The following is a 256,612-nucleotide window of genomic DNA, read 5'->3' as shown; positions in this document are numbered from 1 at the left end:
TTCAGCCTCCTTATTGAGCCACACAGATGTCAAGGGCGATGAGGAACGCTACAGTGCCTATATGGAAATGCATCCTTATTTCTTAAATCATTATAAGAAATCTTTGGTCAGAAGGAAGCCAGAAAATCCTGCTAAGTCTTTTCCATGAAGTCTATCAGCTGCTATCTAAATTATAGTAGCCCAAACTAATAAATGACACATGACAAATATTGGTGTGTCTAGCTCTTTTTTGGTTTTTAAATATGTCTACCCTCTGTTGGAGAGTCAGCATGTGTTGTCACAGGTCAGTTGCCTAATTTTAACCACTAATGGAGTTTGCTTATCCTGGGATGCAGATTCAGGCCAGAAATAGGAAGCCAAGTGATGGTCATGTGTCTGACAAGGAGCCGGGCAGTGGGCCAAAACACATTTGAGCTGGATGGAATTTCTTGCCCCTGTGAAAATGCAGCGCTAAATCTTCCTCCCCCACTCGCCTCTTTACACACAAGTGGATCCCTCTAGTACAGTGAACTGTCACCCGAAACTAACAAGGAGGATGTGTCTCCCAGCAATCTGAGCTTCGGTCAAAAGTTCACCACTTGCCAGCCCCCCTATGCCAACTTGGACCAAGATTTCTGGAATGGTTAGAAAAATATTTTAATGTAATTCACCTTGCTACGCTATTTCATTAATAACCTCTAAAAATGCAGAGAGTGCGGCCTTAAAATTCCTTGACATCCTCAGCATATGACTAATAATAATGAAACTTTCTCGCTGTCGGTGGAGCCACTCTGTGAACTCCCTGTTTTCCCTGGAGTTTCATGGAGCCTTTAGCAAATGCAGTACATTTGCCATGTCCATTTTTTACAGCCTAGTAACTGCTGTTCAGCCAGGCTTGCCTGAGCTGGCTCTTTGTCCAGCCCACTACACTGTACTCTCCTTTCTTGCTACCCTGTGCTATTTTTCTCACAAGAATATTTTGTACAGACGTAATTTGGACGTGCGTGAAATACTCTTTTACACATTAAGTCTTTCCTATTTTCTCTGTTTCTGTTCTGAGTCCAGTCTCTCAATGTCTTCCAAAATATGTCGTCCATGCTAAGCACGGAGTTGTTACCAGCCCGCATCTGTGTGTGCTCCACACTGTGCTGAGTAAAAAGGGCTCAGCCCTCAGATGGGGACAGAGCGTGTCTGACATGCCATTATATAACTTGAAACCAAAGTATATAATACTGTCTTTAAAAGTACATTTTACATAGATCCCCATTTCTATATCTTGCTTCAAGCATTGCTTTCTAAAATAGCATTTTGAGAGTCAGTGGATGAGACACCGCTCACTGGGGGTAGGTCCAGGGCTGCAGGATTTCTTTCCACACCATGTCTGCATTCAGACTTCTAGGACCAGGACTTCATAAACCACTGGATGGTATCTAGAATTAAATTAATTCTAGATTAACTTTTTACCCCAGTGGCAAAAGCAGAGCAAAGACTGCTTCATTGCCAACACCTCCCAGATTAGTGACAAAACAGAAATCCTCTCATCATAATTTCTTTAAAACCTGTAGCAAGGCCTGATTATGGCCCATACTGTGTACTCCCTATCAATCCTCAATAGGTCTGTCTCCACTGCATACCCTAATGGGATCTAATGGGATCATGTTCCACAGCACCAGTTGACACACGAATATTTGGAGATGTCATGAGGGATGACCGGAATAGATTCTTTACCCAAACAAAGCCTCCTTTGGACATGGGAGGTTTGCAAAAACATAGTTCTTCTTTGGATCTGGTGCTTTTCCCACTGTGAGAAGCAATTGAGATCAAATCAAGACTGCTACCAAAAGCCATGAGAGGTTGTAATCCAAACATATTCTCTCCAACAAGCATAGCCAGAGGACTAGTTCCCTCAGGGCTATCCCATGCCGTGCCGAACTGACAAGCCTATTTCATATCGAGGGATCTGTTCATACCACACTTGTACCACACCAGAGGCAAATAGGCAGATTCAGAATAGTGTAGAAAGGGGAAGTCACTAAAAATTATTTCTATAGCCAGATGACCTTCCACTGTGTTAATTCTAAATTACCCCTTTCCTAATGAATCTCATTTTTTTTCTAACACAGTCCTGTGCCTTCCTCAATTAACAGTTCATTTTTAGATTAAGGTTGTGCCATATGCACTGAGAATTTATTTCCAAGAACTTCATGCACTAACATGTAATCTAGCACAGTGGAGGCTGAGCAGAGGAAGAATTTTCCAGCGGTGAAATGGAGATGGAATATTTTTTCCAAAATACTTCCATATTTGCCCAGTATTTTCCTATTCCTTCAAAAATTTGAGCTAGGAAAAAAAATGGAGCATTCCAACTTCTCTAGAGGTAAAAAAAAACTGGGGAAAAAGAAACAAAAATTCATCAAGACAATTTAGTGACATTTTAAAGTCCAGAATATTCGTGGACAAATATAAATATTCCCAGGCCCAGTTGCCTTGGATTTTGTAATAACAAAAAAATTGGATTTTTGGGAGAGCACTTTTCATGGCATGGACATTTGATTCAATCTGAAGAAAACAGAGACTAGCTTTCCTCCAAAGTATGGGCAGTTGTCATGCTTCCACCAAACACTGCCACATAACATAGGCAGTGCTTTGGGATTTTTTCTGCATGCGTTTGGCCAAGGTCTCTAATCATCATTTTTAAGCCAGTGGTAGATGGTGCAGGAGCAGCTGCAATCTGGGGGAGTTGGAAGTGTTCCTTTGCAGAGGCCTTCTTTCCAGAACTTCTAAGAGAAAAAGAAAGACCTGCTTCTGACATCTTCTGGTTTCAGAGAAGCATCATCTACCGGCCTGGCCACACTCTTTATGTTGAGGTGGTCTTCAACTGAATATTAGGTTTTACCATTTTTTAAGAAAAGCATCCCTTTCCCAGTTTTTAGTGAATGATTTGTTGGTTTCTGACTATCTTCATCTTCAGACTTTCATTATGGTTACCAGAGAAGGAAAAATAATATTTGTATGTCAATCTGTCTATCTATCTATCCATCCATCCATAATGCACGTATGCATGCATGTATATAGGTTGGATATTAGGAAGAAATTTTTTACAGAGAGAGTAATCAGACACTGGAATGGGCTGCCCGTCCCTTAGTGCCATGATCTAGTAACCACGGTGGTGTTGGATCAAGGGCTGGACTTGATGATCTCAGAGGTCTTTTCCAACCCAGTTGATTCTATGATTCTATATTTGTATACATGTACATGCATACACCTTTTAACCACTTTTACTGTCTCCTTCACAATAAACTGTCCATTTGTGACAGCATGTCAAAATATGCTTATCTGGCATTACATCCCAAATGACTGGTACACCAGTGGTGTACTGTTCTGAGCAGTCTCAAGCCCCATTTACCCAGAAAAGCTAAAAGTACATGTATTTATATGCAAGTTGAAAAGTGGAAAGTAGTCAATACATCTAAGTTAATCAATAAAACAGTCTTTTTAAAAAGCTATGTATATAACAATTTTTTTCTGCAGGCTCATTCTTACTGCACTTGCTGTTGGCCCACAGTGCCAATCCTCAATCAGTGTGTTTCTGGAAACTTCTGTTCTTCTGAAAACCAAACCTACTCCTGCACTCATCTTCTTTTACCTTCCCTGCCTATAGCAAACCATTTCCTTGGTTTTGGTCCTGTTGCTCACTGTGGGTCAGCGAGACTGTGAAGCTGGAAACCTCAGTGCACATGGGAGCAGGCTGTTAGAAGCATTTTTCACACATCAACAAGACCTGCCCTGTGTAGTTTTACATAGCATGGTGTGAAAGAAGGTTATAACAGCCAGCTGGCCATCCACACTGAGAATGCTGCTTATGCAGGGCTGAGATGAGGGTGCAACTTCCTAGGAAAATGTCCCAGTCCAAACTGGGCCCACAGAAGTGCAGGACTGCTGCTGAAGATACATGCACAGTGAGGTCTCACCACAAAACTGAAGGAACCAGAGGGTCTTCAGAGGCTTCAGTTGGCTCCAGCAAAAAGGATGGAAAGGAGGACTCTGGCAGGGAAGGGAGGCATAAGGCAAAAGTTCCCCCCCATTACAGAAGGATCATCACTAGAAAGCAACTACAGCAGGGAAAGCCCTGTCAAAACTATCAAATACAATAGAACTAAATGGTGATCAGCTGTAGTCCTTATTGTAATTAGGCTGTGCTAGAGATTTTTAAAGATGTTAATGTTCTCAATATAGGTAGATTTCCAGTCCTCCTTGAAAATAAATTATAAAAACAAAAAAGTGAGAGAAAAGTATTAACTGTGGGAAATTAATGTTTTAGGTTTGAATCAATTGTTTCTACAAAGGACAACAGCAAACTGGAAATAATTATGAGTTCCTAAAGAGGCTGGAGGTGAATCTTGCCCATGAAACTGATGCATATTAGCTTTTAGGCTACCTAGCCCCCATAAGCCAAAATGCTCTGTCCAGTCCTTGGTTTAGAAGTTCCCCCATCTTAGATCTGAAGGTTTGGCTTCTATATATTAGTTGCTCAACCTTCCCTTTCCATGCTATCCCTCTCAAATTGTCTCCTCTTAGGTATTTGATAATTGTGAGAAATTTGTATAATAGGCTAGTACATAGGTAGGGAGGGAGGGAGGTAGTAAATGGATAAATCTTGGTAGGAATAGTCTAGCAGACACATGAACTTCAATTTCCAAAAAATTTGGAGCTCTTCAGTGTGTAAGACATTATACATTTTGTGCATGTTTTCATACATATTTTAAATATTTTTTATTCTTTCTGAAAAGCAAAAGGATTGACTCTTTGTGTTGTGAAATTAACTTGTAATCGACTTACATTTTAGGACAAATGGTGAGTACGGGGAACACAGTTGAAGAAACGAATGTGTTGACACAGAGATAAGTACCTTTTTACTAAGTTGATGATGGTAATTTTTTCTGCTTAGTGTTTCATGTATGTGTGAAATCACTACTTCAGCATGTGGTCCCTGAGAAGCAGAAGAAAACATGGTCTAGCTAAAGCATATATAATTACTTGGATAAAAACATGCAGTGTCAGGATGTCTGGAATACCCTTTGGAATGTTCGTTTTACCTTGTGCCAGCTTTGTCTCACCTACCCAAAAGCTGAGAGGCAGAATAACCAATTTAGGAGATTAACACTGATACAATTCATGGAGTGCGAATCATCTTGCTTTTCTCAAATAAGAGAAGGCAAGGGAGAACATGAGGCAGTTGCAGGGCAAAAGAGAACACAGGAGCAAAGGAATGAAGAGGTTATCTTTTCCAATACTGGCTTCAAACAGTGCAACAGCCCTTGCAGGTCAGTGGAGTGTGGCACCTGGTGTGTATTGCTGAACAGTAAAAGCTGTTCGCCACCATGAGAACTAGCTTACCTGGGAAAGAGCACAACACCCATTAATCTGCGTGTGGTTTCCCCTGGAGCATGGCAGCAAGCTGTGCTCCATATGGGCAGAGGCAGGAGCAGTGTCCCGTGCTGCGCAAATGTGAGGACTGTGGAGTTTTCTTGGTTCTGGAAGGCGAGAGACTAAAATATGATTTGGCACGTGCTGGCTGGAAAGGCACTTTGAAAGACAAGCTCCTGTCTCTGGGTGTGCAGGAGGATGGGACAAAGCACAGAGTATGTGCTTTTCTCTAAAAGAGATGTAAGGGGTTCCTGAGTATCCTACTCTTCCTCTGGAGCATGGAGCTGATGGCAAGGTTCCTCCAACAGCTTTTTCTTGCCTGTTTCTGATTACCCTGGAAATCGCCCTTAGCCCCTGCTTCCGCTGCCTGTCAACCAAATACCAGCCTGATCCAGGAAGGTGCACAAGGGCTCCCAGAGGCAGCAGCATCCTTGCACAGCAAAACAATAAAGCCAGGTCCCACTCTATTTTCAGATTGGAAGTAAAGGAGCAAATCAGGAGAAGAAACACACAGACTGGTAAAATTGTCCCTGTGACCAGCAATAATATAAAAAAAATTAATGCCAGTTTATTTAATGCAACAGTTGTATTATGTCAACAGACAGGGACACAGACATAGCTTTGAGCTGCTTTCCCATCACACTCTGCATTTGGCCAACTTTTCAGCTTTCATGCTGTTCTCTACAGTAAACTATCCTCCCATGTGACCAGTGAACTGTCTGTGAGTTAAAAATCAATTTCTGAAAAATGTTATTCAAAATGTTTGCCAAATTCTGAGCCTAAACGAAGTCCTGTCTATTCATTTCTTGTGAAGTAGCAAGTATGTGCCACCTGATGTTCTTGGCTCTTACCAGCTATGTCCAGAACCTCAACAAAAACTTAAAGGCAATTTTTGAATTTTTCCTCAATTTTGTTATCTTTCTGAATTACAAATTGCATTCTGTTACCTTGATATAAAAACTGGACCTTCATTTCAAAAACTTGATATGTTAGGATGGTATCTCCATCAATTTAACTCAGTAGACCAGAAGATCTTTAATGCACTCATGCCTTCTTTAAAGAAGAGAGCATCACACCAGAGGTATGAAAATTACTTACTTACCCTAAATTCATGCCTCTTCCCTCCTGTGCAAACTCACTGACTGATTCATATGTACATGTAAAACTCTTTGCAGCTCAGGGTAATGCCCACCTCAACATGGGAAGAGATTCTTCTTTAAAAAGTACAACCATCATGTGTAAAGACTCCAGCACATGATCGCTGGTACGCATATAATGATTTGCCTCAGAGGGTGTGCTTATTGCATGGGATTTAATTTAATTTGTCCTCATTCGAATAATTTTGTGTACAAGCAAGGGAATGGGGCACACATTACATGTGTTCTCAATAGAGTTTGGAGCACTGTTATTTATTACAAATAATTCATCTGGATACTAATTTCTTATCTTTCCATATTAAAAGAGGTAAATCTATACAGATACTTATATGAAACTAAATCAGAGTTTCCATCCAGGCTACAATATGACTATGTATGCACCGGTTTCTGGTGGACTGAGCTACAAAACTGTGCCGGTTTAAGAGTTAACCAGCAGGGGAAATGAACTCAACTCAAAGGAGAGATTATAAGTCAGAATAACAATTTATTAAAATAATACAGTAAGTACAATCATACAAACAAACAATTGGTCTTAACTCACAAAACCCAAATGTATAACCCAGTACCCTGGGGCATGAACAAAGTGGTGTTCCTTGGGCCCCGCTTGAATCCAAAGTAAAGGGAGAGGGGAAAAAACCTGCTGGTGGGAGAGCTGTTGCAGTCTGGTCAAAAGTGGTGATTGCAGTCCAGTATAGGGTGGTGGTCTAAGTCTGGTTGAGAGCGATGAGCTGTGGTCTTCCTCTGGATCCCACGAGTGGGTCAAAAAATGTTCCGAGACTCCAAGATTATATATTCTCCAGTTCAGGTAGGAATGTTCAGTACTTCCCTAAGGGCGGGGAGTTCCACAAAGGGTGTGAGGACAAGAGCATCCTCCTATCTCACAGGCCTCTTAACACCTAGTTTATAGCCTGAGGAGTCAGGCTCTATGGGCAGAGGGTGTAAATGGTTCATTGATAACAGTTTCTGGGAAATGGCATGGAAGGCTATAGAATACACAGTTTTGGGTTACACCCATACCATGATGAACTGATCTCAGCTGTCCTAACTAGGACAAAAACATAGGTATTATGAAAATCAAGTGACATTTTCTTTTGTCCCATAGTGTGAGCACCTTCCTTCATTCTTTTGTTACCATCTTCCTCTCTCCTTCTTGTTTGTTTTTGCAACCTCATTTACAAAGGTGGAGTTGGCTTTTGCAGCCATAAAGACTAAGTTCTCTATTAAGTATAGCCATTAAAAAAAAAAGTAAATGTGGGCTCTGTTCAGTTTCAGAAAGTCAGGATATATTTTCAGCCCTGAAATCACACCTATTCACACTTAACCCAGGAACTACATTATTTGGGGCAATTCCAGACAATGAGAGCACAGTTCCCTGTAACATGGCTCCACTTCCAGTATTTTGCTATGAATTTTCTTTTTACTTTGTTTTTCAGTTTTGTTACTTAAAATATACTCTGTCACCATTTTCCAATAACATTATCTCAAGGTTTAGCCAAATACACACTGAATAAAACAGAAGTGAACCAGTGAATTTCTCCCACTATGATATAATATTGCCCACTCTGAGCAATTAAAGTTTCCACTTGAGGAAGACTTAATCATGGAAGTCTTTCTTTTCCTCATCCCAGCTTCATATTGTCAGTATTATACTATACCTTGCCTGTCTGTACTCTGCTGAAAACCTGATCACCTTCTTGTTTCCTTGCCTCGAGCCACTTACTCTCTCAAGCTGCAGTCTTCCTCTGCCACCTACCTCCCTCTGTCTGAAGTATTATCTACAAAAGTGGAAAGAAAGATACTTCTAAATTTAAAACATTTGTGGGAATTAAAGCCTTCATATAAAACAACCATTTTTTTTTCCAAAAAAAATATGCAAAGGTATGACTGGGCAATCAAGACCACTGCGACTTGACATTGCAGAGGATTTATATCACAATTACATCGAGTTTAGTGCCTGTATTAATAAAGTTGGTGCTTAAGAAACTTCAACAGAGAGTAGACACAGTCCGTTTCTACTTTTGCATCATAACAATAAAAAAAGTAAAATAAAACATAAAAAGAACTTTATTTTGTGCATGGTGGTGATTGTTAAGAAACATTTTCTCTGAAATTACCTTTCTGCCCTGAGCACAGAGAAAATATGTATTGTATATATTGTATACAAGTAAAAATATCTGTAGAGTATCTTTGTGAATGTGTCTCAGAAAGCCAGGTTCACCTTCTGGTGGCTCAGTGCTGAGTGGGGGAAAGAGGTACATAGTCATGCAGCTCAGATCTGAATGTGCCACAATACCTGCATCAGAAAAGCTGCTACCTCTGCCTCTGTTGGCAAAACTGAGACTGTTCCTATGCCAATTCTGGAAAAAAACTTCCATGAGCTTTCATATTGCAAAATCAAGCCCTAAATTCAATGCATACAGTGTGTTCTCACACATGCGAACATGTGTGAATATATTCCCTCATGACAGCTCTAGATGTCTCTTCCAGCCCTGCATAATGATCTCTTCATCTGCCGCAATCAGTAGAGGAGCGACAGGTGATGCCTCTGGCCCATCAGGGTTGAGCAGGACGGGTGAGTGACACACGCCAGATGCTGCACCCTGAGCTGGGCAGCAACTCCCCTGTAAATACATCATGGAGTAAAAATCACCACGTACATTCCAGCTGCTGCAGAGTATGTCACTGGAGTAGACATGCGGTCACGTGTACAAATGCACACCAAATAGTATCCGTACGTGTGATTAATTAGCAGCTAACAGTGAATTCTTTGAGCCACGGGGGGAAAAAAAAGGAAAAGAGAAAAAGAAAATCACACCCTTAAAAGAAATATTAAAACTAACTCTACAAGGTCTCTAAGGCTGAAAAACTGTGTTCTTCAGGACAGTGAAGGAGACAATGAAGTTAGTGATATGTGTCCCCCAAATTTTACTTTATTTTTTACTATATTTTTAATGCTGGTTTTTATCGTTAATGTCAGTTAATTCAATGCCCATGGAAACTACCAAGCCAGCAGCTCTTGAGCCTAGAGTCTTCTGTATCAATACAGACCCAGAGGTGTACCTCAAAAACATCCCTGGGAACACCATGGTAACAGTTGCCAAGCCCCCCAAGAAACAAAAAGCTTTTAGGGATATGGAGCACAAAGACTGACAAAATAAGAAAGAGGAACAGCATTATCTCTTAATTCATTTAGCCAAATTTGACCCATGTAAACCCATAAGTATTGCGTTCGACTGAAAGTTAACTATGTGTTGAGTCCTACAGGCAGTTTGAAACATTGGAGAGTAAAGTAGAGAGCAGGAATAGGAAGACTATTAAAACCGATTTTATCATCTCATAGAGGAGGTACTGCACAATACAAGTCATGCACACAGGAAATGGAAAAAAATTGCAAGAAATGAGTCAACAAAAAATCTTTAGTATTTAGGAATATGAATACTGCCCATATGAGTATAGTATGAGAACACAGTATAGGAACAGTCATATTAGTTAGTTTGTGAACTAATTAATGCAAGATGTTAATCAGTAATTTGAAAGTTGATATAATATCACAGTAACAAATTTAGCAGGTAGTAGAGTAGCATGAAGACTGGTGAGTAAAGTGGGAAACGGGACATTCAGAAATACGTGAGCCCATTGCTAGCTCTCTTGGCATTCTCAAGAAGAAACAGCACATAAATGGAGCTGTTTGAAGAGTTGCACTTCTAGGACCAAGAAAGTCAGGTGATGGAAAAGGTTCTGTAAAGTATGACTCTACAAGGTGTCATGAGCAGATGCCATAGGCTCACATGAGACCACTACAGCTTTCAGCCTAGTTACTTGCAATCTCAGTCAGCTATGCAAGAACTAGAAGAAATGCCAGAAACTTCCCAGTACCATCAGTTCCGTATCACCAAGTAGTCCATGTTTTTTGCATACTTTTAGAAGGAAAACTGAAAATACTCTGGTGATCACAGTGGGAGAGCACATCAGCATGACAGATCTTTAAAACCGTGTTGTGGCAAAAAAAACCACAACAGCTATAAGCATCAGCTGCTAAGAAGGTATTTTACTTTGTGTGTGCCTTCAGCAAGAGAAATGCTAGATAATATCAAGTTCTTGTGCCAATATTTTTAAAACAATGTTGAAAAATTACACAGGTTGCAAATGAAAAAAGTACACAAACGATGTGAAGAATTGCTGTAGAAAGTTAAGGAACTTCATCTACTTTGGCAGGGGAAAAATTATATTATTATATGGAATAAAATAAGTTTCATAACAGAAAATATTACATATGAAAGGAGTGTTTAGATAAGTGAAGTAAGGCATTATTTGAACCAGCAGCTTGAAGCTGAAGCCAGCCCAACTCAAGCTAGAAGTGAGAAACACTGAAGCCTGCTAAGCAGACCGGCAAATGGCTGCAGCAAGGAAGTGGGATCGTCCATCCATCTCGTAATATCTTCTAACTGAGAAAGCATGCCTTTCTGGAAACAGTAAAAGTCTTCCTGAGCTTCTAAAATAGCATATTATGAACAGCAAGAATTATATATGTGGTAAGACCGAAAAAACAGAAAGGTCCGTTCTGGATGTTGATGTTAAATAGTTAATCTTTTCATTGAATGTGATGTTTGATGCTCAAATGTTTGCATACTGGGGGCTGGCAGACTAGCACTGGATGTAGGATTTCCAGGGAACGTGAACAACAAATGTGGTCAGTGCTATCACGTTTCCATGACTTTTTTGTTCTAGTCTTTCTGAATGTTGATGTTTTGTTTGATGATCTGTTTGCTTGTCAGGTGAGCCATTCACAGTCATACACAATTCTTCTTTTGTGAAAAGTTCCGGATTAGTTAGATGATAACACTGACTTGCTTTATAGAAATGTTTTCTGAGGCAAGTTGTAATTTTCTACGTCTTGCTGTTTATCAGAGGCCATCATTCTGTATTCCTAAAACCAAGATTTTCTTTTCATATTACTTTCTGTGAAACATTTACCAGTGTATGGTCATAGGAGTAGGCCCATGACAGTGTTTTAATGGTACACAGCCAATTCTCAACCCATGTCCTCCCTAAAGCTGTGCTTTCCTTTATTGCTGTCATAATTTTCTCTCTGAGGTAACTCAGCTGTTTCTTTCCAAGGCTTTGTAGTTCTTTATGTCACTCAATCCACCTAAAATTCTGTAGTTAGGACCAAGGAAAACTATTTTTATATAATTGCAAATATGCAGTGAGATCATTAGTGAATATAGTTTCTAACCCTTGGTTTCCAGGATAATTTCCTATACCAGGACTGATTTCACAGAGTGCACAGAGGAGGTAAAACAATGTCAGCACTTTCACATGAATGTCTGTATTGCTCTGCATTAAGACACTAAAGTTTACTCGTGTCTTGCCTGGACAGTTTTACCGTCAAATAACTGTCTATAAAAGAAACAGAATTCATACCAAGCCACATTAGGCCCGATTCCTCTAACACATACTTGAATGTGAGGTAAAATCCCTAAATTCAGCCCTCAATGAGAAATTCTCCAGGGAGCACAAGCTAGACCATCTGCCTCAATGCAGCACCCGGTCTCACATGTTGCTGTTACTCTCTGGGTTTTTCTACACAAGAAGTAAATGTTCAGCCTTGGCAATTGTCAGGACCTACCTTTGCTATTACACAGAGTCATTGGTGAAGGGCTTGTACAAGGCGTGCTGTGTCTTTGGAGTATGTGTCCATTGGACTCAGTCTCTGAGAAATGGGCTGGTTTTGGTACCTCGCCCAGCATACTGCTACCTTTAAAATAGGCACAGATCTGTGTGGGCTGGGAAAGCTCCCTACCTCTCACAAGCAGGGGCACAGAGGAGAAGTGAGATCTCATTGTCCCAGGTAAGATGTGTTAGTCTCTCACTGTGAGGAGCAGAGGGGTGTTCTTTAGCTGACTGCCTTAATTTGGACACCAGCCGCAGAGTGAGTCCTTCCCTGTGTCGTGACTATTTGCTTACTGCTAAGGAGAAATAAAATTATAGAGTATAAGATACATTTCTTATTTTAAGGCCTAATACCTACAGGTCTTCAACTTGTTTTCTTCTTCTTGGTCACCAACAAAAAATTTGCTGATGGGGGAAAGAGTGGTGCTAAGGCAGAACCCTCAGCCACGGCATTCCAGGTTGTATTGCAATACGAAAAATGAATTTACCAAACTAAAATAGGGAGAAAAATATTTGTTTAAATATGAATTTTAAATCTTGCACATGTTGCAGAAAATATTGAAACATGCTCATTGGGCACTGAAACATCATTTTGGTGAAGGGTACGCATTTAGAACAATTTCTAGCACTTGCAATATGAAAATTACATTTTGGGGAAAACAAAATAGAGTCAATACTTAGTTTTAATTCTGAGGATTTTCTGCTAAAATTAGTTCAAATATTTCCAGGTCTTCAAAATTCAAAGCGTTCATTCTTTTCAGATTTTTCCCCATACTTTTGTAAGCAATCAGCGTTTGAAGACCAAGTAATATTCTTTCTATCATATGTTCTATATTTTTTCTGCTTTATTACAGATTCCTAAAGAAAAAAAGAAACAAACCCGGGTCTCTTTTCACTGTAGTTGTGACCCTTACCACGAAGATGAACGTTTCAAAGAGTTGGTATTGAAATGAGAACTTAGATCTCTGTTAGAAAGTAATCTAGTTCCTATGCAACTCCGTCAAAATGAGCAGTGAAGATACATTCACCTATTTACAACTTTACATGTCACACTCGGCAGAAAGCCGAGGAGGAAATCAAGTTTACCTTCACGATAATTTGTTCTTTTGACGTGACTTTGCCATCGGCGTTGTTTTAATTTCTATTAATGCAAAAGCATCGCGGTTCCCAGGATTTGAAATGATTCAAAAGTTTCTGGGGAGATTCCTCCACGGGAGCAACTGGATTTTCCTCCTTGGATTGATCAGATCTCTCAACTCCTGTGACTTTGGCAGTGGCATTTTCCGGCGGACGCCGGACTTGGTGGGATTTGGAGGGTGTTATCCCGATCCCTGCCTTTCCCGGAGCTCCACTTCTCCCCGGCCAGGAGCGGGGCCCGACGAGACAGGAGGAACGACGGAGGCATCCTCCCCGGGGGGCGCGGGGCAGCACCTGGCACAGGAGGCACGTGAAAAGAAATTAAATAAATGAAATTAAATGAAACGCAGCGGGAGATGGGTTGACTCGCTGTGTGAGCCCCCACCTCCCGCCACCCCACATCTCCCCCGCAACCCGCAGCCGTCGCTCGGTCCCTGCGTGGCCGGGGAGGGCATCGCGTGCTGGAGCTCTCCCCGCGCCTCCCGCCCCGCAGCTCCCGGGCAGTCCCGGCTGCGGGGGGGATCTCCCTGGCTTCCCCCGCCTTTGCCACCCGCCAGGCACGGGGCTGAAATTCCCCCGGCGGCCGCGGAGCCCCTCCGGCCCCAGCGCATTTGCGGGAGGGAGCCACGCTGTAGAAAGGGCGGGAGGTAGGGAGAGAGGGCAGGGAGGGGGTGCCAGCTCAGCCCACTGCGGCCTCATCCCCCCTCACTCCTCCCACCAGTGCGTGGTGCCTCTTAACCCCCGGGAACCTCCCTCCCGCGAAGCATTGTCCACTTTGCAGAACACGAGTTGATGACGAAAAAAATACTTCTCGGCCGCGGCCAGCCATGAGCTGTTTGGATGTTATGTATCAAGTCTACGGTCCTCCCCAGCCCTACTTCGCAGCAGCCTACAGCCCCTATCACCAGGTAAGTGTGGGGGGCAGCGGTGAAGAGGCAGAGGGTGGGAGGGGTGTCATCTGGAGGATGGCCGTCTGGGGCCTCACCAAAAGGAAAAAGGGAAAAGGAGAAGGGGAGGGGAAAGGGGGGCGGCGGGGGGGGGGAGGTCTGGGAGCCTGAGATGGTGATCGGAGCAGAATCTCATCCCACCTTGGAGCAGGGCTCCGCAGGGTACGTACACCGGCGGCAACCGACGGACTACGGGATGCCTTGGGAGCTTGGGCGCGATTTTAACCCTCAGAGGGATTTTTAGGGGGTTGGTTTGTTCGTTTTCCAATATTTGTTTGTCTGTTTCCTTTGCCGGGACCGGCTCCATCCGAGCGCGGCGGCTCGGGGCAGCGATGTCCGCGGTGTGCTTAGCCCGTCGGTAGCTGCGAGGCCGGGCTACCCGGGGTATTGCTCACCCCTGCGCGCCGGCATCCCGGCCGCTGCCGCGGGAGCCACTTTGTGCAGAGATTTTATAGCCGCCTCGGAGGGGTGCTCCGGAGTTACGCTCTGGAAGTGGAGGAGGCGACAGTGCCGGGCGGCTGCAGAGTCTCCCCGGTTTGTCGATGACGGGAAAAGCCCCGGCAGCGAAAGGGGCCAGGGTTTGAGGGATGCTCCGCGCTCCCGGGGCGCGCTCGGTGGCAGGACCCTGGCCCGTCCCCCAGCCCCACGGGACTCCCGGCGGCGCTGTCGCCTGCGAGACCTGCGGGTGCTCCGTGGGCTGGAGCCACGTCTCGCCGCCGCGCTGCGTGCGGCTCCGCCCGCGCGGGCGGGGGTATCAACTCATCCCCGGTTTTCAGTAACAGGATCCTGCCGGCCGCGGGAATGTTTCGGGCAGACACAGCCCGTCGTGCGCGGGGATCTGCTCGCTTCAGGACCCGCACCGTCCCGCGTGGGTCAGGGCTCGTTTCCCCGGGCTGCACCTGTTGCACACCTCTTTCCTTTTACCCCTCTGCGTTTCCAGCTTTTCCCTCGCCCTTACTCCTTCCAGAAATTAATTCCTTTGTCCACCAGCGTAACGAAAAAGGGGCTGGATAGAGGAAGCAGCGCCCCAGGCTCGAGGCGGGTGAGAGCCCCTGCCATGCAGAGTCGGGCCGGGGTCAGCGGCCCCGCTCCCTGCAGCCCCCGGCGTGGGGGGACCCTGTGCCGCCTCCATTGCCCGGCAGCGGGACCCAATTCCCGTTACAAATAGCAGACGATGTCTTCCCCCACCTTGCCTTCCCTCCAATCACCCCCACCCCACCCCACCCCCCCCCCCCCCCCGGCACACGGCTTATGACATTATTAAGGGGGATGATCATTACCTCAATGGCCGAACTGGGAGCCAAGTGGAAAGGCGGTCGTCGCGAAGGAGTGACATTATGATATATATCGTACGTCTTGGCCCAAGGCTTTGCCCCATCCCCTCGGTGGTTCCCTCGCCGGCCGCTCCAAGGCTCTGCCCGTATAATCCAAGCCCGGGTTCCACGTCTCAGCGCTTATTGCTAAGAAACTCCCAGCACCTGCAGGCATGCTAACGCAGATAAAGATGGGAAACATCCACCAAACTTTTCAACGCCCGCTGTTTTCCCACTCATCGAAATCCAGTAAAAACAGAATAATTTTGTAGGAAATACCTAGAGCTTCCTGCTGGCCAGGGAAATTATGTGCTTTGCTCTGAAATGTGTTTGAGTCTTTTTTTTTTTCCCTTTCCTTCTCCTCGCCGCTGTGAGTTACGGGACACTCTTCGCAGCAGATTTTGCGAGCCGGGGACAGAGAGGCTCTTGCCTTCCCCCCGCTGCCGTCGCTGGTCCGTGTGTACCTGGCCGCCGTCTGACCGTGCCCGTCGCCTTTCCCCCCGCATTGCAGCCCCTTGGCGGCCGCCGTCCGCTCCGGAGCCATCTGCAAAGTGCCTTCTTATGCCGGGCTTGGTGCGGAGGACCAGGGCGTGTGATCCCCGCCTGGCCGCGCCAGCCCCGCCCGGCGGTTCTTTCTCCATCCCGGCCGGCAACTCTGGGTTTCGGGTCACCTGCTCTGTTTGCAGCCTCTTCGCTGCCTCCCAGGGGCGGTGCAGAATTGCACTTACGGAGGGCGATGTGGGGGTGTGTGGGATTGCGGTGTGTGCTGGGGGAACAGCGGGCAGCCGAGGATTAGATTTTTGCATCCTCTCGGAAAGATCGCGGGAGAGGGCTCAGCGCTGCACGCCGGCTGGCATAGGGGGGAGCAGCGCACCTTGATGCGCTGCGTGACCGGCTCTGTTTTCTTTCCTTCCTCGTAGAAACTCGCCTTTTACTCCAAAATGCAAGAAGCCCCGGAGAGCGGCAGCAGCGCCAGCAGCTCCTTCTCCAGCCACCCCGCGGCCAGCATCAAGGAGGAGGACTGCAGCCCCGAGAAGGAGCGACCCCCCGAGGCCGAGTACATCAGCTCCCGCTGTGTCCTCTTCACCTACTTCCAGGGGGACATCAGCGCCGTGGTGGACGAGCACTTCAGCCGGGCGCTCAGCCAGCCCAGCAGCTTCTCCCTCGGCAGCTCGAAGGCGACTCGGAACGCCGGCTCCTGGCGGGGTGAGCACCCAGCGCGGCGGGGGGAGCGCGGGGGGTGGCGGGGTCCCCCTCCGGGCAGGCACCTCGGACCTCGACATCCCGTCTCCCTCCTTCCTCCCCTCGGCGGCTGGTGCTCGGCGGGCAGCCCCTGGGAGCCAATGTCCCGGGCCGAGAGCTGTCAGCTGCTTGGCCCTTTTAAGGGAAAAAAAAGAATAAAGCCCTTCAGTTCATGCCGGAGCGCAGTGGGCCAGGGGGAAGCAGCCTGGGAGGTGGAATGGGGAAATTAACTTTCTTTACACTGCAGGTGCTTTACCTGGAAGGGGCTACAGCCAAAACAGTTATGAAGTGACCCCTGCACTGTGACTGTGCAGGGGATGCCCTGTTGATGCTAGCTTTCAGTTTAGTGTGGTCATAATGATGGGAACAAAGCAAAAAGCAAATGTGGGAACCATCTCATCAGCTTCCCACCTCTGAAAAACTAATTGTGTTTGTCCCCATATTTTGCCCTGCATGTATCACCACCCTGATTGCTGCTGGAGGAAGGTCCCTAAATTTCTGAAAACGAAGGCTTCTAGACCTGCCTATGGCTGTGGCCATATGCCGTTAAGGTTAAGGCCAGGGCTTATGCACAGCTGATTCACTCTGGACAGGCCTAGAGGTACCCAGGGCAGAAGGGAATAACCTTCCCCATCCTCTCTCCACCAGAGAGTTAGGGCTGGCATTTCTTTGTGGGCAGTTTTGGTAACTCTCCCTCACAGGGCCACCTGCTCAGCCAAGGCTGGTTTCCCAGCCTTTGTATGAATTGCTGTCAGTAATGTCTAAGAATGAAATAGTTTAAATAATTCCTGTGTGAAAGATATTCAACTGATGGCAGGAAAAGAGTGTTTTTGCTCATCATGAACCTCTTCCCCTTCTACTGAGTAATGCCAGGGCTCAGAGCTGACATACTCCCTGGCAAACGTGTATCAGGAGCATGGTTTTATTTATTTATTTTGGGAACCATGCGCATTCTCAATTAATCATGCGCAACATCTACCTATACTATTAATAATCACCAGTCCATCTTGCGTGTTACTTACTGGGCTAAGAAAATGTAGGGTCCTTGTCCTTTGCCCTGCCTCCCGTATATCTCCAAAGGTTTACAGAGTGCTTCCCAAACGTGTTGACTGTATACCTAAGAAACAGGCATAAGTCTGGTGTAATAGGTGGACAATTGCCCCCAGAAAATTAAGGAAATTCAAGCTGGCCTTCAGTCAACTCTCACTGTTCCTGATTACTTTGAAACTGCACTGAGGCAGCAGCTGCTTTCCTGGAGGTGTTGGACATAAATGTTTATACAAGGAGATTATTACAAAAACAAACAAGAAAAGTCCAACCCTGAAAATTTCAGTGTTGTATAATAGCTCTCACTCAGTTTCCACTATGGAAGAAATGTTTCCTTCACCTTAGATAACAGCCTTTTGCCCACCTACATACTAAGAGAAACCTGGAGCAAATAGTTGCAGCTTCAGGGATAAACCATAGCCTAGGTGTGTTGGATGTTTAGCTGGAGAGGAATCTGTGTTTGTTTGCAGCAAGTTCTTGTGTTTGGTAGCTTTTCAGGGAATAAAGGGAATGCAAGGTTTGGTTTAGTTGGATCAGGGAGGGACAGAGGCCTAGGGAAAGGTGATCACGGCTTGCTGGGTGTGCTCATTGCTGACTTTCTCTTCCACTTCTTTCACCCAGATGGCTCCTTCCCAATGAGCCAGCGCATCTTCCCGCCGTCCTTCTGGAACAGCACGTACCAGCCCTCCTCAGTCCCAGCCAGCCTGAGCAGCCCCCTGGCAGCTGCTGCCCACAGCGAGCTGCCCTTCGCCACCACCACCGACCCCTACGCACCTGCCTCCCTGCATGGCCACCTGCACCAGGGTGGCCCTGAGCCCTGGCACCATGCCCACCACCACCACCACCACCACCACCACCACCCCTACATTGGGACACAGAGCACTGCCTACCCTCGCCCCGCCACCATGCACGAGGTCTACGGGCCCCACTTTGACCCCCGCTACGGCTCCCTTCTGGTGCCCACTGCCTCCGTCCGCCCCCACCGCCTCACCCCCGCCTCCGTGTCCACTCCAGTCAGTCCCCCCTGTGAACTAGGCAAGAGCGAAGCGGGCGCTGCTGCAGCCTGGACGACACCGGGCCCTTTCCCCAGTGCAGCAGGAGACATGGCACAGAGCATCAGCCTCAATGTTGACACAGGTAACGAGCTGCCCTTGGTGCCTACAAGTTCCCTGAGTCAGCTGCATCCCTGCTCCCTGACTCCACACCATCCGTAGTAGTAGGGAAGGACCACCCTGGGGGGTGGCTGGGATGCTGCTGTGGGAGAATAAATTGGGGGTGGAGGCCCCATATGCAACACCTGAGCTCTGTCCTGAGTGCTCTTCTTGGGGTTCTCAGGCCAGACAAGAGAGGATGGGGAGAGGGAGGATGGGACAGGCCAATATATCACATCCCCAAAACATCATTTGAATTTCTGATGCCTGCAAACATGCCCTGAGGGTACAGGCTGCTTTGAGGTACTCTTGTCTGGGCCCTGGTCCTGCTTCTGCATTGAGCAGCAAGAGCTAGGAGCAGGATGAAGCAGCCCTAAAGGTCACTTCTTGGCCCCCTCCATATGCTGCACTGAGGGCAGTAGTGTGGGCAGCCACAGCAGAGCAGGTCATTTTTAGACCCCACACGGGTTCATGAACTATCTCCTCTCCTTATTTACTTTTTCCCTCAAGTGTTTCAAATGAAAGCCCAATTGCATTTGCTGAGCAAAAAGGGCAATGGCATTCCCCCGGTAGTGCTTGGTGGGGTGTCTGGAACCAAGGCTGTGTGACTGTAGCAGTGATAAAATCAGGGACACAGGCAATTAGCAGTGGCAGATCCTGAATCAGTGGTTGTGAAGGCAAGGAAAGCTTGCTCCATGCTGGTTTTGTTATCACAGCCCCTAACGGATCCTTTCAGTGTCCTCATTTACAGCAGGAGGGACGTGTGCCAGGTTCCAGTCTGGCTTGGGCTCTTCTCCTTGCTTCATAGCCTTCTGGGGCTCTAGAGACCCCGTGCTTTAGACTGATCTCAGCTGGCAGAAATGCATTTTGTTTTCCTTTGTCCTTAAACGCCTGTACCTATTTTTCTTCTTCCCTTTTTTTTTCTTCTCTCCATTCTCAGGTTTGCAGACTCAGGATAAAAGCAAGGATCTGTACTGGTTTTAGAGCTGTCCTTCACTCTTCTTCCCCTGGCTATCCCCTGTAGCTCTCTGCCTGTTAGGCATGGTGGCATTCAGAGCTGAAATCGGGTCAGTTTGTAACAGCTTCTGATCTTGGTTTGCAGCTCGCCGTTACTCCTTCTGTGGTGGATCCCTTCTGAGCTGATGTGCTGACTCAAAGACTCTCAGATTCCCCCCTGCCCTTTTCCAAGCCCACCGTGGCCCCGCAGTTCTGGTAAAGACAACGGGATTTAAAAGGACCTGGCATTGCAAGGGCGATATTTTAGATTTGTTTCACAAAGGAAAATCCTTCTGATGCAAGAGGAGAGCCAAAGACATTGAACTTCCATTTAAGCAGACCCCACACCGAGACCTGAATTCAGACTACTCTAAAAGAGTCAAATGACATCATGGATGGTGATGCAAAACGACTGGCCTTCATACAAGGAACGGAGAAAATTGTGGGGGTTCTTTTTTAGTGGTGTGAATATTTTTTTATGGCAGCGAAAGTTATTTCTTGAGTGCAAACATGGGAAAGCTACTTAGCAGCTTTGAACTGGATTTTTACTTTCCTTTATAGAAAAGTAAAAGGAGAAGAAACTGGAATTCACAAACATTTTCAGACTGTCAAGGAACTGGTCAGATTTTTCAGCTTTGTGGTTGTGAGTGGCAAGTGTCTGGCTGGGGCCACCTGCCCTGGGCTTATAGATATGCAGCTGTTCCGCTCACAACTGCTCAAATCCCAGAAAGATGAAAACCAAGGTGGCACTTCTTAGAGTTTGGCACAACATTTGCGTTGGATGTATAACAGTTGTTTGGTTGGGGGAGCGGGGTGGTGTTTGGTTTTTTTGGTTGGTTTTTTTTTTTTTTTTTTTTTTTTTTTTGTTGTGTGTTGTTGTTGTTGTTGTTGTTTTTTTGTGTTCTGTTTTTTTCTTTTTTTACAATAAACATTTTCTGGTGAAAGTAAAACCCCCTTAAAGCAGGGGGAGAATGGAGTCTGGAGAAGAATGGCTCATCTTCAATCCAACAACCTTTAAAGAGAATACCAGAATGAAAAGCATGTGATGGACAGGAGGTCTGAGTTGCTTCTAACACTTCTCTTTGTCCACTTGTTGCTGTCATTTTGTCACTTTAGTAGTTGTTTTGGTTTTTTTAAAAGAGGGAATAAGATAGCTATTTAACAGTAGGAAAGCTATATTAAAGGTATCTCCTTCTTTCACCCTGTGTACTTTTATGCAGAATTAAGCTAAATAAGAGAAATGAGGCAAACTGGAAACTTCAGAATGAAAAAGAAAAAGGATCTCTCACATGGATGAAGTGAGTTATTTTATTATTTTGTGTTAAAGATAAATAGAAATCCTAACAGTTGAAAATATTTTCTTAGTGAGTAAAATATACAGCGATAAATACAAAATACAAAAAATGCGAGACTATTGCAGTGCTACATTTTAGTGTGTGGTGTATCTGTAAGATCTGTAAGGGGCTCTCCATAGTAGCAGATATTTTTCCATGAAGCTGCTAGAAGAGGGGACTATAGCATTTAGCGTTGCTATTGCACTGGTAAATTAAAATGTTATTATCGAGTGATGAATAATTAATGAAACAGGGTAGAAATAGAGATTACCCTATACTTAAAAGCTGACTTTTTTACAGGCAAAACATCTGATTTGAACACTACTGTGTTGTGTTTTTTCTGGGTTTTTTTCTCAATGTAATGTCTTTGGAGGCTGACAAAGTTCAAAGCATATAAGAGGACAGTCCTAACACTACCCCTCTGACACTAGGAAAAGCAGTAAAAAATGGACTTTTATGCTGTGATGAGAGTTTTTGCCTTCCAACACTCTCACATAAGCTGACATAATGTTCACTATGTGTCAGAAGTGCAGTTATGAAATTTGCCTCTCCTAGGTCTCAGCTTGAGGATAACTCAATTTCTGGAAAAGATTAGGAAGCCTAATAGAAAGAGTATGATAAAGCAGTGTGAGCACATACTGTGAGAAGCTGACAAGGAAGAATGTGTGCAGAGCATCCCTGGCCAGTGCGCAGCAAATAGCAGGAGGGGACTTGCTGTGATTTCCTCAGCCAGATACCGCTGAGTGTTTTGTCCTCACCTTCCAAATAGCCAGAGTCCAGAAAAGCTGCAAAGGGTAAGGGAAGGACCCCAGAAATTATATTACTGCTTAAAGCAAAAATATTCTGAAGTGTCTATCAAAGAAGAAAGCATCAGGACTTTGCAGGAGAAAAGTAACTAAAAATGGTGTTTAACTTTATTGCTGCAGAGACTTGAAGTTAACAGGATCATTCTATGAGCATTTGCCTGAGTGTTTTTTCAGGCTGTTTTTAAATGGGTTTTTTTTACAAAAAGATAAATCTGACTCTGTCATTGGTTGTGCTTCACCACAATTGTTTCTTTTTTCTTTCCTTTCCCCCCTCTCTCCTCTGCAATTCTAAATGAGGAGGGCTGAGCAATGCAGCCCAATACATTTGGCAATACTCGTATAAGCATAAACCAGTCATTTACTACACTGGTATTTACAATACATTTTGACCCTGACCATATTCAAGCATGAAAATTTGTGCAATGAATACATTAATATCGGTTTCGACATTTGTTCTGTGGGTACTCTTTTTTACTATTGTAGCATGAAAGCACCCAAACACCAAAGCCAAGATCGTGCCTCAAGGCGTTAGGTGTGCAAACAACTTTTTAAAAATGCTCCTACTCTGGATGGACTGCAGTCTGAAAGCACACGTGTCCTGTTTTGGCTAATCCTTGCAGTTTTGCTCATTCTGACTCCTGGAGGACTGCTCACAGCACCTACCTTTAAGGTTTGGACATGAGTCTGCAGGGCTGGAGCCACAGCTCCTAATGCAGCAACAGTGCAAATGACTTCTGTGCCATTTTGGAAGTCTGTTTTATTCCTCTTTGCATCATAGATTGTTACTTCCTTAATCAGGAATGCTTGCAGCAAATCTGGAAATACAAAAGAAACCCTTCTTATACATTACGTGTGTATTACATGTCACATGCTTGTCACACACTGAAAGAGCAGAGCTGTGAGTTCCCACCCCTGCAGCTTGAAGAGCAGATCCTCCTGCTGCCCTTTCTGAGTGTCATGCAGAGGTTAGCACCTGCTTGTGTTCCGTAGCTGCCCACCTGACAAACAGACTAGACCGTCTGGGACAGACAGACACAGATCCCAACCTGTTCATGCAGAATCCAGGGAAGGAGGCAGAGGACAGGAACTGCTGCAGAGTATGGCAGTGCTGGGCATGACGAGAGTGTCTGCTGCTGCCCAGTTGCAAGAGTATCCTCTCTACAAGGAGTTTGCAAAACAAGCTCTGGACATAATTCACCACAGATACTTATTTCTCTTTCTGAAAATAACAGAAAATTAACAAAGCATGAAGGAATACTCTTTTAATGAACACTTTGAAGGGTTAAAAGGGATATGTCAAGGGAAGAATGGAAGTGAGATAGGACTTTGTATTTGTGTATTTGTGGTTGCACTTTATTTCAGAGGTTTTTGCTTCGGTATAGCCACAGTTGCAAGAATGCAGCATAAAACTCTTAAACACATATATGTGCCCCTGTACTTACAGTCTGATGTTGGAGAGTTTTAGGGTGATGTTTCTTACTTCCCATCTCCTCTTCCAGTGTTTTTACCATAGAAGCCCCCAGCAGAGGAGAAGGAGGGGAGGAGACAGAGGGTGAAAGAGAGTCTGAATAATCCCTTGCACCTCCCCCGTGTGTTGCCTGCCTCTGGGGAAATGTATCTGCCCTGTCTCCTCCTTGGGTCAGGAGCTGCTGATCCTTCTTGCTTTCCCTTTGAAGTCCTATTTAGGTTCACGACAAGCTCTAGCTAGGGCTTAAAGGTTGGTCCCTTCTTGGAAGGGAGGAAAATGCTGCTGGTGGCTTTGAATGCATCCGTGTTCTCTAACTGGCAGTCACTGTGTGTCTTTTTCTGGGCAAGTGTTGTAATTAACGTGCCCTTTTGATTACAGAAGGATGAGCCAGCTCCCCTCGGGGATTGTGGTGTCCTGGCTGTCTTCCTGGGCCTGCCACCCAGAGGAGCAGTTGCAGCAGGGAAAGGAGAGAGGCTTATGATTATTAGGAGGAGTGAGGTATTGATTTTGTAAGATAGGTAATTTTGCATAGGGAATTGTGAATAGACATCACAAAAAAGAAAAAAGAACAAAAAGAAAAAAAAAGAAAAAGAAAAAATGGAAAGAGAAAAAAGAAGAAGAAGAGAAAGGAAAAAGGAAAAAGAAAAAAGAAAAAGAGGAAAAAAAAGAAGAAAAGGAAAAAGAAGGAGAAGAAGAAAAAAGGCAAAGAAAAGCTAAAGCAAAGAGGAAAGGAAAGGAAAGGAAAGGAAAGGAAAGGAAAGGAAAGGAAAGGAAAGGAAAGGAAAGGAAAGGAAAGGAAATTCCACGGCCCTTCCATGACAGGCAAAGGGAAATTACTTCCCGGCCCTTCCCTTCCCTCACGTCCATGCCCTTCTCGACCTTCCCTTACCTTCCACTTACCGTCCCTTCCGCGTCCCTTCACTTCCCTTCCCTTAATTCCACTTGCCCGTCCCTCCCCAGTTTCGACACACCCGTCCCTTCCCTTCTCATTACTGACAACTCCCCTCCCCTACCCCTCACCTCCGCCTCCCCCCCCTCCCCTCCCTCCCCTCCCCTTCCCCTCCCCCCCGCCTCCCCTGCCCCTCCCCTCACCCTCCCCTCCACTCCCCTCCACTCCCATCCCCTCCCCTCAACGCCCCTCCCCCGCCCCTCCCTCCCCCTCCATACCCTTCAATCACCTCCCTATCTTTTCTCTGCTCCTTTATTCTCAGTTCTTCCTTTCTTCCCCTCCTTTTCCCCCTTTCTCTAAACTGACGGTACTGACAAGTGGCTCAGTATGGACTGTTCATGTCCATCTCTAATCATAAAGGAGGAGCTACCTTTGCAGTGCACCTTCTGCTGCCTCCTTAGCCAGGCATAATTGATGAATAATGTGCATCAAGCCCATGAGTGCAATTTGTAGCAGAGAGGTACCAGGGTGCCATCCTCCTGCCTTTACCCTCTCTGTATCAAGTCCTACGAAAGAAAGGGAAGGTGCTGGACAAGCCTGTGCAGGAGTGCAGGTATGCAGGAGTGCAGGGGTGCCGGGCAGGGTGCAGGGGTGCTGCGTGCAGGTGTGCATGCCCCTGGGACTGACTCTCATGCATAGGTACTTCCATTTGCCATGCTCAGCTGCAGCCCACAAAAGTACAGTCTGGCCGAGGACTGGAGTGTTTGTTTAGGTATGTGTCAGTTGCTTATTCATTGCTGTTAAAGACAGGACAGACACCCGACAGGAGTGCTGTCCCATTAGGAGATGTAATACCACACTGAACATTATTGAGTGTGCTCCATCTCCCCATCTCCCTGCTGCATGGCACATTTCCTTCTGCCCCATCTGGCCCAGGTACAGATGCAAGACGCCTTCCTCCTTCATCACACTTCCCCAACTTCTTAACTTCTTCTCTCCTTGACTTCTGGCCCCAGCCCTGACTGTGCATCTCATTCTGTCTCTGTTCTCCTGCCTCACCCACTCTCTTATATTCTGCACTTAGTACTCTGGCCCCACACTCCAGCAGCAAGGAGCAAAGAAACAGCATTAGGAGGGTCACAAACTTCCTAGTGTTATTTGCATGGAATCGGTCTTTGCATAATAAACAGAATTGGACAAACACAGACTTTTTCAGGAATAGCCAGCACATTGGTCTCAATCCTGCATCATTCCTCTGTGACAGGAACCAAGCCCTAACCTCTGATCCCTGATCCAGTGGAACAACCGTTTTTTCCAGAAGCTGAGTCTTAAAGAACTGCAACAGCCCCAGTTGTACACAGACACAAATGATTATTTGCTCTTGACAGACCTGCACAGCTCCCTCCTTGTATTTAACTGCAGTCCAAGAGAGCTGGATCAGGAAAGAGACACTTGATAGCTGCTGTTTCCGTGGTTGAAATATTTGTGAAGTTAGCGCATAATCTGAAAGCAGAAGCTAATAAATTATAGGGTGCTAATTGGGGCCGGAGTGGAGCTGTCAATCATATTATCCTAAACATGCAGAGACCCTCATAACCTAAAAAGGCAAGAAAGCCTCTGGGAACAGCTCCCAGTTGTCACTAGCCATGACCTCCACTTCACTGAGAGCACTGAGAGTCAAGGTAGAAAGTTTATTCAGCTAAGAAAATGCAAACCCTGTGTTTAAGAGGGCACTTGTATTTGATTTTGTTTACCCTCTTTGGTTATGTATTTCCAAGGCCACTTTATTATTTTGCTTTGCCACTTAGCTTGCCAGTCTTACAATTTAAAAAAAAAAATGTAGATCAGAGAAGAATTTGCAAATTTTCTTCTACACAGTCCTTAGAGTAATTGTCAAAAGTCTTTATTTACAGTCCTTGCATATAGGCTTGTTTTTTTAAAGCCATCTTATTGCTCACATATAATTTATTGCTTCTCATTTCTCAGAAACATATATCCTACTTTGGAGTTGCAGGACTCTGTGATCTGAGCCAAAGCCCAACTGATCAAACATGGTGATAAAAGGACATTTGCAGCTCTAGTCACTTTGTCAACACTTTTTCTTATATTGCTTCCATCAAGATCAAATATTTTACTCATAATACAAAATTGAATAAAAAAATTCTAGAGAGGTTTTAGTAAAAATTTCCCTAGAAATTCATGTCTATATATAGAGAGGTAGGCATTCCAGAAAGCATTCCTTGAAGAAAAGGTCTGAATGGAGCAGATCACCTTGAGTGCCATCACATGGCACGTGCAGGACAACCAGAGGATCAGGCTCAGGCAGCATGGGTTTACAAAAGGCACGTCCTGCTTGACAACCTGATCTCCTTCTATGGCAATACGTCTCACTCAGTGGATAAGGGAAAGGCAGTAGCTGTTGTCTACCTGGACTTTAGTAAAGCCTTTGACACAGTTTTCCACAGCATTATCCTGGACAAACTGGCTTCTCACAACTTGGATGGGTGCACTGTTCACTAAGTAAAAAACCGGCTGGGTGGCTGGAACCACAGTGTGGCAGTGCATGGTGCCACATCAAACTGGCAGCCAGCCACCAGTCATGTTCCCCAGGCTTCAGCCTGGAGCCAGCCCTGTTTAACACCTTTATCAATGATGTGGATGAGAGGATCAAGCTCTTCCTCAGTCAGTTTGCAGACAACACCAAGTCGGGTGGGAGTGTTGATCTGCTGGAAGGCAGGAAGGCTCTGCAGAAAGATCCAGAAAGGCTGGATCAGTGAGCCAAGGCCAACGGTATGAGGTGCTGGTTGACAGCATGTGTCCAATCTTAATGATTCTGTGATTTTGTGGAGGGCATCAGAGCTGGTGAAATATCTGGAGCAGAAGGCCAGGGGAACTCAGGTTGTTTAGCCTGGAGAAAAGGAGGCTCAAGATCACTCTCTACAACTACCTGAAAGGAAGTTGTAAGAATATGGGGGTCAAACTCTTCTCCCAAGTAACAGGTGACAGGATGAGAGGAAACAGCAGCAAGTCACACCAGAGGAGGTTTAGATTAGATTTTAGGGAAAATTTCTCTCAAAAAGGCTGTCAAGCATTGGAACAGGCTTCCCAGGAAAGTGATGGAGTCACCATCTCTGGATGTATTTAAAAGATGTGTAGATGTGTGACTTAGGGACATGGTTTAGTGGTGGACTTGGCAATGCTGGGTTAATGGTTGGACTCGATGATCTTAGAAGTCTTTTTCGACCTAAATGATTCTATTCTTTTCTATTCCAAAAAGAAAATACAGCTATGCAACAGTGTTGCAAAGGGATTAATATCCAAACAGAGAGTGGCTATTTTACCATTCTTTTCTTGCTCTAAAAGATAGAAGGCAGTGATGAATGTCCTGCAAATGGAAGATGTCACACAAAGAAGTTAACACATTATAACAAAGGTTTTTTATTCGGCAATATCAGTCATGTCAGTAGTAATAATGACAATATTTTGATATCTTCATTTGGCTTTGATAACCTGCATTTCTGGTTATTTTTTAGAGTTAAAACATAATGTCAGTTAGAGTTGCCAAGTGTCATTATAAATAGAGCCATGATCATTTGAAAAAGCCACCTGATATGGAAGCTCCTGCAACTCACTCCAGAGTGTGTGGGTAACAAAAATTTTCAAGAATGAATTAAAAGAAATGAAGGTGAATTAGAACTTTTCAATCATTAACAGACCTGCCAGGGCTATGTTACAGATATTCTTTTCTGTAACACCTATTTTTGGGTCTGTTATAGCTGAATTAATATCAGCTTTGTGTAGAAAGAGGTAAATTTGAATTTAGAACAAAGCTTGCCCTCACAGTTATTATTAAAATGCGTAGTCCTAAACCTGACTTACGGAGGATCAATTTCACCCAATTATGTTCAGTAAAGCCACAACTGAGGACTCAAACCATCACAGACAGCATGCCACAGATGTCAAGGAAAATTAAAGAAAGAGGAAATAACCTGGAGTCATTAGTCAAGTCAAAGAGATGACAAAACTTTCCCTGCTGAAAAACAGCTGTGGAAAGCAAGGGTGCAGTGACACTGCCGTAAGGATCTTTGTGCCCTTTTATACAAGTGGTGAAGGAACCAAATTTTGAGGGCCCTTGTGATCTAGAGGATGTTACTAGTCTCTGTTATATAGGGTAATAGGAAATCTGAGGAAAACCAAGTTTAGGTTCAACCCTTGGCCCTGGCTTGAGGTTCTCAGGTAAGTTAAGCTTAGGTGAACTTAGTTCTTGTCTTTCTTGTTCTCACTACTTAGTTTCTGCAGGTAACAAAGACTAATAGAAAAAACTTGTGTTAGCAGTGTAGCTGCATAACCTTTTGCCCTTCTGATGGTCATTTTTAAGTTTCCCAAAGGTTGTGATCATGCCATTGAATGACTGACAATAATGTCTCCTAAAGAAGATGAGACCTGAATTTAAACATAAAAAGACAAAAAAATCATCTTGAACGCTCAAATTTTTCAGTCCAGTGTGATACAAGCAATCACGTCTTTTACCTTTCATATCTCAACAAATCATCTTTTCAAGCTGTATAAGTTTCCCCTTCAGAGCTCTCAACAACCATGTTTCTATTGCTCGTGTTGAACTGCTGAGCACTTCCTGGGATGAAGTGAATGGGGATGAGTGAATGAATCCCACTAAAGCCTGGCTTATCTCTCAGCAGCAGATACACACACACACACACTTTCTGTAATTTTATCCAGTAAGGACTCAATATTTTTGTCATAAAACATTTTTTTTTCCTTTGTAGGATCTTGATCATGGTCCCAAATGGAAAGCATGAGGTACACAAGTTTTGGATAGATCTGGTCATCAGTATGTGACTGATGACCAGCTGAAAAGCCTCTGCAAGCAGTCCTGAAAAACAGAAGTGCACTGACTGTTGGGTGTTACCACCTGCTGTAGACCAAGGGACATGAAGATAGAAAACCTAGAATTGATGCCACTGAAAATGTTGCCTTAATAAACAAGTAGCATCTGCCCTCACATTTACAAAATAATTTGCAAATATTAATTAATCACCACAGCACTTGTGTTAGATTGTAGTAAATACTAATCATAGGTAGAAGCAGAATATTTTTCATCTGTTCACATGAATGTCAAGTCTGCGGCTGCAGGACTAAATAATCCCACTAAAGACACACAATATGTCCATTTCTGTCCAAGCACAGCTCAGAGCTCAGCCATAGTCATTTGAGAGCCCAGCAGTCATGGGTTGTGTGTGTGGTATCATGTGTGCCGCATGCTCACCATTGCGGCTCAGTGATCTCCCCAATTGTCTGTGCTGGCATCAAGGAACATGGAAGAGCCTGAGACACCAACTGGCTGTGGCCCAGAGAGTCACCTAGGGCATCCCCTGATCAGCACTTGAGGGCACACATCTCCTCTTTCCTGGTAGTTTAGAGACTGTGCTGGATTGGAGTTTTTATTTTCTTCATAGCAGCTTGCCTTGTGTTGTGTTTTAAATTTGCAACCAAAACAATACTAATAACAGAGTAATATTTTAGTTCTTGCTGAAAAGTTCCTGTACAAAGTCAAAGCCGCCTCTGTTTCACACTGTGCCCCTTCCCCAGTGAATAGACTGAGTTTGAGAGGGGACAAAACCAACCAAATACCTTGAATTAACTAAAGAGGTACTCCATGCCGTATAGTGTGGTGCTCAGCAATAAAATGAAGAGGAGAAGACTTAAGGATATTCGCCATCTTTTGTTCAGGAACTGGTTGGGCATAGGTCTACCTGTCTCAGGCCAAATCTAAACTAAAGACTTGGAGACAGTTTCCCTACTGCTGTACATCAACTTAGCTTAATGTATTTAACTGATTTACAGCAGCTGAAGATTAGGTTCATGTGCCTTATACTAGCCTGAGAATGATGCTTTTGTTCAGAATGTTTTGGAATGGCCGACCCTTGTTCATTTATGACTCAAAGTTCAGACATCACTTTCTGGTTACTGTAGCTCTTGCAGAGGGAATCTTCCTAGGACAGATATCTCCTCTTATTTAGGTGGCTTCCTCTGACTTACAAGGGAATCCAGAAAGATTTTCTCTTACTACATAGACATCACAACCTAGACTCAGTCTCACTGTACATCTTAAAGGAAGTAACTGAGAATGCAAGTTATTGCCTTTATGCTTGAAGACGAGTTCTCTCAGAAGTGTGTCACGTAAGTGTGGTCACGAGAACTGCTTCACTTGTACCCTCATCTCACATACAACCTTTCTGACGCGTCAGGATTCTTTTCTCCTCTAAACACATATTTCTTTTAAATGACATTATTACCCTTAAACCCATATATACTTATTTAAAACCTATAACCTTGAAAGTCAAGACACTTGAACTCAAGGATTCCTTGACTCTTTTTCTTGATCTGCCACAGGAGGAGGTACTAACAGTCAGAGACAAACATAGGCCAGGTATTATCCATTTCCCTGCTGTAGTGGGTTTCTGTGGTTGGGTTTTGGTAGCGGTGGGGGAGCTACAGGGGTGGTTTCTGTTAAAAGCTGCTAGAAGCTTCACCTGCCTGGTGCAGCCAATGCTGGCTGCCTTCAGGATGGGCTTCCTGCTGCTGGCCAAGTCTGAGCCAAACAGGAGTGATAGTAACACCTCTGTGATAACATATTTAAGAACAGAAAGTTATTGTGCAGTGAAAAATTCCAGCCAGGGAAGAGCAGAGTGAGAATATATGAACAACAGTGTAGACACCAAGGTCAGTGCAGAAGGAGGAGGTGCTCCAGGCACCAGAGCTGAGGCCCCTGCAGCCCGTGGTGCAGACCATGGTGGAGCAGCTGTGCCCCTGCAGCCCATGGAGGACCATCGGGGTGCAGAGACCCACCTGCAGCCCACAGAGAAGCCCATGCTGGAGCAGGTGGATATCCAAAGGAGGCTGTGACCCTGTGGGAGGCTCAAGATGGAGCAGGGTCCTGCCAAGGACCTGCAGCCCATGGAGAAAGAAGCCCATGCTGGAGTAGGTTTTTCCTGGGTAGGACTTGTGGCCCCTGGGGGGGACCCATGCTGGTACAGCTCATTCATGAAGGACTGCACCTCGTGGAGATGTGACCAATGGGACAGCTGTTTGGGAAGAACTGTTGCCTGTGGGATGGACTCACACCAGAGAGGTCTGCAAAGGACTGTCACCTGTGGAAAGGACCCCACAGGAGCAGGGGAAGGACTCCTCTTCCTGAGCAGCAGCAGAAACAACAGACCATAACCCCCATTCCCCATCTCCCTGCACCGCTGGAGGAGGAGGAGGTAGAGTTTGGAAGGAAAGGAGGAGGGGTAAGGGAAAGGTGTCTTTAAGATTATTTTACTTTTCACTCTTTTGCTCTGAACCTGTTAGTAATAAATTTAAGTAATATCCCCACTTTGAGTCTGTTTTGCCCATGATGGTGATCAGTAAGCAACCTCTCCCAACTCTTAACTCATGAATCCTTAGTTGCTTTTTTTTCTCTCCTCTGTCCAGTTGCAGAGGGGAGTGAGAGAGAGGCTTTAGTGGGTACCTTGTGTCCAGCCAGGGTCAACCTACTACACCTGCCTAAGAAAGAATATGCTAAAGTGGTCTCTCATTATCATCACCTCTTATATGTGTCCAAAAGCAGCTGCAAAAGGTGCCATCAGGCCCTGGCTGATTGAAGGTGAGATGTGACCTCCTGACAGTGAATAAATGTTGATGAGAAAAATGTGAATCATCAAGAAGAGTTTGAATGAAGAGAGGAAGCAACACCTCAATAAGATAGAGAAGGTGAAATGATTAGGATGTATAAAGAGAAGGGTGATACAAAAAGCTGAGGGACTAAGAAAACATAATACAGTATTTATTTTTTTATCTCTTGCTCACAGTCTGATGAGAATAGCAAAGTGTTGCAATTGTTGTTATTAGCAAATCTATTTATATAATTACAAAGTGCTTCAATGGGCTTTGTCAGGGACTTTGAAGAATCCTAATTCAAAATATCTTAATTTCTATTTCATTTGAGTAAAACAGTCGAAGTCCAAATTTCTTGTTTATCTGTATTGAATCTCCATTTAAGAAATTTTTGAAGCTTGACTTCAGTGGAGTTGCATCTTGAAAACGTATACATTCTGACATCAGATAGCGCCATTACTACTCTCCAGTATGCCACAGTATCAAATATTTGCATAAAATCATAGCATGTTTCTAGCTTCCTGAAAGATGTCAGTGAACAGCTCTGCATAATTTGCTAACTACTGCTCATGATGAAAGGTTCCAAAAAGCTTATTCCTGTTTTTTATTCAGTAATGATTTAGACTTAATTTTATTATATACTTTGAGTTGATCTTGAAACACACCAAGGAAAAGTATCTCCCTTCACCCAGTCTCATAAAAAATAAGTGAGGATGATGAACATTAAAAAGGGAAAGTAAAAGAAATGTAAGAAAACAGAACTGTCCAGATTCACAGACTGTTTGCTGTGCAACTTAATATGCAAGATGATTGCAAGCATTTGTTTAAATTAAATAGTGAAGCAGACCATCTGCAGCAGTGGACAACCTTCATTGATTGCTTTCTGATTTGAAGCTCAGCATTTACATTTTTTTTCAGTTTTTAAAATCTTGCTTGTGCACAGTGAAGCTAGACTTCAACTTTTCGTTTTTTTCATGAACAAGTTGGTCTGCTCTTTGAAACAACGTACCAGTGCTCCCTTTTTTTGAAGGACTGCCTGTACCTAAGGCATACATGATTGCATAAATTTAATCAATACCACATTAAAATCACTTATTGTCTATGTTTTATATTACCTTAAACTATCTCCTGTGTAAGCACCCAAACCATAACATGTAGAAAATCAAAGGATACATAATTGTTGTCTTATTCTGGTGCACATCATTCAGTATTTTATTATATTTTCTGGTAGCTTTATTAAAAAGTTGTTGGGGTTTTTTTTAAACACCTCTATAAGTATGACGATGTGCAGAATATTTTCCTTTGCTTCTGTGTTCTCTGAAAGAGTTTTTCTTTTCTTTTTCTGGGGGAACCAAACTTAAGAAAGTTCAGTAGAATTGATGCTTCCTTGATCTTGTTTGCCTTCTTTGACTAATACCAAATAACTTAAGCCCTCTTGATTCCTTGTTTCCATTAATGTGGCTGAAAGAACACTATCTGAATCTGCATATGGAGTCTCATTACCTGCATTAAAAAAAAAAAAAAAAAAGAAGAAAAAATACAACAGCTCAATAATATACATATAGTATTTGAAAGCAAACAAGATCAGATAGCTGTTGGAGAAAGCTGGTCTAGTGACTGCATAAGGAGTGACTGATGATTCAAATTCATGTTCTGCTAATGCCTGCGTGGATTAGAACTTTAAGCAAATCACTTGGGGAAGGTTGGTCATCAGCATTCATACCTCCAGAGGCAGCAATACAGTTATGAATACTTGACTTGCTTCCTTTCATTGTAAAGATAGACTGCATAAAGCCAAAGTGATTTCAATCTGTACCTCTGTAGTAAACCTGCTAATAATACTGCTAAAGAGTCCTGTAACATAGGCAGTTTTATATCTACTAAATCATTATATACTGTCTCTTTAGATGACTTGTAGTATTCCGTCTTTCTAGAAGATTAAACTTGTCAATCCATTATGGCTTTCCCATTTTTAAAAACTTTCTGTTTTTCCTTACTTTGATGCAGTTCGTATATACATAGTTGCTTGAAATCTATTGCAGGGGATATATATTTTAAAAATATAAAAATGGTTAACTAAATGCTCAAGTTATAAATGTTGCTATTTTTTGCATTTACTACAACATGTACCTTCTTTTACTACACTCCCCCCTTATTTTACTTCATAACTGAAAAGTTAAGCATGTGACATTCAGGGCTATGTATTCAAAGGAATTGCAACTGTTGTGCTGTTCCACCAGGCAACACACAATTTACTATGCCACTATAATCACACATCTCCCCCAGTTATAAAGTGAGAAATGTGTTCCACATGCTAGAGTCCATTAGGCAATATTATCAGGAAAAGTCTGAAAGAGAATTTTGGTTTTAGAAACCCATCAGCAAGACAGGGTTGGGAACAAACTATAGCAAACTATGGTCACATACCACGGTGACTGACAGCAATGAAAAATAATTTGATACTCACTTCATCAGTTCAGGACTATTATGACAATATTTGGTAATTCAACCCCAACTAAGCCTTTACCAATCAGTTCAGCTCTTCTTTGTATTTGTTTTTTGTTTAATAAAATTTTTAATGGGAATCCCCAGGGGCAAGTTACTTTTAAAAAGGCACACAAGCAAATGCTGAGGGCACATTTACAGCAAACTCTTAAGAGGGAAACCTTAAAATACCCAAGTAAAACTGGGTATTTACAGACCAGACATATGCCGGCTGACCTGCCTAAGTATAGAACACTAGAGGAGCATTCAGATTTGTTTCCTGTATAAGTATCTGGAACTGATGAGGTGATGTTTACACAAATGTGAGTATGAGGTCACTGAGATATTTTTACCAGATATATAGATACATTACTAATTCTTTCCCCAACAGGTCTGAAGAACTACAGAATATATTAAATATTATAATCCTTTTTCAGCCTATGCACAACTGTGTTTCTCATTACAGAGAAAAAGATCTAAAAAATCAAATACTTTGCCTTGGTTTTACTTCTTGAGCTTTGGGAACGAAATAATCAAGAAAGTCTACTTTTGCAGAATATTCTTATCATATCCAAAGAGGGAGGAAGAATACAGTGTTTGTGACTTTTCTCCTATGACATGACATGTATAAGATACACTGCCATTTTCACAATGAGATTTTTAACTGTAACTGCCCTTTCCTTCACTATTGAGTCATCTCTTAGCGCAGTATTCAGTGCCTATGAAAGTTTAGCACTGCTCTGCTGTACAAGCCAAAGAAGATACACGAAGATCTCAAGCTATATAGTGCAATGCTGGACTGTTGTGTAAGTCAGCAAAGCAAGAAAATACTTTTTGCTGGTTTAGTTGGAGCAAAACGATGGATGGAGACAGAAAATACTGAAAATGAACAATTGAAGAAAAATATCATGATAAATGTGAAATTGCCCCAGAAATGTGAGGGCTAGAAGCACACCAGCACCTTGAGAAGCCATAAGTCAAGTCAGAGAATTCTGAATAATCTTTGGAACCTTGTTTCAAAAAACATTAAGAAATTGAAGGAAGATAGAGAGAAACTGGAGTGGGGAGGTAGGCCAGTATATTTATGAGATATCGTTATTTTCTCTTCAGTTTTAACATTGCTAAAATTAGTTGATTGATGTATAGTCATGCTGGGTTATACGTGAGTAAATGCAGGATAAACCATGTGATGTGATCCCCTCAGATTTCACAAGCAAAGCCTGGCTGAGTCAACAAAACACCCCAAGAGGAGACATCCAAGAAACACCTTCATGGAATCTGAAGTCGTGCTGGGGAGTCAACTCCAAATGTTTAAATTCTGAGGGGTTGTCTACACTGTGAACTGCTGCATAGTGTAGAGTTACCCACACTCACTTTAAACAACCTACTTCAGGGCACGAGACAGGCTAGCTCTGTCAGTCCAGAGCTTTGTACAGGCTGAGAAGTACTTTGTTGAGAAGCAGGTTCCCACTGAGCTCTGAGCTGTCTCACGTAGACTGCTTCCAACAGCTAAAATGGCAAGTTCAAAACTCAGCATTTTACTTGGACAGACACATGTCTCAGGTCTTAAATTCCTGTTGCTTTGACCTTTCTGGACACTTTTCCTGGTAGTGCTCTGCTTAAAGTTGATGTTTAAAGCTTGTGCATAAATCACAGCCTCTAAGCTAAACTGCAGGTAAATTAATTACAATACATCTCTTGAGGAGTAGGCAGAAGCTTACTCTAGAGAGCCATGCATTAATTGACACAAGAAACTATTATCGCCTGACTCATACATAATGAGGAATAGTTTGCTTGCTTAGCCTCCTCTGAGGAGACTGGCCCTAACCTGATAAAATCTGTGCTTCCCCCTTCCCAGTCTCAGCATCTCAGTTAGCTGCTTCCTGCCACAGAGTAGCCATGGTGCTGCCTCATGATTGCGGTGTCTTTCCTTGCCTGCTTAGTAGACTCTGAGGGCTCACAACATGTTTTGAAGTCCTGCCTGGAAGGGTGCAAATTTTTGTGCTGTCTTGATAAGCAGAAGGGTTTTTTTGGTGTTTAAATTCAAGAAGGTGACAACACATAAGAAGAAAAATAATGTCAGTAGAAAAGCTGATTGGTAGAGACTGAACAAACTGATCTAGAGATGCTGATCTTCTATTACAGCTATTTCAGGACCAGATCCTCAGCTAGCATAAATTAACAAAGTCCACAGAAACCAGTGTGATACCACCAATTTACACCAGCTAAGTAGCCAGCCTGAGACATTACTGATTCTGGGTAACATAATCTCATGCAATGCTTAGCACCTTCACTGTGGTAAGGTATTTAGAAGTGCAGACACATTTGCTTTTTCTCATTAATACCTTCCTGTTTTTCTCATACATACTCTGTCCTTTGTCACTGCCACACAAAGTATGTGGCAGTAAACAAGAGACGGGCTGCCTTACTGGCATGGCCACTGTGACCACATTCAAGAGGAGCACATGATGACATGTCTTTGTCAAGTCTATTGAACCTATACTTCTCTACCTCAGCGGTGTTGGTTATCCCAAGGAGCTAGTTCCTGTGTAGAGAACATTTTCCTGGTACCTGATGGCCACCTGGAGCTGGAGGTGCTGTGTTTCAATTTCTGCACATTGCCAGTAAGAATATAAATAGAACAAATATATATCCGTTTTAATACTCCGCTCTGTATTATATATCAGTGGAGATATATCTGTGTTTCCTGTCTAATGAAGCATATGATCTTGCATGGTTTGAGGATGACTCATGGAGCTTCGCTATTCTGTCAGACACTGAATGTGTTAAAAGTCAGAATTTTGTTCATCCTGCATTTCCTCAGCTCTAATCTTCTTGGAGCATTGACTGCCTGCCTTTCTTTTTATTTTAATAGGTTTTTTAGAGAGCTGTGAACTGAAATCTCTGTGTGCAGGAAGCTGTCTGAGGAATTACAGATATAAGCATGATTCTTTTCTAGTTTATTATAATTAATAATATAAAAGCAACAAAAAAGACCAATTCCATATTTGTTGCAATGCAATAAGGCTATACAAATAGGAAAGCACTCTCCTTCTCCAGGTCACAAAGCAGGATTCATTTTACCAAGTTTTGAGGACCCATATCTTACGTGTCCAGTTTAAACTCCTTGCCTAGGTTGTCTTTGCAGTCAACAGAGAGAGAAAGGAGGAATGAATCGCTTTGTGGAGAAGCTTATTTCACATCCTTGCCTTAATGCATTAACATCCTCTGAATGTGTCTACAACTCTCTGCTGACTATCAAACAATCTAGACAGATAGCGTGAATGCAGTGCTTATGTTTTAGTTCCTTATACCTATCCACATCTGTCTACACAGATGTCAGCTCTTATAACATTATATCACATAATTTTTTTTCCATCAGTTCAAGGTAAAGTATTAGCATGACTTTACTTGCAGCATCATATGGCTCACACGCATCCTCTGGAATCAAACAGCATTTATCTAGAGTACAAATAAGATATCACACCATCAAGTCCCCCTTTTCCTGCAGTGTTGTAACCGCTCACTCTTTTAGAAAAAGCCTTTTCTCTGACCTCTGCTGGCTTTGGGTCAGCCACTCACTAAGCTAAGTGGGGAGAGGATTATTGAATTTCAGAAAAATACAAAGGAGACTAGATACAAGGTTTTAAAAATGTCTCTTATCGACACATCTGCTTTAGAGAAGCTTCCGTGATTACGGAAGCCCAAGTGATTACTTTACATTCAGAGAGTTGTGTGGAACGGTTTTTAAAAGGCAGTTGGGTTTAGGAAAATAAACTGATGACTCTTACATGGGGAACAGAAAACAGGAGCTAGTCAGCAGAGAGTGCAACATATAATTAATGATGAAATCACTGATTCTGTATTTTAATATCAAATCCCCTCAGTGCAAAGTTTTGTACAGAGATTTTAAAAAAGTACAAGTGACAGTTTTAGAAAGTACCTGAACTGCTGAAAGAATAAATACACTGAGTTACTGGCTTTGTAAAGAAAAGCAAAAAAAAAGGAAACATTACACAATTCTAACTCTTTTATCTTCCCACATTTCTCAAGCAACATCTCCAGTTTAGGGATTTAAAAATCATTTAAAATTTTTTTAAAATCATTTTGAGGCCAAATGTGTTTCCTTTTAGTCTTTAGTCTTTTACCCTGGATTTCATCCAACTGTCCTGCATCTTCTCTCACCAGAGGAGCTACTTTTTCTGAGCAATTAGACATTTTTTCCATATAGGACCAAAAGGGATTATGGGGAGCAGCCCTGATAAGAATAGTCCTCCTGGGTCATAAAGGCAAGGAGTCGCTCCAGCTGCTTAATGCCCAGTTGTCTGATGTCGGCAAAAATGTTTGCCAAATCAAACAGGTGTTTCCGTCTGTAAAGAGGCACTCTTGGGACCTGAAAAAATACAGTGCCGTCTTATATGTGCAAATGTAAAAACTTATGTCTGAAAATAGATGGTCCAGTTATTTTTACAGCAATGCAGAGCCATCCTTCTAGCACACTGCACCTCTTGTAAATGGGGGAAGAACAGACTATCTTTCAGCAATGAATGGGGACTCTGGTGACAGGGCCTCTGCTCAGTAAAGTCCCATTGAATTCAAAACCCACTGGTGTCTCAGTACTCAGCTGTTTAGTGCTGCCCTCACTCAAATAAATATCATTACTCCTACTTTAAGCCCACAATTAATGTCCTGGGAAAGCCTGTAAGAGCTAGAAGGAAAAACTCTAGACTGGCAGACCCTGGTCCTGCGTTTCCTTCCCTCCCTTCCAAAGCAGCAGTGCCAGGAGGTGCTGGTATTGCTCAGGCGTATTTATTGACATTTGATACCTGCTTTAGAAGGGTGACTCTTGCAATAGCACAGCATGTGTCTCTTTTGCCATCCCCATGCTATCCTGTTAGAGTGCTGCCCAGACCACTAACATACTGTCTGTATTAGTTCACCCACACTTGCCATCTGTGAGTCATATTGCACTGGCATTAAGATTATTGAGAAAATCTAGTGCTTCTCAGCTCTTCCACCTATGAAAAGCACTGACAGCATGTATGGATCTGTTAAAGGTGTGGCTACCTACAAGCAGGAAAGACTCAAGACAGTTTGAAAGACGTATGATTCCATGTAAGGCTAAGTATCACAGTTATTTTGAGGCATGTTGTTTCACTTTGCTTGACATTTGTCTCTTTCTTTTGGAACCAGGTCACCTGGTGAGAGCAAACATTTCTTGGCAGGAGGCTCATGATAGGAGTTTCATTACACACAAAGGCCAATGACCATGTAACATTTTTGGAAAATATTGTCCAGGACAATCCATCATGGAATAGTCTTTTGGATTTGTTTTGCCTCTCATCTTTCTACTACTACTACAAACACAAGTACTTCACTTAGTTCCAGCTAAAAATTAGTGCAAATTTTTAAAATCACTTACTTATTATACAATATTTTACAAATTACAAACTAAGACATATTCCAAGCCCTAAACTGTTTTCGACAGGGTCATAATGGAGCATGCATTTTAGTCTGGAAGCTTAGCTAGAATCTGAGTGGTCTTTTCTTGCTTAAATCAATCTTGCTTCTGGAGTCCACATTTCTCTGAACTCCACTGCATGAGATTTACACTGCAGGCAGAAAAACTGTTGAATTAATTTAAGGTTGGACAGCTACAGAAAACTGACATGCACATCTCCCTGATCAGGTAATTCAACAACATTAAGACATCACCAGGACTCTAGACCTTCAGTCAAGTACACAGCAAAGGGAAGAATGGAGGAAAGCCAGAAGAAGAAACACAGTGGCGAAAAGTCTAAGGCTCAGGGAGGGAGTGTGCCAAGCATGAGCTCTGAGAGCCAAAGCTCTGCCTACACTGAATTACCCTGCTTACTGGAGTGGGCCTGATTTTACCAACTAAGTTACTGTAAACAGACTTAACGGAGTCTGATTTTAAAAGTGACCACCATCAACAGATTCCCTGAATACAACATACATTATGGAGTACTACTATTATTAGGACAACCCTGAAAGTCCATTATACAACAACATTTTCTGCAGTAAACTAATTTTATCAATTTTTTATCATTTAAAGTGAAACTTTTCATGGAAGCCTCAATCCATATTTCCCTTTGCAACAACTTGGTCATTTCTAAGAATACTACTTCTGTTCCTGGCAAACAAACAAAGCAATGGCTTTTTCTCTGTGATCTCTGCTGTGTGGCAGAACCTGAAATCTTGGCAAATTAATGTTTTTTACATTAAGAATATATATTTGTTATCCCATTGAAAGAAATTATTTACCGAGATTGAGCAAGTTAACAGCAAGGGAAAGATCATGCTTAGTTGACACATGTTAAACAGAGATTTGCAGAGACTGAAACTAAAATTCTTTCATGTTACATCTGTGCCACCTGCTTCACCAAAAGGACAGCAACTTATGTTCCAGCCCCTTTCCCCAATTCTAAGCAGCAAAAGGGTAGGCTTCTCTTTAGAATTTTCAGCCCTGCTAAAGATTTTAACAGATATTGATGTAATGCCACAAGAATTTCTTAACTCCCTTATTTTTGATGTCTCTGTCACCTGTGGAGCTAGGGAACACAGCACAAGGATGTCTTATCTAGAAACCACAGTAGCTCAAGAGTAGGTGTGAGCAGTTGAATCAGTACAGCCCCATACCCAGTGAATGTTGTGTTCCTGTAGCCATCTGAATATTAAACATCTAGGCTGAGATACTGTATCTGAGATGTTGTATTTTGGACATGATCCTGAGAAACGTGTTTAAGGGACCCTGCTTGAGCAGTGATGTTGGACTAGATGACTTCCAGTGGTCCCTTCCAATCTTACCCACCCTGTGACTCTTTGTATTCACTCCATGAATATAGCAAGTCACCTAGACACCAGTCATCATTAGTGAAGAATAAAGCAAAAGGTGACTCCTTTCATGCTAGGATACATGTCTAAAACATAGGAGTTATCACATTCTGGAGATATCTGTTTCTACTTCTGACTACAGAGCTATCTAGAAGAGTATCTTAGATGAGACTTCTAGCTTGTAGACAGCTGCATTTAGGTGAGATAAAGTCTATTAGTTAAAGGCTATTAGCTTGGGCATAGTGCCTAATTGATTGGCTGTACTCCTTTCCTGAGCTAATGCCAGGCTTAGATTTGTGCCAGACTAAGTATCTCTTTCCTGAATGCCACTATTCAGAACAAAGATACCCTTAAAGAAACTAAGGAATGCCAATGTATGCAAATAAACAAAGCTTTTCATTATAGCCGAAGGGTGAAAAATCAGCTGTTAAAAAAGCATGAAATGATAGGTTATCAGTGCTGGCTTACTTTGGTCCCATCATGTCTTCATAAAGATTTTAGTTTTGCAATGACATGTAAACATGTCATGCATGGACTGGATCTGACACACAGAGAAATCAAGATGGGCATAAACGGGCATTTATAAAGCTACACAAAATGATAAAGATTAGCAAAATATCAAATAGACTAGCATTAAGTGAGCACTGGACAATACCAGTGAATTGAATACAGGTAGTCTCCTGTACAAAAAGTCTATGTAATTGTGTAATTGAGTACTGTGATGGATCAAGAAGTTTTTAAGAAAAGACAAAATACTGAAGAATCAAAACTGTTTGTGGAGCAGGGTGAGTTCCTAGTTCAACAACAATTTTTGAAGGGGGAAAAAGAAAAACCCACAAAAATTCCCGCCAAAACAAAGTCTTTAGATATTTTAGAAACAGACAGTTTTGGGATTTTTTTCCATTTCTTGGAATGGAAATTACCTCTTTTGCCATTCAATATTTTTCTTTAGAAAACCATAGAATGTAAACAGATCAAATGAAAAAAAAAAGAGATCTGTGAAACAAAAGTGAAATATTTCAACTGATAAAAACTTTCTTTTTGCGGATTCAGATCCATTGTTTGCTAATATTTGTCACTTTCTCAATATTTAGTTAGTCAGGAATTACTGCAGAACATGAAGAGATTGTTGTTCTGGTCTAGTCAGGACATTCATTTCCATATTTAGGTGATTTAAATCACAGTTGCATAGACAGCTTCAAATTTAGCACCACTTATTTTTTTTAATTCCTGCCTTCACAACATGAATAATGTTCTTACATAATGGGCTTTGTCGTGTCCCATATCTTAAGTGTGCCTTCCCTAACATCACCTAGTTTTTTCATTCACAGTGTGCAGAGCACAGGGAAGACCTGTGCTATCACAGGTTGGGCTTGGATAAAGGCTGCCATACTTGGGAACCTAAATTATGCCTCACTTTCAGGAGACTACCGAATCAGTAGTCCTATAGTAAGTGTCTAACAGCTATGTTTACCAGATGGAGAGGGTGTAGATGCCTTTGAAATTGAAACAGATTTCCACACAGAAGACTTCTAAGGCTCTCCTGGTTGTACAAGGAACTTAAACATTTACTTTAGTGGAACAGGGCTGTGAAGTATCAAAAATTTAGATGCAAGCTGGATGTCCCTGTGAGTCAGGCTCAATTGTAACCTCATTTGGGCCTTTTTGCTTGGTAGTCTTATACGTGCTTTATCTAATGCATTGTACCTAGTGGCACCTAATGAATCCTTACAAGTTCATTATGACCAAGGTAAATCTTTGCTGTTTCCATTTTACAGGCAAAGACTTTGAGACAGTGACAAATGCAATGAAAAGTACTGCTGAATTCCACTTTGCTCACAGGGAAGAGGCCATAAGAACAGGTGCTGGCCCAGACTCACCTTCAAAAGCTTGGTTGATGACTCCAGTTGATACCTCTTTTTCTTCAAGGTAGTGGGTGAAGGACAGTGGACAGTGTCTTATCTCTTGCAGTTTGGCATGAATATAAGAGAAAGTAGGTCTGTTGTGAGGTTCTTGGGACCAGCATCTTGTCACTAAATCACATCTGAAAAAGAAAAATTTACAATGCAAACGTTAACGATAATAGAATCATTCATCTCAACACTTACCATTAAACATCTGAGAAGCAAGTTTGGCCTGAAAACTTTCTATATGGTACAAAGATTATCATCAACCGCTGAGGAAAGGAAAAACAAATTAAAGATCAGATGTCAGGAATACTCACCTTAAAACCTTTTAATTTTTCAAAGATGGATATTTCTGAGATTGGGAGCAGCTATAACATAAAAACAACAACCAACCAACAACAACAACAAAACACAAAAAAACCCACCACCACTAAAAACCACACTTACCATTAACATCTACTCTCACTGAAGAAGCCAGAAATATTTTCTAAGGAAGCAGAGAAGGAGGAAATTCTCTCACAGAAAAAAAAAAGCGTAAATCCAGAAATGAACCTGAAGTTTTCAACTTATTTAATCCTCCTTCAACTCATGTTACCTCAAATTTAGAGGAAGTTCAAGGCAAACCCTCCAGCACAGAGAGTGTTAATTTAGATTTCTGCCTCCAGACCAAAACAAAGTGGAGTAAGTTTTCCCATCAAAGGCAAAAATGGTATAAATTTCCTCTGGGTGCAGGGATTCTAGCCCACCTTGTACAACACTATCTCTACCATTCAGTGGAAAACTTTACCTCCTGTTTGTATAAAGGATAGGGCTGGTTTTTATTCCTTAGTCAAGGAACCAAATCCTACAAAAGCCAGCGGGAGACAGGCTGAAAACCAAAACACAGCTAACATCTGGACATGCTAAGTGTTGGGAGTGGAAAGAGGTCTTAGAGTCTCAAAACCAGAAAGCAGCCAGTGAAAGGCCTGTTCAGGAAGCTGTTCGTGGAATGTGGAGCATTTACCTCTAAGCCCTAAGTTCAAACCCTCCCCTGACAAACACGCTCCCAAACCTACTGCTATGTGATACCAGGCATTACTCTGCTATGTGAAATGAATTGGCTTGCTCAGATCCTTGCTTACCCATCTTAAAAAGATAACTGCTGTCCTTCACCACAACTGGGTATTTTACAAAACCCTTAGTGACAGCTGGGAAAAATCTCTTGACTTCTGATTTTTCAATGATATTTTTCATTAAAATATTAGTGTTGGATGATAATGTGAGAACCATTTTTCATTGACCTGTATCTAGTGGTTTCCAAGTTGAACAGAGCAATTCTGTTTTTTGAAAATGATCCCATGAAATTTTGCAAACCCATTTTAAGAATCTAATAAATGGTAGTGACTTCATAACACTCTGAATCACTTCAACTGCTTGCATTCAGGTGTACTGGTTATTGATGACACTGGAAATATAGAATGAAAAGTACTGAATAGGACTCAAAATGAGGTTAAAGAATTGGTTTTCCTTCTGCTGTCTACAAAATGTCTGTCACACTAAATTTCAGCCTTGGATGCTGGAAGCCAAACCATCTGCTTTCTGGTTGTGATTGTTGGTAGGATATCCAAGCAAAATACATGAATTCAGGTGCTGTGCTCCACCAGGTTAGCACCTGGGCTCTCATAAGCAGAGCCTTGTGGAAGGTGTAGCAATGAAGTAAAAGAGCTGATGGAGTACACTGCTCCTTCAACTGAAAGGAAGAAACAGCCAGCCATAAGCCAACAGAAGAAGAAAGAAACAGGAAATTATACATAAGTCATAGACTCATAGAATGTTTTGGGTTAGAAGGGACCTTCAAGGATGATCTAGTCCAACCTGCCAGCTGTGTGCAGGGACATCTTCCACTAGACCAGGTTGTTCAAAGTCCCATCCAACCTGGCCTTGAACAGCTCCAGGGATGGTATATCCACAACTTCTCTGGGCAACTTCTTTCAGTCTTTCACCACTCTTATCATAAAAAAATTCTTCCTTATATACAATCTAAATCTACCTTCTTTTAATTTATGAAACAAGAAAATCATGAGTGTGGATTCTGAATATTTTTGTATTCCTATGACCAATCACTGTCTTTATAAATAACTAATTTTTTATTGGACAATCTGCTTTATAAAGCAGTTCAGTTTTGCTATGGAGTGGGGATATTAATTGTTGCTGAAACATTCAGTACTGTAATTTTCTCTTTTTAATTATATTTCATATTTTTATTTACTAAATTAAATTACTTGTTAGTTGTCTTAAAATATCGATACCAGATAGAACTGGTATTTTTCACCAAGTATTTAATTCAGGTAGGCCTTAGGTTTCTAATGACAAAAACTTCCGTGCTGTCTCAAAATATATCTGCAAATTTTGCATGTACAGCTATTTGTGGCACGATATTTAGCTTTCAAGTCATGCTATGATATTGAAAGCTTTAAGTCACACAACAAACTTCCACTAGCTCAGAAATGCATCAGCACGAGATCAATCGAGACGGTGAAAGCCAGATAAATATGCCAAGTTGCTTATAAACAATAGCTTTTATCCTGTACATATTCCTATATATTTGGGGATCCAAACATATGTTGGTAAACAGTGCATCATTTTAGCATAAGAAAGAGACTCGGAGGATTCCCCTACTTTATAGGGAAAGCCTTTCAGGAAAAAGAGCAAAATAACAGTTCCAAACACAGCATCAGCTAAAGGTTTATGTTAGGTTTAAGAACTAGCCTTTACACTTAGATGTAAACCTACACACCTACACTTCACACACGTGTTTTATCTGGGTGCAACAACTGACAACCATAGAGCTGCTTACATGGGGCAAATTAAATTTCAAGGGCCTGGAAAAAAAAATAACTAATACACAGTATCCAGTCCTGGAAGCTGAAAGTGAACAATTCCTGAAATGTGCTACAGAGCACAGAAGCTACAGGGCAGCATTACCAATTTTTTCTCCCATGAAATGGAAAATATAATCAATGTGGGATTTTCTTAGAAAAAGTTGTTACGATGAAGAAGAGCCTCTGCTTTCATCTGATGCATTCTGATCAAGGCCTTCTTCTCTCTCATTCTCTTAGTCCCTCCAGGGGGCCATTCCCAGAGACAAATAGCAAAAAGCTTTTAGTTACCAAACTAAAATTTCTTCATCGAAGTCAGTTGTGTAAATTTGCATGGGACTGAGCATTTCGTGAAACTGCAAAATCAGGTCAGCGAGTGGTATGGTGCTTGTACAAATTCTCTTGACTGTAATCCACAGACTTTGAAGATCTATGTTAGTTCAGATCAGTCCGAACCTTGGCATTCTCTTGCATGCAAGTCTCACACTCAAATGATTGTACCAGATGTGGATCTGACTGCAAATGTAGCTCCATTCATAGATCTAATTCATATTTCAATAAACGAGTATCATTTATAGGTCCCCAAGCCCCTTTTTCCAATTCATTACCAAGCTTTACCTATCCACACTTCTTTGGGGAAGAGTAGATGATTAGTCCCTGGAGCAAAATCTTGGGAGGTAAGGGAGAGAATTTCTCACCCTGCCAAAAAAAATCCCAATCCCACTTTCTTAGTGCTTTTTCACCCCAAAGTTTCTGTGCCAGCCCTACTTGCACTTGCAGTGTAAGCCTACCACAGATTCCTAAACACTTCTCAGCTGAAGTACTTTGGCCTTTGAACTCTTTTCCTGTCAGTGATGGTTTGTTTTGTCAAATGACAATGAGCAAGCCAAAGTGCCGAGGAGACAATTACTGACGGCTGGTGTCCTGATGCAGGTTCAAAACCTCAAGGAGGGAAACAGGAATGTCAAGAATCCCAGCATGCCATTAATGACCTAGGAAAGCAGCAAAAAGCTATTTATGCTACTGACAGAAGCTGCATGCAGGTGCTGAGTGTTCACCAAATGAGATAAAAGATGGTACAAGAGCCTAAGCTCATCAGCTCCTTGGCTTTCCCACTATCAGGCATTGATCCTACAAGTTACAACAGGCAGACCAGTATTTAAGCCCTATGCTATGCTAAGTTCAAGATCTGGCACCTTAAAAATTACTTCAAGCAAAGTTTTCTTAAGATTTGGTCACGTGCTTTAAGGCAACTTATAAGCCTTTGCTTAAGCTTGAATGTCAGATTAGTACAGGGATATAGCTGCCTCCTATCCTTTTTTATTCGCAGGAGAGCTGTCAGAAACTTTTTGAGGAAACCTTTTTCAGAAGAAGATCTCAAAAATAAAATGGCTTTGGGCTCTCATTTGTTCTGTGACTTCCAGTTTTCCCTCTGTTCTTAAAATTCTAATCTCTTCAGTTTTCCAGTTCCTCCAAGTGCTAAAGCTTGGGGGTTTTGGTTTTATTTGGTTTGGTTTGGTGTTTTGGTTGTTTTGGTTTGATTTGGGTTTTATTAATTGCTACTATGGTGTTTCAGCTATATCTACATAATGATAAATAATCATCTTTTTTGGAATTCAGAGCATGGTAATTGACTGTGAAATCTATCAGAGAAATACTGGTTTTCCAATCACAGAATTATTCTCAAGCCTTTTCCTCAGCCCCAGGAGTAAGAATTGTTCAGTAGCCTCTCCTTCTATTTGTAGGACCAGCTGTCACATGCATTGTTGGGACAGAGTGGGTAATAAAGAAATTGAGAAATGAAATTAGACAATATTGAGTGATTGTTGAGTTCACATTCAGCTTCCTCCTTTACACATTTCTCGTCAGTATGGGTTTGATCCACTAGATGTATTTATTTTATTCTTTTAATTGCAAGAATTTTGCAATTAAACCTGAATTTTGTGCTCAAGAGACAAATAGAAATTCAAGGCTTTATTTATCCAGCCCAGCTAAAGACTAAGCAGAATTGCAGACTTCCCTTTTCCTGTACTGCTTCGGCTTTTCTTATTGGTTTTTGCAAGAGTTCTATCTATAAAGAGAGCACAGGTTATTTTTCACATATATTCTAATATTAGCCTAATTCCTGCATCTACCATTGAGAAAGCCAGTTATATCTACTGTTACTAGACCAGTAAATTCTTTTTTGAAGCCATCTTAACTTTTAACCAATACCATTACGTGCTCCCAGGCAGTTCTCACATTACTACCAGATTCATGCCCAAGACTGACTTTATATTGTCCCTGAAACTCTATTTAAAAGATCAATATTCGCCATTCAACTTCAACACTTATATTCTTGTTCACAGGCTGCACTGCTGGATGAATTAACAGGAGGTTGGCAGCTACCAGAGCTAGCTGTTTTATTGAAAACAAAAAGGAATGATGTTGAGCTCTGCGTGGGTATGACTGGCAACAGGTCTCTTGCTTCTTATAAATATTATCAACAACATTTAAACAAAATTAACTTACAGGTCATCAGGACAATTGTTTGGAGATTCCAGCCTTCCTCCCGAACGTACATGGTGTAAAACTTCTGTATTGGACAAACCCGGATATGGCTGTTGACCCAAAGTTAATGTTTCCCACACTAGTATTCCAAAAGCCCTAGAAAGCACCACCAAGAAATAAAAAAAAAAAGAAAGAAAAATTAATAGCCATAGTCATCATGAATAATCTCCTTATTATCAGCTAAAATATACCTAACCTAAGAATAAGACTCAGAAAAATTAAGTTAGGAGTCTTAATTCATTGTTGTCCCTAAGCCAGTCTCTGGAACAGCTAAAATAGATGTGTAGAACCGACACACTTTCCCAGACTCAATGAGATGCAGCTCAGAAGACATTGAGTACCCACATCTTCCCTGGGCAACACTGCCTGACTGAGCATGTCCTCACTTAAACAAATGTTTAGAAATCTCTAGAGGTGACGTTTTAAATGGAGAGAGACAAGATCTCCTAAGCCCCACTCATGGAGCAATCAGCACCTCATTTGGTTTGGCACAGAGCACTAAACGACTTGCTTAGATAAGTGCAAGAGTGGCAGTCAAATGGATTGGTGCAGGGGCTGAGGACTTGGACAAGACTGGTGGGTACAACCCACCTGAGTACCTGTGGCCACGAAATCTAAACTTGTGTGAATCTCAGGCTTTATGGATCTGGTTTTATTTGGGTTTTTTTTTTCATGTCTCTGACAGTGGGTCTCTGCTTCTTCACCATACACTCAAAGTTATTGAAATACACACTTTAGGTAAACCTCCACAGCAAAGTGCTTTGACCTTCCCCTGATGACACTGAGAAAGTTGATCTTCAAAATAAAGAAGTCACTTGAAGAGGGGAAAATGGTAAGGGTATTTGGCTGTAGGAATGAAGTGCCAATAAACCTAATGGAAAACAAAATGGAACAGCATGCAGGCAGTCGATTCACTGTCTGATCAAGTAAAAACCACATTGTGGGCCTAGTACAAAATTGTTTAAGTGACATAAGTGACATTCATGACTTTGAATCCAGAATCCAAAGTTAGAGTTCAAACCATAAAGAAATATACCCATAATATATATATCATATATTTGTGGTGCCAAACTTTTCATTAGCCCATTAAAATATCACTTAGGAGGAAATCTGTCTTAGCCTAAATATTATTAGAGATGGAAATATACAACCTTGTAATTCCTCCTACGAACTAATATTTTCTTGTTGTGGGATTTAATATTATTCCCACAATTGTGTAGCTGCTGTAACTCACCAGACATCAGAATGACTTGTAAAGACACCATCAGTAAGGCTTTCAGGAGCCATCCATCTGACAGGGAGTAGGCCCTCTCCTCTTTTCCTGTAATAATCATTTTTGTAGACATCTCTGGCAAGCCCAAAATCACCAATCTTTACTATCCGGGAGGAGCTCTCATATTCCTTCTCAGACACAAGGCAGTTGCGAGCAGCCAGGTCCCTGATTTGTAAGGCAGAAAAAATGAGGACGGAATTTACATTGCAGAATAACTCAGGTCTGTAAGTCACGTGGTTCAACCCTCTCTTCAGAGCCGTGCCAACCTCAAGGTTGGATCATGGGACTTCGGACCTCACTTAGTTTAGTTTGGCATATCTTCAAGACTGGAGATGATACAACCCCTCTGGACAATCTGTTTCAGTGGTTGATCTTGCATTGTGAACAACATTATCTAATATCCTTCACTGTAAGTTGTGCCTGTTGCTTCTCATCTTTTCCCTGTACTTCTCTGAGAAAAGTCTGTGTCCTCTAAGGCTACCCATTAGGCAGATGAGGACAGTAAATTGGATCTCTCCACTTGCCCTTCTCTCTGTTGCACAGGGTATGATTCTTGCCAAGGGTTCAATAAGCCCTGGATTCAGATCTTAGAGTAGCCTAGCATTTTGAGAGAGAACTGCAGATGATATTTAGCAGAAAAGTGTAACATTAGATTTTACTCCAGTGCTCTCCCCTTTCCTGTTACATTGTGACATCTTTCTAGGCAGTTTTCCCAGTTAAGATAATTAGTCCTGACTCTGTGGGTAAATCTGTGAAGGCTAACGTAAGTTCTGTACCTGTGTATAAAATGCATTTTCTCTAAATAGACACAGCCTTTGCAAACATCCAAACATATATCCAAGAGGTCAGTCATTGTCAGTAAAGGGTTCTGGAGCTGCAAGAAAGAAAGACAGAGGTTAATCATGCCTTTCAGCTTTACCAACTCAGAATGACAACCTCCCTATGTAAAGATGGTATTGTTTCCTCATTTGAAATGTGTAGGATTTTCCAAAAGAGTAGAAGCAGAGGTGTAAAATCTCTATATGTCAATAGAGTGAATATTAATTAGGAGCAGGGTAAACTGCCAAATCACTACACTATAAGGAAGGTGAATGCATCCCGTTCTTTGATTTGGAACTAAAAATATCCTAGGACCTTCAGAGCTGTGGAAGAAATGGGATCCTGAAAATTTCCTCCCACTATCAGAACAGGTTTTCTTGTTGCTGTATTAATCAGTGTGGTGTATTTCTAATAGAGTACATGTATATACATTTCAGTACAGTTCAATACTGACTGTGGATTTGATCTGATCATGTAAATGAACTGTACAATTGCTATCATGATATAAAATTTCATTGTTGAGTCGTTTTGACCTACAGTCCTACCATCCACATTCTTAATCTGCATACTAACTATGAAAAAATTTACTTCAAGTTGTTCATTCTTTATTCTTTTCTCTTTCCTTCTAAAGAATTTGAGGATATGGGGATCGTATCTTATATGTCTGGACTATGCCTCACACCTTAATGATACTGCTATTATTTAAAGACAAAAAACCCCTACGATGCCTAGTAGACCACATACATCACCACCATTATTTATGATCACTTTCCAAAGGACTGGTTATGATTTTGACAGAGAGAAATTCAGCAGACATCTCATGACTGAAACCACGATTTTGGTCAGTAATCTAATGACATTCACTCTTCTTCACAGCACCACTGAATGCAAGCTTGGCACTCAATATTGAAGTCTCAGGGTGTTAAGGAAAAACCAATTCAGACTTTGCAGGTACAGAAACAGCTGAACGTCAGCATGGACTTTGAGAAAGGGCAGTTCCTTACCCTACCTTTTGTTTTCTGGCTCCTCGTAAATAGTTAAGTAGATCCCCTCCTTCCATCAGCTCCAGTATAAGATACTGAGGTTCATTTAACAGGCACACACCAAGTAACTTCAGAATGTGGGGATGATCAAATTTACTAAAGAGAAGGAAACAACTGTAAGACTACAGATGAGAAATCCAGCTGGTTGATAGCTAACAAAATGTATATAGATGTAAGCAATGAATGAGCAGTTTGGCCTTTACAATCCTGCCTCTACGAACAACATGATTCAGTGCCTGGATTTGCTCAGTCATGGAGAGAATTCAGGGACATCCCTTCAAAACACAGGTTTACACTGTCTTTGACAGGCACTCTAATACATGTACCTATATTAAAAAGCACATTTCATTCTATTTCCAGGAAACAAAGAAAGGTAGCCAAATGGCATTTTCTTCTAGGAATAATGTGATTTGCCACCTGTACATTGAAAGTATCTATATTATTTTAATAAATTACTTTTACTACTATATTTATAGTAGAACTGATGATTCAGAAAAACACACAGAGAAAGGTAAAAGCACAAGGTGCAATATATAATTTTCACAATTCAGAGGGGAACTGTTTTTCACAGGACATTTTCAAGAGAAACAAAATACACATGACAAATACTTATAGGTATACAAGTAATTGTCCGTGTGTGTCTAGTCTAAAAAGACAAAGATTACCACAATGGAATTGGCACTCTCAGACCTAGCACTTTTTAAAAATGAAGAATACTTTTGCTTCTGTCAGTACCCGTGTTTTTACAATCACATCTCTTGTTTTAGAAAATGGTTTTGCTTCTCACCACTGTGTGAAAGCACTTGCACCAGCAGTCAGAGAAACTTGACTCTACTGGGAGAAATGATGGTGTTCAAAATGCTGTCAAAAGCACAAGTGTAAACAAATAAAGCAGAGGGACATTTTCCTTCTAACCTTTTTTAATTCATGTAGTCTCAGGTGTGGGCAAAACTTTAGCAAAAAGTGTGATTTAGAATTTGACAGTTGCCCCTGGCCCCTAGCACATACCTCTCAATCAGGCAAATTTTGGCACTTTCAGGAACAAAAAGAGGGGAAGGAGCACCTGGCATTTTCCTTTCAACCAATACAGACCTTTCTCCACTGAGCTGTCATTCCTTACTTCCCAAGTGATGGGACAAGGATTTCCTACATATATCTGTACACAAATGACTCACCAATTACCAATAACAAATGACTTTCTGTAATAGAGACAACTCAATTTCCCCACTGCTGCATAGCAATAATAGAAGTACTAAATAGTCCTATATTCAGCTTAACTGGGCCAGTATGCATAGCATTACAATCTAAATTTTAATGACCATCCAAAAAGGCAAGCAAAATAAAAGTTGCTCTTTTAAATCTTACATCAAGGTTTGTAAACAATCAGATCTACTTATTTTTCCTTTCTATGTTTGATTTCATTTATGAGACCTTACAGATGAACATAAAGAAAAATCATTAAGTTCTCCATGTGTGAACTATTATTTTTCATATTAAAAAATAAATAATAAAAATATATCTTTTTTATTGTTATTGTTTAATGACTACTAGAAATATATAATACTTAAACTTTTCTATTCTTTTAATTTCTCTGACTCATTTTATTGGTGTACATATTAATGTTTACTTTTAAATGCAATAATTTTCAATTATATATTCTTCCAGGATTTCTGGGTTTGGATTATTACGTGCAACAAGAAAGTAGAATTGGGGAAGTTTCAGAGTCTTCAACTATGGGTCCATATAATTTCCATACTACACAGAAAAGAGACCTTAACTGGGTTTATGACTGCTAGATAGACTGAAGAGAGATTATAAGATATTTACACACAACTGCTACTGTTTATAATTAATTTTTGCTTTAATGATATGGTTACATTTCGGTTTTCACAAACCTTTTACCCCATTCAGGTACAGTATGTGGAAAAAGTTAGGCAAAAATGCAAGATTTTTTTTAAATATGTAACGAAAAATAGAATGCTGTGAAAACCAATTTCAAATTTAAAAACACAATATTTTCTGTGCATGATATAAAATCCTTCATTTTTTAAAAAATGCTTCTAATTCTGCATTCATGAAATAAAAGTCAAAGTGCAGAGGTGTGTCTGAAAATTAAACTACACTCTTAGTCCAATGTTACCAGCTGAAAACTTCAGTTGTATTTCTGCTTGTTTCTGTGGAGACTCTGGAAAACCAGATTTTCAGCTGAAACACAAACTTTTCTATGTGACGTTCTTGCGTTGGTGACAGATGCATTAAGTCTACCTCAGTAGAAAAGGTATGTGGCAGCCTCTAGTGGTAAATATGAACATTTTTTAGAAACAATTTCCACAGTAAGTTAAAACTTGAAGGCATCAGCTGGTTCTGATCTGTTTTGGTAAAACGGGATTAGCCAAATGTTGTTTGATTGCCTTTAGCAACTAACTTAGTTTTAGATGAGCAAGGATACCAAAATACACCAGTCCAAACCCAAATAAATTCATGTTATGAGCATACTGAACTTGCAATATATATATTAAATTTTGCTAATCTGTTTTATAGCTTTAGTTTTGTAAGATTCATCAGTAGTGATTTACTTTGTTAGCAAAAACAGGAGAACACCCTAAAAGTGCCACAATACTTTGTTTAGAGGAAAGTGCTGCTTTCATTCCTCTGGAAGGCCACCATCTTCACATGATGCTGGCTTTGAAGGGTGCCCAGTGGCAGAGCTGTCCCTACCTCATTAAGTGTGCCTCCTTCAAGAATTCACTCTTCTCGTGGTCTGTCGCACCCTTCTTCAAAGTCTACTCAAGAGAAAGCAGAAGTGTAGTTACACTTCGGTCATCACCATCATCATCACATAGCACTTACGTAAAGCAATCATACATAGACATGGCCTTAAATATACATTATTTTCCAGAAATCATTACAAGGAGATAGGCATAGCTTTAAGTGACTTGCAAGAAATGCTGCAAGGAAGTACCCAGATTTGTCAACACCCATGTCTCAGGTAAAACCTCTAAGACAAACCTATCTGCCCATCCCATTCCATTGCCAGAGAAATATAAAGATACAATTACCTTGACTGCTACTTTGGATTCTCCATTTCCACCTGCCAGGATATCTACTGCAGTCCCTTCATACACTTCTCCAAATGCTCCACTTCCTAACAACTTGTGTAAGTTCAGTTTGTCCCGAGGGAAGGTTGGCAATGATTCAATCTCTGCCTGAGAAGGAAGAGTACTACAAAACAGCAATACTAATCACTTGTTCATACCTAAAAATGTTTGAAATTTTATTAAAATTCTTCTTCAAATGAAGGTGGTATTATTTCTATCATCAGATACATTTAAGGGAAGCTTAGTTGAGGCCAGGATGTTTTGGAAGCTATTGGAAAACACCAGAACTTCTTCCTTCCTCATGCACTTACTTTTCTTGCCAGGGTGAGCATGAAGGGTGGGCTAGGGGCAATCCAGGCCAGGCTCCATGCCAGGGAGACCACATGTCAACGCACCCTTCAGAGCAGACCTGCCCTGCAGCACAGATGCAGCCCTTAACTCTACCTTGAGGTGTCAGGAATGAGTGCCCTGATGAAAACTGGTACAGGGAAGCCCTCTTGCATGTTTTTGTCCTGAAAATACATCTGTCCTGAGGACATACCGTATAGCGTAACAGGCATTGGCTATTCCCACTGTCTCAGACATCCCTCTGAGTTGAGCTAGTTCCTTATCTTCCTTGATAAACACTATCCGTCCAGGCAAGGCTTGTTTTCTGGATTTCCATCTTTGGTGCCATACTGGAACAGAAAAGTAGATGATCAGGTATTTCGCTCTGAGAGCATCCCAATGTGCAAACAGGCTGAAAGGTTACAGACTTTTTGTTATTCAGTTCAACATGGCCCCCAAGCATCTCATGGATGCAAGTCATTTCCAACCAGCCATCCAGCCAACTTTTTCCCACAAAACACATACTCAGCTCATTGTGCTGAGAAACCAGTCAAGCATCTGTTTCTGTATGTGGCAAGCCTGAAGGGCAGCTGATGCATCCCAGGGAAAGGAAGAGGAGTGAGAGGACAGGACCATCAGATGTGGACATGTACATCTCAGGGTAATCATTGCATCCTTTCTTCAGGAACAAATCTTAAGAGAAAGATAATGGGACTCTTGCATGAATAAATGCAGTTCCAAACTTGAGAATTGTAAGGTACAAGTTTTTATAAGGATACATATGAACATCAGTGCTCCCTCAGCATTCCTGTGCTCTCCCTGCAGGTGATCAACAGCAAGAAATGCCTGAGGATGGAGTGAATTTGCATCCTATTCTTGATACTGAAAATATAAACAGTTATCTTTAGGGCTTCAAAGAATGAGAATATGCAAATTCCTTCCAGCTCCCATTCAAGGAATAGCTCAGCATTTCCTTAAACCTGGAGGACAGTCACCTCCCAACACCTGGACTACCTTTTACTGAAGCCTGGCAAAACAAGCATATGCAAAAAATTTAGCCACATACCAAAAACGAATAGCAAGACCACAGCCAAACTCAGCACAACTCCAATCACAGAAGCAATGGCAGTGATGGTGCCTGTGGTGCCCGTGCCTTCTGTTAAATAGAAGAGGAAAATTGGTTAATGACTGTGTATACAAACAGTATCAATCCTATGGAGCTGACCTGAGAGAACCCTTAAGCAGCCTGCTTTGTAAATGTCTTCCTCTGCACAAAGCTCTCTTGTAGACTGTATGTGGATGTCTGCATTTGGTCAGACTAATCCTTCTCCCCCAGACCTGGGCCATTTCTGTGGTGATGACCTACAGTGTATGCAGAAAGAGAAAATACTGAACTGTTTAACCACTCAAGGTGGGATTTCCAAAAGCACCCACAGAGTGTAGGTCTAACATTCTGGCCAAAGGAAAGAAGTAATCCTCACATCTTTACCCAGTGTGGGAGCTTGCCTTTTTTCAAGAATCATATCATAAAGCAGTGGCAGGGCCACAGAAACAAACTGGTATAAATGAGCAGAAGTACATTTCAGGCCCACCGTTCTGTGCAAAAGAGCCTGCATGAGCACTAGCAGCTGGGGTCCATCATATAAATGTCACCATTTATGACCTACAAGACATATTACTTTACCTTTGCAGCAACATCATTATTAAAATAGCAAATCTCTGTTCATAAATTGGTGTGATTACTTAGAATTAAAAAAAAAAAAAAAAAGAATACTAAAGTATGAGACATACCTTTACCCAGAACTATATTCTTGCTTGTGTCACTGTATTCACCAACTCCCAGTGCATTTGCAGCTGCTGCTCTGAACTGGAATGTTCCTTCTAAGTTCTTGGCCTTCCATGTGCAAATACTGCCACAGGAGCCATTGTAAACCACCTCCCACAAGAACTTCATTTTGCTAGTGTTGCCAGACTGCTTCCTGAAACATGCACAGCACAACACCACAGATAAGTCATTAATGCCACGAGGGCAGTTTACTGCTCCCCCCCACCCTGTTCTTCGCTTCAGTTCCATGGTTTTCACAACATCTCTCTGCCTGCATGAAAGCTCAATCTGGCTGTGAGATTCTGGCTACAGAGCAAAAAATTGTGTCATGCCATTTCAGCAATGTGAAGAATCACATATCTTTATCTTCACACTGGAAATTAAATACTAGAACATTTTAGACATAAAAAGCTACAGCACACTTTCACTTGTTTCAGCGTATGCCTCACAACCACAATTTCAAAATATTCTTATTTAGCTTTCAGAAAAAAGTAACCATTTTTTTCCTATCCTATTAGAGCTTTTTGATTGCCCAGGTCCAGAGTAATTCAGTGGTTCAGGTTTCAAAAGCTAAACAGGAAGTAAGTAATTGGCAGCGAAGACACAATTCTTTAGTTAGCCACCTTCCCATTGGACTGAGATTGACTGCTCACAATAAATTCAGAGCTGATTACTCACAAAGCAAAAGAAGACCATGTATTAAAACTTGAAAGGCCATATCTGAAACATCATTTCATGTCATGCAAGACCATGATATATCATGTGAAATGACCTTCATGAGCATGTCAATCATTCTCCCAACACACCTTAATGCAGAAAAAAGTACTTCTAAACCAAAAAGACATGGGAAAACTATATTTTCAAGTCCTTGGTATACAAATATCCCTACTAGAGCTGTATGATAAAAAGTGGTTGTTTCAAAAGGCTATGCAAATATTTTCTAGAATGCTGTGCAAATGACCTAACATTTTTCTACCTAATGTAAAAGGGCCACGAGGCTCAAAGTGAAATTCAGTCAAAAACATCAGCATGTGCACATTCAGACTGAAGGAGAAAAGCTTATTTAATTAAAAGACCACCTCAGCGATGCTTCATGACTCCAGAGATGAGTAAGAAGCTGGAGTCTGGAGAACACAGCAGCTAATGCACGGCCCTGACACAGGCCAAGAGACTGACTTTTCTTTACCCATCCACAGTAAGTCAGATACAGACTGGCTGTTGGTATATCAAAATTATTGTTGACTCATAGCATGTGGGTCAGTGCTCCCGTATGCTCGCAGAGCTGTACGGAGGAAGCTTACAGCACCAGGAAAATATGTCTGGGTGAAAACTTATATAGGTAAGGTGTACCCAGCTCCAGAGTGCTGTCAGTCCTTAGCTTTCATAAGCAGAGAGTTAACTGAGAAGAAAGAAATAATAGCTGAGTTTAGCAAACTACTTCCTTCCATCAGTAGTGATTTCAAACAATGACATGGCTGACATCTAAGAGGATGGACTTTTCTCATTTTTAAATAATGGTTAATTAAGCTTTGCTCTGACTGCTTTAAACAGATCTCTCCAGAGTCATGGTCAAAAAATTAGAAGTTTCAGAGTCACTGCCTACAGCAATATACTCTAACCTGCCCACCCAGCCCTTCCAATGTCAATGCAGGAATAAGCATGAACTGGCACTCTAGTGTGACATGTATAGTCCAGGCAGTCTGTATTTGATGACAGAGCATTTTAAAAATTATATAGTTATCAGAGACTGAAACAGTTAATGACTTACTCATTATAAGATCACCAAAAGACTTTTACAGTCTGCAAAGAAACAACTGCTTACCCAGCAAAGCCTACCCCTCCCTGAACATGCCTACTGTGAAAGGACCTTCAAATCAGAAAAGTGGGTGCTGTATCCCAGGTGCAGGTGTACCTGAAGCTACAAACTGGATTTCCACATAAGGAAAGAGACTAAGAAGAGACAAATTCTGCAAGGTGGGATAAATTCTTATCATACCAACGTCCTCCCTTTTACATGGTGACTCTGCTGTGAAAACCTCTCTGGAGGAGCATGGAAAACTTGTGACATGTCCTGTGACATGATCCATGGTAAAACTCCCTGCCTCGGGGAGGTACAGAGTGTTCCCACCTGAGTTGGAAGTGTACATTTACTCATGAAATATTGGAGTTTTGGGGGGGGCTTCCCCCAGCCCCAACGGACCAAGACCACCACATCAACCAACTGACATGGAAGCTGTAACTACCAAGTTTCATCGCTGGATCCAGTGGGCTGTGATTATATATATATTTCCAACTTTATCCTTTCTTCCCCTTTCTCTCCCCTATGCATTTCTTTAAGTGTTATCTTTATGCTTTAATATTGCTATATTGCTATAGATGCTTTAATACTTCTATATTGCTATAGATGATAACACCCAAAATGGCAACATACCTGTTTACCTTTGAAACAAAATTGTTCCAAAATAAACTCTACATACATATGTTTGCAAACACTGATTATTCAATGTCATTTCACTCTAATACACCTCAAGGGATTCATTAATAAGAACTTGGGTTACCCTCCCCTTCTGAGACAAGTTGTAACAATATCATCCCATGTTAGTGGGAACACTCTACTTCTGGCAACGCTATAAGACCTTTTCATGAGTCCTCTGAACACTAAGATATTTATACATATATTTTAGCCAAAAATACATACTACATACCTGAAATTTGTGATTTGAAATTATCTCTGAATCTTCTAATTCACTGACAAAGATCCAAATATATCACCATATTTCAAAGTTGGTCTGAAAATATTGCTTGTGTATATTTTCTTCTAAGTTTTCCAGGAATTTCTGGAAATTATGGCTACTTGGTTTATCTAAGAAAGGGATCCCAATGAGAAGGGCCTTCTGCATCATAGATACTTCACTCTTCCCATCACAGCCAACCTGGAAATTCCTGCACACCGGATTTTTTTCTGGGCTGCTACCTATGGGAAGGGTACCTGCATGCATAGCTTACCTGCTTTCTAAGATATAGTAGGTCAGGTTGCTTCCATTATCATCAGCCTTTTCCCACTGTATGGAGTTTTTAGAGTCTTCTGCTCTTTTTGGTACTCCTGGCTTGCTAGGAACACCAGCTTAAGCCAAACAGGGAAAGAAACAGAACCTTTAGAATGTGTTTATAGCAAGACAAAGGGCTAACGGGCACAGAAAAAAATTAGATGTGCACATGGCTGTTTAGACGCACAAAAGGATGGAGGATCTACAGCAATAATCCCCATCTGGAATGTATCTTTGGCCTTCGCTTTGCAATGGATAAATTTCAAAATTTTTATTCACATGTAGCCTTTCACCGGTAATGAGTTCATATCCGTATAGGCATTTCATTTCAGTTTCCATCACTCTTTTCCTCTGCTCCACTTGGAAATAAACCTCATTTCTTTTGCCCTATTACTTTCAAAGGTATGATATTGTATTATTCTTTTTCAAACACGCAGAACTATTGGCTCTTAGTATAAGAAAATTGCCTGCTAAATTTTAGAAAATATTATGTTTAATATTCGCATCCTGAAAATAGTCTTAAAATCTTGTTATCCTACATTGAGTGCTCACCTGTAGTTTTAAAGCTTGTTGAAGAGGAAGTGCTTTTCAGTCCTGTAACGTAAACTACTTTACTCTTACAAAATAGTTGGTTGAAGGAAGAGTTCCTGTCAGGTTGCATGTGTAAACAAGATCTGCTGTGCACGTAGTGCTTGCAGGAGAAAACCAGTCACTCTTTGTTGGCCACTAGAAAAAAAAAAATCATCATAGTCAACTTTATTGCTCTTCTGAAGCATGTCACAGTTCTATGCCTGGGTAGAATTACTACTTTTCCACCTCTTAATATTGTAGTGGGGCTATGACACGTGCTGTTTCAATCGTGGGACTTTGTCCTCTTAGAGACCAAGGTCACAAACTCTAATTTCTTTCTTTGTTTTCAGAAGACCTACAAGTCTTGTTGGTAATGAAGATCAATAGATTAAGTGACCGCTTTACACAGCCAAGAGGAGCCTTCCCCTTGTATTTCTGGATCACCATGATGTGCCCATGAGTTCAGCTTGCCATGACACAATTGAAAGGAGGTGGTTTAGAGGAATTGTACTATGACATTTGTTTTAGGGCAGGGAAATCTTTGGTGTAAGTCTAATGAATCTGATTTTATATATTAAAGAATCTATGTGATTCAGCTTAGCACGACTTTTTCAGTGTTCATTGGTTCAAGCATTAAAATCTGAATTTTTCATCCATGTTGCTGTCACTCTAGCGCTTACTTCTACAGTTTGTACTTCTGGATCTGTCTTTGTCTCTAGCACTTTCTCCTAGCCTCTATCACAGGAAAATAAAATTCAGATACTAGGTTGTAGCTAATATTTATTGCTGAAAACCCTTTTCTTCTTTTTCTTGTGCAGAGCAAACATAGGATTTATAGCTGCAAGTCAGGTTGGGGCAGGGCAGTGAGGAAACAGGGAGAAGACTCTGCTGAAACCAGAGACCCAGGAGTAATTCTGATGGGGTCATCCAGGATGTCCTTTGGCACTATGGAGTACTAAATGCTCCAGCTGCATTCCTCCTTGTTCCTGGCAAATGCTGACTCCATCCTGCCCCTTCTGAGACACTGACTGACATCATCATGCCCAAATTATTCACTGAGACTCTTCATGTACATCCTGCCACCCACCCTGTCCTGCTCATCGGGAGAGAGTAGCTTAAATTCACTCTAATATGAACGAAAACCGTAAGTGGTATTCTTACCTTACACAGCTCAAACCAGAAGCTGGATTCTTTGATGTGCAGAGGAGCTCTCCATTCTAGCTGGAAACTTGTATTTCTGGGAACTATGTTGACAGGTGCAGATGGAGTCTCAAAAGTTTTTGCGATGACAGGGACACTTTCAGAAAACCAATTCTCCTCAGGATGAAAAGTAAGAACCTAGTAAGGAAATGAACGAACTATACAATACTAGACCACTTGAAAAGGTAGCTTTGCTTTAGCAACTCAAAATGTTTAGAAGACTAGCTGTTTTCAAACAAGACAGTGTTCAGGCAATACAGATACAGGTGTAGAAAGATTTTAAGCCTCATAGCTGCAATGTTACACACCTTCAGGCTGGAAGTCCATGGCCTGGAGGGCATGAAGTACCTTTCCCTTCCTCAGAGATTCTTCTTAGTTTCTCAGCTCAGCTTTCTTACCAAGACTTTTCTCTTTCTAGACCTTTCTTAAATGCCACATGGTCTTACACATGACATCTGTGACATGCAGATGTCACATCACATTAGGCAGGGCTTTAGAACCACAAAAACACAAAGTGAGGTGCCTTAGGATGTTGCCTTTCACTAAGCCACAGTCCAATATGACCTATGTTTGGGTATGCATACTTGCATAAACTCATACAGGTATTTAGGTAGGTGCGTGTATACATACATACATATATATATGTATATACACATATGTATACACACACATATATATATTCCTCATTGTAACATCCAAGCTTTTAACAAAAGCACAAAATCAAATTAAGACCAGAACAGATCCCCTCCTGCCATCATCTGAATGTTCTCCCAACTGTGAAAACCACACTGTGACTATTTGTGATGTACCCAGAGCACATTCTGCAGACAACATGTTTACTTGTTTGCTTTTGAAAATGTCACTCTGCTGACAGCCCTGCTGTCAAGACACATCATTTATTGTTTTTCTTTTAAGTCTTCATCTGTAAAGGGAGAAGCAGTACATTTTGTTATGAATCCACACTGGACACTTTTATTTGTCTGCTTTACAGAAGAGCAGTCAAAATATTTGCAGTTTAGTGAACAAACCAATAAAACTACTTGCAACTATACCTTGAATGAATTGCTTATTCCAGGTTGGAGCCCACTGACAGACCAGGCAAGCATCCCATTTGCAAATTCACTTTTTCGCAAGGGTGTCACTGGAACAGGAGGTAATGAATTGACAGCGATTTGATAGCGGATGGATTCAAGAGGTCCATTTGGCTTCAGAGGTTCACTCCAAGATATATTGATGGTGGTGTCAGACAAAACTAATGTTTTAATTGTATCAACTGCCTCTGGTACTAAAATAGAAAGAAAAACGAATCTTCTTTTAGGTACAGGTCTCACAAGAGGTTTTTTTGTCTGTTTTATTTTTAAAGAAGTCAAGAAATGTCACCAGGGAAGGAGAATAAGGTTAGATGTATATGAATATGATTAATTTACAGGACTGACACTTTACACGTGTAAAACTCATATTCTTGTATAGTCAGTCAGCTGCAGACAAGTTTGAAATATTTTGAGGGATTTTTTAGTATCTTCTTAGTTATCCTACAATGAAAGCAGACAAAAAAATACCAAAAAATCTGGTGTCTTGTACCACTACATTTATAGTCATATCACTGAATTCCTGTTCTCTCTTGGTTTCCTAATCGGGGTCTCAGATGTGAGTTTAATATGATGCTTACTTGGACACACACATAAAAAAATACCTGTGCACTATTCCAATTGGAAAGTCTGTTCTTGAACAGAAACTTCTGATGGAAGAAAACCCCAAACTAAGCACTGTTTGCCATCATTTGCAATTTTACTCAGAAAAACATGATCTGGCTGAGCTGTGTAAGGAACAAACTGGGTTGCTGGTCTGATGTTCATACCAGCTGGTTACTCACTAATTGTTCTGGAGAAAACAACCTTTCCTTTGAAGCTTTAAGGTCACAGACTTTGAAATAGTATATGGCATACCCCACCTCTGCATTGAAAAGTTCATTTGCTATTGAACTGTCCACATAGGTAAAAAGTTCACTTATTTTCCCAACATATCAGAATGATAAGTCCCTATGCTATCATTTATGTCCTAGTAGCAAGACTGTAGATTATTTAATGAAATATGCAGAAATTAGACAAATAAAGAAGACAAACTTCTCATTTTTCTAGCTTAGACATATGTGGAGTAAGAGTGACACTCTGTGGCAAGAGCAGTGCATTATTTTTTCTAAGTTGTTTTCCTCTTTTTTCATTCCCTCTATCTTGCTATTTGATGGAAAGCACAGATTAATCCAAGCTTCTTTTACTTCATTACAGAATCGAAAGGCAGAAGGGATTCACACAGCTTCAGAGGTGTAAAATAGTGTACACACTTCAAGAGGCTCTAGCAGCATCTGATTACAATTTAAACTAGCAGTTACATTCATGAAATTGAGAACATAATTGTCAGGACACATATACCTTCTATTTACAGCTAGCTGGAAATTTTTTAACAAATTGTGAAAAGCGTTCTGAATGTTGATACAAATACATATTAAAAATGCTCAGAGTTTGTGGGCTGGGATATTGGGGGGAGAGTTGCTTGGTTGTTTGATTTGGTTTGGCTTTTGTCTAGGACTTATTTTGATCCGGATGTTTTGTTTTGCCTCAGATAGAGAGGCCTATTCTGAGTTTCATGTTTCATTTTAACTTGAGACTGAAAAATTCCATTTCAGTGGAGCAATTCAGTCTCCCATTTCATTGCTACCCTCATGTTTCACCCCTGAAAGGGCGCACATTGCTGCAGGATGGATCGGTTTACCATACAAAGAAGTAATGGTGTGAATTCTTGCGGCATCCCAATAGTATTCAATGTTATTCAATCAACGTGTCACACTAATTTTATACTATATATATGGATTCCCATGCAAAGAATTGAAATCTATTTTTTTTTACCCATAGATTCCTTAGAATACAGAAAATATAGAATCATAGGGTCATCAAGGTTGGAAGAGACCTTTAAGATCATCCAGTCCAACCATCCACCCAGCACTGTATCCCTTAAACCACTAAGCCAAACCACCCAGCACCAGATTCAGACGCTTTTTAAATACCTCCAGGGATGATGACTCCACCATCTCCCTGGGCAACCTATTCCAATGCCTGATCACCCTAACAGTGAAAAAATTTTTTCTAATATCTAATCTGAATCTCCTCTGTCTCAGCTTAAGGCCATTTCCTCTAGTCTTGTCACTGAAGACATGGTAGAAGACGCTGGCTCATAATATTCAGAGATCCACATAGGATGAGAGCCTATTTGCTTGATGCTGCAGATGCTAAGAGATCTGACTCTTGAGAGGAAAAAAAAATAGCATAGTTGCAAGAGAACTTCCAAAGTATAATATGTCTGGAGTCCAAAAGAAGAGTGGCAATATGCCTGCACCTCTTGTTCCACTTTCATTTGAAAGATGAAAAGAGGTTCCTCTTAAACAGAGGGGGAAAATGTGACTGCTCCCAGGACAAAAGCCAGAGAATGATCTGCGCATAAGAGAAGCCACTGGCAGTTCGCAGGTGATGCTCTCCCGTGGACAATGGTGGCAGAAAGAGAGGTTACTTATTCTATAAATGAACCTTTAAAGAAATCACAGAGTACATCCCCAAGGGAAGAAGAAAAGGAAACAGGACCCCTGGTATGTACTTGTTGCCAGGTATTTTGAATAAAGTGTTTCCTTGGACATAGTTGATCACTAGGGAGAGAGACATTGAGGAAAGCAAGAAAAACATAGCGGTGGCTGTCCTTATTTCAATTCTACTTACTTTAGCACCTTCTGAAGCAGCCAAAAGCCAAGGAGAGGTAAAGAAAGAGGGAGGGAAACCTTAGAAATCCTGCTGTGGCACCCTAACTGCATGTCACAATATCTGCATAGCTGCCCAGCCTGCACAGCTGTATGTAGCTATAGCCATCCCTGCTGTACCCGGGCCAAGTGAGCCAATGCCCAGGGACCAGGTGGACTGTGAATCTCAGTTTTACACCTTTCTCAAAGAAAAACTGCTCCAATTCTTCAGGACAAGAGCCAGGCAGGAAAACTAGTGAAGATGAGGTCCATAGCATTTCCATATCCCTGTGAATTCAACAGCAAGCATCGTTAGGTACAATCTCCCCAGTATTTCCTGCAGAGCACAGAGTTGCTGCCACGTAGACTTATATATAATTCTGCCTTGCTGACTTAGGTATTGTCAGAGGTGCCTGATGCAAGTGACGACTTTATGTGGATCAAGCTGACACTGGCTGATGACACCCGCCACAATAAATAGGCGACAGCTTCAGAGCAAATCTGATACAACAGAAGAGCAAGAACTATGTATACTACAGGGAATAGCTACCTCTTATAATAGTTTTTCATATTTTCAGAGAGTTCAGCAGGTGCACTCCAATTAAGAGAAAATAATCTGAAGAAAAGCATAAAGGCAACTCCTCTGGAAGACAGGTACACGTGTGCATGAGTACACACACATGCGAAACAAGAAAAAGTGCTGAGCAAGGTACTTCTATTGGGTTGGGTTACAATGTAAGACAGTATGTGCAAAAGTATTACATGCATCTTTGGATGACCCTTTTCTTTCTGGAAGACAACAAGGGCTTCAGGGAATTTACCCAGTAGCTGCCCCACAGCTGGAAACAGGTGGAGTGAAGCAGGGAGTGAGCTGAAGTATCTTCCTGCCCTCACTTAGGTGTTTCCAAGCACAGGAGGCATCTAGCTCAGACTAGTAGTATTCTCAGAGAATAAAGACACCTTGGACTTGAGCTGCATGTGAATCTCAATTCCTCTTCTAGTAATTGATGAAAGTTTCCAGGTCATGTTGGTTTCAAGGACAGAGGGGATACATGGGTCTGTACTAAAGCGGCAGAGAGTTGGTTTTCCTTACTATTATATGCCCCAAGTTTCATCAAATATGACAAGCTGAACTCCCCCTGAGCTTCTTCTGTGTTCAACGGAGCCAATGCTAGGTGGCTCCAAGACGGACCCAAGGCCAAGACCACCTTGGCCAAAGTCATTACCATTAGCAGTGGTGGTAGCACCTGTAGAATATTTAAGAAAAGAAAAAAGAAAAATGTGCAACTGCAGTTGGAGAGAGGAGTGAGAATATGTAAGAGGAACAACTCTGCAGACACTCAGGTCAGCGAAGAAGGAAGGACAGGAGATGCTTCAGGCATCAGGGTAGAAATTCTCCTGCAGTCCATGGTGAAGAACATAGAACATCAGGCTGTGCCTCTGCAGCCCAAGGAGGTCCATGGTAGAGCACCTGCAGCCCCTAGAGAACCCCCCACAAAAAGAGGTGGATGCCTGAAGGAGGCTCTGACCCCATGGGAAGCCTGTGCTGGAGCAGGCTCCTGGCAGGACCTGTGGACCTGTGGAGAGAGGAGCCCATGCTGTAGAGGGCTTGCTGGCAGGACTTGTGACTTTTGTCCACAGGCGACCCGTGCTGGAGCAGCCTGTTCCTGAAGGACTGCAACCCGTAGAAGGGACTCATGCTGGAGCAGTTTGTGAAGAACTGGAGCCTGTGGGAAGGACTCATGTTGAAGTTCATGGAGGACTGTCTCCCATGGGAGGGACTCCATGCTGGAGCAGGGAAAGGATGTGAAGAGCCCTCCTTCTGAGAAGGAAGAAGTGGCAGAGACAACATGTGATGAATTGACTACAACCCTCCCTCTGCACCTCCCCTGCACCACTGCACAAGAGGAGGTAGACAAAACTAGAAGTAAAGCCTCAGAAAAAGGGAGGGCTGGGATTAAGGTGTTTTAAGGTTTTGTTTTATTTCTCATGATCCTACTCTGATTTTATTGGTAATAAATTAAATTCATTTCCCCAAATTGAGCCTGTTTTGCCCATGATAGTAACTGGTGACTGATCTCAACCCCATGAGCCTCCTACCTGTCCACCTGAGGAGGGGAGTGATAGATTGTATTTGGTGGGCACTTGGCATCCAGTCAGGGTCAACCCAACACACTTAACATCTTATCTTGGCCTCTTGCCTTCACTAAAACCTCTCTCACCTATCCACTCACACACAGATTTCTTAGTTTCCCTCTGCCATAATTAGATAAGTTTACCAATGTGCTTATTTATTTTTAGGTAACCTCTAACCAGTCCACTCCTAAATGACACAGTGAACATTCATGTGCAAAGCACTAGTCCTAGCTTTTTCTTCCTATCTGGAAAGGACTGAAAGGGTGCACCAAAATTCTTGAAGCCAACTGGAAACAGGCTGTTGTCATTCAGGCCAAAAGTAAAAACAAAGCATTGTCTTTTCCGCCTGGTTCACAACAAAACAAATCTGCATGACCTTAAGAAACAGTAATTATGAGAATGATGTCAAGCCAAGGGGAAAAAATCTTAATGCTGAATGAACATGTAACACACATATTTAAACATATATAACCACATATACATTCAAATACAACCTATTAAAAGATGTCGTCCAAGGCAGAAACTACAACTGTTTACCCTATTTTAACCATAGTTTATCTTTCCTCAGGAAGCCAATGAGCCAAAACATTAAAGAATACATATGTGTCTTATGAATCTTACAAATTCATCAAGTCTGGTTGCCAAAACCTTGTAAAGATCTACACAGGTTAAATTTTAAGCAGACAATTTGTCTGCTTCCTGATTTACAAACTAAACTTACATATACCTTTCTTTAACTGAGATGAGAATTCTGTTCAAAATCAGAATAAATTGTGAAGCGAACCTCCACATAGAGTTGTGCCAACTGTGTGTTTTCCCATAGGCTGCACTTCCTCTTCTGAATAGTAGTTTTTCACTGCTACTTGTATGGCATAACTTGAAAACGGCTGTAGGTTGTCTAGGACAGCAATAGGATCCTGAAATTCCTGTAATTAGAAATCAGATAATAAACATGCATTCTCAGAAAAGAGAGTCATATGTCAACCCAAACATCTGTCAGTGAAATTCATGTTAAAAAAAATAATACAGTAGTTCTTTTGTATTGTAGTACACTTCGGTGTTTAAAAAAAGAATGTTAAAATCATAGTTTTGGTAATAGGTCACTACAGAAAAGAAAGCACATACCCAAAAACAAGCCAAAGTATAGTACCACACTCTTCAATGGCAATTCCGGAAAAGGCAAAGTTAAAAAAAATGTAAGAAGAAAAAATTATGAATAGAAGTACAACTACGACAAAGAACATAAAGGCAAACTATTTGGTTGCTGGATGGCTTCAAGAGTTATTTCAACAGATTAATATCAAACACAACCACTCATTTTACAAGTAGAAACTGAAGACCTATTTCAGCAGGATTTTAGCAAAGGCATGTTGAAAAGTAGAGGAGTGCTTGCACAAAGGAAAGCTAAGAAATCTACCACTTACCAAATAGCACACAGAAAGGTGAATTGCTGTTGGAACAGAGAAATGGAAAAACTCACTGACAGAAAGTTACAGAATGGTTTATAAAATTACTACAAGTGATATCATATTCCCTGTTTATATGTGATATCACATGCATTTCTGTTCTGAAATAACCATACCAATGTTTTCTGCTGTAGAGCAGACAAACAGTATCTTGGGTTCCTGCAGTTGTCAGTCATTTCTCTGAAAAATACCAGGTATGTCGGTGTAGGCCGTGTTACGCCAGGGCATAGCTGCTGTGGTGTGACAGATGGTAACCTTAATGTAACACTGGTGTTCGTCGTAGCAAGGATAGTAGGTTTATCGGTGTCTGGCAATACCATCAGGCATCTTTTATCTAGGAAAGAGATAAAATTAAAAAAAAAAGTTAATTATGGCTGGATCAACCCAAGCTTGCATGGGATCTTACCACTGTTCTTAGCAGAAAGCATAACTACAAAGTATTCTGTCCGCTTTTACAAACCAAAACAGAAGAAAAACCCACCTGAATGTACTTTATTTGATGACTTTTGTGGACACAAAAATAATGGTCACCAAAGGAAGTCTCATTTATGCTTGATAAGATACAGCTTTAATAAAGAATTTATGTTCTTCTTTAAGCAGAAAATGGAAATGCAATTTGTAGTTACTGTGTTATCAAGGGCAGTAAACATTGATAAGCCCAAACTCACTTGTCAGAGGAAATAGAGAATATTTCCTGTGACAAGGAATAGAGAGTACCTTTCTCTAGCAATTAAATGGGTTTGGTTTGGTTTTTTTTTTCCAAGCATCTTTCCACGTGCAAAGCAACAACAGGGAAGGAGAGACAAATTTTGGAACTAATAAAGGAGTCTGTAAGGAGAAAGCAATATGAAACTACATTCTGACAGTTAACAAAAAGTAGCAAAAAAAATCCCTCATCACTTGATATACTTTTAAAAACAAAATAAAGATATATTGGATGGATTTCCTGCTAAGAAGGAAAATATTAACACTTGTACATAGGGAAGAAGGTACAAGGACCAATGCTTACCCTTAGGCCAGAACAACTGACCTCATAGTCAAGATCTTTTCTTCCTAAGTGAGCAACCCTGACATTCCTATCAAAGTCAGGTTCATGCATAGAAGGGAAAGCAACTAAAAAAGTCTTATTTAGCAGAAGAAAATGTAAAGTTAAATCTTTGTCAATTTTATATCTACCTAGAGTAGTAAAACTCCCATGGGAAAAGTCCCAGATGGAATAAAGAATTGAGTCACTTTCAGTGTTAAAGTTTCTGTCAGGCAGTTCCATAGAAATATGTTTACCCTGACAAGAAAATCCTTCACTACATATTCAGTCCCCTTCCTTCTAACTCTGAAGAGAAATCACTCTCTCAGAGAATCGGTGACAAGACAATAATTTTCACCGAGTACTTCTAATGTGTCAAATGATCAACTGACATCACATCTCTGGATGGCAATTAAATAGGTTAGAATGAAAGGAAACTCTAGCAGTACTCCTTGCTCACATCACTAAAGTAATAAAAAGCATGTCAGTCAACTCAGATGGTCTTTACAAACACCAGTTTTCCACATATACACCATTTGCTTTCAGTACTGAGAACTTTCTTTTTCTTATTTTAGCATGTTCACTTACTTTTATTTTAAACTTGTGTGAATAATTCTCTTTATTGCCCTCCTCCCCAGATGCCAAGGTTGTATATTCCTCCAAATATATTTGGAGCAATGTAAATAAGAAGAGCTCTGTAGGAATCTCTGGGTATAAATGGTCCATTTGGACTGAGATTTGGTTCTTCCATTTCTAAGCCAGCTAAGCCTGGGGCTCTTGTGGGAAACCCTATCCCCTGGGGACAGGGAATGGCACATTTTGTGTCAGGGCCAAACCAGGCTCCTGCACCGATGCCAAATCCATACAGGTCTCATGAAAACAAACATGCCCAAAGTGCTGGTAAGAATAGCCTGGGCATTGGTAAGAGCAGCTGCAGGCAGGAGTAACGCTACTGGCTACCCAAAAGAATGTGACATTGTTTTATTCCAATGAATTCTATCTTGTTAAAACATTCTCTTGTGTACTTGTCAGGTTTGAACCAGAATTAAAGAATTATTTTGAATATATTCTCACCCTCTGCATTTACAAAGATAATCCCTATAGTTACCATGAATCCTAATTTTCTATTAAAACTAATTTTTTTATTTCTTTCATTATTCTACAATGATTTGTTTAAAATACTACGCATTCTATCTGAAGCTTGGGTCTACTATAATGTAACCTATAATTGTCTCAGGTACTTCTTTATAAACAATTTTAATAATCAGAGTCTTACCTCTTTGTCTTTGGAAGGGCAGACCTTTTTATTTCAGTTTTATATACTTGTGAACAAAACCAGAAATAAGTGTCACAACAGGGGTCATTATCAAACTCTTGCTACAGCACTCTGTGGAATACATTTGCTCTTTTTCTGTGCTTTAATGTGCACCACCTTTTCTAAATCTCCAAGTTTGACACAACTTTGAAAATAGGCATGGTTTGGTATTAACAAACATGGGCAATGCTCATCATCATGACTTTTCATGCGATCTAACATAAAGCCAGTCCTTATATTCATCCTTTTAAAAAATATGCAAATTGTTTCCCTGTAGAAGGTACCTGAATCCATGAAGCATACTTTGCATGAATGCACATAGCACCATCAGCAACTTAAATACATACTTCTGAAATAAGTTGGTTACATTTACAAAAGAACCCAAATCCCCTCTACCTGGATACAGTTGTGCCGCTGAGCTGTAAGCTAAGATTTTTAGCTTATGATTTTGTCTCTTGTGAAGAAAGTATCTTGTGCTTTCTTTATTTGCTAGCCAAATTTCAGTGTATTCCTTTGTTTCTGCACTCCAGTATATAAATTTCTTATCTGCAGTCAAGCTGCCAATTTTCTTACCTGTAGGAAAACATCGCATAGTTAAGTTTTTTAATCACAGAACCACAGAATATGCTGAGTTAGAAGGGACCCACAAGGATCATTGAGTCCAACCCTGAGCAAACAATTTTACAAGAGTAGACGGGTGTTTGTATTCACAGTGTGTCAACACGGGTTGAGTCAACATAGTCATAGTGTATCTTCAAAGACCACTCCTTGAAAAGAGATTTCTGATATTTTCAAGTAGGTCTCATGAAGGTGAGACACTGTTATTTCAGTTTACAAGCGTAGATTCGAAGGGGTTTTATTATCCATAATTATGAGAACTGTAATTCTATCACCAAACACAAGAAATGAAACATGAAAGCGAGAGTTGTCTACAGAAATTTTCATCTTTTTTCCAAGATGTAAACCACTGTGATCTGCCATCTCCCAGGAACAATTAAGACAGCTCCTCTGGTAACAGAACAGCTTTACCAGCACTTGTCCAGAACTGAGCTGAAAACCAAGCAACCAAGATTAGGTGTTATTACAAGAATTGAAATATAGATAAGTTGTCATACAAGACCGTACCTTAATGAAGTACCCTCCCCACATATTGAAGTCTCCAATGCCATTTTCAAGCATGACTTAATATGTTTCTGTATTTTGTCATTGAGATAAACTCTAATAGGTGTAGATAATATGAAACCCTAGCAAAATAAAGTGTTAATACTTTAAGTGAAATCTGTTGACAGGTAGCATTTGAAGCTGTAGCATCTCATTTGATTTACATCTTACTAGATGTAAATCTAGTAAGTACTTCCATCACACTGCTCTTCCTCCCAGTTTGCATCAACAGGGTACACAACTGGAAACGTAGAACAAACATTTTGTCCATATTGACTAAAGATGAATCAGTTTTATAAATAATGTGCTCCATGACTGCTATTTTAGGAAATGAATATTGTTTGATGTAAGAGACAGCAAGAATCACAAACTACCTAGAAACATGACAGAGCACTCAGACCTTGAAAACCTGGTATTTTGGTAATTCTCCAACAGTGGCAACCATCCACATCTGAGGCCCAAATTTCATCTCTTCCTCTGATGAAGAGAAGCTGGGGATTCTTGGAGTCAGACACATCTATACTCATCGGTCTTCCTAGTTCTGCTTCTGTCACATTACAGGTGCAGTAGTTCCTCATCTGTTCTTCTACTGATATGTATCCCAAAATGTGGTGCACCGTGTTATTGGGAATATCATAATAGAACATGTGGCTTCCATAATCAAGTTCTTCCATCCAGTACAAGCGGCTATCAAATAAAATGCAATTCTTACAGTAGAAAAACTTCAATCTGAGCAATCTGCCCCAAGAGCAGTCCTGTGAGTTATTAGCCAAAAACCTCCCAAGTCTCTAAAATGAGGTAACTAGAGCAGTGTACTTGAAAAGTGATTCCAAGGGCTTACTGATTATTTTTGTATGGAAGGTCACAATAACTGATTATTCTGAATAAAGTGGTTACTGTAAAAAATTGTTGTCTGGTGCTGACTTTCATTAACATTACTTAGATGGAAAAACCTGTCAGTATTTAAGTATGATTTGAAATCTTTACTCAAACACAGACATCTTTTGAAATTAGATATGACCAAGCTCAACTAGCTGTATAAAAGTAGGACTACACCCAAAAATTTCCGAGATTTACATAATGCCAAAAACTCATGTACTATAAAAAGTCCTTTTTGGTCCTTAACAGTTGAAGATTTAATGAAAATAATGTTTAAAACATGTTTTAAAAAGTTATTAGTAATATATGCCTTACCTTAAGAAAGGATATGACAACAGGGATGATACAGTTGAATTACTTTTGCCCAACTGCATGTTCAAGGCTTTTAGAGATTTTTTCTTGAACTCAAGGTAAATAACAAATATTTGAGTTTCATTCCATGGTGTTTTCGAGGCAAGAAAGAGATGTCTTGCAATCCAGTCAACTGTTATGGCTGTGACATTGTGAAGATATGCATCTTTGAAAAACTTAAGGAAAAAATAAAAACATTACTAAAACTGCTTAAGAGCAAAAATTTCCAACCTTATGCTAGAACGTTATGAAATTAGATTTGTTTCTGAAAGAAATGTCTACTTGGGAAGTAGAAGTCAAAATATAAAGAGGCACCATGGATTGAAGATTGCAATATTTTTATACAATTATTATATATTTATACAATATAAAATATATCATATTATATATTTATACAAACTATTGTTTAAAAAATATCAATTATTGCTTCCATATTGCTCATGTATTCTTGAAATCAGAATGAAATGAAATTACATAAATTTGTTACAAAAAATAAAATTCTTGTATTTAATAGCGTGAATTTTAAATTAAATATCTGATTAAATACCAACAAAGCAGATGTCAGTAAAGCTATTTGTGATTAATAGGATAACTTCATCAATGGTATACTCCACCCATTTTACTTTTTCAAAAACACAGTTGGCCACAAAATAATGACACATACTTTCCTAGATTCTCTCAAGTAAGGGAAGAACATAGGAATACCTGAAACTTTGAAGCATTCTGCATATTCAGAATAAAAAGAGAATCTTGTATTACATAGTATGCTTTGTCATCATTAGCAGTAAAACAGATGTCCTTTACGTTTGTCTTTGTTGAAAGTTCCCACATGGTATGATTACTGTCTATGTCAGCAAGAAACAAGCTGTTGGCAGTAATAGTTATAAGAGTTGGGACAGGGAAAAGATCTGGAAGGAAAAGAACACAGTAGAATTTATGAAAAATATTCTAGATAATCACAGTAATTCATAAGGAAAGTACAAGATATAAATAAATGATGGTCCTGCTCTCAGTAAATAAATAAAATAATGAGACGCCTTCTTGTCATCACAATCAATTCCTCAGATATTTTCAATGGCATTGTGGATGTTTATCTAACAAATTTAAGCATGATAAAACAGATTTGCTCATTTAATTAACTTTAACAGCCCAACTAGAAATAACCTATGATCTCTAGTAGATCTCTAACTCTCCTGGTTACTATTCACAGCCTAATTAGAAATATTTTACGATCTCTAGCAGTATGCAGATTACAGATCAAAAGCCACCGTGCCATATTTCCTGGAGTTGACTAGATAAGTTAATTTAGCATAGTTTTGAGGAAAGGCTTGAAATTCCTGAAATGTAGTCTAATGATAAGTGATGTGTTCATTTCATGTCAGAAGCTGTAACTATCTTCTCTGTGGTGTCTGCTGTAAGGTGGAACAAATGTCACATGAAGTGTTGGAGAATATTTATCAAATTGCCAGATTCTTCTACTATCGATTTCACCAGCTATTGCACACAGACTATGAGAGGGCAACTAAATCATCCATACCTGATGTATTCCTCTCTGCCATTTCAGACAAAGGTCCTGGACCTACAGAGGTGAAGGCTTGCACCTGTGGGACAGGACATTGTTCCCTATGTTAAGTAAGAGCATAAATGATTGCACTTGAAAGTCTGTAAAGTCATAGTTAATGACAAAACCAGTAGATCCACTGTCTGCTCACCAAGGAATATACGTGTGCTTCTGTTTGACATAAGTACTGGTCAGTTCAAAGGCAACATTCAGGTTTGGACCATGGCTATGAAGACAATTTTAAGCAGTGGACTAGAAAGTGACAATCCATGCTTCGTCTAACAATTAGAGCTCAAAGGACTCCAGACAGTCCTACCTCTTTCCCCAGCCTGGAGCAATTCCTACTGTTGGTTGATGGTTCAACCAACACGGTGTTCTCCCCATCAATACCTGGTCTATTACATGGTCTCGTGCTTTTAACTTGTCTTTCAAGCACACATTCTGTGTGTTCCAAAGCTTTTATCACAATGAGACTATGACTTCTTGGCGAGTTTTAATCTTTTTTTATGGAAGCTGTGTGAGTCCTCGCAGAAACCACAAGCTCTTGCCCTAAGCCCAGGACCATCTCCTAGGCAAACACATCAGACTGCACTACTATCTAGCATGACATAAGCTTAATTTTTCATACCTGAAACCTTACTGTGAGGCTGGGAAGCACATTCTTGAGAGAAAAACGCATCAGGGTGGTTTTAACATTGCTTGCATTCCACTCTGCAAAAGTGTCAGCAGTGCCACTCTGATTCAATAATTGATAGTAAATCCTGAACTGCGTTAATACTCCATTGCCCCTTTCAGGTCTGTCCCACCTGAACTCCACAAGGACTTTCTCATCACTTTCTTGTAGGTTATGTCGTAATACATATATTCTAGGGTTTGTAGGTGCTGAAGGAACTGTATCAAACAAAAAAAAAAAGATAAAAACCACAGAAGCAATACTTCTATTAAAACACAAACTCTACCTCATAGTTAACTCTTTTAGTTTTGGGCTAGAGCTTTACAGCCCGAATGCTGACAGAGACAAATAGCAATTTGTGAGGTGTAAACTACAGAAGATTATATAAAACTTCATGGCAATTCCTTTCTCTTTTTCATTGGTGTGTTGGTATCTGAATTTAACTTGCCTAGCAAAAAAAAGAGTTGTATAAACAGAAAAAAAAATGCACTCCTGCACTGAGATGGGACATATCTATTTACCCAAGTCCTGTAGGCAACTTTGGGGCAGCAAGAATTTTCACAATACAGAGTGTACTCTATCTCCTCTTCTATCCACTTCAAAATCTATTGTATCTCATAAGCTTTCTCAATGCTCCAGTCCCTCAACACTATATTTTAGCTAACTTAACTTTGACATGCATAAGAGAAAAAATAAAAACTGAATCAAAAGTAAAAAGCACATAATATTTACTAAAAATCTAATAAGTAGTTAAGATATTGCATGCAGCCTTTGATATTCATTGTGATGGATCCCAGTTCCTCTTCTTGCTTGTGGTCATAAGCACATGGTGGATATGTTGTCATGCATTTTCTGTTCTGAATTCTATTACTGCAATTGTGTGCTTTTGTGTGTGCAATAGATAATTGCCAAAGATGCTCAGAAACATGTCCTTGCAACTCTGCCTACAGCTGGCTAGGTCTAAAAGCTGCTTATCCTTCTCCGGGGTTTCACTTGCTGACATAGACCTGGCCCCAGCACCCATTACAAGTGAGGAATGGGATTTAAAATTTTAGTACCTCCTTCAGGGGCTCGAAGGGATACAGATGTCGTTGGTGCCTTGCCCCAGTATGTGTATGGAGTGACAGTAAAATCAAAGAGTGCAAATGGTTCCAGCCAATCTACTCGGTAGGATGGCACTGTCAGGTTATGGGGATGGAGACACTGCTCACTCTTCAGAGACTGTGAATGAAATAAAACAGAACAAAGTAAAGCAAGACTTTTTTCCCACTCAGAAAGGCCTTAAGTTTTCCAAAATTCCCTCAGCAAGCTGGTCAACTAAATCAAAACAGAGCTTCTCTTCCTGTGAGTGATCATTGTTTCACCAACTCCTGTGGTATTGTAGTGATGTGTAGCAATGTGTTAGCAATATGCCCCCTGAATTTAAAGAAAAACTTGCCAAATGCACTAAAATTAAGTGTGGGTGAGGGCTAGATTTCACATTCAGGCAAAGGCTGTCCACTGTCAGCTCAGAGGACACTTCTCTCTCTGAGTTACCGTGAAAGGCTTTCTCACACATCTTTGAGCACTTGTGAACTCCTTGCTTGGCTCTTCACACCCCAGCTGCTAGCCCAGAGCTACTGCTAAGCCCATGTTCCTCCTGTGATGACTGCAGTGATGGAGAACCTGGACAACTTGCATTCCATTTACAGTTTAGTTTTGTTCTTGACCGATTTGTAAATGCTGGAGAAGAAACAAACTGAATTTCTGTTTAAAAAGAGATATATCGGCAAGTAGATGCAGCAATATATGCAGATAGTAGGGAAGGATTGCATGAATATCCTCACCTGTAGAGCTTTTGATCCCACACAGTAAAAGACAGCTCCCCATTCCACCTTTGTGGAGGGACTCCAAGTGATGTGAAAACTTGAAGAATTTCCTTTAATCTTGAAGGAAGACTCTGGCACTGCATCTGGAATCACTTTTGGTGCAAAAGACAAATTTCCTGTCCATAAACAGAAGAAATAATAATAACCTAAAGAATGTGAAGAATAGGTAGACTTTTCAAACCTGACGTAAAACATTAAAGTACTATGGAAAATCCTATAAACTGTCTTAAATTGAAACAATGAATAACACCATCACGTATTCTTTTTATCCATACCCATACCACCAGCTTTTATAATTGCACAATAACTAGGAATATCCTGATATATTTATTAAGAAGTTGCACTTGTCCTTATCCTTTGTCAAATAACTAAAAATTTCAAGAATGAAGAATTGGAGGCTGGCAGTGAGGAGTTATTGAGGAGTTTAGATAAAGAAAATAATGTACCTGGCAAAGGTTTAAGTGATGCATGAACAAGGGTAAAGGCTGTAAACTGTGCTGGTTGTGAGAAGGAAATGCTAAGGCTCTGATTTACTTCCTGGGTTGTAATGAACTGAAGCCTATTAATCCAGAACAGACGACCACTGTAGTATTCCAGTGCACCCTGAGATATTTCTGAAGTACTCCATGCTGCAAATTCTGTGACTATGGTATTGCCACAACTGTGAAAACGCTTATGAAATTAGCAAACTGAAAGCACACATGTAGAGAGAACAGATTTATGCAATGTTTGACACATTTATAAGTTTCTCATAATTCAAATTCTTAATACTCATGTAGGAGACAGGAAAACAAAAAGTTTTGTTTAAGCTCTTTAAATCAGAACACTTTTCCGAATATGAAACGCTGCAGAAACACCTGCAAGAAAATCTAAAAAAACAAACAAAAAAGCCCTTTTCATTCCCTTGATTTCATTGGAAAACAATTATAAAATGGTTTAATATTCTGATGTAGAAAAGTGAATATTTTGAACAATCAGCTCATCTTCTCTCAGCAATTTCACTGAAACAGAGTCTACTTTGCAGAATAAGATTCATTCCACTTCATTATATCAGAAACCCAGATGAATTTGACCCTGCTAATTTCTTTCTTTTATTAAATTCTATTAACATTTTCCTCCACTGGGATCACTGATGATTTAGTCTGCCTTGTATATTGTATGTCAAAACTAAAAAGGCCTTTTTAGGTTCCAATTTATCTTCTGTGTAAGAGATTATATATTTCGTTAGAGGCATCATTTTGCCATCTCAGAAATGTCTTTAAGCTTAGACGCATGTTATCCAAAACAAATTTGGAAAAGCTTTGACACACCAGCAGGTCCATTAGGATGGATTACTTCTGATCTCTGTATTCTGGCATGTCAGGCATAATGATTTATGGTGGCCAATTGGTTCACAATGGGGCTGCATATTCCAGCTAAAACTAATCAAGGTATTTTGATTCTTTAAGTATTTTCTGTTAATCATAGCAAGTCTAAAATGAGTCAGAAAATTCAGCTGATTCCACACAAAGCCATCCTGCAACTTTATAAGCACATGTAAATACAGATACTGTTCAGGTAAGTTTAAGAAGTTTATTCTGATGCTTGAAAAAAAAAATAGTGGCATTCTCTACATGGAAAGGAGCAAAAGATTAGTTTCACAAACTACCACTCATCACACACTTGGCACTTAGAGAACAAATTACCACTTTTCTCAAGGTCTTAGTAAGTATTTGAGCTAACCCATAAACATGGTTTTGTTATGTTTTGTCTTTTTAAACTTCACCATTTAGGAATAATGCAGCCATTTCATGTTCAGGATGATCAAGAGGAAAGCCTGCTGAGTACTGATTGCTCAGATGAGAAAGTAGTGTTAGTCTGAGTCCTGAGCTTCATGCAAGATGAACAAGTTACAGAGCTCTAGGCACTTGGAAACTGTCAGATGTTGTAAATGTCAAGATAAAATAGACAATAAATGGTGACTATTTCCTAAAGCTAAGTCTAAACATTAATGAGCATTATCTCAGTTAAGCTGAGCTTCCACATTGTGTTTCTCTCGCTGTAGGACTGTTACCATTTCAACATGTAGGTTGCAATCAGCCAGTTGTGATCATTAGCTCTTCTTTTTGTTCATTGTTAAATTAGTAAATAGTGTGTCCAGCATTGGATAATTTCTTTTTTTCTCAAAGAGTATCACAAAAGCTAGAAAATACAGACTTTCTTAACTCTGCTATACATCTACTTACTGTTCTTTGCAGAGAGAAGCTCTGTATAGGTTTAGACAAAGACTATCTTGCACAAGCCAGTAAAGAAAACCTTGGGTGAGATCCAAAGTTAAACCAACCACCTAGGAAAAAAACAGTCCAAATGGCAATTTGAACACATCTTCACTTCTGAGATAAAAGCCCTTAGGCATAACTGTTGTCTAGACAACTTCATGCATGGGTATTTATTGGTAAAAATAACATTACTACCATGAATGTTTATTCTAACACAAAAAGAGACAGCTCTAGAAAATAATCAGGTGCTTGGTGGACACCTATTTATAGCAGCTGGTTATTTTCTAGATAGGATTTTACTAACACCTGTCACAGTGTTCATCCCCGGAGTATCTGAGTACTTCAGATAGGATGGCAATAGTGGATAAAGTGATTAATGGAACTACCTATCAAAATCTCTAGAATATCTCCAGTATTTTAACAATCTTTGTCTGAAACAGGTGGTTGATATCCAAACTGAACATCAGAATCACCTTTTAAAAGAAGTATTTCAGATCTTTTGTCTTTGTTTTCTGGCTTTGATTCTATACATAGAATATATAATGTGTTGCATTACTTATGAAAAATAGGTGTAAAATTTTTATTGATTTATTTCATTAAGTGGGAAATTTAAATATTTACATTTTAGTAAATAATTCATTATTTTAAAAAGAGGGGGTGTGCAGGAAATTAAACAATCTTCCCGTTCATTACTTCAATGTTTTACCCTCATTTAAGTAAAGTGAAAGATTGTTTTGTTAATTTTTCATAGGATCTAATATACAAAATAGAACTTTCTTGCTTTTGCAGTAAACAACAGATTCAATACCATATGCAACAGTAATAGAAATCAGACATCTAATAATCTGTTCTACAAAAAAAAAGAATTTGCTTCCACAAGTTAGTCTGCTAAATGTTATCAAGTTTAGTCTATGTTATATCATTAGCACAGCTTACAAGTTGTTAGGGGCCTCTCTGAACATGTTTTCCAGCAGCTCTCAAACTTCTCATCCAAACACTAGCTGTAGCTATTCTTTTATAAGCTTAAATTTCCATTATGGATGTAAGTGGAACAGCCTTTTTTTCCCCCCTAACTCATTAATAAACTGCAGAAGATGATGACAGGAAAGCAAATGCTATATCACTTAGTTGTCTGTTGCTCCTTATGTAATCACATTCTTGACATATTTCTGTTAACACTGTATGTCAGAAAATTAAGGTTTGAATGATTGCTCCCGTAGGTTGTCCTGTTAAAAATATCTCACAGCATGTACGTGTCTGAGTGTATATTTAGTTAACCATGTTATATTTTATCCTGTTTACCTATTCTCCCTCCTATGCTCAACAACAAATGACATCTTCTGGAATTTATCTTACTTTCTTTAAACATTTGGGCTTTTTGTCCTTGCCCCATTTTTTTTCTACAACTATTATATTTTCCCATAGATGTGTCCATTTTCTTTCTCCTACTCCCTGGTATCACCATTAATAAAAGGCAAATAAATAATTGTACTATTCATCTTCAGGAGTTAGGCAGTAATTTAACATCTCCCCTTCTCTTGTGCTTCAAAAACAGAAAAACTTTTTCCAGTTCATGAGAGGTACTAGTTTCTGGACACATCATGTAGTTGTGATGATGCAATGTAACTCAACATCATAAGATGCAGTATAAATTTAGCTATTTGAAATACCCTTTCACTAGAAATATTAAGAGACGACACCTAGAGGGTCCTGAACCCCTTCCATATAGTGTACTTTGCTGTTCCCTTACAAATAACTTTTGTTCCAGCCATTGTACAGCCTAAATGGCTTACTAAGTGCTTTGAAAGCTCTACGCCAGGTTCTAAGTTGGTATAAACCAGAATAGCTCTGCTAAAATCAGTCAGGCTATGCCAATACACACTAGCTAAGCTAAAGAGCTGATTGAAAAATAAAATAATTGTAATAAAGGGATCTGGTTCCTGCCAAAGAAATTAGACTTTCAAAGCTCTGCCTTTGTATTGGTTTAGGAAAGCTGTCGTTTTCACAATAGTCTCTTCAATTCCTATTCCTAGCACTCAAGCTAAAAGTAACACCAGTAAGAAGCAGTTATGTGGAAAACATGCTTTAACTGTTGAATAACAACAATTAACAATTACATCTGCGTTTTAATACTGAGGTAAGAAGCGCTCTTTCCAGGATAAAGAACTCCATTGTGCAAGGAAGATACGTTAATACTTGTGCAAACATATATTTGCATCTTTATATTGAGACAATATGACCAGCTCAATAATTCTACCATTACAGAATGCTGTGCTGCCCTTTTTTTTCTGATGGGTTTATTTTGGGGTTTATTTTAATAAACACCTGTAAGCTATAACTGGTAACTTCTCAATCTCGGTATTTTTAGTTGGCTTTTTTCCTGTATGCATCACAGCAGGAGGTTGAGTTCAGGAAGTCAGTGCATAGATTAGGGCAGCAGAGAATCAGGAGATGAGATGCTTGCTTGTAGGAGGTGTGAATAAGTGGATGGTTGAAGGCTGATATCACTGACATAGAGAAAGGTGCAGAAAAAAAATGACAGGAGCAGACAAGAAGTCTCATTGCTGCCAAGGTTCTTGAAAAGAGGAACAAAAAATCTGAGGTTAGCATAAGGCGATTAAGAGAAGCAGGTAGTGAATCAAAAGAGAAGGACAAGGAAGGTAGTGTTCACCTCTTACAATAAACTGCAAGTTTTGGATCCTTTGAAACAGATCATTCAGAATATATGTGATAAGTCTAAGTATGCCATTGGGCTTGTACAGCACATATTTTCCAATGAAGACAGTCCACACCAGTCACCTTCAAAAGAGAGGTGGGAGGCTAATACTGGAAGATATTTGACCTTTTGCAGCACAGACACTTCTGTCATGTACAAAAGTTCTCCATTTCTTCTGTATTAAGGTTTACAAGTAGAGTAGGTACCACACCAGAAAGAGCTTTCGTTCTTCCCAAGCCCTCAGGAATGTAACAGACGTGTGAGATTAGCTGGTGTTTCTGAATGTTAATTCCCTTTCATGGGCTAAACCAGGCCTGGCTTTTTTTTTATAATTGGAGAAACACTATCTTCTTTTCCTTTGGGAAAGAAAATTGAAATCCTCTGGGGAACGATACAAAGCTAACCAAGAAAGATAGATCTCTAAAATTGTAATGGGTCTTTAACAGAGAATCTGGCATCAGGTAAGATGGGAACACAAATTGTATAATAGGTGGAATAAAAAGAAAGGCTTCTTTATCATGAGCTGTGTTTTAAAGAAAGCTGTTGCAGCAAATAATATATCTATGCTGACCAGTTCTGTGGCAGTCAAACTATGTCTCACTCCAGCACTCGGGACAGAACGTACAAGCCCACACAGGCTGTGGTTTATGCTGAGGAGCATTCAGCTCTCCCTCAAGAGAGACTCCATAGAATAAAAGCAGTGCAGTAGATGGAACAGTCCCTCAGTCTGACCTGCTCAGGACACAACCTGAAAAAGGTTCAAAGCTACCACTGGGTCTACAGTCCCAATTACACTGATTCCTAAAGTTCTCGAGTCCCTTTTAAGAGAGTAAGGGATTCACTTGCCAGGGAATTGGGTCATCCATCACTTTTCTTCCAGGTACATGGGAGGGAGGGAAGAAGAAAAAACAGGAGGGAGGGAAGGAGGGAGGGAGGGATATGCAGCTGCTAAGACCTTGGTAAATCTTTCATGAGGTAAATATTCAGTCTCAGAGATCCTTCGTTGCATAGGCAACACTGAATCCTGCCTAGCAAAAATGAAGACAAATCCCATGTGGAGGCAGAGGCAGGATGGTTTTGGAGAAGACAACCGTAATCTATGAGGAGCCAGCAGTGAACCAAAGTTTTAAGAGACTTGATAGGACTTCAGAGAGGGTGAAAGGAAAAGAAAAGGCATGGAGAGATCAGCAGAGCTACAGAGGTTGTCTGTGCAGGCTTCAGAGCACATCAAAATGTCTTCAGGTAGGGAAGAGGAGTTAATGAACTCTCACAAACTGCAGGGTCTTTGATGATCCATAGGTGGAAATGGCATCTCTATTTGCCCTCTGCCAGCCTACTCCTGCATGTAGGAGGAGTATTCCACCCTAATACAGCTAAAATGATAATCCCTTATCCCCTTTTTCCCCCTATACTGTCCAATGTCTTTACTCACTCTCATAAGAAGCCCCCTTTCCTTCTCCCTGAGGAGCTGCTCTGCTCTTCACAGCCTTCTGGAGTTCCCCATGAGCCTGGAGCAAAGAAAGAGGCACCAAGCTGGGGCCAGGCCTGCGTCTGACTTGGCAAAGGATAAAGAGAAAATGGAGAAGGTAAGAGGTGAGCTGGGAGAGGAGACCCTCGACAATTCTCAAAGTATGGGACTTGCTGTTCCTGGCACCACAGGAGGGACAGGATGAGGCAGAATGGAGACTGTCAGTGGCACCCTCATCAGCACTGTGGCAGAAGCAGCAGCGAGCTGTGCCAGGCCTCAGCAGGGACCAGCTGTGCTGAGTGCAAGTATGGCACCAGCTGCCATTCCCCCTTGCTCTTCACCACAGGCAAAGCCTGTCTCTACAGCAGCACCTCTGTGGCCTGAAGCACAAATCTGATGTCCCTGGCAAGTGTCTAGCCCCAAAACTGGCCCTGTCAGGACCTGCAAGCTGGGCAACATCACAAAATAGGTAGGATGCTATGGAGCTCTGACTACTTATTTTGATGTGAAAGATCGAAGTGACCATTAGACTTAAATCATTTGGGGAAAAGTAAGTACCTTTCACATATGGGAAGGACCAGCATTACAACCACAAGGAGATCTCTAATGTCACATTTTATTGCAAACGTCTGATTTCAGAATTGTGAGCCACAGTTTTAGTACAGCTACTACATCACTTAATTCTTACCCTATTCTCAGAATGATACAAAACTATTGCAAGTAAGGCATGTTATTCTTCTGGTAGTAAAATGTCAATTTTGGCAGCCATGAACACTGACTATATTCAAGAGATCTAAATACTAAAACACACACCAACCCACACCCCCATGACTCAAAAAACCCCTGAACAAATAAACAAAAAAAAAACCAGTCACCTGTTTATCAGAAAACTGTAGCTGCTCTTGTAACATCAGATACTCCTCTCCATTCAATCTTGTGCTCTCCACTGAATACATTGTGGCCCAGTACAAATAGCCATTTACTGAATCCACTACTAGATCCTTCACTGGGAGCATGACATGAGCCACAACATCCATATGGCCCCCCCGCAGCGATTTTCTGTATATCTAGGGAAAAAAGAATTGCTTTTAACATCACACCTAAATCATCAGCCATGCTCAATTGAGTATACAGTGGCGACTTTTCCACAGCCATTTATCAGAAGCCTACGCAACTCTTAGACTTTCAAAGCCTAAACCTTTTACATTCAAAGTATAAGGATGAAGAATAGCTCAAAAATTATTAGTTCATTTTTGCCAGAAAGTAACAAAAGAAAAAAAGCTGAAATAGCTTTTCCCTTTCATTTTCCCAGTTTTGGCAGCCTTCTGTCTGACAGAGTTTCTCACCCGCTTCATATTCACTATTCACAAGTGTAAATGAGGGTGCAAGGCAGTGTGAAATCTGGCCTTCTAGCTCCAGTTTTTAAAACAGCTTCTGACTTTGCACTTACAAGAAATGAAAGCATAATTTGACAGCACTGCATAAATTAGCACTACAATTTTGAAGTCAGATACCTTTTAAATAATTCACATGTCAGTGTTCCTGATATGAGTGTACAAAGTGCATTTGTAATTATTTTTTAACTGCAGTGATCTGCAAAATATGACAGTACAGAGGTCAATCTTGAAAATCTCAGTGTAAACAAATAGTGTCAAATTTGATTAAAATAAAGTCCATCTACTTCTTAGACAAGACCAATTTGGTGGCCTCCATTTTCACTATCTTCTCTCATTTTTAAAATGTTGAATCCACCAAAACTGTTGATAGCATGTTTGATTTGCCTTTTTTTGCACCTGGTAAATTCACTATCCTGGATTAGTGAATGTTAGTGAACATTTTACCCCAAACTTTTGTGTAACTCTGGAAAATCACATAAAGAAAGAAAGACCCCCTTGTTCTACACTACCATAAGCAGAGGTCCAAATGCATCTCAGATTGCAAGAAGTAGGGATTTCTAAATTCTGCCTTATAGTCTTTTATTGTTGACTTAATGGAGGTTTTTTCTCTTAAGAAGTGCAACTATACCTACCATATTTGCTTTGCCAGCCCAATACAAGCATTGACCCAACCAATCCAATGCCAACATCCTTGCATCTCTGACATCAGGTATATAAGTATTCTCAGTGGTACCCTTTCTTGTGTTAAATGACCAGGTCTGAACTTCCCCCATGGAATTAATCCAATAAAGAGTGTTATTATACCAATCGAGGTCTTGAAGAAAAAAAAAAGGAAGATATTAAGCATTTCACAAACATGCAAATAAAACCCTCATGTTTTTTAAAGAATAAAATGTAGCCAGACACTTCAGCTTTTTAAAAATCAGTACTAATCCACAGTTAGGTTCAGCTAACATGAAGATAGATGTTTCTCTATAGGAATACCATGTATATAAATAATACATATATAGCCCTGATGACTATAAATGTATGACAAGCATATACTGGGATGCTGGAGACATAACTATTTAGGTCAGAGAGTTGATTTTAGCTCTGCTGTAACTGGGGGGATGTTAGTAGGGTTTCACTAGGGATTCATTTGACTCATAAAATAGAAGAGAATGAGGACAAAAGCTTGGCTCAGTGAAGCTGTTGCACTGCACTGCACTGCACTATATTCAAGTCTAGACTGCTGCAATAGGAACTCTTGTCTTTCAATTCTGCTGCTGAAATTTATGGAAACCTAATAAATTCCAATAAGTCTGTAGCAGCAGCATGCAATTTGTTTAGTATTCACCTGAAATGTTTCCTATATGAGGATAGAGGAGTTCTCCTGGCCCATAGCTATCCAATCGCTGCTTCCAGAGACCTTCAGGCCCCACCGCCAACATACATGGATCTTCTTCAGCTGATAAAGAAAGAAAACAGTGGTTTTGCACACTAAGAAGCAATTTTTGTATAATATTTGTATTTCAGTAACGGGGTTCTTATTTCTGGAAAGCTACAAAATCACCCTTAACACTTATTCCTAAGGAATAGTGGACAAAGAAATGCATGAAAATAACAAAATTTGACAAACTCAGAGGGCAGGTTTAGACACAGAACAATAAGGCATTTTGAAATCCTATTAGGTGCTTAAAAACCACTGTGTGTTTTGACCTGGCCTTACCAAAGTCAGGCAAAAGTCACCCCTAATCTTAAGAGCCAGTCCAGCACTTTAAGCTGAAAGGTATTTTCCCCTCAGACATAGGTTATTATGGGTGAACTAGCTTTCAAACCACATTCCAAAGACCTACAAATCTCAGACATCTCACACACATCCATTTCCTCTCATTATTTATGCTCAAACCAAGGATTTTCAGCATTCAGTGAGCTGCACTTTTCCATGAACTGTCATTAACCCCCAAGTGTGCAAACCACTTCAATGTAGAAAGTTCTTTACAGAGCAGAGGAAAGGAATAACACGTCTCATACTGTTAATTTGATAATGTATCAAATAATGTGTTTGATAGCATATTTGCATTAGAAAAATGTAGATAAGTAGCAATATTAAATGCATAAATAATATTTAATATCATTATATTATTTTAAGAATCTCACTACTTTGACTAAAAGCAAATTTATTTATCCTGTGTTCTTTAATGTTTCTAAGACAAACCATTCCGTGTCCCTTATTTTACAGTCTTTGCCCAAGGTCTAGGCCTCACCAGGTGGAGATCTGCATATAAAACTTGTTCTTCATTTTTCCTATGAGACAAAGCAATTCTCACCTTCTTCTAAAGTTGTGCCTCTAAATGACTCTGACCATGGCCCTGCACCAGCAGGAGACACAGCTCTAACTGACACTTCATACACCCTGAAGCTGGCCAGACCCTTCACTGTAAGCCTTGTGTTACTAATATTTGAGACAATCCATTTCTCCTCAAATGGGTGTTGAGATGACACTTTCACATCATAGGTCCATTTCTGCCAAGCAGATAAACCTGTGAGAAGCAAATCATCATGTTATTACAGAAGAGGTGGTTGCAACAGATGATACACATTCTTTGAGAAAACTGTATATTGGAGACTCCTTTCAAAAATGCCAGTATCAGGGGAATTGGGAGAGGGATAAATTAAAAATGTACACTCTTCATCTCTGGGACCAACCAAGAGCAGTGGTTCAATCCCCCATGAAGAATGAAGTTGGAAGAACCAAAATTTTCCCCAACCAGGTAATTTTCTGCTGGTCAAAGACTCATACACAGAGGATAAAACTGTAACACAGTCACTGATCAAAAGTCATTACATCTCTGACATGCATGTTCTGTGTGATATCAGCAACCAATATTACTGCTACTCCACACCACTCTTAAGATGAAGCCTTGCTTAAAATCCTTGGAGGGGACAAATGAGTTACCAATATACACTTGTATTAATTCAGACAGAAAATTTGGCTATTTTACTGGCAAATTATGGCTTACATTTTTCAAACTGAGGTAATTCCACAACTTCTATGAGGACCTGCAATTGAAGTCACTAAAGCCCAAATCAAGAAAAGGGAAACCAGAAAGTTACTCTTCTAGAAAGAAAAGGAGTAGACTTTCAGGGAGAAACAACTGAACTTACTGGTTCCAATACTGTGTTCAGGTGGTCTCCAGCTGATCACAGCTTGGTCCAATCCAAACAGCACCATGACAAGATGAGGAGTAGTTGGTAAAGGAAAAGGCTGAGCTGATGCCCCATAGAAAATCAAGTTGCCAAAGCCAAAGTATTCTGGATACACCAAATTGCAATCCACAGTATACTCATTGAAGCTAGAACTTCCTGGAGAGACCTCCTCGTGAAAAACTGCAGAGCCATCTGTGACTGTAAATGTGTTATCCTCATAAACAAAGCTCTCCACGTCATTAAATGGCATGTGTGATCGCAGCATGCGAAATTCTGAACCATCAAGAAAACCTGACACAAAGGTGTGTTCTGTTTTGTTGAAGAAAATGAGTCTCTTAGATTGGAAGTTGATCATGAAGGCTCTCAGAGCACTGGATCTCACTACTGGTGAAGCTGTGGAGGCAGTGCCAGGAAAGAGTGGAAGGTTTGCTCTGTATATGCCATCCTCCAGGAGACAGAAAATATAACTGGCCATGGAGCAAAATAAATTCAAATAACTACAGTGCAAGTACTCTTTAAGTGACACACAAATATTTTAACAGCTCAGAGATGTGCACAACAGGAAAATGCTTTTGGCAGTATTAATATATATATACTTCAAGAAGTAACCACATACATTTTTACTTTCTGGACTTTTGATAGCAGATTATTGGAGAATATTCTTCCATAATATTTCAAGTGTTAAGCATGAACATTTAAAATGCATAGAGATTCATATTCATAAAGCACGAAATTTCTGAAACTCAAATTTCTGTGCTGGAAATGCTTTATCTCCTCTGCTAACACCTTAAGAAATAAAGTGCAGAAAACAACACTGCATGGCACCACTCTTGTTCCAATTGTTTTTTAGTTTGCTATTTGTTACCAATTGCACTTCTGTTTAGCTAATGCAAGTGTTTGAAACAGGAACCCAGATGACTAATGAAGTGGAGAAATTTAGAGAGGAGCTTTATAGCACCTTTGACATCAAGTGCTCAAAGGAGGACACTTACCCATTATAGGGATCAGCTATAACCTTCCTAGGAGATGTCACATAAAGAGGAGTGATGTCTTCAACTACCGTGCAGTTCTCCAAATGGCAGACATGTATCTGGCAAATGAGAAGAAAAACTGGTCATGCATTCACAGGGTGTTTGCTAAAGAGCAAACAAGCTGACCCAAGATTCCTTTGGGGGAATCAGACAATGAAACAGCTCTCTCAAAATCCTAGGTCCTTCTGGGCTCCTGAGTTGTCAGTCAGCCAAATATAACACTTGTACACAAGCACAAATGCAGCCATGACAGCTTACCCTGAAAGAGCTCTCTGTCAGTCATCTTCTCTTCCTACCTCTAAGCTGGAGGGAAAAGCCCAGTTTTGATGGTCTAGGCAAACTATACTTGGAAAATGATCTGGCAGGGAAGGGAAGTGCTTTTCTGATTCTGGAAGCAATAGCTTGGGATTCAGAACTCTCTGCCATCAGTCTGTTCATGTACAGCTCAGTTGTGTCTTTTTATCACTACTGCTTTTCCTCCTCCCTGTTCCCTGAGCAGTAAGCAAAAAATCAGACATGGCAAGAGGATTACAAAAAAAAAAATTGCCCCGCTAACCATTTAGAGCAAGTTTCTAGTCTTTAGTACAGCAGGAGACTACATAATTACATTCAGAGTCTTACCATTAATGTAATTGATGTTTTATGAGTAGGAAATCAAGTGCAGGATTACCATCTCCATTTTTACTTCAGATTTAGCCATTGTAATCAGAGCTGTCATCATTGTATGAAACACTTTCCCTCTTAAACATCTTTTGTCAATTATGAAGGGCATTATAATCACTAACTAGTTATCTGACCATCTTCCTGAGGCAGAGCAGGAACCAAACAGATTAGATGGGAACCAAGTGGATAAACAAAGTGGATATGAGGAAGGCATGAAGTCAGTCTCAAAAACAAAGCAGTTAAAACTGAAAGACTTATGTCCTAATGGGAAAATAAGACAAGGAGCCAGAGTTCCACATAGGGGAGTTACTTTAAATATGATCTGATACTCAGGTCTTCCTTATTTTTTAAATTATGAAATATGTGGATATTACTGAAGTTAAAAATATATTTCTGTAAGTATATTTAGTGCATACATATCTACATATAAACCGTATTTTCTCATGTAAAATGAATCACAGTAATGGTTCAACTTTAGTAAAAAATTAAGTAAGCCCTAGAGCATTACCTTTTCATTCATGACAAAGTATATTCTATGGTAGAGCCAGTCTACTGAGATGGACGTAATATTACCCCAGCCAGCATAAAAGAGTGTTAGGTCAGATACATCAGACATATTTGCAACTCCTTTCACCCAGATGGAATTCCCCTCAGAAAAATAGACAACTTGCTGATAAATATTCACAGAAATTCCTAAAAATAAAAAGATATGTGCACACAGATAATATAAGAAATAATTTTCAGTTTTTCAGTTAATATTTCTATTTGCCTTAAAAATATGTATTTTTCAATCTGCAACTCATCATCATAGGAGAAAAGTTAACTGGTTTTTCTCCTCCGCTTCTTGTCTTCTTTAAAGCAATAAGGAAACTTTCCCATTTGCTATGTAAATGACGTTATTATAGAGAATTGTCCTTCAGAAAGGTAATCAGACAAAGAGGAGATATGTAATATGCAAACTGACACTGATTGCCCCTCTATAGGGCAAACAGATGCAATTGGCATCACCTCACAAAGTACCATTCACTTTAACAGTCAAGTTTGACATAATCTGTGCCACCCCTGCTCTGTCAAAGGCTATTTAGTCAGGGGCGACATTCTTTCTCTGGAGTCTTTGCCTCTGTGAAATTTGGTAAACTCAGATTTCCACACTGTCACCAAGGAGTAGTGTAGATAAGAAACATTAGAGTTGTGAGGAATTTGAGATAACAAGGTTGTCTGGTGACTGACTACTAAATCTCTCATTAGTATGTTAACACACCAGCCAGTACCTTTAGCATTAGGTATTATTTTATTCTGAAGTTTGAAGCACATCCCCACATTCATGTTGAGAAAATATAGACATTAATCACAGGGAAACATGCATTCATGTTACCTCAGTTTAGATACCTACAGTGTAAAAGTCTCCCTCTGAAGCAGCTACCTAAATACAGTGAAGAAAAAGTTGCACTGCGGAGAACAATTCGTCTCTTCCCAATGCCTGTCACTTCAAATAGGTCTAATCATATCCTGAAAGTTCCTATTTCTCTTAATTGACTATAAAGGGAGGCTAGACACTGTCTCAGGCTATGTGAGGTGCATTCTGCCCTTGGTGAACACCAAGGTCTTAGACACACTTGACAGAAAAGGAGAGAGCCCAATTAGATTTTACCTGTAATGTGGTTGTGTATAATATCATCTGGCAGGCACTGAGCAGCTGCAAGGAAATATTCTGTGTATCTCTTCCTTAAAGACTCTTTCCTAGATAGGAAGAACCATGATGCTTTTTCCTTAACTAGAAAACAGCGAAATTCAAAATTTAGATGACTGCAGCACAGAGAATAATGTTGCTAGCTCAGATACATCATTAATAGACATGTACATACACGTGTATACATATGTACATGTATGAATATATTCTTACACTGGAATGACAGACTAAAACCTAAACTCTTTGAGTGTTGAAAGTGTACGGAGTTATTATACAGTGCCTTCTGGCGCCTCACACAGGATGAGAATGCACCACATGAATTTCACACCATCGTTTCCTGCAGCAATAGTGAGTCCCTAGTGAGGGAAAGTAAGCTGGAGCAAATGAAGCTCTACTGACTCTCGAGGAAATGAAGGCACTAAGACATCCATATGATGCCAGGATCCAGCAGAAGTGGGATATTTAACCCCTCTGGACCTCTTTGAAAACCTCAGTGAAACTAGAATATTATCCCACAGAGCTGAGGAAGAGTAAGGCAATTGTGTTTATTTCATATGTTTCATCCTATTGACAAGTGATTTATTCAAGAAACAAGAAGCTTTCATCTTCCATAAAGATGACAATTGGATAATATCGTCTACTTCAATGTTGATAAATTTAATAATGGGTTTTTTCTAATCAAGTCACAGAATTTCAAGTCAAGAAGGAGAGATTTGGTCACATAAGCTGACTTTGTGCTTCAGGCCCAAGTAACTTATATCAAAACATCTGCAGTAAATCCACACCTTCTGTCTGGGCTATGCATAACTCTGAGAAAGACAGATTACCTTGTTTCTGAATCTCAGATCCTTGAAAATCTATCACACACCCTGTGAAATTGATTCATGAGGTAGTAACCTTCATTTCAAAAAGTGGTGTATTATTTCAAGTATGAATTTGGCTGATTTCCATTGCCAAACCATCTTTCCTTTTTTTTTCTCCAGTGTAAACAGCTGTCTGCTATCAGATATCATTTCCTCGTATGAGTATCACAAAACTGTCATTAAACAGTCTTAATTTATTCCCAGATAATCTGCATAGATTGAGCTGCATGTATTTCTCACATGATGCACACACTGTAATTTTGATAATGATGCCTCCAGAGCAGAGTACAACAGGGCAATATTACATCCTCATCTCTTTTCAAGTAACATTTCTTGCAATCTACAACAGCAGTCAAATTCTTTTGCTGATTCTTCTTGGGGCTCAGATCTACACAGCTCAGTATCTCATGCAGTAACACCATTTCTGAACACAATATATGAGGAAGGGTTGCTCCTGTTCAACATTAGCACAGGGAGAAAGCATGTGCCCATGCAATTCAGTGGGAAACAACTGAAATTTTATGTGATGACTAGTAAGGGGAAGTGGGGTGGTTCCCTATCCCCATTAAGTTTTTTTTTGGGGGGAAAGGGTTGTTTGTTTGTTTTCTACCTTAAATTAATTGCTTGGTAGTCGTATTGACATAATGAATGAACATGGCCTGGACTTCTCACAAACGACACAAAAGTTTATGGTTCAGGGTCAGCCAACCCTAGAGCAAAACTCCATGGAGTCACCAAGTAAGGACATATCAGAGTCTGAACTATTATTAAAAAAAAAAAAAAAAAAACACTAGAGAAGTAAGTTCAATTTCTCTAACCAATAGCAGAAGACTGGCGATTCAGAGACAGTTTTGAAGTGTTTTCATAGAGTTGAAGTATTTCCAGGTATTTGACAACTGAATTTCTTCAGGAGGAGGGGAGTATCCTTTGTTTTCTTTTGGTAACATTGATTTCATTCTTGTGCTCCATCTCAACGTGTACCTTTCTCTGGCAATTAATTAATTTTTCTGCAGTTCTTTGAGAGATACCTACAGAGTATCATTACTTTCAGTATTAATTAGTTCATATAGCAAAATAAATACCTTCATGAAAGAGCAACAAAAATTGGTATGATCTCACGTATTTGGCTTGATACAACTGGAAAGTTTTAACAAAAGAGTTTTATGTTAAGTATTTAATATTATTAGAACAAATATATTTGTTTGTCAGCTGTTAAAATCTCATCTAGAAAACAGAATCATGTTTTTTCGGTCACCACCCCAGACCACAGAGGTGTTTTTCATCTGTAATGCAACTCAGGCCAAATCTGTTTGGGTCTGCCAGCTTCACAGGTCATTACCATGGTGTGTAGCCTAATAATGTCTACAGCTAAAGAACAGGACTCTCTCTGAAATGTTATTGACTCGTCAGGATACAACTCCTTGACATACATTGTTTACAGTCTAAATATTAGCCTCTTCTCCCAGGTACACGGCAGGCCAATGAACATGAGTTTTGTCCCCACGAACAGACAGTGATAAGGACTCTTGTACCTTTGGATGCTGGGGTTGTGATGTTGGTTTCAGCAGGGGGTCCAGCACCAATCTCATTAACTGCCACAATACTGAACCTAGGGTAAACCAAAAAGACGGGTTTTGGTTTGCAGGTTTCTTTTGAAAGATTGCCTGAGAAACATTATATCAAGTAGGGAAGCTGCTACAGAAGTGTTTGCCTTTTAGAAAATATAATGCTCTGAGAAATTTATAATAAAAACAAAACCAACCAAAATCTGAATTGCCCAAAGGTGGAAAACAACAGAATATTCTAAATTTAAAGTCAAAATAAATTTGCAGACTGAGAAGAACAACTCAATTTCATTTCAAAGGAAGATCTGTATTTACCAGTGCCATCAGAATGCAAGCTTTCATGTTTAATAAAAACAAAGGAATTTTTCCAGATTCTTAAAGGACTAGAGAGTATTGCTATATCATTTCCTGAATATACTGAAAACATGTCACACAAACGTAAAAAAATTAAAAACAACAGCTAAGAAAATGCAGCCTCCTGGTGCTATATCAAGTTCCTTTTCCTTCCTATCCATCTGACTTTTCCATAAGCAGCCAACATACCTGGAATAACTCTGTTACCTCAAGGAAAGCACCCCTCATTTTGGCCAGAACATAAGTAAATAGCATAATTGTGCAGAAGTGGTATTAAGGCATACTCTGGGCTATGTGGGCAAGAAGTGTGACAGCACACTTGGCCACGTCAGTTATCTTTTATTTTTGTACCTGTAAGTGGTGTTTGGGAAGGTGGAGTAGAACTGAAAGCTATGGCCCCTCGAGGCTCTCAACAATTCATGGTTTGCACTGGTCAGGAGCAAGTTGTATCCAATAATCAATCCATTTGGGAAAAGTGGTGGAGACCAACTAACTTCAACAGTGTTTGGACTTGAACTCTGAATATCTTTAATGACAGGAGCTGTTGCAGGAGCTGCAAGAGACAGAAATATCTGACTCTGGTATGGTGTTTAAGACATTAATGGTTTTTCTTTTTTTTAAGTACATTTTTAGATTTCATACCTCTTAATCCATTTATACACCAGTAAACATTATTAGGGACAGCATGAAATTTCAACAACAGTTAACTTTTTTAATGTCCAGGAAAACAGGTGTGTGTTTCAGTCAAGAATTTAGCATGCATAATTATACACAGAAGTGTCCGATGTGTCCTCACAATTTTGACCATGTAATTTTCTGTGTTTGCTTTTAAAACCAAAAGGAGGAAGGAGCCATACTTCAAAAAAAAGAACCTGTGATATTTTAGTTTGGTCTTCTGCAGCTACCCAATAGACAACACACACATCGTTTTGAAGATTAGACATCAATGTTTTCTGTAAAAGAAACAGCAATGAAACCTAAATGTTTCTGTTAAAGTCCTGAAAGATGTAATTAACAGCACAATTCATTACCTCCAAAAGCATGTGTCCGGTAGCTGGGACTAGATGGAGAATGGAGCTGCAGCTGAGACGTAATGATCCAAACTACGCGAAACATATATTCTGTGTAGGCTTGAAGGTCTTTGACTGTATATGAAGTTTCAGATATTACCTAGATTAATGCACAGACACAAGTGGGTTTTTTGCCTTCCTCCATCTGCAGCTAATACGTAGGATGGTATCAGGGCAAAAGAGGTCTCATACAACAACATACATATTTCAGGATAAAAAAGTTCAGCATCCAAAGTTTGAATAAGAGGAAATTCTGGGAATTATTTTCCTCATAAACTTTAATTTTCCATCTTTTCAGAACTTTTTCTCTTCTCTTTTCTTTAGAACATGTGACCAAATCTAAATAATGAGCAGATGGAGGGAAGGATGGATGCAATATAATAGTAAATTTTAAGAAGGTAGTTAAAAAAAACCTAAAATAATAACTTATTATGAGCCATGTATTTTAAACTGCTGATACATACACTACAGTTGTGAGATCCAAAGGCTCCTAGCTACACTGAAATATTTATTATCTGAAGTAATTGTTCCCTATTATTTCATGAATGATTCATTCAGAAGAACTTCCTGCTTAGCCAATTACCTTTAGCTTTGATTTGCAGCAGCAACTTGTCATATTCTGTAAATTGGTCCAATAGAGATGATGGCAAGATAACAAGTGTATAGTTGACGCAAAAGAACATAGTATGAGAATAACTGTAGTGAGTCAGCAAAAAGGTCTTTCTAGCCAAGTATTGTGTTTTGACAAGAACCAAAAAAATTTCCCTAGGGAAAGGCATTTTAAAAAAAGAAAGAAAGCAAACAGCCATATTTCTCTTGAATACTCTCAGTCTTGGCATTTCATAAGTGTGGCTCAACACGAAACTATGGGAATGTTTACATTCAGTAGAACTCAATATTTTTGTCCCCAGTTTCTCCAGTCACTTTTCCAACCCTATTTAGGAATTTCAGCAATTTTAATATTAAGGAGTTTATAGTAATTTAACATCCACGTGGGCTAGGAATCAGCTGAACATTCTAGCTACACGTTCTGTGAGGAGATACCTTCATTTGATAGTTTTGAACCTGCTACCTGCTAGTTTACATCAAATTCCCTAGTTCCTATGTTGAAGGAAATGGGCAATAATCGACCATTCCTCAGCTTCTCCATGCTACTCATGATTTTGCTAACCTCTTTTATGTACCTAACAATATTTTTTAAAAAAAGGACAGAAAAGAGCCTATTTCCTTGCAAAGTAAAAGAAAGTGTCCTTCTTTACCTCCGTGTACCTCCAGTCTCCAGGGAGCTGATTGTACTTCCACTGGATAATATATTTCACCCCAGAGATATTAGCTGGCTTCCACCCTAATGTGACACTATGGCTTCCAATGACAGATGCAAATGGTGCTCTAGGCTTGTTCAAGTAGTCTGAGGGGAAAATGAAATGCAACTGTAAGGAAAAAATCTTTCAAGGTAATCTCTGTGTCTCAAAGGTAAAAGCCTATTACCCTACACACCTGAAAGTGGTGAAGCCAATAAAAACACACAAAAGAATATATTGAAAATGTTGCCGAATAAATCCCATAACATTTCAAAGACAGTTTGATAAGTATGCCTGAAATGGGCCAAGTTCAACATGAACAAATGTGACTACAACTCTGCACTTTTATAAATGCACTTTTAGTTACAGGTACTTAGTAAAATTTTACTGAATAGAAACCTAGAGAAGGTGTAGGAGGCCTCTGAAGAGATTTCCAAGGGAATTATTTCATTAGCCCTACATCAGCCCAAGGTATCATCTTAAAGAGTTGAGACTGGATTAAAAAATCTCATGTCCATGAAAGGGAGGAAAAGAAGTTTTACTCTAAGATAAACTTCAGTGTATTTGTTAAAGGAAAAAAGAAGAGTGGTAATATTCTGATTAATGAAAATACTCAAGTCATTCCTATTTTTTAAAGAAATCCAGATCGTAGAACAAGACTATAATCTTAAAAATGAATTTATCACTGTCAATTGGACACAGGACTCTATTCAGACTTACTTTGTGCTTCAGCTCCATATGCATCCTCTGCACGGCTACAGCCAAACTTACAGGAAACTGTCTGTGTAGGGTACAGAAGTCACTGGTTAGCTTTCTGTAGAGGCAAACTTCCTTCCAGAACCATGCAGACACATTTTAAATACATACAAATTCTGTGGACATTTTGCATACACACAAACCCTGTGAAAATAATCATATTCATTCTGAAAGATATCAGTATCATAAACTCACTCCAGTGATTTTACTGAGAGCCTTTTTGTCAATTCACTAGGCACTGAATTAAGGGTTACCTACTTACACATTGTCCCTTTGTGGAAAGCACGAATATGGGGCTATATTAAAGTTGGAAATAGACTTCAGAGACAACCATGGAGTTTAAACAAGGTTTTTGACTTGTTAGTGATGTATTCCACATGTTGGATTTCACCCTTTCCCACTTCAAGTATTCCTTACGAATGAGGTGCATTCTTACAGATGTACTTCCAGTGAATTTTCAAAACAGTCTGAAATCAGCAATTTGTAAGAACAGTCATGCCTAATTCACACTTCCTTTTTAGTAGTTACTCCTGGTACAGTTGTGTCTACAAGCTACAAACATAACAAATATCCCAGGGCAGTGAGCTCCACATTCATGTCCTAAGAACAGAAAATTCCTGACTTTTCAGTTTAGGTAGGAAACATAGATATAGTATTACCAAGCATTATAGGTAGAGAACAGGTTGAAACATGTTCCAGGTGGGTTTCAGTAGCTTTAAAATTGCATTCTAGAGTCTCCTGGAAATTGAAAACTTTTGAGAAGTGGTGGTTTGAGCTTTGCTAGACAGGTGTTTCATTTGGGCTAATTTTATTCTTCAAGTTCACTTGGCCTATAAAATCTTGAAGTTTCCTTCATACAGCAGCCACCTTTGAACTGATAATTAACCTTTAGATCACTAAGAAGCAATTCACTATGGTAAGTGAGGAAATTTTTTTAACTGTTCTTCCTATGATTTGTGCATACACACTTCTGGCACCCTCTGGAAACTGATAAGACATATTATTCCAGACAACACAGTTGCAGCTGAGACAGATTTGAAAACTTGCCTAGCAGTATCCTCCTATATACAGTATCTTACATGTAGACATTCAATGCTGAGTGCAAGCACTTAAAAAATTTTATCCAATGTTTTCATATTCAGAGAAATGAAATACTTCCAAGTGAATCATCATGACTGTTAGTGGGCAAAGATCTGGGTATTAGCAGATATCAGTTATCAGCTGTACACTGGAGCTTTGATTTACAGCCAATATTTGTTTAGTTGTAGAGGATAGTGTCCCCAGATTACATGCTGATTCATAGTGCCTTCTGCTTCATTTAACACAGACATTTCTGAACATTTGCTTTTTGTTGTGTTATTCTTTCTTCTTCTGATTTTTGTCTGAACCTGAATCATAAACCCAATTTTTGCTTGAGGATTGCAAAAGCTCCTAGCCTTACAAATTTAGAGGAAAATTTGTCATGTGTTCTACCTGAAAACAATAAATCTTCATATATTCTCCATCCATCAGAAATGCCCTTGTATGAGCCAGAGTATGCTGTCCTTTCTTGTGAATATTCCCACCAAATTCAGTGGCATTCCCCTGCTCCCAGGTGAAAGGAGAAATACTACCAGATTTCAGTCCCAAGGTGTAGTCACACAACAGAACTGAGCTAATGTCAAAGGAAAAGTCTTACTCTTACTCCCACTCCTTTGCTCTGCAGACTGCAATGACCTGATCCTCTTTGTGCAGTGACATGATGCACACCTGACCAAGTGGGTAGTGAAGTCAATCAACCAATCCAGTAGAAAGATAATCCCAAAGAAAGCCCTTGCAGTGACAGTGAATTTAAGTGGCATATTGCGTGACCAGACAAGTAAAAAAAAAAAAAAAAAACCAACTCAAAACCAAAAGCAACAAAACCCCCCCGTACTAATCTTGTGTTTTTACAAAAGTAACTTGGTTACTTCTTGGACAGTTCCTAGACTCCAAAAGCACTGTTTAGTGCATTCTTACTTTTTTATAGGAAGAATTTGATAGATTAAAAAGCATTAAAAAAATAAAAATGATCCTTTCAATCAAATTTCCAGGTTGCCAATGGGTTTGTATTCTACTCAGGACTCTCTCCAACTCCTCCATCACCTGCTTGAAGTGTGTTGTCCCCAAGTGAGAACAACCTTCATCCTGAGGTCTCATCCTTATCCTATCCCATCTTACACTCTGTGTTCATGATAAAAGGGCCCCAGAAAGGCATTGTCTCTTTAAAAGCACTTTGTTGACCCACTTATCTTTTGTCTTCTAGCTCTCACTTCTTGTTTCCACTTCTTACCAAGCTAGTATCAGACTAACCTTAACAAGCATTCTCTCTGGATAGTCTTTGATGTCATTAATGAAAAACTGGATGAACAAGACTCTGGTGAGAGCCTAGAAGATAGTTTAAATAGGTCTGAGATTAGTCTGCTTTCATTACAGCAATGCTCTTTGCCATACAGCAGTGTTTAACACAAACATGACCTTAGCCACCATGCTGAAAAGAAAGGATTCAGGTACTTAACTCATCTTCAGAAGTATAGAAAAATTAGACCTGAATTGACAAGTTTGTGTATCTACATTTTTTTTCTTAGCACTATGTGGACACAATAATCACTGAAATTGTGATTTTTTTTTAACTACTCTGATAGCATTTAACTTACCTCACACGTTTTGGTGTATGTCTCATTCTGCCGAGAAACAAATTAATAAAATATGGGATTAGTGTAAATATAATCACAGAGTATTCCAAACAGATAATGCCTATTAATAAGAAGTTTCTTACAGTGAAAGTACGCTACAAAACCTTTGGCAAATAATGAAAGACGAAAAACACACACTTGAAAAAACAGAAAGTCAACACTATAACAATGCTAAGGATGAATGAGATTTAGGTGTCCAAAAGGTCCAGAAAAAAAAGAGCATTTTAAAAATTATCATGGCAGTTGTCCCAGACCAGTGCTAGTTCTCATCCATCTGTTTTAGTAAAATCAAGAAATCAATCTAATAAAGACCATGTGTTTCATTTACATCTACATGCAGCTCTGAGACAGTCCCTGGTAGAGTAAAATTCTGAAAAGCACTAGTTCTTTCTCACTGTTTGAAAATCTGAGTGGTTGAGCTTAATGAACTGTAAAATGCCCATGCATTTTGTCAAACATAATGAAAACTTTTGATATACAGGCAACTTGCATAACAAGAATTAGTAGCTTCCCAAAACAGAATTTATAAACAAACTGAGAAAAGATATGAACATTACATCTTTTCATAGAAACACTACTCTGAGTAGATTTCAAATGTCTGTCATTGGATAAGCCATCTGATGGACTGGAGACAAGTGCTATAGAGCTAAGGCTAAGGCAATACTCACACATTTCAGTGGACAATTGATTTGCACCGTTTCATTCCAAAACTGACATCCCTGTATGCACTGCAAAGACAGAAGGTGGCTTTAAAAATGACTTTGAAAGTACATTTTTTAAGAGAAGAGATACTCCAGCTGTAACGGTAAGGACATTGGTTCAATTTCCAGCTGCAGTACAACATTCTGCATGACCAAGTCACTTATCTCCTTCATGAGCTGGTTCTTTAGCAATAAAATAGATATTTATAGCACTTAGACTCTGTAAAAAATATATTAAATATACCAAACATTATAGGTACTCAGATCTTACAGTAAGAGAATTATGTTGTATAGTGCCCTTCTCAATGTAAAACCAAACACAGAGAAAAGGAAAAAGAAATCATTCTTAGGGATTGGTTTGTGAAAAACTGGAGATGTTCAATTGCCTGTTCAGCTCTGGTAAAGACTGTGACACTGTCGCTTGTATTGAGAGCGCTTAAAGGACAGCAGGACACTTGAGTAGACTGTGACTATCACTTCAGGAGGGTGCTCAGCTTTACACAGGCCTTGGGAAAGGGCTGATATGCAGCTCCAGGGGCAGAAGAAGCCCCGGTCAAGACAGTCCACATTCAGTATTGCTCTGGGAATGAGTTTATTCAGCCAGCTATGATGCGTGTGGTCAACCATCCCAGCTTTATTTTAGCATCTCTTCTCTGTGGAGAAGTAACAGATATGCAGTATGCAGCACAGCCAAGCACAGTGGAAAGCTGTTCAACACAAGTGGTCCCCCCGCTCTCCAATAGGCAAGCTACCGGCTTTAAAACCCTGAGTTTTCAAAGATGTAATAAATATTACATAGTTCAGTTTTGATGTTGGACCTTTCTTGTTTCTACCGTCCCACTTCTTAACGATCATGAAGGTTTTTCTCTCAAAAGGGAAGCTGGAACAACTTTAGAAGCAGAAGACTCTGATATTGAGTATTGCAAAGCCACATGAAAAAACAAATTAAGATTTGATAACACTGAGCAAAGATAATTGTAACCTAAACGGGAGAGCCAACCTTGCTATGTATTGTCATGACAACACAGACGTTTATGGTCCCAGCATCATAAATAACCCAGCCTCACTAGATATCAGGTGCTGAGAGGCTGCTTCCCACCAGTCTCTGCAGAAAATATTGATGACTGAATTCTCCAGCACTCTTCAAGGAATATGTGTAACCACCAGCTTGAATTGCATTTGAAATCTGAACTAAGAAAACATCAGCTGAAGTCCTCCAAGAATGCTCCTATGGAAAGCTCATGTTAAGCTGAAGATTTCCTGTGATAGAGACAACCATTTGAAGTCCTAGAAACTATAAATGTTCAATAATTGTAATTATAAGTTTTCTACCATTGAATCATTGAGAAAGCAAAATACTTAACTGTACAAAGGAAAATGAATAAGAGTCTTACTGATATGCATTTTACAGGTAACACTCATTTTGACTTCTTGTCTCAAAAATGAGAGACTATGAACTTTGTAGATCACAAATGTGAGCAAGACTCACAGTAGAGATCCACACCCTTTACACATTTTCTTTAAACAAAAAAGATAGCCATGTCTCTAGGAATGCGAGCCAAGTCTAACCACACAACCTAGTGACTTATGCTAGACAAGCAACTGTGCACATTTACTTTGACAATATGGTCGTTGTACCCGTTATACTCAAACAGCAGTAATAAAAAATGCCTTTAAACAACAAAATGAATCATTACTCACTGCTCCAGTGATGTCACTAACATAACAAAGGTTAGTAATTCCAAGTTCTCCTTCCTGTAAAAGAAATACAGACATTTTTAAAAAGAGCCAGAATATTTCCCCAAAACTCTTTGATTAAGATGTAATAAAGCATTGGTTCCTTGTAAAACAAATTTTCTTTGACCAATGTTTCCTCACCTGGAGAAATTTATTGTTGACACACCAGCAGCTTCTCACTCGAGACTAATGTCAGAGTACCATCAGAGACATTGGAAGAATCAGTTGGTGTTAATTAAATTATCTCAGGTAGGAGTTTGGCTCTTATCTCCTGATTCTGGTTCACTGAGTCAATAACAAATGCTTCACAAATATGTTGGGCCAAGTGGCTTTGACCTCTGTGAGCAGAAAGACCTTCCTTCAAGCTAAATGCCTTTTGTCTGGCCGCCTTTTGAAGGGTTTTACCCAGCCGTATGGTGACCTCCACCATCCTTCCTCTCCTGCCAAAAGTGCTCTCCAGCTAATGTGCCTGGGTTTTTTATGTAATTCAAAGTGTGCAAAACCAATCACTGTCTGTGAAATGTAAATGATTTGAGGATGTATGCAACAACCTTAGAGAAGCTTAGCTCTTAAGTTTTGACCTGAAAACAGGTAGGGCCAACCTTAGTAAAACAACTCTCAGAAAGAAATTTTCTGCAAAACTAGGCACATTGCGACAATACTGAGAATCAAAGTTTCACAAAGCAAATTTGAACACAACAAGTAGACTGGAGGAGTAAAATAAGATTTACATCTCTCAGACTCCAAAATTACATTTTCCTCATCTGAATGCCTTACACAATACATTCACTGAACATGAATGTGATTTTCCTGTCTTTCAAAGCTGAAAGGAAGAGCAACTTACTTCTTATTCTGAATTAATTTAAGCTTAAATCAAAGGATCCTCATTAAAGTTATCATTGCATGATAGGTTTCCATCAGGGAAGACAATTAACTCTTTCACTGATGCAAGAGTTAGAACTAGTTTTAAAGGAACTGTCAGGAAACGTATGAAATAAAATGGAGCAGATGATAGTGATAGTCCTCTGCAGCAGGTTTCCACAGTTAGTTAGCACCAAGGCACAAAATGTCTTTTTTACAAAGCAAAGATACATGGTCCTCTAAATCACATCAACATTTCAGGTAAATAGAAGCAAGGAGGCAATTCCTGAAAGCAGAATAATTCTTTGGATTTGAGAGGTTTTGCTAATCTTTGTTCTGCATTTGTAGAAGGAAATGTAATGAATTCCACACCACTATTCAAAGGAACATTAAGAAAGCATAAGACTAAGGATCTGACCACTAATTTTAATACTTATAGAAACACCTACAATTTAAGCCAGTTAACTTGAAAATTAAGCTGCAACCAGTTCAGTATAGTTGTACAAGCCACAGATTCCCAGACCATTTCTTGTGAATTTACAGTTTTCCTAGGTTTATAAAAAAAAGTCCTGCATTAGACAGAAGCTAATTAATAAAGTGAATAAATAAAGAAAAAATGTTTATCTCCCCCACCTTCCAGGGTCTTTAGCATTCATAGTAATTTCATTCAATTGAATCAGTAGGATTTCTTCTTTATCAGTTTCCAAAAATTCAAATGTCAAACATTGGCTCTCAAACTCTGCTTTTACTAGAATACATTCTTTAAAATCATTTTGGAAGAGCTGATATGTAGTATAAAGTGATAAAAACTATCTGTGTTTCAAAAGATTAGGTGCAGTTTTTGAAAACTTACCAGGTTACTTGTACATAAGTTTTGGCAATTCCTCGAGAAAGTACAGTACACTGCAGAAATCCATAGACTGTAAAAAAAGACAAGTCTGTTTAGCGGGAAAACCCACAGGCAAGCGTTTCTCATAACTCAAACTTAATTTTGTCTGTCAGCCTGATTCTTCCCTCCACTTGGCCATACAAACTCCTTTTAGTCTGGGTGACAGAGACACAACTGTGAAATTTCTGCATGTCAGGTTATTAGAATATTCTTTAAATCCTTGTTTGCACTCTGTTCCTTCAACAGCTTCTCAGCTTCCTGGAGCACTTGTCTCAAACTTACGCAACATCTCTTTCATAGTTTCTTATTAAACCACTGAAACAAAGGAGTTGACCAGTGAAAGTCAGTGTATCTACTTACACAAATATCATTAACGTAAAACGGAAACTAAGCGCAATATTTTTAATCAGGTGCTCCAAGCAACACGGAAACAGGGAAAGAATGGGAAATAAAGGCCTAAAGTTAATTTTTACAGTGATTAGGCTAGTTCTAAATATTTTCAAGTGAATGCAACTAAGAAAATCTGCTTGGGATGATGAACAACCTTGTTAAAACTCACCTGGCCATATCAGGCATGACAAAAATTTTAATTAATTTTCTGTTTTAATGACTGTTTCCAAATGTTCCATTTCCACTCCAAAATGCCACTCAAAACAGCCTCCTGTCTGCCCTCTGATGCAATCTAGGCACAAACAAAATAAGCAGAGCCAAACTGCTAGGGGCTTTCTACATGAATAGCACAATTGTGGTAGTAAATGTGTACCCAAATCATGGAAGAAAATTAAAGCTGATAAATAAATCATGCATCTGATTTAAAGAGTGGTGAAGAGTTGGAGACTCACATTAAAGAGGTCAGTGGAAATTCAAGCTTAAGACACATCCAGTCCTGGTCCATGGCATATCTGTGCTGTGTTGGCAGAGCTATTCACAGAGTCATTCTGCAGCAGAAAATCAATCCAGCTTATATATATATATATATATATATATACAAAAACAAATGCTATAACATTTTGTGCATGTATATTACTCATTATAAATAAAATTTGCTATTTTATAAATAATATAGCATTTTGATGATCAGTTGAAGCTGGCACATTCTGTCATTGCTGCTTAAAGAGGGTACCTGCTTTTCCACCATATCTTTCCAAGCCCCTTTCACTTACCAAGCAAGTGTTTCTACAGTCATGCAATAAAACAGGCTAAGAATCTGGTTAACACTAACCAAGCAACTGCAGAAGTGAACCACTCAGCATTAACCTGATGCTGTTTTCTCCGGTTCAGGCTCTAGAACAATCCTCTGTGCTGCTCTGTCCTTGCAGTGAAAGGAGTAAAAGCACCAAGGCAGGAGGAAAGGGTAAGCCAGGCTGGAGACAGTCAATGAACACTGCGAAACACGGGGCTCAAAGGTGGCCAGAGGAAGGAAAGGCTTTGTGGAGAAGGTTCCTTTCTTTTCTGCCAGTTGCTCTCGGAAGCATTTGGGGGGTTCCTTTTGCATTATCTCAGTTCCTCACCACTACTCAAGGGAACTCCTAGATGAGAGTGAGACTTATCTAGGGTGAGCTTAGCTTTCAGCTAAGGGCTTCCAGCTACAAAGGTGAGGGGGAATTAGTGCCCCATTTACTTGTCACTTCTCCACTCCGAAAGATGCTGCCCCCACTCCAGCCCATGAGCAAAACTGCTCAAGGGGGAACTCCTTAGTTCCAGCCAAAATAAGTCAGTTTAGTCTTACTGCCTAAACAGTAGCTCTCTGCTAACCCAGCTCATCTTGGTTGAAGAACCTTCATCAGAGCTCATGTGATCAGCAAAACTGAAGAGGAAGCTGGTGACAGGCAAATGTAGGCTGCTTTGGATAGTTAGGACATTTAGGACCCTCAGTATTTGGTTTCCAGGACTAGCAGGTCTATACTAATAAATAAATGTACCAACACCCATGCCCTAGCAAGTGGCACAGGATAACCCACATCCCCACATTTTAAAAACCAGTCATACCCCAAAGGAGGATAGATGCAACTGAAATACCCATGGGTTATGGCTCTTAGCTTTTACTATATGCCAGACTGTTTCTGGTTGGGCTAGTGCTGATGTGAATCAAAATCAGACAGAGTTGATCTATGTGGTCACTTAGGATTAAGAATGCTGGCTGGCATGGATTTAAGTTACTATCTTACATGTAGCGCAGGTAAACAAATATGCCTAAGTTCAAACTTTTTTTAAAAATCTTTTAATTGCATTTAATTATTCAGCACTTTTTTTGTTTTGGTTTGTTGGGTTTTTTTTTTAGAAATTGGTTGATTGTTAGGATGTCTTGGGTCTTTTTTTGTCATGTATAGGGAGGAGCAGTAGGAGATGAGAAACACAGGATCATAGAATCATTATAGTTAGAAAAGACTTCTAAGATCATTGAGTCCAACCTTGGACTGAACACCACCATGCCAACTAAACCATAGCACTGAGTGCCATGTCTGGTGGTTTCTTGAATATTTTCAGGGATGGTGACTCTACCAGGTTAAGAATCTGGTGAGGAATACAATCAAGGTGCATCTTAAAGTCTGAAGAAAAAGTCCGCAGCGCCATAAAAATGTTGGCATTTGGCTTTTAGGACAAGGAAATTTGGTTATTATGAAATACACATAACTAACCCTTTCTTTATCACTGGAAAGCTTGGCTATTACTGATGCCAGTAATTCTTGTCAGTGAGCATTTGCACACTCATATATGGGTAGTACATGCATACTTTGCACAAATGGGTTCTAAACATTATCGATAGTTAATAAAATAATAACATTAAAGACACTATTCAAATGAACAACTAGTCGAATGATGCAGAATTTTTTCTTAGACTTTCAACACTGTTTTCCACCAGGTGTCACTGTAACATCCCATAAACCACGACTTTCAAAGAAAAAAAACCCACTGAAATATCTCCTTTCTTTTTTATGTTCCTTTGAATACACTGATCGAACAAATACTAACAGTCAACTGAGTCATCGGATTTTTCACCTGAATTTCAGAAATTCTTCAGAAATAGAATACTTATGGGCTTTAGAAGCCAAACTTTAAAAGGAGGGTTTGCAACATCTGTAAATGATTGAGCATTAAGTGTAATTTTTAAATGCATCCCTGTTGTAACACTGCATCCTGACATGGAGTTGTGGATCCAAATTTTATGATATATCATTAATAACCTTGTCCTTTATATTATAGATCTGCTTACAAAACATCATTTCCTTCATTCCAAAGACCAGCACAAGGAGAGGATATGCAAGGGAGAAGACTCTGAACGAGGACAAAAATTAAGAAAACTCCATTACAGTTCCCTACCTGAACAGCAGCATATATCAGAGCACTTTGCAGACTATGGACTCATCTTTCAAACCCTTTCGAGATAAATAGAACTGTGTACAGACAAATAATCAGCCCTCATATCTTGAGGAGAAACATGCACATTATTACTGCCAGTAAAACAAGTAACTCTTATTTTCTTTATACATGAAATTTTCATTATCCACAAAGACAAACCTTTCCTCTGTGTGAACATGCACATGACTGTGTATATGTATACATTAATGGTACAGTATAAGCAGACTAATGATCTAAGACACAGAGCTTTAGGGCCTTGCTGCACTGAAATTATCAGTTCAAAGTGAGTTGGTAGCCTCCTCTACCACACACCCCAGTGCACAGACACAGGCTGTTGCACTTACAGCCAGAAAGATCAGCTGGGAAACATCTTCTGGGCTACCAAAGGTTACAGCCCAGCACATTAACACCAACTGATGGCAACTTTTTTTTAATATTACAGGACAAAAGTTCTCAAATTTCAGGGCAGCTTCTAGCTGCCCCAGTCCTGGAGCCAGGTCATCATCCCTGCCCCTGTGGCAGCAAACTCCATCATAAAGGTAGTCCAAGCAGCTCAAGGCAATACCCAGTCCAGCAATTTAATTTTGATCTGCTCCCACATGTGAGTCCAGCATCTAAAATCTCTTCAAATGAAACCCTTGTCTATGTGCTGCCACTTAAACATGTCTGTACAGAGTTTCAGAAAACAGCAGCACACAGCAGCAATTGGAAGGAGAACAAAAATGGAAGAGGGAATGGCTGAGGAGGCAAGGAGGGGGACACTCAAAGCCCACAGATGTCCGTGTCTAATCTGGGCTGGTTTTGTCCAGTTACATAGCACTAAAAACATCTTGAAGATGGACCACACTCGTGAGTCCTTGATGGGGATGAAAGTTGGGAGAGGTGAGACAGGAGAGACTATCAATCCCTCAGCCAGCCTATAGGGCAGAGCAATGAAAAGAAAAATCTCAGCTTTTACTTATCAGTTTCTAACTCCTTTGTCTTGGGGAGGTCATCTTGAAAAAATATGCTGATGTGAAGCACTCACTAGGGGTGATGGATTTTTACTCTTTTCCAAAGATCACAGATTATTCTTGTTTTCCCTTCAGCAATGGGCTCCCATTTATTCTGAATTTCTCACTAAAGTAAGTGAACAAGGACCCCAAGGGCAAAAACCTTCCCTTCACTGCCCAGGCCTTTCTCCTGCCCCTTTTATTTGTTAGTGCAACTGCTAAGACAGCTGTTTGTCTGGCAATAGCAGCCAGTCAGTCAGGGAGTGTTGTGCACAAACAGAGGGAAGACCATACAAGAGAAACCCCCTGGAGTCTGGCTGAAGATTTATATCTATCTCTGCAGATTAGAGAAGTGGGGTTGGGGGGGAGGGAGAAGCAGACTGTTAAACTGGATCAAACTGGAAAGACAGTCATGCATGAGATACTTAGCTAAACCAGTCAGGAGACAGGGATTTGTTTCTATCGATCTGCAGTAATGACGACTGGAGAAATGCCTCATGAAATGATGGATGTACAATGATGGATTTCAGACTAGGCAAATTTGAGCTGTGGAGATTAACAATACTAAGAGATGTGAAAGCTAGGCCAGGATAGAAAATACATGGAATGCTAAAGGGTAACATGGATCTATATGTATGTCGCTGAAAGATTCAAATCTGAAAGGAAAAGAATATATTAAGACTTACTAAACTATGTTTGTGTAATCATCCTACATGACACCAGGGGAGAAAGAGAGCAAGCACAAAGTGATAACAAAAGCCTTGCTGTTAAGTAGGTAAAGCTTGCACTGCTTTTTTTATTGCTTTAAAGAGGATAGGTTAGCATAGCATTTGCAAAGCTTTTTAGTGATTTGTTCAACCGTATTGTCTATTAGATATATCCAGATTTTTACTAATCAAATGTGCAGTCTGAAATTTGAAGAAAACTAGATTTCAACATACACAGGTGTCAGGCAGTGCAACAACGTAAGTATAAAATGGCCTGTTGCAGCATTTCTGAAGAGGATTGCATGGAAAAGGCGTGCAAAGATTTTTAGAGAGGAACAGAAGGAAAGAAGATTGCATACTACAGAGCAAGTGACTTATTGCTCTGAGCATGTAGATCAGTGTATAAGCAGATATAAAGCCGAGATTAGGAGAAAAAGACAAAAGCTGCAGAAGCAATAGTGTAGATTACAGGATCTTTGTAGAGATCTTCAGAACAATCAGATGTTCAGCTTGCATAAACATCTCCCACAGAAGTCTTTATCTCTAACACCTCCTGGTTTCCATGGCATTCCCAAATACCTGAACATTTTATCTCCCAGTAGTTCCATAAAAAGAAATTGCTTATGCAGCAATCCAAAAGAGAGCCCACCTGCATAGAGTTTCTTACAGATAAAGAAGCAACAGTGTCCACTAAGGAGATGGGATTTAACAGGGGCTGTTTTGACCATTTCAGTCACCTGCCTGTGTGTGTTGCTGGGGTGTTTGGATGTACTGCTTAATAACCTTTTGGTATATATCTAGAGTTTCGGCCTTTCTCTCCAAAACTTCCTGTCCTCCTCTCCTTAGTTGAGGAATACCCCTGGGTACAGGCACTGACACTGGTCCACAGGACCCTTTATCTACACAAGCAAAAGCAAAGTTCCTTGTAGTAGGGGAAAAAATTAAACAATTCTCTAAAATGTTTTTGAGTCTCAAACAAACAAACACAAACTTGTAACAAACAGGTGAAGATATGTCTGATCTCTTCTTGTTTGAGGGACAAGGAAACATCCCCTGGGAAAACCATAGTTAGCTGGGACCATCATGAGAAATCCTGGGGATGGCAGTCCAGCACATCATTTCCACCTGCATTAACAGGCAAAGAGATAAATTTTGTCTTCACTCACTAACATGTGCCAACACCTCAGGCAGTCCAGTCAAACTCAGGTTTCATCCTCTGAGGGTTTCAAACCCTTCTGGAATACCAGCAGCAGCCACGATTTCAGACACGGCCATTCCTTGCCCCTCTGGATGGGGGGGAAGGCCTGAGCACACCTCCACAGGCCCCATATTCAAATCAACCTGCTGAGGGGCAGCCCATGCTGAGCTCCTCAACTATGCACCTGCTCCTCTGCTCTAGGGAACACGAGGCTTGGTCCCAGTCCCTAAATACAGGTCACTATTTCAGGGTACCCCAGATACTAATCCAGGGCTGTCAATGTCTAGGCACCCTGGCAGGGGCCTCCCAGGGCAGCATCTATCCCATTCCTACCCAGGAGCAGGGCAGTCAGGGTGACCATCAGGCAGCTCCCTGGGGACAGAGACAGGCCAAGGCCAGACTGGGATGTGGGCCCATGGCTGGGCAGGGCGAAGGGCTGGAGACTGGCCCTGCCTGTGGCATCACTGGGGCAGAAGCTGATGGCCTCAGGGGCTGACATGGGGTCCTGGTCCCTGGGTAGAGCAGAGGTGGGGGGTGGAGGGAACCCTGTGGGGTGGGGCAGGGAATGCTGATCCCAGGGGTACCCTCAGTCCCCAGGCTGGCAGATGTCACCCAGAGCAATGGAGCCCCTGTCCTTCTGAACCAGTAGCTGAGAGCCAGAGGGATCATCCAAAAACCTCAAAAGGCCACTGAATTGAGCCTGCCGTCTCCATCAACTGCAGCAGCAGTCATTTGAATTTAGATGTATTGATTTTAAATTAATTACAATGCTTTTAAACATCCTAAGTATTTTCTGCCCACAGCTATGTGTGCTGCCCCTAGAGCTGGACTGACGTGTTGTCAGACTCACAAAAAGGTGGTGGTTTGGGTGCTGAACAAGTTTTTTATTTTCTTTTGCTGAGGAAATTTCCTTCCAGCTGAGGAAGCTTTCTTCACTGAGAAGTCAAGCAGACTTGCCAGAGCAAGAAGGGGGCAGACACACAGAGCTACACCGGCACACTGCCAGTGAGGGTGCACACCAATGCTGAGAGGAATGTCTGTGAAAGACATTAGCCCTGGCATTCCCTACCATGTTCCCAGACCTCAGTTTCCCTGCTCTGCCCTAGCAGAGTGGTCGCTTCCCGGTGCACCAGCTCTTGTGCTGTTTTGATCCGCTACTGAGTTAATTCAGGTCCCCAACACAGCAGAAGGCCATTCACCTTGTTGTCAAGAAAATGTTCTGCTAGCTCAGCAAACTGAATTAGATCAACACAACATCAGGTGAACACCAGGAAGCAGGGAAGTAAGGCCAAGAAAGGAACCCTTTGACCCAACTGGTTTGAACCTTCACTCTAACAGCTGCTATTGTTAACTAAATTTAGGTCTGATGCATCATTGTCCCTTAATAGAGAGAAGCCTGGGGTGCAGGGTCTGCTGCTCCTGACGTGTTTGAATGTGATCTTGCACAACAGAGCTGTGACCTCTTTCTGCATTATGATAACACAAATAGTAAGAGTTGACCCTTAATTGTGAGTACATCTGGAATCCTAAAAGATTTGCAAAACAATAACATGCTTAAGCTGTAACGACAAACACAACCTCAAGGTAAAGTAGGCTAAGACCGGAGAAACATTAAAAAAGGGATGTCATATTGATTCATATGTTTATGCTCCCAAGATTAAAGATATAAATTGGTTTATGAAAAGTACATTATTTTTCCAGTTTTACTTACATGCACAAACATAAGCACACATATGCCTCTTCTAAGGCTGAAAGGACTCAGTGGAGTTCAAAGAAGAAAGGAATATATTATAAAGAGTAAACCTCTATATAGAACTTATTACTTATTTTAAAACAACAACTGCAATAATTATTTCTGAGAAAATTCTTCTAATTTGGTTAGGGGGGTTTGTTTTGAGGGTTTTTTTAATTTATTTTAGAGTGAAGTTTGGGATTTGTACTAAATTATAAACCAGAGAAAGACTACTCTGAAAAAAGGGTAATGTGCCCTTTGGCAGTAATGCACAGCAGCAACTACAGTAGAGACCATATCCTTCAGCTTTGCCGGGCATTTGTGTTCACTGTCCAGTGTACTGGTGGATGTCCATCCTAATAGAATTTAAGTGAAGGCTGAACAGCAGAGCTGCAGACAAATGCTTTCTTCCATTGCTTTGCAAACTGCAGAAGTTGAGCAGAATGAAGAGCTGTGGATACAGCAATATCTTGAAACACTACAGCATCAGCATCTAGAAAGCATGGGCTCAAAGGAGCACTTGGCACCGCTGTCAACACAAGCTCCCCCAGTCACTTCAGTGTGCTTTAGATTAGGTCCAAGAACTAATCTGAAGGAAGAGACTCTGCACAAGCAGGACTACTAAGCAGTAATGTTTCCTTTAGTAGAGTTTCCAGGTGCCCAAAGTTCCAGGTGCCCAGGTACATATACAGTATCTGTATACCAATCAAAATAGTTCACTGCTTTTTCACACAAGTTTTTCAGATAAATATAATACATATGAGAAATTGTCTGTAAGTGTATTTTTATAAGACTAGTAAAATAGAACAGCTATAAATATTTCCTTTGTGTAGCAAAAAGTTAGCCTTCACTTGGTAGAACAGCTGTCTGCAAATGTTATCATTATTTTCTGACTGTGGTATCTCTGTCATGCTGGTTTTGTTTCCTTTGCTTCAGTGTTTGCTATTGTATCACATTAGTGTAATTCCACCAATTGAAACAACAACAAAATTCCTGGGACACTAACACAGAACAAGGAACATCAAGAAAAAAATACTGATTTTAAGTTTTAAGATGCAAGGAAGTAAGTGAAGGTTCATGGTCCACCAAATCCAAACTCTGTAACCAGCAGAAACCAACGTAAAATTGCCTACATGTGCTCCAACAGTGGTTTGTAACTGATAGAAGGCTGAAGAGCAGCCAAGCTTCCTGCTCCTGCTCATTTAGAGGTTAGGATTTGCCTCTCTAGATCCCTAGTAATGAGGGCACGTTGGTGGGAGTGTGGGAGAAGAATCATGTAATGAGAATGAATCAAAATCCATTTGATCTCTCTCTTTCAACTAAAAACTATGAAGTCAGCTAGAAGACAGTTCAACAGTGCCAACATGAATCCTGGTGATTGATTATTATAACATGCTCATCTTTATTGAAACAGTAGGTCAAATACCTGTAAATGTCTAAATGGTACTGTATTCAAATGTAGACAGCAGAAGTCTGAGCCTAAAAGATTATGGTGACCCCCAAAGTGGTGCTGAGTCCTGGTAATTACCTGATGGGCAGGGTGGTACATGAGAAAGTCAGAAACCACAGGGACTCGGGTCTTCTTTTGAGAAAAAAAAGTATATGTTTCCACTGCAAGACTAGGCCTGGTAATTACTTTAAGGGTTAGTTTTGCCCTGCTTGGAGCAGTCAATAACACAGCCTTAGCTGTGGTTAGCTGCACCAACACTGGGCTCAACATTTGGCATCTCTTCAGTGAAGCTGCCTGTTTCTCTTGACACATGAAGAACTGTGGCTGGATAGTGGGGACTGTTGCAGGGACTTTGGCCACAAACAGGAGCTCTGTTTGTGGCCAAACAGAGCTGCTGCTCTGTCAGCAGCTCTGACTCTGTCTGCCAGGCTTGGTCATGCCAGCTGAAGGTTTTCTTATACCTAGATGTTCAGAGCTGTTGACCCACTGGAGGAATGTCTTCACATGAAGCCACGAAGGGTTCACTCAAACATTTTAAGGTGTGGACAAACGTGCATGAAACAGATAAGAAAATACATCTACTGCAGAGCCTTTAGAGTGGGAACTCAGCATGCCCAGGCAGCAGGAGCTAGAAATTTAGATTAGGCAGCAGAGCTACTCACATGGTGAATTCCTGGCCCTGGCCCTAACATCTGTCATCTGTGCAGGCAAGCAGCCCACAGGAGATGAATTTGTGGGCTGAATCCACATGGGCAATCAGCCCAACCCCGCCATTCTACACCAAAACCACCATCATGCTCAAGGGAAAGAGGATAAAGAACATCTGATTTTGGTGGACAAATGCCATACTGGATATAGGGGAAAAAATTTAAATACAGGCTCACTTTAAGTCTAAGAGGTAGATCTAACTGGGGCTAAACTACATATAGCATATTTTGAAAAAGGCCTTTAGGACCATTTGTGAACCCTGGCCAAGAACAACGACCACTATGCATGTCTAGCATAACTACAATACCTTTAATGAAAAGAAGTAGACAGAAGGATGCCAAACGGAATATTTGAGAAATTATACTGTCCAAATAAACCTAACTTTCAGGGATAAAAATTTTGATTATTGGTCATTTATTATCTTATGAGGAATGAAAGTTTAAAATTGATTTGGATGTTCACCAACATACTATATTTACCTTCTGTTGAGCAGTTATCTTTGACAAGGAACCTAAGGCAGGCTCTAACCTTTTCTATTTTGTAAACAGCCACAAAAATACATTGAATACTGTAAGTAAAACATGAGAAAATATTCACTCAAGCCCACATTTTTTTTGAAATTATTTTCAAAAAAGGCAAAAAGGTCTTTATAAAACAGATAACATTAGACCAGGTTTTCACATTTGACAAATAGCCTGGCCTTAAAAGCTATTGACAGTGAACCCTTAAACTGTATATACAGTTGTAACCCACAGCTGTGATAGTTATGAATTACAAGAATTTGACCTTGTGATTCCATGGTGTGATGACGCAATGCTATGTAGAAAAGCTGCACAAGAGTCTTTTTCTCCATACATAATGATTATTGCAGATTTATGAGCTATGCTTCCACTACACATAACTGGCTTACTTCCGTGAAGCTCATGAGGACTGCAGACTTCCACAGGGCCTGAAAGAGCACAGGGAGAAGGGATGGAGCACACCACTAATTACTAAATGAATAAGCATGATTCCCAACCCTCTCTCTTGAAACAAATCAACTGAAGGGAAAGAAGGCCATCTCTGGTCTTACTTTTTAACTCCTGAGGCTTTCAGCCTAAGTTCATATCACACCGTGCAAAAAAACTGCGACATGGCATGAACACTCAAAATTAGGAGAAGAGTTAGATCTGGTGTAAACAGGATGATTTCTATTAAATCAAGCAGTCACTCAGCTCGTACTTGCTTTCAGCTTTTAAGCTCTTACTTATATAGCCAGGTGTATAATGATCAATAAAACATGTAAACTGCCCTCTCCAGTATAAAAAAGTGCTACAGTCTTTATATCAGAAATGGTCAAACTACTTAATTTCATTCACTTTCCATTACTTCACACCTTTTGGAGGAAGAATATAATTAGACCAATTGCTCTCTTTATTTAAGTCATGATTCAAACACGGTTATTCCTGCAAGTGACCAGGGGATTGCTTCACAGTTTGCACAAGTTATTTTTTAGCTCCTACTTGGATGCAGACTCATAAACATGAGTAATGATTAAGACCACTTGTTTCTCACAGAAAAAGATGCAGACTATGCAAATTCAGCTGTGAACTCCCTCTTGAAAATCCCAAACATCCTACAGTTAAAAGTTATATACTATCTGTGCATTAAGGGACAAAATCTGATATTTTTAAAAAGTATGCGGACTAATACCTTACAGAAACAGGAGAACTCTTTAAAACACCTATAAAAAACAATGAGAGCTTTGTCACTGACAAATTGATCAAGGATGCTGCCAACTAGTAAGTTATAAAATAGTAGGCTCTGTTTTGACAAAGAGTGTCATGAATCTCTAGATCATAATATTTTTCAAGGCAACACTAAAACAATATGTTTAAATGAAAAGGAACATTCTGCCCCATATTTCTTGACAGCAGCATAGCATGTTTTGTTGATTGTCTTCAAAATCCAGATGATTAGCAACTTTATTTCTTCTTGCTTGAAACTAAGAAAAATTATGACCTAAGACTACTGAGCAGCTGTGAGAAACTGCAAAATCTGTGGCAGTGGGACAAACGATTAGTCTTCAACTTGATCTCATAATTACATCATAATAGGTGACATGATTGGATAGGTTACAGCAATTAAAGTGATGAAAAGTGCACATTCATCCCCTTTATGACTCTCATTAGAGTTACACCCAACTGCTGCTGTTGTAGTGAATGAGACTGCCTATCTCTTAGCATCCAATTATCCCATGGACATTTCCTGCCAGTGCTGGTAAGAGCCCTGCTATCACTTCCACCCAGACAAGACCTATAGTTCTCGTCTCCTGAAAAGACAAAGTCTTCAAGCCTACTGCATTTTAGTTTTCTCTCCTATTTATTGCCTGTAATTTCTTCTTCCATATTCTTAAGGTCTAAGAATACTTATGGTCTCTACCCCCTGGGGATTTCTGTTACCAGTGTAATTGCATAATGCCACTCTATGGTTCTAACTCATCCATATGGGTGTGGGCAGTGACCTATGCTAGCGCAAGTCAAACTGTTTCTTCTATCAGGATTTTTTTTTCTGTCTGATTCTTACCTCGTGTTTGCCTTAAAGTACTAATGAAGTACTTGGTCAGGATATCCTCTTAGCTACTTGCTCAGAACCACTTAAAAAGTGGAAAGGTTATTTTACTAACTCCGTCACTTCTGTGCATTTTCACACCTGGAGAGGGATGCTTACATTAAGCAAGGATGGAAGTTGCTAACATGAACGTCACCAGAACCAAGGTTGGCTCTGAGAAGGAGAACTCAGTCCCACAGTTTACTACAAATGGGTAAGACCTCTTTTGCAACAGTAGTTAGATAAATATCCAGAAGCCCAGAGGAGTCCTGGGGGTCAAGTCCATCTCCTGCTGGTTTAATGGTATGCAGACCTTAATAGAGGGTGATGTTATACAGGCTGAAATGTTCTTGCTGCTTCATGGGCATGGCATTAGCCTTTCTATGGAAAAAACACAGCACAGTGCACTGTGTCCATTAAATACTCTAAATATACGGAATAATTCATGTGTGTCTCAAGGAACTTGCCAAACTTTCTAAGCCATGCCACAGCCTAGCAGCAGCTCTGACTTTGCTGTAGCCTAACCATTTTTAACAGAGAGGGCTCCTTGCATATGATATACAAATGTTGAATCTAGACACATCTCAGGCTGCTACTTTATATGTTTTATTTTCTGGCTCTTTTATACAACCACCGCATACACTTCTGGCAGAACACAGTATCTGAATACACGGAGATCAGCAACCAGAGCACTTTGATCTCAGCTTTATCCTGTAAATTCATTATACCATTTGTTTTGCCCCAGTGAAAATGCAAAACCTGGCCCATGTATAAAGACTGCTATAAGGCCTCTCAATCTGCAAGCTATCCTTCTGCTAATGAAGAGATTAGCATACCTCTCAATGTCTAGAATTGCTCTTGTGCTTTGCAATTTGTAACCTCGGGTCCTTTCCATCTCATTGTGCTTTCCATTCCTCCCCCTTCTTTTATAAAGTCAGCAAAGAAAACGGGCTTTCCACTTACTAACAGGAACTTTCCTGTTAGCCACACAAAAGCAAGGCTGCTCCAAGAAGGTTAAACTTGAATGTCTTTGTATATATTATGTTTTTGGCTTCTATTTTTTTTCCCCAGAACATATACAGAACAAGATGCTTTTGAAAGAAAGCATGTTTGAAAGAAAGTGTCATGTTTGCAAGATAAGCTTAGGTGAACTTTTCAGTGTGTTTTTTCTTCTTCCCCTGCCCCTTGCCCCAGACAAACTACCAGTTTAACATCACACGAGGCACTCAAGGACTCATCGGATTATTTAGGTCTGTTTAGAAGCAGCTTTTCAACGCACGTTACATACAAGTATGCAACAGTATATAAAAAGTATAGGTTAAGAAGGTAAATCTGTGAAGCTAGAAACTGTATAAGTCTATAAATGAAACCTGCGTATGTCCCTGCCATACTGACCAACCACCTTCTAAAGTGTTCTGAGCTGATTTTGTCCTGAAGTCTCTTCTCTTGCTCTTCACCCCGAGGCCAGAGAGTCGTGAAGTAAAAACTGAATTTCTCGTTTGCAGGTGGCTGCACAGTAAAAGTATCCATATAACGAATACGAGATGATACATATTATCTAGTTGTAGGTGACTCAGTTAATACCGATTTCATCAAACACACAAAATACTCCTAAATCGTATGTTTGGAAAACTACCTGTAAATGAAGAGCACATGCTCATGCTAAAAAGTAGCCCATCCATGTCCTTGGGTGAATTATGGCTCTTCCAAATTAAGTCAGTTTTAGTGACCAAAATAAGCTTCATTAAGCTGCCAGAAGTGGTCTGCCAGGGAACTTTTATATTGTGAAGCTCCCACTGTGTGAAAACTTTAATTGGTCAGGCTCCATGTATGCCTTCTTTCTGAACTAATCTTCTGCCTTGACTCCAAGTCCTTGCCTTTTAAACTGTATTTATTTAAAAGCTCATTTTAACTCTCCTCCTTATAAAAGGAAATTGGGAAAAGTATGTATGAACCAATGTAGCAATGTGACGGGTTACACAAGGCCTTGAATAAGAGCTTTGAGAGCTATAGACTACTTCATTCGTCTTAATGATTATTTAATCTTGGAAGATGACAGTAAGTTCTTTGCCTACAGCATATTGAAAACTGACAGGGAGATGGTATGGTAATGTGAATTTAATAGCAAAATAAATAATACAGAAGCTACTGCACTGATTACATTGTTATTATTATCCTACTGAAGTCAATAGGAAAGCTGTGCTTCCAACACCTGCAAGAGGTGCAGAGTTTCCACGGGAGCATTATATACATTTGCAGTAGGAAATATGTAGCCTTGGGCAAGCAACCAGCTCCGGATGAGCCCTGGGTGGTGAGAAGTTTGAAAAGGCAACCTGCATGCCCTTCCTTCGACCAGTGCTCTCCTGTACCAACCATGAACAAAAAACAAATACCACTCCCAGACATTTTATATGTCCAGTCTCAAGGGCACGACTTACCATTTTACTACAAATCATTGAAATAAAAATAACTGTGAATGAAATTATTCTCTGTATATCTGTTCCAGAGGGCACTGCCAAGCCTCCAGCACCCAGGAGAAGGAGAAAGCTTCCTCCTCACTCTGAGCCTCCTAAACATGTGTGACAGGCAAAAACCATTTTGGATTTCCAAAGCTGCTAACTTGCCTCTAACAATTACCAGCCACCCAAGTTCTGTGGAGAACTCAACATTAGTGACATTATCTGCAAGCTCCATGGCAAATTTAATGTTTTGCACATTAAATTGCTCAAGCTCACCAAAACCAGTTTATTGCATCACTGCTTGGCCAAGATTACTTGGGATCGACCCACAGGACTGTTCTCTCAATATTTACGATAACCCTAAACAAATACAACTAGAACCTGGCTCTGTTTTTAGAGAACATATTTTAGATCTCAGTTGATGGAATACAAATCAGTACAATTCCCAGTACCAACCCGTGTGTGACTGACTGGTTTTGATTGCCTGTTCAGACTGACACAAAACAATGCACTCTCTTGTGTTGTTATATTGCTTTTAAATAACTGCAACTCTTTCAAGGATGATATATATTTTGCAACATATATATTGTCCTGTTCATTTATCTCCCTCATGTTTTCATTTATGTTGGGTCTCATTTGTACATTCTGAACCAGTATTTGGTATTGGAAAAAGTATTTTCTATGACTATAATATTTTCATCAATTCTGTGAGGTTTTCAAATCCAATCTTGAGGATGTCGCAGAATTTTACTTTTTGGTCCCTTCCTCTTCATAATCGCCTTCATTTGTATGGATTTGTTCCTGACAATCTGTGAGACGAGTACAAGTACGGGCCACTTTTATTCACATGGACACACTCTTCTTTAAAAGCCTCTCAGTCTTCAGAATCTTGAAGCAAGTAGCCCATCCCAGCCTCCTTCAACCAGAAGGATGCTGCCATTTGTTGGCAAAATCCAGCAAGGCTTAGTCTGACCACCAAACTGCTGCATTAACAAACATTCTTTCTGCCTTACATCTTAGACCATTTTAGTCTAGATTTCAAACTCTCCTTTGTAAAGAAGGGTAAGTCTCAAATACTAACAACGTGTGTTAAATACACATACCAAGAATATAATGTACTGAGTACGTGGTAAAAAATATGCCTGATCACATATGGTGTCTGAAAAGTTAAAAAACAGACATTAACGCTTATAAAACAAGAACTCAATTAAAATAAAGGTTTACTAAACTTCACTTTTTTCTAACATAATATAAAAACCTAATCATTTTATCTCTATGACATACAAGTTAATTCTGTGCTTCATTTTAGCATAGCAGTACAGTGTTTCTGACCTGCCAGCAGCATGAATCCACCTGCCTCACAGCAACTCACCCCTGAAAAGCCTGTATAGAGTCAGACAGGCTACCTTCAATACTCCAGAATACTTTTAAAAGGCCATCCGCTGGGGCTTGCTTAATATGGGGGTCTCCTGTGGTCACTGGCACTGCTTCCCTACCACGCACCTGTGTCCCTCTCTGTGCCACAGGTCTTCTCCAGAGCCAAGATCATCCCACCCAGACAGAAAGATGCACACAGCATCTTTACAAAGGCTGTGTTTAATTCAGCCCGTAATGGTAACGCACAAAAGCTCGCATAGGTTAACCTTGCGTTTGCAGCCCTGCATGGAGGTGCCCTCCAAGGAGCAGGTTACAGGAGAGAGAAGCCCCATCACGACCCCGGCTATGCTGAAGGGGTCGGACGCTCCCCCTTGCCCCGTCGGCTCCGCTGCCCACCGGCCCCACTCGTGTCCCCCCACTGCGTAGGCACCCCCGCGACCCTTCCCGCTATGGCAGCGGGAGCGACTCCTGGGAATTAGCCTGCAAAGGCAAAATAATCCTGCTTCCTTATAAACATACATGTATATACGACTGTGCGTGTATATACGTGGGCATGCACATGGCCTGCCAACTTCGGGATTTCGCAGGCAATGCTGGGGGCTGCATGGTTTTGGGGGAGCCTCCCAACCGCGGGGAGCCCCACGATCCCGGTGCAGCACCCCAGAGCGCCGGTGGGTGGGAGAAACAGCACTCGGGGAGAGGAGGGGAGGGGGCGCCGGGAACCGCCGGCCCCTCGGTCCACGGCGGGAGGAGGAGATACCCCGCGCGGCAGCCCAATGGGAATAGTGGCGCTTCCCCTTCTCCCGCTTCCTCTCTCCACCCCCAGCTCCAGGCCGGGGAGGAGGGAGGCAGGAGGCAGCAGCGCTGCAGCCCGGCCACCGGCGGGGCACGGGGCCAGAGGCAGCCCTGCACAGCCCCTTCTCCGCCTCCGCAGGAACACCTGCGGGGGGGAAGGATGCCGGGAGTTCACCGCCCCCCTCCGCGGGAGCGCTGGCTGGCCCCGGAGCCGCCTCAACGACGAGGAGGAGGAAGAGGAGAGGAAGAGAAAGGAGCAGGAGGGAAGTGGGGAAGTTGTGCCTTGCCCGGCCCGCCGAGAGCCGGAGCCATGGGCCCCGCCGGGGGGGCGCGGGCCGCCCCCTCGCTGCTGCTCTCGCTGCTGCTCGGAGCCTCGGCCCCGCTCTGGCTGCGGGCGGAGACGCTGGGTGAGTCCAGGGGCGGGGGGGGGGAGCGAGATCGGCGGCGTGCACGGCCCCCGAGGGGCTCCCTGCGCCGGGGGCGAGCGATGGCTGCTGGGGGGGATCCCCACCGTCCTCGCCTCGCTGCTCGGCGTGAGCGTAGCCTGAGCTGCTCTCAGGGCTGTATATAGTTGACCTCGTTAATCCTCGCCGGGTTTATCCCCGTGTCTGAGTAGCTGCGAGATTAAAGTGGTAACCGGCCTTATGGTAAATGTATACTACGTCTTTCTTGATCTTTTTTAATTAGGATTTTGTTTTGTTTTGCTTTTTAATAAGTCAAGTAAGTGGCGAAAAAGTCCCCGGCAAGTTGCGCGCAGGAGGCAGGGAGCGGCCACCTGGGCGCCCGTCTTTGGCCGCGCCTCGTCAGCCCTGGCGGGAGCCCCGGGGCGCGGCGGGAGACGCTCGGACACCGGCAGTACCGTGTCTGCTCCGGCCGGGGCCGGGGCCGGCAGCCCCTGTCCCACAGCTGAGACTGCCTGTAGGCAGCTCTGCTCTCCCACTGCCTCGCTGAAGACGGGAAATGCCCGTACTCGTGCCGGGACAAAGTTCCGTAGGAATCTCGAGGGGATTTTACGAGCCCTTTTGTGATAGTGCGGTTTGTTGCAATTAGGGCGCAGGTACTGTTCTTTTTAGCATCTGTTTTTATGCGGCTCACGGTTAAGCTTCCTGTGTAAATTACAAGTACACATGACATCTCCTACCGAGGAGTTGCAACCTTCTGGCAGTGGCATTGCATGGCCTGATGCACCCGTCTTAGAAGAGTTCACTAACAGCCACCGATAAAATAGTTAATACTGGAAGCTAAGCGTCATAATGAGCTTGACAATGCATTCAGATAAATTAGAAGCTCCCCTATCAAAGTTCTAACTTGGCTGCAAATTTCAGAATCCAGTGCTGTGAATTAGCGTTGCATGCAGGCAATGACACAAAGTACTTCAGCTGATTTATACCTATTTTTCCTAAAACCTTCTTTTAACGGAGATTTCTGGTATGGATCTCCACAGAAGGGAGAGTTTGGTGTGAGTCGTGTTGCCTTTCCACCTACCAGCTTCATGGCAGCTTTGCTATTCTGTCCTCAGTGTGTTGGGACTCCAATTTGATATGTTTCAGGAAACATATGTAGCAAACAAAAAATATTCCTTTAATCTCCTCTTTTTGTCAGTGTTTCGTGGGTTTTTTTTGTTTGTTTCCTCTTTCACCAATGTTTGTTTCTCACACAATGACCTCAAGGAGAAGAAAGTCATTCGAGGAGTGAGAAATAGTAAGTTTGTTGGGATTTCTGGGGGGTTTTGTGCATATAGTAACACAGAGCAGTAAGTATGAATGTCCCTCCTTGTTTGTATTCCCACATTAACGGGTAAAAACATTTATGTGGTATTCACGATATCAAACCAACAGCATGGAAACACAAGTAATATTTTGCCTGGTTCTTTTTGGATCAAACTCAAATTTACAAGTCTGTCCAGTGTCTAGAAAGCAGAAAAGATGTTGATTCTCTGCCCCCACTTTCGTTTCTCCTCAGAGGGCAGTTTTTCTATATGTTTGTTTATTACTATTACCTATAAATTAGGGGCTAAGTGTTCTAAAGTCACACCAGTGAAAAAGGAGATAAGTGGACACAAACTTCCTGTTACACAAGCTTTTTGACTTGATTTAAAAGTTGTAATGGAGCAGGAGAAGTGCCAGAGTGAATCAGGCTTGAGTTTCAGATAATTCTATATCTCCTCACCACTGGTATCTCCCACTAGCTGGTTCAAAGATGTGCTGGTGTAAGTATATTGATTTTAAAATACCCATTTTTAAAAATAAAGCAACACATTTTTCTGACCTGTCATGAGCTGGCTGCACAACCTGCAGCCTTCACATTTCCCTTAGTTTTTTTCTTGGGGGGGTGATACAGAACAAGGATGAAGTAGCTGTTACAGCTTATGTTCTTTTACTTAAGTAAGTTTCAAATTAAGGAAAGTGCCCTTTTTTCACTGTGGCTTGGTTACTTCAGAGAATGGCTCATATTTGAGTGTGTGCAGAGTCCAGGTGTCAACTCTCTTTCTGTTCTTGAAAATATGTTAACTGTATGTGTTGTCCCAGGACAACTATGAATGTGGAATGTTGTTGTCCATAAAATAATGATAATAAAGGCTGAGCACTTAGGGAGCTGATTTTAACTAAAAATATTTTTAGGCTTAGTAGGTCTCATCTGGGGACAAATACTGTATCTGTGACTGCCCATGAGTGATAAATAGCTTTGGGATTTCTAATAAAAGGTGGTTCTTTTCTCTTTTTACTCTGCTCTACGCTGATCTTCTCTTGGGGTTTCAGTTCTTTGCTGATGACTACAAAACATACCTTACTCCCTGCCTGCCAACCTCACACAGCAGTGCCTGACCTGGTACCTCTTCTAAAAATCTCCTCCAGCATTTAGGACCCAAGGCAGAATGGAGGCAAAGCCTTTCACCATTCCCTGTTTTTTCTTCTGGAGTCATTTAAAAGACCTTGAACCATGTAATTGTGGGTATCAGAAATGAGAGTTGGATCTTAGTCTTTCAGAGCTTTCATTCATTTTCTGTCATATTTCTGGCCAATAGGACTTTAAAATGACCTGAGAGTTGTTTGTTTGTAGGAAAGCATAAGGGGAATGGGGATTTTAATCTATTAAGAACAAGATTTAAGCTACTGCTCTTGCTGTACCTCATTTATTTTCACTTCAAATAAAGCACAGCTATGAAACTAGTTCATGTGGGATTTGCAGATCAGCATCCCGGAGTGAGCTGTGCTTGCAGTATTCCTGGACCTGTTGCCAGTTGCACCCAATGCCCAGTTGCAAGAATTGATGGGCAGTAGACTTTTAAATGTTTTGAGGAAAGGCTGTTATTTAATGTGACAACAGTGTATCCAGTAATTATGAATGATTATGCCTGTTCTCAGAGGCTTTCACAAAACCCTTACCTGAAGAATACTGATGTGATCCTGCTAATCCACTTTGTATGCCCATTTCCAGCAGTTTGAAATGCAGATTGAGATGAATTTTTCTTGTACACCCCCCCCTCCAGTTTTTGAATATAAGTCATCGGTAAATTTTCAGTTTGTTTGTATTTTGTCCTTATGTCTTGTTTCCTTCCTTGGCTCTCTCTCTTGCCTTGGGAATGCTGACTAGAATTGCTAAAGAGGGAGGCAACAGTTTTCCAGTTGCAGTTCGTAAGCAATACATGTACCCACCACAAGAAAACTGCTATGTTTTCAGTCACACAGACTTTGCTATAAATAGTGCTAAGCTCTTTATATGTACTTCTCTTTAGTTTATCAGGGGATGTATTTCAAACAAAATCAGAGACAGGTAGGCTACCAAGAGTCTTGCTGACAATGCAAGGAGAAGATGCTTTGGGAAAGTTGTTACCTACATGGCTACTGAATGATATTTCATGAAAATTATTTGTTGATTTGCACATGCAAAAATACATTCATTTCTGTTTATTAAAACTATGTCACCTTTGGTCCACTTGAGTTACATGTGTAGCACAGTAAAAATTAGTTTGAAAAAAACAACTTTGAGGATGCTCACGCTACTGTATATAGATGCCTAAGATACCTTCTCAAACCCATCTTAGGTACCAGTAGTATAGTTTTGAAAGCCCATCTGAGCTAACACACCGTGCCAAGAAGTGTGGTCCTACATGGACAATGAAGTCCTCAGCATAGACATCACTGTAGTTTGGGGCTGGCTGTATCGTATCAGATGCTCTCCTGTGGCATGTACTCATCAACACATGGGTTTGCACCATCTGCTAAGAATAAAATAAGCCAGACAAAATCCAAATAAAATCCTTCTGACTGGAATGGTGTTGGATCCCAGCTAACTGCAATAAAAAATATTAATAGCAATGCATAAGAACGAGCACACAACTTCCCCAAAAGGTTTAATTAGTGTTACAACTGTGAGTGGGAAACTTCAAACTGGAACAAGCTAATAGTGATGTTTAAATAAAAAAGGAAAGTGGTTTGACTAGTTTTAAGGGTATACAGAGATTTTCATTTTTGCTTTCAAAAGAAATTACAAGCTATCTAATTAAACTGATTTTTGTCTGTAAAAATTGTGTGAGTGCTAAAGCCACATTTTTGAGGTTGGCTCTTGTATGTAGAGAGCCTGCCAGTAGTTATGGTTAGGATTGTTGATCCTGTATAATTAAGCCTGGGAGTTGAGTGTTATGAGGAGGAAATATTTTGGTCTTTTCATTCCCTCTCTCCCTGTCTCTTCTTTTGACAGAGACAGGACTTGCTTCTTGGGAGTTTCCTTCCAAAATGTGAAGGCTTATTTTGGTGGTGATGGGACTTTCTCATCCTCCCTGAGCAGGATTTCCAGTCCCAATGTGACCTTACTCATTATTTCCATCCCCCTGATGGGACAGGATTACTGTCTGGTGGTAGCAGCTTCCTGGGTGGCTGCTCCATTCTTCCCTCTCCCACATGGGCAGAGGGAAGGACAAGTGTGCCCATGCTTTGCAGTCTTTACCCATCTCTAAAGAGCTTCACTAAAGGTGTTTTCAAGTGCCATGATGAGGGACAGAAGAATAAATGGGGAAAAGAGAGCAAGGCAAGACTAGAAATCCCGTCCCCAGTCCTCCTACAGGACCAGTATCTTCTTCAGTTTTATATTTAGTATTACACATTTATGCCCAAGTTGCTTCTGTAATTACCTTAGTGTTGGTGAGTCATTTAGTAAAGCTCTAAAACATTGTTTCTTCCCTTAGCTGTGGCAGAAACTTTGTATCCATCACAATTTTATTCCATGATGTTCAGGTTTCTGGCACTTCCACCACAAATTGTTCAACAATATTGGATTTCAGTCTATTGCTTTGACATTAAAGTTGAAGTCATGTTGATGTCATCTTCCAGATGTTCATGTCTACTGAATAAAAATTGTGTTTATTTGTTTTATTTCGAATTACAAAAACACATGGGGAATTCTGGATGTGATCCCTCATGCTATACAAAGGCCTGTCAGAAATCAAACAAAACTTTTCTTCATGGAGTAGCAGGGGAGACCTCAAAAAGCTGAAGGCATAGGTGGATTTCTTCACCCACCCAAACAGAATGGCTTTTGTTACATGCCTGAGCCTTGTTGTTGCAGCTGTGGTAACTGCGCGGAAGGGAAATGTGCTGCTTCTGTCTGAAACTACTTGAGTTTTGCTCTGGTGCCACACCAGTTCTGTGTTGGCGTGTTGCTTTGACTTAATGTCAGCTATGCTTCATTTGTAAAATGATCTCATGACACACACATACACTAAAAAAAAAAAAAAAAATCCACTTTGTCCTCCAGCTATGAAAATACATATTTTTAACCTGTAAAATAAATGCAGGTATCCTGTGGGTCCCCCTCCACTGGGAGACTTCAGCAGCAAGGTCCATGGCTCACATTAGAGCTATTGCATTCCCTGTTTCAGTTTTCTCCCAAAGACAGAAGTTTATATTATCCCATGTTTCTTATGTCAGCATGCTACAAGGGAATTGAAGTTGAAATGCCTGTGAGCTACAGAACTGGAGGGTTTTTGAGTGGTCATAAGTGTTAACATTTTCAAACCTAAAGAGTCAGCACTTACTGCTCTATTGGTATTTTAGCACAGACAGAAGAGGTGTGGTTAAACTCATGGTCCTTGCTAGTGCTTGTGTTTTGAAAATTAATCTGCTATTTTGTTTTTAGATGAATTTCAGTCCCTGTATTCTGGAGGTGGAAAGCAAAATGAAACTGTATCAAAATAAATTGAGCAGTTACACTGAGGTATTCACTCTTGAAATGAGTGAAAAACTGTTCAGATCTTTCTGCTGTATCCTGTTTCAAAACTGGAGAACGTGATTGTTTGATAGTACTGCTAATCAAAAAATTCCAGTCAAAATGAAATTATGGAGTTTCAGTGTACGTGATGTACACAGAGTGGCATAAAATACACTCTTCTGTGCTATTTTCTACATCCATTAGTAAATACCTTTTGTGCAGTCTCATATTAACATGTCACAGAAATGATGGTGTGGGCCATATATGGTACCACAACCAAGACTACAGTACTTAAGTAATACTGTAGCTGCTTTCCTCTCTATTTTTTAATTTAAAATATTTTTCACAGTGACTATCTGTAACCACAATTAGCCAGAGTGGTCACAAAGTTTCCTGGTGTATGGAGCTTCTGCATGCACCATTGTGGTTAATACCTTGATGACAAGCATCAGGCAGGCTGGTAATGTGACAATACTGATAGAAGGCATTTCTTGCTTTCAGTGCTTCAGGTCAGAATAGTAAGTTAATCTTAATTCAGTTAATTTTTCCTTCCATTCCTCCTGGAGTTGCAAGAAACCACTTCTTGTTAATTTGCAATAACCAAGGAGGAAATAGCTAGTTTCCTAGATGTTGGGTTCACTGAGTAAAAAGACAAAAGAAAAAAATATGTCTTGCTAATAAAAGGTGATTATTGTTTCCATCAGAAACCAATTAATTTTTTTAAGAGATATTTGTTAATTTATACCTTGGGGATAATGGAGTGTCTGCATAATTTGCTCGCAGAAAAGTGGTATGCTTTCTGTTGTCCTTTCTTACTAACAAATCACATATTCCACCTAGAAATACAGGCATAAAAGGTGAATGCATGATTTGTCAAGTAAGCCAGGATAGGTTTGATTTCAAGAAAAAAAGACCACCTTACATCATTGCTAACTTTCTATCTTGACTTGTATCACACTAACAAGGGAATTACATATTAAAATAAGGGGAGTGTGTAGTTTCATTCTGTCATGTTCAGCCATTTCCTCTTGCCCAAATTAAAACTGTTTTGAAATCTTGCCTTCCCACCTGCTACTGTAACTGGAACAGCTCTACTTCAGCCTCTCCTTACTGTGGTGTCTCTAAATTTCCTGTCCCTGTGGGTTTGTCAGTCCTTAGCACTGCTGTGAATATTCCTGTGCAACCCAATATTCGAGTCTGGCCCTGAGATTGCAGCATATGTTTCCCACACAGTCCAAATTTGGTGCAATATACTGTAAGTTAATCTCCAGTAAAGCATAGTGAAGAGAAAAACCTGAGAAGAAAACAGATGGAGAAAGTAGAGCAAACAATTTGCATATATATATGACTTTCAGTTAAGATTAGCATTTCCTACTTTGCCTGAAAAAAACCCTTAATAAAAATTCAACTGTATGTTTACCACAAATCAGCAGAATCAGAGGAGATGCCCTAATGGCAAAATGTCCCTCCAATGCAGGGGCAACCCAGCACACAGTCGGAGAGAACTCCATCTCCTGCTGCAGCCCTGTGTCATTGACACCTTGCTGGGATGCTGTAGGCAGAGGGGCAGGGAATAAACCTCTGTCTGTGGGATATTTGTTCCCCATAACCTTCATAGCACTGAAGCATCAACAGGATTCTGAGTTACTCTACAGAGGTGGCTGATGACCATGAGTGGAGCATGACCATCTTCCCGTTCATTTAGAATCCTTCACAGTTCTTTCCAAGTATGCAGTTACAAGTGCTTGGGAATTAACTTCTCAGTGCCTTCACTGCACTTGAGGTGCATACTATGGGCATGTATCTCAAAGAAGGCAGGTATTCATTTAGAAAACAAAAAATCAAATTCCCTTTTGCAAAAAGGGGACCCTACACATAAAATTCATCTGAGATTTCCATACATATGTAACTCTGTTCTCCTATCTCTGTCCAAAACCACACAGAATAGTAAGATGTTGAGGTGGTCAATCTCAGCAATATGCCACCTTCATAAAAGAAAAGCACTGACAAATATTAAATGCAGCTATGCAGGAAATAAGTAAATAATCTACAAATCTCTTTTGTTTCAGCAGCTAAAAAGGCATAGAAGTTTTCTCACACCCACAAGCACAAGACTGCTGTATTTAGAGTGCTGAAAAGCAAATTCCAATACTGAAACTTGCCACTCTGGCGGACTACATTTGGGTATACTACCTAAGTCCTAGAAGCAGCAACTAAACCATAGTTATTTTTGACATGTACTGTGGTACTGTCTATCTTTCACAGATTGTGATGGAACCAGATAGTGATACTGAAAATCAAAGGCAAACCTCATTTGCTACTATTTGCATATATAATAAAAGCAAAGTAAGAAAACTGTACAATGCTATTTGCAATTTTGTATAAACCTTATCCCTTTTGTGTTTCGGGATTTTGTTCTTCACAGAATGCAGCACCTTCTTAATCCTGTGTACTCATAAATAATTCATAGGAAAGGAACTACCAGGCTGTAGCTGCTATTCTCTTCTTTTGCACTGTGATTTCTACAGTAATCTAAATTGTCCTGTCACTGAGGTCTACTGCCAGGTAGTGTTAGGCTTCATCCTGATACAAGTCCCTAAAATGTATATGCAGATGAGATGGTTGCTTTCCAGGAAGTTATTTTAAGTAACAAAGTTAATTAAGTCTTTATGGCTACTGGAAGAGTTTCAGTGAGAGAGTTTCTGGTTTGCATTTTTGTTAGTTTAAGTAAGACTTTACTACTTGTTCAGGTTTCAAACCTGCATGCTGAATGTAAAGTTCCCTCTTCAGTGAATATGGCTTTCTGTTGACAGGCGAAGTTGCTTATAAGGAGACTTCTGCTTTCTTTTGACCTTTGAGCAGCTAAATAAATAAAATCTCAGATCTTGCTAGGTTTTTGCCTTTGTGAATTTCTGCAAGGGTGAGAGGTTTCTGGGATAGTAAAGGCTGCCCAGGTCAGTTGTAGCAATCCAGCAAAGTCACTAGCATGTAGGTCAGCACAGCTGGAAAGATTTCCCTGGCTACTGGCAGATGGCTGTGCTGCAATTGGTAAAAAACTCTTTAACTTTGAAAAATGGTAGTATGGATGTAAGCTACTTTGCTAGATAAGACATTTAGAGGGGTTGTCAGGGATTTTTTTTTTTTTTCTGTACTGGATGATGGTAATCCAATTGGTTACCAAAATAACTTGTTATGCATTTGAGGCAGAGCATCTCCTGAGGCTGGCTGCAGAGGACACCCTGAGGAAAGCCAGCCCCCAGCTGGAGCCTGAAAGGCTATAGGGGTGATTGCAGATGGGCGCATGGTGGGAATTTGTGATTTATGGAACCACCGTGGAACCAACTGGAGATCATTTGCTTTTTTCTCATTTCTTCTCTAAGAGCAACATTACAGTAAATAACGTCTGTGAAGAGGAGGGGAAAACATTCTGTGGTTTATTTGGCCTCCTTCTCTTTTGCATCCCTTTGAAGTTCATAAGTAAATAATTTGGGCAACAAAATCAGCATTCCACAATCTTCCTTTGTTTCTTCTGCTGCTCTACCTTCTCTTCCTGCTCTCAGCCCTCCTGCCAGCCACTGTTTGGTTAGCTTGGGCAGCAAAATGGGTGTCCTCAGGAGCTGCTACAGCAGAAGTTAAAATGTTTCCTGGGAACCTAATGGAGTCAAATTAAAGTGCAATTCAAAGAAAATGTTTACACACTATTTGTTTTTCCTTTTGTAGTATGGCATACTGTGGAGTGGGAGACTTCTTCCCTTAAACAGATATTAATACTAACTGAAAGACCATGGAAGATACCAATCACTGTTTTTTTTTTTCAGATGATTATAGACTTGCCTTAATTTTTAATGGTTTCTTTCATTATTTGAAAATTATTTTTGCTGTATCCACAAAATATTGTGAAGAATGTAAAGCTGGACTTTTGAAAAAATCCTACTGTGTATTTATATACTTTAGAAGCAGGGCTCAGCCAGTTGCTTGGCTGGTGTAAGTGGCATCTGTCCTGAATCTGGTGGTTTGTGAAATCCTCAAATGCATGGCCATCCCCCCACTGCCCACATGGTGCCTGTGGCTCTGACCCCTAGCACTGCTGGGAAGGAGGACTGGGGGTACTCACCTGCCCAGCAATGCCACAGGACTGTGATGTTGCCCTTTCGTTTTAGTTACCTGCTTGATGTCACTGCCAGAAAAAGCACAAAGGTCTGACATCTCACCATTCTCTAGAAAAGTGATGGGTTTAGGTCTTGGCTGTGTGGAGCTCTCTCCCTTCTGTTATAATGGCACAATAAGGATCTGATGCTCTTGACCCACGTTTGGCAGCAGAGGGGTTAGAGATGAAGAACTAAACTCTAGATTTTACTCCGTCACCTCAGAAAGCAGTGAAGGCATGAACACATCTGTGTTTGCAGTGTGCATGATTCCACTAGTAATGGAAGTTAAAGTAGCTGTATGAAAACATGAAGTGTTTTCAGACCACACCAGTGGATTTATATGGCATTTAGCAAGAAACTTGGTTTTTCCCTGTCTTTTTCCCTATCCCACGTGAGCAGGGATGGCACACGTTTGACTGTAAGGAATTGATTTCTTTTTTAGATACTTCTATGTTCTTATGCATAACTCATTTCAAACACAGATGCAAAACTCCTTCTTGGCTCAGTTATATTGTAGCTTTTAATAAGCTGGAGTGATTACTTCAGTGAAAGCAATGTGGAAGATGAGACAAATCTTATTTCTCTTTGTGGGTTTCTCATCAGAGCTCTCAGAGATGTACCCTTGAGTCTCCACCTTGACACTGTCCATCTGCAGCTGTGGCTTTTCAGAAAATGCTGATTTTTTTTGGCTGAATCAAAAATTTAGGTATACAGACTCAGTTTTCTGCTCTCTCCTCTCAAGGGAGAAAGGAGTGGGAAGGAAGGATAGGCCATCAGGCCCCAACAGCTCTGCTCCCTGGCCTCATGCAGGGTGGGGAGAGCATGCCTTGTCCCAGGCATCACCATGAAGGTGGCTGTGCAAAAGGATGTCAAACTGGGAGAGGAGGCAGAGAGGGAGATAAAGTTGCTTTGTGGGGCTTCATGCTGGTGGGAAGAGATGGGCAGCCAAAGGGCAGCACCTAGCAAGAGTCTGTAACCAGAGACAGCAAGAGTGAAATGCTGGTACCAAGAGTGAATTGGCTTGTCCGATGGGATGGAAGGGGGGAAGGGAACCACAAGCTGAGCGTATGAACAGGCCTAGGTATAACATGTATTTAGCCCTGGATTAGGTCCAATCTGTTATGAATTGCTTCATGAGGGTGAATCAGGATGAAAAAGGCAGCTGTTTGCAGCCAGGATATTGTAGCAATGCTTTTGAAAATGTGCTTTGATACCATACTCTGTAACTGTTTTGTAGTTGGCCGTGTCAACATGTTTCTGAAAGGTGCAGCACATAGAAACTTTTTATAGCACTTATTTGAAAAACTGTAACCTTTTCCCTAGCTGAGAAGGGGATATGATGACTGCTTGGATGAAGGCACTGTGCACATGTACATGTGTTGTAAGGGGTAGAAAAGCCCAGGGAGCAGAGGAGTGAGAGACCAGGGCTCAGCTTGTGTGCTGGGCTTGGGAAGGGAGGAGCGAATCATCCTAGCCGGGTGATTCTGGATGATAAGAGGGTGCCTGAAGGAACCAGCATCATTTTAGAGATCTCTAGCTGTGCTGCCTCTGGCACCACCGTCATTTTGCTAAAGCCTCAGAATTTGTTAGGGGCTGTGCCGAGGGTAGCTCACAGTGTGGAGCCAGAGCTTGTTTGAGAACATTGATTTCATTACCTACGTCCTTCCTGGGCAGGTTAGATCCCATAGGGGGCCCTCCTGCCTGTTAGCCAGCAGCCATGGTAAGACCCAGCCCAGACACAGCAGCTTGGAGATACTTTTCCACCTTGTCCCACACACATTCATCACGTGTGTGTGTGAGGGTGGGAAATGGTACTATCTGCCAGCCACTTGGTATCTCCTCTTGCTCTCACCACAGAGACATGTGCTGGTGTCTTCTGGTGGGGTCCCGGGTTTGGTTTTAAAAAGATGCACTGCTCTCAGTGAGCACCATGTGAGACAGAGCAAGGTGTGAGTGGTGTGCTCACTGCTGTGGCAGAAGGTGGCAGCTGTGGTTCTCACTTCTTGGGGAGCTGTTTCCATTGTCTGCCCTAGGAGAGTATTTTTATGTCTGGTAAACAGCCCTAATTTCAGTGCTGTGTTATCTTCAGTACAACCTGGAGGCCAAGAGGGCCATGATCCAGAGACTGTGGTCTTGGTCTTGATTCAAATGCCCATGGGAACTTGTTTTATAAAGCATGTTTGATGTGCTTTAAATAACTTCTAGTGCTGCTGTGGGGAGATTTTATTAAATCTAAGTAGGTTTAGACTCTGGTTGCTGAATACCTTGTGCTCAAATATTTGCTTTGCTCCTGTCCAGTGAGAAGTGATGAAACTTGGATGTCTGAGGCAAGGCTGCCAGCTTCTTGCCAAATGGGGTGATAGAAAACAGTTCTCAGAAGTAGTGCTAATTTAAAATTCAGTGTCAGCAAGAAATTCTGTGTCAAACTGACTAGTCGAATAAACATATTTCCAGGCAGAAGAGCTGTGCCTATAGAAAAGAGTGTGACGTCAGGAATTTAAATGATAGTTTTCATAAGGACAAGGAGTTGTGTTTTCAACTCAGTGTTCTTGATGTTTGGCCAATACATTTCTACTGGAAATCAAAATTTTCTGTGGAAAATAGTAAGAACAAAACTAATGGTAGTATTGTTCACATTTTTCATTTGAAAATAGGGATATGCTTTGAGTTTCTTACAACTTGCCTCCATTTCTGAGCCCTTGTTATATAATGGTGTTATATTTGTAATTTTTTTCACTAACATTTAATCATTAAATCTCTCTTTAAACCACGAGATCCTGAGCTTTGCTGTACCTTCCCTCTATACCTTCTGACTCCTTCCCTAGGATGGGTTTTACAGCAAATTTCAGTGTAAGATTTTTCTTTGTTCTGGCAATCTTGCTGAGAAACTCAAAATTCAGAGCTGCAGTCAGCCTTCTCTGTAAGAAACAATAGTTACTAGGACTTGCTCTGACTTCTTGGACATTGCTTCAGTTCTTGTGGCAAACAAGCTTTTATCATTAGCTTTTCCTTTGAGGCAGGCAAGAACAGAGGCAGCAAGGGATGTCACAGGTGCAGGCTGATGCTGAGCCTACCTCTCATCAGCTAGAGTGTTTGAATGACCATGACCCACTAGTGAAAAGTCAGAAAAGAGCATTTATGCATTCTTAGCTCCAAAGATGTTCAGGTGTTAATACTCTGACTCAAAGACAGATTTAACAAAAAAGAAGGAGTTTCTCTGGGAACAAGACCTTGTATAACCTTGACAAAGGCAGGCTGAGGTCTCTCATGCACAGTTTTGCCTCTACACTTTCTGCAGAAATATAAGGCTGTGTGACCTGGACAGTTGTCAGGGTCTTACCATGATAGCAATGTCTTTACAGTTTTTTGAAGAGCATTTTATACCACAAAGGATCCTTAGGAGTGTACCAAGGTGACACAGGCCAGAATATAGCCCAATGAGATGAAAACTACGTGAATATTAGACTTTCCATTCTAAGGAGTTCATCCCCATGTGGTCCTGTAACTTCGCCCTTTGTTTTCCCTTTTCTTTCCTAATAAGGATAAGTTGCAAACTAAGCTCAAGATTGTAGTTACTTTATTTTCATCAGCCCAGCTAAAGCAAATGCTCACAGATAGAAACATGCAGTGTAAATTGAAGGCCATGGGCATTTTTTTTTATTACACAGCAGTTGGCTACATAGGCAGCAAGGTTGTACTGTGTTCAGCTAGAAGTGATCTGGTTTTACAGTTTCTGGACCTCTGTGGACCCCTCTCTCTGTTCAGAAAGTTGATAGCTCATGTACTGTATTGCCCTTTATATTTTTATTCCAGTTGCAGAAAGCTTCCATTAAAAGATTATTTGCTCGTGAGGCTAGTTTTTCTTTCATCTTGAGTATTTTCCTATGCATCCTAAAATCAATAACGCTTAGATAAAAAACTGGAACAACAGATTTTTTTTAAAGCATGTGAACAAGATCTGAAAACAACATATTGAATATGTTTTACAGTGAGCTGATTTTGGATCTGTATCTTCTATTCCCCTCTATTGCCAGCACGAACCTACAACAAAAATAAATAGCAGGCAACAAAGCTAGTAATAATGCTAAAACTTCAAAATAAATGTGGTTGCTTGTGAAAAAACAGTTGAGTGATTTGGATAAAATGGCAGTGTAATTATATGGTAGTAAGTCAAAGTCTGATAGCTTGGAGCTTATCTTTGCATAGCATGCCACTTTGCCCGACAAACCCCAATAAGTCATGTTTCTTTTTCAGCACTTCATTTCTTGTTGTTTATTTTTAAATAATCTTATGAAACCTTAAGTTTGTTTTTCCTAGTGTTTGTGGAAGGAAGTTCAGATAGTAATGAAAATGCACAAACCAAAACAGTTTAACCAAAATATCCTCAAAAGTAAAATTTTGGGTAGTTAAAGAGGACATTGTGAATTCTCAGCTCTGCAGGACTGTCTGTTTTATTAACGTTTCTTGGATTAGCTTCAGTTTTGCAGAGATAAAGAAAAGCAGTATACGAGACTCCTATGTAAAGAATGCCTATGCCCTAACTGACCTAAAGCTAAGGACTACCTACATGCACACGTATATGATCCTAGTTTCACTGTTGCAAAAGTTTCCATTATTTGGATGATTGAGCAGAATGAAATGGCTTAGGCTTTAATATATCAATTTTAAGTTACTAGTATACTTTTAAATAGTTCAGTAAAAATTGCTTCCTTTAATAGTCAAGGTCTCTTATCTGATACCTGCTTCCTTCCCCTCTGTGGATGCTTCCTGTTTTCCATGTCAGTCCACACATCCCCCCATGTATTTCCATGTGCCTTTTCCTGTTGTCCTATGTTCTGCTGCAGCTGTTCCTCAGATGCTTCTCCACCAAGGAAAGGCTCCAAAGCCAAGCTGGCTCCTATACAGTGCCATGAAAACACACTTTGCAGGCACCTGCCCTCAGCCCTTGAGCAAGGAGGCAGCAGCACTTGTATTTCCAGGCATGTACTGTGAAGTAGCCTGCGTACCATTAACAATGCACATCCCCCTTTTGAAGCCTCTCCTGTGTCTTCACCTTGTCCTCCATGCTTTTTTGTGTTGTGCAATTGAGACAAAAAAGCCAACAAGAAAGTAAGGTGTTTGGTCTATGATAGTACATAGTTAAATCATGTCTGTTGTGCTTTCATGTATGATTCAGTTACCCTCTCTTCAGAATTCAGTAGGGTTTGTCTGTAAAGCAGACAGCCAGAGAGACTGTCTGTACAGTACTGTCAAATACTGCTTAGTTCATTAGTGTTTCCAACCCCCTTTCTACTGCTTTACAAGAGAAATGTGGCTAGATTTTAGTTACCTATGTTCCAACAGAAGTAGAACTGAAATGGAGTATTTCAAAATACTTTTTTAAAAGGGGAAAGTGCACAAGACGTGATTATGTGGCCAGTATTTCTTTATATGTTTTTTATTTCTTTTACATTTTTCTTATTACATATCTTTTCTCTTCCTTTTTTGTTCTCCTGTTGCAGGGGATGGATGTGGGCACACAGTGATGTATCAAGACAGTGGGACGCTGGCATCCAAGAACTATCCCGGTACATACCCAAACTACACACTTTGTGAAAAGAAAATCCAAGTGCCTCCAGGAAAACGCCTGATCTTGAAAATTGGAGATCTGGATATCGAATCACAGAAATGCGAGTCCAGCTACCTTACCATCCAGAGCTCTTCAACATTGCACGGTACGTAAAAGACAAGACAATGGTCAATGCATGAAATGGTGAAAGCGTGAGTAAAAGGCCAGCTCAACAAAATGCAAAATATGTCAGCCTCTGTCCCCTCCTCCTCCTTTTCATATTCAGTGTACTACTACTGTGTGTAGTTCTGCCCAGGCCAAGGGTGCTGCCATGCTGTGCTGCAGAGGGGCTGCCAGGGACACAGGGGCATATGCCTGGCTCTGCCACATCCACCCCAAGGGCTCTGCCTTCAGACCTGCAGAGCTTCACTGTCACAGTTTTGGTACGGCAAGTTTGTGGATCTATAGCAGCCCTGTTCCCTTGCATAGGGAAAGAGCTTGCTCGTGAACCAGACAAAGATGAGAAATTGGAGCCAAATGATCCTGCGTGTCTCTATTTCTAGGCAGTTCATGGCGCGGAGAAGAGATAACCTTTATTATTGCTACCTATTAGCCACTGATAACCTTTGCTAATGTACAGGCTTTAATACATGTAGATATTAAATGCATGAAGCCAGACTGCACTGCTGTAAGAGATTTGCACAGGAAGATAAGTAAATAATCTGCTATAGCTGTGCACTTTAAACAATCATAACAACAGGATCCTCCCCCAGGGAGAACCTGAGGCCTTCCTCAAGTTGTTTTTCCCAATCAGATGTCACTGAAACTTTGATCTGCACTTTCTAAAAGAATCAAACTGATTTTCAAGTCAATGTGCCCTTTTTCAGAAGTCTAATTTAAATCCAAGGCTGCAAGGAGATCCCCAATGTAGGAGTAAACTCAAGAATTGACAGTTCCTAAGATTTTGCCTGTTAGGAATGGGCTGTAGCCCATCAGTCAGCTGAAGCTGAATGTGCTGTACTGGACTTAACAAGCAGAATGGATTCAATGGGAAAATGTGATAAAGACATGAGCTATACAGAGCCTCTGCAGGTTTTTCAGCTTATTGCTTGGCTCAGAAAAGTATGTGGTTCTCCAAGGATGAGATCTAACAGATATCTTAGTAGTAAGGAGGGTTGATTGCCTCTCATTCATCAGCATGATAGGCTTATCACTCATCTGGTAAGAGAAGATCAAGTGAAGTATTAAAACCTTGCTCTCAAAGGAAGGTAAAGGTAATTACTCTTCTCATGGGGGAGGTATTACATTTTGAAACAGCCTTCACTAAGAGTGGGCAGTGACATGCTGATATCTAAGCCTTGCATAGAGCTTGATTTGAGGCATAAGGAACATCTTTGTTCACATGTGCTGGGATTTTTTTTAAATGTTTTTTTATTTCTTTCTTCACTATGAGGGTGGTGAGGCACTGGAACAGATTGGCCAGAGAAGTTGGGGATGCCCCATCCCTGGAAGTGTTTAAACACAGGTTGGATGGGGCCCTGAACAACCAGATCTAGTGGAAAGTGTCCCTGCCCATGGTGGGGGCAGCTGGAATTAGATTAAGGTCCCTTACAACCCAAACCATTCCATGGTTCTATGATCCATTTCATAACTGTAAGTAATGAGTTGTATTTACCTGACACGGTCTGCCTGTACTTGGCAGTAAGAACTAGGTGGTTGATATTACATTAACATATCTGAATAATTTTTATTTATACTATCTTGGCATTTCTAATCAAAGTATCTTGGAAACAGGGATGAATCAATATATTGTTTTCTGAAGTGAAAAATGAATCTTGGATGTTGATTGAAATTTTGAGTCCTTACACATCAGCATGAAGACATCTTCACATAGTTTATCCTGCAGTTTTTCATCCTGTAAGCACAGAATACCTGTGTATTATGCAATCAATTCCACATAATTAATTTTTTTAAAGTATTCCCACACCCATTTTCAGACCTGATTGGTAATGTTACATGCATGTGGACTATAATTTGCATTCTCATAATGAACTGCACAATTAGCAGATTTTGCTTATATCTGATTAAACCAGTTTTATAGGTTAAACAGACATACCCTCTGTAATGGTTTTTGTGGTCTGCAGCTCACTGTAGACTTTCCCACCAGCATACCTACAAAGTCTCTACATTCAGGTCAATCCATGCACAACAGTGTGGAAATAGTTCTGTGTTTTAAATAATACTGTGTTTTAAAAGACACAGTAATTCTTAGATGAGACTAGAGCTCCTCTAAGTAGTTTTTTTCAATAGTTTTGCTATAGCTCTGGCTTTTAATATGCATTTATGTCAGCAAAAGAAGCCCTGTGAGTAGACACTGCTACATCCATTCAGTCTGTTAAGTGTCATTTTAGACAGCTGTTTCTGAATCCAGATCTCCTCTTTGCAACTGTCTCCTCCTCATGAACATCTACAGGCAGGTCAACATCTTCCCTTTGGCCAAGGAGACACCTATCTTTGCCATCGAAATTATTTCATAGGAAGATAGAGCATTGAAAATATTTTGCAGTCATTGGAAACATCTGAGCAATTAAAAACTAATCTTTGCATGTTTTCTGTATTTGACCTGGGTTTAAAAAAGAACACCTAAAAAGCAAAGTAGGAAAGCTGGCAGTGTGAATATTGTTCATGTTTCAAATTAGCCAAGCAGTCTTTGCTCTGTATTTAGGAGGTTTGCAATTGCAAGACTATAAGGTCCAAAGGGAAATATGTTTTAAATATCATGCTGATCTCTTCAACTCTACAGAAGACAACAATGTGAATGTCAGTATGAGTACAAACATCTGCTGAGGGGTGAATCTGAAGCTTAGAAAATCGGTCAGAGGCAAAACACTAGATTATGCGTGTAAATATAAAATTAGGGTAAAGAAGACTCAGATGACAAAGTATTGTTTTCCTTTCAGATTTCTTCCAGTCTTTACATTTAACTGTGATTCATTCATGATTATAACCATCTGTAGCGACTCATGCAATACAACAAAGAGTAACTCAATTTGTGTTTGGGGTATTTCTATTCTGTGCAATAAGGGGAAACTGTTAAATACAAATAAATGGATTAGTTGATTTATGTTAGCTGTAACATGGATGTCTTCACTTTTGTAAATTGGTGACTACAGATTAGACCACTTGCATGCAAATTTTATTTAAGTTCAGGACATTCCTTGATTTTTGTAGAGTGATAGAAGAGTACAATTCATTCCTAGAAAAGCGTGTTGTTGTGTATGCTGATGTACTGAAGCCTCTCTGAGTCTCAACTGAGACACTAATGTGACACTACAGTTCTCACCTTTGATGGACCTGTGAAGGCAACTATTGCATTTAGATTTCTCCAATATTGCAATTAAAAGATGGTAATTAAATACTCTTAATGAAGCTCTAAAACTGGAGACATAAAATGTCTGAACACCGTATTTCTGGGTTATTACTCTGCAAATTATTTTCTTCAGTGTTCACCATAGAAAAGAACCTGTAGCAAGCCTTTTCTTTCAAGCTGTTATCTTTGTATCCAGACTTAGATGTGAAAATATTAATCGTCAGTCAGCAAAGGGAGCCTAACACCCATTTCGGTTGAACTGAGTCACCTTTGTCTGACAAACCTTTAAATATTAGCACAGTTTTGTCTCTAGGAGAAATAAATAGATGATCACGTTCTGTTTCAAAGGCATAGCTTTTCACTGGATTAAAATATGGGGGGTTTTGTCCCACAAAAAGATTCTAGAATAAAAATAATTATGAGCATAATCTCACAGTGTACACAAGGTGAAGCCTTTACCGAAATGCTTTTCTTCTCGAGTTAATTGCATTATCTGAGCATATTAAAAATACTGAGCTCTGAAGTAGAGCTTCTGATTTTTTAATTAGTTAAAGGGATATGTGAAAACAAGATTAACCATGTCAGCCTTGTAGTTCTCAAGAACAAAATTTGCACTACTTAGGAAGGTGGAACATAAATGTTTGAAGAGTATGACAGGAACTGCTTTTAGTCAGCTTATTTATATGTCTTTATCACAATTCTGTACCTCTTTTGACCCTTTTTCCTTGCCTTTTCTGTCTTTTTCCTCATCTAATGGCTTAGTATTTTTTCCCTTAATTTTATGAGCTGATCATCAGCCCTGACTGGAGAGAAAGACTAAAGAAGAGATAAGTGCCTACTTACTTCTCCATTCACTTCTAGTCAGTAGGAGATTGATGTGTTCCTCTGGGGTGGATGTCAGAGCTGCTGAGTGACTAGTAATAATTTGGAGAGTTAGTGCAGTTGACTTGTTCTTGCATAATTTACAGCCGGTAACTAATGTGAAATAGTGAAATTACTGAAAATGCTTTCTCCTCCCCACACCCTGCCACTATGGGCTGTTAGACAAATTGAGCATTTACTGGTGTCTGACAGTTGCTGAGAGTGTGCACATGTGTGTGTGCAGGTGTGCAGGAGAACCAAGTGCCTTTGGATGCCTCCTACCTGTCATTATGACTTGAGGGGATTCATCAAACCAGTCTCTCCTTATTATGTATAGAAATAAATATCTTGCTTGAATAAAGGGTGTGTCCAGGTTTCTTTTTTGTCCCTCAAAGGAAACTTGTTATTATTGTATTGTTTCTGGTATTTCAGGAAACCCAGGGAAATGCCCAGACAAGTTCTTGCTGAAGATCAAGTCAAGCAGTTTCTTAACAGTCAAAACTCTTCTAACAGTTGGGTTTCGCCTGAGTGGTTGCTTGAGTATCCTGAGGTTTCAGATTTGGAAAGATTGATGCAACAAAGAATGTCTGTGTTTTGTTTTATCAAATGGACCGTTCTTTTAGCTGCATACAGTATTATGTATTATTCTCTGGTTCTTGTTAAACTACAGCTCTTCACTCACGATTCCTAGCTGTTGCTGTGATTCTGTCTTTGGATTTGGCTAAAACCACAGCAATGTTAGAAGTGAGGGATCTCACTTGAAGTCAAGCAGGCAGATGTACAGCCTGTGCAGGTGGTCCAGACCCTCCATTTTTTAATTGTGATTACTTCTCCAGTCAAACGAGGATGCCTTTTTCTTTTCTTTATTGCAGTCTTTGGCAACCCTTTGGAAACACTAAATGAAAGTTATATTTGTTTTTCCTAAAACAAGAAATGTTTACCACTCAGCCTGGGGTCAGACTGTGTTGCACAGAGTTAAATGTTGAATAATCAGGCTGTCTCATCTTGACTACTCTGTCAACTCGTATCTACCGAGTATTAAACACCACCTTGCCTGAGTCCTGCAAAGGAGGACATAGAGCAGCACTTTTTCTCTCCTGGCACGTCCTTGTGGGGTCATGCTTGTTGCCTCTGCACGTGTGCGTGCCATGGTTGGAGCAAAGAGGACCTCTCTTGGTCTGGAGGAGAGGAAGACTTACTGCTTATCAAGAGTTACTTCATACTGCTTATGAAGTATTTGTGTGAATGTAGGATGGAGATGAATTTTGAGAATGTAGGTGTTTTCATACAACAGATTCTTGCTGGTTTTGTGTGGTATTTGTGAAAGACTTGCACTCTGGATGAGGTTTTAGCTCTGAAGTGAAACAAGCATAATCTGTGTTCATCATATCCCCTGTCCTTCCCCAGCTACTGAGGTAATGCCAAGTTGATTTATTTGAGAAAAGGTGACTGAATATAAGGATGACATTTTAAAACATTGTTTTCCCCAAACAAATGCATTAGGACATATTAAAACTGGAGAGGAAGATCTATGGGATTGTTGCTGCACCTTGCCTGACAACTGTGGCTTATTCTCTAAGTAAAGACTGAAAAAAAAGGAAGAAGATTCTCTGTTGAATGGATGATTTGATATCTAAACTGAGTTTCTTAAAGACCTCTGTGAATGTCAGACTGCAGATTTCAAGTGAAGTTTGGGAATTTGAAAGGAGAATGAGCATAGTGAACCAGACATTCAATAGCTAAAGAGGGAGATAATTGCTTTTAAAAGGAAGCAAAAGCCTTATAGAAGAGGCAGAAAGTATTAAGAACCACAGAAACAAACGGCATGTAGGCATTGCCAGCTGGTGTAAGAGTAGAGGGTCCTCTAGGCACAGTACTTCTTACGGGAAGTAGAAAAAATAAAGGAACATAATTCAACAAAGAAAACTCATGAGCTGTGCCAGAGCCTGGTTGACAGGAGAAATAAACTAGACCTCATAAAACCAGACAATGCTGTAAAGATCATCAGATTTGCAAAACAACATTATTATGAAAAAGACAAAAGCAGTAGGCCTTTGCTAACATTTAAAAAATAAACAACACATAAAATAGTCTCTTCAGTCTCCAGAGGAGCAATCCAAAGGATATCCACGAGACAATTTACTGTGTATCTTGCAGGATGTTAATACTACTTGGAGACAGTGATTCCAAAATAAAAGTATTTAATTTAAGCCACCTAGACCATACCAGCAGATCAAATGTTCTGGAGGAAAGGCATTAAATGTTAGTTTAATTATAGAGAATATTAAATTAAATTAGGTATATTTGAAATCCTTAGACTCCTAATATCTCTCCTGCAGAATTATATTTTTATATATATATATACGTATATATATATATAAAGAATCTGGAGCGAACAGACGGAACCACAGTTGGGTCAACTTGTTAATGAGACACGGAAAGAAGAAAAGGCCCTGGCATCTAGATGTAATAATACTGAAATATGGAAAACACCTACTCAGTTTCATCACATGTAACACATCTGTTTATTAAATCAAACTCTTTTCTTTGTTCTTAGTAAACAAACTCAATAATCCTGCCTAGTTACCCCATCAGAGCTCCAGCCAAGTGACTTTAACAGGAAACAGAGAGAGATCAGCATTCATGACTCGTTTTTCAAACTGAATATGCAAAACAACTTACCTCACAACTAACATTAGGAGATGAAAAACTGATAACGTGATCTGGCAGTTCTCAAAAGGGATCTTAAAAATTTTTGGCTAAGTTCCAGTTTTGGGAATTAGATATTTATCCAGAGTCAAGTCCAAATGCTGCAGCAAAAATTAACAGGGCCCTATAAGCAAGTTTCTCATTTTCATACCAGACACAAACCAAGGCTTTCTCCATCATCTCTCATCTCGACTATGGTTGTACTGTATTCATATATAGACAGCTCATAAAAATCAATAAATCCTAGGTGGAATGGACAGACAACACAGGGAGCACATATGAATGTATGAGTTTTAGAAGTATTTTTGCCAAATACCTCAATTGTCTTAAAATGGAAAATACTGAGTAGTAAATAGAGTTTTCAGATGAAGTCTAATGTTTACAGATGCTGATTAGTTTTACACTTCTAATGCCTATAAATTCTCACAATGTATGTATTCGAGGTAATGGGTAAGAGCAAATCTGCTAGGCATTACTGTGTATATATAAAGTGCATCTAATTCAGGCACACCACAAACTGAAATGCAGAGAGACCACAAGACTATCTTGTCTCTGGCTTTACAGCATGAAAGGAAATGGAGGATTGCTATATGGAAGTGCATAGGAAAGAGTCCATAAAAACAAAGATGTTATTTTTCTAAAGAAAATTAGGAAACAGATGAAAGCATAAAATTCTCTCATCAGTCAAAACTGAACCCAGAGAATTGTCTTGATCCTGAATCAGTTTTATTTTCTAAGCATTACTAGTTGTTCCCCTGGAGAATTTCTTGGAAGACCATCAATGTAAAATAAATTGATTTGGGGGAAAATGAGAATTTGAGGTAAAAAAGCCACTCTGCAAAAACCTGGCAAAATGGAGTGAGGTACTGCTAAACCAAAAACAATATTATTAGGTAAATCAAATCAGAAAGGTGCTTTTACACAGGTCATTTTAAACACAGTAAACAGCAAAAATAGTGGATTAACACCTTTTCCTGAAAAACAGACTGTACGCATCTAGTTTTTCAGGGAGTAGAAAACCTCTAAGCCAACCTGGTGTCTGATCAGCTTCTCTAAGAACATCAATATAGGGGTGAGATAATGCTTACACTTTTTTTCTGAGCACTACCTCTCAGCACTTATTTCTGTATTTGATAACATGGAAATAAACTCTGCTAGACCTCAGGCAAGTCTGAGGACCTCACAGTATAGTACTGACATGGTGTTACCTGATTTATTGAGAAAAAATATATTTAAATATTTTGCAAGCCTTCCTTAGTTTGCATCAAGAGAACAAGTTAATGTTTTAGAGTATTAATAAATCCCACACCTATTTTTTTCTTAAAAATCTTTGCAGAAAACTGATAAACTTTCAGAAAATAGTCCTTCTTTGAGTGCATAATCTTTCTTGTTTCTGTATTCTCTAAGGAATTCATCCTAGGCCCCCTTAATTTTGAGCTACCCATGGAAATCTCTCAGTACACCAGAACTGCTCTTAGCAGAAAATACCATAGCCTGGATTTAAATCCAAAAAATACCATTTTTGGATTTATCACAAGTAGAAACTTGTCTTTAGACATCAAATGCTGATTTCTTAAGCTGATTGTTTCTGAATTTCTGGCTTTCATTTGGATTATACAACTCTGTAAGTCTAGCCTATTTTATATTTTATTTTATTGTTTTTGCTCATGATGTGTGATTTGTTTGTATAATTATATGGAACGTATGTAGACTTGCTACTGGAGGAGACACTCATCTCTGATCCAGCTGATGTGTGGTTTTGTGAATCAGTCATCTAAATTATACCTACAGAGTAGATAGGTCAGTGCCAATTGCTACGAGGGAGAAAGTCAAAGAGTACTTGTGAGAAAATATGTACAGACAGTCCTTCAGAGAAGAAAAGGACTAAAGCTTTCTCAGGTGTTTGTTTTGAAGAAGCGCAATGCCTCTCTGTCTTCTTCCACTTTCTCTCTCTCTCTCAAAAAAAAAAATCTAAGTTAGCACTTTACTTCTCCCACTGCAATCTGACACAAAAGACTTTCTCAAAAAAATCACTTGTGCAGTTGTCTGGTATGACACGGTGTCAGATGCTGTCTTTTTGATAAGTTCATTTCCTAAGCAATTTGTTTAACCCTTTTTATAGACACTGTTGTCTCTGACTAAGTCGTGAGTCATTTTTCAACACATGAGTAGTCCAGGGAAATGTCATATTCCTCTCTTGTTTCTCTGCCTGCCTGGCTTCACCACGTGACTTTTATAAGCCAAAAGACAAGAGTTCCTTCTTTTGTTTGTCCCATTCTGCTGACAGCTGGCTGTCGTTGGCTCCTATCGGGCTACTCTATAGGCTGACCTTATAGCTGTAATAAGGCATATGAAGTATTTGGGAAAGAGCTCTCCTCCCCCCCCCAACCCCAGAATATCAAGTAAAATGAAGAAGCTTTTAGGAGCCTGTTAGGAAGGGTATCACTCATCAAATTTGTGTCATGCTGTGAATGTAGTTTCTTGTGTCTCAGAAGTCAGTTCCAAATTGCCCTAAAGTAGCCACAATCAACAAAATGAGGTTGTCTAGGAAAAATCAAACTGATCAGTTTTCATCCCAAAGACTTACTTTAGGACACAAAAGCTGTCATTCACCTCAACAGAACAGATGGGCTGAAGGCTCGTAAAGGGTCTCTTGTATCTTTTTTTCTCTTGGGAAAAAAAATCTGTTTCCCACCTTACAAAACCTCTTTGCAGTTTATATTGTAAATAGCCTCATAAATTCGGACAAGTGTACCCAAACTACTTGGGGTTTTCTGTATTATCTGTGCCTGAGGGTAGCCAGGGACAAGTGTTTGCACCAGGTATGGTGACAGAAGGCAAGTGCAGAGACTGTGGCAGTCTCAAAGGAATGCTCCCTTTGGGAATTGACTTCTGAAGAAGCAAATGTAATTACTAGGAGTCCTGGGCATGCCTGCTCTCACAAGAAAGGAGTGTCCCAAAGACTGTTTCAAGATACTGTAGTTGGTAGCTATAAAACCCTTATCTAATTCAATGTAAGCACAAGGCTCTTGTCTCCCTGTCCCACTCCCTTCATCTTCCCCTTTCTCTACCTCTCCTTTTCCTTTAAAATTCTGGAGACTTGAACTGTGTAATTCCATGACCTGATGGTGTTTTTAAAAGGAAAAGATTAAGAAATGTTCCCAGTAAGGTGTTAACTGTCGTGTAGTACGATTTGTGGCACGAAGGTCCCTGAAAACCAGGTACTCCATGATCTTAATCCTTCCTGACTGGCTGCTGAGCTACAGCAGCACGAGCTGTATGCGTCTGGAAAGCTTATCTAGGGGACTCTGCCTAGAGCCCTTGGATTGCTTTTAAATGTTCTGTTATTTTCTCTAATGAATTACTGCTGATTGTAAGCATGCTATACTTCAAAGGTCAAAGGGCATTAATCATTCTCTTAAGGCTTATATGATGAGAGACACATAATGGAATTTCTGCCATGGAGAGACAACTGGATCCTGGCCACTCCTTGTCAGGATGACTTTATAGCTCATACCCATAAAGGACTGAAGCCAAAAACCTTTTGTCAACATTTGGATTGTTACTGAAAGAGAATGGATGTGTTATGAAACTCTTCGCTAATCATGAGAATATTCCAGTCTAATTATGTCATCTAAACTTTTGAAATCTTCTTTGTTCTGCCATAGGGCCGTACTGTGGTAATGTGATGCCTGTCCCCAAAGAAATCATTCTGGATAGCAATGAGGCAACTATTCACTTTGAGAGTGGATCCCATGTGTCAGGACGAGGTTTTCTGTTGTCCTATGCCAGTAGTGATCATCCAGGTAAAGTGAAATCCAAAAGTAGTAGAGGATTAGTGGCATAGTCCCCCCTATTTCATTATTTTCTTTACACACATAGACTTTAGCCCAAATGTTTGATCCTAAATATTTCCAGATTATCATCAACCAAGGTATTTTAATAGCATGTGTGCAAGGAATAGTTGTAGCATTAACCAGATATAATGGCTGCAATAAAGGCCCAGTGAAAGAGAAAATTAATACATTCTCCTTGAAGCTCCACTGTTTTCTGGGCTCCAGCATCCACCTTACTGTGATAGGAGCACGGGGTAGGACAGATTATTATTTTCATTCCTACATTTAATGTTCTGGAGGTCTGTTCAACTTTGATGAAGGTGTAAAACAGAAGAGGAGTAAAAGAGAGAGTTGAAAAGAATGAGGGAGAACCATAGCTGTTGCTTCCAGTCTAACAAAATTGCTTAAATATTATACAGAGGGGTCTTTAAATGTAATTACACATTTAACCAAATATTTGTCTCTATTTCTACATCCTACAATGGGAATTGACATTTGTAAACTTTCCACAGATCTAATCACCTGTTTGGAACGAGCAAACCACTATACAAAGGCTGAATTCAGGTAAAGAGGGTTTGTAGCTCTCTGCATTCTGGCTTGCTTTGCTGTATCTGTCATCTGGTCCAGTCATTAGAAAATGTTAGAAAACAGTCTTGGTTTTCTGGAGAAGTGAATTTTTTTGAGTTCCAATGCTGTAATGGTCCAAGGCTCTGTTATGAGAAGCAGTAGTGCAGAATGGAAGTCTGCAGCCCAGAAAAATGATGGAATGGAGTTGCAGAGCTCTCAGCAATACTCATTAGGGCATACGTATATATGGTATATATAAAAACAGTTTCCACTTTGAAATTCAAAATAGCTTTTAATTCCGGTACTCCCTCTGAGAGCAGATCACATCCCAGCTGATATAAGATTATCTGAGGACAAGCTATAATTTCTTGATTTCTTGAACTTTGTGATAGGATTTGAAGTGGTAATAAATTGTGCTCTTCTGGCTGCTGTCTGAGTGTGCATATAGGCTTCTTATCTGGTCTGCACTGAAAACTCACATGGTAGCATTTCTAGAACAAGAGAATTAGACAGAAATAAGTGCCCTTGCAAAACTGCTTTTCTGTTTCTTTGTGTGCTACTGTGTCCAGTCCACCTATAAACTCAAGGGCCCATTTATTTATCCCCTAGACTCACTAACAGACCACCAGCCAGAAATTGCTGCTAAAATAATTATTGGTTTGAAAGCATTTCTTTTGTATGAGTTTATTTGTGTGTATCATCACTGCGGTTCATGTTTTAAACAAGCCTTTCTCCTCTCACTACAGCAGATACTGTCCTGCTGGCTGCAGAGACATAGCAGGTGACATTTCTGGGAATATTGGAGAAGGATACAGAGATGTAAGTACACAGAATAATGAGGGGAAATTCATAAAGATGAAAGAAACATGAATAGAATGACTCAGTTTAAATTTTTGCTGCTTGACTTTTGTCAGTAATTATTCCCAACTGTGTTAAATAGACCCTTTATTATCAGTATATAAGTAAGCTATCAGTATATAAGCACACAGAGACACTTGTCAAACAGACAAATCAATTGTGTGAGAACAAAGTCCACTAATTGTCAAATACACCTACTGACTTGTGGTTTCTGGCTTTCTGGAAAAACCCTGCATAGGGTTTGTCCCTCTTGAGGCAGTGTTCATCCATGTACCAAATATTTCTGTGATTTTAGTTTTTACTTTTTTGGTGTCCACATGTGAAAAAAATACATTTCAGTAACACATGGTTTTTCTTTAGGATTATGCCTGCAGTACCCTAGCAATCTCCTCTGAGATGAAATAAATATTACACACTGCCTAATCACATCCCACTGATAACTACCAACCTCTTGGGTTGTTCTAACTGCTTGTTCTTTAAAGCGAAGAATTTGCCCAAGTGCTTGCATTTATCCACAGTTCATATCACACAGAGCTCTGCCCTCTCTGTGCCCCTCACCATGGACTGTCCTCCTGTCACACCTGTGAAATCTCAAAGAGTAAGCTTAATCATATCCCTGAAGTAAAATCCCACCCTATCACAACTATAACAGTTGCTGTGTTTCCAAAAAGTCAGTGTTGATGTTTAACCTGTTCATCCAGTTATTCAAGCTTGCCGGCTCCAGCCTGGAAAGTGGCAGAGCTGAAGAAACAAAGAAATGCCACATTACATTCTCATTAGCTGGAGTTATTCTGCCCTTGGGTTGGATGATTAGGACAGAAAAGCAGCACATGGCATGACCTCATGCAGATCTTATCTGCACTGAGGAATTTGTGAAAGACATTTTCCCTTCACCATTAAGAAGGATTTAGCTTATCTGATGGGAAGAACCTGCAGGGCTCCCCTGGAGACCTGCTGCCTTTGAGCCCCTGCTCCCCGCCAGCCCTCCCTGGAGGGAACAGCCCAGCAGCCCAGATTTTCCAGTAGCACAGCCCAAGCAGGGCCCCTGTGAACCAGACCAATTTCTGCCTGCAGCCACCTAGTCAGCACAGAAGTTGTCCTGCCTGTATTTTTCAGCGCTATCCCACCTCAGACACTGGTAAATGGGCTATACTTAAAACCCAGCAGCAGCTAGTCAACACATAGCTAAATCTCCTAATGTACGCCATGACTCAAGTCCTAAGGTGCAGTAATAGGTAGGTCTGCCTTCAGGCAAGAATAGCAAGCAATTACTGATTTATCTTCCCAAGGAAATCCTGCCTTGCCTTTGACTTTGTTTTCCTGAGGAGTGACAATCTTACAGCACCTTCTCAGAAGCAGATTATTTGATCTTTCATTTAAAAAAAACCCAAAAGACATTACTTTGGGAAATGTATATCTTTCAAAGATTGCTGTTCTTCCTTCCTCCCCTGCCTCGTATTTCTCTTGAGCTTTACCTGGATTTTATGAGCTGTAACACCTGTATACTAGTGGCTTGGAAGGGAAAGCATTTGCAGTTTGTCAGATTGATCTTCTGAGTTTTGGCTTCTGCCTTTCAGACCTCGCTGTTGTGCAAATCTGCGATACATGCGGGCGTGATCACGGACGAGCTGGGTGGGCAGATCAGCGTCACGCAGCAGAAGGGCATCAGCCGCTACGAAGGTGCCGTCGCCAATGGCATCCCCTCACAAGAGTGAGTACCACTGGTGGAGCTCACACTGGGGGCAAATCCCAGGGTACAGTGCACTGTCCACATCAGCAGAAGCAGCTGGGGACACCATGTTGGGGAGGAAAAGATGTTAGGTGGGGGTCTAGAGGCTTTTGGGCTTAGTTTCTATAGCTTTATTAGAATGGTGTTGGCATTGGAGATAGGAGAATATTCAAAGTTTTCAGTGGCTCTATACCATGTAGTGAAGTATTTTCTTCTTTTTTTCCTTCTATTCTTTCCAACACATATCTACAAATTACTTTGTTAGCAGATACAAGAGAACATGATGTTCTGCAAGGAACACCTTTAATCGATGTGCTAATAAATCATGGTAAATTCATGTTAAAGTTTGAAAAAAGCTAGGAAGATTGAATAAATAAAAAGTGCCATTGAGCCATAGGGGATTTAATGAACAACTTCTTAAACACTGTGCTATTGACATGTTCAGAGTTTTTCTCTTTTAGAATATTTATAGCAAGGGTGTTATATTTCCTGCTTATCTTCTCACTTTTAATTGTACTGTTGTTGAAGTAGAAATAAATCCTCTAATCTCTATCCAGCACAGTAAGCCCTTCCAGCAACTGCTTCTGTCATTCCTCTTGGTTTATAGTTTTTAATTTTCAAATGTTATCTGGATTTTACATGAGGCTTTTTTTTTAAGTAGGAAGGGAAATTTCCATCCCACAGCTATGAGAGCTAAGAGAATATGTGTTTTTTATACTATTTTCTTGTTTTCTCCATGATTTCTCACACCCTCCTGACAATTTTACAATCATAGTTTCATTCATTAAAAAAAAAAAAAGGCATTCATTTGCTCTGTTGCTGTGCTTAAACTTCAGCACAGATTGAAATGCTTTATATATAATGGAACTGAAGTATACAAACCTGGTTAGTATGTAGATCATAGCCAAAGAACTGTAAAGCCTAAATATTTTCTATATTTCTTGAAAGTTGATTGCCAAAGAAAATTAATATAAAGTTGTATCAAGCAGAGCAGGATTGATAGCTCTGCTCAGGCACCAAGCTCCTCCATAAAACAAATAATACAAATTCTTTCCATCACACATGCCAGCTTAGTGAAACCATAAATTTAATACTTTGTACCTTACCTGAAGATGTTACAGAACTGTTTACATACATTCATATGTTTGTGATCCTTGAGAGTTCCAGTTGGAGTAACTCAGATAGCAGCACATGAAATTTTATAATGAAAGGCAGTTATGATTCCCATTTGTATTTTTTTCACAGTACAAGAGCTATGGGCAAGGAATTAAGTGTTTAAGACAGCAGATGCACATGTGCTGGGGAAAAACAGTTTATGTAATTACCAATCGCCTTAACTGGGTCCTTTTAATGTTGCTATTCACAAAATATCCCATCCCTTTCATGTGAGTAATAGAAGTATCCATGGAGATGCAAACTTGTCTCTGTTACATCAAGTGGGAAAACTCCCATTTACTTGAAGGAAAGCTGAAACGTGCTTCCAGGCTGAAGCCAGCCTCCAGGGCTTGGATGTAGCCAATTTAATGTGAAGCCCCTGAGAAAGCAGCCTAAGAAGGAGCATAGGCCCTGTAGCTCTTCTGCCTACCAGGGCACTCCTTGAGCATGATGCACATCTTGAAGAGACTGAATTGCCCTGAGGAGACAACTGTCACTTTCTACAGGTTATACAGGGAGCTACAGGTAAACAGGCTCATACTGGGTTGGATGCCTGCAAACTAGATGGCATGGACCTTAAGAAAAATGGGATTCCTAGGATGCTTCTGCCACACATGGCAGCTGGGACAATCCCTGGAGCAGATGAACTGCTGGTGTGAGCCCATTATGCCAGGAGAGGAAATCTGGAGTATTCAGGGAAATCCTTTTATTTCAAATCATGAAAAAATGTTCCTAGAAACAGTGGGCCTGTTTACTAAAAAAATGAACCAACACATATGCTTTAAGAAAGCTTTTACAAGAGGTATTTGCAAAGTTGCATGGCTTCCCTGTCCTCAGGGTACCTACACAGTGAAAGAAAATCCTGCAGAGAAGCCAGTGCTGGCAAGAAAAAATTGGTGCTTGAGCAGCAGTGCTTTAAGAGCTTTTCAGGTACTCTTAAATAAAAGCTTACTCAAGCTTTTAAAATCTCATTTACAGTGGATTCCAGTACTAAAGATTTAAATTATTTAGTGGCTTGAGCTGAAATTGACCTCATCAAAAGCTGGTGCTGGAGTGCATCGAGCTGTTAAGTATCTGCATTGTTAACACAGCTCGCTTGCCCATCATCCCGGGAGAGCTGACCTTCACCTCCCCACTCCATTTTTCAGTGCGCTTGTTACGCACCAGCATCTGTGAGGTTTTCAGTTCTCATGATCCACGCATGGACCTGCACCCACAAATGCTGTAATGAAGACCAAGTGGCTGAATTTATTGGGCAGTTCTGCTACCCAGTACAAATACATGAGGGTTTAAGTTTGTGACGTGGCCTGGCCTCTCACTATACATCCACACACATGAAATCATTTGTCTTTGAAAACGCAAGATACTGTGTGCTTGTGAACAGAGAAAGATGAGATTTGGGGTTAACTTTCACTGCTTAGGAAAAGCTTGCTTGAGACCAACTCTGGAAAAAAAAATGTATTTTATATTTATTTATTTTACTTATTATGGGAAGTAGCATCCTTTTTTTGCAGAGCTACCAGCACAGGTCTTCTATGTAGTGCTGCCACTAGTACTGTTAGAAAGGCCGGATCCTGAAGGTTGTCAGGAAAATGAGGAGCAGGGGGCGATACCCTTCCTTAAAGGACAAAGTGGAATTTGTGTGACGAATGCCAGTTGTCACATTAGGAAACTGATGAATTACCACTTACTGAATTACTTTTTCCTCTTTAGTGAATTATAGCAGAAGTATTTCAGCTTGATTTCATAGCTTTATAGACCTTAGAAATGGTAATCTCCTCCCTTTATTTGCTAAATTTGCTGCTCTCTATTTGAAAGGGATCTGGGTGACTTTTTTATTACAAAGCTTTATCATATTCAAGGAGTGCCGTGATTGCTGTTTTGGGTAGGTTTTACTGATCACCATAGGTGTTTATTTTCTTCTTTTTTCTTGAAATGGATTGCTTTGCATTAACTAAGAAAGCAAAAAATATTTTGGCTCTGATGTCGAACTGGTTTGAAGTGAGCAGAGTGCATCTGATCGCCCCTGAGGATTGCCTGGGGGGAAGATGTGGGAGGGAGGGCTCATGTTTCCCCTTCTAGCTACATGCCGCCTACATGCCCAAACAAATCAGCTCCCACCCAGTGCTCCCCATCATCTCTGATGGGCTTCGTTTGCCTGTAGTCATTAGTTTTCCCTCAGTGACAGAAAGAGGCAGAGTTTTTATTGACCTTGACATGGGACTACTTTCCTATTCCCCATTTGCAGTACTCTCAAAACATACAGACAGTGCACACCGTGGTTTAGCCTGCAGACAGTACCTCGGGGGGAAATTTTCCTGGTCAACAACAAAAGGGCAGCCTGAAAGGGAACTGTCTTGATGCTTAGTGCAGAAGTTGTTTTACTGCTCAGTCACGCTGGCCAAGGCTTTTCAAAAGGGGCAAGTGATGCATGCAGCTAATTGAAGTGACAGTGAAGAGGTCAGATTTTTAAGAAATCCAAACTAATTTCACGTTAAAACCAGGCCTTCCTTTTTATTAGGCAGCCAGTCAGCGTCATTGCTTCTGGAATGAAACCTCAGGGGCATCTCCTTGGGAATCAGAAAGTGCTCCCTGGGAGGCCAAGGGAAGCTCAGCTTTCCCTCACAGTGATGATTTTATCTTGTCCTGCATTGTGCAGGCCTGTGTGGAGTGGCCCAAGAAATGGCTTTTCTCCTGAAGCAAAGCAGTCCCTGTCAGAAGCAGGAAGAAAAAGAGATCCATAGATGTGGTTAATGGAGCATAAAGAACCATTCCTGATGGGAGATGTTGGCCATGGTTATAAAGAAGTGGTTCCCACCCAGATTAAAACAAGTAGTTTTCATCCAGTGGCATCCTATGACACATCTGAAGCCGAAGCAGGAATGGCCAGAGCTGGTGTGGTTTACTTGCCATCAAGTGTAACTCCTTCACATGTAGCAAGAGTAACAGGCTGATGCAACAGGAAGTCACTTTAAAGCATAACAAATGTTCAAATCCATTTACAAAATGATTGGAATTCAGTCACAGTAAGAGATGCACTAGAGTGCAAAGAAAGCGGCTTTGGCCAGAGACATTTTACTGGCCAATGTCAGAGACATTTTACTGGATAAACAGTGATTCTGAAACTGTACCTCAGCATTCCTGTGATCACCTCATGAAAGGCTGAATTACCTTTTTCTTTTCTTACAGTGGTTCACTGTCAGATAAGCGGTTTACATTTACTTCGAATGGTAAGAACAATTGCTTTATTTTTAGCTATTCATATGTTACCTTTTTATTTAAGTATTTTCTGCAAAAGTTTTGAAAAATGATCAGGAGAATGTCAGGCTGTGTCTAAGAAGGATGTTTTAGGACAGCAATTTTTTAAAATTGGTAAGTGAATAAAAAAATTGAAGGGATGTGAAGTGAGCTAGAAAAAAACCAGAGAATATGTGCGGTCATACGCACATAGACGAGAAACCGAAATAGTATTCTGCTGTTGCATTTCTAGTGCCAGCATATGAAAAATGGCAATCAGATAATCCCATTTTTATGTACTTTTGGCTACAGAAAAATTAAAGCAATTTTTCTTCAGACATTTATAAATTTCATCTTCATCATACAAGAAGAGAAAAAAAACCATAGGAGGAATGAAGATATATTTATATTGCACTGATATAGAACGAGTTTTTGTTTATGACTTTCCAAGATGCAAAACCCTCTTTTTAATCTGTCAAGATGTTCATTTGCATAAAACACAGCAAAGAGGGGAGAAAAGTTCACATTCATTCATTTGGATTATATTTTACTCATTTGAGATAAAATCATTTACTATTCCACTGAAAACTGAAAACGTGTAGAGGATGTATAGGCCTTTAAATCTGCCAAGGAATTATTTTTAACTTCATTGAAACCATATTCCACTGGCCTGTTTTCTCTGAAGAACCTCGATGTGCAGAAATTTTGTGGGTTCTTTGGTGGAGTTTGTAATACTTACCTGCAGCTATTATCTTCATGATATCATGTCTTGGCAGCAGTATCAAGGAACTTCTCTAATGAGTAACTTTCCTAGCTCTAATTGCAGGTGAGAATCATGAAATATTTACAGTAAAGTGTTCCTTTCAGTACAGTGCCTTCATCTGTGAAATGTTTTGTACAGCAGAATTAGTTAACACCAATCTCAAAACATAAATATTATGTTTCAGAAGGAAAATTTAAAAATAAAAAGTCTTCACAGGAATGAGACAAAAGTGCAGAGATTAAAAAAACAAAATTGCAAAAATAGCAGATGCAGTCAGAAGGTGTCTTGTACGTAGGAGTTAGATTGGTAAAGGAGAGGGACTGCACCATGCTGGTACTGGATCATCCACTACAAATTCTGGTAAACACCACAGCTAATGGAGAGCATCAGGCTAGCAGTAGATTCAGCAATGTCTGATTTGGCTGTTGTGGGTGGTCTTTAAATGTTGCTAGCCTAATATAAAAATATCCTGTGAAAACGCAAAGTAACTCCTTCTGCCTGTCTGTGTGGGGACTCCTAGGCTGCAACAAATCTCTCAGTCTGGAAGAGGGATTCCTCTCCAAGAGCCAGGTTACTGCATCTTCCTACTGGGAGGAGACCAACGAGTTTGGGCAACTATTCCAGTGGTCTCCTGACAAGGCTTGGCTTCAAGTCCTGGGATTGGCTTGGGCCTCTAACCACAGCAGCAATCGTGAATGGTTGGAGATAGACCTGGGAGAGAAGAAGAGAATAACAGGTATGTCGCTGTCTGGTTATTAGAAACTGGTGTTGCAGCTGGAGAACAAAATGAATGCAGCAGAAAAGCTAATAGTGCACAAATGCAATGTTTCTTTTGTTAAATGTAATGAAATGTTCTGCATTCAAGAATATTTAAAAATATTCTTGAATATTTAAAAAAATGTTGGCTATTTACAAGACTGGTCTTCCTATGGAGATATAGTGTTCAACTCAATTGTCATGTGTGTCTGATCTATAAACATGCTGACAGAGCAAAACACACAGGGACTGGTAGAGCCTGGGTGGATGATAAACAATTGCTTAGGATCTGTTAATGATGCAGGTCTGGAATCAATAAGAAACATGAAAGTCATAGCCTTTGAAACAATGGTCCAGGTGAAAGAAATTCCTGTTTCCATCTCCTGATTTAGGTGTAAAAATGTAAATTACAGTTGCTGCTAAAGATGTAAAGATGGCTGATATGGACCATAATACCAAAAAGCAATTATCATTTTGGAGTCACAGAATCACAGAATAGATAAAGTTGGAAAGGGACCACAGGGGGTCATCTGGTCCACCCTCCCTGCTCAAGCAGAGCACATGGCACGGGATTGTGTCCAGATGGTTCTTGAAGATCTCCAGTGAAGGAGACTTCACAACCTCTCTGGGCAACATGTTCCCAGTGCTCTTTCACCTGCACAGTAAAGAAGTTCTTCCTCCAGGTGAAGGCTGGTGAAGGGACTCGAGCACAAGTCCTATGAGGAGAGGCTGAGGGAGCTGGGGTTGTTTAGTCTGGAGAAGAGGAGGCTCAGGGGAGACCTCATCACTCTCTACAACTCCCTGAAAGGAGGTGGTAGCCAGGTGGGTGTTGGTCTCTTCTCCCAGACAACCAGCTGTAGGACAAGAGGACACGGTCTTAAACTGTGCCAGGGGAGGTTTAGGTTGGATTTTAGGAAGACATTTTTTACAGAGAGAGTAATCAGATATTGGAATGGGCTGCCCAGGGAGGTGGTGGATTCACCATCCCTGGAGGTTTTTAAGATGAGACTGGATGTGGCACTTAGTGCCATGGTCTAGTAACCACAGGGGTGTTGGATCAAGGTTGGACTTGATGATCTCGGAGGTCTTTTCCAACTTGGTTGATTCTATAATTCTATGATTCTTATTCAGGTGGAACTTTCTGTGCATCAGTTTCTGCCCATTGCCTCTTGTCCTATTGCTTGGCACCACTGAGAAGAGCCTGGTTCCCTCCTCTTGACACCCTCCCTTTAGATGCTTATACACATTGATGAGGTTCCCTCTCAGTCATCTCTTCTCGAGCCTGAACAGGCCCAGCTCTCTCAGCCCTTTGTGCTCTGTTAAAAATATCCATGGCTCTGACAATTTAAACCTGATTTCCATTCTTCATCCAACCTTAAATTCAATTTCAACACAGTTTGAAAAATAAATTAAGACCTTGAAGGCAAAATTTTCCAAATTGTTTTGGCTTCTGTGTTTGCATTTGAAAATGTTCCTTTAAAACAGACACCTAGCAAATGAAAGTGTTTTTTGCATCTTGTCAAAAGGGATTAAGACCACTGGTTCTGGATCCACAATGCTGAATTTCAACTTTTACGTGAAGACATTTACAATGAACTATAAAAATAACAACTCAAAATGGAGAACTTACAAAGGGATTCTGAGCAATGAAGAAAAGGTAACGGAAAGTGGGAAGGGTAGGAAAACACAAAGCAATAATGTGTATGCTGCCTTGACATTGAAGGGCAGGCTTTCACTGTCAAGAAAGATTAGGAGTTTCAAACTAGTCTCAACTTGGGTTGTCTTTGCCAGTGTAATTTTTGCCCCTGGAGTAGTAGACAGTAAGCTTGTCAAAACAAGGAAGTTATCCAGGGACTGATGAAGTTGTGGGACACACACAGGGAGGCATGTGTATGTCCGTACCCTTCTTTCAAAAAAACGTGTAATGAAAGCTGTACAGCAGGCTGTTTGGGCAAGTCTTTAGCTCAGCTCAGCTTTTGCCTGTGCTAGTAATGCTGTACCAGTGCAGAAGTGTAGGTCGGCACAGCACCAGCAAAGCTGAGGCTCAGCTTCAAATGCATCTGGATGGTCAATCCACCGCCCCCACCAAATGAAACAACTCCCTCAGGTAAAGCGCAGGTGCTGGAGCTGTGCCTGTGGCTTCCGCAGTGCCTGTGTTACCATCACCAGGGCTACACCACTCCCCACTCCTCACTGGTGGGACTCTTCTGACACAAGTGGGCACAGCCTACGTCTGTTAGGAACTGGTGTAACACAATGTAAAATATACACTCTTACACTAAAGTACCCAACAGCTTTCACAGACTCTATGTGACTTTGGCAATGAACGTATAAAAGAAGTGCACCAAGTTAATGCAGACAAAAGAGGCGCTGCACAAGTTTGTCTGATAACATTATCCCCTGAAAACCTCATGTTTCCTTTCAAACAAAAGAAACCCCAAAAGCCTCACTCTGTGTCCCCACAGTGTTCAAAGTCAGACCTTCACTTATCATTTCTGAGAGAGCTCAGTTTGCCTCAGGAGAAGGTTCTACCTGGTCCTCAGGCCTGATGACAGGTTTTAAAAATTTGGTAGAGCTGCAGAGAGATTTCCTGCTAGCTCTGATTTTCTTAGCTTGCATGGCAAGGAATTTCACTGCCCAACATTAACTGGTTTAATGTTTCTTTTAAGCATTAAACTGAGGGGATGTTGGCCCAAAAAGTGACAAATCAACCTAGTAGTGGCTGAACTGCAAAGACTTGTGGTTTTCCACAATGACTTGCTATATGCAAATAATCTTATTAAAGTATTATATATGATCTTAGTTTCAGCTAAGGTGCATGACAGAACCTGTCCTATCGGAACCCTGTGTGGCCTAGCATTTTATCTAAGATATGCTGAGCTCTCTTCTCTATCTCATCAGGCTTTTAAGTTTTCCTAGATCATGCTGAAGCATCTCTAAGAATTAATATTGCAAGGACTACTGTTCTGCACAAGGGGCTGAGCTGATTCTAGGAAATACTGTATAAGTGCAATAACAACTGCATGGTTAAAAGTCACTCTTCAGTTCAGTTTTTTCTTTTTATGTCTTTATCCCCTGTTCCCAAGAAAGGGTGCTGCTGTGCTGTTAAATAAAAAAATGATAGCATTATACCAGCATACATTAACTAAAAATTACACAGAATTGAAATGGTGATAATCTTTCTCCTCGGAGCTAACAGAAAAATGTGATCATCTGGCAGAACTGAAAAGATTATTTCTTTCTTTCCAGAACTCTCAATTCCTAAAATCTTGTGTCTGAATCCCAGATTATCAATGTATTAGTTTTAGGATAATGAAAATCTTTGAAGATGGATGTCAGGAACACTTTGAAGAAAGAGACTTTCAGAACCGAGCAAACAATGTGTGCACATTTCATTGCAGGTATTCCAAGGCAACTCCAACTCCGGTGACATAGTACGCAATAACTTCATCCCTCCAATAGTGGCCCGTTATGTGCGAATTATCCCTCAGACTTGGAACCAAAGAATAGCATTGAAGCTTGAGCTGATGGGGTGTCGAATAATGCCAGGTATGGGGTAAGAAGTGGTCCCCAGGCATGGTGCCTCTAAAACCACTGTGCTACCCCAGTGCCACTGATGCCCCCTTCTCTTTTGCAGCTAACAGTTCATTTACGCATTCAATGTGGCAGAAACCAAGTCAGAGCACAGAAACCTCCCTTGGAAAAGAAGACAGGACTGTTACAGAGCCCATTCCGTCAGAAGAAACAAACTTGGGTAACACTACCTAGTGCTGCATTTTCTCTAGGATGCATCATGTCTTCAGCCTGAGTGAACTTTAAACTTTCTCATAAACCAAAACTTTCATTTTCCCTTCAGACTTTATTAAAGATTAACGACAGAGAGAAGAGGGAGGAACATACGTTCTTTTTGTCTTAAGGCACAGAAAGAGATCGAAAGCCTTAATTTTCCTTGATGTGTTAACATCAGGCTTTAGTTTCCCTGTCCTATTGGTTTATTTGCCATGCTTGGTGGGTTGCTCAAGGGACTATAGTGAGCATTCAGCAGCAATTTTTGGAAGAGCTCTTCCTCACTATTTTCCTATTCTTTATGATTTTTTTAAATTATAAAAATTTGTTAAAAATGTGAGGTAGTGGTCTCACAAAAATGTTACCTTCTCTCTACACAATCATGACCCCTCCCAGAGAGGGTCCCCAGCTAAAAGCAGCATACAGTAGTTATGTAATTAAACATTTTTCCATAATGCATGTGTTCATGGGGGCTCAGACCACCTTAATTTGCATACTTCTTCCTGAATTTGCAGTCTTCATCCTTTAATGCTGTGGAGCTAGCATCTAAGGTCTTAAAAAGCAAACAAACAAAATTTGGTGCTTATACTGACTGTTTGGTGGACCCACAGCCAGGCAGGCATTACCAGATCCACTGTACCAAACGCTTCTACCCACTAGATAGCCGATAGTTGTAGGAATGGCTCTGTGAAAAAACTGGTTGTAGAAGCAATCACTGTAATAAAAAAAAACATTCTGAAGCTCTTGCCAAGAGCAAAGAAGCTCAATTCATCTGTGCAGCAGCATGGGTAAACCATATCCATGTTCACTGAAAATTAAATCTACTGAGATTTCATCTGCTAAATTGTAAATACCCCGTGGACACTTGTACTACCTTATTGTCACAGCTGGCAAGTGTCTGTAGAAACAGGGGATGAAACACTCCTGACACAAGAGCCACCCCACTGCTGATTTTCAAATCCCTGTGCTAAAGCATGTTGTGTTAGAATTTAACAGGGGCTAAACAGGTTTTTCCCTAGATCCACTCATGGAAAGCTTTGAACTATTTTGACTGAAATGCTTCAGTCTGTTCCACAAGCCACATACTCAGCATGTAAAATTGCAGCCTTGTTTGGCAGATTTATAAGCAACTGCAAACAAAGTGTGTGTAAGTGGTTTTTAAAAGTCATCTGGTGTGTAATAAGAAAGAACTGCTCTTTGTAAGGATGCATATAGATGCCAAGTCAAGTGTCACCCTTGAGAAAGTATATTCAAGTCTTTCATCTCAACATTGTTCCACGTAGGTACATGGCAAGAAAGTGTGGCTGAGGAGTAGTATTTTAGTTTTATAGATGTACATTTTTATGCTCTCTTCAAGGAGCATTCCTGCAACATTATCTACTTTTTGCTGCATTCTCTGTAGTAAAAATTATTATCTTCAGAGTAATTTGCCTTTTAAACTTTTATCACTTTTTTTTCTCATGCAGGTTTAAAGCTTACAGCTATAATTGTCCCCATCCTCATTGTGCTGTGTCTGTTCGTGTTCTCTGGAATTTGTATCTGTGCAGCCCTACGCAAGTAAGATATGACTTTTGTCACAAGAGGCATTTGTGGGTACCTAGCTAGCATGTCCAACTTTGTGCCCTCTTTCCAGAGCCTCTTTACCAGGGAGCTGGGAATTGATCCTGTTTGTCAGTCCTCCTTTTAAGTAGAATTCACGTTGTATCTCTGTAAATTGTATTTCTTATCGTATGCCTCCCCTAGTCAGAGAAAAACAAGGGTAAAGCAGGTCAGAACTGCGCACCCCAATTTACAGTCCAAGGTAACCAGCTGTTCTCTTCAGCCTACATATACCCAAAAATACTACGGTGTAAAGCAATCGAAGACAGAATACTTTCCACACCAAAGCCAAGTAAAAATTCAGTGAAGGGAAGATTTTAGCTATCTATCTGGATCATTTTCTTTTATTTCCCTCCGGTTGTGTTTCTGCTTCCCAGTGCCTCAAGTCAGAGCACTTAACCTAGCAGGCTGAAAGCAGAAAGAGCCCAGCTGTAAGGAGTTGCACACATACACTGGGGTAAGCAGCTAAAACTAAGCTACTTCAACTCACAAGTCAGAGGACTGGAAGAAGCACTGCTAACTGTGCTTCTTGCCACATGCCCATTCATATGAACCTGCACTTGCATGTAGAGCCAGAAAATATTTCTGTCAGCGGATGGCAATTTGGAAGTATAAGCAATGCTTTGGTGATGCTGCTTCATCACCAAATCTGCCCTGGATTCTCAGTAAATCTATAAACTAGCCAAAGAATTCAGAAGAGCAGATGCAAACATAGCCTGGGTCTATGGACATAGAGACATGAACACATCAAATTGATGAGTGCCAGTCCCAGACATTTGAGCACCAGCACTCACAACTTGCACACAGATGGGGAAATAGAAAATGTCAAAGTGCTGGTTTGCATGCCTGACGTTCTGGTAAACACCAGCCTCCAGGAACTTGAAATGAAGCCTTGTCCTCGGCCACTAAACACAAAGCTCTGCTGGAGCTAATGCATGAAACTGAAATGCTGTGAGTACAGACATTCATAATTCCTTTTCTCTCCTGGCAGGCGAGAAGCCAAAGGACTTTCCTATGGATTATCCAGTACTCAGAAATCAGGTTAGTGGAGAATCATGCACTTCATCCTGTCCTGTCCATTGGGCCAACAAGAAGGGGGTTATGCAACTAAGCATTTAATGCTTGTGAAATAGCATCCACATTTCCTCATTCAAATTCACCTCTTCATACAAGGGAAATGGCAAACGATAGTCCCACTTGTGTCATCCTAGTACAGTGCCCTGAGAAACAATATAATTTGGTTTCTATGACAGAAAGGCAATTAACAAAAGATCTATTATACGGAGTGCATAAATTAGCATGTAAGAGTGCTCCCAGGTGCCCTCCTTTTCCCTCCCTCCTCCAAAATACCTATTTTGCAGAAAATTGCTGCTTTCTTTTTCTTTTCCCCGCAGCAGAGAGGATTGCCTTTCTTCAAGAGAGCAAGGGATAATCATTTTTTATGGCTTTAATATTCTTATCTCACTGCCCTCCCTGTTTGGGACTGTGTTTATAAAGCTTAACAATACTCAACTGTACTGCATGTGTAAAATCCGAATGAGGGATTGGCTTGAGAACACCGCTTTAGGAGATGCCTGCAAAACCCCGATGAAGTATTTTCTTTGCTCAATAACGCTTTCTGGAGTGGGGTCTCCCATCAGCTTGGCAGTTGGGGTTTAGCTGTTTTTCCTGGCCAACCAACTTGATAGAGGAATATCCTTCTGAACCTCGGCTTTTTGTAAAAAAAGAAACCACTAAGCAGTTCATATGTCTCTTGACAAGTGTTTTGCAATAGCTCAGCTGCGAAATTTCATCCCTCAGCAGGCGCTGACGTCAGTGAAAGGAATGTTGTTCCCCACTGCAGCTTGCCCTCATTAGAAAATTAATTTGTACTTAACATCATATTTGCTAATATGATTTTTCAAGGTCACATCATAATCCTTTCTCACTTGCTAATGAGGACAAATCCCAAGAAATTGGAGATAGCCTCCTACCCAGTCAGTTCATTTGTTGCATGCGTGCTTCATAAATCAAGCTCCTAAGCCCTTGTGAACCAAGCTTGGGACTTAGAAAGCTGGTAGTCGAACTTACCTCTCCACAGACCTCCTGTTGCCAGCTCCGGGGAAATGCCTGACATTGTGGAGTTTTTTCTTTTCTGTCTCACAAGGATGTTGTGAGAACAAATGAACTGATGAGTGCAGATGCTCAGATACCAACAAAATGAAAGCCACACTAATCTACTGAAAAAAAAATTAAGCCTTATTTTTGCCACATAATCAATGCCATAAGATGTAACTGATTTAAAGCTAGTATTTTATCAATATACCTTGTTAAGGCATCAGTGCAGGCACCTACAGAATCTGAGCCCTTCTTGCCAAAAAATCCTGTGTAAAGATTCATTTTCATTTGGAAATCCCAGTTGATGAATCACTTTTTCCTTCACCCTCCATATTTAGGGGGCTCTTTTTACAAGCAGCCTATTTTAGCCTTGGTTTTTAACTTTAAATATATATCGACAGCAAAGAGAACACCAAATATTAAACTTCCTGGTAAATCTTCTGATTCTAAGCATTTAACTTGCTGATAAGCCTTCTATTTTTATTTCTTTATCATAGGTTGTTGGAAACAAATCAAGCAGCCCTTCACCAGACATCAGTCAACTGAATTTACCATCAGCTATAACAATGAGAAGGAGACACCACAAAAACTGGATCTGGTCACCAGTGACATGGCAGGTAACAGTTGCTTCCCCTCATCTGCATTCCTTTTGCTCCATGTGCAGAGCAGGTAATGGAGGGGGATGGCCCAGCAATATTACAAGCTCCAGCTCTTATGCAAGCTGAGGCCCAGGAATAGATTTACCCATGTTCATCCCAGATATGTAGTGAAGCAGCTAAATATATTAGGGAGGGAAAGACCACTACTTTAGAATTTTTTTCTTGGAGTTGTTGGAAAGATTTTCTGACTCTGAAATGCTGGAAGGCACTCAGGCATGGATGGAATGCAAGAATATGCCTAGGATAGGATCGTTTGCCTTTGCTGACTAATTTTTGTGTTTCTATTTAAAAACAAATGCTTCTGAAAATGGAACAAAATATAATGCCCCTTTCTGCTGAGCAAATAGAAAAATTACTTAGTTGGTTTGTGGTGGGATTTCCTGCCCAGCTGGAAGTTGTGCTGAGATCCCGGTGCAGCTTTCCTGGTGCTGAACTATCTGGGAGATGAGACCCCTTGAAGTGGAAGCAGGTAGATTGCAGAGAAGAAAAAAGTCAGTGCTTCTCTCCTGTGCTACCTTAGCTCTAGGTCACTGTTTGGGTAGAGCAAATCCCCACATCAGTACTATTTGCATTCCAAAGGGATGATTTTTTAATTCATCCTCTTAGCACATCTTAACCCCGCCTAGTCTAGTCTGTCTGGTAAGGCTGGTGAGAGCAGCCATTTCATGAGATCAGTGATCAGCAATCTTGAAGAAAGACTAGTTTGCTGTTTCCAGCCTCCAGACCTCAGAAATTCCTTAGAATTTCTTCAAAGTGTTTGGCAGAGAAATACATTTAAAAACAAAAGGATGGTTACTGTAATTCCATATGGTGCTACCCTCCATATCTTTCAAAGACAGTTTCAATCATTTATAGAAACTTTCAATGTAAATATGCAGAGATCTATAAAGCAGTTTTCTATCATGAAGGAAAGAGAATGAATAAAGGTTGCTCAAACATCACGGTTATTTGGCTCCCCTGGCCATGCCTGGGGAGTTTCTGCTCTGTCCATCCTCCCCTCCTGCTGTGTTTGTGGGAAGTCTTAACTCTCAGCCTGGCCCAGGCAGCTTCCCAGCCTTAGCCTTTCATTTACAGTCTCCTTAAAAATAAGAAACATGAAATAAAAATGTGAATGCAACTCAGAAAATTTAATAATTTAATTGCAGAGAGCACACAATTTGCATATAGGTTATCATGCTACATGGAATTCCCTCACTTCAAATCCCCATCTGCCTGCTGGTTCCCAAAGGCAGCCAGGAGCAAGTCGAGATGCTGCATCCTGAGCGAGAGATTGCTGGGGATGGCGGCAGCGATGCGGAGGAGAGCTGCACCACTTACTTAGTGAAATATCATAACACCTTCACCCTCCATGCTGAAGTTTGGGAGTTAGCCAGAAACTGCCAAAAAGATTCACAGGACATATGGGATCGAATTCAACACTCATGTCAGATGAACCACGATGCCAGAACAGAAACTGAGCTAACTTCTTTCACGCCTGCATCAAAACACGATACTTTAGCAGTGTCATTTACTAGAACTGTTCAGGCCACTGTATGTATCCACATGAGATTGTCACCAGCGCCAAAGTGAGAAAGTTAGAACATTGAATTTTCTCATAATAGTATTACTGGATTTTTTAAAAAAACTTTTTAGTTCAGACCTCCTCCTTACATGGCAGTCTGGCATCTGCCTTGACTAGAGGTGCAAACAAGCAAATCTTGAGGCCGTATTTCCTCCATCTCACTCCTTGCTCCTGCTCAGGCCGTTTGCCTGTCACCAGCTGTATCCCTGTCATCCCCCTTCACCAGGGTGACTGCCCAATTCCTCTGGGAGCACCAGTCCTGCTTCTCCTCCCACACTCATTCCCCCTGGCATGCCTGCAGCCGTGCGAGCTGGCTTAGTGTGTTTCACACTTCCACTGACTCTCTTGGCTGCCGTTTTGCCTAACTTCATCCATCTTGTCAGTCAGCTACTGTGAGATGCCTTTTAAATAAAGTCGTCTCGTTAAGAATCCTGGGTATTTTAATTGTTCCAAAAGTGGAACACTTGTTGTGGAGAACTTCTCACCTGAAGATCTTCATGCAATGCCCTTTGTCCAGTTTGGTGCTAGTATTTTGTTGACTTCACTTGTTTTTCTAGGGCTTTTAAGTATATTCCAGAAATGTTAATTTATTTGGGTGGGTAGGTGGGGAAAGGGAGGGGGGGAGTAGGAAAAGGGGTGGCAGATTGGAGCTCCTCCGTGGAAGAGCTTCTGCCATGTTCTACAACGCTTGCTCGCGGAAGGAGTTTACAGGATCAGTGCTGCGGAAAGGTTTCCTCATATCCCCAATAAGCACACAATTGATATAATAAGTGAGTAGTTTTTCATCATAAAATACCTGTCTCTGCATAAGTATTACATACATAAAATAATCATTCTGTGCCTTATTGAGCAGTTCATGCTTCCTTTTAGATTATCAGCAGCCTCTCATGATTGGGACTGGGACAGTAACACGTAAAGGATCTACTTTTCGACCCGTGGACACCAAAGATGAGGGAAGAGGGGGGAGTTCCGAGTCTGAAAATCACTATCGCTGCCCTCACAGAGCTAACCGGCATGAATATGCTCTGCCCCTGACCAGCCAAGAGCCTGAATACGCCACCCCCATCATAGAACGGCACATAGCAAGAGAAAATAATTTCCCTTCTGAAAATGGCTACAATGTTCCTGTTGTCTCATCTCAGATACACTCCCTTACTGCTGGCAGCTTCTCCAGTTCATGTAAAACTGACACCAGGAACGGAGACTATCAGACACCCCAGAGTGTCATAAACTATGACAAACCCAAAGTTAATGGTGTTCTGACCTCTGTGAGCTACAGCACAGACTACCAGAAACCTCAGCAAAATGCCCTTGGGAACGAGGGTTACTCAACACCCAGAGACTGCCTAAAACCCATAAGTCAGACAGCAATGACAGCTCTCTTGTGATTTGCTGAGCAGGAGAGGTGTGGTGCATAGGAACATCACTGCACAGCTTTCTGAAGCAAAAACAGAGTTTGGAGGGACTCTGCTGTGGGAGGCAGAAGGCAAACAAGCCCTGTGTACATAATATTGCTGTCTTGCTGGGTTCTGACATCTGAAGAAAGCATATGCTGTTTATCACTGTTTGTAGCAAGAGAGATGTTATCAGTGAAGACTGTACATCTTATTTTCTGTAACTGATCTCAGTGCTCCATTTGCAATGTGTGCAATTTGTACATAGCTTTTATTTAAGGAGAATTTCTTAAGTTTCCTTTTCACCTGGGGGTTTGAAAGGATTGCAGAAAGGCCTGTTTAAGAAAAAACAGACCTCCTTTTCTGTCTTTATTTTACCTGCTGCTGTACTGGCAGCTGTAAATGGTGTATCTTATGGTTGTGGTGATTCATCTCCTTTCCTATGAAAACTGAAGATAGGGCATCACTGTAGTTCTTTCTGGGAGGGTAGAAGTTAAACTACTTGAAGCATAATGTGCACAAGAGAAGGCAGCTGAGCATTTAAATACTGTGCTCAAACCCAACTTCCCAGCTGCTTTTTTAGCAGCAATTCTCACATGCTTTAATTTGATCTAGCATATGAGCTGAGCCATCTAACTTGTAATTCATGTTAGAAATAAGTAGAAAGGCTGAATGGTTTTGGGTTCAAGCCATGGTGATCACTCTACAACAGAAAAGAAAAAAAAAAAACCAAAAAAACCAAACAAAACCAAACAACAAATCCAACACCAGTTAATCTGGTTTTGTTTCTTTTTTTATTTAGGAAGTGTGCATGGAACCAAAATGTGAATTTACAGCTGAGAATTAAATCCTGTTCAAGCCCTAGCTGACCTTTTTGCTGCTAAACTGTAAGGACATTTGTTCCTTGGCACAAAGCAGCAAACTTCCTGAACTCTTTATTGCTCCACTAGGTATTTTTCTGTCTTACAAATTTAGCGTAACATTTCTACTTGAAATATTTCAACTAAGTATAACAGAGTGTGTGTACTGTTGCAGTTAAATTTGCAAGACAGTGGATCAGCACCATTGTTTTCAAATAATTTTTCTTTTGCAGCTGATGTTCCCCTTAGTTCTGTTTTTGGACAAACTTGAAAAAGTGTGGGGATGGGTGCAATGTATCGCACAGTAGCTGGCTCCTCTTTCAGCAGAGGCAGCGTTGGAGCAAAACAGCTTCTGGTAGCAACTGGGACCATCTGCTGCCCTTCTACCTCCAGTGCTTGGGGCATTTCTCTGAATTCAAAAGCTTGTCCTGAAGTGTCAAGAAGTGATATACTTCTGTGAAGAAAGAATGGTGCTATATTTTAAGCACAAGGTTGGGAAACGAGACCAGTAAAACCTGAGCTCTGGGAAAGTCACTCTTCGAAAGCCCCCCATTTCCTTGTGTGTAAATGGGATAATCTGCAAAGGATGCAGCCAAGATTATTCAGTCTGTTTGTAAAGTGCTTTCAGACCCTTGGGTGGAAAGTGCTGTCAGAGGACAGACTGGTTGCAGTGATACTACTCATGAATACTCTAGCCATACCCGAACTTGAGGCAAGGTCTGAGTGGGTTCTTTGCATACGCGTGTTTTGTGGCCTCGAGTGGTGCCATTCCCCCACGCCGCACCGTGCATGCAACTCCTGCGCAAAGAAGAGTCAAGGTAACCTCGTAGCCTTCCTGTGTTTCCTGTCATTACAGTTTCTGTGAAATGTCTAAAACACCTCAGGTCCTGAAGTGAAACAGCAGCAGCCTGTTTGTTAGACTGAGCTGGGCGGTGTTGTTTACCTTCTGTTGTTTACATGTCTGTGTAAATAAAGAACACTGGTATTTGTAAATCAGTCACACGGGCCTGCCACTTAACTCGGGCCTGCCACTTAACTCAGTGACTTGATCATCGCTGCACACCCACTCTCGTCACATATGCTGCAGGGTGAGAAAGAAGAGTTCTTTACGCCCTGCAAAAGTGCCAGTTGTGCTGCCGCAATTCACGGTCCCAGTGTGACTGGCTAAAAAAAGATTCTCTCAGTGCCCCATTTAGCCCAGCATTTCTGTCCATAAGCTCTATAGAAGAAGCCACAAAATACCGTCTATGCCCAACCCCGCTGCTGGATGCATATAATTGAGGAAAGGATGAGGATGCCCTCCTGATGAGCCTGAAACCAATCCTCCACCCACGCAACTAATTAGCCTCACTTGACAAACAAGTCAGTAATCAGGCCTACTCCCCACCTAGCGAGGCAGCTAAATAACACAGCAATGCAAGGGACTAGGCAGCAGATGACACTACTTGTATTCTAAGGAACTTTTCATATGCTTCTGCCACATGCTTGGTACATCTGCAGCATGCTACAAGTGTCACAGGGTTCTTGGCAGCGTATGCCCATTTCTGCTGTCATTCAAACACATCTTAACACAGCTGGTTTAGCCTAATGAAAAGTTGGGTCTCAATTTGCACCTTCCCTTCATTCCCCCCACCTCCCCGCCATCCAAAAAACCCCTGCAAAGATGGCTTAAAATAGATCCCCAGACATCTCCAGCCTCCCTTCAGAATGGCTTGGTGCCAACAGGGACGGAATGCCTGCTGAGGGTGGCTAATCTAAAAAGCCTCAGCTTCTCCATCTTGGCCTGGGAAACTTTTAGTGACACTAGCAGCAGACATGCAAGGGAACTTCCTACCCATGTAGCCTCTTCTATCCTGACAGTGGTAGAGATACAAAATCCTACTGTAGGAAGGAAAGGGGAATGCCTGAATCTTACCAGTGCTAGTGCTCATCCCCATGTTCGTCCTCTGAATGGCCTCTTACATACTGATACATCGAACTCCAGCTTGTCTACATCAACCTGTTCTATCAAACCCTGATGCAAGGCACCCTTATAAAACGTCACAGATTTAAAAAACTTTGTTTCACAGTGAAGGTTAGAGAATGCATCATTTTGGGACGTTTTCATGCTCAGAAAGCTTTAGCTTTGGATCTCTCGCCGGCAGCTCTAGAGATTGTGGGAGAGCTGAGTTCGACCCTCTAGTCAATGGAGACTTTGAATAGCATTTTGGTACCGAACTTCTTTCCTGAGCAGGCACTCCCAGTGGGCTGGAGCACTAAAACCAAGCCAGAGTCCACAAGAAGGTTAAATATTAACTGCTCATGGGACTAAGGGCCTGCCTGCCCCATTGCAGTTGACAGCAAGTCTCTGACTTTGCCAGGAACAGGGGCAGAACTGTAACTGCGCAAGTCTGACCAAAGGAACTGAAGAAGGTACCTCTTGAGGTAAGAAAATGTAAAAGATGGTGTACACTACCTACAACTGAAATAAAAAACCAACAGCTTAGCATGTTTCCAGCTGGTGCCTCATATTTAAAACACAAACAAAAAACCTACAAAAAACAACTACAACAAAGATTCTGAAAATACCACAGGAAAAACACAAATGTTCTTTGCTCGCACCTCTGACTGGGAAATAAATCACAAATTCTTATCTCTTCTATCAAGTATCTTTCTAATGCTTGATATAAAAGCATTTCAAGTGTAATTCTTAAGAGTATTTCTCTGTTTCTTTTAGTTGCTAAACATCAGATATTAAACCCTCCCTTAATACCTAACAGAATCTTTACATCCAACAGGCAATAGAATAAAAGTAGCCCTTGTAGATTGGAACTAGGATATCCTGGCTCAGGTGATGCCCTAATCGCTCACGTATAGTATCACCTGCTCTCATTTATGGTCTTTCTCTGGATCAAAAACTTGGCCTCACCTCCCTCTCCAGACACAGGACAGGTTCAACCAGCTCAGCACTGACTACAGCAGTCTGCATAGAAGGGGGGAGGCAGGAAAAGCACCAAGGACAATCTGCACCCCCTGCATCTGATAGTATTGTAAGCACTGAGTCAAAATGTCAGCAGTCACAGCAGTCTCTCGAGCACCTGTGTGTAAATGACACATCCCTTACTTAAAAAACCACATGAGGTTGGATTACAACCATTAGAAGCAGCTTGTGAATCCCATAGCTGGTCTGCATAATTGGCATGGCTAAAACTTGGGAAGATTGAGTTTTTAATACAGATTTTCTTCAGGTTTTTCCCACTGCCTGCCAGAGAACTGGCAGTTCTTCACTCCGTGGGCAGATTTTAGTGGAACCCTGTCTTGAGACCCAAAATACTCCCTACACAGGATGGGAATGTCAGGCTGTAGGTCCCATTAGAGGAGCAGATGCCTAACTGTGATTACCTATTTGGTGGATCACTATTGTTAAAATAAAAAGCGAAAAAATGAAGAGAATTCTAAAAAAGGAGTCTGTGGTCTCACAGCTGTCCTGTGGGATTGGATGTCCACTGAAAAGTAACCTTATATAAATCCATCTGTACTTTTCTGTTCACCCTCTCTCCAAAACCAGGTTAGCTTTGCTCAGTGAGTGGGTGTCTGTAATCAAGCCAGACCTAAGGGATAACAAGGTTATGTTGTTGCATTTCTTTCCTTATTACTTTCCATAATAAAAATTCTATACTGCCCTTTTCTTTCCAGTGTCAGCTATGATGCAAGCTTGTTGGAGAACCTCCACTGCAATTAGTACAGTGTGAAAACAGTATTTACCATTTCATTTGAAACTCACCAGTGTTGATACTTACACTGAAAATCACAGTGCCATAGCTCTGTGGGGTTAACAGGACTAACAATGTTGCAATTCCTATGAACTACTGAAGACAGAATACATTTCACGGAACATATTTAATAGGAAGGTGCCATTCCTGCACAATCACTTTCAAACTTAAAATAGAAACCTCTCCTGAGGGCTTCCTTTTTTTTTCAATTCCCCCTCCTCCCCCCAGTACAGTCCCACAGTTCATAAAGGACATGCAAGAAGGAGTCAGATAAAGTGTTTCTAAACTAGATGAAGACAAGAGGGAAGACATTCGAACTTGGAGAAAACTCATGTTATCCATAAGGAGGATGCCTCACATCCAACTTTCTCTGCTATCTCTTTGTGTAGTCTAGACATGAGAATCTGGAGACTTTTTCATTAAAACTTCACCAATTTGTTTTGGCTTCGCCTCACATTAAATGGCTGTAAGTCCTAAAAAACATTTGCCATCTACAAGTAGGCAAAGGTTATTCAATAACCTCTTGTCCTGGGCCGAGTTAATTCATTACTTACTCAGACAGTCACAACACAGCTACTGTGCTGCCATGTGACATCCAAGAGATTATCATCCCATTTATTTTAATACAGCCACAAGTATAAAAATGAGAAATCCAGGAAAGAGACAACTTTATCAAGTTAAAATATAACATTTTTCAGCATAGAAAAAATATAACTCAACAAATACAACATAGTAGTGTTACTAAGGCATTTGTGCCCTTAATAACCACTCTGAACTGACCTCAAGAACCTATAATTCTGACTAGGCACAAAATTTTTAACAGACTTTACTGGAAAATCTCCTTTAATGCATTGATTATCTGCATTATTGGCTAACCCAAAGAGGAACAGTATCTCCTCCTATTAAGTCTGAGCTACCCAAAAGAGTGAGAAAACTTACAAACATAACAAATTATTCGAAGCCTGTAACATTCTCTCAGCCGGATCAGATGACAACAGACAATAACAGACTTTAAAACACATGTATGTTGCCTACTAGAAGGCCGACAAAAAACTAATAACAAAATTCTAGGCTTAAAAGAAACACCAAGAACAATTTAATACAAACAATACAGAAACATACAGCAATGGTTGGTGCCTGACCCACGACAGGGACTTTATCAGAAGTCATCCTCCATGAAGAGTAGCTAATAGCAGAGAAGATGGTGATGCTTGCCATAAAAGAAGGGAGAAAAGACAGTAAGTTCCATTACCCACCACCCAGCCCCTGGTCTGAACCATTTAACCCCTTGAGCATATACTAGAAACTTCAGTCTTTACAAACTTGTTTTGTGCATCTTAATTTCTCTGGCCTAGGAAAACACCATTTCACAGATGGGTGAACTTAGATAGATAATCTGCCACCTGTGCAGAGCTGTAGCAACAAATCAAGTCCATCCAAAAACGTAAAGGCCTCTGAAAACACCAATCACGAACCTGTGAAAAGTCCTTGGTTGGGCAGGGAGAGAAGGCAGGGGTGATAAAAACTAAGACAAGCTAGCAGACCTCACTTGAAGAGGCAGCTTTTCTTCACATCTATGGCTAAGCTTTTTATCCTTAAGTGACACCATCTGTTCTGACAGACAGTTTTATAAAATTTGAATAAGGTGACCTGGTTAAAGCATGCCTGTTATATGGAAATGCCAGTGTCATATGTGGATGTGGAAAGGTCATGGATGGCTCATGCAGCTTCTCTTCCACAGTTATCCAAGCACTTTCAGCATCTCATCACAAAAGGCAGGACAAGCCTTTTTTGATACCCCACAACACAAAGTGAAACGTGGTTTTGATAACAATGCTGCAATAACTTTTCTACTATCTTACAAAGGCCAGGCAATGGTGTTCATAAATGATACTCCTTTAAGGTAAGTATTTAATTTATATAGGCAAGTTTTTAACATATGAGGTCATGCTCCATCCTCTCCCGCTTTTATAGTATGATCACAAATACTGTAAAAGGACCAGCATTGAGGACATAAATATGTCTCAGAACATTTTGTTGACAGATCTACTGATCACCTGGTTAATGACAACAAACAAGGTCTGGAGATTGCACTATCATTTGGTGGTGACTGGAAACCAACAGCAGTAGAGAAAAGATGATGGTGGGTCAATGTGAAGCGACCTTCCTCTTTTTCCAATCAAGAGGCTTCTGCCTGAAATTAGACTAGAGCAAAATATAATCATCATGTCCTTTTTTTCCCACTTCTCCTCACCACAGTTTGACATGACCATGGGCAGCCTCTGTCCTAGCAAAGATTCCAGGAATGTGACAATGCTGGTTCCATATCATGATTGAAGGGCACTGGCAAAGTGCAGGCAGGAGTGTTTAATATCTACCTGATACCTCACTTCATGTTTCATCAGTGCATTTGGTCCCTTCTTTTGGAAAGCCTTAACCCAACCATAAACAAAGATTAAAAACTTCAGTGCTTGGGTGTGAGATTATAAGAGAGCAGAGCACTCATTTTTTAAAGTAATTGATGGGGATATTTGTGTTTTTTAAAAAGTCATGAATCCAGAGCTATATGAAATTATTTATGTCTGTGTTTATGTGTGCTTGTACATATGCTACACTGATATATAGAGAGGACAATTTTTAACTGTAAGATGTGTCCCCTGCTAAGTACTTGCTACGGGATGTCAACTAGACTGGATGTTCGTAATTTTAAGATTACATGCTACTAGAAATAGTTCTAATGAATAAAGTATTCTATTTTTTAAATTCAAAAAAACTCCTTACAAAAAAACCCAACAACCAACCCACAAAACAGTAGGTTCTCTTTCTCAAAGGCACCTTAATGCTGAAGATTTGAAGGAAGCTGCTGCCCCCTCTTGGCACTACATACAAATGCAAATACTTTGCACTAAAAATGAGGATTCCGGTCACAAATTGCAATTACTAAGTAATGTACAAGTTTGGGGGTGGAAATAGCATAAAACTGAGACAGCCCGAAGTGCACTTGCCTATTTAACCAGGCAACCAAGACAACCTCATTAACTTACTGAGATGTAGGGGTCATAATACATAGAGTTGCCATGTTTTTCATTTCAAAATACAAGTTAGTAATACGTGACCTGGATTTAAAATAACACTTGAATAAGCACAAAAGATCTCAAAAAAAAATCCTGCTGGCTTCCTGAATTGTCTTATAACACCCCATGTCTGTCATAAATTAGAACACCTAAACTGGCACACTCACCAAAAAGGAAGATCAAATAAAGGGGAATGTGTGCAGTAGCACTCGACAGCTACACAGAAATCCCCATTTATTGTATATAAAATGTCAGTTCCTCAATTCCAAGCCCAGAGCTGTCACCCTCAGCAGCTGAGGTATGTTCCCATTGCAGGGTTTATATTGTAGCAGCCATTGGGAATCCCTTCTCACAAAACCATGGATAACCATGCAAATTATAAATCAAAACAAGAGGAACTGGTGCATTTGTGGACATAAGAGGACCAGCATAGGCAACCTACAGCAACCTTCTTCCCCTACCTTCAGCTGAAGAAGAGTCAATAGCAGCAAACTCTCTACAGGTTGTTCCAGCAGAGAGTGAACACAGACACCCCATTTCTTATTTGAAGGGAACACATTCAAGCCCAGTTCAGCAGCATGATTGTTAATGCTTCCATTCCCCTAAAGAAATTGATAACAGACATAAACACTTGGACAACAGCAAATAAAATAACATTAGAAAAAATATTTTCATGCCAATCTGGTTTATTTCATTTGACAGTAGTAGTATCTCTGCAAATATTTAGACAGCTAATAGGTAAATGAAGACTTAATCAACAGGATTTACAGACATTTACAGATATATTTGAAGACTTGCAGTTTTAACAGAAAAGTTACCAGCTGTCTCCCAAGCACCCCTGACTTCCAGCACTACAGGCAATCAAAACATGTCTGTGACTGCCTGTTCTTTCACTTTACTTGTTTTTACATTTTCCTAACCTTCTGATTGAGACCCAGCTATTGAAAATCAGGCAGCAGAGTGCCGATGGCCTCACAACTGATGGAGGGGAAGCTGGGGAGATGGCTCAGGCTGCAGTGCTTTTGCACTTCAAAAAGGAAATTTTAAGAAATAGAGTGCCAAAAACTCAATGATGGAATTGTGATTACTATCTCCTGTAGAAAGTTACAAAGAAAGAAAACCAGCACAACTTTAACTAGTTTTCCTGCAATCTTTTTTAGGGATCAATAGATGGACTACTAACATACCTCTCACGGGGGACTGGAAGAGCATTCTCCTGCCAGAGCCTTCAAAACATCGGCAGCTCCAACACTTACCTAGGTAGAGCTGGGAAGCACAAGTCTCAGCACACAAAGTTGAAGGCTGACAAAGAGATACCAAATAATTAAACACTTTTTATAGAGTGTGGAAAATTTATGCAAGTGACTTCAATTTTTGACCTAAGAAGTGAAAACCCTTGAAAAATATCACTTGGCCTTTTTCAACCACCTGGCTTAGAAGCATTGTCCTGCACAGAAGCAGGCATGAGGAGCAGATACCAAAGTATGTCTGAAGCAGGGGTACATCAGGCAAACACAGCTAAGGCAAGACTACTCCGAAGCATAAGAAGCAACAGTTGCCTCGTTGAGAAAAGCAAATCCAAAGAAGTTGAGTATTTATCTTTCAAAGTCATCACATTTTCCACTTCTCAACTCCTAGGTTCCCTTCCAAATGTGAAACTTCTAAAGAATTAGAAATCACATTATCCTGGAAAAGACACACTGGACAAGCTTGTAATATTTTTCAATTGCTGTAACATAATTTCAAGCTTGTAAAGCAAGCTTGAAATATTTTAGCCAATTTTCTTCTCAGGCCACTGAGCTGAAGTTTTAACCAAAACAGACTTCCCACATGCACCCTAAGTCAGGATGTGTTTCTCTTCTCTTCTGTCACATGTGGATTCCTGGAAGAAAAATGCAGAGGACTAGTGAGCAGCCTCTGAAGTCTTTCAGTAGGGCACTGGGATACAAAGAAATTTTGAATGATCTTCCTTGACCCCAGGTGACATAAAAAAGTAATTTTCTTTCTCCTCTTTCCATTTTCATCTTCATTCATAGCTGCCTCTATTCCTCTCCTTGTTTTATGACAACTCAGGCAAGATTTCTCTGCTTTCCCTCTTCCTTCCATCTGCTGAAGTCACCCATATCCAAACCCTTCTAAAAATTTTAGAGTTAAAAAATACTTACAGTTCTAGCCCTCACCAATTGTCCATTATACATCTTTTCATCCAAAATGACTCAGCCTTGTCTATTGAGACAGTTCCTACACTCACAGTTTTCTACTCTCTACTTACACACTCTCAATAAGTCCTTAAGTACTACCATAATTATACTACTAACCACAGCTACCAAACCACTACCTTTCATTGGAGCTCTCTGTTCATTCAGATGAACTTGATGCTTTAGGGCAAGATGATCACTCAAGTGTAGGTGAGAGATTATTTCTTTTAAAATACAATTTAGAATACAAAACAGACACTTAATCTGAACAACAAGACCTTAATATCAGGACTAAAAATTGTAACTTAAACGTGTTTCGTAACTTCAGTGGAAAACTCAGAATACACTTATTGTTCATAATGCATGGGAAACAAAAAAGGCAGTATCCACAATTTTACCCAAATGACTTAACTGGTTGACAGGTTTGGGTCTTTGTAGCTCTTAGTCAAGGGCTTCAGAAAACTTACGGTATTATTATACAGCCAGACACTGCAAATATTTCTTTTTTTTTTTTTTGTTAACTGAAGAACATTCGGCAGAAAACGTATCTCAATGAAATTATAAACATATCCTATAACTATCTTTCAAAAAATGTAATTTGCTATTAACCATTGCTGGCCAAGACTGGAGTAGAGTCAAAATTACGCAGTTTTGGTTTGCCCCATATTAGTTTTTAGGCCAGGTGAGAACTACATGTTTAACAGAAAAATGTCACATACAAAGGTGGGTGCTTTTTATATATAAAAAAAGAAGAAAATTAAATACAAGTCTGAATTAGGTGCAGAAATCACTGCAATGCAGAAGAGTATATTTATTTGCAGGCTAATAAAAATATATATTATATTCAGCTCAACGAGATGTATACATTTTTTGCAAAATGTTGTATCTGTTACAGAAATGAGAGTAACCCATGATGTAATTAAGTTTGGACAAATACAATAAATACCTTAATCTTGTCTGATACAACTGTGGATTAAAATATAGTGAGACAGATACAAACTATCTTCACTGCCAAGAACACACTTCTACAAAGGAAATACTATGTACAGCCTTTGATCAGACTTAAATTTATTGCCATAAAGCATTTTCCTTATCTTACATGCTTTTAATTAACAATGGTCCCAGATGCCAACACTGTCCACCTTTAGCTTAGAACACAATTGTCTCGCTGAAAATTTTAATAGGCAAGGAATTATCTACTAAAAAAAAGAATTGCAAAATTATCTTTAGAATATTATTTTATTTTTTTAAGTAAAAATATATATGCACACACAAGTAAACCATTTTACACTTTAAAAATAAAAATGATGTCTGAACACTGACTTCCCTCAGGAATTCTTCCAAGTCTAACTCATTCAACCCCTGGGAATCAGCAGGACTGAGTCTTCCAGTTACTGACAAAGGGAAGAACACGTATTTGTCTACTGAATCTGGAAATCTCAACTTGCAAAACTTTTCTCAGTTTAAATATTAATCTCTAAGCATCTCAGTATGATTACAAATAAACCAGCATGTTAAATCAGCTGGTAGGAAGTACAGAGTACATGGACACAGACTGTAGCGTCTGAGCAAAATCCTCCCATTCAAGACTTTCTAAACAAAATTATAAAAACTGTCGGGAAGGAAATCTGATGATAATTTATTGCTACCTGATTCATCTACTCCTAGTCATGTTCCTTTAGTTCTCATATATAGTCAAAAACAGACAAGGTAAGAGCAGAGAAAAGGGTCTAGCAGATGAAGAAGAGAATACGACATCATGTAAAACTGGTGGACAAGAAATGTTAAGAAAATAACTCTAGAAACATTCCCCCACTTCAGGCTAAAACTGATCAAATGCATTAAACAGAAAACAGGTGTGCCAAGAAGTAAGGAAGAACAAATAAATTAAAAATTTCACTTTTCCCTCAAATAAAAGGAAACCGTACAGGCAAACTTACTGCCTTTTTAAAAAGTTACACGACTGGTTGGACAAGCCTAATTTCTAAGAATTGCAGCAAGATTCCATAAAGCCATGATTTTCAAGGACAAAATGACCACTACTTAGCTTTGAACTATCCCTCCTGACAGAGAGGACATTGAGTGTTCCAGGCTACATACAGTTTCAGAATGCACTCTGCTTGAGTAGCTGTGGGAAAAACACAAATTTGAATGCAAAGTTCTGGCAGTGGATTCATCTGCTAACACACAGCCAACATGTCCTCAAGTTTTTGAAGCTTCAAAAAAAGAAACATGCCTGGGGACCTGTTTCTTCTTCACACAACTTTATTTTTAAATACTAGTTTCTGTTCAGTGAAAACTGTACAGCCTTGACTATTTTAAAAACCTTCAACAGTATGCTGTATGACAAAGACTATTATAAAAAATGAACCAAATAATGTTATTCCACTGAGTAAGTGGAAATGATGCACGCACGTATACACACACAAAACTATCGTGTAAATAGCGAAGTTAAGGGATTTATAAATAGCAAAATCTTTTAATAAAGTATATACATTTTTAGGCTTTTTCTATAAACATATATATATATATAGTGCTCCTAGGAGAGACAAAGTAACTGTGTTCTACATCACAATTTAGAACATAAGATTAGTTGATGTTACTCTAAAGGCCTTTGAGTTTTTTTCTTATGTATGTACATCCTACACAGTAACACTTGCAAAGATGTCTTTTCACGTTAGTTCCTCTTTCAATGTACAAAATCTTTTCACATTACAGTTCAACAGCCCACAGAGAAATGGGCAGGAAACACAGCACTGCATGCTGAAATAATAAGTGCGTTGACAATGTAGAGCTTGTTTGTGGAGTGTTCTGCACTTCACCAACAGATCTACAAATGGAGTATGAGAAACTGGTCAAGACACTGTCCTCAACATTGCTGTCTGCAGCCCTGTCATGGGCCTTTAGATGTACACCAATCAAAAACAATTTTAAGATATGCTGCTCTCACAAAGGCAGTAACATTTTGTTTCAACAGTAAGACAATTTTAAGTTAATAGGACACGGATAGGGCCAGACACAGTATCATTCTGAGCACCTTCTGTAAAGTACTGTGCACTCAACTTCCACTTCTTTAAGGATTATTTTAATGTGGAATTAATATGTTCAGTACCCATCAAAAGCACTGAGCATTTCATAAGGTAAAGCTAATAATGACCAACTCCATTAGCAGTAACCATATCCATTCAAAACCAAACACTACATTGACGATGCTCAGAAAAAAAATACCAAAGGGCCCACATAATTGTGAGTAATTTTTAAACTAATTTCACCTTTAGAACCCTGTAATATGGTGGTGAATTTAAATTAAAACAACAATTCCAAAAATCTCACTCATAAAATTATCATGGGCTGAAAGATCATGATTAGCAAGTAACCCACTACCTATTTGGGTTTTGATAGTCTTTGCTCCAATAAAAGCTCTGATCTGCCCCCATCATCCTTCTACGGTTTAAGCACCAAACTTAACATCAGTTGTCCCTTTAAAACATCAAAGGGTCAAAATGAAGCTGGCCACATACTATTCTACTTCCTTAGGGACAATCAATGAGACTAAAAGTGGAGTGTATTGAGGTTATTAATTTTAGAAATCCCACACTTTGGTGGATTACTCTTTTATTATTAAAAGGAATCCATTTCACATGCCATGTGTTAGGTAACTACTGTGTGTCACGCAAAAGACAGTTTTCCACATTTAGAATTGCTCACAATGAAGCCCTGAGGTAACCGCCTTTTTTCCAGGCAACAGTAATACAGTTCTCTTGACGTTTAATCATCCTTTTACAACCTACTCTAGTATATGCAACTTTAAGCAGTCAGTATTGATTATCAATTGCTCCCAAAGATGGGATTTGTCCAGTTGATTTTTTTGTTTGATTGATTGTTTTTAGGATAAAGACTCAGCAGAATGAGCTAATTTGGGTGCAGTGTCTTCTAATGAACCTTCAACTGAATTCCCCAGGTCTCCATTCTCATGTCCATCAATATTTGGCTTCTTATCAAACACTGTAAGATAAAAAGAAAGTTTATTTAAGGAAGTGAAGCAATATTGGGAAGGACAGATCAGTGATCCTTATTTCAGAAACTAGAAAGCGTGCTTAAATGACTACTCAAAGCTAACAGTTTTTTAGCAGAACGTAGTATGTCAGGAAAACGGGAACTGTTTGTTTACCTCTCTAACTTAACAATTGTATCTGATGAAGCCAACAACATTACGTGTTACTGGGCATTAACTACTCCCAGACCAGAGGCAGGAAAAGATAGGAATAAGTTTGAATTTCAACCTTTGGAAAAAAATGACCATGAAAAAAATCCATAAATTAATTCAGTTAATTCAGGTGTATCTAAGTAAACCAGGCCAAAGAGTGAGGGACCAACCAGAAGAGCTGACGGTCTATGAGTAGGTTAATTGAATTAACAGTAGATTAATTTCACAATGAATATAAAACCAGTGTTTTCCCTAAATTGGTTTGCATATTGAGAATTAAACTGCATATAACACATTTTAGAAGGTTTACCTTGTGAAGGTTTGACATCCACATTTGCATCTTTCCTATTAGAACCTGAATTTGCACCTTCCTCCAGTTCATCAAGGTATAAACGATAACGGTGTCCACTCTCATCCTCATATTCCACATTTTCATCATCCGAATCAACTTCTGGAGCAACATACACTACTTCAAATTCAATTTCACCTCTCTGAAATGCAATGAAAATTACAAATTTACTTACTACTGCACAGCTACCTAAGGATTACCAAGATGAGCTAGGTTACTAAAACAAATACATTTTACTATTGTAAACACATTTGCAATTGTGTTGAGTATTTTGGACACATATCTGAATTAAGCTTTTACTGACTAAAATAGTACAGCTCTATAGCTAAGCTGTATTTTTTTTTTACAAAATTATCTGAATTTCTTAGATATATTCTAATATATTTCAAACAGTGACTTCTAATGAGGAAGCCGTCTGCTAAATTAAACAGATCTGTTAACCATCTGAAAGAGGAAGGAAGAAGACTCTAGACCACAAAGAAACACTGTTTGGCTGGAGCTGTTCAGTCATAAAAGACTGAAGTGTATGTCCCTAAAGAATTATTTCTGTGGGGCAATGTGACAAACCGATTTCCATCAGCCTAACTGAATTAGCCAATACATGCATTTAACTGAACCAGTACTGGCCCAGCATTTTTCCTCCTTAAATTGCAAGACATAAGAGGATTAAATGTAAGGTGACACAGCCTCAGGAATCACTGCAGCTTAGCATTACACTGTGCTTAACAGTAAACATAAAAATTCAAAGTAATTCAACAGGCAGAACACAAGAAGCACCTAAACGTGCTTATGGATGACCGGTCCCAACTGACCTGTTGGGAAAGAATATTTACAGCTTCTTTATGTTTGGCATCTCTTAGATTAACTCCATTTACTGCCAGAATAGCATCACCAACATGCAGTCCTCCACATCGATCAGCAGGTTGCCCAGGATGGATTTCGGAGATCAGTATTGGAACACCATGCTCCTTCCCACCCTATTTAAGAAAAAAAAAGTATATTTTAATAAACTGAGATGCCCTTTAACATAAAATCAACATGCAGGTAATTGCTCCTAAAGTGCTTATTTCAACTTCTATTTTAGAAAATTAGAAATCATTCTTCAGACAAAAAGAATCTTTAAGAAGAACACATGCAATGCTTCCTTTAATTCTTCTCCCCACAACAGAATGGAATATTTCAAATATGTACTCAAAGAGTCAAAGGAGGTAATTTTGAATAATAATAACACTATATACTCATATACAAGCTGATGAAAAGCTGAAAACTTCATTTAAAAAAGCCTATCAGGCACCATATTGACTTGTAAGAAACAGTATTCATATTTAGAATACAAGTATAACAGACAAAATTTTTAAAATTCGTTGTAAAAAGTTTATACAGCTTTTTTTTAGGTATGAGATGCCAACACAGATACTTAGAAAAAAAAGGTTATAATCACAACAGCTAAGGTCTGGTAGTCAGGTCTCAGATTGCCTCTGCTCTTCTACACACTCACCACACCTGAAATTCACCACTGGCAAGTGTCTATACCTTAAACCTCAAAATAATAAGTTTGACATAAAGTAGCAATTATCTATTTTCTAATCTATCAAAATGTGTCTTCAAGTTCTATGACCATAGTTATGGATTTTTGTATGTTTTTTTCATATGTTCTAACAATACATTTACTGATCCACATATTTTACAGAAGTAGGACTTCGGTGTCATAGAAAATAAACGCAAATATTTACTGTGATTGAAATTCCTAAGCCTTCATGGTCTTCTTTAACTAGCAAAACTTTTCTGATCGGACCAACACCTTGACTCTTCTTTAAGGCATCAGGATCCTAGTTTGATAAAAAACAAACATAGCACAAACATGAATGTGTGAACCAAAAACTGATGCATTTCAGCATTTTGGTTTTTTTAAATTATATACAGGCACTGGATGAGCAACAGAGTTTTAGGCTAGCTCCAGGCAGGACAACTTACAGTGCCCCATTACAGAAACAGTATGAAATCAGAAAAGATTCTCCATCATGCACCCCTGATGAGAGTAATTATTTAAATTATTTTAGTGCTGAATGATGCACAACACAGAACTTAACTTCAAAAGAAGGAAATCACCCACATACTAAAAATATAAAGGGACTACATGAAGAAATGCCGAACACTGCTAAAATGTTACATGATGTAAACTCAACTTATAACTAACCAAATGACAGAAGAGGTAATACAGTGCCAATGAAGAGGTTGCTTGCTCAAGTTTATTTTTATTGTAATAAAACCAAACCAAACCAAAAGCCATTGAACACAAAACTAAATGCCAGACTAAATAAATCAAAGTATTGGTTTTTGCTTTTGTTAAGTCACTGACAGCATTATGCACACTCTTAAAATCACACACATATTTGTCTGCCAATATTTTGTATGCAATCAGGAACATAAGAAGTAAGACCCACCTGACCAACTAAGGTATTCAGAACAGATCAAAGTAAAGCACTTTCCTGAAAACATTTGGGTTTATGCACTGAACACTGGAGTGATTAACAGGACATGTGCCACACTGGGTGAGTTCTAAGATACCCACAGTGAAATGCTGTTTAAAGGTTTAGTTTTAAAAAGTACCTTTATGAGGAAAAAAACAAAACAAACCAACAAATTATTTTACAGTGTCAATTTATGTGGTCTTTAAAAAAAAAAATTAAATTTACTTCAGTTTAATCTAATCCTAAAAATGTTATTCTTGTTTTTTGTAAGTAAGTTAGCTCCACATTTCGAAACCCAGGTTACAAAATTATGCTGTTAAATTTATATTTATAAACACACATAGCAGAGGCTCAGTTTTCAGAAGGACTGGGTGTTCACAGGTAAGTCAAAGGAATTGTATCATCTTTCCTGTCATCTATAGGGACACACTATTCAGCATGGAACTGTCCCTCAGCATATAGAAGAATTATGCATTTACAAGTGACATTTGAAAGAACACAATATTAAAGTGAAAACAATCACAAAGATGAAGTAACTTGTGTCTGTTTCCCACAAATGGTGGAAATCCTGGAGGAATGGCTTATCTTTTCAACTTACATGACCTGGTGGTGCTTGCATTGGTCGTTTCAGATCATTCCGACCTCGACACGCTCTAATAACAGTTTTGTGACGGTGAAGGTGTATTTCTGCTTCAAGCTGATTCCACAGCTTGTCATGAGCGGGTCCTTTCATATCTCGGCCCAGTAACTGAATCTGCTGGACCCTAGAGAGTGACAAAGAGAGTAAAACAAGATGCTGTATTACAACCAAAAAAATCAATGCATTGTACGACTCATACACTTCACGTGGCTACAGCACACAGTCACGCAGCAACTACTGCAAGAACTGTGGGGATTTTATTTCCACCTTCTGTTCAATTAACTGGAAATATGAGACTTTTCTTACTTAGTCTTAACTTTGAACCTGCCTCTGGGGATGCAAAGGAAGAAAACAGCACCAAAGAACATCTCATGCTAAGGGACGCAGATTGACTTCACATACCTTCCAGCTAGCTCCTTATCTAAATACTTGGCTGCTAGTCTTGCTCCATAAACCTCAGCCTGGAGCACTGCTATGTGTCTACGAAGGGCTTCATTCTCCTTCCTCAGCAACTTCACCTCAGCTTCCAGCTGAGCTTCTTTCACTTTTTCTTTCTTGTTAGCTTCAAGTTCTCTCTCCTTTACAACAGCAAAAAGAGAAAAAAAAAAAAAAAAAGGAAAAATACGTTGAAAAGCCTTTATCCAAGTTAATAATGAAAGAGCACTTACTGTTTCTGCACACACAAACTGAAATTTTTCTCCTGCGTACAAGACATGCATGCAGTAAAAAAAAAAAAAAAGCATGGACTGGCACTACAGCTAGTGGTTTGCACACTATCCTATAAAAAGCTGGCAAAATTTAAGTAGACTAAATATCATCCTTACTTTTTACTGTCTTGCAAATGGAAGATTCAAAGGTAAAGAATACTATTTTTAAAATTAAAGGGTATCTATAAAGCCACTTCATATTTCAATTTGACCACATTCTTTAACTATTTGATGATGATGATGATGATGATTATTACGTCAAGGAAACGTTTAATAACGCCATGTGTCCTTAAAATGACAACTGTTTTCATGCAAACAACTGAGAAATGTCCAGCCAGAGACATTTCCAAATTAGAGTCTGAAGACCACATAAATAATGCCAGAGATTCTACACATAAAGATGCCCACCCTGACAAACTTAAAGGAAAATTAGTGCAAAATAGTTTTGTTAAAAAAAACCAAAACAAACTAAACAAAAACAAAACCCACACTAAAATCACACTTTAAGCCCTGCCCTCTGAAAAAGGAATTATGGAAACATAAATTAGTCCCACAGTGCTCCATCCCAAATGTACAGAAACATCACAGTTATTACCTTTTCCGATACCTAGGGCACTGGAGCAAAAGGAATTAGTATGCTCAGATTGCTAATCTACAAAATCTACTTTAAGGAGAGCACGTTTGATTACTTGTATCTTCATATCTTGCTCTGAATTGCTTTTACAAGGAGAGGAAACCCCCTCACCCCAAATAGGAAACAGGAAAATGGAAGAGACACAGGGTCTAATACTGTTTCCTTTAAAAAATGGCTGACAACTCAAACAACAATAAAAACCAATTTCACCATAATGCATTTTTGAAGACATTTAGAGTACCCAAAAAAACTCTTCTCTGTGCTTGTATCAATTACATTGTTAAGCAAATAAAACCAGGAAGTGCTACTAAAGAAGCAACAGGACAGATACAAAATTTTACAGAACTGGCAAGACAAATCTGTCGTCAAATTGTGAATATGATATTCACTGTTCCAAGCCTGGATATAAACCACTAATATAGTCAGTATTACCACATTTGAGAAATTATGCAAGGTTGGTCCTCCCAGAGAGTTATTTTCACAATAGATACATGTAAGCATTTATAGCTATTTGACAGAAAGTCAACTCTGAATTTGACGGACTCTACTATCTCCCTCAGCTGCTAAATACTTGTATCAGGTTAGACAGATGGATAGAGAACACCTATGTACGTGTTAGCCTAGCATAGTGCTCAGTAGGAGCAGCACAAAGACTGCTTGAAACTTGCATTTCACTTCCTGTCATTCCCATATGCACATTAGAAAACATGTCACACAAAGCCACTTAAGGTCTCTGGTCTTTGAGTTGAGGCTTGTCTTGTGAGAATGACTCTCTTCAGCAAATCTCTTTCTGAACTGCAGGATCACTCCTAAGCCAAGAATTTTCACTAATCTACCTTTCAAGAATAGGAGTTCTGAAGATTATACCAATTCTTTCTACTATTTTGGTCTTGGGCTTTAATTCACAGCTACTGCCAGTAGCCAAAGGGCAATTACAAGAATTCAAGAGTGCAACCATGCTGTGTTGTCTCTGCCACACACCCTGGCAGTGAGAAGGGTCACAGTTCAGATATAACACCTGTTTTACAGTAGCTGCAAAGTCCATATACAGGTACAGTGCCCCTGTTCACTATGTACATATTGCCAATATCACGCCAAGGTGTTCTAAACAGGATAGGCTCCCTGTTCGTACACATACTGACTTTTAGAATGTCTTTTATTTGACAAATATAAAAAGATAAAGACTAGAATTTAAGACAGACATATTCCAACCTGCTTCAGAAAATTGTATTGTTGAAGCAATCCAAGATATTTGATAACAGTAGCAAATTTCATGCAGCACATTTTACTGCATTTATACAAAGTATCCAGCTTACACACTCTCATCAGGACTGAAATTTTCCATTGATTTTCTCTGAATTTGGTTTGTTATTTAAATTAAATTCAAACAGAAAGCCAATGTTACATTTCTAAGTAGAATCACTTTTAGTCATGCATTTTAAATGTTAGACCTAAAATACAAGTAACAGTGCAATCCTATAGAAGTATTTTCTTGCTATTTTCTCCATTACTACAACTAGTGTTCTATGACTGAGGTGGAAATGGCTTCACACCCAGAAGCCATTCTTTTCTGGACTGTCTCCAACTGATCACCACACGAATTTAAAAAAAAAATAAAAAAAATCAAAAGGTTTGCAATACGGAATCTCTGATAATGTACTGAAAGAACATATCTCGTTTTGAATGTCAGGAGATGTGACAAAAGTCCCAAAAATGCTTCAAGAAATCAAAGAAGTTACAGAATAGTTTCATGTTTTCTAGTGTTGATAGTATGGCACAGGTTCTGAAAATAGAAAACATATTTTCTGTTGGTAATATAAAAAAAAAACTAAACCAAAAATGCAACTGCAAGGTTGAAGATCAAAGCTTACAGTTACCACCTATCCTATGGCTTTTCAAAAAGCAAATACTGAGTAATGATAATAAAGTATATAAGATAATAAAAGTGGAAACACTTTTTAAAAACCTTTCAAGTCTATCACTGAGAACAACCGAAAGATAAAAGTCACCTTTGCTTCACTTTGTCTTCTTATCTATGTATTATCGTGTTTATATGCTTTTGGCTGTTGCACAAGACAGTACATCATATTAAATCAGATCCATAAAAAGAATAGAGAAAAGGGGAAAAAAAGGAAAAGTTGACAGGATTTTTTTACATACAACACGCAAAATACTTCAGATTACACTCACAGATGTGTACAGTGTTTATGCTTTAGAAATTGTATAACACATTTTTTGAGATACTGCCAGGACAATCTTTCACAACGTCAAGCTTCCAGATATCACCTCAAATTAGCTGTAGCAATAATAAATAAAACATATACAGACTTAGGAAAGAGGGCACCATATCTAGGAAAGAAATTTAAAATGCAAAGGAAATTCTTTACACAGCATCTTGCCAACTGTTAGGAAGAAAGAACAAGCCAGATCTGTTTTGCCAGTTTCTGAGGCCAACAAGCATATAAGTTGTTGCACAAAACAAAAGCACTGCTTAAACATAAAGAAAAATTGGCAATCAGCATACTTACCATTTCATCCACAGAAAGGACAGACTTAAGACAGAAGAAAAGAGTTTCATAATTAGAGAAAAAGGCAACAGAAACCTCAAGAAAATGCAACAACATAAATTATTTACTCCAAAAGACATTCACCAGCAGACTGTATATTTTATTAGAAGCCATAAAGAACAAGCACTCTGCTACAATTGTATTTAGTAACAATTTTGGTATTTTGCAGTAGAAGTTATCAAAAGCTTAGCCTTATTGTAGCATTAAAACCAATATTTTCTCCTAAAATACCAAGTATCTCTATATAGAATAGTGAGGTAATGCAATATACATGAAGGTATCACAAAAAACCATTCTGCACTATAACATCTGTTATGCAGATAACAGATTTTTTCCTTTCAGAAGGAATAACAAAATATGTGTTACAAGAGGGACACAAAGGACAGCAAGAAGTATCAGAAAAGGTATATCAACTGCAAAACTCGAGAAGAAAATTCAACTAGGCAATTGCATATTTTTAAAAAAGAAAGTGTTACTGTCATTGGAGTGAGATTCACCACTCCTAAAAATGGATTCAGCCTAGACTACATAATGTTATCAACTGTTTAGCAATATAAACATTTTGAAATGTCTTAGTTCACCACTAGGTACAAATTTATAGATTACAGCGTATACATTTATGCTAAGAGTCTACATACAAAAGAAGAGTGTGTCTCTCAAAGAAAGTCAACTAGTACAGAACTTTACTTCCCCATTACACATTCTGTTGACACAGTCCTTCTTTGCCCTCAGAGGCTTTCTGACTGCCAGAAGGTCAGTACAACAGTTTTTATTTACCCAAATATCACAATTCCCATTTTATTCTTATTTCAGCAGCCTCAGTTTTGCTTGTTCTACCTTCACAGACCTTTACAGCTCGCTTTATCTTGAAGAGTTTAAAGTTGAGCTTCTGTCCATAACTATGGATTCCCTAAAGGTAAAGTAAAGCAAACTCCAAAGACTAGTTCTGATATTTATAAAAAGGAAAAACTAAGGGAAATTAAGGAGAGAATATCAGTCTAAGCTGTTAACAAAATTCAACTTCAGCACAGATAAAATCTGAAACTATGTAGAGTAAAATGTATTTATTGTCACCTGTGGGAAGAAAACTGCTGTCAACAGATTTAATATATCTTTAGAAATTGTTTATAACAAGGTAAAGAGAAACAAAAAGGTTAAAAGTATTACTCTCCATGTCACTCAAAAGTTAAGTCTAACTAATAAAATTTACTCACAGTGATGTGTTGACTTAAAATTTTGCTACATGTAAACCTGTAGCCTAACAGTTACAAAATGCTTATTAACAATTTATTTAACTAATGCTTATTTACAAACCCATAAGAATTATTAACAGTTCTAAATAAATTTCATCATACTTAAGCTATAAATCAGTACAGAATAAATTATGTACAGACAATCCAGAAAATATTATTCTTATACTGAATATACAAGCGTGTAGCCCTAAGAAGATTCAATTACAGCTTTTGGATCTGAAATAGAAGAATTTGGGTTACTGCTGTTATTCAGTGATTAGCCTAGACATCCTTTAAGCCTTATAGTCTATTACTGTGTTTTACTGTACATTAATTAACAAAATAGCAGAAGTATCTAATATTCCACATATACTGTGACTAGGTATTTGCAACCCAACTGTGAAGCAATTTTAGAAACAGTCAGAGATAGACTTGGATTCATGCCAACAGTTAGAAAACATATCTCTACAACACTACGTTACTTTTCTAATTTACAAAGTCTTAGTGTTAGAGCCTGAATTTGTGCTGTGGTAGTAACAAGGCAGACTAGGCTCTGGTTACCAGTCAATGCCAACTAATTGCACAGATTAATTATTATTAACTTTTGGTGTGCTTCGCAAAAGGACTGAGTTTCCAAAAATAATATTGTACAAAATTATCAGTGGTTTACTGAGTTCTTTTACAACAGTCTGCTGCATGTAGTAACTGCACCATCCATGCATTCACAGTACTCTTAAAGAGAAAGAATGACCACAGAGAGAGGACTGTGATGCCATCTACTCTCTCTCTCTTTCTGCATGGCAAACCAATCCCATTCTTACTCTTATCAGACTGTTATTACAATAAAAACAGTTAACTTATCTCACTTTAGGCTTTTGCAAAATCTGTGAAAATTTGGTTCTGTCTGTTTATTGGAAACTATTATCTTTTGCAACTTCAGTCTCCAGAAAAGCTCTATAAATCACCAAAATATTTTCTTATTTTACTTTAAAAAACCACTATGTAAAAACAACTTCTCAAATTCTAATTCTTTATTCTGACGTTATTTATGTTGTTTTTAATGGTTGCTAACAACCAGCCATAAATATTACTTAAAAAAGAAAAAGCTAACATTTTCAACATGAAAATCTGTAATCAGCTTATTAACACCTTCCACTGAAAAAATTCAGTCAAGAGAGGGAAAAGAATAATATAATCCTAGATTTAAGTCACCACACTCACCAGTTTTGCCTTAATAGCCCCAGAATCAACATTCTGACCAGTCTTGGCATGTAGCTGAAGCTGAACAGCATGGAGTTGCAAAAGCTGATCATGCACTTCCTTTTCCAACACTGCTTTCTCCGCCTGCGTTTCTGTCAGTTCAGACTTCAGATCAACTAACTGTGCCTGTGAAGATATAATCCATCATAGTAACGAGCAATGACTAAACAGAGTCACCAGAACTATGATACATAACACATCATTTGTTGGTACATGCATGTTATACATGGTGTATACAGCTAAGAGCACACGCTCTTCCTCTGTAGCCCAACCTAAGCACTGGATCATTTGCAGAATTTTCTCCCCAACTGCCACAAAATTAATTTACCCACAAAAGCAGCATCAAACAGCCCTACTGCCAAAAGCAACAACAGCTGAGTTCTTCCTCATGCAGACAATGACATGTGATGCTGATGTCCACTCCAAAACAGGGAAATGGCATTAAACCTATGTAGGGTGTACAACCGTACCAATGTAAACACAATTTTAAACTGTAATATTATTAAATCTTACTGAAAAATATTGATCAAAGCAAAATGACATTTATTTATGCAATGCTGAAATCAAATAATCTTATTTACAATTGGTCTATTATCAACAGCTTAACTGAAACAGCAAATTAGGTGGGTAAACTAGAAGCCACAAATTAGCATGCCCCTAGAATGGACATGTAGAAAACAAAAAATAGTTAGTAACTCTTGAAAAAGTGGTTTCGAGACATTTTAAAACCAGTTTTCATGAAGGGTTTATATCTGGAATAAAAGAACACGTTTACCGAGTTCCTTTTATCCTTAACTTCAAGTAGCATTTTATAAGACAAGATACATATATATGAGATTTAAAGCTACTATTTGCAAAAAAACCCACTCCCGAATACGATTTCAGGGGATTTTTAGCTAAATTCCCAGAGCATATTTTTGCTACCAAAAAATTTGGAACCGAAGAGCAAAAAGGAAAAGCCACTAACTCTAAAAAAAAGCCCTCTCATATTAAAGCAGGGTATTATAACAACATTATACTAATGTTCAAATTCACAATGAAGATATTCATTGCAAGTTGCAAGTTGCAATGCTCGCCCCATTCAACTACATAAATCACTGCTATAAAATGTCTGTATCAGTTAATGAAAAAAAAGCAGGAAGGATTTGACTATCAGTAGGGAGTACTTACTGGGTCTAACATTAGGTACATAATTTAAAGGGACAGCCTCCTTAAGCTTCCAGAGTAATTCAGACATAAGTAGGCTTTTCCAGAGGTGATTCAGAGCACCTAAATTAAAGTGCAATTTGATGAGATGGGTCAAGCCAATCTCCAGTTTGCTGCTGCCGACAAAAACATCTCCCTTCCCACGTTTAGGTGGAGCCTCAACAAACCAGGCTAGCATTTACTTTTTGCCAAGGAATGGAGCTGCATGCATTTCCACCTTCCAACTGCCAGAATGACAAAAAAACTTGAAAAATTTGTAAACCCTTGCAGAACTCCAAAGCAGAAATTGCCTTCTACAGAAAGATGATACTTTAAATATCACATAGTCAAATAGTTTCAGAGAAATGGGTTACTTACAAAACTGCACTGTTTTCCCCAGTGACCAGCCATGGTTACAGTCTCTCTGCTGTGGATTATCTACCCTCCAACAAAAGCAGACACACACCTGAACTAATGTAGCAAAAGAAAATATCCCTGGTATAAAAGGTAATGATATGGTACAGAGCAGACAACAAAGACTTTAATAATGAAGGCACAGTTTGTCCCAGTCATACTTTCTGAATAAGAGTATTTTGTTATTATTACATAAGGTACATATCACTTCTACTCAAAAAAAAAAAAAAAGACCACTAATGTCTTCCTCCTTTCTAACAGGTACTTACAGCTCACATACTGACTTTTATTGCTTTTTTTATACATGTAAACACACTCTCTCATCTGTTCTAATTCAAAATACCCGTAGAAGGGTAAAGTGGCAGAACAGATAAATTAGAGCAGTTTAATATGTCCAGCCTCACTTAGTAGAGAATGACAGACAAAACAGAGTTCTGGTGAGGGAAAAAAGAAATAAATTTATTTCCCTGTGCAAATTACAAAGACCAATGACAGCTACCAGTTTTGTGGCATGAATGATGCTCCAAAAGTATCACAAAAAGACTGTCAAACTCATAATAAAAAATAAAAATTGTACTCTGTATATGACCTATGGTTTAAATTCATGTCCTGCTGTTTTTATCATAAAATGGTCTGGTTTGAAAGGGATTGTACAGATCATCTAGTTCCAACCAGCCTGCCATGGACAAGGACACCTTGCACTAGACCAACTGCTCAGAGCTCCATCCAACCTGGCTTTAAACACTTTAAGGGATGGGGCATCTACAACTTCTCTGGGTAACCTGTTCCAGTGTCCCACCACCCTCACAGGAAAGAAATTCTTCCTAATATCTAATCTAAACCTACTGTCTCTCAGTTTGAAACCATTCACCCCTGTCCTGTTACTACATGCTCTTGTAAAGTCTCTCTCCATCTTTCTTGTAGGCTCCCTTCAGGTACTGGAAAGCCTTAATAAATAAAGAGAAGAAAATAAAGAGAGCAAAATGAGAAATAGTATGAGCATACATCATGGAAATAATCTGTTTACACATTATGAAAAGTCACAAATCTATCCCCAGGTACAGATGCAGACACAGGAGACATTCCAAAATGCAAACACAGCAAAGCTGGTTTCAAATCCTGTGATCACTTCTATGAAGGCTGACAAATCTTTATATTATTTCACAGAAGTCTTTGGTCAGCTCATTTAATTTTCCTTTATTTTACTCTTACGAGCACTATTTTTTACCCAAATTCCTTCAATTTGTTATAAGGGAAACATATGGAAAGACTGCTGGAAATTCAACAGCTCTATATTCAATTTTGGAAGCTACTCAGTAAAAACCAGACAGGGGACAGAGACAGCAGAGGAAATGATGAGCACGAACAAGAACTATCAGTAAGGCTATTCCTTCCTAGAGCATCATTCACTGCAGGAGGCAAGGGTTCTACAGAAAAAGATGGTCCCAAATAATACAATTTTAATATTTCAATTTGTATAAACACAAGGATAAATTAATGTTGCACAAGCAACTGTACTAATCCTTCACTGGCAGCTTTTTTGGATGTATTCTCCAATAAGACTGTCAAAGAGAAATGTCACGTATATTGATGGTCACCTGCAACTACTCTAGAATTTGCAGAGAAGTCAGCTGTGGGCAGAAGTAACAAACACCCAATCACAGGAGACCGTTGAGCTTCAGGGTCAAGAGCGTTCAGGAAAAGCCATCAAACAACAAATAGAGAACACAAACTTTCCTTGGGGAACAATAAAGGGCAGAGGGTGAAGAGAAGGTAGTGTGTTTACTTTCATAACATCCCTTTAACTGTAACTTGCTGATTCAGCCAAAAATGGAACTCTTCTGGGCAGTATCCAACTGTGCAGATTAGTACTTATCACTCATTAGCAAGTACCATACTGCAAGGTTACACCTGCTAACTCATTTGTGTCTATGCCCCAGCCAACACGCAGCTAATAGCACAACAGGACTGTGGTTCATGGAACTAGGATTTAATCATGAAAACCTACACCTAGACCTAGATGAATCAAGGACAAAGGACATGAGAGGTAGAATTTGCACAGCTCTTTTTTTCCTTTTATTCTGACATATGTTGGCAAAGTCAATGCCTTTTGAGATATGCTCATTTGTCTCTGACTCACTGAAGTCACGGATACTTTTCTCTGACCAAGATCTGTAACTGGAATTCGGTGCCAATGGCAATAGGAAGTGCTGGTCTGGACCTTACAACAGAAGCCAAAACTTACTGAAGTCAACTAGAAAATAAGCAAGTTTCTTAGTTATTAAAAAGGAAGTCAGGCTCGTTTCAATTCTCCACTTTCCCCACCTCTCTTGTCATGGACAACTTTTCCTGAAGTGCTCTGAAAAATGCTTCAGTTAAGCACTGCCTGCTAACTGAGAACTCAGAGAAGTTATGTAAATGAGTCAGCATGGAAAACATTAAGCAAAAAAAGAACAGCATTACTGACATCACTTATTCCTAAGTACCTCACTCAAGCTTGTTCCCTAATTTATCAATAATTATTAAACACATTACTGTTAATTCTTTGTACTTATTGTCCCTAGTCCATACACTGTCAAGTACACAAGACATGCTTCTTGGTTTCTTACCTTTTTTCTCCTCACTGTTCGGAATAAAAAAAAAAAAAAATACAACAAACTAACCTTTAAGAGTGATCTGATCTGTCTGTGGTGCAGGGAGAAAAGCCTGGTTTTCCTTCTCCTCCATAAAGTACTAGTAAACACAGGGTATTTCAGAAAGAGCTACTGCTTCAAATTATTGCACAAGCTATTTCTAAATTCCACATGAAAGTCTATATTTGAGTAAACTGAAGATCTTAGTCAAATTCACCAAATAGTACAACTCAGTATTTATCTTCCAAACAATCTAACATACAGATGATACCAGAAAAAGAGTTTTGAAAGGCTAACTAAATATTTACTCAGTTTTGGGGCATACTTTGTCATTTACCAAGTATTTTGTATTTCCCATTAGTTTATAACATATCATATAATTTTTTCATATCATGGTCTGAACTCTCAGAAAAAATACTCATTTAGTCACCTGTATACTTTTCATAGAAAAGTGAGCATTAGAATAACTAACCAAAATTATTTATTTCTGTAAGATCTCAGAGATACACTCAAAGATCGTATAATAACTTTATACATTGAAAAGATTAAAAATGTGACCTTGTCCTGAACAATTTACAATGTAAATATGTGAAGGAAACAAAGAAAAAATGTAAGATAAAGAGAAGCACAAATGCAGAGCTATTTGTGTGTAGAAGTGCACAACAGGAAGCAGATAGATGGCAGCTAAAACCACAACTTACCACTGCTCATACCCATCACTGCTTGAATGAGGCACTAAGATACAGCAATATCACAACCTCTTCAGATCTAAAGCATCAGAGGGAACACACAGAAACAGAGTAAACTTAAGAGAGTGGGATGATGGTGACTAACAGGTCATGTCAACAGGAAACAAACCCTCACTACTGAAAGGGAAACCAGCTGCAAGGGGTGAGAGGCAAACTGAGAGACGACATCATTAGACAAAATAATGACAGCGTTTTTGGGGAAAGCTTTTTCATTTTCTGAGCTATCACTGCAAGAATTTCTGCGGTATGAACAAGAGTTTTCTTTGAGCTAATAGATACAAAATCTACCTATGACTTATCCATTTCCCAGAGAAGAGAACTCAAAATACAGCCAAACTGAATTGGAAAGGTGGGCCATAGGCCTGAATAGCAACACAGTGGCATTATTCACCACACCAATTAAAAATGAGAGGAAGACCTGAAATCCCTCAAAGTGTAATGAATGCATTTTTTGGTATATGAATTTCTAGCTCAAAAAAAGACTAAGCATAATCCATGTATTAGAAAACTCATATTTTTCAGCAAAGAAAAGCCAGACACATACAAAATTATCCATCATATTACCAGCCTCCAGTGACTAAAAGTCATAAGCCAAACACTCATCAAATGCCTTTAAAGTTTTCGTTTAATTTCAGGCCTTTAGGGTCCACCTAATTCATTCTCATATCAAGCCTTCTAAACTCATAAAGGTCTGAAAACTGTCTTTCTAAAGTGAAAGATTATTTTTCCCACCATATAATCTCTCAATGCCAGCACTTAATTTCAGAATTTCTTATTTACCTAAACAAGACAGTCTAGTGCCATCATTTTATCTCTATGTCTACATTTCTCCCTATTTTGCCTTCCTTCCCTCTTGAACTGAATTAATTTTCAAGATTCAAACCAAGCTGTTAAAGAGGTAAAGGTGTGTATGATTAAAGTTCCTACAACATACAAGTTTTGCACAAAACAGCTGCTAGTAGTAAAGAGTGAGGGACTAGTGCCCTCACAGAAGGAACACTGGGACGAGTCAGATCTTCAGCTAATTTGTTTAATCTACCCAGAGACAGGAGGCAACAGCCCGGTGTCTGGGCAGCACAAGTGCAGTTCTGATCTTGAGACTGAGCTGCTCTCTGTCCAGCCAACTAACCAAAAAACATAGGTAGATGAAAAGGCAAAGGATGCTGTGACGTGGAAACTCGTAGATCATGGGAGAGAACGGGGAGTGCCTGAATCAGAAGGTTTTAGTGACTTAAGAAAATGCTCAACACTTCCATTAGGACAAGTCACTCCCCACAAATCAGCAGGGCACAAGATTTCCAAGCTCCCTTGATTCTGTTACTAATAAGACACCTCCACTATATATACACATATTTTTAATAGCTAATTTTACAGGACAGATCCCTATCAATCTTGCCAAGGGATCAAACCAAAATTCACAGACAAATCAAGTATATGAGGTGGTTTTACTTCTTCAGAAGAATGTCCTCATGTAATCTACACGTGACTCCAAAACGTTTACCAACATACATGTTTATACATTTCAACATTGACTCCTGATCAGGACTATTAACTTTCTGATATAGAGGCTGCAGGATCTGGGATCATGAAACACAACAGAGCATACTACAATGCTTATGCCCCCATATATGCACAAAAAAGCAATATAAATATCAAGATATGACACTAGCATATTTGCCTAACATTTCATTCTGGGGGCATTTTTTTAAAGACAGAAATGTCATTTAAATTAAAAAAAATCCCTAATTATGCTTTACAAACAACAAAATCATTATTCCTAAGTGTTCCCATAACATTAGACAAATGCAGGACAGAAAACAATTTTTCAGGATGTGACAGCTGCAGCTCTTACAGCCTGAGGCCTAAACACACTCACAGACACCCAAGTGGCATTGGTTCAACAACAACAGAGCCTGCCGTGCACAGTTATGAACCACACAACCCACCTACTACCAAGTTTTCAGGGGGAACTCTAACTTTGCATCAGCCCCCTGATGGGAAGCAGCTGAAGCTCTTCATGATTATGTTTCTCTAACTGCTACAAAAAAGGACTGTCTCCATTATCTCACCGGCATCACTTCACCACTTTGTCTACAGCTCTCCAAAAGACAAGAACACTCTACTCTTCCTCAGTCTTGACTATTTGGTTCTTCCTGTCTGCTAAGCAACATTTGCTGCAATTTCTCACACATCCCTATTAAGTTTAATGGACTATTTTGAATAAGAAACCATGAAACAGATCAGAGCCCTATAAATCTCACTGTGCTCCTTGCAAAACTGAACAATGTGACAGCACTGTCCAAAATGTTTCTGAATAGATGATTCACTTAGGAGTCAAAATTTTTGATGATAAATCCCCCCCAGTTTCAACATAATGCTTACCACTTGTCAATGATGCCAATGTTTCAAGAAATTATTTGAAAAGACTGTACTGACAATTTTTTAAATTATATTAAAAGTTTTTATTTCATTTTTATTATGACCCCAAAAAGGACACATGACTTATATTTTTAGCTAAAGCTTTAAATTTAATAAAATGGTCTTTATCGTGTGGCTAATAAGAACATGAATGACAAAATTGATGATTACTGATTCCCTAAATAAACATTACAGTTACAGTAGTGTAGCTATGTAAGTAGTCATGGTAAAAATGCAGTGTATGATATTGAAGACGCAAATGAACTGTAAATAAATTTAATCCACTTTTATTATGTCTCATACAAATTACAAAGCACATGAGACAAATTAACCTCTCTGTTTCTTAGATTCTATTCTGGTCCTGACAAGACATTCAAAAGACCGGTCAGCAAATTAAAAGGATGCAAAACAACATTCCTCCTTTTTTATCTTCTCTGCTGAAGATTAGTTTTGGACACATAATTGTTCGCACACTTTTCCTCCCAACAATTAAAAGATAATCATAATACTACATGTAAAGCATCTTAAGAATTTGGTTTCCATTTACAAAAATGGATACATCAACCAACATTTATACACCAGTCACTGACCTTTTTCAGCTCTATCATTAAAATACCTGTTACTGCAGCAATCTCTTACCGTTTTCACTTTGCTTTAGGTACTGTTTCTTGCTACCGTTTTACTTTGTATTTGACTGTTTCATTCTGTTTACACCTACTTACAGAAGCACAAATTATTTTTTTTTTAATCACTACTTGTACACTTCACTGCCAGTGACAAATTTCTGACTGCCTCACAAAGACTTTTTTTGTCAGGTTGCCCATGCTTCTGATTGTTTATTAAGAAGACACAAATCTGTTCTTAGAAACCATGTTGGTGGTTTTATTATCGCCATTATTTTGAAAGCCATACTAGCTATGCAATGTAATTCAGGAAATAAAACTATGAAATATAAACTACAATGCTGGTTCCCTCTCAATTTCTTTTTGGCAACTCCCAACAAATGAGAGAGAGAAAAGGAAAACCCTTTCTATATGCAGACTGAAAATGAAGTAAGCTAGTTCAACTTGCATAGAATTCCAGGGCTTCTGATACAGGAAAATATGAATTAAGTAGAGGTGACCTCTTCAAAAGGGCTTAATTATTCTGATAAAAGTTATATGTATCAAACTAATGACAATTTAGCATATAAACCAACTGGAAAATGCATATAAATCCATATTTCCACTTCCTGAATATGTGAAAACTGTTCACATTTTAGGATATAAAATAAGCTGGATCAAATATCATTTTTGTGGTTTTTTCAAAAAACCACACTCTATCCAGTACCAACAGATTCTATCCAAAAGAGAAAAAGTACTAAGAGTCAAAAGTACAATCAATAAAATAACACCTCCCTAAATACTAGAAATATTAATGAAATGTGAAAAAAATTAAACAAGTTCTTGCAACTATGCTCCCAGTTTTATATACATATTTCATATGGGGCAAAGAAATATCTTGGTCTTCAACAAGTGAGTTTCTCAGTGCAAGATAAAGGGGGGAGGGTGAAAAAAATCCAAACAGACCTTCCGAAGAAGGTGAAAGGTCCTACCTTGGTTTAAGAAGTACTATCAAACAACAAAGCAGGACTACAACTCTGCAGTGTGCCCCGTAAGACAGATTCACACACTGTATGAAAAGTCATCACACACACAAAGCCACCTACATTTAGCTTTTTCAGTTTGCCATTGGGAGGGTTTATATATAATTTTTATATATATACACATATATATTACCTACATTATTCTACATATGCTTTAGCTGAAACAGCAAGGAGTTATTTACAGAAGAATTCAGCTTATAGAAATATGCTCCTCTAAACCTGCTGATTCCAAGTTAATCACAGACATAAAACTACATAGGCAATCAACTTCTTAGACATATATATTTTCTTTAACTTCAGCATGTACATTGTCTTAACACAACTGCCAAGATACAGGGTGTGCTCCATCAGACATTCCTTTCTAGCTTGTTCATTTAAAATTGCAGAATCAGATTGGCAAAGTGCCAGATTTAAAGTCAAGCTCAGTCTTCACTGGCACATTGACCTACTAACTTTATTTCTACAGTACTGCACTACATGGAACTTTTTGAAATGGACATTCAGACAATGCCATAGTCAAGTCACAGTCAAACAGGAAAAACAAAAGCCTATTAACTGCTTCTCAATTAAATACCTACTGAAATCTCACACACTGACTCCCAGCCTGCATCTGCTGATTAATATGGCTTTCCAAGAGACAGAGCACCACAAAAAAATCTCCTTTAAAATGGCTGTCATCTCCTTTTGTTCTAAAAGCCTGAGGCCCTGACTGTCCTCCATCAAGATACACTTCGCTATTTTTTCATAGTGAAGTGAAGCTGATCTCAGAAAAGACAGTGGCTTCTATTGCCTAACACTTTTTTAAGCTTTGATAAGCTACTTAATTCAACTTTGTCCTACTGTGACCAGGAGGAAAATCATGAAAACAAGTCCTCCTTCCCTGTCATACCACTAGTTTAATTTAAGACTGCAAATGTTATTAGCACAGTAGTATGTTTATGAACTTTCACCAACCTAATGCACCAGTAAATTTATTTGCATACATCCCCGGTGCATCTGCCATACCTTCAGGCTCCTGCTAAAAATAACTTACCCCTGAATTGCCAACATATGGCTGCCTCTTTGGAAACTACCATCTTCCTGGAACACATCTTTCACTATTCAGGAACATCCCTCATACAGTATTTTATCTGGATTCAACTCTCTAGCAGTAGGTGTACATCAAGATGGCAAAAACTTTTTTGAAAAGTCCTACAGCAGGAGCTTCCATCCACCAAACTAAGCTGTGCCTCTTAAAACCAATTGTACGAACCAGAGAATGCATATTAAGCTGACAAAGTGGATAAATTAAAGCCTGAACTGCATTTCTTTATTCTTGCCTGTAATATTATAGTAAGACCCAACAATTTTGGTCAAGGAAATGGAATCCACAAACAATAGAACAATATTCATAATTTTTTGTTATTTTTCTTTATGAAATAGTATCAGTCATTCAGTAAGACAAGATCAGGCAAATGCAGCTGCAAGAGTAAGTTTAATCAAACTTAGCTTCAGTCAAAGTATTATTTTAATTCAAACAGAGGTGTATTTCTGAAGATGGATCTTATTGGCTTGAATAAGTGTTTGTACCTAAGCAAACTCTTACTGATGACATTTTTATGAATGTGATGAAAGCTCTGTATAAAAAGTACAAGTAGTATAAAACTACACTTGTGGGTTATTAAGAAATGACCACAATCTTAAAACTTACATTAAATACAGTAACTTGCATTATAAAAAAAAAACAAAACACTGATCACACCCTAAGCTCCAGTACTGTTAGTGATTTCTTTCAGAATACGTCACTGTACCCTTCATGTTGGACACTGTGGCTTTCCACTAGACATCTGGGCACATGAAAAGACAAGACACTCAGTTTAAACAGAGCAGCTCCATCTTTTGGAGATTTTAAATGGCAGCTTTCATTTCAAGTTTATGACTTCAATAAACATGAAGTCCTAAAATTAGCAACCTTCAAGGCAATACTAAAATCTTCTAAAGGTTTACTTGAAAGAAAAAAACTCCTTTATATGTATAAGGCCTAATATTACTCCTAGTAATAAAAATATTCCACAAAATAAAAGACTTTTTATTCACTTCAAAAGCATTCACTCTAGACTAGCAGTATCATTTTTATCAAACAATTACCTCATAGACATAGATATACACAATAATTATGCTAATTATTAACAACTGTGCTCCTTTGCTCTTCAACTCATATGCGATTTAGGTATAGATCTTCAGTTCCTTAGGTGCCCCTGATAATTTCTTAAAGATACAAAATCTTTCAAGATCTGAGTTATATAATTTCTTTTAAAAACATTTAAGCTTGAAACAACCTTTCATAGAAACATTTACCAAGCACCAACCACCAACCCATTCTCTTAAAATATCCTGAAAACTCACCTACTTTACAGGTCTGTACACAAAACCCACCATCTCTGCATAATATGCAATAAACACTGATTATCTATCTACTCACAAATCTTATTTTACTACACTTATACAATTAAGCCTACAGTATAGGTTGATAGTATATATATATGCAACATAAACACAAAGAACATAAACATCACCACAGTAAGCATTCTGCTGAAATAAAGAATGTGATTTAAAAAAATCCTAGTTTAACCAATTCTTTGCTCTACTCTGAAATATTCTAAGCCTCTTTCCCATTACAATGTCTTCATACCAGGAAGAAACCTGAGTAAAATCAAAGCCAATCTACTTACTTTACTTCCTACTGAAAGGCATAACTTCAGAAGACTGCTTGAAGACTCTAGAATTCCTTTATTATAATAAGTGTGACACAAAAAAATGAAAGAATGGAATTCTGTCTATTGAAGCTCTTACAAAGCACGTATCTTCACGGTTTCTCAGAATTTCCCCCCTTACTCCTATATACTTACAAGCTAGTAGAACAATAAATAAAGCTTTAAAAAGTATGGCCTCCAACAGATACTGAAGAAACTAGAGGGCTTTATTAGCCCAGGGAAAAGGTAACTGAGGAAGAAATATCAACAGCCTTCTAATATGTTACTGAAAGACAAGCAGGCAGTTCATATTCCTGCCTGTTAAGGTCGAGACAAATGACAACACTTACTAAACCAAAGATGCTTAGATTGGACAGATATAAAATGACCACAAAGTTTCCAAGAATCTCCTTCCAGAGCACTCCAGTTCTTGCACAAGCCAAAGGACCCTGCCTCTCAGCAGCATCAGCACCAGACAGCTTGGCTCTGTCTGGTGCTTCTTTCTTCCCTCCCTGACTGAAACTCTGGATCAGGCAGGAAGAAAACTTGCCAACAGGAAGGACAGTTACTATTCTTCTGACAGAACGTGTGACCTCTGCTAATATCTTCAGTCACTAAGCTTGGCAGAGATCTGCTTTGTAGTGTGAAGGGACAAGAGGACCTGTCAAAGTCCATCCCCAATCCATTTTTATGTTTTCTTTACTTGTAAGGAGGAACAATGTCCTCATTTTGACTACTGAGACTAAGCTTTAAGCACCTTGATCTTGTCTTTGTCCCTTTTTTAAAAAAGGCTTTCCAAATTCACAAAATCCACTAGGACCTCCAGACTGAGTCCAAGCTATGACCGAACACCACTCTGTCAACTAGACCATGGCAATAAAGTGCCACGTCCAGTCTCTCCTTAAACACCCCCAGGGATGGTGATTCCACCGTCTCCCCGGGCAGCCGATTCCAATGTCTAAACAGCCCTTCCCGCGAAGAAATTCTTCCTAATGTCCAGCCCAAACGTTGCCTGGCACAGCTTGAGACTGCGTCCTCTCATCTCGGCTCACCAGGGACTCAATGCCAACAGAAGACGAGTTAGCAGCATCTGTTGCTCAAGACTCCTGTTTTCCACATCCAAGAGAACTCCTTTGGCACGCACTGCTCCATGCCCGCGCTGGAACAACCAAACCCAGAGGGAAGATCGTCACGGCCAGGCCCGAATCCTAAAGCACGGGGCCTGGTTCATCCTCCCCAGTCGCTCGCAGGGAAGGGGCAGGAAGAAACCCGGCCGGGCTCTCGCTGCCCTGGGGCACGGCTCGGTCCCCTCCCCGGGCACCCCGGGGATGCGCCCCGGCCCCGCATCCCGCTCACCTCCAGCTTGTGGTTGATCTGGGACACGGTCTGAGCCTTGTGGCAGAGCTGCGCGAAACACGAGCTCAGGCTCGTCATCTTCTGCCGCCCCTCGTACGTGATGTCGGCCTGGTCGGGGTCGATCTCGCCCAGCAGCAGGTCCACGTCCACGAACGCCTTGTCGAACTCCTTCTCCAGCACCTCCAGCCAGCGGAACATGGACACGCCGCCGCCACCCGGCGCCGGCCCGGCCGCGCCCGGACCGCAGGGACCACCGCCCGCCGCCGACATTCTACCGCTGCCGCTGCCGCCCCCTGCCTTCGCACGGTACTGCCCCGCCGCAGCCGCTCCCGCCCCTCAGGACCCGCCGCTCCCGGTCCCACTCCCGGTCCCGCTCCCGGCGCTGCTCCCGGGGCAGCCACGCAGGGAGCGCGGGCACGCGCGTGCGCGGCGGCCGCCTGGCGGTGTGGCAGGCAGCACCTGCCGAGCGCCGAGCCCCCGATCGCGCCCCGGCCGCGCCGGCAGGGGGCGCTGCGATCCCGCCCAGCGGGGGCGGGAGGGGCCGGGGGCGGGAGCGACTCGTGTCTGTCTGTCCCCTGTCCTCCTGTCCCTGTGTCCCCATGTCCCCGGCCTGGCCCCCGGGAGCGTCCGCGCCCGACCCCCCCAGGCAGCGGGCGTGTAATTGTAATTATCATCATCATCATGGCTAGGCTTCGCGAACGAAGATTTGGGAAGGCTCTATCCACATTTGCTACAGGCACGCTGGTGGCTTATGAGGCCAATACGTGACAGACAAATCCGATTGCAAAAGGCACAGCAGAAAGACTCCTTAGATGGTGTATTCTGCAATACACGGTTCTTTCTGCGTTGCCTTTTTTCCTCGAGGGTGATCCTGCGTGTGTTAATTGTAATTATAGCCACTTTTGTATTGACATATAGTCCATATAAGACCTATGCTAAGTTTGCACATGGTGAAGAATAAGAATGTGGACCTTGCCCCGAACAACTTACAATGTATATACGTGAAGGAAATGATGAATAAATGTAACATAAAGAGAAGCATAAGTGCAGAGGTATTTGTGCATAGAAGTGTACAACAGGAAGCAGACAGATGGCAGCTAAAACTGCAAGTCACCACTGCTTGAATGAGACACTAGGATACAGCAATATCACAACCTCTTCAGATCTAAAGCATCAGAGGGAACACACAGAAACAGAGAAAACTTCAGATGGTGACTAACAGACCATATTGACAGGAAACAAACCCTCGCTACCGAAAGGGAAACCAGTTGCGAGGGTTGAGGGGCAGACAGAGATGACATCATCAGATAAAATAATGACAGCATTTTTGGGAAAAGCTTTTTCATTTTCTGAGCTACCATTGCAAAAATTTCTGCAGTACGGACCAGGGTTTTATTTGAACTAATAGATATAAAATCTATTTATGACTTATCGATTTCCCAGACAAGAGAATTCAAAATAGAGCCAAACTGAATTGGAAAGCTGGATCATTCTTATGTATATATGGTTATTTTTATATATAAGGGAGGAGGAAGAGAGGAAAGAGAAGAAGAGGAAAGAGAAGTCTTCATTACTGTATTCACTGATGTGATGAGCAGGTGCAAACCACACGGCAGGATTTGCACCAACACATCAATTGCTTGTGCTCAGAAAAGATGCAGACTTGCAAGTATTGCATAAAATCATAGAACCATAGAACGTTAAGGGTTGGAAGGGACCTTAAAAATCATCTAGTCCTAACAGCCCCTGCCTTGTGCAGGGACACCTCTCACTAGACCAGGTTGCTCAAGGCCTTGTCCAACCTGTCCTTGAACACTGAGAGGCATGGGGCATCCACAGCTTCTCTGGGCAACCTGTTCCAGTCTCACCAGCCTCACAGTAAAGAATTTCTTCCTGATATCTAACCTAAATGGACTGCCCCTGTCACCTTTGCATCTCTAGAAGCACCAATGAATGCAGTTATACCCATATAAAAGGTATTTGCTTTTTTTTTTTAGCTCATCCTGGTTCTGACAATGAAACAAATTTCAGAGAACAAGCTACCCCTACACGGGTGCTTTCTCCAAGACGTTCACCTTGGCTTCAGCTCGTCTCCTTTGAAATACTGCAATACTGCAACTCTGATGTTGATTTCAGCTGGAGCTTTATTAGCAGGTCTTGTGGAGAACATGGGCAGCTTTGTTTTATTGCATTGAAGTCGTAATTCCACCTCAAAAGAGAAAAAAGAAAAAAATCACTGTAAAGCAGATCAGGTCCCTAATCCTGCCTACAACATGGCCCCACAAAATACTCTCCCAGCGCAACAAAGAGAGCACAGGGACCCTCCAGTCAGCAGTGGAGGATACCAGAATAACGGTAAGGGCACCTCCCCCTTCCTCCTTCTTCCCTCCACTTTCTATACTGAGCATGATGTTATATGGTATGGAATATCCCTTGGTCAGCTGGGGTCAGCCGTCCTGGCCGTGTCTTCTCCCAACTTCCTGTGCATTCCAAACTTCCCTTGCCTGTGTGGCAGTACAAAAAGCAGAAAAGGCCTTGACTCTGTGTAAACCCTGCTCAGCAATAATAAAAACATCTCTATATTATCAGCCCTGTGTTCAGCACAAATCCAAACCACATCCCCACAGTAGCCACTGTGGAGAAAATGAACGACTCCAGGCAAAACCAGCACACCATTCAAATTGTCTGCACTGCAACTGAGGGTAGGTAGCAACAAACTGGGCGGGGTTCCCTTACTGCTAAACCCATCCAGGATAGAAACAAAAGCTACAAACACCTTTACATATATCTACAGAAAAAAAACTGGCTCAGTAAATTGGTGTATTCAGAACAGCAGCTAAGCAGAGGGTGTACGTGTCTAAAGTCACGCAGCTACTCAGCCTTGGCCATATTGATCAACAGAACTGGTTCTACTCTGGTCTCCAATCAGGAGGTCTGGAGACACACCATCTATAACACTGCTGATGCCTTTGAGAAAGCACTCAGGATCACTCTTGAGGAGAAAAGACAACACAGAAAGAACCGTGCCTTGCAGAATCTACCACCTAAGGAGTCTTTCTGCTGTGCCTTTTGCAACCGGACGTGCCTGTCTCACATTGGCCTTTTTAGCCACCAGCGCGCTTGTAACAAACATGGGTAGAGCCCTTCCCAAATCTTCGTTCACAAAGCCCAGCCATGACAATGACTTTGGAGCGAGCCCAGCTGAACAGAGCATTTGCCTGACCTTCGTCCTGGCGTTCACTCTTCACAGCTGTCTTTTTTTGCACAACAGCGTCCCATAGAAAATCAAATTTTTTGCTGTATCAAAAGCTAAACTAATTTTATTGTTTAAATTAGTTCAGCCACACAAGAAAATTAATTGTTTCAAAACTATCAGGTTTTATGTTAGCTTTGGCTTTGATTCTGGTAGATATCTCACTGGAGAAGTACCTATAGAATCATGTTACATTTTTTGCCTTTTTTTATTTAATGGAACAGTAAGCTATTCCTTAGCCAAATATTAGCATTTTCTGCTAATATACCTCTATTGTGCATTTGAACACTATCTACTTATCTTGAGAAAGAAGTTTCCCATAGTTACTATGTAACATATCTATAACAAATACTGCCTTTAAAAACTTAGACATAATGTAATTTATGTACGACTGCTTCTTTTTAAAGAATCGCTTATTGTCAGTTTTTTAGTGTCCTTTTCCTTTAGCTCACAGGCTGGTCCTGCTCTATTTTAAATTGTTTTTATCAACAATGGTATCAGAGTTTTGTGGTCATTAATTTTAATTCTTTCATCCCTTAGCGGTGCTACCTTTGTTTTTCATGTCCTTACATTTCACCACTCAAACAAGGTTTTGTCTCTCCTTATTCTACTCAAAGACTAGCTTCTCAAATGGAATCCTTTTAGAAGCTCACCTGCAGTGTAATATCGGTCTAATACTTGCTGGACTATGTATAAATGAGAAGGAATACGAGATGTTGTTAAGGAAATCAGCAGTTTTGACACTGAATCTTAATAAATGTTGCTATCATTAGCTACTATTTATATTCCTCTCCAGAAATACTGTGTAAAAGAGGGGTTGAAATTTAAAGGAAGTGTCTCTGATATTAGGGTAAACACAGGAATAACTGAATTATCTCAAAACTATACTTGGAGATCCTCTAGAAAATTCTGATAAATTCCAATTATCCTTGAAATGTCTGCCAAAAGCCCCCAGAGCAACTGTAACTCTGTTCTGTAAGCAAGCTGTGCAGTAATTATGGAATTGAACCTAAGAAAGGTTAGTAAGTTTGGCCTTCAATTAGAATTCAATCGATTTAGAGTAAACTGTAGCATACTACACCCTGATAACATCAATAAAATAATTGAAGAACATTTAAAGAGCAGCAGTGGTCTGAGTCAACCAGTCTAGCAGTAAGAATCATTTCTACAAGGGACATTTCTAACAATAGTTGGAGGAAGTTATATGTCAAGAAGAATTTAAATTTGCTGAATGCCCTTAATGTCAAAAGGACTTCACTGAAAGGTTTGTGATTTGTTTCTTTGACCTTATTTATGATGTAGTTCTGGTGAAGCTAATCACCAGATCATTTCTTCATGTATAATTTATGTACATAATTTCAATTATTTTACACAGGCTATAGAGCATGTGAGGTATCTGCATTATACTGTTATTAAGTACATTTGAGTACAAACAGTCCTTCATAAATTTAAACCTGCATACTTTGACTGATTACTGGAGTACCTAATTAATTATCTGAAACCTTACTTTGAGCTTAAAGAGTAAATGACCTTAAGCATGAGGAGGACACATTTTCATACCAAAAAAAGCCCCAAAGTAATACCCAAATCAAAAGGAAAAAATAAATTGCTTGGATTGACATCTCCACTGCTGTAGATTTTGTATCTAGTGTCCATGCCTAGACTGTGAGACACTCTATAAACCTTTGGTTAGACCCAGCCCCTGCACAAAGAATTTACAATATAAACACTTATGTTTGCACATGAGGGTCAGTTCCCCCGGAAACCCCTGTAATTGCAGCTGCCCAGCTGTGTGTGCTGGGCTGCAGTGCCTGCACATGTCAAGGCCATCTCCTGTGTGGTTAATGCTGAAGCATCTTGAGTGGTTTGATTGCATGGGTGGCTGTGCAGTCACAAGCAGGGGCACCAAAGGGGAAATGGAGTGAAAACAAGTAATATCTTGCAGGATCAAAGCATCAGAGAAAAATAGAGATAATAAAGCAAGATTTTCTTGCTAAAAAAGGAGTTAGAGTAGATGATTAGAAAGCATCTTTCTGAAGCACACTCCTTTCTGAAGGAGAGGAGGAAGTCATCCACCTGCACTGATACCCAAAGGGGCATACATTTTCAGTTGTCATTACAGAACATTTCTGTTAACAAACTCCAGGCTTTTTAGTTTTTACATTTTAGGCGATTCCTGCCTTGCAGGCCTAGAGAGTTCATAGTTGGCTGCATTTTACAGTCTATAGGTGAGCCCATAGGTGCAACAGTTTACTGACGACTGTTTTGAACCTTCACTCTATATTGGTCTCTTTTTACACAACACAACTTCCACAAGTCACTTCTTCAGGCCAGCTTTTCTTTTTCACAGTGCTATTTTGATCTTATTCTCATGCTTATTTCTATGTATACATTTATGCTTAATTATTTTTGCTCTGAACTTTTGTTTTATTTTAAAAAATTAATAAAACACACGCAAAAAATGTTCAGCTTTTATAGCATGCAAGAAAGAAACTCTCTTTCTGTGCATGATCCCAGTGTATAATTTAGAAAACTGCTGTTTCAGAGTCTTTGTCTTATTGAAATTGTGCCTTGCAGTTTGAACAGTAACTAATTTTTACAGTTTAAGCTCCATTCTGTTTTTGTTGGATGCACAGTTACTAGCAGGCTGCTCTTAAAGCCTAAAGATATCCAAAGGAAATGGAAGGGCCAGAACTACAGGACTCTGAAAAAGTTCCCTTGGTTTCATGGTTCCCTTTTTGATTGGATGACCCTTCCCTGACGTTTTACTTTTAGGTGGTACTGTACGAGGCATGGTCTCATAAGTTCACTGCAGATCTTACATAACTGCTCATATACAAAAGACCTGTACGTTTATACTCTAGGCTGAGAATGGACTCAGCCATCAGATCTGCCTTCTTTATTTCCCCCTCTTCATTCCTTTTTCAGACTTACCTGGAATGTCATTACTAGAAAACTGTCACACATCCTAAAGGCTGTCACCACATCCTAATCTCTGATTTCATGGGCACAGCTCTCTGTGGCTCAATTAATGAAGAACAGTCCTCCATCAAGTGGATGCCATTAGCTACAATACTTTGAAGGCCAGTTACAGCATCATGAGTGGCATTAGGGGATGAAAGTATTTAAACTGACCTCTGCTTATTTGTTGTTTGTGGGGTGCCTGCCCCAGACACGTCCCACCTGATCTGGGCTAGCATCCCTCAGCACCATCATAAAACTGGCAATGACTAAAACTCCTTAATATGTGAATTTCTGTTCAACAAAGTTTCATTCCTTTCAGCAGGTTTCACAGTGCTAGTTCCTCTGGAATGCAAACATGCCACAGACAAGTGAAACGCAAGAAATTCCTGAGGGGTTATCAATTTCATCTCCTCGTGTAGCCAGCATGGAGGAAGAAAAGGAAACCTACCTTACTGTGTGGAAAAAAAATCTGCTTTAACTCATCTGGCAGCTGTTTCCTGTGTATGAAGATGACCTTGCCTGGAGTTAGAATGTGCCTTCTCACATACTATGAAAATGGATAAAAAATATTTCTGCAAAATTCTTGGTGTAAGAAGAAGATTAATACTTATTTTTTTTCAGACAGGTCTCTGGTTGTTTTTGTGAAACTCTGCTTTGTAGGATTAAAACACAAAATCACTTTTGATACATTTTTAAGCTTTATATTAATTAGGTCCCATTAATTTGCCTAAATTCATAGGTTGACATTTTTGATTCAGTGTAACCCTCTGAGGTTCTTTGTTTAAGAAACTTTTCTATAAAGCACTTCAGGTTATTCCAATAGATGATTAAGGGAAGCATCATGTTTTTTTAAAAAAATGTTATGATTGTTTCCTTTAGTATCCTGATCCACTCTGGAGAGAAATGCTCGATTGGAGACAAATGCCATTTGTTGTCCCTATGAAAAACTGGTCCAAATCCAAGTTAAAAACCTTCTGTAAAAAATAATTATAAATTCACACATACTCAGTGGCAGGCACTTGATAGCATATGGCAGCTAAATACGCCAAGGATTCTTTAGAGCATACGCCATCACTTAGCAGCTTCTAGTTGCCAAACTCCTTCTGCTTGTGATATCCCTCAGGGACCAAGCTCCTACCCATGCCCTATGCAGGCCCTAAGCTGGTCTTTTCCTGCAGTTCTTCTTTTCCATAGGCAAGCAACATGCCAGCTGCAGGAGCTCAGCTTCTCCATGTCTTTTGTGATAAGGCTGCATCTTCCCTTGTGCAGTCTGTGCACATTACAAGTCCTGCACATTACAAGGGATCCACCTGCAGGTTTTACAGGCTGGTGTACCTAGCTGCCAAAAGCACACATATATCAGAAATCAATGGATACATAATTTCTGTAATCATTTAATCATTCAAACTTAATCATCAAATTTAATCATTTTTGATTACATCATTGTTGTTAATATAATGGCAAAAAAACTATTAAATCGATAAAGTATCCTTTCATTAGTTTGTAAAGATCAAGGATTATATTACTCAAAACTTTTGGCCAAGAGCCAAAAATATTACAGCTTACTGTGGCATTACTTTGTAACTAGAGCTATGAGTTCTGACATTAGCTGACTGACTTAAAATTTACAAGATAGGGAAGAATGCAATCTATGATTCTTACTTAAAGGAAAATTTACAAAATAGGGAAGGATGCAATCTATGATTCTTACTTAAAGAGATTTGCAGACTGACCATGTTGTTACTCTAGAGCTGTAAACTGCAAACCATATGGTTGGATCTTCATTCCTTTTGACTCCGCTTGAGCAAAAAGGAATTGTTTTCTGACAATATTTTTGAGGAAGACAAATCCCTACATAGGATACTGAGCACTATTGTCTAGGTGACATCAGCGTTTAAACCCATGCCAATGGAAAGATGGGATCAAAGAAATACATAAGTAGCTGTCAGGATGCAGGAAGGATATACAGTTTTGTTAGAGCACTTTGACTCTTCTAAGGGCTAAAAAAAAAAAGGCAAAACCACAAGCCAGGTACCAAACTCTAGATCGAGACACATTTAAATATTTGTTTTAATGCACAATCGCTAATTCTCCATCCACTCATTTTTGCTCATGTGCTCACTATGGCATAAGTCAGGCATGATTTTTCTGCATAGTTTGTTAAACATGCCAATTTGACAGATTGCTTTTGGAAAAGGTTTCTGCTCTTGCTCTTTGGTTTAGCAGATACTGGGTTGCAGTTCTGTACTCGCAGTATAAAGGATTAGGAAGACAAAAGCGTGTCCAGGAAAGAATATGGCAATTGTCCAGTGTAAGCCCAGCTGCATCCAATAGGCATTCCCATCGAGGACTGTCCCCACTTCTGTTATCCATTTGTCAAATCAAATTGACATTATCTTCAGCTCGGAAAAATAAGTGGCCTAGTTCTGCATTTAAAGAATAGGATTAGCTACTACTGAAGATATGATTGAGAGGATGGAAGGAAGCAGGTAACAGTGCAAAGCAGATCACTAAGATACAAAGGTTTGCAAAGACACAAGTTTGTACATTGTAAATTGCTCAGTGCAAAGGAAAATAATCACAACTCAAACTGTATGCCTTTCGAAACTTTACATTTCCAGCTGGCACAGCTAGCAGATGTGTAAAGAAACACCAGTAAGTAGAAAGAAAACTCTGAGGGGAACTTTGGTGCTCTCCATCTGTCATGGGATAAATAGGTCTTATTGATATCTGTCACTTGATGTATACTAAATGCTTTCAAGCATTTCACATTTATAATTTTCAAATATAAGAATAATTAAATTATGATCTATGGGAATTTCCCAAATACAGGTTTTTTGTCCAACCAGCAGCACTCAGCTGTACCACAGATATTCAAAAAGTGAATAGAACATTTTCACTTTAAAATAATAGCTGCCTGAGTTTGGGGAATCTAGGGGAGAGTGTGTGTGTGATCTGCATAATGCAAGAAGAAGAGCAAAAAAGCTTTAGTGTTGGCTGTAGTTGTGTTTTTTCTGTTTCTAATACTGGGTCACAGAAGAGACAAAGGTTTTACAGCCCCAGTATAAAACAGCTCTTTATCTTTTCTCCACTAATTCTGTGGTGTCACATTTAACAAAACTAGGAAACTGGAGATAATATGGATGTTTGCAGATTAGATGTCAGGTAATAAATAACACTAATTTCGCATACCTACAAATGTAAAGGCACCTTATCACTGTTTAAGTTTCTCAGTCTTTGTAATGCCTGCCAACATTTTAACCCAGGCAAATTACGGTATTGTTTTTGCTGTTTTTTCACTGGGATAAAATACACAGTCATAATATCCTTTTATCAGATTTCATGGTATAAAAGGGCTTTGGTGCTTAATTCAAGCTGCCTGTTGCTGAGACAATGTCAGAGTTTCTATTTTGGAAGATGTATTTATCATATCTTTTAGTCGTCTTCTTTTCTTTTCACAGTGGTCTAAGTACCACTTGCCCAAGAAGATGCAGCTGTGACCCTGCCCAGTCAGTGCAATGCTACAGAGCTACTGAGATACCCAGAGAGATTCCTTTTACCACCAGGAGACTCTACATCAGCCACAGCAAAATTAAACAACTCCAGGTAGGAAAACTCAGCAAAAGTACTTTCTGTAGTGCACTGTATCTGAAAGTTGGGCTTCCCAGATGGTAGTGCCTTTCAGGTGAGGAGAGAATCTTATTCCATGTTCTAAAAACTGGTGAAATGCTGACAGATCTGTTTTTTTATTTTTACTTACTCTTTAAGAATATGTAAATATACTCCTGTAGTATTTTCATTATCCTGCAATCTCCAAGCAGTAGTTCATGCTGTCACACTCATATTTTCTACGAAACTCAAAAAAATAGTAATTTACAACTAGGAGCCAAATGGTGACTTGTTTTATATATATGGTCAAATAAACATTGACTTTCAGAGTAATTTTTTAACCTGTAAATTGAAAGGTTTTATGTCATTAGAATCATTTCCCTAATGAGTGAAATGGAAGTTCTTTTCCCCCTCTGGAGCTGCAAGTGTCAGGTATAACTTTAAGATTTAATTTCTTTCTAACTGTGTTAATAAGTGGTGTTTTATCTGCTAAAAGAAAATTGTCTATCTTGCCTCCACGACAGAGGACTGTTTTAAAAAACTGTTTATAACAAATCCCAGTTCACAGCAATCCTAAAAGAAAAAAAAGTCATTAAAAATTACAAATTGATTAAAATGTTTCTGTTAAAATAATAGTATATTAGATCCATTTTCAGGAGATCAACATTATAAAATGTAAAACTATACTAGTATCACTTCATAGACCAGTCAGTTAGAGAATAAAACACCACTTTCTAGCAAAAAAAGAGCTGATAGTCTTTCAAATATGTCTTGATTCATATTAGAAAGACTGGTGGTTTGTAACAGCATGGATAAATGTTTAAGTCTAAAAACAGCATGGTCACAAAGCTTAGCAAAGCATGCCAAATAGGTGGAAAATAGAAATTATAATAATACACATTAAGAAGTCTAACATCATTACAGAGTGAATGTCTGTACATTGACCTTCACGTAGCTCTCTGTCACTTAATAAGATGAAAATTAAGCCTCTTAGAGACTTATAGAAATCAAATGAGGAAAAGCAGAAAAATACTGCTTTTGAATTAATAGGAGAAAATGTGTTGAATTGTCAAGGTTCACAATTGTTTCAATTTCCTTAAGATGGTTTTATAATTACATATGACTATGTTTTTGTACTCTTGAGCAATGCAGTTCATTCCTATGGGACTTCTCATTGTAAAGCTTTACAAGATTAGCCTCCTAATCATGACCAAAACTGGACATGCAACTCTGATTTTGCTATACAGCTACATATACAAAAAACCCACAAAACTGCATTATAGAAAAAAAATACAATTCTGACAACTTTAATTGCTGTTGAAAATATAAGGTTTTTAATGGAGTACATTTCCTTATTGAATTTAAACGTAATTGATGGAGAAACCTGCATCAATAGAGGTTCCCTATCTATACTTTCTCCCTTACTGCATCCAATCTTGCAGTGCTCAGAAATTACTCTACAAGACAGAATAAAATTAATCAGAAGGATAAACTAAGGGCACCAGAAAAAAATGAAATCTGACTCCTCTTTCAGAGTTGTTTCGGCTTCAATTTTAACAGAAGTTAAATGCAGATAAAACTGCATAGCTAAGATAAAGAGATAAAACCCCAAACACACAGGAGTTGGATTAATGAAGCTGGAAGGCATCTTTTAACAGTCATCTTTATAAGCTGATTTCATATACACAAGTAGGTATTCAACCAGGATGACAGAAAATAATTACTACCCAGAACCTGTACTGCAAAAAGACTTGTACTGCCCACCTCGTACTGCACTCAGATTCCTGGGAGGTTATGCTGAACATGCTTTGTGTTGAATTCTAGTTTCCTGCCAAAACCTTATAGCAGCAAGAGGTCAAGATATCTATGCATACTTCCTCTGGGGAATACATGCTGCAATGACAATACCATTGATATACGGTATTGTGGCTGTATGATAAACTCAAAATTGCTTCAGCAAGCTCCATTGAGCACAGTGAATATTAACAACCATCTACTCTCTGCAAAGATTTCTGCCACTGGTTGTATTAGCTCTCTATTTTATATAGACAATCCACCAGGCAGAAATAAAAGATGTGTTTGCTCAAAACCAGACACAGTATAGACTTAAACAACAAAATTCTAGAAATGTGACAAACCGCGAGCACCTATAGTTAGTTAACACCTCCATAGTTACCACTTATCTGTTTCTCATTCTAAATATATAGCTTTTCCATATATACTAGCAATTGTCAGAGCATCTAGAAGAAGTAACCAGTGAGGATATCTATAAATAGATGGTGTACTATCACATGAATTTATTTTTTTTTTCTCTTTAAGTTTACTGACTTCAGGAGAATGTCTGTCCTTGAAGAGCTGGTCCTGTCATGCAGTGGCACAGAATCAATAGAAAACAACACTTTCAAAGCTCTGAACTCCTTGAAGTCCCTGGAACTCTGCAAAAATCAGCTAAAGCAAATACCCACCTTTCTCCCATCTGGCCTTGAAATTTTAAAACTCGCTGATAACTCCATCAACACTCTGCATGCGACTGATTTTGCAGGTTTGATGAAACTAAGGGTGCTCGATATTCGGAACAACTTGATTGCAACTCTGCCTCCAAGTGCATTTTCTTCCCTTTGCAATTTACAAAGTCTGATCCTGGATGGCAACAACATGGAATCCGTGTCTGCACCATTTAAGCTTCCTAGGCTGAAGTATCTAAGCATGGCTGATAATAAACTGAATTCATTCCCAACCAACTTCTTTGCATCTTTTCAAAATCTACAGTTTCTCAGTTTAAGTGGAAACTTTCTGACAAAAGTGCCTCTTGACCTACCTAGATCCCTGCTGTCACTGAATTTAGAGAAAAACCGACTTAAAATGGTGAGACTTCGAGACATGAAACATCTAGAAAACTTGTCTGAGTTCTTCCTGTCAGAAAATCGGCTAACATCAATAGATGGTGCCCAGCTTCTTCCTAACTTAACAACATTGGAGCTCTCTAAGAACCAGCTCCACACTATGCCATTCAGGCTGCCTGGCAGACTGCAGAAACTCGACTGCAGCAATAACCTGATTCAAAAGGTGACAGCCCAGGACTTCCAAGGACTACAAGACCTCAAGCACCTGTTTCTCGACAACAACGCTATGAGCATGTTTGAGGCGGGAGCTCTTCAACAGTGTGCACAGCTTTCAAATCTGGCGCTGGAACAGAATCTCCTCATTTCTATTCCGCTGAGGCAAGTGAATCTGAGTGCAGCTGGTTCCAAGGTGTCATCTCTCCTTCCTTGCATTATGAGAATAAAAGCCAAAAATTTGTATTCAGCCCCAGTCATGGTAGAAGTCTATCCATAGCATAAACCAACTGCCATAACTAGCACTAATTAGCACTCCTGTTAGCAGTCTCAGAATGGAAGTAGAGCTGTTTTCATTACATCTGTGGTCCCCAGTGAATCTGCTCATTTCACATCTCTTCCTGCCAGTGAGACCACTTTGTTTAATTAGCACATGAATAAGATGAACCTGCTAGGAGAATGCAGCAGAAATTGTACTGTTACTTAGATTTATCTTCCCTACAAAAGAAAATTAATAGAGCATTTGATAAAAAGGGAACTAGAGCAATTTTAAAGCTGATGTTTCCACCAATCCATGCTGAGTTTATTATTGTTAAAATATTAAGATTTCAGGAACTGAGTCTGGTCAAAAAGAATGTGCTCTTTCAGTGATAATAGCATTCCTAACTTCATTAAATTCACACATTACGAGGTATTTGGAATGCATATATAGTCTCCAGCTTAAGGCTATAAGCAAAATTCCAGTCAAAACAGCAAAGAAGAAACATCCCTTGGGCACACTGTGTTCATTAATGCCCTGCTTAGAGGATGTCTCACATTCATCTAAGTGTGGTCGTGGCCATTATTAGAGACAGCATATGAAGCCAAATGGAGGTTGCTCTGATATAAAGTGGCAATTTTATTATTACAAAAAGCTGTGCAATAAGATGGCATAAAAATAGCAAAGTAATTCCATTAACATCAACGTCTTTAACAAAACTGCACTGTAAAACTTTATTTTTATGGCTTGTGGACAGGCTTAACTAGCCCAAATAAATAATGCAGTAAAATTTCAATTCGTTTAGCATAAGGTCCTTTAGCATTTGAATCTATTTGGCAGCAGCTTTATAATCAGAAAGTGATTTAGTGGTGTATAAATATTTGATTTGACCTAGCTTGACAGAAATGTTTAATACTTTCTAGTTACTTTAGGATTGTCTAATCCATCTTACTTTACAACCTTCGCAGTGAAGAGAATTAACAGGAAGGAGTTCTCTATTAGTCTTTAAACAGTACAACTTTTAAGGAGATATCAGAGGCTTTTATTTTCAGTTCAACAATGAATACAGATTTCCAGGGAGGGCTGTAAACACAGAAGAGGGGAAAAAATTACAAGATGTAAAATTTATGTACTTAATTTATTTGTCTGATGATGACCAGGTAAGAACGGATATACAGAAATAAAAGTATTACTTTTGACAGCTATCTGAGAATTGTCACCACTGTAAAAGGTTAAAAAATATGGATAATATGCTAAAGTGAATAGGTCCTAGCATTTTTTTTTTGGCAGGAATGAGGACAAAGAAAACTTCTTTTGTTTCTTTTCTGAGAAGAAAATAATCCATTAAGTCCAAGTATTTTCAGGACTTTTAGAGAAGAGTCTGTACTTTCTAAAATCTTGCAGGGAGTGGTGCAAGTGTGGGGAAGAGTCTGATGATGTGCCCTAAAGTGGTAGTAGCACAAGGTGGCTGCCACGGTCAGCTCCTGAGTGAGCACAGCTCATCTTCTAGCAGCAGGGTCAGTCATCATGTACTCCAGTGACATTATTTTCTCAAGATCTACATAACCTCAAGTCAAATAACATGGCCACAAAGCCTAAGTCTAACATTAGTACAATAGGACTCTTTAACAGGTTTAAGGACTTGCTGGTCAGGCTTGGACTGCAATCAGTCTGGATAAACATCTCGGGTGATTTCCCACTGCCCTTGACATTAGTGGCACTCTGGGTGCCCCAGAGTACCCTTCTGACATTACAGTGTCATATTGAGCAAATATAGTCATTGCCTGTGGTTAGGTTTCAAAACAGATTTATTGCAGGCACAAGCATTTGGTAAGATCAAATTTTGTGGAGTGAATCACCGTATCGACACGTGAAATTCTCATCTCCACTGGAAATATCGCAAAATACAGATCTGCACTACTCTTGAAATAGTACCACTGAACGTGTCAGATTTTCATAAATTTGGGAACCATTTTTCAGCTTAAGAGGTCAAACTCAGCTTCACAAAAAACAGTTGGTGAGGGTCACAATTACCCTCTTAGTCATTTTCAAAGGTATCTCATATTATTACATTGAGAGAAACTATCACATGAACCTATACCAGTTGTGGTATACTGCTGTTTCTATTATAAATAGGTCTTGGTAGTATTATTTATAATTTCCCTGAGAGTTTCAGTCAATAAGTTTCCTTAAAATCTCTAACTATGACTTTTAATTTCATCACCTTGCATACTACCATACGAAAGTGATTTTTAAGATACTTTCAAATAAATTGTATTAAAGATATTCCATACCAATTAAGTGGCTTTTCCGTTAAGCACTTGTCACTAACTATAGCAGAAGAAAATTAGGTCATAAATGAGCAAGACTTTTGAAATAATAGTCTTATCATAAAAAATTGTAATATGTATGAAAATAAGAATTATACTAACCTGTCTAGTATCTTGTCCAGAGATTATCAGCTTTTTTTTTCTTTTAAATGTAACCAGTTCTAACTCTCCGAAGTACAATTTAAAAAGACCATCAAGAAGCACTTGTATTTTCCCTGTTGCAGATTTATTAACAGGATGTCATCAAATGGACTACTGCTGTGATGATTAATGTTTGAGTCTTATGGGAGTAGGAGAACAAAACAGAAGAAAAATTCTAGTTCTTTATGAATAAAAAGAGCTTTTTAAACAAATCATATATAGGAGTACTTGAAAGAGCAGCGTTGCCATGATTCTCTAAACTTTTGATCTTTCATGGTGCTATAATTTGGTCATTGGCATGCTTATGGCATTGAAGAGTACAAAATGCATTTTTAAGCTTGACACTCAAACATAATTTTCTTCATAGTATAGCACAGCAAGGCTGCTGTTTAGTTCAGCTGCACAAGCACAGTCAGTACAGAACTGCAGTAATTTGGGAAAAGAGTTCAAGGGTACACAGGCAGTATACTTACAACTTATAAAACCAAACAAAACCCACAAACAAATAAATAAACAAACAAAACCCCCCAAATACTCACAATTCAACATGAACATCTTTTTTTGCAGAAGATTGCATTTTTTAGTGATAGTTTCATTTTAGTACATCAGATGTACCTGGAAAAGTAACCATCAGCAAATACCACTTACAGAAACAGAAACAAGATGACGAACATAACATCTTTGTGTTGTTTTATTTTTATTCAGACTTCCAGACACCCTTGCCAGGTTGGATCTAAAAGGAAATGGCATAGAGGATGTTGGAGAACAAGAGCTGAAGGACTTGAAACAGCTTCAGGTTTTAAATTTACGGAATAACAAGATATCTGCCTTGGATCGCAAAGTCTTGGAGTATTTACCCCGTCTTCGTCATCTGTATTTAGATGGAAACCCTTGGAACTGCACCTGTGACCTTCTCAGAACCAGAAGAGCGCTGGTGGCCAAAGGAACGGATGTCCAGGGAGGGCAGTGTGCAGCGCCGGCAGAAAGCCGAGGAGAAAGTTGGATGTCTTCCAAAAAGATTCTGCAGCAGTGTGAAGGCAATCCATCTTCCACAGAAACAGATAAAGAGGATAGAAAGAAAATGAAACCCAACGAGGCCTCCAGCATTGGAGTAAACACGGACGATGATTACTATGATTATGAATTAGATTAACCCCATGGTTTATCTGTACTGAATCTTGAAGCTGTCTAGAGCTGCCCACTGCCACCAGTATCTCTACTGGCAAGCAGCCTTCTCATCTGTCATTAGTTTTCCTCTTTTATTTGTACTATAAGAGGTAATAACTGGTGAGAGAAGGTCTGTAGTACAGATGCCATTGTGAACTGCATATTGTAAAAAAAATTATTTGTTTATCTATGCCATTAGTACTATGTAGTTTGAGGGAAGTAAGAATACAAATACTATCTCTTAGAAAAGCAGCCTGTAACTCTGTATGGACCTTTTTATAGTAGAACATTCTTATAATTCTTATAATTGCATAAAACCCCCACAAATAAAATCTTGCAATACCACAAGATGCTATTACTGGGAGTCTGGTATTCAACACATTTAAACTCACAGGTTTGCAGTTTCAGATGGAGAGTTACACTGATGTGAAAAATTTCTCGAGATTGTTCAGAAATTCTTGCTTTTGAGAAACTGATTTCAGTTTTTCTGTAACATTTGCCTCATTTATTTGAGACTATTTTAAATGACGTTAGACAAAATTAGTTGAGCTCCAGGCAAAGCACAAAATCTTCATCACAGCAAATGAAATAAACAAAGAATCAGTGTCCTGGTTAATAAGATTTAATATTAGTTCCAAAGCTTATTAATAGTGAGGACTGAAAACTGTGGGGTAAAGTTGACCTTATTCAATTGTTGTAAACAAAAGAAGAAAGATTCTCAGGAAATAGATCTCTACCTCTGGCAAATATTAGGATAAGATCAAGTGAGGTGAATTTTTGCAAGAGTTTATTTTGGTATCTGAATAGCTAATTGGTTACAATATAGCTTAAGATGCTGTGTGTACGCTTTTGGGTTAGGTGTATTTAATGTGCAAATACACACTGCAAGTGTCCCCCTTCACTGGCAGGAACTTTCCAGACTTTTGCACACACACAAAAAGAAATTACTTAATGGTATATGCATTAACTCTGATGCATGCACAAATTTTATCAAGCAGTTCCCAAAGCGTGTGAAAATTAAACAAAACTCGATTACTGAGTCCACTAAAAGAAGTGACTTACAAACAGTAACCTAAAGGGTTTCCTGGCAGTTCATGATTTCAGGTGATAACTGAGGAGTAATTACATCAGCAAATTACTTTTCAAAGCAAACATTTTCTATTATTTTTTATCTTCTGTTGGCGTTCAGTAACTGAGCAATCACTCACCTTCACAGAGGCTGATTTGTCAGGTGTTAGAGCACAGCTATTTGTTTATGTTACCTATGCAAATGCAACTGATACTTGGGTTTCTTAAGCTATGCAACTGGAACAGAAAGACCTAAGCTCATTTTTCTTTACATTTACATACCATCAGGCTCTACAGAGGGATCTGGACAGGCTGGACCAATGGGTCAAGGCCAACTGAATGATATTGAACAAGACAAAGTGCCAGGTCCTGCCCTTGGATCACAACACCACCATGCTGGGGGAAGAGTGGCTGGAAAACTGACCAGCGGGAAAGGACCTGGGGGTGCTAGTCAACAGCTGGCTAAATATGAGCCAGTAGTGTGCCCAGGTGCCAATGGCATCCAGGCTTATATTCAAAATAGTGTGGCCAGCAGGAGCAGGGCAGTGATTCTTCCCCCGTTGTTGGCACTGGTGAGGCCGCACCTTGAGTCCTCTGTCCAGTTCTGGGCCCCTCACTACAGAAAAGATGTTGAGGTGCTGGAGCTGGTCCAGACAAGGGCAACAAAGCTGGTGAAGTGTCTAGAGAGTAAGTCATATGAGGAGCGGCTGAGGGAGCTGGGGCAGCTTAGCCTAGAGGAGGCTCGGGGGGACCGTATCCTCTACAAATACTTGAAGCAAGGTTGAAGAAGGTTGGGGTTGGTTACTTTTCCCAGGGAAACAAGTGACAGGACCAGAGGAAATGGCCTCAAGCAGTGCATGGGCAGGTTTAAATTGGATATTAGGAGAAATTTCTGCATGGAAGGCATTGTCAAGCATTGGAACAACTTCCCAGGGAAGACATGGAATCACCACCCCTGAAAGTGCTCAAAAGACGTGGATGTGGCACTTAAGGATATGGTTTAGTGGTGAACTTGGCAGTGCTGGGTTAACAGTTGGAGTTGATGATCTTAGAGGCCTTTTCTATGATTATACAGTCAGTCACCCACATTTTTGGTAGCTAAGCGTTCAGATATTTATGGAATAGCACAAGCCTTTCTTGTGGTTTGACTGTGTCATTTTTGCTGGCTAATGCTGGTCTGTATTAAAAGACTGGGAAGTAGCTATTTTCTGAGCAAGAAAAATATTTTCCTGATACACAATTTTTCATTTAATTTTACATTGGCAGATTCTTTCAATAGAGTGCTTTAATTATCTCACTGTGTCATTTCAGCCCACCTATGTGCCTGAGAGCACCCGGCTGGCTTGTTAGCTCTTGCTCTATCTTTCGCCTGCAGCGGCGTTTCCATCTTCGGACCTTTGGGCCGTCACAAGACAAGGTAGTTTGTTACCTCGCTAGGTACCTCCTAGTGAGGCAGCAAAATCCCGGGAACTGCAGGTTTTGCGGGAGACTGCAAAACGTGGGTCCCGGCCGCTGCAGGGGCACACTCCCCAAGGTTCGGGGGCTGCGCCGCCCCCCGTTTCCCACGCCCGTGCTGCAGAATCACCCAGTGAGCATTCGCAGGACGCTCTGACGCTGAAACGTGCTGTTTAGTAAAGACACCCATGAGACGCGGCCGCTCCTCCGGCGTTCGGATGTGCTCCCCGCCCTCGCTTCACACGCCGGCGCTGCGGGCGCCAGGAAGACCAAGGCTGTGTTCGGAAAGAGGAACGGGCCCCTGGAGCAGCCGGGAGATTGGACAGCGCTGCGGCCCAGCCCGAGAAATGGTCAAGGGCCGGGCAGAGATCAGCGCGAATCCACGCCCGCCGCCCACACACCGCCATTCTCTCCACCCCCGACCCGGTACCCGCGGGGCCGCCGCCCCAGCGCCCGTCAGGGGGCGCGGCCCTGCCCCGGCCCTGCCCCAGCCCCGCCCCCTCCCCGGTCCGGTCCGCCCCGCCCCGCCCCGCCCCGGGCCGTTCCCGGACCCGCCTCCCCGCCTGGCCCCGCCCCCTCCCTCCCTCGCGGCCACGTAATTCACGCTCCGCGGGCGGAAATGACGTTAGCGCCCGGCGGCCAACGGGCGCTTCGCGTGTGGCGGGTCGAGAGGTGAAAGAGCAGGCGGGGCGGCCGGAAGATGGCGGCGCGGGTGGTTGCCGGGCGGGGAACGCGGGCTCTGTGAGGGGATGGCGGCGGCGAGGCGGGCGGCGCGCCGCGGCTGAGGCACCTCCCGCGCGTTCCTGTCGGTCGGTCCCATGAGCGGGGCGGGCGGGCTGGCGTGGCGCGCGCTGCACGCGCTGGTGCGCGCCCTGCTCTACCTGCAGCGCGCGCTGCTCGCGTGCCTCCGCGGCCGCGCAGCCGCCGCCGCCGCCGCCTCCTGCGCGCTCCTCGCGCCTGCCGCCCGCGCGCTCGGCCTCCGCGAGGCGCGCGCGGCCTGGCGGCGGCAGCGGCGGCGCGCGCCCGGGCACGCGGCGGCGGCGCGCGGGCGGCAGCGGTGGCGCGCGGACGGGCGCGCCCTGGGGAAGCTGCCGGTGCACGTGGGGCTGGTGGTGACCGAGGAGGAGCCGAGCTACGCCGACATGGCCAGTCTGGTGGTGTGGTGCATGGCCGTCGGCATCTCCTACGTCAGCGTCTACGACCACAACGGTGAGCGGCGGCGCGGCAGCCCCGAGTCCAGGCCCCCGGCGGTGCCTGCCCCAGCAGCGCCTCCTGGCGCGGAGCCAGGGGGCCGCCCTCTCCTGGGGTCTTCCCAAGCCCGGTGCCAGCCTCGGTGCTAGCAGCTCCTTTCCCGTCCCCTGGAGCTGCTTGGCCGCTGCAGCGCTCCTAGCCTGGGGGATGGCCCTCCTGCCCCGGCTCGTGTGTCGGGGTGACCCTGTCCTGCCGGCACACTGAAGGGAACAGAAGGTAGGGCCTTTCTAGAGCCTTGTCCCTAGCCCTGGGCTGGCAGGGGCTGCTGGCATCTGAAAGCATGATGGAGTAGGGAAGAGCTTTAAGCTGCCTGCTCTTATGAGCACTGTTCATGAGCTATATGTGAATTTCCAGAAGTGAATGAATGAAAGTAGCCATCTATTTTCACATACTCTTATGTGAAAAGATAGGATGGACAGGTAGTTAAACGTAATCACGTATGTCTTGTGTGCTTCCAGTCCACCATTATGTGGTCTGCATTTGGTGCTGCTTGGCATTTGAATTAAGCCTGAGCCAGTGCTCGTGGAAACTTTGGTGTTTTTTTCATATCTGCTGTGTGGTTTTATTCGTTACTGGGTCTCAGGTGTAAGACTGTTGAACTCTTGCTCTTGCAGATATGTTGATTCCACATCATGGAGTATCATAAAGATAAGCTCAGAGTTTGGATTTAACAATCTGAAGTAGTCACGCAACAAATCTGTCTTCCTCACTTTTCCTATTGAGGACCTAAAACCTTTTTGTCTAAAAGCTAAAAGCTTTTTGTAATCAAAAGCATCTGAGGTATGCAGGCTTCTCCTTGAGCATAGGCATTTGTGATTTTTTTTTTTTTTTAAATTTTTATTTTAAACCACCACCATTTATAATTCTGTTTCACGTCTGATCCTTCATGTGTGAAACAAGACTCAAAGGATTTGACTTTCACTAGTTTCTCTAAGATTATTATAAGAAACTGGGCTTAATACCAGTCAGCACTTTAAACTGACCATCTGTGCAGCGCTGTTGTGATACTTGATTATGTTGTGTTTCAGAGGGAGAACACTTCCTCATTTGCAAGTCAAGGAACAATATAAAATATTTGTGTAATATCTCAAGGATACAGAAAACAGCGCCTTCTGAGAAGTCATTTGTATGTTGACAGTTTTTGCTCTGGAAAGCATTCAGCCAGGTGTAATGCTGCAGAGCGAACATTAGTACCAAAGAAGAGTGAGAATTTCCCTCATAGCCTTAAGAGAGACATTTTATTGTGTGGGATCTCTAACTTCGTCTCACCTCAAGTAGGCTATGAGCAGTATTGTCTTATATGTGTGTGTGTTTAGGTCCTTTTTAGATTCCAGCACTGTACTGCACAAATTATGCATCTGAGAACTGGACTGAGGAACAGATGAAGCGGAGAATCTTGTTTCTTGTTGGTTTTGGCTTTTAGCTTGCTTACTGTGCAACTCTGAGGAGGGAGAAGGCACCAACCAGTGCTTAGGTAGCCACTGCTGCTGAGCTGCTGTCCAACAAGGTGGAGCCAGTGCTGTAGCAGTGTCCGAAGCATTAATTTTCGAGAAGCTACTACTGCTGCTCCAATGTGTGTTGATATCCAGTCAGATCTAAGACTGACTGTTGCAAGACTACGTGTCATGACCAGAAATGAGAAGGTTTTATCCTCTGAAGAACTGAAATAACCTTGCAGAACAATTGTTGCTAGCAGTTCAGAAAAAAAAAAAGGGATTATTTTCTGCTGTTTCCATGTATTGTTTCATTCGTTCTGAAGTTACGTGTTAAGAGATTTTGCTATCACCTTTGAGATCTGAAAATATTGCTATGGTCTGGTGATTTCATTATCAAAACATATACTTTTCAGTATTTTGTTCTTCTGTTGATCATCTGATAGCAGAATATGCTAGTTTATTTGCCAGCTTGAATTCCAATTTGTTGGAGCATAACTGAAGAAGGCAAGACAATGCAGAGAACTAAACTGTTTTAAATCAGTGGCTTTAGCCAAACTTTCAGGGTTGATGAGAACAGCCTGCCATTACACATCCACGTCCTTCACAGGTGTTCAGTGGGACTGTCTAGGATAGCAGCCACAATTGCTTGTTGCACAGCGGAGCTTTTTAGACTTGATTTCAGAGCGTGAGCAAGTAGTTATTCGTGTATATTTAGTATATGCTTACTTCTGGTAATAGCACATATGTTGCCTTTCTTTTGGTGCTAAGCTCCTTATGGTGTCTTGATTGAGCCTACACCATTTCCAGATAGACTTGTCATTAAGTAGGATGTTGCAGTTGCTGCTAAATCTGGTCATGAATAATAATGATGTCTGGAACTCTGAACAGTAACACTGGTATAGTGAAGGTTAATAAAGTCAGGTACGGCTTGTTCTTATCAGTAGCAGGGGGTGAACCTTAATTACAGTGTGCACTTGTTTCCGTCTTCTCAGATGGTGACTCTTGTGGACTGAAGCTGAGGTGCTTCAGTAAGGTTCTGTGTTCATACAACTGTACCAACTATTGACTTATGAAAGCCCCCACTGATGCTGATTGTGGTGGAGAAGGAAAACCAGTGATGAGTGCTCTGAATCAATGTTAACTGTAGTGAGATATACTTGAATTTGTTTCCTTTTCCTTCACTGCATGTTTATAGTGCTGAGATTCTTTGGATTGCAGCAGAAAACTTTGATTGTAAGTGTGGTCTTCCGTGGCTGCATTTTCTGGAAGAAATAATGTGTCAGTTTCTTGCAGAAGGATTAAATTCAAAGTGTGTCCTTAATTGCCACCTCTACAGGAAGAGAGAGCATACGAAGTTCTTTGCAGAAGAAGTGCAAGATAAACTGTTTATTTGTTTATAGTATGAATTTCTATGTTTTTAACAAAATTATTAAATAGAGGGTTGTTTGTGTATTCTTCAGTGTCCAATAGTAGCTGTATTCCAGCTGATGCCGGTTTGCTACAGCAGCTGCACCAGTAACTGTAAAGGCAACTTGGCTGGAATTGTGCAGGGCTCAGAACTGAGACTTTCTCTGCTTCCCCAGCACACTTGGAGGCCTAAGGTGGCCCGGCTTTACTGCCTCTTGTGTGGAGGGGCCCTTTTCATTATCCCAATTTTCACTGATGTGCAGCAGAACAAAGCCATAATAAACTTAATGCTGCGGGGAGCACCTTGGTTAGTAAATACAGTTTGACTAAAATCGTAGGGGTTTGATCAAGATTTATTTCTGTTGTCTGCTGTATTGCCAGTCCTATTAGTTGGTAGAAATCCAGCCATGCTGGTCAAGACCTTATCTCTGAGGAAATACTGAAGCCTTCCTGCAGTCAAAAGGCAGTGATTGTGCAATTATGTAGTAGCAGTTAAAATATCTTCTGGGGAGCAGAAGCATTTGACCAGTGCTATGTACTTAAACTTTTCTTTTGTTTGTTGTTTTGCCACTTGGGAAAGCTTGCGTGAATGTTACTTCTGTCCATCAGTGAAGCTTTTCTGAAGTAGCTGGGGACAAGTCTGGAGTGATTTTTGGGAGCTTGTTGAATCCTGGTATTCGGGTACTTTGGGTTCCCAAATAGATGCTTCAGGTTGAAGGTTTCTTGTTCTCAATACAGTGTGACTATATTGAGAACCTGGATTTCCTCATCCTAGCTTTAGCTTTCCAGTGAACTGCTTGCTTCTGACCAGTTTTCTCTTAGAAGTTCTTTGAAAGGCTAGAGTACTCCAGTATGCAAAAGAAATTATTTAATTAGCCCCAAACGTAGGCTTTTAGTCTCCTCCAAATTAGTTGGTAGTTGTCTGATTTGATCAATCCATTAAATTTTTTGGATGTGTAGTGTGTTCATTTAACTGGGGAAGATGAGTATGTTGTGGTTTTGTGTCATAGGAACACTTGAGATACTGCTATCACATGGCATCTGCTGTGGGATTTCACTCACGTGAATCTTCATGTTCAACAATTGCGTTTTGGTGTTGAGTTGAGAAGAGTTCTCAGACCACATTTTCTAAAAGAGCTAACGCTAATCTGTAGTAGGTAATGTCCTTAAAGGTATGGGAGATATGAAAGTAGTATCTCTTCTCTCAGTTGCTGATCTCCTGTTCTTCTGGTGCAGAATGCCCCTTCAAGAAGAACTGTGTGAGGAATGGTCACCTACAAGGTTCTAACTCAGATTCTTTCCGTTTGGTTAGCGCTATCTTAAGTGGCTTTAATCTGGCTGAAATTTAAGTTACTTCAGCTGTATTCAAACTTGAATTAATTATTTTTGCTAGGCTCTTGGAATAAAGATATTTTCTTCTGGCTTTCCATATCCTGTGAGGTCCAGTGTAGTGACCATGTCATCCTCCATTATCACCCAGCGTGATCCAACACAAGGATGTAGGCAAGACTTGTTCATGTGTTCAAAAAGTTTCTTGCTTGTACATTCTTTGAAGTGGATTGATTTGACATTTCTCAAAATGCTATTATTTTGATGCTTTAAATAGATTGTTACCTCATAACAATTACAATAACTTTTCTTGTTAGCACTGGAAGAAGCTGAAGAAAAGCAAATAACTGGAATGCTGTGGCAATGTGTTCTTCCCTATGCCCAACTTTGGTTAAGGTCATCCCTTGTAAAGAAGAACTGACTCTTATTCTGTATTTTACCAGATTCTGCTGCTTTAAAAAGCGGGCCAATTGAGAATGTTGAACTTTGAGATGCCACCAAGGCGTTAACAGGTGGTGACTGTTGTGGTCTAGTTAGACAAACAAATGCTTGACATCATCAGGTGTTTCTCTGTGCCTTGAAAGTTTTTGACTTCTAGTTCACAATTCTTGTCACTTTTGCCTCTGCTGAACTCTCAGCCTCTTAATTACAAATTTCGTTTGTCAGTCTCTAACCCTAAAGTGCTGCACCACCATGGTTGCCAGCAAAGGGGCCTGGCTTGTAGCTACTGTAAATCCAAGCAAAAGGTATGTGCCCTGGAAAAGACCTGTGTAATGGAGGACTACTGCAGGAAGCTGAAACACTTTTGGTTGGCCTCAGCTCCAGTGGGAACTAATGAGCAACAGCATGTTTGCAGCTTCTGTTGTAAAAGCAAGTATTATCCCTGAAAACAGCTCACAGGTTCTCAGTATTGAAAATAAAAACAAACAAAAACCCCAAAACAAACAAATGCACAAAACTAGAATTTTTATACTTTTGCTTTGGGAATTATAGTGCTTAAATATGTGTAATTCTTAGAACACTTCATTTGCACGAACTTGCAAAGGCTTCAGAGTTCTGACTGAACAAAACGATTTCTGCTTTTCAAAACCAGAAGTTATTTTTAATGAGAAAATAATGATGATTTCATGTTTGTGTTCCATATTAGAAATAGTAGTAATGCTGAAATCTTTTCCACTTAACAGCAAACAGCTGTTGTATTGCTAAAATTTATTAGACCTCTTGTCAAACGTTAACTTCCTGTAACATTAAAATCATGTTATGGACTTTATTTCAGTTTATGTGGGAGACTGAACAAAGTTGTAAGGCAGCAGTAAATCAAGACTTAAGTTTTGTTGGCTTTCATTAAAGGAACACTTTAATTCTCTTAGTGAGTTGGTCTACTTGTGCACTTGTTTGCTCTTATTTTTCATGTATAAATTAGCAGCAGCATCTTCCAGAGTAACTTAGGTATATTTCCAAGGTTTTAAAAAATGAACCTTGTAGACAAATGAGGGTTTGAGATATTGCAAGGGAAAGGAACATATATCTGAGCCACAACTATGTAAAATGTTTGAAGTCAAACATGAATTTGGCTCATGAACATTGCCTTTGTCAGGACTGTGTTTGCAGTCATACGCATTCATAAGTGTCTTGTTCACTGAGTGAGAGACAAAACACTGAAGCAGTAAAGTTCCCAAATGCTACTAGTTCTAAATGAAGATTTCAGTTAGTTTGGATTTTTACTACCTTCTGCTGTGCTTCAAGATCTTCTCTTCAGGAAAAGTGCATATGTGTCAACGTTGCTGCATCAGTGGGAATTTAGATGTGGTGGCCTTTCCAAGAAATGGGTACTGAAACTGTATGGTACAACTACAGTAGCTTCCTGCTTTTGTTAAACTGCTGTTCTAAGAGCCACACAGGACCTGAGTTTCAACAACTGGGTGAGATAAATGAGGAGAATAGAAGGGTGATACTCAGATAAATCTTAATAACAGATTTAGCAAGTCTTCTGTATCTGCTGTGTGTTTAAGGACCTTCACTTCAGAGCTGGACCAAGTCCTTTATCTGATGTCTGGTTTTACTGAGCAGAAAACACCTTGGTCTGTTCTTTTGTTGTCCTAAATGTCCTCATTTACTTTAGAGCTGGAGTGAGGATTCTTAAATCTATTATTCTGATCTTTGACAGGAATAGGCAAAAACCTTTCATGAGAAAGTATTTGGTTTTATTAGTGTTGGGTGAAGAAGAGGAAGAAGAGAGCAACTGCCTGTTTCCCAGATTGGGAACCTTTCCTAATTATGTCATGTCTTTGTCTGGATACTGAACATAGTTGTTTTTTTTTCTCATTTCAAAGTGTATGGAAGTCAAATGAGTCTTAGAGGTGAAGCACATGCGACCTTGTACAGATCTTAGTTGAAGATGGTGCAGGATTAGCAATTGCAGTAGCAGCACTGCTGCTGGCTGTAGGTGTAGGGAAGACAATCAGTGCTAACCCTAACACGAAACAGACTTAGCCAAGCGGAGTTGTATCAAACAGTATTATTCAAAGCAGCATTCTCAATTGCTATTATGTATAAATATACACTACAAAGCAGGAGCAGGAAATCTAGCAATTTAACTTTAGTTTAGACTTGACAAAAGTATTTACTCTCTTTTCTGTAGGGGTTGGTGCGTTACCAAGATTGCTTGCCTGTAAGCACGTGAAGTCAGTTATAAACATCACTAAAACTTCTGTAATTAAATAAAGTATTTTATTTTACAGGAAGTATCCAGTATGGGAGAAAAACCAGATACTTTACCATCTATTAAAACCTCTGATGAAACCAGTAGAGAAGTAGTAACTCATTAGACCTAAGGGCTAGCATATTAAATAAATGTATCGCTTCATATTGCAAACAAACTCCTGGTGTATTATGGTCTTAATACAGTGCTTATATACTGTTTGACCTCTGCTGATGTGGAAACTTGTAGCATTTCCAAATGCTAGAACCAGATTGAGGTGATGAATCATAAGCCTGATCGTAAAATTGCATACAGATTCAGTGTGTCTTGTAAGATCAGTGTATGGGCATTTTTAGACTGGTCAACAGAGGTGCTTGACATAAAGTTTCTGAATGAAACTTGGTAACAACCTCTGGATATAATACATAAAAGCACTGTCAAGTTCCTAGGTAATATGCCTAACCACGCTTTTAGATTGTAAATATTTAAGTTGTAACATTTAGTTTCTACTGTGGCTTTTAATTAGAAATTGCTGCATTATGTTTCTTAAAAGCTAGAATTTATTTTAGTACAGGAACCCAAGTGTGTTTCCTTAAGCAAGCTTTTGTAATTTCCTGCACTCAAAATGTGTCTGCCATGGACTGCATCAACTCCTTGGAATATACAGCTTGTGAAATTCTCTTATTAGGAAATTTGTGGTATTGGCCATGGCGTAAGTGTGGATGGTTACCAAGACCTGAAATGCTGATTTAGTGGTGACTTGCTTTGTTAGCCTGCAGCCCTGGGGTGGAGGAGTAAGTGGTAGCAGACTTCAGCAATGTGGGCATTGAAGAAATTTGGTGTTAATCTGACTTGGTGGTTCTGTGCTGGTAGGTTATTGCTTTCTCAAACTATTGCTAGCATACTAAGGACAACAAAGTAAGTCCTCCACAATTTCAGCTTGCTTCTTAAATCAGGTGGATGAAAGAGGAACAAAAGCATATGAGTTCTTTCCAAGGTTACTGAGATTAAGTCAGGTGCAGTAGCATTTGCTTTGGATTCTTATCTGTGCTTGTGAACTCCAGTCTGAAACCAGTACTGACTACTTTTTTCTTCCTGCCTAGTGTCAAATTTGTTTTGTAGCACCCTTTACAGGAGTTGGCTGACATACAACTTTTTTTAAAGGTATTTTCAAGAGGAATAATTCAAGATTGATGGATGAAATTTTAAAACAGCAGCAAGAACTCATAGGACTAGATTGTTCCAAGTACACAGTGGAATTTGCAAATCAAGACAAAACTGGTCAAGGTAAGATGAACTACAGGGGGTCTTGTTATGGCTCTAAATTGCTGTATATAAATCATGATTCTGCTTTTACTTAAACACATTCCTGTGTACAGTGACCTTTTCCTTCTTTAAGCACTGTTTATCAGAACACATGCAACCTTCCTGGGCTAGTATTAAACTTTGATTATGCTTATTTGTTCTTAACTAACAGCTAAGCATTGCTCTCTCCTCGCCATAGTAATCATTACTGGGTGGCCTGATTCTCCTGTTAGCCTGACTGCTGTGCCATGACCCCTTCAATGCAGCTATGTACCTCAACTCCCCACTGTTTCAGCGAAGTGAATTCTTTTACTGAAACTCGAAAAAGCACTGGAATACTAGCAAGGGAACTGATGTCAAGTTAACAATGTGTACACTTCCACTTTCCCACTTTGAGGGGTATGTTTGGAGATGAAGAAGGGAAAGAGCAAAACTGCTAGTTGTCATGACAATATATAATGACACCAGGAAGGTAAAGGGCATAACTCTAAAAAAAAATAATAAAATTTGGTGATAGCAGCTTTTGCACATGGTTAGATGTGGAAGGCAGGAGTATGTTTCAAGGTTAATGTTCCTTATTCAGTAATATCTGCTGTAAGTGTTCATTACTGGAGGTCTGCTGCCTAACACAAATGCTAGAAGTCTGTTCAAAATGTAATAAATCACAAGCATGTACGTAAGAAAGCAGGCATTTGTCTTAAAGGGATAGGCTAGTGCTTTCAGCTGTCCTAAATACGACTCGTAATATTTAAATACATCTTGTAATAAAAAGCCAAACAACCCTTATGTTTAAAGACCATCATAGTTCAAAAACTTCTGAAAAGACTACACAGGCTGTAGCCCTTCCAGCTGCATTTAAAATGCTACTGGCTGAGTTTTACTTACCCTACAAGAGATGACAGGATGCCAAAATCCTTTGTGCCAGTTTTCCAGTATAAAGTTCAGTGTTGTAGCATGAGCTTGCCTTATGAACAACTTGGCCTAAGGTGTTAGCATTTACATGGAAGCACCCAAGTTTGACGTTACTACTTCTTATTCCTGTGAGGGTTGAAATAACCAGCAGAAAATGGGGTGGAGAGACTATTAATATGTTAAACTCCAGCATGCTTAGCTGCACTTACCTAAATCGAAATACTTATGTTCACACCAAATGAACTACTGAGAGACTTTGGACTTGTTGACGGAAAGAGTGCATTTAAGTCTCAGGAACCTTTTGTACTGGAAACTGTGAAAAGCAGGGGTGTTTTCTGTTCTCTTTAAAATTTTCATTCTCTCTTAGAAGACTTCAGAGTCAGGTCAGATCCTTCATGCTTTGAACTGAACAAACTGATGTCTATCCAGTTTGTTATAATAAGCTGCAGTTTTTCACTTCTTCTGAAAAGCAAAATGATGTATCTTACACTTATAAACACTGTTAGAGAAATATTCTTTAACACAGGACATTTGACAAATCAAGCAATATCAAGGAACAATTATTTTCATTGTGGTGGCTGAGGGTTTTTAGGTGATCTTATGAGTCTTTTGACTGTGCTCTGTGGTCCTTTGCAGTCAAGTTCTACAGTTCTAAAGTATCTGGTTTTAACTAGCTTAAGTTCAGTATAAGTCTAATGTGTTCATACACTAGAATTCAGCCCACTTATTTCAATTTGACTATAGTGCACTATGTGTAGCCTTCAGCTTCCTTGGTAAGTTTACGTCTTAGGTACCTTACCAGAACTGACAGTGATGCATCATGTAGGGTGAGAAGACTTTTGCCTCACAATAGTGCAGACATTAAGGTTGTTATTGTTGTGAGGTGTCCTCCTAAGTTGCAGCCATTATTACTGATAAATAGGTGAATTCTGGACTATTATCTGGTTCCTAGCTTCTCTGTAGCAATCTTAGATCAACATTGTAACTCTTGCATCAATTTTGAAGTGCTGCTGGAACATCTGTGATCACATTGAGGGAGGGCCCTGGCTTAATCATTGTGACACATCAATGTCCGCAGTAGCTGTTAAAAACACCTTTCTGTTTTAAGGTAGGAATTAGATTATTCTTTTTTCTTTTCCCTGAACTGCAGGTCTTTCTGCATCGCTTACTACCCCTTAGTTTACTATCCAGGCACCTTTCCTCTCAGTGCTTTGCCTGACAGCGTAAGAACCAATGCAGATTCCCTGGGAAACTCTCCATTTCAAGGCTGAATTAAAGAAACCCCTTTTCGTAAGACTGCCCCAAATGGTTGCCTTAAGCTTGTGTTTTAGTAATAGAGCAAATCCGGAAAACTCTTACCCAGTTCTCTAAGATAGATAAGGTTTATTTATGGCTAGCTGTAATATTTGAAGTAAACTACAAGTTACTTGCAATTGCCTCCTGTGAGTATCTAAAGCATATGCAAAACAATTATATTTCTGCTGCTTTTAAACTGTGTTTTGTACTTTCAGTTTTAAAATGCCAATCTACATTGAAGGTGCTGTCTCCAGAAGATGGAAAAGCAGATATAGTAAAAGCTGCTCAGAACTTCTGTCAGTTGGTAGCACAGCAGCAAAGAACACACACAGACCTGGATGTGAATGTGTTAGACAACTTATTAAGTAGTAAGTATAATATGGTATATAGGGAAAGAGTACTTCAACCATAACAGATTTGATTTGTAGTATACTTATTGCTTGGAATGTATGCATCTTGATGCTTAGTCTATCAGAATAAGTTATGATTATGGCTTTCAGTCTTCTGTTAAAAATTTCTTACTGGTTTACTCCCTTTTGAACTGCTTCTTTAAGCAGAAAAAGGAAACATTAAGCTAAATTGCAGGGTCTTGGCTTTTCAGAGTTTATAGCCTCTGTGGTATGTTCTGCAATGAGCTTTCTGAAAAAGTACTGCTGGTATCACCTAATATTAGACTATTCTAACTAAAATTAACTTCTTGCAAGTTAGTGTGCTGCAAATGTGGGTATGCACAGAGTCTTTTCCAGATCTGGTTACAGTGATTAAAGCTGTTACTGCTGCCTGACTACCACCCTGAGTGCAAATGAGAGAGCACCTGGTGATCTTTTGTTGCTGTATAACCCACACTAGTTTAGTTTCCTTCATTACTAATTCATGCAGGTTCCTGACTCTGTGCTGAGGTGTGTGGCTATATGTAATAGCTGTGAAAAGGGCAGGGCTGCTTTAAATACCACATGAGGGAAAAGTAGTTTCGAGCAAGCGTCCACTTTTCCAGTGGTACTAGGGAGCTGTAATAAGTTGCTCAGTTTTCCTTGGTGATCAATGCATGTCGATTACAGCTGTAATTAGCTTGGCAGGGTTCAAGTTTTGGGTTGCAGACTTCAACTTGGATGCCTGTGAGCACATTATTGTAGTGTGGCTTCCATTAATTGGTCTGTAGAGAGTGATTTCTGTTTTTCAAGTGGATGGTCAGCTGAATTGCTCTGTGAACGGACTTCCGTGTCAGTTTGGACACTTCAACCTGAATTCTGTCCCTATTGTCAACATGCTACATCAGAGCTTCTCCTGTAGCAGAATAATTAAACGTATTTACTAAGGCACCTTAAGAAGTAACTTAAGACATCTATCCTGTTATACCCCAAAGGCAATTTAAGGAAATTAATAATTGCTTCTTTACAACAGTCACTACTTAAACGTTGAACTGGTGACAATTGATACCCATCTATCTATTTTGGCCAGTTATGTGTAACTGAAGCTTTTCAAACACTTGTTGGGGGATCTTCTGTCTGTGTAAGTGTCTGGATATATTAAAAGTATTAGGTCCAGTCTTAAAACAAGCATATTTATTTTTGAAGTATTGCATGCTAGCTGAGCATAGAAGGAGAAATCTCCTAGACTTTTAACCTGTCAAAACTGCAAACTTTGAAAACAGGCTGCTTAATCTATGTGGCTAATAGCCGAGGATAATATCTATAACTAGTCCTGCTTATTAATTTGCTTTGGTTTAATGTTTAGGACATTGTTGGAGGTGAAGTATTCTTTCATGACTTATTTAGCAGCCGTTTGTGAAACTTCATTTTAGTTGTGGGCAAATTTAGTTTTTGTGCATCCTTAATGAAACGGTATCAAGTGCAAACATCTGTGAGTTACTGATCTAAGTTGAGAATGAGTTCTGAAAACCAATACTCGAGTAGTTATATTTTTAGGGTTTGTGTTCATGGTGTCTTCTGTAAGTTCTGGGCTTTCACATTTTGATTTAAATACCTGATAATGTAGTTTTTAAACTTTCTGTTCATGTTTAGGATGCAGTTATTGAAGCCTAGTCCTAAAATGGTATGGCTTTTTTCATTCTTAATCCAGCCATGCAATTAATTCTTACAGCTTGAGTTTTCTGCAGTGTCAGAGCACTTTCTTCTGAGCAATGCCTCAGCTAACCAGCTTGTTTTCAAAAAAAGTAGGTGCCAGCTGCATTGTAATATTGTCTCTACTTGCTGTCTGCCTTACAGTAAAAAACATAACTATCAGTTAAGGCTGCTCAAGTTGCCCTGTAAAATCTATGTGGAGAAAAGTTGTGCTATCAGCTTTACAAATTCCTTCATGTTCCCCTTGCACAACTCCTGACCTAGAAGGGATGTTGCCAGATTCCCATCCCTTGAGTGTGCAAGTCTTTTGGTCTCTTTTTTTTTAAAGACTGCTCCCAAATCCTTCTCTCTTGCGTGTTCTAAACTTGAAGACTGCTGTAACTCTAGCAGCTCTGAGGGAGCTTCCAAATGTAAATTATATGTAGTGCTGATATGTTTAGTTAGAGAAATAGGTGTAGAGTGGGAAGCACAGCGTACTCTGTTTTTTAATAGGCTGTTCTGACAGTAATACTACAGTGTGCATTTTCATTTTCCTTCAGCTAGGAACCAGAAGGAAATGTTAGAATTAACTGGGCTCTCTGAAGGTCTTTTCCTGTTTGAAAAGCCATTGCAGTATTGAAGATCCTGCCGCTGAACCAGCTGAGGAGTACTCAGCTACTGAATCAGCTGATGAGTAAAGCTGTTCACTTCCTCCAGAGTCCCCACTTCTAAGTATTCACTGCTTCCCTGCAAAGCTCTTTCGCACTAACATGCTAGCTTCTGAACACATAAGTGGCTTTTGCTTTACAGTTCTTTTCTTAACTTTGAGATAAGATTGGACTGTGGCACAAGACACTTGTATGTAAATGTCATCCTTCCTTAGAAATGCACTTGCTTTTACCCCTGGTAAAAGGATGACTATTGTGATGATTCAGTGGGGAGGGAAAATGTGAATGTGAACTTCTTGAAGTCTCCAGCTTCAGTTTGAAAACCTGGGTGGAGCAAAATCTGATAGGACCTTAGTTAAGCTGCTCTACAACTAAACTGGAAATTTTAAAAGGCTCTTGACTGCTTTTGTTTAGTGTTATTTTTTGTTTGTTTGTTTTTTAAACAAATGAGAAAAAAATGAGAGAAAATGCCTGAAGTTTGGAGCAAATAGGCAGTATTAAACTTTATCTGCTAGAGGCAGTCATTATGCAATATAAGCACTCTTGCAGCTAACTGGTGAATAATGGAGGGGGTGACAAGAAATAGCACGCAATAATCATGACTAATTGCAGCATGATAGCAAAGTAGGGTTTTGACTGCTGGAATGCTTTTCATATGAGCTAGGTAGGTGCAAGATAAACAACCTAACTTCTTGGGTCCCCTTGGGGTGCTCTACTGGTTTTCACATGTTGCTCTAATCAACTTGCTAGAATTAACAGGAAAAGCTGAACTCATACTGTTCATTCTGAGCCTATTTCCTGACTTCCAATTTTAGCCTGGAGTAGCCTAGGCACTGCAGAAATATATGGAAGGGAGACAGAGGCAGTAGTGTTTGGCCACTGATTATCTTCTGCCTCAAGAGATGAATAGGGTACTTTTACTAAGGAAATGACAGTGGCTGGGGTTTTAAGGTATGGGTAGTAAGAGTGTGGGCACCTGATAAAATTCATCAGTGTTACCTAGCTCTGCCCTGAAATGGGTCATGATGTCCACATAGTAACAGAGAAGAAAAAAATACTGCCCTGTTCTTCCTCACTCATCTCACCAGAAGGATGTCAGCTGCAACAGTTTGCTTGAATTTTGTAGTAAAAGTTGGTTTTAAAACTTCTGTGTAGCCCCATACTGAGAAAGAGATGAGTCATCTAGCAGGGTATTATTTTTTTCAACTTGTTTCCTTGATGGTCTGTAATATCAAGTTGTTCTTCAGTGAAATCTCCTTAAGCTTTTTTTGTGTTAATCGTCCTTTTACTTGACTGCAGCTCCATGTAGTTAAGGACTGTAGTAGGTAGGATCAGGGTACAGCATGTTCTATGCTACTAAAACAGAGTTTGCCAAGACAAAACTAGAGCAAATCAGATTAAACCGCATTGTTAAGGTTTGCTGTTGTTCAAAACAATGTAACTATTCCTGTCACTTCCAAATGAAGTCTCTATAAACTACCTGGCATAAAAATAAGAGGCCAACTGGGCCTGCAGTGGCCACCTAAGCTTTTGTTCAGTTGATTGTGTCAGATGTTTCAAGATCAGTCTGTCCTCTTCAGCTTTTAATTGTTGACTTGTCCTTGGGAGCTTCATTTAAAAGAATGGGGGGGAAAAAAGCGTTTACTAAAAAAGCAAATGCCTTAGGGTTTAGAACTAAAACAAATCCTCTGGTGAATTAAATAAAACCTAACTTATTATTACAGGTACAAATGGATTTCCTGATCCTGATTTAGTCTTGAAGTTTGGTCCTGTGGACAGCACATTAGGATTCCTTCCATGGCACATCAGACTGACAGAGATCATGTGAGTTGCTTACAAATGCTGTGAAACAGGCTGGAATAATATCTAGCTAAACAAGCGTTTATGTGACTTAGCTTATGGAAATAGCTGTAAGAGGAGATTTATCTAAACAAGTGTCTGGAGATAGATTTGAGGGTATTTAGAAGTTATTAAATGAAACCTGTCAACCATTCATTGTTGTTTTTTTAGTCTTGATTAGGCAACAGCAGGCTTCATGCTTCAGGTTTAAGGAATAACTTCTGTCACCACCTAGTCTCAGTGATCAGTGTTCCTTATGTTGATTTCAAGTGGCTTACAGGTTTCTAATGGGGAAAGTAAAGATATAATGGAAATATGATAAAATAAGATGATTGTGCGTCTGGATTACTTTCCAGTTTTAGCAATAACTGAACTGACTGGATTTGCTGTACTTCTTAAATCTGAAAGAATTTATAGGGCATTGAAATATCAGGACACACCTTTGTAGCTCCAGCTTTCTCACTAATTTGAAGGGCCCTGTGTGCTCAGGAGGCTTTAATTTAGAGGGTGACAGGATATTAACAGCTGGTTTAGTTACTAGAGTTGAGTGACAATAACCATGCTGAGAACAACTTCACAAGGTTACTCAGACAATAGCTTGCCTTTAATGATATTCCTGACTGGTCACACAAATAATGTGTTTATAAAAGCATATTTTAACTTTTCTATCTTGCTTTCTCAGTTCTTTGCCTTCCCACCTAAACATCAGCTATGAAGAATTTTTCTCTGCCCTCCATCACTATGCAGCCTGTGAGCAACGCTGGGGAAAGTGACTTCTGGCTGAGCACGTGGAGTCAGGCTTTCTATGGGAAGGAATCGATGTCTGTTTACAAGCACCTGTGACCCATAAGTTTGGTTCATAGTCCTTTCTTAATTTATCAAAAAATTCAATAAAGTGTCTTACCTTTCTAGACAGTCTGTGTGAATGCGTCAGAATCTATGGGAAGGGGGAATATGTAGATTTCCTGTATGAAAAAAGACAGTTGTAAACAAAGCTGTTGAAAGCTGAATTACCCTCACTTTCATGTCCAAGTGACCAAAAGAACATGCAAGAATTAAGTTTTGTGAAATCTACAGGACAACATAAATAGGAGTTCCATGCCCTGAAGTTCCTTAAATCCAAGAAAGAACTCTCATCTTTGTTTCTTCTTAATTCTTCATGGTCAGGCATTTCAGAGCTAATGGTTTATCTTCGGATATATTTACTATGTAATATGTGAATTCCAGAGAAGTTGGTTTTGTTAACTGAGAATAGAGACTGCTACTTGGCTGGGATGACTAAGCCAGTTGTAGGTGTCAAGTTCTAGAAATACTAAGAAGATTCCATAAAAAGGAATGGAAGCTTCTATGGTAAGTGAGTTAGGCAGTCTGTGTAGGACTAGTCATCTTCTCTTCTTTTTTTTTTGTTCCCGCTCTTTGAGATTGAATGAAGGTATTCCCTACAGTCTTGAGTGAAACATCTCTTAGTTCAGTTTTCATAGGGAATAAGCATAAACAGTACTATGTATTGTTTGTATACCTATTTGCCCCATAAAATGCTCACTTAAGGTAACAAGCAGGCTAAGGCTCTGGCATCACTTGCTGAAAGATTTGAAAATGAACTGGGTCAACTTCCATGGATAATGCGACTCGCTGCTTCTGTACCCAGCAAGGGAGACTGCTTAAGCCTTTTATTAGTTTTGTTGTGAACTGAGCATTACAAGTTTGAATGGAGGTCTGCAGCAGACGAGATGGAAGATGAAGTGAAGCTTCACTAGAATATCTCAAAACTGAGATAATATATTGGCTAAATGGTCTTCATCTTGGAATGCCCTGTTTGAGTTACTTTCCTATTGTTGGAAGTAATTTGAAATTAAAAGTTTATGGCAGCATTTGGACAAAGCAATATCTTTAAAGCTGTGTTACTGGAGACTAATACTGCAGCCTTTTGCCTTGCAGGCTGTAGAACTGTTGGACGCTTCATTCTGGAAGTGTTTCCTGTTTCCCTCTCCCCCCACCTCTTCAGAATGAGTGGCTTTATCTCCTTTGGGATAGCCATGTCACTGGAAGGGAAAACAACTGCTTTTAAAAGGGAATTGTCACATTTTGAATGAATGTCTGCCTCTGTGAAATGGTGTATATTAACTGTTGTTGCTCGATGTAATGTTACAAAGCAGATTGCATAAACTCTTAGCTGCAGTTTTTCATCACACCAAGATCAGATTGCAGTTACGGGAGACCTGTGGTCTGCTTTATCTTATAAAAAAGAAAGGTATGTTTATTCAATTAACTAATGGTTTTGGCATCAAATTGCTTTCCATATGAACTGGAATGCTCAGACTAACATTTGCAGACTGCTCTCTTGTGTGTGCCAGGTCCTGTATTGCAGAGAAGGTCAACAATGCAGTGTGTTTTCTGGGTTCTGTCATTGACATAGGCAAGTTTTCTCACTGAATGTTAAGTTTAACTTTTTTGTGGGGAGCGGATAGCCTGTTGCAGGGTATCTGGAGTATTGAAATATATCTGTAATATGAATTTGTTTCATTAAAATGTAAGGTTGTGTTTAATTTACCATATGTAAGTGTTACTGTGTCACTGAAGCAGTTCTGGTGCTGGCAGTAAAGATATAAAATGGGAAAAGCTTAGTGTAGCCCTCAAAAGTGATGGTAATGTATTTTCTATATTTGTGTCAAACTGCCAAAGAATACTTCTAATACCTGAGTTCCCCTCAGTTCTCAAACTTCTGCATATCTCAGCTAAAGAGATTTGTTTAATATTGGAGACGGATCTTAAGGCCTAGGATTTGTCTATAGAGGATTGCTTAATGAAACTAAAATGATTAGTTCAGCTGCATTTGATTCAACTTAATCAAATCTCTTCTGATGGCTAGTTTAATTGTGAATTAAGTGTTCCTCCTGGAATTACTGTAGTTGAACTAATCCCCGTTATCACTTTGTTGGGATTATTTTACTGTCCCTGTGTGGGCAATCTTCAGTGAGGTGTGCCAAATGCACTGTGCATATCCATGACTTGATCTCTGAATGTACATCCTTGCAGTTAGCACCTCACCCTAGCTTGTTCTGTGTGAAGGTCTATGGTATTGCTATAACATGCTGTTTGGGTACCTGTACATAATGTGTAAAAGGAGTTTTTATGATTAGGGAATCAATTTATTGAACTTTATTATTGACAGCTGAATCTGTAAAACAAGAAATCAATAAAAGACTATAATCTTTCTACAGGCTATGGTGATACATGAATACTTCTGGAGGTTTGGCTGGGGAGATGTAGCCTGATTGATGTTGCTACATCACTCTGGAGAAGTAGAGAACTTCAAATGGTGTGCTCTTTTTTGTTCTTAAATTACTTTTTGTAATGTAAGAACTGGACAACTTTTTTATCTATCACTTCCAATTCATTAGAAGCTCTTATGAAAGCTTTCATAATAAAGCATTTACTGTAAAAATATTTCTTTGATAGTCCTGGGAACTTGCTAAACTTGTTCTACTAAAAAGCTTGCTTCCTCTCCCTGCTGCTGAGTCAGGACTGAGCCATGAGTTGTGCTGGGCCTCCTGCCAACTGTGTGCTGTGGAGCAGGGTGAAGTGGGGATGTGGCGCGGCAGAAGCCTCTGCAATCTGAGTGATGTGTGGGCACTGAGCATGGAAGGGGTGGATAGTGTTCAGGTAGGTTTCAAAACCCACTGGGAATCGTGACAAGCTGACCATAAGCCAGCCTACAACAAACACCGGCAATCTCCCAGCTTGTGTTAGAAAGAGTGTTGCTAGCAGGTCCACGGAGTTGATCCTTTCTACTTTGATCTGGTGAGACCTCTGGAGTGCTGGGCTTCCTTGGTACAAGAGAGACATGGACCTAGTGAACCTAGTCCAGCGAAAGGCCCCAAGTGGAGCCACCTCTAGAGCAGTGGTGGTGCTGAGCTCTCCTGTCTCAGCTGGTTTTTAATAGTCAGCAACAGAGGCTTGCAGTTAATTTGTCATTTTAATACCAAAGAATATTAGAACTGTGTGGTGGAAAATTCATCTTCAGTCGTCCCACTGGAAGTGAGAGCTCCCATTCACGGTAACTGCTACTCAACAAATGATTCAAATTTCTATATTTTTCCTCTTCTTTTTTTCTCTTCCGGTGGTGCACAGTAGTTGGTCTAGTGAAGGAGCCAGATGAGATTCTGAAATAGTTGCTTTTCAGCAGGGAGTTTGGGGACATGGACAATAATACAGCTGTTATAGAAAATAGGCCTACAAAGCAGTTCTTGAAAGTCCTATAGTGCTTTTTAGGACTTCTTATATGAACGTGCACAGAGCAACTGTACACCATAGCATGCTATACTGAATGCAGACTGGTAAGCAAGTTGAATGTAAAGGTCATTCTTTTCAGAAGAAAGTATACTCTTACGCACTTGCATGTCTCTAAGTGCTTTCTAAAGTACTTTACAAAAGTGACCAGAAAATATAACCTGCTGGTTTGATTTCCTGTGTATTTCATGAATTCAGCTTGTGTGTGAAATCATAACAGCCTTGAATAGTCCTATGTGTTTAAGAAAATTACTTTTTTTGTCTTTACAGTTGAAATAATGTTGCACTATTAATCAAGTTTATTTGTTGGCACATAAAGGTAAGTATATGTATAAAACCAAAGGGTATGCACAGAAAGTTTTAGTCCTCGTCTGCTGATCCCGAGGTGCCAGCTGCCTTGCAGGTAGGCTTTGTCCTGCACTGCCAGCTGGACTGTGTCCCCCAGCCAGCACCTGTGGCAGGAGGAGCACTGGGAACACGGGGACAGGTGGTCTACTTCAGCACACTGGCTTTCATGCTGTCTTCCTCTTGGGCGTCACAGCCCCCACAGTGCTCTGCTTTTAGGAAAGAGGTTCCTATTGCTTCCCCCAAGCAGTTAATGCAACACCCGCAGCTTCAGCTCAGGGATGAGGAAGGAACTGGAGAATAAGGCTGAATTGTTGCCTATCCCATGCAAAACCTAACTAGTGTTGCTGTGGAGGTCACCATTTTTCCAATTTTCACCACACTGTGAATGAGTGTAAACTCCTAGCTATCTTCTAGGAGCTAAGTACTTTGATAAGCTTGAAATGTTAAAGCAAATGAATGAAAGGCCACACTTTAAACCCCATAACTTTTTTTCCCTCAGATTTGCCAAATTAAAAGGCAGAGAGACTTGCAAGCCCTTCCTTTGCTGTATGTTTGTCTGTGTTAAATGATGCAAGACCTCCCAGAATTCTGTTGAATCACTGCTGAGAGCTGTAGGATTATTCCCTAATTGCATCCAAAACAACTTTTTTAGGTGATGAATAATATTATGTATTACAGAGAAGCATGCCTCAACCTTAACTTTGAAGCGCTTCACAAATTAATGTTTAATGAAACTGTTTGCCTGGAGGTTTTTGCTGTACTATCTAACTGGCTGAGTACAAATACAAGCTAGGGCTCTTTCATCTCCCTGACAAGCCTTGCTGCTTTAAAATAGCATATTTTCTCCAATCGTGTGCAGTCAGTCAGTTCTGTTTTCTACACCTATCAGCCTGGTCTGCAAAAATACTGCCTCACCCCTCCCTACCACCAAAAAAAAAAAAAAAGAACAAAAAAAAACCCCACACATAGCAGGAGACCCTAATGGATTGCTTGTATAGAAAACACACTTTTAGGGGAATGTTTAATTGAACTAAACATGACTAGTACAACAGTTTTGTAGTGTAGTTCACAGTGGTGAACTACAGTTATGAACTGTGTTCATAACTATGTTATGAAGTGGGTATGGTGGTTGACAGCTGACTAAATATGAACCAGCAGTGTGCCCAGGTGGCCAAGAAGGCCAATGGTGTTCTGGCTTGTATTAGAAATAGTGCAGCCAGCAGGACCAGGAGAGTGATTGCTACCCTATACTTGATACTGGTGAGGCCACACCTTGAGTTCTATGTCCAGTTCTGAGCCCCTCATGACAAGAAAGGGCTTATGGTTCTGGAGCATGTCCAGAGAAGGGCAACAAGGCTGGTGAAGGGTCTAGAGGGTAAGTGATATGAAGAGCTGGGGTTGTTTAGCCTGGAGAAAAAAGCCTCAGAGGAGACCTTACCACTCTCTACAACTACCTGAAAGGAGGGTGTAATGAGTTGGAGGTTGGTCTCTTCTCCCAGGTAACAAGTGACAGGACGAGAGGAAATGACCTCAAGCTGCATGGCCGAGGTTCAGGTTGGGCATCAGAAGAAATTTCTTCATGGAAGGAGTGGTTAGGCATTGGGACAGGCTGCCCAGGGTCACCGTCCTTGGAGGTGTTCAAGAAAAAATTGGATGTGGCACTTCGTGCTATGGCCTAGTTGACAAGGTAGTGATGTGTCAAAGGCTGGACTTAATCTCAGGGTTCTTTTCCAACCTAAATGTTTCTGTGATTCTGTGAACATTAGCCCAGTACCTGATAGACTGAAACAAAACGTTTGTCTTACTACTTGGCTGCAGGTGTTTGTTGTAATTTTAATGGAACATTTCTCTCTGAGTCAGCTGTCAATGATAAAAGCTTCTCATTAGGCTTTATATTCTATAATTCTATATTCTAAATGGCAAAAGTTGCCATTTTGTTGGTAGGGTGCCTACTATTTTTTTGCAAGAACAAAGGTGTCTGAAAATGTAATTACCACAGGGCCCTCTCTCTAAATCTGGCAATGCAAGGACGTTTTTGTTAAACTGATGTCATGAGTCATTCTGCAATTTGCAGTATTTGAACTTGAAATACAAATAAAACTTCCTCTTTCTATCATGACAGAGCAGTCGCGCTGTTGGAATTGGGACCCCAGGAGGTCATATTGGCATTATGGAAATAACAATGTATTACACAGAATTAAGTACTTGAGCTGGTCCTGATTCTTGATAATTCAGTGACAGTGAAAGAAAACAGAGTAAGATGGTGATGAGCAATACAGAACTGCAGGAAAATTTTGCTCAGGAGGAAGATGGATGGAGTGGCGTGGGCTCAGCTCACTGCTCACCAAATTGCTTCAACACCAGGGATGGTGGCACAGGACTGGCAGGACTTTACTCCATCCCATCCAGTAATGGCAAGACCATTTCCTAACCCTTGGCTTCATTACTGAAGCCCTGTTCAGTCTGATGAGCCTCTCTATGCAAGTGTATTCTGGAGGCATAAAACAGCATGTCTGCTGGTGATCACTACCTTCCGATTATCTTGCTTCTACCCCATTTTATTTAGCTGGCTGCCTACAACAATCTCTGCTCTGCAGGTCTGCAGCTTCCTCCAGCTGAAAGCGATTCCAGACACACTGAATGTTGGGTTGACTTAGTACTCTGACTACTTGTGCCCAGGAAGGAGCTGGACAGAGCCTGGCTGATCCACCTCAGGGGGAAGGCTGATCAGGGTGGTGCCTGCCAGCACAGCAGCAAGGAGCCCTTCATGGCAGTGCCTGCAGTGCCTTGTCTCCCAGACACACCTCCCTTCCTCAAAACCACCTGTCACCTTGTCCTCACCTCTTCAAAACCCCACTTTTCCTGCATGCACAGAAAGCCTCCACCTGGTCCTACATGTCCCTTCTGCTCTCACGACTCAAACCTCTTTGACAAGAGAACAAGCATCCTGCAGGGTCCCCCATGCAGGCAGAGGCTCGGGAGGAGGCTGCTCTCCACACAACAGGTTCCCATCTTGTGGTACTGCAGCTGCAGCCCTCACTAGTAAGGCTTTCAAGTTCTCCCACCCAAGAAACCTACCCTCATTAAGAAGCTTTTCTTTTTTCCCCAAATAAATAAAAAGTCTTACTTTGAATGTGAGTGTGTGGTTTTATTCATAATGAATCTTTAAAATATATGAAATGTGTGGGAGGTGACAACAATGCTGGAAGATGAGTTTTTTGGGGGGTGTCTTTTCAATTGAAAGAGAAAAGAAAATTAAATTTCAATTTATGCATAATTTCCAGTATGAATTTAAAAGTGCATAGGAATGGGAGTAAAAAGATAAAGCTGATTATACTGACAGCAGCTCATCTGCATTGCATACATTGTATGTGTGCAAAACAATCTCATTAATAGCACAACAGTTGTGCACTATAATGAGTTTAATACTGCTGAGTTTTGTTGCTTCCTGCTCTCCCTCATTTTACTGCTGGTGACATTTAAATCCCAATCCGCTAAGATTGTGTTTATCAAATTTATCCTATGTTTTTATTATGACCAGGTCAAATTAACCCATTTTTCATGCAGCTGAAGCAATACTTGTGGTTGAGACTGCTTACAAGGTCTTTTGCCTTCACAGGCATGTACAGAGATGGGAACAATGGTTTCAACTGTTTGCATTGCGCACAAGCCAGTGCAGTATGTGAAAAAGGTTGTAGAGACCTGCAGGTACAAGAGACAGCAGCTTTCTGCATGAGAGTTTTGCATGTACATTCAGAGATCTTGACCAAACCTCTGCTGGCAGTATGCTAAGTGACCACAAACCTGGAATAAGGTTGCTCTTAATTTCTGCTCTTTTTTGTGTCTGTGAAATTGCTGGTGTTCTAGGGGACCAGGAAGTTGGAAGTCCCTTTGTGTACCAAGCTCCTCAGATTGTTTTACGTGTAGACTTAGAAGTAAATTAAATTAGAAACATAGAATCATTAAGTCCAATGTTTGACCGAACAGCACCATACCAACTAAACTACAGCACTAAGTTTTACATCTGGTCATTTCTTCAACTCTTCCAGGGATGGTGACTCCACCACTTCAGCAATCTGTTCCAATGTTTGTCAATCCTTTCTGTGAAAAAAATTCTTTCTGATGTCCAACCTGAACCTCCTCTGGTGCAGCTTGAGGCCATTGCCTTTTGTCCTGTCACTAGTTGCTTGGGAGAAGAGGCCAACCCCCACTTTGCTCCAACCTCCTTTCAGGTAGTTGTAGAGGGCAATAAGGTCACATCTGAGCCTTCTTTTCTCCAGGCTAAACACCCCCAGCCCCCTCAGCTGCTCCTCATATCTCTCATATCTCAACCATTCACCAGCTTCATTGCCCTTCTCTGGACACACTCCAGCACCTCAATGTTTTTCTTGAAGTGAGGAGCTAGATAATCAGTGAAACACCTCCTAAAGCCTCCTAAAAGTAATTGTAAACATCTGCGGCAGTGGACAGCAAAGCTGCAACCCCATTCATAAACCAGAAGCAAATCTTTCAGCTCCTAAGGCATTGTACCCTACTTCCTGGCACTTGCTATTTGCCCTGCTGTGCTGTAAACCTACCAGGGCAGAGTTATATATAAGGACAGCATCACAAGAAATAAACTATCAGCTCTGAAAAGTAACTGCAAGCTTTTAGAAAGCTCCTTATACAGTCCTCGGCAAGCCACCAATGCATTACACAAATAGCCATGTTAAACTGCAAAAAGCTTAACTATCTGTAAAAAGAGAACATCCAAGTCTCTAGGTCACTTACATTTTATTCATAAAGTTAAATCTTTCTCATAGTGTATTAAGGAGGGAAAAGAGGAACGGGGCCCATGGGAGACCTACCCTGGCTTCAGGACAGTTATACGGTGAGTCTCAGGTGCCGGCATTCAGAGGTGATGCAAAGCACAGCATGGATGGACACGATGCCATAGCTGAAGGCAGACCAGGGCTGCTCAACTCCACCACACTCATCACCCCTCTGCCTTCCTCAGCCCTCTTCACAGCGCACCCCCCCCAGGAGCAGCAGGAGAGCCCAGCCCTTTACCTGCGACCCCTCCTCACCAGCTCCTCACCATGGCTCATCTGCCGCACCACCAGGCACAACCCTGGAGCTGTGCTGTCTGGCTGCCCTCTGGCAGCATTTGGCAGGTGGGGTTTTGACCCCCCAGTTGAAAAAGCCAAGCATCTCCTAATGGAGGGCACAAAACAGGCTCAGCACAGATCCTCCCCAAGTGTTTGAGGCAAATAGCCAGATCTGAGGATGTGCTGTGTTTCAAAATGTGCAGAACTCCCAAACACCAGACGGGCTGTTTTAAGGTATTGATTTATCACAGGCCTTTCTTTATATGATATCATGTGTTGATTTTGTTAGAGCATCTTATAAAGCCCTGGAAATGTAGTACAACTCCATGTTTTGGTGATTCCAGGAGATTTTCTTTTCCCCCCTGCAGTGTGCAGCTAAAACAGTTCTTGGGAAGGTGTAAATGCTGTTTAGGCAAAGTTCTCCCACTTCAAACACTCTGTCAAAGTCCATCTGAACCATCACAACACCAACTGCTTGCTCACTGTGGTGTTGTTTCAGGTATGAGGACCAGGCTTATCAATCTTCATCTGGTTTTTAAGCAGCTTGCCAGTATAGCTGTGCCCATTGTAATCACAATTTTTAATCACTTGGTGTGGGTTCCTATTGCTTTCAGCAACAACTTCCTGCATCTTTGGACACTTAAAGATGTTGAACATCTGATCCCAAACCTTGGTACAATGAGTAGAAATGGGTCTGCTTGTAATGAAACTTGATAGTTGTTTGCATTTTTCACCATCTTAAGAATTTCCTTTGGTATTAATACCTGTAAGGGTATCATATACGTTTTTGTTGGAGAAACATAAAAAGGAGTTGTCATGTTTTTGAGCTGGAGTCCCATTTCCTCATGCTACATCCACAGTACTACCAGGGCAACATAATCTGTTTGATGGCCTCTGTCTGCCACCTTTCTACCTGGCATCTCTCAAAGCACACCATGTGCCTAGGGAAGTAATCATCCCTGTGTTCCCAGGAGGTATCAGTGCTGTCACCTGTCGCTTTGTGGGCATGGTTTCTGCATGGCCCAGAAATGCAACCCTGGCTGCAAGCCTGAGGCTTAATGCAGCCTGCAGACACAGGCACAGCAAATGTTTGTGATGTTTCATGGAAGCATCATACCTGTTTCTATCACCTAGGGACAGTATCTGGCTTGAATTGCTATGCAATAGCTCTAGGGAGGAGGTCACTGGCCCAGAAAAACTATACAGATGGTACAAGTGCCCAAATTCTGCTTGGACAAAGTATGCAGAAGAAAAGAACGAGCATATTTGGAAAACCTGTGTGCGTAGCCCCAGCATTACCCTGTCCTGAAGGATCAGCTCTTGCTTTGACCTGAGGAGAACATCTTCTCTTCAAATCCTTAGCATTCTGCTGACTGATGTGAAAGAATCAATTCTGCCTTCAATTACTGTTTTGCAAGCAACTAAATACTAGAAAATATAGGTCATCAGGACTTTTACAGGAAGACATCCACCACCAGATACCATCAGCTTTGACATTAAATCAGTGAATGGGAGACATAACCTACTCTTATTCATTTTTATTATGGTTGTAAAAGAGATGGCTCAGGTAACTCAAATCTCCATGGCCAGGACATATTACCAGACAACAGGCCCTCAAGCGACCGATCATAACATTATTCTGACCTTAAATTGTTCACAATCTTATTCTTCAGGGCATCATGTCAGTTTATCTTGTTCTTTACACCTATTGAATTGAGAATCAATTAAATGTCATCTGATCTCTCTGATCTGTAGTAAACAGTTTATTTTTATGCAGGAAATTAATACTGCAGCATGATCATATCATCCCGCACCTTCAGATTTCAACTTTGAAAAAATACTGCTGCTTTAATGTATTTAGAACAATACTTTTCAAAAATATATATTTATTTTCAGTGGTCTAGCCTAGTTCTCCACATGAAAAAAAGGCTCTACTTTTATTGACTCAGAATTTGCAATATTTCTAAACAGTGTGGTAACATTTTCTCATTAATAGAGTTGATTATCAGTGTAAGAAGATTATGTCTGAAGAGTCAAAGCATAGATTGTTGTGCAATTGGGCTTCTGTTTAAAAAATTGCTTTGAATAATTGCTTTGGTATGTTAGAGTACATCATATGTTAAGCGAAACTCCAGCTCTCTAAGGAAACAGATTTGTGTATAAAGAAGTGCTAATGTTGAAGCGGTTGATGTGAACACAGGGGGCACCAGCACCTCTCTGAAAAGAGGAAATTCTGGAAAGGCTGTTGAAAATCGAGTCACAGTATATGGAGAAAATTAAATTCTTTGAATTAAATCTGTACCATTTTCAAGGCACAAAACTCTGCAGATTGCAGAAAAAAACACAAACCATCCAGAAAAAGCATAAACCAGAAGATACAAATGTTCAGATGTGAAACTTTTGTTATCTGACCTCAGAGAATAAGCAAATGGCTGCAGAGCATCCACTGCTGCTCCAGAGGGAGCAGGATCTCTGCAGAGGTGACTCTGAAGGTTATGGTATTGTCAGACTGAAAGCAGCAAAGTGGAAAGCAAGAAAAGGAAAGAATATTATCATATTGATTGCAGATCATGTTTGGGTTTTTTTTAATATATCTTTTTAGCAAAAGACCAGTGATTAAATTCCACCTGGGGCTGTCCTGTGGGAACAAGATATTACATGCGTGAGCTTAATTCAATCATTTCTAGGTTTTTGCAGTCAAGCTCCACTGTTATAGGGGATAGTGTCCAGTCCCCAGACTATTAAAAAGTGAATCTAGCTTCCTCTTCCTTTTATCCTTAAAGCCTCTTTTGTTGTTTGCAGGCTGATAGAAGAAAGTCACTTGCAAAGGGATGGAGCAAGTTTTTTAACACCAGAAAGAAGGGCAACAGGAGGACATCCTATGCTGCAGAATCTGCACACATGCAAAAAATGAAAGTTAGTGATACTTAAAAGGAAAAAAAGAAGGAGCAGGTTCAAAGCAAATTGCTCAGTAACACATTTTTTTTATCAACAAACAATTGCGAGTGGGGATGGGTATAGCAAGGTGTTAAGTTCAGAGATAAAACAAAAATTTAAATTACAAAAGAATGAAAAATTGCTGGCCTAGAGAAGCTGCAGATCTAATACACCCCACCCCCACTCCACCACCATAAATAAATAAAGTGGGAAAAAAACCTAAAAGGCAAGGTTTTTCCATGTCTAGAGTGTGATACTATTTTTTGTGTTCTGCACAATCCTGAGTTGGCATCCAAAAAAACCCTCACTTGCAAAAATGAGCTGTCAAGACCCACTAATGCTCTCAGGGACCCAGCCTGAAATAAATATAATTTTTTTTGAGAAGAGTGAGCATCTTCTTCCAGAAACTCAGGTCTTTCGGGACAGTCAGCATTCCTGACCATTTTTGAAAAATTTGTGTAGAACCTTGGCTGTCCTTAACACAGTATCTTTATGCTGCCCAGACCAACAGCAAACCTGCAACAACAAGCATCAGAGTGCTTTGGGTAAGTTTCTTTCTCCAAGTTGCTGCCAGCTTTGGATCCCGCTACAACAGGTCCTATGATTTAGTACTCAGCCAAGATCACTTGAACAGTTTTGGTCAATGATGAGTTGCAATAGTAAAATACAGGGGAAAAAATAAAAGATTACCTAATTGTAGCAAATTTCAAAGCCATGGAGAATATGATGGGTCTGTAAGGAGCCTTGGGTAATGTCTGATATTCCTGGTTTTAACACTAGAATTTCTAACATTATAAATCAACACTGATAAAATCAAAGAGCTACTGTGGGTATAAAGGAGGATGAAGACTATTGTCTTGGTGTACCCTATTGCAAACACAGTGTTAGAAATTCTTGACTACTCTTCCTACAGAAAAACGAAGCTGTGAAAACTGGCCATGTGCTCCTTCTTCATACTGGAAAAACTCTTCCTAGTCAAAAGTGGCTTTCAGCCCTCAAAAGCATACTTTCACAAAAAAAACCTATTGGTACTCAGATGCCAAAGAAGATGACTTTTGTTTTTATAGTGATGCCTTATACCCTAGCTGGGCATGTGTACTGTGGTTAGAGTACAGCAGTTTCCTAGTCCCCTTTTGCCTCTGAGTCACACAGAAAAAGGCAATTCTGTTGACCTTACTGTGCCTCAGCTTGGCCGTTCTTGGTCTTCCTTACCTGGCCTAAGGTTGTTGTGAAATTTAAAACATGCCTTCAACTTCTGATCAAAAATATAAGTTGTTCTTAGGATGTTTTTTCTAGTGCATTGCATCTAGGTGTTGGTGATTTTGCCACACCAATCTGCCTACTTGCAGCACAATGCTCAGAATCATCCTTCAGGTGGCTATTCAGAAGTTGTTCCACAGGAGCAGTCTGTTTTTTCTCTGTACCCTCTCAGAAATACTCATACTGACGCAGGCAGACCTGGTGGTGCATTACAAACCTGTCACCAGAGTAGGTAGGACAGAGAGAGCACCAAAAAAGCCAAACTAGGAGTCTAAAGAAGGAATATTACAGAAGAAAAATCTGTTGAGACCTGCCAAATGCAAAGAAAACACCTCTAACTTGGGTGAATACAAGCAG

At 40.2% G+C, this 256,612-nt stretch overlaps 6 protein-coding genes across 8 annotated transcripts; 4 read left to right on the top strand and 2 right to left on the bottom strand.

Moving 5' to 3' along the window:
• The first annotated feature begins 14,149 nt into the window (after window positions 1–14,149).
• Window positions 14,150–20,901, top strand: VGLL2 (vestigial like family member 2). Of its 2 annotated transcripts, none has more exons than XM_039387320.1 (4): window positions 14,150–14,281; window positions 16,554–16,839; window positions 18,544–19,059; window positions 20,176–20,901. In XM_039387320.1, exons 1-4 carry the CDS (start codon window positions 14,201–14,203, stop codon window positions 20,214–20,216), a joined length of 924 nt encoding a protein of 307 aa, XP_039243254.1. In that variant the 5' UTR covers window positions 14,150–14,200; the 3' UTR covers window positions 20,217–20,901. The 2 variants fall into 2 exon arrangements, with proteins under 2 accessions (XP_039243254.1, XP_027572121.1); XM_027716320.2 differs by having other exon boundaries at window positions 20,014–20,901.
• A 12,648-nt stretch (window positions 20,902–33,549) lies between these two features.
• Window positions 33,550–105,624, bottom strand: ROS1 (ROS proto-oncogene 1, receptor tyrosine kinase). The gene is given in 45 exon segments (XM_039387318.1): window positions 33,550–33,746; window positions 43,463–43,626; window positions 48,859–48,993; window positions 50,132–50,335; window positions 50,947–51,044; window positions 51,999–52,128; window positions 54,751–54,815; window positions 55,092–55,254; window positions 55,672–55,807; window positions 56,524–56,610; window positions 57,249–57,436; window positions 60,289–60,406; window positions 60,882–60,941; window positions 60,944–61,055; window positions 62,061–62,237; window positions 63,152–63,384; window positions 68,801–68,942; window positions 69,599–69,816; window positions 72,218–72,394; window positions 73,383–73,669; window positions 74,177–74,388; window positions 74,918–75,120; window positions 75,750–75,813; window positions 76,402–76,664; window positions 77,505–77,666; window positions 78,266–78,430; window positions 78,761–78,975; window positions 80,540–80,640; window positions 85,632–85,823; window positions 86,786–86,967; window positions 87,490–87,600; window positions 88,463–88,675; window positions 89,301–89,809; window positions 90,335–90,432; window positions 91,545–91,729; window positions 92,688–92,810; window positions 95,122–95,198; window positions 95,860–96,061; window positions 96,540–96,678; window positions 97,838–97,986; window positions 98,600–98,660; window positions 101,311–101,337; window positions 102,018–102,077; window positions 103,752–103,805; window positions 105,502–105,624. Coding segments are annotated over 45 exon segments (6,930 nt in total). The 3' UTR covers window positions 33,550–33,600.
• A 17,353-nt stretch (window positions 105,625–122,977) lies between these two features.
• Window positions 122,978–171,600, top strand: DCBLD1 (discoidin, CUB and LCCL domain containing 1). The gene is made up of 15 exons (XM_027716318.2): window positions 122,978–123,311; window positions 138,761–138,973; window positions 149,416–149,553; window positions 150,096–150,147; window positions 150,897–150,969; window positions 152,586–152,719; window positions 157,082–157,122; window positions 158,413–158,628; window positions 160,175–160,305; window positions 162,050–162,197; window positions 162,286–162,402; window positions 163,901–163,991; window positions 165,025–165,074; window positions 166,628–166,747; window positions 169,221–171,600. The coding sequence occupies exons 1-15, from the start codon at window positions 123,065–123,067 to the stop codon at window positions 169,736–169,738; spliced, it is 2,289 nt and encodes a 762-aa protein (XP_027572119.1). The 5' UTR covers window positions 122,978–123,064; the 3' UTR covers window positions 169,739–171,600.
• An 8,824-nt stretch (window positions 171,601–180,424) lies between these two features.
• Window positions 180,425–207,195, bottom strand: GOPC (golgi associated PDZ and coiled-coil motif containing). Of its 2 annotated transcripts, XM_027716295.2 has the most exons (9): window positions 206,828–207,194; window positions 193,657–193,821; window positions 191,165–191,188; window positions 187,698–187,873; window positions 187,254–187,419; window positions 185,918–186,013; window positions 184,997–185,161; window positions 184,146–184,326; window positions 180,425–183,633 (listed from the first exon to the last, which is right to left on the bottom strand). In XM_027716295.2, exons 1-9 carry the CDS (start codon window positions 207,095–207,097, stop codon window positions 183,515–183,517), a joined length of 1,362 nt encoding a protein of 453 aa, XP_027572096.1. In that variant the 5' UTR covers window positions 207,098–207,194; the 3' UTR covers window positions 180,425–183,514. The 2 variants fall into 2 exon arrangements, with proteins under 2 accessions (XP_027572096.1, XP_027572097.1); XM_027716296.2 differs by lacking the exon at window positions 191,165–191,188 and having other exon boundaries at window positions 206,828–207,195.
• Window positions 207,196–215,519: 8,324 nt separating this feature from the next.
• LOC113985483 (nephrocan-like) lies at window positions 215,520–223,592 on the top strand. The gene is made up of 4 exons (XM_027716294.2): window positions 215,520–215,533; window positions 216,506–216,650; window positions 218,973–219,874; window positions 223,145–223,592. Exons 1-4 carry the CDS (start codon window positions 215,520–215,522, stop codon window positions 223,590–223,592), a joined length of 1,509 nt encoding a protein of 502 aa, XP_027572095.2.
• A 3,215-nt stretch (window positions 223,593–226,807) lies between these two features.
• Window positions 226,808–245,551, top strand: NUS1 (NUS1 dehydrodolichyl diphosphate synthase subunit). Its single transcript, XM_027716298.2, has 5 exons — window positions 226,808–227,338; window positions 235,418–235,540; window positions 237,982–238,134; window positions 242,219–242,318; window positions 243,016–245,551. The coding sequence occupies exons 1-5, from the start codon at window positions 226,948–226,950 to the stop codon at window positions 243,104–243,106; spliced, it is 858 nt and encodes a 285-aa protein (XP_027572099.1). The 5' UTR covers window positions 226,808–226,947; the 3' UTR covers window positions 243,107–245,551.
• Window positions 245,552–256,612: the final 11,061 nt, after the last annotated feature.

Source organism: Pipra filicauda, unplaced genomic scaffold (assembly GCF_003945595.2).
Source record: "Pipra filicauda isolate LSUMZ 115617 unplaced genomic scaffold, ASM394559v2 scaffold553_size308853_pilon, whole genome shotgun sequence".
NCBI classification, from domain to species: Eukaryota; Metazoa; Chordata; class Aves; order Passeriformes; family Pipridae; genus Pipra; species Pipra filicauda.
Note: the sequence above shows the minus strand (reverse complement) of the source record. Positions and strands in the feature narration are given on the sequence as shown.

Bases quoted from the DNA above. Each gene is read 5' to 3' on its own strand.
- GOPC (XM_027716295.2), bottom strand. From the start codon at position 207,097: ATGTCGGCGGCGGGCGGTGGTCCCTGCGGTCCGGGCGCGGCCGGGCCG. The intron at 187,874-191,164 runs GTAAGTATGCTG...GCTGTTGTAAAG, and splicing joins TCCTTTCTGTGGATGAAATG to GAGAGAGAACTTGAAGCTAA. The intron at 183,634-184,145 runs GTAAACCTTCTA...TTTATCTTACAG, and splicing joins GGATGTCAAACCTTCACAAG to TGTTTGATAAGAAGCCAAAT.
- DCBLD1 (XM_027716318.2), top strand. From the start codon at position 123,065: ATGCCGGGAGTTCACCGCCCCCCTCCGCGGGAGCGCTGGCTGGCCCCG. The intron at 138,974-149,415 runs GTACGTAAAAGA...GTTCTGCCATAG, and splicing joins GAGCTCTTCAACATTGCACG to GGCCGTACTGTGGTAATGTG. The intron at 150,970-152,585 runs GTAAGTACACAG...TCTGCCTTTCAG, and splicing joins TTGGAGAAGGATACAGAGAT to ACCTCGCTGTTGTGCAAATC.
- VGLL2 (XM_027716320.2), top strand. From the start codon at position 14,201: ATGAGCTGTTTGGATGTTATGTATCAAGTCTACGGTCCTCCCCAGCCC. The intron at 14,282-16,553 runs GTAAGTGTGGGG...CCTTCCTCGTAG, and splicing joins CCTACAGCCCCTATCACCAG to AAACTCGCCTTTTACTCCAA. The intron at 19,060-20,013 runs GTAACGAGCTGC...CTCCATTCTCAG, and splicing joins CAGCCTCAATGTTGACACAG to GTTTGCAGACTCAGGATAAA.
- NUS1 (XM_027716298.2), top strand. From the start codon at position 226,948: ATGAGCGGGGCGGGCGGGCTGGCGTGGCGCGCGCTGCACGCGCTGGTG. The intron at 238,135-242,218 runs GTAAGTATAATA...TTATTATTACAG, and splicing joins GTTAGACAACTTATTAAGTA to GTACAAATGGATTTCCTGAT. The intron at 242,319-243,015 runs GTGAGTTGCTTA...TTGCTTTCTCAG, and splicing joins ATCAGACTGACAGAGATCAT to TTCTTTGCCTTCCCACCTAA.
- LOC113985483 (XM_027716294.2), top strand. The intron at 216,651-218,972 runs GTAGGAAAACTC...TTTCTCTTTAAG, and splicing joins GCAAAATTAAACAACTCCAG to TTTACTGACTTCAGGAGAAT. The intron at 219,875-223,144 runs GCAAGTGAATCT...ATTTTTATTCAG, and splicing joins CTCATTTCTATTCCGCTGAG to ACTTCCAGACACCCTTGCCA.